The 288,358-nt window shown below is 40.4% G+C and overlaps 6 protein-coding genes across 21 annotated transcripts; 3 read left to right on the top strand and 3 right to left on the bottom strand.

Annotated features, from left to right (window-relative positions):
* Positions 1–54,283: 54,283 nt before the first annotated feature.
* On the bottom strand, positions 54,284–56,587 carry NANP (N-acetylneuraminic acid phosphatase). Its single transcript, XM_075043105.1, has 2 exons — positions 56,462–56,587; positions 54,284–56,266 (listed from the first exon to the last, which is right to left on the bottom strand). The coding sequence occupies exons 1-2, from the start codon at positions 56,549–56,551 to the stop codon at positions 55,571–55,573; spliced, it is 786 nt and encodes a 261-aa protein (XP_074899206.1). The 5' UTR covers positions 56,552–56,587; the 3' UTR covers positions 54,284–55,570.
* Positions 56,588–57,347: 760 nt separating this feature from the next.
* EIF2AK2 (eukaryotic translation initiation factor 2 alpha kinase 2) lies at positions 57,348–80,285 on the top strand. Of its 8 annotated transcripts, XM_075043101.1 has the most exons (18): positions 57,348–57,486; positions 58,061–58,198; positions 58,641–58,760; positions 62,414–62,540; positions 65,969–66,083; positions 66,612–66,781; positions 67,637–67,763; positions 69,435–69,517; positions 70,495–70,579; positions 71,051–71,085; positions 71,252–71,386; positions 71,841–71,960; positions 73,101–73,208; positions 74,887–75,079; positions 77,193–77,318; positions 77,882–77,977; positions 79,924–79,986; positions 80,068–80,285. In XM_075043101.1, the coding sequence occupies exons 4-18, from the start codon at positions 62,437–62,439 to the stop codon at positions 80,185–80,187; spliced, it is 1,680 nt and encodes a 559-aa protein (XP_074899202.1). In that variant the 5' UTR covers positions 57,348–57,486; positions 58,061–58,198; positions 58,641–58,760; positions 62,414–62,436; the 3' UTR covers positions 80,188–80,285. The 8 variants fall into 8 exon arrangements, with proteins under 8 accessions (XP_074899202.1, XP_074899198.1, XP_074899200.1 ...); XM_075043097.1 differs by having other exon boundaries at positions 79,924–80,285; XM_075043099.1 differs by lacking the exon at positions 58,641–58,760 and having other exon boundaries at positions 79,924–80,285.
* On the bottom strand, positions 79,995–89,473 carry GPATCH11 (G-patch domain containing 11). The gene is made up of 10 exons (XM_075043106.1): positions 89,342–89,473; positions 88,876–88,949; positions 88,551–88,777; positions 87,509–87,550; positions 87,310–87,430; positions 86,495–86,585; positions 85,246–85,350; positions 84,350–84,431; positions 83,731–83,816; positions 79,995–80,427 (listed from the first exon to the last, which is right to left on the bottom strand). Exons 2-9 carry the CDS (start codon positions 88,914–88,916, stop codon positions 83,761–83,763), a joined length of 765 nt encoding a protein of 254 aa, XP_074899207.1. The 5' UTR covers positions 88,917–88,949; positions 89,342–89,473; the 3' UTR covers positions 79,995–80,427; positions 83,731–83,760.
* Positions 89,434–150,228, top strand: HEATR5B (HEAT repeat containing 5B). 5 transcript variants are annotated; one of them, XM_075043089.1, is made up of 36 exons: positions 89,434–89,484; positions 92,445–92,613; positions 93,164–93,375; positions 95,785–95,893; positions 96,931–97,080; positions 97,585–97,756; positions 98,128–98,285; positions 99,313–99,562; positions 101,762–101,917; positions 103,343–103,593; positions 104,039–104,150; positions 105,379–105,531; positions 105,823–105,922; positions 106,651–106,760; positions 107,565–107,728; positions 110,352–110,527; positions 111,468–111,573; positions 113,317–113,507; positions 115,088–115,247; positions 118,046–118,235; positions 119,600–119,769; positions 122,098–122,242; positions 123,135–123,374; positions 125,225–125,476; positions 127,520–127,701; positions 128,799–128,867; positions 131,083–131,262; positions 132,563–132,800; positions 133,430–133,690; positions 134,675–134,802; positions 134,988–135,132; positions 139,006–139,275; positions 141,540–141,764; positions 144,296–144,447; positions 147,440–147,653; positions 149,272–150,228. In XM_075043089.1, exons 2-36 carry the CDS (start codon positions 92,488–92,490, stop codon positions 149,574–149,576), a joined length of 6,222 nt encoding a protein of 2,073 aa, XP_074899190.1. In that variant the 5' UTR covers positions 89,434–89,484; positions 92,445–92,487; the 3' UTR covers positions 149,577–150,228. The 5 variants fall into 5 exon arrangements, 4 of the variants coding, with proteins under 4 accessions (XP_074899190.1, XP_074899193.1, XP_074899192.1 ...); XM_075043091.1 differs by lacking the exon at positions 89,434–89,484 and adding an exon at positions 89,558–89,576; XM_075043090.1 differs by lacking the exon at positions 89,434–89,484 and adding an exon at positions 90,070–92,288.
* A 3,134-nt stretch (positions 150,229–153,362) lies between these two features.
* STRN (striatin) lies at positions 153,363–226,796 on the top strand. Of its 3 annotated transcripts, XM_075043093.1 has the most exons (19): positions 153,363–153,812; positions 166,993–167,096; positions 175,669–175,742; positions 178,228–178,306; positions 180,318–180,482; positions 191,984–192,119; positions 194,066–194,201; positions 198,003–198,113; positions 200,425–200,511; positions 201,065–201,208; positions 203,849–203,985; positions 208,344–208,519; positions 209,531–209,578; positions 210,287–210,408; positions 211,162–211,329; positions 213,509–213,649; positions 215,994–216,098; positions 217,445–217,531; positions 217,619–226,796. In XM_075043093.1, the coding sequence occupies exons 1-19, from the start codon at positions 153,507–153,509 to the stop codon at positions 217,786–217,788; spliced, it is 2,496 nt and encodes an 831-aa protein (XP_074899194.1). In that variant the 5' UTR covers positions 153,363–153,506; the 3' UTR covers positions 217,789–226,796. The 3 variants fall into 3 exon arrangements, with proteins under 3 accessions (XP_074899194.1, XP_074899195.1, XP_074899196.1); XM_075043094.1 differs by lacking the exon at positions 200,425–200,511; XM_075043095.1 differs by lacking the exons at positions 198,003–198,113; positions 200,425–200,511.
* A 2,663-nt stretch (positions 226,797–229,459) lies between these two features.
* Positions 229,460–286,769, bottom strand: VIT (vitrin). Of its 3 annotated transcripts, XM_075043086.1 has the most exons (18): positions 286,579–286,769; positions 270,909–270,978; positions 269,358–269,423; positions 268,188–268,344; positions 266,099–266,232; positions 261,771–261,848; positions 258,853–258,933; positions 256,884–257,090; positions 256,180–256,230; positions 252,007–252,045; positions 251,849–251,905; positions 244,982–245,029; positions 239,412–239,474; positions 236,521–236,668; positions 236,217–236,320; positions 235,473–235,699; positions 232,927–233,440; positions 229,460–232,328 (listed from the first exon to the last, which is right to left on the bottom strand). In XM_075043086.1, exons 2-18 carry the CDS (start codon positions 270,937–270,939, stop codon positions 232,150–232,152), a joined length of 2,184 nt encoding a protein of 727 aa, XP_074899187.1. In that variant the 5' UTR covers positions 270,940–270,978; positions 286,579–286,769; the 3' UTR covers positions 229,460–232,149. The 3 variants fall into 3 exon arrangements, with proteins under 3 accessions (XP_074899187.1, XP_074899188.1, XP_074899189.1); XM_075043087.1 differs by lacking the exon at positions 251,849–251,905; XM_075043088.1 differs by lacking the exon at positions 258,853–258,933.
* Between the last annotated feature and the right edge of the window lie 1,589 nt (positions 286,770–288,358).

Below are 288,358 nucleotides of genomic sequence, written 5' to 3'. Positions count from 1 at the left end.
TTTATACAATGTAGTACAAGCCATTCATGGTAGTTTTCAGTTCTTCAGTAATTTCATATCTGTAATATGGGAAATCAGATTTTGCTGTGAAAAGTATTAAACAAACAATGACATTTGAAATCTGAGTCTCTGCTTTCACTAGCACAAAGCCTGTATTCTCCTTAGCCCAGCATGGCTGTGTAATCACTATTCCTTTTAGGAAACACACTTCTTAGAGGGATTTGAAAAGGTAATGTTGAAACCTAACAATAACTAAAGAAATGTGTTTGAAAGATAATGATTTGCACAACTCTGCAACACTTGCCATCAGCAACGCTTTAGAAAAGAGTGAAGTTTCTAACTTGGAAGGAAAGAAGGCAGCGTTGGATTTAGAAGAGTCTTAAGGTGACTAAATGAATTACTCATGTTTCACCCACTGACATCTGAGGTGGGAGCTGCTTTAGTTAGTGACTGACAGCACATAGACAGAGTCATCCAGGAAAGCACTGGACAGCCTAATTTACTCATTGCCTTCCTCAACCTGAGAACCAAGAAGTCTACAAGCAAATTATTTTCTAATGATGCCTCAGGCTGATGCATGAAAAAAACCATGCTTTCCCTGGAACATGCTTGGTCCAGCAGCTTGATCTCCGTGTCTTTAGATATTCTTCACCAGGTATGATGTGTCAGTCCCTTTCTGATTGCAGAGGTAGCAAAGCTTTCCCAGTTTCTCTTCCGAGCACAGGAAGAGTAGAAAAAGGCTGCTCCTCTGCCCCCTCCAATGAATCCAGGCTTCCACAGGGAGGGAAAAGATTGGCACTTTTTCATTTGGGAGGGCATAAGCAAAAGGGAATGTGTAAAATTAGACACATAAGTAAAGCATTTAGAGCAGTTAGATTTGTTGCTTTTATTACCTTTCTCACAACACAGGAGCAAGGGGACAGTCAGAGATGAAATATGAGAAAATTCCAAATAGATTAAAGAAAATGCATTTTTTGTAATGTACAGCTGAAGCTTGAGACTCATTGCCAAGAAATAGCAACTAGGCTTAGGAGTCAGCAAGACTGGGAGGAGGACGGGATACTTCTGTGAGTAGCGGGAATGTTCAGAGGTGCTTTGAAAAGGCTCAAAAACAGGTTTAGAAGGGATGTAAAGCCTGACATAGTTGTGAAATTTGCAGAAATCAAACCTCTCAGCATTAAACTTACAACTTCAATGCTCTTCATCATTTGATCTTTTGAGCCTGTAGGTAAACATATCTGCCAAACCTCATTGGTGTTAAGTAACATATTAATTTGCCTGTTTATCAAGAGTGTGCCTAGCTGCTATGGGGTGCTGCAGTTTCATGGACAACACTTTGTCAGTGTCTAGTTTGAGTTTTTCCCAATCTTTGTGTTTTCAGCATCATCTCGGGAGAAGAATTCAGCCTCTCCTTTTTCTTCAAGATTTTAGACAGGTGAGAGAGCCTGTTTCCTTGTTGGAAATGTTTGTTGGAGGATTTATTTGAGCATGTCCTGAATACTTATAACATCAAGCAAGTTTTGAAGAGAGTAGGATTTTTGTAGCTGGGCATTATTGGTATGTATGCTAGTTGGTCACCTCCAGATCTAAGTGCTCCTGCTCCAAAAAGGAAGACTTTGGCACTTGCTGGATCATTGCAAAAGAGAAGAGTTATTGATATGTTATTTTGTTCCTCTAAAGATGTCAGCCTGAGATATTCTCCCTTCCTATTTTTCTCCCTCTGGCCAATTGCATGGTCATTGCTTGCTCCTTTCCTCCAATTTTTATCTGCTCAGGGCATGCCTCTTTTGAATGCATGTTTGACACCCCTTGTGTCAAGAGGTTAAGAAGGAGTCTACAGGTAAGAAAAGGTGAAGTTCTTGTTGTAGAAGAGGAAGGACCTGGCTGTTGTCCCCATGCCCCTCTGGTAAGAACAGAGGGAAGAACCAAGAGATGTAGACCCACAGTTGTGTCATCTGTGTCACCCACATTGTAAAATCTAGACCCACAAGCCGGAAAATAAGATGAAAGCTTGCTTTGTCATGTGGGAAAAAATAATTAGCAAACCACAGTAAGGCATTTCAGACTATCTTCTTATTCATTCTTAAAACTGTTTTATTTCCTTCTAGCATTAGCCATCAAACAAAATATTTGAAGTTTTTAAGAAGCACGGTTACTTTTTGCTTTGTAAATAAAAGACTAACTTATTCAACTGTAGCTGTCTTTGAGATCTGTTTTTTGATTCAATAGAAAAGTGATGACAGGTGTTGTCATGCATAAATTAATTCTTTCAGCATAACTGTCTGGACTCTCAAATGATTTATTCCATGTAAAGTATTTGGAAAAAATGAAATCTACTTAACCTGTTTAACAACAAGGGAGAATTATTAAGCTAAACTTTCCACACCACCTGCCTGGGCGACATGGTTGGAAAGCAGCACCCTCACCATTACAGCAAGTGGTGCAGAGGCTATTAAACTGATACTGGACAAGGTCTCGTAACAGGGGATTTTCTCAGTGAGAAGAATGCCAGCGCTTGTTTTATGCAAGCACCAAAAAACTATAGAATCATAGAATTGTTTAGGTTGGAAAAGACCCTTAAGATCATTAAGTCCAACCTTTAACCTAGCACTGCCAAGTCCACCGCTAAACCACATCCCTAAGCACCACATCTACATGTCTTTTAAATACCTCCAGGGATGGTGACTCAACCACTTTCCTGGGCAGCCTGTTCCAATGCTTGACATTCACCTTTTGGTGAAGATTTTTTTCCTAATAACTAATCTAAACCTCCCCTGGTGCAACTCGAGGCCATTTCCTCTTGTTCTATCGCTTGTTACTTGGGAGAAGAAACCAGAACGCACCTCACTACAACCCCCTTTACGTAGTTGTAGAGAGCGATAAGGTCTCCCCTCAGCCTCCTCTTCTCCAGACTAAACAGCCCCAGCTCCCTCAGCCGCTCCTCATAAGACTTGTGCTCCAGGCCCCTCACCAACTTGGTTGCCCTTCTCTGGACACGCTCCAGCACCTCAATGTCTTTCTTGCAGTGAGGGGCCCAAAACTGAACACAGGACTCGAGGTGTGGCCTCACCAGTGCCGAGTACAGGGGAACAACCACCTCCCTGCTCCTGCTGGCCACACTATTTCTGATACAGGCCAGGATGCCGTTGGCCTTCTTGGCCACCTGGGCACACTGCTGGCTCATATTCAGCCGGCTGTCAGCCAGCACCCCCAGGTCTTTCTCTGCTGGGCAGCTTTCCAGCCACTCTTCCCCAAGCCTGTAGTGCTGCATGGGGTTGCTGTGACCCAAGTGCAGGACCCAGCACCTGGCCTTGTTAAACTTCATACAATTGACCTTGGCCCATTGATCCAGCTTGTCCAAATCTCTCTGTAGAGCCTTCCTACCCTCAAGCAGATCAACACTCCTGCCCGACTTGGTGTCATCTTCAAACTTGCTGAGAGTGCACTTGATCCTCTTGTTCAGATCATTGATAGGGATATTAAACAGAACTGGCCCCAATACTGAGCCCTGGGGAAGGCCACCTGTGACTGGCCCCCAGCTGGATTTAACTCCATTCACCACAACTCTCCGGGCCCACCTATCCAGCCAGTTTTTTACCCAGCAAAGAGTATGCCTATCCAAGCCATGAGCAGCCAGTTTCTCTAGGAGAATGCTGTGAGAAATGGTGTCAAAGGCTTTACTAAGGTCTAGGTAGATAACATCCACAGCATTTGTGGATCCATCATTGTTTTCGTTCTTGTTGGTGGTGGTTTTCACTGCATTAGAACAGATTACAGCCTTAAAAGAAAGATCTTCATTCCCCATATCCATTACTTTGTTCTCATGAGAAGAAACCCGTGTCTGCCTGTCATAATAAACTGATGTACCAGATTACAGTGAAGTTAATTGGAACTGACAGTGTAATAGGAGTGATTGCAGCTTAAGTTGCAATAAATTTGTTTGTTTATAGATGGGATTTTGCAACAAAGAAAGTGTTTTATAAATCAAAGCGATCTCTCACCAAACTTACCTTACTGAGGAGTAAAACAACATCTAATAACTAGAAAACAGAGCTGTTCTGAAAAAGCCATTTATCTTAACTTCTTTTGAAATAGTTGGCACGTGAGCATTTCATTTATTTCAGCCAATGCAGCATTGCCATTGTTTAATTCAGTCCCACAGTCCCATAATATTTATCCTACATCCTGATGACATGTGAATGACAGTTTCTTCCCTTCTCTTTTGCTTTTTGTAAGTTTCAGTTTTTCTGGTTTCATGAAAAACCTGGGCTATCAAAACAGGAGACAAATGCATTTTCTAAATTGTAATAGGTATATAAAAATATCATAAAATTCAAATCATTATTGTGACTCAGATCCAGCTCATGTTTTTTCATTCTTGGCTTGGCAGTTTTGTTATTATTTATCATTCCTGCCAAGATAGATCCCATTAGGACTGTTGTCCTCTCTCCATATGTCCCAGTATTGATCTCTAATTTGCAGTCTAATCATAAGAACGATATAGTAGTTATCATCTCTTGGTCACTGTTACTGAGCTAACCACCTTTGCACTCTTCTTAGCAAGGCATTTGGGATACAAGCAGATTTGGAGATCTATTTAGAAAGCACTACCAAGAATTTTCATATCAGTTTATTTGCTACTTCCAGAAAATTTATCTTTTGCTTTTTGATGGATGGACTGTGTACAGGCTTCCCACATAATTGTGTTTTACCCTTCTCTAAATCTACTGATATTGATTAATGAAAATTTCAAATTATTTTAACAACTAAAAATCTTAAAGTGTATACAGCAGAGAGCAGTTCTTTTCTCCCCGATGGATTAAGAAATATGGAGCTATATTAATACAACATGCTACAGCATTCTCTTTTCAGTGTAATAGACTATAGATCAGTAACTTGCAACATGACCACAGGAAGGTTATCATCTCTTGCTTGTTGCTACTGCACAAGTCACCTTGGCTAACCATGTTATCAGAAGCCAGAGGATTTTGCATTTTGATAATGTGCAATACACAGAAGGCAGCAGGGCAGAGCTGAGAAACACTGCCAACATAGTGCCACAGCGCGGTGATTTGTAAAATATTAGAACTGAGAAAGGGAAGGACCTCTTTGATTTTTGTACACCAACCTCCCCCCAAACATTTCATTTAAAGCCTGTAAAAAACTGAAAATAAGGTTCATTCTTAGATTAGGTTGTTTGCCTTCACTGCTCCTACAGGCAGGCTGCTCTGGAGCACTCTCCTTCAACCCCAGCCAGCAACTAAGCACCACACAGCTGCTCGCTCACTCCCCCCACGTCAGGATGTGAGAGAGAATCGGAAGAGTAAAAGTGAGAAAACTCGTGGGTTGAAATAAAGACAGTTTAATAGGCAAAGCAAAAGCCGCACATGCAAGCAAAGCAAAACAAGGAATTAATTCCCCACTTCCCATGGGCAGGCAGGTGTTCAGCCATCTCCAGGAAAGCAGGGCTCCATCACCCATAATGGTTACTTGGCAACATAAGCACCATCACTCTGAACATCCCCCCTTCTTTCTTTTCTTCTCAGCTTTATATACTGAGCATGACATGGAATATCCCTTTGGTCAGTTGAGGTCAGCTGTCCCAGCTGTGTCCCCTCCCATCTTCTTGTGCCCCCCAGCCAACTCGCTGGTGGGCTGGCCTGAGAAGCAGAAAAGGCCTTGGCTCTGTGTAAGCACTGCTCAGCAGTAACGAAAACGTCCCTGAATTATCAACACTGTTTTCAGCACAAATCCAAAATAAAGCCCCATACCAGTTACTATGAAGAAAATCAACTCTATGCCAGCCAAAATCAGCACAGCAGCTTGGCTGGATTTTCTCCTGCCATGGTGCTTGGCCCCTGGTATTAAACAGCAGCAACATAATATCTCAGTTTTTCTTTTGTCAGGATAAATTCCTTCATTTTTCTCTTGCATCATGCATTCTCATTCTCTTGCCATCTTGGTGGCCCTTCCCTGCCTGTCTCAGACAGAATTCATCTTTCCTGAACACACAGATAGCAAGAACTTTATACACCATTGTAACTGAGATTTTACTCACCTGTGACATTAGCAATATACTGCTGTTGCTGGAAACACCTTTATTTTTTCTCGGCAGGTAATAATGAGAAACACCTCATCACATTCAGCGTAATGCAGTGCAGTTGGCAGGATCCAGTGTAATGTGTGCCTATTTCATAGGGTACACTGTCACCGTCTCTAAGAATCACTAGCAATAACTCACCTAGCCTTTTTAAAATGAATTTTAATTTGATGGTTAAGATTTGTAGTTAAGGACTGGATAAGCCCTGTGCCAACAGGCTCAGTAGCTGCCAGGCCAGATAGATTGAGATAAGGACTAGGCTGTGCCTCTCAGAAAATCAACAGCAAGATTTCCTCAGGAAGCTCATTCTAAAGCTTACCCCAGGTTAACACATTACATTTTTATTGCTGTGGTGTTTGGGCTTATTAAAAATCTCCATTGGAGGGAGCCTGTTAAAACCTGCCAGCAGCTCCTTCCCTTTGGCAGCTTCTGAGCCTGGGGTGCTCTCAGCTTGCTGCTCTGTGACTTTGTAGTGTGTGCAACCTCTCCTGGCTTTGATGTAACCCTGCCAGGAAAGTGACGTTTTCAAAAATACTTTAAAATAATTTAAAAAATTCTAAATACCTGCATGAAAAGCAAAGTTTTGGCTAAAGAACCTGCCAGTGGCAAGGTTTCCATGGTCTTCAGGAGCGAGACTCGCTGTTGCAGAGTATCCCCAGATGTGGGTTGTGGCCTGTTTGCACTGCAGGGGACTGGCTGCAGCCTCCACCTCCTGCAAAATGTCCCCCCCTCCTCCTCCCAGGACTCTTTGAGTTGAAATTACTTGGTTTTGCTGACACTAGTTGAGGGACAGGAGGCCTCTCACAAGCCAGGAGGTGGCAGCCCAAGCAAGGGTGGGCAGGGACATTTTGTCCCCATGCTGCTGCATCACTCTGGGCTGTCTGTCTGCAGCCAAATGTCGTTTCTTGCTGCGTGCCAACGCTGTTGGGAGTCTCTCATCTATACTCATTCAGGCCCTGCCTTCTCTACCTTGAAACTGTGAGGTTTGAAACTAAACATCATGTTCTCTATAAATAACCTTAATTGGCAGCAAGCTCACTGAACGTGGTCTTTTGCATACAAATTAAAACCTGCTGTAGTGAACTTAAGACGGTCCTGAAACAGGTTCACTGTTGCAGAGGGACTTTAATTTTGTGCCACTTTTCATGAATTAGTTTAAAACTAGTTTAGCGGAGAGCTGCCTTTCTTCAGGGCAGATGTCTCTCAGGCTCTTTGTAAGGGTAGCTGTTCCACAGCCAATACTGAATCCATATTCTCCATCCTACAGGGTGTTTGGCTGTAGCATTAATAAGAATCATTTAACTGTGCTTGCAGCAAGAAACTGAAGAGCTTGTCCCATCATTAGGTGCCTCCAGGGTCTGTCCACACTCTTACCTCCCCAATTATATCAAACTTAACTGCTGGCTATGGAAGCTTAATTACGTACCTTACCGTAGGCACTTACCTATATCCTTTGTGTTGGTGTTTCATCCCACTGACTTCAGTGAGATCACTTCTGCATGTGCATCCATCTGTACAGAAATATTTGTAGAAGTAGAGTCTAATCCACTCTTGGCCTCCTTTTTTTTTTTTTGCCTGCGTCATTGTCAGTGAATCTTACAGTAAAGTCACCACAGCAATTTCAATCACAGCAGAAATGGAATCACCTTAATAAAGTCAGTGCAGTTAGTGCTGGAACAAATGTTTAAAAAGTGAAATATCTTCTGTACAGGAGTGGAGAGGACTGGGAGATTTGAACAGTTAAGAAAAATAATGAGAGTGCTACAGTTCAATTTATTTTTAAAATATTTTACTCTTTTGACCAGAACTTTATTCAGTTTTATTTAACAGAGAGATATCAATTTATCATTTGAATCTGTAGAAATGTGGGATAATGCTAGAAGCTGTTGGCAACCCTTGACGTTTCTCCAAATGGGACTTTAAATTAATCTGGAAAGAGAGAATATTTACACAATAGAAATCTGTAAGGACTTTTTACATGAGGAGCTTGCACTGCCCTTGCGTTGGTCTGGTGTGAAGGCAACCTGTGTCTGTTGGCACTTTGCAACCATGGTTTGTAATGTGTTGGCAGAAGATGTTTCATGATACCAAATTCGAAGTACACTGAACCCAGCAGGAGTCTCTCCAGCAATTTCAGTTGGATTTAAATTGTGCTTTTAGACTATGGCTGCTTTTCCATGCCAAGGTCTCAGTTAAAATAACCTAGATTAAAGATACTACCAATTCCTGTAAAGCCAGCTTTACGAAGAGGCCTTTGGAAGTGAAATACTAGTGAGGTGAGCTGAGGGAAAAGCCATGGCTCATATTGGTTTTGAGGACAAACTTTCCTGACGTACCTCTCTGAAAGTGAGTGGCACGTAAGCCCACCCTGCAAGTGGAAGAGCACTGCCCTCTCCCCTTTCCAGCAGTGAGCCCGCGCTCCTCCGGCACAGCCCGGCACCCACACACAGCTGCGCGGGCAAATGGTTTGGCACTTTGTCTCCAGGAACTGCAGGCAGTATTTCACTCTCACTAATCTACTAAAATTGGAAGAGGTTGAAGTTCCTCGTGTCCTCATCCCTCTTCTCACCTGGGTGCTGAAGCCCGTCTGTGCATGGTAGAGACTGCTTCAGCCTGGGCAGGGTGAGCACCTGTGTGCACTTTTTGAGTCCCTTATTTTGGTTTATTTTAAATACTTGTTCTCAGTCTACTAAAGGCAAATGGAGGGTACAGGCTGAAAGAGTGAAGCTCACATAGCTGCTTTTCTGCAGCTTACCTCTCTGTGGGCTTTTTTCCTGCTATCTCCCTTTGTGGAGAATTTCTTTATAAATAGCAGGAAAAAACCCCATCAGCACCTACTGATTAAGCATGAAGCACCATTCCAGCTTACAAAACACAGACTTATTGCAATACAAGCTTAGTCAGATATGGAGAGAAAAATAAATATTTGGAAAAAGAGGGGATCTAATTTTTAAAACCTCTCTTTCTATTGTGGTTGATTCCCAAAACAAAACCTTAAAAAAGTCCAACCAAAACCAACGTGAAATAAAGTGCAAGAAATATTATTAGTGAGATTGTATCTGCTGAAATTGGCCAAGTACTTACACAGGTTGCTGAAAGAAATTTGATGCTTAATTCTTTCGGACAATTTGGATGTTGCCAGAGGTGGTGTTCCACCTGCCTACAGGAAACTATCTGCAACTTTACATCTTAAAAAAAAAATTTAAATTTATATTAATCATCTCATTTACAAGCTACCGGTACTATACATGTTGCTGCAGATTAAATGACTCATTGGCTGGGTTTCAAATAGTAGAAAACAAGGCTCTGCTCCCACATCTTCCTTTTCTGTCATGCTGATTAGACTGCTATTTGCATTCTTTTCATCCCATCTGGAGCCCTCAGCAGAAAGGATTGTTTAGCCCTGAAAGATTAAGATTAAAATTTGGTCTGATGACAATCTGACGGAGATTTATCTTGTTTTCATGCTGGCATTTTAGCATGCACTAGGTTTCCATTAGGTCTATGAGGGCAAACAAGTTACTGTGGCAGTAGGTCAGCTACCCAGAAATGATAGGTCATAATCACACTATTACCCTGTGCTATATTGCATGGGCTTCCTGGGAGGGATAAGTCCCTTGCATTTCCTGTGGGTACCACAGGGTAAGACCATGTAACCACACGCAGCTACTGAGGAGTAGCTGATACGCTACTGATTCAGGCCTGGCTTCAGCCTTGGTATGTCCTTCACCTGATGATCTCCTAAGGGAAGAAAGGTGCTTTGGGAGTTAAGAAACTGAAGAGGTGTGTCCAGGTGTGAGGCAGGCTCCCCATCACTTTGTGCCCTGCATGCAGTTCCCTGTTTGCAAACAGGAATGTTCCCAGGGCAAAGGAAGTGGTGTGTGGGCAGGGTCCCTTTTCACCCTTGTGGCAGGGCTCAATTGTTTTGAGCGTTATCTCCATTCTCTTGATGCTGCCTGACTAATCTAGACTACTGCCTGCTGAAGGAGATGTATCTTCCTGTCATGATAACTTTCATCACCTGATTATGAGCAGGTCTTGGGCCAGTGGGGTATCGCCCTGCAGACTCTTTGTGGCTGTTACGTGCTCTGGGAATTTGCTAGTCCATTCTTGAATGATTAATTTCTCATACATATGGATATGAGGCAGACATGTGCAGGACAGACAAACATGACACAGGATCTACAGGAAACACATAATCTTCTGGGTGGCATCTGGGGGCAAAGAGATCCAGAACATCTCAGATGCCTCTAAACACCCATGTTTAAGCTACCGCATTGAGATCTAGGCTATGTCTGCCCCCCCAAACCCCCTACAATGGAGTAATTAATCTATGAAGAGCACAGGAAGGCTAATAATTACCCATAAATACTGCTTTTGTTTATCTTACAGACCATAAAGTCAGGTTTCTGACAGCAGTTGTTTTTCTTCTTGATAATCTTACTTGCTTTACATTTTTTTCACGTTTGCATTGGTCTTTGTATAACTAAGCACATATCTGCACCTTGAAGTCAATGCTTTGTGGAGTTAGAACCACACAGCATTTGTACGCCCTCGCAGATGGAGATGGCTGGCAGTGTGCAAGGCCATGCCAGGCTCCTGGAAGCAAAGCTGCCTTTATTGCATCTCCGGGAGCTTCCAGGAAACAGAGAGAAAGGACGTCTTACAGATTTGCTTCCCAAATAATTGGGATGAGTGGACTGATTATCGACAACCTGCCATTAAATTGTCACTGAAAACACTAAATTGTATTGTTTAACCTGGGTCTGCAGAACAGTTACCATGATGCTGTGAATCATCAGTCTGAGAGGTATCAGTTCAAATAAACAAAAGACATACTGCTATCTTAGCTGTCTAAAACATTACCCCCTGCTTTTACTGCAAGTCTATGAAGGGGCTTCCTATGAAGCCTTTTGAAGAGAGGAGACCAAGACCTGATTAGAACATCTGGGTTAAATTTGCTCTCCCCCTAGATGTCCGTGCTTCTGTCAGTTCCAAAAGTTAACATCCTATATCACAAAGTATAGGAAAGTGACATCTTTGGAGGACATCCACAGCAAAAGCTTTGTGTTTCATGAATGGTTTGTGTGTGGTACTTCAGAATCATAAAACATACACAAATCTTCGATCTCAAATGCAAATACAGCCTTTTTTGGACGTAAATATTGTTTTGATATATCTCTGCAAAAGTCCTTTAAAAAGCATTGGCTGCTGTTTTCATTTAGTTCTCATTGCCCAGGACTGGCTGTTTAACTTCCTTACCTCACTTTTTTTTGGTCCAACAGTGCATTTCACTTGTCTGTTCTAAATTGCATCAAGTTAGCATCAGGAAAACACAGCATTTAACCCACAGTAACATTTCTCTCTGAGACAGGAAAGGGATTTTACTCTTGTTGAAATTCCCTTTTCAAATGTGCATAAGCTACTCCTATTTTATGGAACAGTAAAAGGAAAATCATACTGACTCCATCCGAATGCACAAGTTGTAAAGATGAAAACAAACAGGAAAATACAGGTAAGTATCATGAAGCATGCGATGATTGTTGTGTTTAAAGATTGTATTTTATAAGATTTGTAAGGGAGTACAAAAAGAGTAAAGGGAGAAACCTAGAAGCCAGCCTGCCTGGGAGAGTGGATCGTTTATGCAGTTCCAAAGAAACCTCTATGTGAAAGGGTGGTTATGGAAAGTACTGACAGAAAAGCCATTGCTGGTGTCTAAACTGTAAATAGGGAATGCAGAATAAAATTAGTATGTTAGGTAAACATCAAGAAAGAAATAAGAGGAATGGTTATCAAACCCACAGAACTAGTTACATCCAAACTCAAGGCTCTTCCTGGTGATGCAAATATGATCTGAGTGGTTCTTCCTAACAGACTTTTTTCGGGTATTATTAATTTTGGTGGGAATCTATTGGAAGGCAGAGGAGCTCGTGCAGGCAGTGGGTAGCTGAGAAAGTCTGGACTGGAGAGTTTTCCTCTCCTTACTCAGGTCATTTGGGGCCTCATAATAATTTTCTATTTGCTTTGAAAAGACCAATGTTGTACACATCAAGTGAGCTGATACACAGTGCTGGAAAAGGCAGGTTAATAACAGAGGGGATAAACCTTATGTTCAGTTTACAGCAGAGCAAAATGAAGACAGTTGGAATATAAAATGTGATCAGAATATAGCTTTGTACCTCCAAGTGTGAAATCAGTCTCTCCCATCCTACTGTGTCCTTCCTAACCTTCACCATTGCCCTGCCCATCCTCGGGCTTTTCAGATCATGGTATTCTTTGAGCCCCATTTGCACTGCTCCCATCCAGGCCTTTTTTTTGGTAATATCTTCTCTATTACACTGCTACTTCAGCCTTCCCACCAAAACTTTAGTCCAGCTGTTGACTACCCCACTCCTGATATACTGCAATGTCTTCTGCTTAGCTTCCATTTTTCACTTTTTTCCCCAAATCATATTTGTCCCTTTGTCCTGATTTGGGGAGACACCCCTCCAACCACACACATACACACACACTTTTGGCTCACTCCTGGGGCTGTCCTTGCTTTTTGCATCCAATTCAAAAGTTTTGGTTTTATCTTTTAAGGCCCTGCAAATACTTACTTCTTCATACTGCATCCATCTGCTACCAGTGCTTCACCAGTTCTATTTTTCTACCCATGTCCTTCACGCAAAATAGAGAAAACAGCAGAAGCCAAAGAAAGATCTGAATAAGGACTGTGGATATTACCCTCTTGCACCTTAAGAAGCAGCATGTTTCTGTCCAACAAATTCTGAATACAGACATGGGACTTCTTAGAAAAGAAAATAGCGTTACAACATCCTCTTTAGAGGGGTACTCATTAGTGCAATAAAGACCTCGCATGTGGGCAACTGCTGATGAACCTGCTTTATCTCTTTCAAGTGCATAAAACTGTAAGAAATTGTAATAAATACCCATTTACTCATTCAGGCCTAGCAGACTTGAAAAATCGTAAATCTCATTTCCGTGCAACGTTGTGCATAGAGTGTTTTATGTGAAGCAATAGACTATGCTATACCTTCTGTGTTAATTGAAGGTACAAAACCAGAGACTTGGTAAGGATTCCCATTAGCCTGCAGCTCCGTTATTCACTATTACTTTTCAGGCATAGTCTCTGTTACACATTCCATCATTAATATAGCAGAAAAAGCACTTATTCTTGGAAAATGCCCTTCACTGTTCCAAATGACTGTGATCAACAGCTTGGAGATCCTAATTGCAGCCTATTAGGAATAATGAGATTTGCATGGTAGAAGCCAGAGAATTACACGGATAAAGGAAAAAATTCACAACGTGAAAGGTTAATATAAACATATACTGCCCGAGAGTGCAAAGGACACATAAATTGGTGGCTCATTACTGCAGACTGACCCATGGGTAAGAATGTCACCCAGCTCAGAGGCTTTCCCAGGAAGTTTGGCTGCAAAAGTTACAAAAGATAAGGACATGCTTGTGGAAACTGCTAAACTAATGAGAGCTGAAAGTTGTTTGAAATATCCCGATGACCTCACAGATGGGATGCTTATTAAGGTATCTGCATCAGTCTCTTTTTTGTCTAACAGACTGTTGTAAAGCTTTGCCGAAGCGTAGCCAACAGTCCGTGAAGGTGTCTCCATGCTTTCTGACATACCAAGGGCATTTTTTTTTTTTTAAATGAATTAAAAATGAAAACCAACATGCATGTCCAATTTTTGTTTGCGGGCATATTTGTGGAATAGCACAGGCGAGGCAGTCAACTATGATTACTTCATCAACACAGGGTCTGCCCACTACCTACGTGCCTATCTGCTCGAGTGCGCTGGTCAGGAGCCAACTGCAAATTTAGGTCTTGAAAGTCTGAAGAAAAGCGCTTTATGTGCGAGGGTCCCATGAAGGCTCCGTAACGCAATTAAGCCCCATTTTAACAAAAGGCTAGCCATTTTGCTGAGGCATGACATGAGTAATTAAAATATCATTTTTAAAAAGACAAATGAGTGTTCTTTTCTACTCTCAGATATTGTTTGAGACAGATGGGGGGGACAGGATTATGATTTTTGTTTGTTCCAGGGTCCTCTGAGTGGAAATCATGGGCAATGCAATAAGCCTGCAGCAGAACATATCTACCCAAGCTCCTATGGTGACCCTATCACTGTAGCAGCCAATAAAACTGAAAGAGTAGCAAAAGCTATTTCCTTCTCTACTGGAAACAAACAGGTTTTCCAACTGCTTTTCTTAGGTTGTTGTTGATGACTGTGTAATTATAGAAGTGTTTTAGGAAAATCTAAGCGAGGATGAGAGGGGAATACACAGTGCAAATCGGTACATGGATTTCACTTGTAGTAAAACGACGCTGGAATGGCATGAGATCATGGTGGGTCAACTGAAAGAGTGAGAAATGGCTGTAGGTTAAAAGAGGGGAGCTATAGTTCTAGTGATTCCTAAATATGAGAAAAGAAAGGTAAATTTGGGAAGAAAAAGACTGTGGAAGGTGTGTTGAAAGAAGCAGATTTCAGTGACTTTATTTCAGGTACTCTTTTGTTTTATTACTTTTGCTAAATCACAATGAGATGTAACAGTTGCAGTGCTTTTGGCCAGATTGTTATGGGTATCTCCTGTGAGACAGAGGTCCGGTGGATATTGGATTCAGCTCATTCCCCTGGGTTGTGATGGAGTTCATGGTTGCTATGAAATCCATTGTTCTGAAAATACATGGTCGTATTGCAGTGAGATGCTGCCTGCAATGTGGAATTCAGTATTAGTCCAGGTGCTGCCAAATCCCACTAAAATGTTTGGCAGCATTTATTTAAGGGTTTACATTCAGATTTAAGAGCCTAATTTTAGGTTCTCAGATGCAAAAGAGTACCCTCTTTCAGAAAACAGCAAACAAAACCAAATTAGAGACCTGCTGCATACAACACCAACTAGGTCTTTCCGGGGCCACACAAGCCAATAAACCCCTTCAGCACATGTGCTCTGACCTTCTGGCAGTTCCCTTGCATCACCATCAGAAAGGAGCCCAGCAGCAAGCCACAGCAACAAAACAACCATTTTGCCAAATTCCTTCATTGGCTCCTTTTGCCTTTCCCTTTGGGTCTGTTCCTTTGCTGAAGTCCCACAAAAATCTCCATGGTTTCAGCTGTGGCAGGCAGGAGCCCTCCCAGGAGATGTATAGGGCACCCTTGTCCTCTCCCCACACCTTCTTCTTGCTACAGACTCTGTTCTGGTTTAAAACAGCAAAGAAACCCAGGAACGGTGATTAAAACAAAAATCAGGGAAGATTCCCATCATGGCTCCGCTTGCTCTGAACTGTTGTGTGTGTGGAGGAGAGGGTGGGCATCGGACACCAGGGAGCTCCATTTCCTACAAATACACTTAGTAGTATGAAACGTTACCCTGGCTGAGGTGGTGGTTTTGAGACGGTCGTTTTGCTGACCAGCAAATGTGCATAAGTTTGCAGGAGTTGCTCAGCCCTGCACGTTTTCCACAGCTCTTCTCTCCCAGCCAGCCCAGCAGCCAGTTTGGGTTAGGAGTGGTGCTTCCATCCAAATGTGATGAGCACCTTGGGTTAAATGTTGATTTTTCACATCCTGAGGCATTAAAATCCAATAGGTTTTTACCCTACGTACACTGAGAAGCATGTTCATTTTGTGGAATTTTTTATTCCTGCAAACAAAGCTACTATTATGTGTGAATGCATCATGCTATTGCCCTGACATTTCCATTATGCTAAAAAATAGGACTGAAAATTATTGAAAATCTGGTGTGCTGTGTCTTTTGCAACTCCCATAATTAGGAGGGAAAAAGTAAGTTCATGATTCTTCTGAGAAGTTACTGAAAATAGCAAGGAAAGGGCAGAAATATTCACGCTTGAAGCCTGTCATTTCTAAGCACCCCAGTTATTCTGCTGTAGGACACAAGACACTGTGTGTGTGTGTAGTGGGGGGGAGTTGCTCTAAGGATTCGAGTCCAGCAAAGGTTGTAATTCAGCTTTTATAAGCCTGTGCTGGATCTGAACTTCTGAACTCAGTATTATCTTGTGTTTGTTCTCCTGCTGGTGTGCCCATGTGCAGCTGCGGTACCATTACATTTCCATTTTCCCCAGCGTGCTGTCATGCGATTGCATATTGAAATGAAATGGAAAATGATTTATTGTGCGGGATCAGGGTTTTTTCCTCTGCAGTGTATGGATGTAAATCTAGGGCAATTTCCCATGCTCCTGGAACTAGGTTTCACTTGAAAAAAATTCTAGAATCAACAAATGGGAAAAACACTCCAGAGCGCTAGAAAAATAGGAGCATTTCTCTCTGCTTTCCTGTGTTGGTCCAAGAGGGCTTTGCTGAGGTTGCTAATGACTGTGAAATGTCTATACATAAATTCTCTAAACGCCTTCTCATACTTACATTTCATAATTCTGTGCAACTGAATACACAAATGACATTACAATAACAGTCATGTAATACCTCTGAATTCTTGATGTGAAGCTATTGTAAGTTCAAGATAACTGCTATAAAGAGCTGTTTTAGAGAATGAAAGTGCCTGAGAAACAGGAATTCGGAAGGAATTGATGATAAAACTCATTGTGAACATTACTCTACCAGTAGTACAGCAGAAATCCAGCCAGTAGAGAAGATATCTGACCATTGAAATAGATGGGCTATTCTGATGTTAAATGAGGCACAGATGAAGTATATGTCATTTAAATTATTAAATATATGGTAACTGATGTTGTTCTAAGCTCACATTTTATACTGATATTCCTAGGGGATGAATTGCTGCCAATCTTATGCACAGACCCAACCAAATCTTTCTCCCACTGGGACTGTTTAATTTCACGATGTGTGAGTTGCTTTGTCTGCAGTAACATCTGAGTTGTTTGTCTTCTTATTTTAGATTGCAAACTTTCAGGGTGTGTAGCTGTATCTCATGTGTATAGCCCATATCATCCCAGGGCCCATATCTCCACTGGGCTTTCAGGAGCTATTGTAGCGTAAATCATAGTAAATAAATACTGCTCAGAAGAAAAGAAGTATCAACAGCTGGATTTTCACTTTGCCTCGCTCATCTAACAAGAACATAGTCCATTCTTGACACAGGGAAGTTACTGAGAGGTGCATGATGAGGAGAGATTATCCTCAGTAGAGGATCACAGAAGATGTGGCCAATGTACTAAGACCGAGAGGGATTTCATCCATGATATTGGCAGACACAATGCTCTTAAAGCCAGAAGGATATCCAGGGACTCATGTGAGTGGGATTGATGAGAAAAAAGGTCAAGTATATGGCATTTCTGGAGAGTTTCAAAGGCTTGGGAAGCCTTGTCCGTTGGTCCCAATCCTGACTGCTGATTTTTGCTTCCATATTTTTTATTTCCAGCAAAAGCAGGAAAGGAGGAGAAGAGCTTTCTAAAATGTTAAACCTTCTTTTCTGTTAGCCAAAGAAGTACTAAGAAATGGGACAAATAAAGGATGATAATTTATTTGTGACTTTTTCCAGCTAGTGCTATTTGAAGTGTCCATCTGCACCAGTGAGTGTATTACTCCAGGGGCTTATTAGGGGGCCTGGGAAAGGGACAAAGATGGACTTTGCTGAAACAACTTGCTTTTTCCCACTTGGAACAAAAATGTAATTTGATAGGCGAGACAGGATCCTGCAAGGAGGATGAGATGGCAGAAGTGGCAGTAATCAGTCTCCAATCTGGCAGGCAGCAGTGAGTTTTCATCTCAGCTTGGCATTGCATGCCTGTTGCCGTAGCGCTGAATGATTAGTTTTGAGGATAACAACCTCCTTCACAGTGCTGCGACCTGTAGCAGCAAGGGTGATGGGCTCCCCTTCAGATTGAATCACAGCACGATGGCTGAGTTGTTTTTTTAACCCTAACAAGAGCTGTCATTAAAAGTTACTGAAGCCTGACTTTTCCTCGCTCTTTGTCAGCTCCCCCCCACGGGTCCCACAACCTTTGAAGCCAGCTGAGCTCCCTTTGTTGCTTTTTGGTGCATAATGATGCCAAGGCAGCTCTGCGGCCGAGAGTCCCCAGCAAGACCTGACGAACCGTGGCTGGCAGAAAGGCCAATACCTAAGTAAACTGAGAAGCAATCCCCTGCAGTATTTCCTGAGCTCTGCTTGTTGGGATTAAAGGTGGCTGTGAAAAATGCGGTACTTTTGCCAGTCCTCTGCCAAGGGGAAAGGAGCCCAATTCTGTGTTTGATGTCAGGTAGGGTATTGGATGAAGGAAGGGTTTTAGTTCTTTGGGTTTAAGGTTATTCACACTGTGTAACTCCATGAATGATATGATGCTTTTGGCTGGTGAAGACAGTCTTGTTAGCTAGGACATTCACTTGTTAGTATTGCTTCAAAATCATAGAATATATCATTTCAGAAAAGGCTACCTGCTGTCAGAAGAACTGCTTTCTTAGGTATTTACTTTTTTTCATTTTGCCACACCAAAGGTATCAGTAATTATTTCTATCACATCTTTATCAGCAAGAAGCTGACAATGGGATGAGAATACAGAGAATAACCAAAGAGCAATGAAGCCAAAGGAAAGACTTCACATGGGCATTCAAATGAGCCTGTAATTGGTATTGTACTCTAAGCACAGCACAAAGATAATAATTTCTGTCTAGAAATTTCCGGCATCTGAGGATTTCTTTACTGGGATTAAAAAAAAAAATTTAAAATAAAGAAACTGGAGGCGTAGGGTCACTCGGCACACATCCATGCGACATCCACACTCCTCCCTTCTCCCTCTGCATGCTCCCTCCCCCCCTCCGAAAAAGGCATTGCAGCCCTGCAGTTTTCACCCTGGGATTGCTACTCATGGCTGTGTGTTGTTACTGCTCTGTTTTCCTCTTGCACGAGCAGAGCTGATGCCATCTGTTGAAGGGGAGAAGATAAATGAATTCTGATAGTAACTAGTTCAAAGTTTGCTCCTCACAGGAGTCTTTATACTTTGTAAAAACTGGGTACAGCAAAGAGGTGGCCAAATCGAGCAACCTCTCCTGTAACTGGGAGCTCGACAGCAGTTGCCAGTGCCTCTAGGGCCTTTGGCAGTTTCACTTGCCTTTTATGACCCATTTGGTGCTGATGGGCAATCCCTATTTCCTGTGCTTCTAATATGCTTCCCACACTGGCCACTGGCTGCAGGAAAACATGAATCGGTGTTTTTTATCCAATGCACTCAGTTCCCTATGTCTTTTAATTTTTGCAGTGTGCTCTGTTCTCTGCTCCTCCTTACTTCCACTCTTCCCTCCTCCAGACATCCCCCAAGTAAGTCAAGGTCTGGAAGCAATGATGACTCCAAGGTGCTCCTGCTGAAATTATTTAAATTGAATTAAGCCAATAATTTCCAAATCAGAAACATCTTTTTTTTTAATAGATGAAAACATTAGCTATAAATTCCTGAGTCCTTCTGGTCTGTGCCCAATTAAATGTGGTAAGTGAGATCTTGCTCTCTTCCCAAATTTGCAGTTGTGCATGACGATCTGCAGAGTACATCTGTCTATAGCTTTATTATTCAGTAAATTTCATCTGCATGGTTCATTGATAATTAAAGTAATAAACACCATGGAGTCACCAGTTCACCCAAATAATTTCAGAGAGAGAAAGCAAACAGTCCAAAGAAGATCCAAGGAAAACAACTACAGCCACTGAAGCCCCTTTTGCTTTTCTTTTACTCCTTCTCATTTCTTTGCTTATTTATGTATTTCTACATCCATCCAAGGCCCGGATTTCTTACTGTATAACTGGCACCATTTGTTGTAAAAAGCTTTTCAGCATTGCAAAGAACAAGTGCAGGTGCAGTGAGGGGACGAGGGGAGTGGTGCCCTTTCTCCCCACCTCTGATCTGCACTGCAAACAAGACGCCCCGTGGTGATCCTCTCCCATCCCTCCAGCCCCAACCAACAGCTTAAAGACTTGCCCCTGGAAATCAAGTTTAGAGGACAAAAATCATTGTTAGTATATGAGTATTTGAATACATTTGTTTGCAAAGCTGTCCTTGTATGAAAAGTCACCAGGACAAGTCTGTAGCTGCAGCATCAGGCTTCTGTGAGGCTTTTCTAGCTAAAAGGGAGCAGCTGAAGCTGGTCATCTTGTCTAAGGTATTTCCGGGTTAAGAAAAGTTGCCATTAGAGGATCAGAGTTGACAACCACCTGGCTGAAGCATAATAATGTAGTATAATCAGGAACCTAACACATTTAAACAGACTAAGTAGGACTATAAACTTGCAATCACTGCAGAAATGAGGCATCGCTGCCTTTCTGCCCGGGCTACAGCCCCCACCATGAGTTCACCAAAATGTAGGAGTATCCATCATCTGCTCTGCTACACGGTCCCTGCACTGTGGCAGCTTGACTGCAATTTCATATTCAGCATGGACCTCTATACCAGTCCTCATTTTTCACACTTCTTCCAGCATCACGTATTCCCAGACTTCTTCATTACATAAACCATGTATACGAAAGGTATTCCGCCAACAGAATGCCAACATTTTTCTTAGTCATGTCAATTAGGCATTAATCCCACAAATGCAAATATTTAAATTTGAGTGAGAGAGTAATCCTATTGATTTACTTTCTTCCCATTTCTTATCTCTGGTCCCATTGTACTGTTTCTCAGTTCTCACAGGTTATTAGTACAGTTGTTAAATAAAACTGTTTTCTAGTATCTTCCACGAAGAATATAAGTTTAAATAGAAGTAAGCACATAATTGAATATTTTGTCTACTATGAGAACATAATCAGATTATCATGTGGATACATTTCTGCCATTGTTGGCTGTCCAGAAAGACAACACCCATTTTACTCCCATCATCTGATAAGATATGAATATCATTTTGCAATACATTTATGTGTAGTGGACCAGAATACTCACCTTCACAGTGGTATTACCCAGAAACTGAAGAATGTATGGGATTGTGCTTTGGTTGAGAGGACAGGGATTTATAAAAGGGGTCTAATAGCTTTGAAAATGAAGAGGGACGACACTGCAGGTCAGGAATTAAGATGACAAGGAGGGGTGATCTAATGAGCTCTCCCACACCTGGCCATGGAAACGATGCCAGAAGTGGGGCTGGCTTTGGAAGGCAGTAAAATCACGTGGTGGCACTCCTGCCCAGAAATGCTGCTCTTTGCAAGAGGGGTGATTTAGGGCACCTTGCAGCGCCTGTGAGGATTTATTTGGACTGCTGGAGCAACGCTGCATCCAGAAGGTATAAGGACAGATCAAAGCTATCTGTGCTCATCTTCTCCCCTTTTTGAGTGCTTTCTCTGTGTCTGTAGGATGCATAGCAGATTCCCACACTGTGCATTTCTTAAAATATGTTCTATGCAGAGGCAGAACGTCCTAACACATTAAAATTATTTCAGACATTTTCAAGTGAAAAAGAAAAGGCACAAAACTAATCTGTGAAGACACTCACCATTTTATCACTGGGTTAATTCAGGACTTGACATGAATGGCACATCTCTGTAGACTTTTAATGGGCAAGAGTCTATTTGCACAACTGCTGAATTGGCTGATGCCTGTGTGTTGATGGGTACACGACAAAATTGGAATTCAAACATAATTCCTCTCCTTTGGAAAGTGGCTGCAGATGAGGGGGCATGAGACCATCAGGTTTTTAGCCACTTGCCTAATCTCTTAAGCCAAAAATTGTTGAAATAAAGCAGAGCTGCTCAAAATGTGATGGTTTGGGTTTTAATGAAAACCATTTTCTGCTTCGACGGTTCCTCCAGGTTCACACCCAGCAATGTTGCTCTGGCTTACAGGCTGGGATTAATACAAAATCTTCAAACAGCAAGTCTAGCCAAAAGAAGACAGAAAGCTTTATACCATGAAAAACCATTGAGTTTCAGATGTGTTCCACCTAAACTCATAAATTTAACATCTGAACATATCTGGATGAAAATGAGCTAGGTTTCCTTAGCACTCAGCTGAAAATTGCAAGGGATTCCAACTGTCCCTGTCTCCTATAGCACATTAAACCAGACAAAGAGGTATTGGGCCATGCCTGACTGACGTTATTAATACTAGTCTCTGTTGACAGATTCCTGCCCTAGGACAATCAGGCAAGCAATGAAAGAAATGAACTTACCATAGATTACTGGTACTTTTATTATTATTATTATTATTACCCTATTTTTATGCCCTCCTTTGGTTTCAGCATCCTCTTATTCTGGCACTCATGTCAATTTGTGTCTGGTGGATACTTCAAAATGTTTTCTTTTAATCTTCCAATTTTTTTTCTTCTTTCCATTACTATATGCTCCATGTAAGGGCAGCACTGTATTCTCTGGATGCCACCTCCTAATGGTGGCCAATGTTTAGGGGCCCTGCCTGTGAATGAGCTGATGTTGCACTTGTCACAAGACCTAACACAGGACAAGCAAAGATACTACAGATACTACCTCTGTGCCTGTTCCCGAAAGCCTGGCCTGTGAAGAAAAACAGAAGGTCTGTGTTGGATGAATAAATATTGATGGTAGTAGCTGACACACAGCCTGTGTAGGGATGGTCATTAGGGTAGGTGAATGTGCTATCTTATGAAGGTTTTTTTATACAGTAAAGTTATATTTTCACTCAACAAGAACTTCACATTTACTTTGGGGAAAAAAAAGAACAACCCTGATTTTCACAAAATATTCTGTAGTGATCAGTAATAAAAATAGTGTTGTTTAAAAATGAAAATGAAAACCTAAAGAACAGACTTCCATGGGGGAAAAGAAAAAGTCAGCATGTAATGACTGAGATTAGAATTTATCCTTTCACTTAGAAGACATCTGTTTCCTATTTCTATGCAACATATTGTGTTCTGTACAGATGCCACACAGTGTATCAAGAGGTTTCTTACCATTTGTCACAAATTATTGAGCAGAACTTCACATGTATGAATTAATTTTTCAGACTATTGTTTCCCCTCAGTAGTTGAAAAAAAAAATAATCTTTAAAGCTTAGAGACGTTTTCTTGGCAACAAAGATGTGATTTTATAGGGGTGCATGGAACTGTAAATGTACTGAACGCCTTGTAACAATGATTCACATGGGCTGTACTCATTTGGTGGATTGTCAGTTATAGCCATAGGCAGTATCACAGCACGGACAGCAGATACTGTGGAATCATCACCTTTCATACTTTTTTCCTCATTTACTGGTGGATGGTAGAAAAATTATTGGTAAAGCATATAAGGTCTTTATGTTATTTTGCTGAGCTGAAAACAGCAAATATAATAACAGTCTCATACAAATCAGCGCAGCATGCAACATACGGGCCAGCTATTACCTTGTATAAAGTTGACTCAGTCTCAGTGTGAATAAAAAGTGGTGAACATTTATATGAAACTTCAGAAACAAAGATCCACTACTTAAAAATGAAATCGCAGACTCAGAAGATGGTGTTTGGAAGAGCCCTTAGGCAAGATCTATGTCAAGTCCTTTCACTGGGAGAGGATGACGTGCATTTAGGCATTTCCTAAAAGGGTTTGTCCAGTGGGTTTCTGAAAACTTCCAACATCCCTAATGAGTCTATTCCACTAGTTCAGGACTCCAATCAAAAAAGTTGGGTTTCTTCCCAACATCCAAATTAAATCTTCTTTGCTGCAAATAAAGATAATTTCTTCTTATTTTCTCTGAGTGGCTGTGGAGAGAAATTTATTACAATCCTCTCTCAAATAACCTTTAGAGCAATCCATTGGAAGATTAGTATCCAATTGCCCTCCCCAAACCTGCCTGTGTCTAGTGTAAGCAAGAGCAATCTTCTCTCATAGTCAATACTTCAGTGTCTTGAAATCCAGACTCTCTCTCCAGTTTCTCCACGTCTTTTATAACCAAACACGATGTGGCATTTGAGGTCTTTTCCAGCAAAGAGAAGCAAGCCTTCATCATCTCCTGTGAGATATGTATGATACTGCCATTAGTATAGCTGAGTTGAATTAACAGTATTAAATTATTACTTCATATTCAGCTTAGAATCAGCCTCAGCCCCAGTCTCCCTTTTTGACTAAGCACTTGTGCATTTGATTTTTCTTTCCCAAGTATTGCACTGTGAACTGACATTACTAAATGTCATCCTTGTTTGGGTTTTGCTCTTTCTGATTCCTCACATTCCATGTGAATTCAAGTCCAATCCTCCAAAATGCTTTAAAAACCTTCCAGTATAGTGTGTTACCTTTCAGTCCACTCTCCTCTGTCTTCTAAGCTGTTCACTGGAATATTGATTGCAACTCTGCTCAGGAAAGGCCCTTGCAGGAACATACATAAAGGTAGACACCAAACTCCTGAGAAGTGCTCCTTCAAAGTGTCTTTTCAACAAGCTGGGCGCATTGTGCTTATACCAATGTCCGTTAACTTGCTTTTGTGAGTATCATGTGATGCTACTAAAAACCCTCCTGAAGTCTAGAAGTATCTGTATCTAAGGCTTCCAACTTATCCACCAAGCCATAGACTCTGTTCTTCAGATACCCATGGTGATAATTTTTAGTCTTGTTAATGTCTTCTAAGTATTTGCAAACTGATTGTATGCTCACTTGTTCAACAACTCTTGCTGGTATTGAAGGTAGGATCTCTGGTTTACTGTTTGCCAAGTCCTTGCTGAAGACAGGCACAACGTTTGATCTTCTGCCAACAGAATGGGCACTCTCCCTGCCTACGTCTTCAGTGGTGCCAGTGTTTCCCTCTGAAGTCTCACTGAAAAGAGAAAATATCTACAGTACTATCTCCTCAAGTTATGAACAAGATCTTGTTTTTCAAAGGGAAAAATAAATGAATAATTTGTGGCTGACTGATCCCAATTTTCAAGTGAGGAGTGGAAGGTTTGGGTATATTTTGAGTGTGGGAGAAAAGACTGTGAGAAGAGAAGACAAGTATCTTTACAACCACCACATTATTCCCACTGTTATTCCTTAACTTTTAACAGCCTTTTTCCATCTGAGAAGTCTCTCGTTTTCTAGATCAGTTTAATTTATTTAAGAGCCTTTTGTGAATGACCTGCTTCAAATGCCTTTTAGAAACCCAGTTAGACAATATCAGTGAGATCTGGTTGGTTTGCATGTTTATTGCCTTCAGATAACTCTAGTAGATTTTTGATATACAACTTCACTTTGCAGAAACCCTACAGCTTTTAATCCATATACTGTATTTATCCACATGTCTACTGGCTGTGCTCTTCAGAACTTTTCTGCCTTTTTGCCCGGTGCAGATGTCAGGCTTGCTTTTCTGATGGTGCCCTGATCTGCCTTGAAATTCTTTTTTTTTTTTTTTTTCTAGATGTCCAGTGAAACAACCAATTTTTGCGTCTACTAGTATTAACCAGCACCATTTCTTTGGCACAGTACACTGTTTATGCACTGGCTTTAGCCCAAAGAGGTGAGATTCGTTGTGTTATAAGAGTTTTACAGTAGGTTCTTTATATTTTCTCAAGCCCTCAAAAGCTATTTGTGAAGTTTTCACAGCCATCGCTCTGCAGAATAAGGCCAGATCCTGAAGTGGCACAGATTAACATAGCTCTGGTGCTTTCGGCATTGTGTTAGAATTAGTAAAGCTAACCCAAGGGGTGACTAGTTCCCCTTCTCTGCAATTAGTACAATGACTTTTTAATTTGGGTATCACAGTCCACCTCCACCCATAAGAAATAGTATCTGATGACTGCCTCCTGTTTGGAAATTGCCCAGGCACCTCCTAAAACCCTGAAGTTTTCCCCATTTTCTCTCCTTTACCCTCTCCCAGCCTAGTATCACACTAGAAAAATGCTAGTGCAGTGCAGTGTCTTTTCATCAACGGTAGAGACCTCTGTTAATCTGCCTCCAGGACCCCTGGCTGAATCTAATATCTGATATCTTAATTTGTTGGTTAATGTTTAAAAAGAGGTGTGCAAGTGTTATGTTCATGGTGCAATTATTCAGGTCTTAGAAAACACCTACCATAGTGAATAGGCAAATAAGAGAAAGGGAGTTACAGTAAGCACCAAGTATTTTTCTCCATTTCACACCTTTCATTCACCAGGAGTGGATTACAGGAAGGAGCATGACTTCCTAGCTCAGGGAGTTACCTTGCTTCTGAAGCAGCTTCTGAAGACCAGCAAAGACAATGTGTTGAAGACCAAAACTCCAGAATTTCCCATTGTGTTATTGCATTATGGTAAAACCAGAGCCAGCATAGCGTGACTGACTTCCTAAGCCCAAGATGTAGCGTGCCAGGACAGTTGCCAAGTTTTTAGACTACGTCTTTGTTGTCTTTCAGGACGTAGACTGCCAAGATATGTGGTTTTGGCTGAGTGGAAGCACTTTTTGTTTCAGTATGTCAACATAGCAGGCTGGTAGATCAAAACATATTATTACTAAGTTCCGACATGCATGGGATACTGGCAAAGAGAGTGGTTTCTTTATCTCTTCAACAACCAGGCATTACAGGATGTATTCCTGTCTGTGATGTTTGGTTTTGATTCATTATAGGTTTAGGAACACTGAAATGGTTGCAACTTTATATCTCAAACTAAGGTCATGGGCAGAGGAGAAAGTTATTCTTGTCATTGGTGATTTGAGTTGTGAGGAAATGAGGATATTGATTACAGGTCTTCAGGTGTGAAACTTGCAGAAATGTGGGTTTTACATAATCAAATGATTATTCATTCACCATTCACTGTCCACTTGCTCCCAGGACTGAGAGGCATCTATCTGTGCGCTGCAGAGAGCTTCTGGTTTGGTTATGGCTTCTTGTTGCCTTCCTTTGTCTACCAGTTATGGCACTATCACCAAATAATCCCATGTTGGCTATGTATTCGTTCTTTGTACACTGCATCCTCTATGCCTATGCTATAATATAATTGTGTGGTTAGCCAGTCTTTAGCAGAAGCAAAGGGAGCCTTCACCACTTGCCAATTCTGAAATTGCAGGATATGGTGCGTGATGTTCAGCTCCATCTCCCAGGGGAGCTATATTTCACTTTCCTCACTGGACCTCTAAAATGCTAGCAGATAGAAGTGACTACATTGACTAGAAAGTCAGTGCTCACCTTGGTCCTGTGAATGAGACTGGGAGCTAACCAGTCCCCTGGCATAAATCAAGACTGCAATTCTTCAGTGTTTACCACTGAATATACAGGATAAGAAGAAGATTTAATGAACTCCAGTAATTTCTAATTTGTCCCTTCCTTTAGGCAGGGAAAGGTATTGTCATCCATAAATACAAACACTTTCCTGTTGATTACTCTCCTTGATAGTTCTGATTGATTGATTGGTTTTGTTCAATCAGGATTTCCTTCTGAATTTCATGGAAGGTCTGTTTGCCTTTCTGCTAGGGTTGAGACTTGTGCCTGACCAGGAAAAAAAAATTATTTTTCTGTGAACTTTACTAAAATACGAAGCAAAACCATAGGACTGATCCTTTGAAGACTCAGGATAGTTTCTGGATATGAGTTACAGAAAACAGATAAAAAGACTGTGTACAAAGGCTGATGTGGCTTCCCTCTAAAGCACTCCTGCCTGCCTACCCTGCCCCATGGGGGCTGATCACCCCCAGGCCAGACCAGACTTCTTTGTAGGACACACAGCAAGGACGTCCATAAGGCTGGTCCACCCAAGTACAGCGAGAACCTGCCAACCCCATGGCACTCACATGCACACTGTCTTCTGCTGAAGATTTCGAATTAAAGACTGGATTCCAAGATTAAATTTCCAATTAAAAGGAAAAAAATGGCTTGGGGTAAAGGAAGCCTGCTTTTAAGAAATGAGAGGTGGACTTAGGCCCTGGGGGAATTGACTCTGTTTCTGTTGCAGTCAGCACCTAGAAGACAGTAGTCAAGAAGTCATCTGCTGAATTAACTGAATTAACAACTGAAGGGATCGCAAAGTGTTAGTGGGGAACTACCAGCCCACAGGGGATTTTGGTAAAATGTGTTTCATGGGTTTCATGGCTGGAATTCACCAGTGATATGGAAGAAACACAAACTGCTGGCTGACTGAAGCCACAATTGCAGATGGCACAAAAATCAGAGCAATAGGAATTAACAGCTAAGGGAGGCCACAGGGGAAAAAGCGTGTTGTGGCTCTCTTGGTGTGATAGGAGCAACTAGGTAGTGGGAAAGCCTGGACCAAGGGGTCCATATCACTTCTGTGGGTGCTCAGGAGGCTTGTATCGAAGGGTGTCCATGTCAGGGGCACCTGTGCCCAAGGAGGTACCCGTGGGGGCTACAGGGTGCTGAGCGCCCCAGTGCCAGGAGTGTGGGATGGGACAGGAGGGCAGAGCTGCAGCAGCTCCCACTGCCATCAGTGTCTGCCCGCGGGCTGGGGCCAGCTGTGAAGAGCTCCGGAGAAAGCAGTGGTTTGGGAAACAGGAGGCTGACAGGTACAGTCCATTTAAGTAATTGCAGAGAAAGTGAAGAGGTAATTCCATCAGAGTCTGAGTGTGTGTGTGAAGGGGAGGGGAGGATACTTGAAACTCTTTAATCTCACAGATAAAGGCAGAACAAGATTTAGTTTCTCAAAGTTGAAGTCAGCCAAATTTAGCACTGGGCACAATTAGCTGCTGAAATGGCAGGAGGTGAGAAAGTCTCCAACATTCGGATTCCCCACGCCAAAGCTGGCTGTTTCTGCCAGGGACAGACCATTGCTCAGGCATGGATGCAAACAGAAGGTCTCCGATGTTGACCAAGAGTCCACAGCTCATGTTGTACCACAAAGCCTTCTACACCGCCACCCAGTCTCTGCGTGTCTTGTGTCTGGGTTTGTGATGGACATTTGAAACCAGGATCAAGTCTGCTGGTCAGTACTGGTCAGGACACTCTTTGCAGTCACAGCTGAAAGTTGTTGTTAGAATCATCATTGTAGGGACTCTCTGTGGCAACTAGAGCAACAGCATTCCCTGACCCAAAGAAAATTTCCTTGCTTGTTAACTAACAAAATACATAAAAGAAATTGCCTAGCCATCTTCTTTCCCCTCTTTTCTTTTTTCACTAAACTCTTATGGATCTTATGGCTCACAATAGTTTACTATTGAAAAAAACCCCCTATGTTAGAAAAGTAACTTAATCTTTATTTCCCTTTTTTACTGAATAGTGGGAAACCTAATCTGTACTGCCCAGCTGGGTGTGTTTGGCTGTTCCTCAAATTAAAATGAGACTCAGAAGATTAAAGTGGAGCTTGGCTCCAGATCAGGTGAATCAGCACAGTTATAATGCCACAAAATGGCCTGCAGGATGGCCTGCTTTTCTGTAATTATACGGGGGTTTTATGCCATGCAGGCAAAGGAAGTAATTTGATTTATCTGTTCTAATTAAATATGTGATATAAAGAAACAGTGATATGTCTGTTTAAAACATGCTTTATGTTCTTTTGGTGAGAAAGTGAATGGGTTGACTGCAGCTACTGTGTTCTAATGTGACTGTAACTTTCCCGTTAATGCTCACGCTCTTAAATGTCATTTATGTAACAAACTAATAGCAGGTTTGGGCTGATATATGGGATGAAACCTCATGCAAGGAACTGGACTTAGAATGCGGGTATTTTCCCCCACCTTTTTATACTACATGAATTTATTTTGCAACCTCTTACAAATCACTTGGGGCAAATCCTCATATCCACAAAAATTAAATTAAATTCAGTTATCTCAGAACCAGAACCAGTGAAGATATTTGGGAAAATCAATTTCCATAGACTGTAGTGGAAGCTGGTTTTGGCCCACATGTGAGTGTGGTCTCATTTAGCTGGGAAACAGTAATGTTTCCTTAGAAGGAGTATTTGAAGGCTGACATTCAGTATTTCTTTTCTCATCTATTGGTAAATGCCTGATCATAAGACTCCTGCCTTTGGTTTCAAAAGCCAAGGTCACCCCTGAGCTGTTACAAGAAGGTATTAATGGGAAGAACTGGAGAGGGGGAGGATTGTGATGAGTGAAGGAAAAGGATTTAGGAAGTCAAATTGTCAAATAATGATCAAACATGGAACAAGAAAATGAATCAAGTCCTCCCATTGTGCCTATCTTATCTAGGGCCAAGACAAGCTGAAGAATTGTTTGAGAGCATTCATTAGAAAAAAAAATATCAGTGTTTTAAGACCACTAAGAATGTGCCATCTTAACACAGCACTATGTGTTTTGTGGCTGCTTTTATGTGTGATTTTTTTAAAATGAATGGGGATTCTTAAAACCTGCCCCATCAATGAAGAGGACAAATGCTCCTGAGGCAAAAATGGTTTTCTGCTCTTGGTGCTTGTTTGCTGTAAGCTGGCACTGTTATTTCATTATGTATCATTGTTTTGTAAGGGTGTGAGTTTTGCAGAAGGACTTGATATTCCAGCTGTTCAGGGATGAGAAAAGATGCTGTAAATTGGACTACAGCTTTTTGCTGAGGATTAGAGCTAGGCTTTGGGGGAGGAAAGAGAGTCTTTGCAAGCTTTGGTCCTGCTGACAGTGTATCACACCCAGGGAGCCATCCCTGGCTCACAGCTTTGCCTGGGAACTTAAAATGAAGATAAAAGAGAAAGGGAGTTACCTCTACCATCCAGGAAGGCTTTGGCAACGTTACCCTGGAAAGCTACCAAGGGAAAGTGATATTTCTGGGAGAAACTAATGGCTTACTCAACTCCTAAAGCCAGTGGTACTAATGACTCGGAAAGCAGGGCATCTTGTTTATGTAGCCAAGTGCTTTTTGCTGACTATGATGGGTTTCTTCAGGGCAGAGCCCGTCCGGAGACTTGCCGGCAAACCAGGAGAGGGGTGAGGCAAGTACCTGCCTCTGACTTTCAGGAAACGGGTGCACAAGCTGCCAGGGTGAAAACCCTGGGTGGGTGCCTGCTGGCTGTCGGGCAATGCTGCCAGCAGGCGTGGGGCAGATTACTCCCTAGTCCCGTCTGAGAGGAGCCCCAACTCCTCCCCGCGCCCTTTGTGCCTCTGCTCCCCTGGGATAAAAGGAAAGGTACCTGTCTTTGGCTGCACCCCATACCCTGGGGTGACTGACATACAATTCATCTACCACTGCTGAAACCTGTGAAGTGCTCAGGAACTCAGCAGCACCTCCCCTGATCCCCTGGACCACCACTGATGGGCCTTGGGGCTTGGACAGCCTTTCCTATTTATTTTGAGAGACAAATATGCAGCCGTGGTTATGCTGTGGGCTGGTAGCCAGATCAAGGTGTTTTCTGCCCTCCTCCTTGGGCTTGGGAGAAATGCGGCTGTGGCCAACGCAGGATTTCAGTGCTGCTGTTTCCCCAGCGCAGCAGCCGGTGCCACCAGCACTGGCAGTGGGATGGCGGCAGCCTTAGGACAGCAGCATGTGGCCCGGCTCAGCATCAGCAGCCCGGCCCCCACCCTTCACCCCCAGCACAGGCTAGGGCTGGCAGTGGTATTTGGGGGTGAGGATGGGAGACTGTGAAGGGAGGAGGCAGCGTGAGGAAAGGGAGAGGAAAGATGGGGCCAGGTGGGAGGAAAAGGCAGGTCAGTTATAAGAAAGAAGAGCAGAGATGGGATAAAGAGACAAGAGGAGAGTGGGGCAGAGGGAGAGGCATGACTAGAGACATGCTTTAAAAAGCTAAAGGAGAGAGCAGTTGCCCCATCCCTGTGCCAGGGGCTAGGGGAAGGAAGACAGCTGTTCAGGTGGGTTCATGATCACACCCACACCTCTGTAAAACTAAGACTGAGACATGAAATCATAGAATCATAGAATTGTTTAGGTTGGAAGAGACCCTTAAGATCATTAAGTCCAACCGTTAACGTAGCACTGCCAAGTCCACTGCTAAACCACATCCCTAAGCACCGCATCTACACATCTTTTAAATACCTCCAGGGATGGTGACTCAACCACTTTCCTGGGCAGCCTGTTCCAATGCCTGACAACCCTTTTGGTGAAGATTTTTTTCCTAATACCCAATCTAAACCTCCCCTGGTGCAACTCGAGGCCATTTCCTCTTGTTCTATCACTTGTTACTTGGGAGAAGAGACCAGCACCCACCTCACTACAACCTCCTTTCAGGTAGTCGTAGAGAGCGATAAGGTCTCCCCTCAGCCTCCTTTTCTCCAGACTAAACAACCCCAGTTCCCTCAGCCGCTCTTCATAAGAATTCTGCTTCACCAGCTTCATTGCCCTTCTTTGGACACACTCCAGCACCGCCATGTCTTTCTTGTAGTGAGGGCCCAAAACTGAACACAGTACTCGAGATGCAGCCTCACCAGTGCTGAGTACAGGGGGACAATCACTGCCCTAGTCCTGCTGGCCACACTATTTCTGATGCAGGCCAGGATGCCCTTAGCCTTCTTGGCCACCTGGGCACACTGTTGGCTCATATTCAGCTGGCTGTTGACCAGCACCCCCAGGTCTTTTTATGTCGGGCAGCTTTGCAGCCACTCTTCCCCAAGCCTATAGCATCATATGGGGTTGCTGTGACCCAAGTGCAGGACCCGGCACTTGGACTTGTTGAACTTCATAACAACTTGGTGTTGTCTGCAAACTTACTGAGGGTGCACTCAATCTCCTCACCTAGATAATTGATAAAGATATTAAACAGAACTGGCTCCAGTACTGAGCCTTGGGGTACACTACCTGTGACTGGCCCCCAGCTGGATTTAACTCCATTCACCACAACTCTCTGGGCCCACCTATCCAGCCAGTTTTTTACCCAGCAAAAAGTATGCCTATGCAAGCCATGAGCAGCCAGTTTCTCCAGGGGAATGCTGTGAGAAATGGTGTAAAAGGCTTTACTAAATTCTAGGTAGATAACATCCACAGCATTTCCCTCATCCACTAAGTGGGTCACCTTGTCGTAGAAGGAGATGGGGTTAGTCAAGCAGGACGTGCCTTTCATAAACCCATGCTGGCTGGGCCTGATCACCTGGTTGTCCTGTACGTGCCGCATGATGGCACTCAAGATGATCTGCTCCATAACCTTCCCTGGCACCAAGTTCAGACTGACAGGCCTGTAGTTCCCTGGATCCTCCTTCCGGCCCTTCTGGTAGATGAGCATCACATTTGCTAACCTCCAGTCAACTGGGACCTCCCCGGTTAGTCAGGACTGCTGAGAAATGATTGAAAGTGGCTTGGTAAACACTTCTGCCAGCTCCCTCAGCACCCTTGGGTGGATCCCATCTGACCCCATAGACTCGTGTGTATGTATAAGTGGTGTAGCAGGTCACTAACCATTTCCCCTTGATTTTCAGGGGCTTCATCCTGCTCCCCGTCCCTGTCTTCCAGCTCAGGGGGCTGGATACATGGATAACAATATGTCTTACTATTAAAGACTGAGGCAAAGAAGGCATTAAGTACCTCAGCCTTTTCCTCATCTCTTGTCACTGTTTCCCCCCGCATCCAATAAAGGATGGAGATTCTCCTTAGACCTCCATTTGTTGCTAATGTATTTATAGGAACTCTTTTTTATTGTCTTTTGCAGCAGTGGCCAGATTAAGTTCTAGCTGGGCTTTGGCCCTTCTAATTTTCTCTCTGCATAACCTGACAACATCCTTGTAGTCCTCCTGAGTTGCCTGCCCCTTCTTTCAAAGGTTATAAACTCTCTTTTTTTTCCTGAGTTCCAGCCAAAGCTGGAGCCCCATTGTGAGCGCTGACGTGGTTTTTGTTTCAGCTCCTCACTTAATCCTTCTATCCCTTAGCTCCCACCTGAGAAACTCACCCCTTCATGCTTCAGGCTTTGTGGGAGAGGCAGCTGCCTGTTACATGCTTTCAGTGAGATGACACACAAGGGTAAACTGACTTCGGCTGGATGCCCACCTCATAACTGGAGAGAGCCAAAAGACGTGGTGCTAGCTGGGCTGTCAGGACGTAAAAAGGTGCGTGAGAAGAAAGACACTAGTTGCTATCAGCTAAGTAGGTGTTTTATACCCACTGTGAGATAGTCTGTGAGTGCTGGAGCGTGAGGTAAGTGCCGTGAAACATCTGCAAAAGAGCAGTGCCAGCATTCAGAAAGCTATTCTGTGCATTGAGAAAAACCCGCTGGAAGCAGAGGTTGTTCTCACATCTCCATGCTAGTGACACAGCAGCCAGGACTCTGTCTTGCAGGCCGGGTCTGACGTCCAAATGTGGAAATAGCTTTCCCATTCCCCCTGCCCCGAGGCAGAAGGAGTGTCGGCGCAGGGTGCAGGGCTTTCCCGGGCACTCAGGTGAGAATCAGCTGCAGTGGAAGGGCTCCAGGGGACTTTGCAGCTCAGGGGGCTTCCTTGTCACCTCCTCTCCCCAGTTTCACTGATGCCAGTGAGGTCCTACTTGTTCCCTCTGCTCTGACAGCTGATCCGGTTCGGTCGGTTGCTTCCTTAGGCATCCCAGGCTCTCCCAGACTCGGTGCTGTCCCCTCATCGGTGGCCGTGGGTGTGTGTGCCCAAGCAGGGCACAGCTCGGTGGTACTCGTGTGTGGCTGTGGGCAGTGCCTGCTCCCAGCCCCTCGCTGCTTCCTCCCTCTTTCAGCCTCGCTGGGTCTCTCCTGCTAGGTCTGTAAAATGTCCTGCCTCATTGCTTTCAGCTAGTTTTCACTTACCGTGCCGTATATGTGCTCAAACCAGTTCATATATAGCTTTTAGTAAGATTTATGTGACATACCAAATACTCTCCTGAAATCCTGACTTGTTGTACAAAACCTTTTCTCCTCTCCCCATTCAGCTTAACCCTATTCCCTAGATTACTGCTCCATTGCCCACCTCTGCTAACAGCATTAAAACATACGGGCTACTTTGTTAGCTCACCGTATGCACACACAGGCAATTTGCTAGGGAGACTCATAGCATTGCTGCTAGTACTCCAGTCTCCTGCTTTTAATTACCCTTTGGTAAATCCAAAACCCTCCTTCCATATTTATTTCTCTCTCTACTAACAGTACTTCTGACATAAGACCACCTTGTATCACCATCTTGTAGGATGCAAGTTGGCTGTACCTGTGTTTTATTTTTTTACTGCCCTGCAGTGCATGCTTTTTTACCTCTGTCACGTTAGGCAGAAGAGGCAGGAAATCTGCCATGTGATGGATCAGGGTTTGTCATCCTCAGGAGCTTCAGTCAGTTCGGCACTGCAGTGGTCTTGGAAGCATAAGCGCAGTTGCCGCGATTGAGAGACGGAGACCCGGCTTGATGCAAGTCAGGATCTACTTTATTGATTACAACAGTCATTTTTATATCTTTAGACAAACAATGAGCAGTATGTGTCTTAAGTTGATTGGTACAACAGCTAATCACCTAATACATATTACAAAAGCTGAGCTCATGATTGGTCAGCAATTAAGCAACAAAATTCATTATTACTTCTCCTTTCTCCCGGCCCCCTCCGCGTATCCCTTGGCCACTGCATCCTACTATTGTGCGACTGACAAGGGCTCGCTGGCCTTGCTCCTTATCAGTACAGAGCCTTTTACGCTGAGTTGTTCATATCTTGTGCAACTCTCGGCTTGCAAGGTCTAGCACATCCTTCCTTATCAGTTGAAACTCACTAGGAGTCCTTTTAAGAGAGATTAAGTCACCCCCGTCACGCAGTGTTTGAATGTAGCTGGGGACAGGCTGATATTCACAAACCTGGGATATTCGTTGCCCCACAAGGCCCATAGGGAAGGGTAAAGTGAGTTAAAAATTGCAGGTACACATTTTACTCCAAAATGGTTTTGAACAATGACACTGTTAACTGCATAACCTACTTCAACAGTCATAAACCAGCATGGCAGTAGATAGTCTGTCATTACTGTTGCCTACCGGGGACTGTGCAGTAAAAGCCGTGACAATGTGCTCCTTGGAAGAGTTCTCCTACTCCTAATATTTAAGTTTCACACAGTGGCATGATCCTTCTGTGAGAAGAAGCACTTAACAAAGAAAAAGACCACTGTGAGCACCCAGTGTCCTCACAAAGCCCAAGTGTTTTAACAAAACCCAGCTTTGATGTAGCCAAATAAATTACGCCTAATTATTGAATCTGTCCATATATATGGGGGGGGGTATTTATACACATATATACACACACACATATATATATCTTGCACATATTACTGTTTCAGTTTTCCTGTTTAGTTCATGTTTTAGCTAAGGTGCTATTTCAGAAATTTCCCACCTTTTGCTTGGCCTTCCTTCTTCATTATGTAAAACAAGCATTTGTTGGTGTCTGATGGCATCTAGTTCAAATACCTAGCGAGATCAAACTCAGGAGAACATAAATGGGAGCCATAAGGCACACCATAAAATAACCTACACCTTTCATGAACTGGAATGGATGTTTGTCAGTAATGAGGCACTGCAATTAAATTAAATAAGCCTTGGCAATAGCTCTGCCATATCTGCCTGTACAATGCTCCCTCAGCAGCACCACTCCCATGGGAAATTAAGTATACAGCCTGCGTGTTAGCCAGCCTTATTGTCTGGGTGCCCGCAGCTGAGAACCCTCAGCCCTGCCTCCAAAACAAAGCCCTTGTGGAGGGAAGGTTTTGGGCTTCCCTGAAATTTGGGTGCAAACTCAGGAGCAGGCACCATCTGAGCCCCTGTGACATGCCTGCCCTGGGGAGCAGGCGACTGCGAGGTGCAGGGAGATGGGGGAGAGACCTGGGCTCTTCTTCATTGGCTCCCCTCCTGTGGGCTCCTTCCCCTGCAGCAGACCTAAGCATGGGTATGTGAATGAAATAACAGTAATAATAGAAATAGTAATAGTCATCATCATCATCAAAAGAGTGAGTAATAGTACTGCCTTCCTAGGATGAAAAGGTCCAAACACAAGCTGTCACTTTCTCAGGAGATCACTCAGTCTAACTCTTCAAGTGGCCATGGTGATCTTTCATTATCCTTACAGTGAGCTTTCCTGTTATTGGGAAAGTCACGCGAGCCTGGGGAAAGCAAGGAGCACCCTGGTGATAACACTGGGATGAAAACTCCCTTTGGTGAAATAGGTGTTTTGGGTGGACTCCGTGCTTCTCAAGGATTTTTTGGATTAATGGGCACTGTGCCACCCCCAAAAATGTTGTGGGAGTGAAAGAAAGGAACCATTTTGCCTGCATGCTTTTATCTAAAAGCACAAGGTGGGGACCATTTTCCATATCCTCCTGAATCATCTGCAGTCCATAATCTAGGAACTACTCACTTGCTTTTTGTTGTTACATAAATTGTTTACTAGACTGGAGAAAAGAGACTAGAAATGCGTCAATGACTGGTTTCTAAATTCTTTGGCTGGACAGGAAAAATGAAAGCATAATTCCCTTCACAGTGAATGAAATACATTGGTTCAACATTCCCAAATCTTCTCCAAACTGTTAGACTTGAGATTGCATTTTTTTATAAACAAGACATTAAAAAAATTGCTCAGATCTAAAAGTGATGCAACACTTCAATAATTTCTAAGACAACCTATTAAACAGTTTTGTGCTATTAAATATGACGGTAAGGGTGGCAACATAGTATTGTACTCCAATGTAATTAAGTTCTTTCAATTTTCCCATGAAACTTAGCTGCTTCAAAGTGTAGTCTCAGAAAATGCTAACTTCTCCGAGCTAGGTAAATCACGCCAGAGTGTAATAGTCTCCGCAATATCCTCACTTTCATGTAATTAGGTATTTCAGAGACTTTTTTTTTTCAGGACTTTTCAAAAATAGAACTAGGAAAAATCAAGGAAGAGGACTGGGAATAGGAAGTTCAATAATGAAAATCTTAATTAGAACATAAGACAGATGGAAAAAATAATGAAAATAGTAAGGGAATTTAAGAGCCTTTCATCTAAAGTAAAAGTAGAGATTACAGTATTACTTAGAGTTTGAAGAGAAGGTGTATGCAAGGTGAAATACTACAGATGCATACAGCTGAGACCAGTTCAGCATCTTTTCCTAAAAGAATAATGACATGAAGGTATTTAAAAATATTCATTTGATCATTACTTTAACAGTGTGTATTTACAGGAAATACTAAAATGCATCTTAGTTTGGTAAAGAACTCTAAGAATAGAATTAACAGACAGAATTTGTAAAATCCAAAATCAAATCAGGTACTTACATAATAAAAATCAGTATTACAGAGAGCTGAAATAATCTATCTCTATATAAGGGGTCTCTGTCCTCTCACTTCACTGCATTCACAACTGAGTGCTCTCCAGCGTGGTGGGAACTGCTGAGCGCACCTCCTGTGTTGTCCTCAAAAACACCTGGTATTGACAGCTGTCGGGAAAGGGGAGTGGATTTAGTAGGCTGTTGTTCTGATTTGCAGTGGTAATTCCTGCAGTGCCATTGCAGAAGTCAAAAACCACCCAAATAATCAGTTGGAGAGAGAGACAGAAAGAAAGAAGATTTCTTTTCTCTAGCTGGGGATAAACCTGAAGAGACATCCCTACTACAGAAGCAAAGCAGAGCTTCCTGGTCTTCAGTGGAGCTATTCCAGCTGACACCAGCTCGGATCTCACCCGTGACATTTACATTTCCCAATCAAATCAAAATTTAATACTGCAAAGAAAGAGGAATGGTAAAGGCAGCTTTCAGTTACTGTGGAGGAATTAGGAGTCCTGTAAATCTGCACCCCATCTTGGGATGTAGAGCTATGGCCACCCTCCTTTTGGCGTGGGGTGAGGGACACAGGAAGCAGTGTGCTCTTTTCAGCCTGATGGGAGCCGAGTCTGAAGGATGTCTTTTAACAGCTACTAATTAATATAGTTAGCTAGCTAACTAATTAGTTAGCTAACTAATATGCACTGTTGCTGGTCTCCAGAGAAAAGTGTTTGAGCTTTGTCACCAATGGAACTAGCTGCTTTGTCCTAGTCTGAAGCCCAGCAGCAAATGAAAACATACGCAATGTGGGTAATCAGGTGATCAGATACCCAAAATAAAACAGGAGCTGCTTCATCTGTGACCTGGGATATGGAGGGGTAGTACTGCTAGCCACTGTGAGTCGTGGTGCAGTCTCTGAATTTGCTAAATGAAACTCCTCTGCTGTTCATTTGTGCAGCTTCTTTCACCACAATTATCTGCTGTTTCAATATATTGCAGTAGTATTTTTGTCCTGTCTGCTGGATCCTTAAAATAACAAATAGTGTCTTGGCTGCAATGACAATGGGTTATTTAAAGGAGTGTACAATTTGCTGATAAAGGGGGAATTCCAAATACAGGCAAAACTGTTTGAGATTGCTTTGTGGTTGAACAGGCAAGGGCAAAAAGCTTGTTAATAATATCAGATTATAATTTTCTTTAAAAACAGATTAGGTTTTCACAACCCACAGCATTAAAGTTCTTTCTAAATAGACATCCTTATTAAAAAGGACTCTCTTCGCTTGTGGCTGGATGGGTTTAGCTGAGTTGGATGATACATTATCAACGTGTTGTGAGAGAACAAGCCATTTAGTTTAAGATCTCAAAATATGAGATTTGCTTGAGTCTAGGATAAGGAAGTTATTTTGCTGTTTTAGGAGAAGAAAGTATCCATCAGAATAAGGTATGCTGTCACCAGTAGGGCCAGTTCATCACTTAAGAGCTACTGTTTTATAAATCACTGAATTTTGCCTTAAGCAATTTGTTTATTTAGAACTCCTGCTCCTTTGGGTAGGGACCATATCTCCTTAGGGCCAGGTATAATTGAATGTGCATATACCTTCATTTTTATTTCTGGTGTATAAAACAGAAATGCCTGTCAGCTTTTGAAAATAACTGTCTTTGCAGCTATGCTATCATGGCATACCGGTTTCATTCAATATTTTATCCAGTCCTTTTAATACAGAATGCAGCTTTGTTACTTACTGAAACTTCATCCTGAGTACATTAACAGCACATTAAATTCCTGTCCAGCTATGGTTTCACAGCGCAAGGAGCAGCTCTCAGTGCAAACCTACGCCCTGATGATCCCCAGCCCCAAGCTGGTGGTTAGTGGAGTTCTCCTTTTGGTCTTTCAGTGGGGATGGTGGCTACCTAAGCCCTTTCCCAAAACTGGGGTTCCCTAACATAGGTAACATTTACTTTCAAAATTATGCTGTATAATTTAAATTTAGTCATATTATCTGAGGACACTCTTTATTCAGTTTTAGAAGTTATATATGGCAGTTGAAGGTGGCAATAAACTCAATTAACTAGGCTGATATAAACCTTATTTAAATCAAATTAAGTGCATTTCTGCAGCAGTTAGCATCTATTTCATTAAATGTGATTAAAAACTGCTTGGGAGTTAAATTGGTATGACTTTGAATATAGATAAAGCCAAGGGAAGACAGAACTGGCAGCTGAGCCTGAACCAGACTGGAAAGTTTGGAGTCCTTCTTTGTACCCAGAACACCAGGGCTTTGTTTGTTTTAATTAAAACTGGGATACTGCAGAATGTAATGGATGTTGTTTAGAAAAGCTGCCCGCTTGTTTCTGATAATTGGATTTTTCTAGCCCAGATTAATATCCTACTATGCCATTTCACTGGGTCTGAGAGGATTCCTCCAAATAATTAAAAAACGAGTGCTGAAGACTGTAACCGCCTCATTAAGATAAACTTATAACAACATCTTGGGTTCAAATAAGGAGTTCCTTTCTTTTTTTCTGGAAAGAGGCCACAGTTTGTTTAGCCTGGCAGTGGCAAGGAGCTGATTTTTATGTATGCAAAAAAAGCTTTTTAAGCCATTACTGCTGAATCATTGTGTCTCAAGTAACACAAAATTGGACTAGTAAGCTTTGACAGGGGTCTGCGGAAACTAATTTTGAGATGGTTACAGGAACCAAATAATGAAAAATAGAATATATGTGAAAGTGTAAATATTTCCAGAGAACTTCTGGCACATAGTCTCACACCAAACAGAGACTGAAAAACACACCTGCTGATACTCAATACTAGAAATAACAGCTATTCTGTTTATTCATCAAAATTATTATTATCTATTTGTGGTTTATGCTTAATATATTATGTAGCAATATATCTAGTGCTGTTCATTAAGGTGAAGGATTGCTTACCACATGATCAGCTGGTATTATAATGACAGATCTAGTTCACAAGAGCCCTTTTTTTGTTAGTTTCTGCACTTTTTCTTAAACAATCAATACAGAAAACTTCTGATAAAATTTAGCCGTAAGAAATACACAACCTGGGAAAGCTGTCTACTGTATCTAGGAAGAAGCTGTTGGAAAACCTCAGTGGAAAAATATTTGTAGGCACTGGAAGAGAATGGGAGTGGTAAAAAGTCCATGTTAATGTTTAAAAAATATATGAAGATGATGTGATCTGTATCAACGAACAGGGCCAAGGGGCCATCTGCAGTTGCATGTGCTTGTGCTTATCATATACGCAAGTCACTGAGGCTCTGCTTAAACAGGGTACTAAGGTACAAACCTGACTTCAGAGCTGAGAGCAGACTGACGGTGCTTGCACATGTTGAAATGTTTGTAGGCTAGCAGGGGCTCTCCTTGCTTTATGAGAGCTGGTTTTAGACTGAAACTTGTACAGTGCATAGCCTTACTCAGAACTTCTTCCCAGGGCAAAGTTCACATCAAAAGCTGTAAAATCCAGTAATGTTACATTTAGAGAGGTAAAATGTTAGTGTCCACCTATAGAAATATATTCTTTAAAAGCAATGTTAAAATTTTTTCTTATTTCTGGCTCTGATCATCAGCAGTACCTTGTATACTATATATGTCTTCCATCTGGACTTCTGTAAGGCCTTTGACACAGTGCCCCACAACATCCTTCTTTCTAAACTGGAGAGATACGGATCTGATGGGTGGACTGTTTGGTGGAGAAGGAATTGGTTGGATGGTCACATCCAGAGGGTAGTGGTCAATGGCTCCATGTCCAGATAGAGATTGATGATAAGTGGTGTCCCTCAGGGGTCTGTATTGGGACCAGTACTGTTTAATATCTTCATCAATGACATAGACAGTGGGATCGAGTGCACCCTCAGCAAGTTTGCAGACAACACCAAGCTGAGTGGTGCGGTTGACATGCCTGAGGGACGGGATGCCATCCAGAGGGACCTGGACAAGCTTGAAAAGTGGGCCCATGTGAACCTCATGAAGTTCAACAAGGCCAAGTGCAAGGTCCTGCACCTGGGTCAGGGCAATCCCCAGTATTGATACAGGCTGGGGGATGAAGGGATTGAGAGCAGCCCTGAGGAGAAGGACTTGGGGGTTGTGATGGGTTGACCCTGGCTGAACGCCAGGTGCCCACCAAAGCCGTTCTATCACTGACCCTCCTCAGCTGGACAGGGGAGAGAAAATATAACAAAGAGCTTGCGGGTCGAGATAAGGACAGGAGACATCATTCACCAATTACTGTCACGGGCAAAACAGACTCAGTTTGGGGAAAATTAACTCAATTTATTACAAATCAACCAGAGTAAGGTAATGAGAAATAAAACCAAATCTCAGAACGCCTTCCCTCCACCCCTCCCTTCTTCCCGGGCACAACTTCACTCCCGGATTTCTCTACCAAACCCTGCCCCAGCGGCACAGGGGGATGGGGTTTACGGTCATCACACGTTATTTTCTGCCGCTTCATCCTCCTCAGGGGGAGGACTCATCACACTCTTCCCCTGCTCCAGCGTGGGGTCCCTCCCATGGGAGACAGTCCTCCACGAACTCCAACGTGGGTCCTTCCCACGGGCTGCAGTTCTTCAGAAGCACACTGCTCCAGCACGGGTCCCCCACAGGGTCACAAGTCCTGCCAGAAAATCTGTTCCATGGGCTCTTCTCTCCACAGATCCGCAGGTCCTGCCAGGAGCCTGCTCCAGCACGGGGTTCCCACGGGGTCACAGCCTCCTTCGGGAACCCACCTGCTCCGGCGTTGGGTCCTCCATGGGCTGCAGGTGGAGATCTGCTCCACTGTGGACCTCCCTGGACTGCAGGGGGACAGCCTGCCTCACCATGGTCTTCCCCACGGGCTGCAGGGGAATCTTTGCTCCGGCGCCTGGAGCATCTCCTCCCCCTCCTTCTTCACTGACCTTGGTGTCTGCAGGGTTGGTTCTCTTACATGTTCTCACTCCTCTCTCTGGCTGCCGTTTCTGTCTGTCCCAACTTTTTTTTCCTTCTTAAAAATGTTATCACAGAGGCGTTACCACTATCGCTGATTGGCTCGGCCTTGGCTGGCGGTGGGTCCATCTTAGAGCCGGCTGGCATTGGCTCTGTTGGACGTAGGGGAAGCTTCCAGCAGCTTCTTACAGAAGCCACCCCCGGCTACCAAAACCTTGCCACACAAAACCAATAAAGGGGTACTGGAGGATGAAAGGCTGGGTACGAGTCGGTGATGTGTGTTTGCAGCAGAGAAAGCCAATCATGTGCTGGGCCGCATCAAAGAAGTGTGGCCAGCAGGTCAAGGGAGGTGATTCTGCCCCTCTACTCTGCTCTGGTGAGTCCCCACCTGCAGTACTGCGTCCAGCTCTGGGGCCCTCAGCACAGGAAAGACATGGACCTGTTGGAGCGGGTCCACAGGAGGGCCATGAAGATGATCAGGAGGCTGGAACACCTCTCCTATGAAGACAGGCTGAGAGAGTTGGTGTTGTTCAGCCTGGAGAACAGAAGGCTCTGGGGAGACCTTACTGCAACCTTTCAGTACTTAAAGGAGTCCTATAAGAAACATGGGGCCAAACCTTTTAGCAGGGCCTGTTGCGATAGGATAAGGTATAATGGTTTTAAACTAAAAGAGGGTAGATTTAGACTAGATATAAAGAAGAAATTTGTTACAATGAGGGTGGTGAAACATTGGAGCAGGCTGCCTATAGAGGTGGTAGATGCCCCATCCCTGGAAACATACTAAACATAACAAACAGTGCTTAAAAGAATGTAATGAAAGCAGTGGTGATATTTGTAACTCAGTGAGTACCAGCTGAAAGAAGTATCCTCACACAGAGCAGTGGAGGGCTATAATTTATTCTCAATTAAGGATGTGCATTACATTTTTGTAATAAGGTAGGGGTGAGATGTTTATTTCTGTATAACTTACCTCAAGTATTTTGTTTGGGCCACATAGTTCCACAGTATATTTTAAATAACTATTATGGAGATTTCATGTACTGGGTAAACTAGGCAAGTCCCAAAAGTGTATTTGAAAACACTTTCCTCCAGGTGTCAGTAATGGAGGTAATGGAGGTGATAGGTGTCAGTGAGCATAGCAATTGTGTCTGAAATACCTGCATGTTTTGCCTGGTTTTCTGAGGCATTTGTTTGCAAGCTGTAAGAAGCTCATGTCATAATCTTTTCTAAAAGAGAGATGCAAGTTATATGAAAATTCTGTAGATTTTATCTTAATTCTGGGGATATTTTCTTGAGATATTTTTGGGGAAAATATTGTGTGAGAACATCTGTCTGGGGCCAGCTCAGTGAGGCAGTCTAGTGTGCTGTCTGCAGGGGTAGCATGTGGTAGATGACTGAGGAGGAGGCTAGGAAGTGAAGCATTTTCTAGGCTGCTCCTTGCCCTGGTAAGCAGTTCTAGCTACTCGCTATCGATGTGGTAGAGACTTCCAGAGGCATAAGCTGTATCCAGACCATTCTGTTCAGCATATTCTTTTGGATGCATCCCCCACAAATTGGTTTAGTCTTTCTGAAGCCATTTATACTTTGGCAGTCACAACATGCTGTGGGAATTAATTCTGCATTTAACATGTAGGATGTCCCTGTTTCCTGATATTGATGTAATTCCCACTTGCCTTATGGTCATCGGCAGAGATCCTGGGGCGTCACTGCCCAGGATTTCTCCACTTCCCTCCAAGCAGCGTTCAGATTAAAGCGCTCACTACTCTACATACCATGTGTGCGTTTTTTGCACGCCAGACTGCTGCATGCTGACAAATACCTGCCAGCAGCTATGGGTTTTGTCTTGGGAAATTCCAGGTAAACATGATCCCTCAGCCTCTTGCAGGTAACAGCTGCTACTTTTGCTCAAAGGGAATTCCCACTGACTTTGATCTGTAAGAGAGGACATCACCCCTGGTTTGCTTCGCTACAGTGAGGTAACAAACATCAGCTAAAATGTTTGTCAAGTACATGTGATAGCAGTTACTTCACAAGCAGCAGGCCAGACTTTTCCACTGCTTACCTTGGTCATGCACGCTTTGCTCTTAATGGAGTTCTTCTCTATCCACCCCAGTGAAAGCACAGCCGGAGTCTGAGCCAAATACCAGTTATTTCTCTGGTATGACCTGTGGAAATCTGCAGGCATGTTGGATTTTGGCCCTTTTACCTTCTAAATTTGCTGTCTTCAGTGCATGGAAAAGCACTGAAGCTTTTAGGAGGTCTGCTTTCCATTGCATAATGAAGAAATATTATTCATTAAAATAAAATAATTATTAGCTGTGCTTACTTTGGGCATGATGCACTGGCCCACCTCCTGAGCTTATGTTATGCTAGGCACTGTAGAAATTTGTAGTAAGACTGCTCACCCAAGGCAGCTTAACAAGCACGTCCTGAAAAGTGAATGAAACAAGAGAGAGGAGCTGGATGGGCAGGAAAAGGAAAAGGAAAAAAAGGAAAGGAGGGTAGTAAATATGGCATGAGGCACATAATTCCTACCAGTCTTGTGACACAGCCTTTTATGGGCTCAGTGGTCAAAGCTGCATTGACCATTTACACTAACTCTTCCAGACTTTTAGCATCAAAGTTTTGGTATTTTATGTCATTCTGGCCTGAGTAAGACACAAAGATCCTTTAAAATCATTGCATTCCCCACACTTGATGTGTGTCAAACAGGCACTTAGGCAATGCAGCATCCTGCCTTCTAAGCACCAAGGAAGGATGTGCAAACATCTTATAATATTACTTAACATGGAGAAAGACCTCCTTTAACAATAGGCCTGTTGAGAAAGCCCCAAAATGTTCCAGATGCTTTCAGGTGAAGACAGACAGCCAGTGCAGAAGTTGGGGGGGGGAAGGTTGAGTATGTAGCCTAATTCACAATTACTTGTCAGAGGCACTTCCCTGTAGCAATAGTCCTGCACAGCCATGCTCTCACAGGAGAAGAGCTGCTGAGCGCAAGTGAACATTTTGAACCACTCCAATGCTGCACTGTTTCTTCTCATTATATGGACAGACCCTGCCACCATGCTGTTGTCCTTGGCCTCAGAGAGCTTCAGAGGTGGCTTTGCCTCATGTTCAATGGCCAAGGCCACTCACTATCGAGGGCCAGACGTATCTGGCTGTGAGACCGATCTCCACCCCAAGCTTGCTGTGTGACTCTCAGCCTGTCACTCTGGTTTTCTGAGTCTTGCTCCCCCTCTGCTAAGATGGAGACAGTGGTATTTCTGTACCTCACAGTGGGAGGCCCCTTTATCTCTCTGGGCATGTTCTCTTTGTCATCTTATAAATCCTGTCAGGACAAAACCTGGGGATTTTTATACATTTTCCCACTCTGGTTGAGTGGAGCATTAGTAGCAGATCCAGCCATGCTGCTGGTGATCTGGCAGCCCTGGAGCTGCAGATGGCTCAACAGCAGCCCACACAGAGGCCCACAGCACACATGTTGGGCAGCCATCCTGCCTACACACCGTACATCTGATGAGTGCCAAGTGTATATACTGTATAAGAGGCATTAGGCGAGCCCTGTACATTGTCGTACAAGTTTCTGAAATGCAGAAGCCCGCTGCAGGTGTTGATCAGTTTTTCTGTGCTCTTAGGGTCAACGTGATTCCTGGGGTGGATATATCCTTTGATGGGCTACTGGAGTGGCACAGGGTTGTAGTAGCCTGTGGGCTGCTTCTGCTGAAAACTCATCCTCAACCGCCACCTGCTGAGCACTGAGGGAAAATGCAGCAGAAATTCCTGCCTGTGTTCAGGGCTTCATCATGCTGGGACCTAAAGCTGTCACTGAGCGCCAAAATTCAAGTCGATAGCCATGGGGAGATGCTAAAGACAGTGTCACTGGGTTTGTGAATGAAAACCAGCCCATGTTTTCAGGTACCCGAATAGGAACGGGGTTGCTGACTTTAGAACCATAGTCTGAATTGCTGCTCTGGGGATGCAACCAAGAACTCGAGAGTGAGAAAAATACGATGCAGTAGCAGGTAACAGCTTAGCCTAATCCTTTACATGAGGTCATAGAAATAAAGTGCTAGTGTGTTGTCTAATTATAGAAAGAGGAGCTCATCAGGAGAATTTTGAAATCATAAAGATGCCACTGCAGCATCAGCTGCAGGAAAAAAATTCCTTTTTCTTAAATAAATCCAATACCTATGTGATATAAATCAAATTCAGCTCAAGCACAGTGTGCCAGTACCTTAGAAGGCTGGATTTTGTTTGGGCCCATGATGTTATGGCAAACATTGCTGATCCTCTAAATCACGCTCCTTTTCAACTGACTGTTGTGCAGTTTGCAAAATACGCCACAGATCCTCATACTTAAAATCAAGCTAATACATATCCACCTAGGTCAAAACCTCCTCTAAGCAGGGCTATTTTGCCATGTATGTTTACAATGCCTAGTAAATAGGATCTCATCATAATTTATGATGTCTGGAAGGTAGTCTGAAGTGAAATGAAGACTACTCTGACCTCATTTATGAGTACCAGGTGTTTTTTATTTTTAAAGCAGTGATGGAGAAAAAAATAAGAACAGGAAAAAAAAAATCCCCAAACAAACAAATACACTCCCCCTCCCCCCAAACCCCAAACCAACAAAAACCCCTCCTGTGCTTGTAATTACATCTAACAAACCTCTAATGCCACCTGCTGAGAAAACACTGAAGTCTCCAGCAGACTAATTGCATTATTCTTGTTATTGATTTCTTTCAAAATTTATTTTATATAAAAATACTGAAAGGATTTTAAGAAACTTACATGAGCAACTGTGAGTATAATAAATTGAGTGTATTTTTAAAATACCCAAATGACAGGAGTTTCTTTTCAACCCTACTCCAGACACTAACTCGTTGTAATCAAGAAATGGTCCTATTATTCAGCTTTTATTTTCTCTTTCTTCACTCTTAAAGTAGCCACCCCAAAATTATCCTAAAATACATTTGCATCTTTTAATGTGGAAAGGATAGTTTATTAGCAACAGTGTGACTCCTTAAGGACATTGCTTTAGCACTCAGCAAAATAGAAAAAAAAAAGCCGTTTTTCTTAATCAAACCCCATTATACAGCGAGTGCATGCAACCCCAAATACAGCACTGGTCCTTCATAATAGAAAATAGAAATAGAAAAACAGTGAGGCCTACTTTTGAATATCCTTAAAATGTTTTATACCAGCATGAATCTGCTGATACCTGAACAGTTGTACTGTGCCACAAAAATGGAGAATCCAGGCCAATTACTATTCTTCCTGGCAGCGTATTATAAAATTATTACGCAGTATTCAAAAACATCTTCTTTGCTCATCATTCACTGGTGACAGAACTTAAGCTGCAGAGAAGGCTATTAAGTCAACCTAAAAACTGCCAAGTCCTGTAAAATATTGGGAATGCAAACCCTAACACAGAGGCTATTAGAAGCCAAAGGGTTTTTTTTCTCTGCATTTTGCGAACATCTATTGCATGCTGCTCACCCTGCAAATATGCACAAACACTGCTGCTCTACAGAAAAGAGAAAAACAAATGGGAAGCGGTTTGGATGGACAGAACATCGTTAAACAGGGGGGCACAGAATTCAAAATAAAAAGAAATTGTTAACTAGGTAGATTTATCTCAAAGTAAAATATCTCTAAGGTAGGGGCTTGTTTTCATTTTGAGATACAGCACAGAAACACAGTGTGAAACTATAACAATACAATATTAAGATGAACCTCTAGCTGCAGCAGTAGCAGTTTTTAAAACAGACATACAATGGTTCACATAGTAACAGGATTAATATATCAAAGTAGTTTAGACATCCAGTTTTTAGGTACCTTTTAAAATACTTTCAGATGAGAGGGATGGAAGCAAAGAAGGATTTTTACCCAGTTACATTTACTGAAAGAAAAATAAACAAGCTGTTTGTGTTGTTTATGCATTTTCTTCCTGAAAGGAAAAAAGGACTTAGAATATTCAGGACCCTTCTCATTTAAATGTCTGAAACAAAACACAATGGAAGGCATCAACAGTTTGGAAAACAAAGGCTGTCAGTCCATCCACTGCAGACTTCCTGATAAATCCTAACCCCAGTGAGATTTAACAGGCCACATCGTTAACAGCAAAGACCACCCAACCAGTAGCACAAAGGAAAACGGTTAAACCTGACTTTATCAAAGACAGACCAACAACACATTAGTGCGTTGATGAAAACACCACCAAGTAACTGAGGATACTTGTTGGCCTAATTCATGAAAAGAATAAAAGATAAGAATTTACTGCGATGCTTAATACTTGCATAGCAGAAGAACTAGTAAAACATGTATTTGAGTAGTTGATGTATTTTGACACAAAATAATTTCACTTCCAGTTGGGCCTTTCTGTTACACTGGTCACTGCCTTGGGAAAATGATCTTCCCACATCTGCCTGAATGCAGTACCATTGAGCAGACTTGGCAACAGCACAAGTAAATAAAAACGTGCTCATCTGATGCTCACCAGGCTAGATTTTTGACCGGAAAGCAAGATAATTTGAAATGCTTTCCACTTCATCTTCATGCTTTCCATCTTCGTTTCTGGGGAAACCAAGCCACAACTATTCTAAGTGACTTCCTAGATTCACTGAGCAGTACAAAAAAATTTCCTAAATCCTTGATCTAAAGCATAGCTCTTAGATGACCACAGTCATATATACTCAGATACATCTCTGTACCTTACCAGCCCTGTATTTTATTGCATTTTTGCAATATTGGTGGTGTAGCAAAACAAATATTTCCAGGGCAAAATACAAAAAAGAACTCAACAAAAATGTGCATTAATACATCACTTTAAATAAAATGTATCATAAAATGTAGTTGAAGGTACATACATAGTTTCTTCCATGTTGCCTTGTAATGTTATTTCCAAATTGTAAAGAAGTTGGATTTTCTCAGTGTGACAAAGTTGCTGTTCTTGAATATAGTTGACAGGAAAATGATGGCAGCCAGTGATGAACGGACTGAACAGACACTGGGAAACTGTTGAAATGATGAGTAGCATCTTGTTTTCCTCACAACATTCACTTCTTAAGTCAACTAATCATCATTTATTTTGAGACTTGGAGAAAAATATCTGATTTGGTATTTTAAACTTGCCTTATAAACTTTAATATCTATAGGTGACTAACAGTGGATTTTGTTTGGAGGCTTCCCCCCCCACCCCCTTTTTACTTTTTTTTTACAAATTGACAAATTTGCCTATTCTGTGTGATATGAATGGAAGTTTCTTTGGATGACAGACCATTTAAAACAAACACAGCCCAAACACATGCTTATAGCACATAGCTGCCAAGGAGCTGGTACTAAATGTATGTACTTAACACGATCTTCCTACAAAAGCTGGCTCTCTTCCATTACTTTTTATTGCCCTCCTCTGCAAACTTCATCCCAAACGCTAGACACCATTGTGATTCAGAAAGATAGGGAAATGTAACTGATGAAATAGATGCTGGAGATCAATTAGCTGAGGGAGGAGAAGTGGAAGGCAGAATTCATTTGCAGGTGATCTTACAGAAATGAGCATACAAATCTTACTTAAACATGTGAAGTTCTGCTGATATAAATGTCAACTTTTTCCTATATTAAATTAGACCCCATGCGAAGTTATCATCTGGTTTTTGGCTGTTGACTTGAGAAACATGGCTTGCACTTCTAAAGGACTGAAATTTCATATATTAACTTCATAATTTAATTTCATATTTTTTAAAAGGCTTTTTTTTCCTGGCATTTGAGGGCTGTTCAGAAGGCTCTCATGCAACCTTATTTTTAGTAGATGGAATAAAAGGTGAAAATATGCTATATGGAGCAGACAACGTGATTCCCTGTGTCTACGTCCCTTGCAACATAGGCAGAAAGTTACAGGTTTTGCTTTAGACACAGCTGACATCATCTCTGCATTGTTATGTCTCTTGTATGTGCACAGCGTGATCTAGAAAGTGAGTTATAATGGAGACAATCCCACTGCAAGGCTGATAGTAAAAGCTGTGCACAAAAGAACAGTATACCGCTACATACAGCAGAGATACATTGCATTTCTATTTGTTGTACTTCTCAACATGTTCAAATGATTTCCAGACGATGAGTTTTGTTAGTATAGAATTAAGGTAGGATTTTAAATTTCATTTAAAGGCCTCAAGATAACCTGGGAGTAAAAATCCCTGCATTTTGGAGCTGAAGTTGAAAAAAAGAATCACTACATATGTGAAAAGGAGAAATTGCTGTGATGGATCAGACAACTTCAATTTAGTTCAAAGCCCTATTACTGGTGTTGTCAAGTAACGGAAGCTTCAGAGGAAAAGACAAATAGAACTGGTTCAGGTTAGCTGGGGTACAGGAAGTTGTCCGTTGTCTGTATTCCAGGAAATATGAAAACCTTTAGCTGTTACCCCATCCAAACATCTTACCTCTTTGCATTAACTTAGTGTTCTAATGAAAAGTACTTATCTCCTGTATAGAACATTCAGGTCAGCTTCTAAGAACTCTAACTTTGTACTGAAGTCTTCCAAGCGCGTAAGAAAATGTGCTCATTTCTGAGGCTGTCACTGTCCGGCTTGATGCCTTACACATACAAAGCTTCCTCCTCAACAAGAACAGAGATGCTGTGCTGTGATACTTCACACAGCTCGCTGGCTCAGCCAAGTGCCCACAGTGGAGGCTGACTCCCCCTTTACTCAGTTTAACACCCTATCCTCAACTAGAGTACCTTTAAATACCTTTCTGCCTCTCTCCATCTATCTCCACAGGTCCAGAAGATGGACAATTTGTTCCATTACCCAATGCAAAACTATCGGGGGACAGACAGCTTCCTTTTCTGCAGCCGAGAGGGCCATGAGATGAGCAACCTCCTACTCTCCCCTCTCCTAAAGTCACACACAGGCGAGCGTAGCAATAGCTCAGACATGGCTTTGTGCACCCATAACCTGCTGAAACAGGTCTCCCGGAGTTGTGATTACTGTATTTATTTATCCTACCTGCTTTGCAGTCTGTTCTTACGCTGCTGCAGTGGTCAGTGCCATGACATGAGGACACATAGGCATATCTGAGCTGGCATTCAGGTTGGCAAGTCGGGTTCAGCTAGCAACGAACTACAGTTAGGAATTCAATACACAGAGTCAGGCCAAGATGCTTCATAAATACATGACTATGTTCCAGCCTCTGTTTGAAATGATGGAAACTACATCCAGTCACCACATCTAAATGTGAAGTCACAGATTCTGAAGCCTAAATCTGTGCTATTTAAAAAAAACAAACAGAACTCTTGCCCTATGTTATAAACCTGGTCACAAACGTAGTTATCCACAGTAATACAGAGCGTTAAATGTTTTATAAACAAAATACTTTTATTAGACTAGTACATGGGTTATTTTAAATCAAGAATTAAAATACAGTTTGTATTAAACTACTGTTTCAGTTCATTTCACTAAAGTCAAAGTTACTGTAGATCAACCTCAGGAGGTAATATTTATCTGAAAAAAAAAGTTTTTTAAAAATAGAGATGGAATTTCTTTTTCCTTTTTTTATTTAGTGTGTTTCAGCAATATAATTTAAACTAGAAAACTTAGCTAATAGACCATAAATCAGAACTTAACTGGAACTGAATATAGACTGTTTTATTGATCTATTCCTGCTTCTGATGTGAAAATTACCCCATCACTACATTTACGTTTCCATTTTGCTAAATATAATTATTTTTCCTTAGGCTTTCTGTAAGAGCTCCATCCAAGAAAAATATCTTGAGTATTCAGAGATACTCCAGGTACCTAATTGAGCTTATTGGGTAACTGCTTCTAAGAAGACCCCTAGGTAGAGAAATCCCTTCTATTGTTTCTCCTTATTTTACAGACACATCATAACACTATTGCCCTATCTGGGCACTGGTCGTCACATCCAGCCTGGTACAGTACTCAGCAATAGAAAAAATATACTTGGATGTGGCCTCTACAGACCACACTATCACCTGAGTGTTCAGTTACAGTGGTTTTTCATAGATTCACATATTTAAGAAAACTGCTGGTCATGTGCAAAACAAAGAGCAGTCTCTTCTAAAACAAGAGAACCTTTATACAATAAGCAGGCTCAGCATCCCACTTCAGCATGATGCAGTAGCAAGAGAATATGAGCCTCAACTTATATTAAAAAATAGTAACCTGGCATATATAGATACTTCAAGGTCACAGACAGAATTGTGAATTATTACTATTTGTTATTTTAAATTTCAGTTGTATCAGAATCCTCATTCTGACCCAAGTTCTATCACCCTGATGCTGTACAAACAATGCAGAGTTACACTGCGGCTCCTTTGGGATGCTGTTGTGAGCAAAGTTGTTCCTTTTTCATCAGACAGTATGGTTAAAACTGATGACTTCAAATACATCATCTTTTCAGGGACCCATCTAACCTTTTGGATACATTTCTATTTTTACACAATATTCCTCAGGGGCTCAATGGTCTTTATTATTTTTCTCTCATTCCCTGGTTTTAAGGAATGTTATTAGCAACGCTTTGCTCATCAGCTAAAAAATTGACCGTTTTCTTGCTCTTCCAAATGCAAAATAAAACCTTAACTTAGGCCTCTTATTTCAGTAACAAAGGTGTGTCAAGTCAGTCCCACTGGCTCACGTTACACGTGGCAACTTACTATACCACTGTAATTAATTGGATCATTTCTAGCATATGCCCATTTCCTCAAAGGTACAGGAGGGGCCTGCCTCTGTTCTCTTCATTGATCCTGATGCCACAAAGGTCTTGGCTAGATGACATGAAGAACCTGGACTGCTTTATCTTTTTTAAGGGACAATTGGAAGAAAGGGGTTCAAACTTTAATGAGTATTTCCCCCACCCTGTCACTGTCCAGATTATAGCTTCCCACGTAATGTAGGAGCAACATTTTGCTGCAACATCAACTCTTTGCCAAATAATTTAACTCACATCAGTAACAGCCACCTCCAAACTGAACCTGTCATCCTATGCAAGACTTAACTACATCAACTTAAATTCATGTCAAGTTAAACAAAGGAACCTTTCTTATATAGGATATAGGATTCCTATATATTATATAGGATTCCTTCTACACACCCATTTCCTGGTAGGTTTCTGTACTTTTTGCTAATCTTTTATTGCTGCCCGCATGCCAGACACTCCTCTGCCAGCACCTCAATATCCCCATTCTCAAAAGATTTGTCATGGATTTATTCTAAAATACAAAATTTGATTGCTCATACACGGTCAGATATTCAGCCCAATGTATATATAGCAAATAGGTTTTGAAAAACACAGGTTTTCCAACAAGTGATTACATTTCCATTTAATATGTGAATACTTCCCCGTTATATAGTAAGAATACGAAGTACAGAAAAATTAATTAAGATAATGATCTGGGAAAGAGAAATCTTGGTGTTTTAGAGAGTCATCTCCCGCATCTAGTGGAAATAGCACATATACACTATAAAGTTGTACACAGTACTGTAATACATAAGACATAATTTTCCAATTTCCTGGAAGAGAGTCGTGAAAGCCAGTTACAAACAACTAGCTCATATTTTCTCCAGAGTAAATGACAGGAAATACATGTAGAAACTAGAGTAAGGAGGGATTGTATAGCAGTGTCATTAAAACAGTCAAAAAAAGCACTGATCCTGCAGTTGAATCTGAGTAGTCATACACCTGAGCAAGACCAAAAACAGTTTCTCCAAAAAGTCTGATCAAAATTCAGTAATAAAATCAGACAGAACAATAATATTAGCTTTTAAAGAGTTTGACAGTACAGTAAGACCATTGAAAATATCCCTGTTTTATCGATTACATTCCAACAAAAATCATAATCTGAATTACAAGTACAATGCGTATCTGCATAAGCACCAAGATAATATAAAGTAAAAACTTATCCATCAAGACCCTCTGATAAATGGTCCCCTATACAAATGAAAATTTTTCATGTACATTTAAGTACTTTTGGCAAGAGGTACAGATTCCATAAAAGAAAAGTCACTGCAAAGTCTGAAAAAAATTCTAAAACTTGAAAACTCGAAAAAAGATCAAAGGTAGAGCATTTTCTAATGGTCTGATACATAATAAATTCTGTCAGTAAATTCTGGTTTTAGAAATAGCAAAATTCACTCCAGTTCCTGAGATAAACTGCAGATCAATTGCGAAGATTTACCAGATTGTACCAAACTTTCTTTCTCACCTCCTTTTACACACTGCAAACAAGGTTTGAACCGAAGCTTCTGCTAAACTTACAAGTTAGCAAAGCACGTGAAAGATCAAAACATTCAAATTTTCTTTTCCACTATAAAAAAAGAGACTGGCAACTTAGGTCAGAGACAGATAGACGTTAGCCACAGTCTGTCAAAATAATTTTCGGACAGAGGCAGTTGTTTTAAATTAACTGCACTTGCATCTTTCAAATTAATCTAATTCTTTCTTTCTATCCTGTTTTCACTGGCAACTGCTCTTATTCATCCATCTGCTGTTTAAGAAAGCATACCGTACACGAGTTCAAAATCCTAGGATCAAATTTTTTAAAAGAGTGTGAGTCACCTAACAGCTCAGCACATCTGATTGTAGTACGCCGGAACCATCAATGTGCTCCATTACTACTAGCCATATGGTCAGTTCCTAAGTTAGCATTAATTTTGTGCTCCATCTTCTGCAAAACTGCTGGAAGATCCAGAACAGAAGAAATAATATAATGAGGTACTGGGGAGGTATCTACCGGGGTAGTCATTGCTTTGTTTAACCAGACAGTTGCTTTCAAGCCAGCATTCAGGCCTCCTTGAATATCTGTATCTAGAGAGTCACCAACCATAACGCACTCTGCGGGCTGCACCCCCAGGAGATCGCAACAGTAATGAAATATGGATGGCGCCGGTTTCTCCTCTTTCTGCTCTCCTCCCACAACGATGGCATCGAAGTAGGGCTGACAGGCGCACGCTTCGATCTTCTCCCTCTGCGTCTGTTTGTCGCCGTTCGTCAAGAGCAGCAAGCGGAGCCTTTTCCGCAGCTCGGTGAGCATGCCCCGCGTGTCCTCGGCCAGGGTGAGGTGCTGGAGGCGGGTCGTTTTCCACAGGAAATAGCACTCGGCGGCCAGGCTTCGGTTCACCTCCCCCCCGATCGTCTCCTGGATCGCCTCCTCCCAGTGCGAAATCCGCAGGTCGGTGATGCACATCTTGGCGGGATCGTGACACTCCTTGAGAAGCTTGGCCTGGACCTTATCGCAGATCACGCGGGCTTCCCCCTCGCCGTAGCGGTGCTTTGACTGCAGGGCACTGATCACCTTCAACAGACAAGAGGCCCCTCATCAGGGCGCTACAGGCACGGAGCCTGGCGCCGCGCCGCGCCCCCCTCCCTCCCTCCCGCTGACGGCCCCCGAGGGGCCTCCGGCTGCGCGTCGGTGCCGGTCAGGCGGTACCGCGGCGGGCGGGGAGGGGGGGGGCGCGGCCGCCGGGCCGGGAGGGGTCAAGGGCAGTACCTCCTCGATGGCGCGCCGCCCGGCCGCCGCAGTGTCGACCAGCGTGTTGTCCAAGTCGAAGAACACCGCCTTGACGCCGTGCGCCCCCATGGCGCCGCCTCTCGCGAGAGCCGGCCCGCTATAACGGCCGAGCCGCGAGGGCGGAGGTGAGCGCCCTATCCACCGCCAGAGCCGCCCCCGCCGGGCACGGCGGGGCCACGCCCCTCGCCGCCGCGTCGTCCCCCCCCCCCAGCGCGTGGTGCGTGCTGGGCTGCGGGTGGAGCCCAGCGCGCCCCGGGGCGCCCGCTGGAAGAGGGGGGGGTGGGAGTCCCGCGGGGCCCTGGAGGGCGGCTGTGAGGAGACCCCGCCCGGGTCCCCGGGGGGCTCTTGCTGCAGGAGGGCCCCGGGGGGAGCTCCCGTTGCTCGGCAGCCGCAGTGCCCTGCGCGTCTCTTGCCGTGCGGGCCGTGGGGCGGGGTGCGGTCCGCGAGGGGAAGGGGAGCCGTGGCGGCGGCCGCCGCTGAGGCGTGGAGGAGGCGGCGGCACCTGTCTGAGGCGGGGGCGGGAGTGGGAGCGGGTCGTGTGGAAAGCGGCGGTACGGGGACCCGGAAGTGAGTGAGGGTGGGTGGGGCCGCGCCTGTGGTTTGTCGTTTGGTTTGTTTGGGTTTGGGGTTTGGTGGGTTGGTTTTGTTTGGGTTTTTTTCCCCTTTCTCTGTTAAGGAATGCTCTCTGGGTGAGGCAGCCGAGAGCTGGTATCTGATCTGAAAAGACCTGTCGACGTGCTGCCAGGGGACAACTTCGCCGTGAAAGGATTTCCGGATTCCCCCCCGCAGCGCTTCCACCCGGGAGCGGCTGCGCGGCGGCCCCCGCGCCTTCCCCGCCGGCTGCCGGCGGCTGCCCCGCCCCCGCTCCCTCCTCCCGGCGGCGGAGGTGGCGGCAGCTCCGCTCCGCTCCCTGTGCCGTCCCCGGGGCTCTCTGCCTTATCGCTGTCATGACCGCGGCTGCCGTCACTGATGAAGCCCGTTATCAGCCGTACAAAACGTTACCGGTAAGCTCCCTTCAGGGTGTCGCTGCGCGGCTCCCGACGATGCCAAAGTCCGTGGGTTTGTAGCCGGAGCGTTCCCTGAACAGGCGTTGCTGAAAGGGAGCGGCGCGGAGGGGGAGGAGGAGGTACACGCAGCAGATTCGGTTTAGCTCGGCGTGCGGGCACGACGTGTTTAGACCCTAATTATTGAATGCAATTCACAAAGCTGGAGGAAACTTTGTATCTTGCCAGAGAAACTGGACATTCACCCCAGGCCACTTTCACGTTCTGAAAACTGCACGTTTGATAGCAATCTCCTTGTCTGATAAAAGATGTTGGGTCACACATCAGGCCAGAAAAATCGTGCCAAAGAGCTTGGTGTATGACGAGTAAAACTGCAGAACGCAGGAATTTAAGGAGAGGGAGGGATTCTGAGAAGAAACGGACATGGCTAAGGATCCTGTAGTTAAGGAAATAGGAGTTTTAATAAAATTGCTGTAGTTGACTTGTAATAAAATGTGCTACTTTCATTTGATAAAACAGAAAAGGTGTTAGGCATGCAGGTTTCATGTGCCTCTACTGAATTACTGTTTTTCAGAATTTACACAGAAGAGTGATTAAAAATAGCTGAATTTCTAGGATTCTCTCCGCTTAAGAAGATGGCATCTGTTTCAGACAGCCCAGCGTTCCAGTCAGTGACCAGTGGATCCTATGAAATGTGTGCCTTTCAGAAAAGGTACATTAACATAGAAGTAATCTTTGTGTTTTCTTTGACAGTTGGTCAAAGAGGTCATAATTGGAAAACAAAAGATTTTATAAGAGATATATCTTTAATAGAAGCTTTCAGATACAGAATTGAAGCAGTTAAAGCATGGATTATAATTATATTTTAAACTTATTTATTTTCATTTTTCTCATTAACTGACTGTGTGTGGAAAACTCACATTCACTTCAGAGTAGGACTGCAGTTGTAAAACATGCTTTCATGTATACTTGTAAAAGTCACTGCAAGGTTGTTTAACTTCAGACAGCCCTTTGCCATGCTGTATTTGTATGAACCCCATAGTTACCAAAGCCACTCGTGACAGCTTTTTCTATCAGCATTTCAGCATGCGTGATCTGTGTGCAATCTTATGCTTTCAGACATGCACAGTACTTTCTCGTTGTTCTTTCTGCAGGCTCACGAGAGGCTAGAAATGCCTCACAGAAGCTCAGAGCTGGGAAAAGACAGTGGTCAGAAACCTAAGTAGGAGCCAAGTTGAAACATGAGGTGTATTGCACATTCTAGAAGTGATAATGTAAGAATGCCATTTTGGTATCTTTAAATGATGTCCATACATAGAATTATAGGATTGCTCTAGGTGGGTTTTTAGCAAGGAGTAATCATAGACTTATTGAATGGTTTGGGTTGGAAGGGACCTTAAAGATCATCTAGTTCAAACCTGTTTGCTATGGGCAGGGACAAGTTCCACTAGAGATGAGGTTGCTCAAAGCCCCATCCAGCCTGGCCTTGAACACTTCCAGGGGTGGGGCATCCACAGCCTCTCTGGGCAACCGGTTCCAGTGCCTCACCACCCTCATAGTGGAGAACTGCTTCCTTACATATAATCTAAATCTATCCTCTTTCTGTTTAAATTTAGTTAAAAGAATGTCATGAACATTTTCAAAGAAAACCTGTTTTGTCCATACATATGGAAATAATAATTTGTGAATTATGTGACTCATACCATGGTTTGTCTTTTTTTTTCTATGAGATGATGATACTTAGAAGTTTAGCATTGTGAACTCTCTGTTTTGCATCCCCACTGGCATCTGAATGCGTTCCTTGCTGGTTGTGGCAGTGCTATGGGAAGGCAGGTGTGCTTCCTGGGTGCTGGTGGGTGCCCAAGTCATTTCCTCATAGTAAGGATGAGACCTAAAGCTTACTGCTGTTTTCCTGCTCTCCTCTACAGCTGTCTGGTTTCTACCAGAGAGAGATCTTGCAGGGGGTGGGGGTGGGAATCAAAGCACAGACCAACAGGTTATGTATCTGGGTGATCAGGAGTAGATGTTGAGTGCCCACAGTGAAACAGATCTGCTCCATACCTTAGATACAGCCTCTGGAAACTAATCTTGGAGATTTATTTTCTTTCCTGCTTTTATTATTTTGTTTTCTGCTTTTGTTTTCTTTCCTGCTTCTCCAGAATGTATTTATTTGGTGGCTGATCTTTTTTTCTTTATCCCAGTAAGAGATTTACTATCAAGTGCCTTAACGTTTAGTGATACCCATAACATACTTTAAGTTTAAAGAAGGGATAAACAATGATAGGAAATTGCTCTTGTGTTGGAGAAAGTTATTTGCTGGCTGAGACCAAAACAGAACTGTGAGAAATTTAAGGAGACCTGACCAGGCTGAGTGGATTGACTAACAGTATTCAGTTCTGATAAAAGCAGACAATCCAGACTGGAAGGAAAAATGCTTAAGTTACACTTTTTTTTTTTCTTTTTAACTTTTCTAAGTTCAGTATGTGCAGTTTGGCGTGATCTCTAAAAAGACGAAGACCACCTTTGTAAAATCAGCTCTTTTCAATACAGGAGGAATGTGGTGAAGCACCATGTAAAAAAGTATGTTGACTTTTTTTTTCCCCCCTTAATTTACATTAGTGGTACAGCTTCATTTGGAATGGCTTGTGCTTACTGATCACCTCATTAAAGTATTCCTACAGATGTAGAATTGGAAGGGTAGAGAAGGTGTTTAAGGGCTGAGGAAAAACTTACAGAGAGAGATTGCAGTAAAATGGTATGCAATAAAATAATATCCAACCAAAAGGATAGCAACTGAATTGAAAATTCAGTATGTATAAAAGGAAATACTTTTTGTTACGTGCCCTAACTATGGTTTGGAATTAATTTCTTTGGGAAGCTGCTGAGGTTGAGAGTATTGCAGAGTGGTGGGATACTGTCATGACCCAGACTGGACAGACCAGGGAGTCATGTTTAATTCGAAATTCCCTCGGGCTAAATTAAGGTGAAATGACACCAAACGATCAGTTAAAGATTTTATTTGTGACAGTAGCAAACTGAACTGGGGAGGCATGGTAGTAGGTGGCAGGGTTTCTCACAACAGGAATTGGCATAAGGCTACATCTGTAAACCATGTAACCAGAGTAACCATATACATCAATTCAGGGAATAAGGAGATCCCTCCTGTCAAGTCATGAGGTTCAGAGCAGACCCCCTTGCCTTCTAGACTCCTCCTCAGAGAAGGGCCCAGGGGCAGCTGGATCCACTCTTAGTCCCAGACTTGGTCAATGGTTTTATGTCTTAAAGGGATGAGGTGTAGGGATTGTGGAAAAGGAAAAGGAACGAGAGAAGAAGGAAGAGAGAAAGATTTCACCAGTCCTGGGTTCAGCGTTGGTTCAATCAGCCAAGGGGTCCAGTTCCGGTGGGCTTGCGCACCTGGGGCTTCAGTTTGTGTCCTTTTAGCATCCTTGCTCCTCCTTCGGGTGGGCACCCAAACTCGTCAGGTGAATGAGCAGTTTGTGAGCCTTTGGGCTTGGGGGTGGTTTGTGGAGTAACTTCTCCTTCCCTGCAGATCTGGCCATTGTTTGATCTTTGTATCAGAACAGGGAGCTGTGCCCCCTCCAGCACCGCCCTCCCCCTCCTGTTGCTGGTGTCTGAGCTGATGGGCTTTTCACCTTGGTTCCTTGCTGTGCAGGGTTTGTCCTTAAGCAGAACTTGCCCCACCACAATTATTGAGACATTAACTCTTTCAGTCTCTCACAGATACCGATAGGAACACCAGGAACATTCGGAGCTGTAGTTAACTGTGTGACACTTTGTAAGGGATGCGAGTGTTGACAGGCTAGTCAGAGAGGGAAAGGGGCTACTTGGATGTATTTGGGAAAAGCTGGGTGCCACTGCTCTCCGCTGCCCATATAGACGAGCTCTATATAGTACCTGGTTCCTGTAGCTGCCTCATATCATTTGTAACGGAAAAAGGCAACAGCTAGTCAGGGAAAAATGCCGGCGGGGTCGTGCCACCAGTCCTCGAGAAGCGGCTCTCTTGCCTCGCAGCCCTCGCCGCCGCTAGGCCGAGCGGCGTCGGGCGAAGCTGAGGCGGCAGAGCCCGACGGCTGCGGCGGGCAGAGCCGGCTCCCTGCGGCCCGGGAGGGACCGGGGCGGCCGCCCCCATCTGCGGGGGCTCTCGTCCCCGCGCGGCCCGCGCCCGCAGGACCGGAGCTCGGCGGTGGCCGCCGCCCGCCGTACCACATCCGGGGCCCCTTCCCGCCCTTTCGGTTTCGCCTCCAGGCGGGGCGGGCGGTGCTGCGGAAACGAAACTGGAGCCGTCCTCGGCCGCCGGACGCGCCGCCGTGCCGTGCCGCGCCGCGCCGGCTGCCGGGGGTCCTGGGCGTCTGCCGCGGCTCGGAGGTCACGGCCCGCGGAGGGCAGGGGAGCCGTCCGGTCCCGCCGAGGCAGGCCGCCCGCACCCCGGCTGTAGCGGCGCTCAGCGGCCGCCTGCCTGACGGCTGCTCCGCGGCCGGGAGCCTGGATTCATCTGCGGTGCGTGTGACTGAGCCTCCCAGTCTTCGCGGTTTGAAAGGATGCGTTAAAATGCCTCTTGGTTCCCCTCTGACGGAATCGACTCTAATTCTGTCCGTAGAAACGTTACTGATTTTTTTTTCTTCACAGGGTTCCGTGAATGATTCAGCCTTTTCCTGCCAAGAAATCTGCCAGGAGATCTTCTCTAATCACTAAATTCTCTGCTTTGCTTTCTAAATCTGTTATTCCAAGCAAGGAGTCTTCAAAAACAGTTGCAGATCAACGCTTGAATTAGAAATTAGAATTAGTTTTCTGTGAACTTCATGTTATCGGCACCGGTTTTCTATCACAGCAGTGGTCTGCCAGGATTAGGGGCTGTCTCTATACCATGCTTGGAGGCACAGACCTATCTTTGAATGTTGCTTTGCAGAACCTTTCTGAGATTGCGTCAAAATGGACCGTGAGTGTATGGAGAAGATCAACACTTACTGTCAAAAGCAGAAACTGACACTGGTTTATGCCAATGTCAGGATGACCGGCCCATCTCATGATCCTGAGTAAGTTCACTATGCATGTCAATAAACATCAAGATTCTTCCTGCAATGAATGAACTGGCTAAGGCTTGCAGTCGTAAAAGTTAATTTGATGAAAGTGTGTATGTGGCAGGAGAGCTGGTTGAAACCATACATTGAGTGGTAGGTGGGTGGGGAGGATGTCATGTGATAGAGTTTGAGGAGAAAACTTATTTCAGAGTTCATGGCCCTTTTTTGGAAAGCAACAGCAATACACCTGTTACTGGTAACTATATTGTAAGTATGCTCTGCATCTGCCGTGAAATCTCTCAGGAGGTGGGGTGGGTTGCAGCAAGTATTTCCGTTTATGATCTATGCTAACTTGAGTGCTTTGATTTTTATTTAGCTTTACAAAGTGTGGAAATTATTTGTGACTTATGTTGCTAATTTCTAACCATAAAGGTTGGGTGTATATTAATTGTTCGGGTACCAACATGTTTTATGTGTAGTTAATTTTTGAACACCTGTTACAAGAGAAGAGTCTTTTGCTTAAGCTGTTTTGCTTTTACTTTTCGAGACAATTACAGGTGATGGAATATGCTTTATTTTTTAACACAAGCATGGTGTTTTGCTAATTTTTTTTCTCTTGCCAGAGATCATAGATACTCAAGATCTATGATGTTTCCTTGGGTGATTTTTTTTCTTAATTTTTGCTTGTTTGCATGAAGACAAGCCTTATGCTAATGATTAGTATGTTTCTTTTAATGTCTTCCGTGTTGCAAGCCAGCATTGTCTGTGCTGACTTATTCTTGGACCTGACCATAGTCCCAGAATAAATTAATAAGTATTAGCTGGATCTCAGATGTTAATCAGTTATCTTAATTTTTTCCCCTTGCAGCTCACATAATTCAAAAAAGTAACCCTTACTGCAGTAATGGCCACAGCTGTGGTCACACAGCTACATCTTCATGCTTCAAAAGTGATGGCATGGGACTAACAGAATTTACACACATTTCAAATTTATTCATTTATCCCATTTATTGTGCTTTTTAATTTTTTCTGTCTGCTCTGCTACATTCACAAATATAATTCAAACCATTTTCTTGGATCTGTAAATGATGTGAGGTGTGACAGTGGTATCTAGGAAAATCCTGGGTAACTTGGACTGTTCCAAGGAGCACAATGTACAGTGTCTGGCTACAGTGATGAATGCTGTAAACCTCCTTTGGTGCCTTTGTGGTGCTCTTTCCCAGTGCTCTGTCTGCTCATGGGATACATTGGCTACTGCTGGTCCTGAGCTGGCTCCCTAACTCTTCTGTGCTGTGTCCCACCTCATAAGTCCTCCTGCAGTTGTCTGAGGCATGATGCAGAGACACCTGCTGCCATCTCCTCCCCTCCTATCCTGTTTTTGGTGCTGTAGCTGCTTCCGCTGCAATGTCTGTCAGGGTCGGTGCTGAACACAATGTAAGAAGGTTGAGAGAGCACAGGCTGGCTCAGTCCCAAGCGGCAAGCTTTCTTGGGCTGGGAACGCAGTGTGTGGACAATCAGGCCAGTGCTGCCTAAACCTGTAAAGTCTGGGCAGTGCTTATTAACATGGCGGATAAGCGTGACTGTACATTTGGGACCAACTCATGTAACACTCATTCAGATAATCCTCAACTCAGGTAATTAACTCATGGGTCATTGGGACTCAGACTGCAGATTTCCTCAGGATGCTTAAATGGTGAATTTTGGATGCAAAGTCATAGCTGAATGTATGTAGTATTCAGAGCTTAGATACGGGTTGGCTAACAAACCCTTTCCCAAAGAACGATCTTTCATGCTTTTTTTTTTTTTTTTTGTATGCTGTTTCCTATGTGTAGAGTATGTGGCACACTGGTGTGACTTGTCATACTGTTTATCTCCTTAAGATATCTCATTAAGGCTTGCTTACGCAATGACTGCAAGCACTATTCTGCATCTGCATTGTTTTCCACCCAAACATTTCATTAAAGGGAAGTGGAGAGTGAAGTTGGAATACTGAAAAAAGTGAATTCCTGAAGTCATTCCAGTATTTGAGACAAATCATCCCAGAGAGAAACTTGTGGTGCTATAGCCAGACTGTTTCTTTGTGTCAATCTATCTTGTTGATTGTGAGCTTGTGTATTTATATACTCTGTTGTAATGTGAAGTACAGACGTACCCAGACGTTATAATAATGGTCACATTAACATGACACAAATCTGTGCTGCTGTCAAAAGCAGAAATCTAGTTGTTGTTTTCTGCTTTGTTGCCTTTTGTGCAAAGGCGGCAGCAGGAACATTAGGGACTTTGCAGTTACAGGACAAGTCGGATCTGGGTAAGAACTGATTTGGCTGAAAACCAACCATTCGTTATTAGGTCACTGTGGTGGGTTGAACCCAGGTGGCAGCGAAACTCCCAGCCAGCCACTCAGTCACTTTCCCCCAGTGGGATGCGGGAGACAATCAGAAGGGTGAGAGGCAGAAAAACTTGTGGATTGAGATAAAGATAGTTTAATAAGTGAGGCAAAGCTGTATGTGCAATCGAAGCAAAATAAGGAATTCACTCACTCCTTCCCATCGGCAGGCAGACATTTAACCATTTTCAGGAAAGCGGGGCTTCATCATGTATAATAGTTACTTGCGAAGACGAACATTATAACCCCAAATGTCCTGTCTTCCTCCTTCTTCCCCCTGCTTTCGCTGCTGAGCGCAATGCCATGTGTCATGGAATATTGCTCTGGCCAGCTGCCCTGGTTGTGTCCCTTCCCAACTTCTCACACACCCCCAGCCTACTTGCTGGGAGGCTAGAGTGGGGAAAAAGAAAAGGCTGTGATGCTGTGCAAACACTGCTCAGCAATAGGTAAAACGTTGTATTATCAACACTGTTTTAGTCCCAAATCCACAACATAGCACCATACCAGCTGCTATGAAGAAAGTTAGCTCCGTCGCAGCCAGGCCCAATACAGTCAGTCCTGAGCTGCGTCAGTTCCATGTTCTGACTCACGGAGTTGCTGCATGGGAAGCAGTGCATGCACAGTTGTGCAACGGAGTGGTAAGGGATCAGTGGTTCAGTGTGGAAGGGAAGGACTTTTTTGTTTGGTTTTTTTTTTTTGTGTCCTGGTGTTAGAGTTTCACAACCTTGCCTGTAACAATGTTGACCTTATGCATTCTTTTGCTTTTAAAAATTTAAATAATTTTGCTTTTAAAAAGCAGTTAAGCATTTAAAAATACTGTTAGAACTAATAAAGTACATGCATTTGTGACTAGTGAAGAAGCATTTAAAAATATTTCTACTAAAGAGTTATCATAATCAGGAGTTAGATATAATAAAAACACATTAATACTCAAATACCTCCACAGTTAACTTATAGTGCTTTGTAGATAATAAAAAGAAAGTTGAATCTGAGAAGGTTATTAATTATACATGAGACAAAATGTAACAATGTTTCAGAAAAGTTTCCTTCATTGCAGGTTCACAGTTGTGGTTAAAATAAACGATGTAGAGTATGGTACAGGCACTGGTAAAAACAAGAAGGAAGCAAAAGCAGTAGCAGCAAAAAAAACCTGGGAAATGATTGAGAAACAGGTGAGTAAACTGTAGGATTGAATTTTTTTTTTTTTTTTTTTTTTTTTGGCTAGTAAAGGTTGAAGATGAATCTCTAAAAGTAGCCAATATAGTATCATTGTTTTCTTTATTTTAGAAGGGTTTCTAATGCTGCCATCCCTTTTTCTTTTCTCTGGTCAGGGCATTCAGAAATTTCAGAAAATTCAGAAGGCAGCACTAGCTTTTTTTTCTTTTAATGAGACATTTCACAGCTCGTTCCCTGTCTTTTCTTAAAAGAGGTGGGAGGAGACATGGTGAGAGGTTGTTAGACATTGGTGCAGTACTTGGAAAACTGGATTTACATTTCTTTGGAAGTTGAAAATGTAATAATTCTAGGTTGGGATGACTGTCCTCTGCCACAAGGGACTCTGTTAGTGCAAACTTGGGATTTCTTAAAAATATTTTTAAATGCTGACAAACCTTGCAGCTATATTAGATCTTGTGCCCTGCTTATCTTAATCTGTTTATTAAGCTTAAGTTTTTAAGTTACCTGTTTTGTTTGTATTATAGCCAGAGAGCCCTTCAAACATGCAAGCTTCAGAATTAATGACAACTCAAACGACCTTATTACCTGTACCAGCCAATGACTATGTCAGCCAACTAAATATATATTCACAAAGGACGCTGCAAATAGTTGATTATCCTAACACAAAATGTACTGGAGAAGCCCATGCTCCCATGTAAGATGTGCTTTGTCTTCGTACTTGCTTTTAATACTTCTGGTGTTTACTAACACTACCATTAGTTACCCTAAGGAGTGTTAGATGAATCTTTAGAAATACAATAAAAATTTGGAGGTAGTCTGGAGAGAATCCAGTGGAGGGCCATTAAGGTGGTTAAAGAGTTGGAGGATACAGCATAGGAGGAGAGGCTAAGAGGACTGAGTTTGTTTAGCTGGGAGGAGAGATAGCATGATGATAAAATGGTAGTCAGTGTTGACAAATTGTCCGTTATCTTGGTTGTAGCTCTCGCACCTTTGTGGACCTCTCGGCATGTATTTTGGAGACCCCTAGGAAACAAGTGCCAAGGAGAGCCTGTTTGTGTCTCCTGTATGCATTGCAGTCAGTGAGTTGTAGCAACTTTTCAGTTAAAGACAGCTGAGGGATGATGAAGAATATCTACATATTTTAACTCTCTTGACAATGTCTGCTGGAAAACTCCTCCTCTCTTCCCCTGAAAAATCAGCCATTTAAAAACCTAAATTGCAGATAATTTATGATTATGGGTGGATATGATAAGATGCTTTGAGGAGTTCCACCTTAAAAAGTGCTAAATATTCGCTCTCTGAAAATTGGTTATCTTGAAGGCATGTCAGATTAGTTACCTACCATTATTAATTAGATTAAATGTATATGTATATACATATACATATGTGTATATGTATATACATATGTATATATGTGTACATCTTCTGTCCTGAAGATGTATATTTCAGATTTCCATTCTATAATGTCAATTGACTGTAGTGTTTAAAATCATTAAATTAAGACTTGTCATATGGGATATAAGACTTTATTCCCTGTTGTATTTTACAGGTTTTCTTGTAGTTGTACAATTAGTGGTTTTGTGTATGGAAGTGGCACTGGAACTTCTGTAGCTGCTGCAAAACAAGCTGCTGCAAAACAAGCTCTTGAGAAGCTACATAAGCAAGGCACTCTAACAGTATGTGCTATATTTAGCCTTAAGACAGAAGTTTAATTCTTGTATCTTTAATCTCTGAACAGATTTCCTCATTGTATTTAAAAGCATATTCCATGGATTTCACTTAAGAGGGAAACAATCCATATTTTGGTGGGTTGGTTTGGCTACAGGATTCTGTTGGTAAAATTTATGTTGTGTTTCTATATTCAACTGCTGGATTAAAAAAATCTCACAGTTGATATCTCTGTGTATTTCAGAGTATGGTCTGATACGTTGTCATTCAAGGATGCACGTATCTTAAAAATTTCTGAATCCTGACTGCTCTAATATAGCAGTTGTCTCCTGCGTGTTGTCGAGCTGACTGGCTATGAACATAAATCTCTTACTGCCTTGTGTTGGATGAAAAATCTATTGTGAAATGTGAGAAAAAAGCAGGAGTGAGATTCAACAGGACTTGCCTCCTGTAGTATTCCAAGGCAGAGTCTAGTGAAGCAATTGCTAACACCATCCTCTGGAGAGCAGAGCTATTGTCTTCACGTTGGTGATCATATTTCCACACATGCAAAAAATTATTGAATTCTAATAGTGATCTAAACCCACTTCTGAAATGCACAGAACAGTACATATGAGCTAACTTAAATGACGTGTAGTTTAAAGGGAAGGAAGGCAGTATGGAGGAGGAAAGAAACCTTTTTTACTTTAAGTACTTTTTTCATTATTTGGCTGTTTACTGTGAATTTTACATGCTTCTTTTATTGTTGTTTTTAAGTTAACCATGTAATTAATGGCCTCTTATAGCTCTAGGATCCTTCCTTAATATTTTCCTGTGTTGCAAGCTCATGGGTCTTTGCATTTTCATCAAAGTCTGAAATCTAGTACCTCAAGCAGAACCTCTGTAGCAGTTATTCTAAATTTGGGGTGGGTTGTTTTGCTTTGGTTTTAATTTTTATTAATTCCAAGACATGTCTGTGTAACACACAAAATGTAACTAGCAAAAAGTAGTAAAGGCCCAGTACTCCTGAATTTAAAAAAATGGGTTTTGTTTGTTGGCTGTCATTGAAATATAAACCGTTAAGTTTTTTTAATTTTTGTCAGGTTATGGTCTTTAACAATCATAGGTGCTGCTTTTAATGTTACATTTATGTTCTTATGATATAGGGTGAAAGAAAAAACTGGGGGAAGAACCCTTACTAAGTATTTAGGATTCATTTTTTTAGTCAACCCCAATTTAGTAATTCAGGTTTCGCAGGGTTTTCACACTGAAGACATTGAATGTCTTTTTGTACAGACTCAAGATTTTCAGTTCTGCTGATGACATAAACCAAAACCTACATATATCTTGTTTTCCACACAGACAATTGCATATGCAGTAAACAATGAAAACATTTGCTTTTAGTAACTGTAAGTCTTATCCTGATTTTTAATAGCTCTCAGACTCTACTTGTGCAAATGTGTTTATATAGTCTCAATATGAGTGGGAAGATGCTCACTGTGACACAGCCCTCTATTTCACTCCTCTGGATGGAAGTTAGGCAGATGCCTTTCTTCTGTAGGGCTTTGAATGTTCAGTGCAGTTAACAACTTCCACTTAGGACCTTGTAATCTTCCCTCCCCCCTCTTGAATGGCATCTATTGCACTAGGGGTTTTTTTTATGTTATATTGTTAACTATTCTTGTTTTTTCTTTTTTCAGATGGGAAGAGAAGAATCTAATGGAAATTCTACATTTACCGAACATAGTAATTCCTCTCGAGTGCCAACTCAGTCTGACTCGGAGTAAGTTGAGTTCACTGATAATGTGAAACAAAATGTATTTACTAATCTTAAAGGGTCATGTGATCTATTTCTAAATAAAATCTGTCATAGTGTCTTTTGCAGTATAAAGCCATTTAATTTAAGCTTCTATTTCTTAGATTTCAGAGCAAAATTTGTTGTACTTTTGCAATTTTATTTGAGTCCTTATGGGTTAGCTTATAATAATTTTAGAGCTTTCTAATATATTTATATTTTGCCATGAGTAGTTCTTTCAGAAGCATTTTTACTGTGATGGAAACAGAATAAACTACCTCATTCAGTAGCGTTAATTCATGCCATTTTTAATACTCACTTTCCTATTGTGACACTTTTGTGAACTCAGTATAATTCAGTTTCAGTACTTTCCTGTGCTCCACATTCTGCTTTCTTCTCTGTTTTTTTTTTTTCCCTTTTTCCTTCTCCATAAATCTTCATTTCCACCAAAGGAAAAATTTGCTTAGTAAAAGAAAATGAACATACATAAAGTTTCATTTGTGATTTGGGAAGCCTAGATCAAGCCTTTTGTGTCCAGCAGTTAATTTGACTGTAGTGCCACTACCACCTCTTTTATGTTCTTTGTGCGATTGTAAAGAAAGCTGATACGTACAGTGCTAGAGGTGGCTGCGCTGCCTTGAAATAAACATCTGTATTTAACATATTTATTTTAAGGATATAATAGAAAATATATCATATAGATATCTAGATATCATGGCATCATATCATAGAAATAGAGGACTATGTTACAAAAAGTTATTTTTTTATTAGCTTTCCAGCATAAAGTTTTGTAGTTCAAATCAGTCATGATTGTTAATGCTTTTTCAGGTTTTGCTTTTAAAAACTATGGGGTTTTTTATGCTTCTGTTTTTCTTGTGGCTATAATTTTATTTATTTATTTATTTATTTATTTATTTGATTGTGTTACTTTCACCTAAAAGTAGTCTACTATTTTTCAATAACAGCAGTGTTTCCTTTGAAGACTCAGCTGCAAAGTTAGTAGAAAAAATGAAAGACATGGCAGTATGCAAAAAGCCTTCACCTTCTCAGGTATAGTATGAAAATGGTCTTCCTCATAATTACATTTTAGACCCTGAATAGAGCAAGCTTCTTGTCAGAGTGTAGCACCAGTTTGTTCCTTTATCCACTAATCACTAGAAAACACATGCACATTTTTACTACGAATATTCAGTACTTTCTTACTGTTACCATTAGTGTGGACCCACTTTATGTACTGTTGACTAAATGGGCAGTACTCCCAAGAAAGGGGATCACACTGAGCTCATATTTTTCTGTGGGAAGAATGATGACGTCATACATAGCACATGTGAAAAATTTTAAGCTAAGATATGGCTTCATTCTTATTACATTGTTTATAATTATAAACATTACCTTGTTTATGTTTTATATGTTTATAATTTATAGACAATTCCTAGTTACATTCTCAGACACATTTTAAACTAAGTAGAGTGAAAATATTCAGGACATCTCAGTTAGCTTTTTTTTCTCTTTTTCATGTAGAGAGACGCACAAAGTTCTGCCCTGAAATCCAGAAGGTATGTGTTTATTTCTAGGGTGCTATCTCCCATAAACTATATTGCAAACCACTTTAATGTTTCTATATCTAGCAAAGAAATGCCACTATTGGGAGGTACATTTCTTTTCTCTTGTCACATATTAGAAAAATGGTCATTATAAGTTTTGCTTTTATCCTTGTTAAAGAAAATTGGCAGCTAATTTTGATAATGCAAGAAACAAGGAAGAGGAGAAAAAGATGTCAGATTTAGATGAAAGTTTGCCAGATTTGGACACAAATACCAGTGAGGAGAATGAAAGTCCATACACAGTGAATAAAAGGTAAGAAAGATATTTTTTAAAAATTTTTTTTTAATAAGATCTGTATGGCAATTACAATATGTAGTGGTCTAGATTTGTTTGTTTATTTATAATAGAATGTGGGAAAACACTGTTGTAAAAATAGGTTTCTAAGAAAATTGGTATTTGAGATACTATTTTTTTTTCCTGGAAATTTCAAATATAGTATAGCAACTGACATGCAATGATATTTAATGCTTACAACCAGAAGTCATTTGTGAGCAGATGTGAGGGTAATTACCCTACATGCTTTCAAGGGTCAGTTTCCCTTGTTTTTTGAATATTCAAGACTATTTAGACCTGTATAGGTGTTGAGTGATCCCTGTAGAATGGTATTTCAGCAGATGTAGTAGATCTGTCAGGATCATTTTTATATCTTGTAAATTTAATGTTAAGTATACTTAAGTTATATATATATATATTTTTTTTTTTTAAGATTTCTTGAGAGTTTTAAAAACATAGAGCCTATTGGTGAAGGTGGTTTTGGGAATGTTTTCAAAGCAACAGGAAAGCTTGATGAGAGAACCTATGCAGTCAAACGAGTTCAATTCACAGAGTACGTACTGTTTCCTTTATTTCTAAGTGAAGCTGAAAATGGCATGCAACTTTGTTAAATTTTGCATGCACTGGAATAATTTCAGATGCAGCTGTAAAAAAGTAGATTTGTTAAGTTCTACTTTCCCTGAACACACTAGTGCTCTGGTTATTAATGTTGCAGAATGCGTTTGAAGAAAACTTGATGATTAATAAAACAGTGAAAGCAGCACTGTTACTTTTGACAGGTTACATGGAAAATTTACATGATCAGTAATGCATAATGACTATAATTAGGGAAAATAGAGAAAAATGAAAGTAATACATTTTGTGGTTTGTAATTGGGGAATGCTTTATATATGACCCATGTAGTCATTATTCTCACACTGTGTTACTTGTCCTTTATAAATCTCAACAGAGAATGATGAGCTTAATTTTTTTTTTAAAGTAATTTTCTGTAACCCGTTCCTAGTGGAGTATTTTATCAGCAGGTGAAAAACTGGAATTTCTTTTAGGTAATCTATTGAAAAAGTTTCAAGTTGTTGGAGATACTTGTCCCTTACATTGTGTAACTGCCCTTCGAATTCTTGTGTTCTTCACAAATATATGTTATGTTCATTTGTATTGTAGTCCTGAGAACTATACTAGGAAACATTCTACTGGTTCTTCAAATAAAGACTGCTGGTCTGCTGATGGGTTTGAACTTACTTTGCTAGCCGATGTTACAAGTGCAGGCCAAATTTAGTAATAGTTCTTCATGAGTATTTACACGGACTTCTGTATATGTAAACAAACTTCATAGAGGTGAAGAGAAAACATGGGTGTTTGCTACATTCTGTTTGACTACCTAACATAATTACACATTGCAACTATCTGCTTTTTTCAGCTTTTTTTGAGTGCAGCTTTCATTTCTAATATGGTTAAAACATTTTTTGCACTTTGAATAACTGAGCAGATGACAGAAAACCCACAGAATTTGTAACTACAACTTTGAACTTGTATGAAGGAGAATACATTAGTTTAGAAAAAGAAGATAATAAAACTGTATACTGCTACTTGATATCATGTCTTTTATTTAACTTTAATATTACATTTTTATAGGGAAATGCCATATGTTTCTTTTTTTTTCTTCTTCTTCTTCTTTTTTCCCCCCTCCAAATAGGAATGTAAAGCGTGAAGTAAAAGAACTTGCAAGACTTGACCATGAAAACATAGTGCGGTATTATTGTAGCTGGAAAGGGTATGACCACGTAACTTATTCAGACTCAAGGTAACTACAGGATAGTAGTTTGCACTCACAAACTTGTTTGCCATAGTGAATTTTGTGTTGTGAAAAAAAAGGCTGATGATTGGTTATAAATCATTATACAAATATAAATGCATACACATACTTACATGCTTGCTGTTAGGAAAAAAGGCACAGTACTTTTCAGCAGCAGGTCGTATATAATTGAATATATTTATATCTTCTTTTCCTTGATGGATAAGATACATTATGTAGTTTTATCTTGCTCCTCTCTCTTAATACACAGGACTTGCTGAATCTATAGAGGAGTGCAAGAGTGCAGGACTCAAAATTTGGGGCTAGAATTAACAACAGAAACTAAAAAATTGTCTGTCAGTTGGTTGCCAAATTCCTGATCAGAAGTTTCTTTTTTTTAAGTACTGGTCAGCCAGTAGCTCTTATAGATTTAATTATTTCTCTAAGTTAGTATTTTAACTGTGATGCCTGAAGCAGTTTTGGCTGTTGAGAACAGAAAAACAAAATTAAATGCTCTTTCATTTAGAGGTAGTCTTTCAACACTAAGACTTCTGGGAAGATAGTGGTGAGAGTTTTACTCGTAAGTTAGGTTATTAACTTTTCGAAACTTCTGTGGTAAGCTTTTTTCCCTAGCTGTAAATTCATACCCTTCAGATACGTTGCCACACTTACCTAGATCCATAAAATATTAATGGATTCAAAATTATGGTTGGTATGGTATCTGTCCAGTGTGCTCAGTAAATGAGGAATAAAATGGGGGGGAAAAAAAGTCTTGTGTCAAAACCCAACCGTTAATATGTTGGAGTCTCAATATCACTTATGCATTTTAAATTGAGCAGTTATTGGGTAAAAGACACAAAAAAAGTCCTAAAAGCTGAAGTCCCAGCCTGGAATTCCACTTAGTGCCCTGACCTCAAGGTTACAGAATGTCCCGAGCCACTTAATGCTTGTTCTTTCAGTGCCTCAGGTGGCTTTATTGCAGGGCACTCAGATCACACAGTGCAAGTAGGAAAAAGTGGTGCTGCCTCCTTCCCCTCACCATCTCCTGCCTCAGCCTATCTTACGGGCTGATGGTGAGGGAACTCTTTTGCAAAGTGTGAGGCTGTCAGGTGGGTGAATATATTTCATCTAGATTTCCAGCTTTCAGAAGGGTTTCTCTAACTCACAGATTGATGTCAAAGATGGTCACTGCACTACTTTCTTGAAGGGACAGAGTTTGAAAGGATGTAATCATACTGGATAGGAGAGGAAGGCTAATGCTGTCTTTGTTGAGCAGAATAGAGAATACCTGCCAGGGACTTGCAGCAGTTCCTACAGGGCGAGATGGGAGCCAAGGACAGTGCTATTTCTTCCTGTATAGGACATGCTTCTAGATATGAGGGGAGCAAAATTTGGGCACTCAGAAAACTTTCAGTGTGAACAAGGAAGCAAGCAAAACATAGGAATATTCCAGGAGTATGTAGCAACTGAGCAGGGATTCTTTGGTTTGCAGTTCTATTTATTTATATCTAGAAGAAATTAGTCTACGATCTTTTTAAAATCAAGGGACTTGCAGACTTTGTTTTGGGGAACTCCAAAAATAATAACTAACAAAAAGGTTTTTTAAAAAAGAACCTTAGAATCATTGATGGCTTGGGAGGCACTGTATCTTGCCAATTTCAATATGGTATATAATTTTCTTTTGCAGGCAGAAGTCAAACAAAGAAATTACCTGTCTTTTCATCCAAATGGAATTATGTGAACAAGGGCCATTGGAAAACTGGATTGAAAAGAATAGACTAGACCGAAAGTATCATGAGATGGCACAAAACAAATTTTTACAAATACTGAAAGGAGTCAAATATATTCATTCTAAAGAGTTAATTCATCGAGACCTCAAGGTAAGTAGGATAGGTAATTAAAAAAAATAGATAAAAGTAGTACTTACTGGAATTTCAGAAAATGTTAACAGACTGAACAAAGACAAGAACAATTTATGTACCCTAGTAGTGTGCCTCTTTTGATATTGCTAGTGATTATTTGTTTTTCAGCAACTGGCTGCATTTCATCCTAAAATCAGAAGGTAAACTGGAGGATCTCGGAATGCAGCAGTTCAAAAATCAGCAGACATGAGTTAACAGGCATTTTCAGTGTACTATGTGTTACTGGGTCACAAGACTGCGTATTGGAAAAAGAAATACTAACTTTACTTGATAAAATAATTAAAAGCAAGAAAGTGAAAAGTTGAGTCTAGGAAGTTTGCTCTTGCCATATTGTAAAGGGATAGTTTATCTATCCTAATACATGCTGTGTTTGATAACGACATACTCTAGTTGCTCTTGTATCATGTATGCATACAAATATTTGAATGCTACTTTTTTGATAGAATTTCAGTCTCTATAAGTGCACAATCATAGAAAGATTTTATTTCAACATGAAGATTATAAAGACAAAGTTGCAAGCCTTCAGAGCTTCATATGCCAGCCATAATGTTGCTTACAGAGTTTTAAATCACTCGCTTTGTGAAGAAGTCATTAGTATGGTGGTGGTCCTAAAAACGGCTGTAGTGGGTCACATTAAATGTCAATCTAGGATGCTGTTCTCCTTCTATTGTGGCTAATTCCAAACACCTAGAGCGTATTAGAGCTGAGAGGTGATATAGTGATGCTGTCCTTGATGCATACTCTCTTCCTCTCAAGGCTTCCAGTAACCTGAAGTTTATGGACTTCTTGAACCAGAAATTGAAATCTTTTGCATTTTGTGTTCATAGTGTAGTTCCAGATCACATTCACTGCCCACTCATAGAATCTTCATATCTTCTAGAGCTTTTCTATCAGGCTTATTGCTATAATACTGGAATGAACCACAAATATACACTCAGTATTTTCCCCAGATGCCTGGGAGAAGAGGCCTAACAAGTGCTTTCTCTCCTCACCCATTAATTCTTAGCTCTTCCTACTCTATGTGTTTTGTATTTGCTTGCTCCTTCAGTCTGACTTTATTTTCGTCTCAGCTCAATCTCCTACTTTTCCCTATTCATATGAATCTGCTGCCCCAGTCACTTATCCGTGGCATCTGGCTGTAACCTGCTTCCAAGTCCTATTGCTAACTTGCCTGTCTGCATTTGAATTTAGGAACTTTTCTCCCCACTTTGATCTGCATCTGAACTTAGATGCTTGGCCATCTGAGATCCCCATGCCCTAGAATCAAAGCTGCAGGATAGGTTCAAACTGAGATGAATCCCATTTGTGCCTGGTATGAATGTAGTCTTCAAATAGCATAGCCAGGTATAGGTACTGTATTAAATGTGTGTGGACATGGTCAAACTTGAACCGAAGAACTACATTGGGCATTCTTGACACAAAGATCTCTTCCTGTTAAGTATTAAGTCTCTCCTGGCCTCTTTGAGTAAAAGATTGCATGAGGCTATTCGGTTTTGGTTTAATAACATTCAGAAATGTAGTTTCTTTATCTTCTTTGGCAAATTTCATCCAAGCATATACAATTCTATTTTTAGTTGCTTATGAGTTTGTCAAATTTAAAAATGGGATGTTCAATGGAAACTTAAATCTGAGACTGTGAGATGCCTATAATAAGTCCTAACTCTACAATTGACTTCATACAGATAATCCTGCTGTGCTTAGGAGAAACTATGATTTGAGTGGAATTCCATGCGAGCCTAAATGCTTTACCCAAGTGTATCAAATCCCAGGGCTAGGACTGAAGACTAAAAAGCACTTCCAGATATGAAATGTTACATGCACAATGTATCTGAAGAGCATTAAAGAATGATATGGTTATGACTGAGTGGAAAAAAAAGTTGCAGTTACTGTGGCATGTGCTACTTTATATGTAGTTTGTGTTTTTAAAAATTAATTGAACTTTTTTCTGTTTCCCACCCCATCAGTTCCTTAATGCTAATTACCAAATTTTATGGGGAGCACTTCTGTGGCTCATTATGCTTGACAATAAACCTAGGTCATATGGTGATTATTTTTTTTAATATATATATAGCCTCAGAATATATTCATATCCCATGAAGATAAAATAAAAATAGGCGACTTTGGTCTTGTGACTTCTGTGGCGTATGGGACTCTGACTGAGAACAGAGGAACAAAATCATATATGGCACCAGAACAGGTAACTATCCTGCTGTATTAGTGTCTCTGTAACTGGATTTGCATTATAAACTTAGCATTGGATGTGCTCAATCCTAATTTCAGTACTAAACCAAGGTGCCTAAAGTTCCCTTGTATGATTGTATACGAGGATAACTGTATTCTGGAGAAAGCTGTCTGCAAGTGTGATTTTATTTCGCTATGCTGACCTGTGGGGTCTGACACTGCACTGTAAGGAATGCTCTTGCAAAACCAGGCTGCCAGCCAGGTATTCCAATTTGAATTTAGGACCTCTGTTAACTGTGGCATTTGAGTCATCCTATTTGTTTCATTATTTGTGACAGAGATACTGGCATGCCTTATCTGTATAGTCTGTAAAAGTCTTAATTTCAGTGTGCTTAACATGACATAATAGTCACTATTTAACAGGTCTGCAGCAGAAAGGGTTAATGACTACTAAGAAGATCAAGTAGGGCCAGTCCTGTAGCCTTGGGGTGGAAATTTCTACTGACTTCAAATTTTGCTTTAGGAAGTGTTGTCCAGTTGGATTTGACACCTCTATTGTTGTTGTTCTCATCTTTGTAGTTTGGGGACAGATATGGAAAGGAAGTAGATATTTATGCACTGGGATTAATTTGGTTTGAAATTCTTTCGGCATTCAGTGGTCATGAGAAAATTAAGGTATGTAATCTTTAAATTTAAAAAACTCCAAGTCTTATTGTTTTGCCTTGCTGCTGGTATCGCATGCTGATTGCATGCTAGAAGGAATCTATATCTAGAGTACTTTCTCTATTTACATTTTCCCGTCAGTTCATTTCTGTAAGGCCTGTGAGTCTTCACACCTCAGCTGAAATGTAATAACTTAAGTAAAGAAACATTACTGGTTTTATTTCACTTATGTCCTACTGACATATACATTAAAGCCTGAGCATACTAAAGAATAATGTCTAGCAAAAAGGGTTTCAAGTTTCTGATAAATCTTTTTGTTTGATCAGTGTTTGAAGGGAATATTTTTCTAATTTTAGAAAAATTATGAATGGGAGAGTTTTGTCTTTGCCACACTCTCGTCTTCACTGCATAGTGGAGCAAGAACAAAGTTTCTATCGAGCAAAAACACTTGCAGTTTTTCCAAAATGAAAACAAAAATAATTTGGAATATGTAGCTTTAATTGAAAAAGATTTTATTTCAAAAAGAAAACCAGTGTTACTTAAGCTTTTTTTGAAAATGCATCTTTTATGTGTCTTTGCTTTTTCTTGGTACTTTGCACATTATTAGTGTAACTGCTCGTATGCTCAAACCTACATATTTGTAGGACAGCAATGTACCTGCTGAGTATCTTGTCTAAAGTGATTGTAAGATATATGTATGTGGTTGGACCCAGAAAATCTTGAACAGTTAGCTTGGTCCTTTTGCCAATATGAGAAAACCATACCAATGTGTCTGCACATCTCGCAGGTTCAACTTGGCTCTGTTTAGCTACTGTGTAGTAGTTTCTGAGACATCTTGTTCCTGCTCACAGCTGACTGTGCAAATGTGTCCACAGTCCCACGGTGTTTACAGTCAAAAGGGCAAGACCAATTATTTAGTCTTGTTTCCTTAAGGCATAAAAATCTTGTGTCTGTAGCCAGCTGGGGAAGTCATGTGGATGGAAAGTCCTAGGATGGTCTTCAGCTGCTCCATCAGCTTAGAAAATAATTTCACTTAATGGAGCTTGATAAACTCTGTTGTATGGTGCTGGCAAGCCCTGCTGAAAGAACATCATGCAAAAGTGAAGTTGATTATGAGCTGAGTAATTGGTTCAGCTGATGATCACTGGCAGGTAGGGTCACAAGCCTAAAGCTACTGCTGAAGAGTAAGGAAAAAGCTTGAAGTTCATGGGAGCTGTTTTTTACTGGATACTGGTTATAAGGGCTTGCTAAGCCATGCTGTAACATCCATAAGACTAGGTAATGATTGAGGATGCATAGCTAAGTGTGCAAGAATATGACTGTCATCTTCTTCACGCACATATTACACTAGTTAACAGCAAAGTGAATGATGTGGACTGCTCTGTTTACCCAGAAAGCTACATCATGTGGAAAAAATAGTTGTTACCTGGGCATGTAATTAGAAATTCTCTGTATGTTAGTTGCTTTGAACTCCATGTAGCGTTTTCTACAGTGACATAGAAGTAAGTGTGTGGTACTGAACAAGGTAAGAGGGAGGAAGCACACCTGCTTGGCTTGCAAATAGTAACATCCAAAGTAGGAAATTTAGTAGTCTTGCCTTTTTTTTTTTTTTAACGTGGTAAGAGGATATAAGCCCACTCCTTTTAAATTAAGGAAAGAAGGATAAAGGTTCTGAAAGAGAGAGGATTGCTGAAACAAACACATCATTGTAGAGTGTGAAGCTTTTAAGCTTAAAAAGTGACAATAGTTGATGAAAAGACCATAAAAAACCAAAACAAAGTACAACTAAATGGAAAAAACTTTCAAACTGTTTAGCATTATTTTCTTTTTGAAGACTTATCTTTTTTTGTAGATCTATATTTTCCTAATTACTCGAGTAAATTATATGGGTCATAAAGTGAGATGCAAAATATAATCAATGAAAACATACTGAAACTGTTTTCTTTTATGAATTTCAGGTATGGCATGATGTTAGAGAAGGTCAACTTCCAGAGAGCTTCACCAAACAATTTCCAGTAAAGGTATGGGATTTTAATGCATTATTTCAGTTAGTTTATTTACTCATAAAACATAATTTATTGACATTTAATTTCTTTTTCCAGACACCCATAATCAAAAAGATGCTTTCAAGAGACCCTTCAGGAAGATACTCTGCATCTGAAATACTTGAGTTTTTTAAGTCTGTTGATAAAGACAACTCATTTAAAACTCATACTCGGTAAATGCCTTTCAGATGTAAAAAGGCTTTCAGATGTGTTTAAGTCCAGAGTTTGACGCCTGAAACTGATGAAATAACAGTAAATGTCAGAAGCAACAACAAGACTTAGATATGTCTTTTCCTTCGTGTTTCGCCTTCCTGCCACTGAGGAGCTTGTCAGCCAAAAGGGTCGCATCACCATTCATGCCCGTCAGCTGCACACCAGGACAGCATACTTCTGCAAGCAACCACTTGTGATTTTTACCTGGAAACACAGGTTGTGGATGAGCTGAACTGTATTGTACAATAAGTACAGAAACCTAGTCCTTGTCTCCTAGAAGATTAAGTTGATGTGGTGCTAAGTGGCCTATGGCAAATCCCTGTATGCATGCTCTTACATGTGCTGCATCCACAGAATTATAGAATCATAGAATGGTTTGGGTTGGAAGGGAACTTAAAAGATTGTCTAGTTCCAACCCCCCTGCCATGGGCAGGGACACCTTCCACTAGACCAGGTTGCTTAAAGCCCCATCCAACCTGGCCTTGAACACTGCCAGGGATGGGGTGCATCCACAACTTCTCTGGGCAACCTGTTCCAGTGCCTCACCACCCTCATAGTGGAGAACTTCTTCCTTACATATAATCTAAACCCTCTCCAGTTTAAAACCATTACGCCATGTCCTATCACTACATGCCCTTGTAAAAAGTCCCTCTCCCGCTTTCTTGTAGGCCCCCTTTAGGTACTGGAAGGCTGCCATAAGGTCTCCCCGGATCCTTCTCTTCTCCAGGCTGAACAACACCAACTCTCTCAGCCTGTCTTCACAGGGGAGGTGCTCCAGCCTTCTGATCATCTTCGTGGCCCTCCTCTGGACTCGCTCCAACAGGTCCATGTCCTTCTTATGTTGGGGGCCCCAGAGCTGAATGCAGTACTGCAGGTAGGGTCTCACCAGAGCAGAGTAGAGGGGGCAGAATCACCTCCCTTCATTTTCTGGCCATGCTTCTTTTGATCCCATCCAGGATACGGCTGGCTTTCTGGGCTGCAAATGCACATTGCTGGGCCATGCTGAGCTTCTCGTCAACCAACAGCCCCAAGTCCTTCTTTGCAGGGCTGCTCTCAATCTACTCATCGCTCAGCCTGTATTTGTGCTTGGGATTGCCCCGACCTGTGTGCAGGACCTTGCACTTGGCCTTGTTGAACTTCATGAGGTTCACACAGGCCCACCTCTAAAGCCTGTCAAGGTCCCTCTGGATGGCATCCCTTCCCTCCAGTGTGTTGACTGCACCACACAAGTTGGTGTCATCGGCAAACTTGCTGAGGGTGCACTCAATCCCACTGTCCATGTTGCCAACCAATGTTAAACAGCACCAGTCCCAATACCCACCCCTGAGGAACTCACTTGTCACTGGTCTCCACTCAGACATTGAGCCATTGACTGCAACTCTTCGAGCGTGACCATCTGGCCCATTCCTTATCCACTGAGTGGTCTACCCGTCAAATCCATGTCTCCCCAATTGAGAGACAAGGATGTTATGTGGGACAGCGTCAGATGCTTTGCACGAGTCCAGGCAGGTGACGTCTATTGCTCCTCCCTCATCCACCAGTTCTGTAACCCCGTCATAGAAGGCCACCAAATTTGTCAGGCATGATTTGCCCTTAGTGAAGCCATGCTGGCTGTCACCAATTACCTCCTTATTTTCCATGTGCCCTAGCATAGTTTCCAGGAGGATCCACTCCATGATCTTGCTGGGCCTGTAGTTCCCTGGCGTCTTCCTTTTTTCCCTTTTTAAAAATGGGGGTTATATTTCCCCTTTTCTAGTCAGTGGGAACTTCCCCAGACTGCCACAACTTCTCAAATACAATGAATAGTGGCTTAGCCACTTCATTCACCAGTTCCCTCAGGACCTATGGATGCATCCATCAGGTTCCTTAGATGGTCTCAAACCTGATCTCCTCCTACAGTGGGCAGTTATTCATTCTCCCAGTCCCTGCCTTTGCCTTCTGCGACTTGGGCAGTGTGGCTGGAGCACTTGCTGGTGAAGACTGAGGCAAAAAAGTCATTGAGTACCTTAGCCATCTCCACGTCCTGGGTAACTGTAACCAGGTTTCCTGTTTCCTTCTGGAGAGGGCCCTCATTTTCCCTAGTCTTCCCTTTATCACCGACGTACCTACAGGAGCTTTTCTTGTTGCTCTTGCTGTCCCTGGCCACATTTAATTCTATTGGGGCTTTAGCTTTCCTAACCTGATCCTGGCTGGGATACACAGAACATTTCACTATTCTGGACTTATTTCTTTGCAGTAGTCAAGATCTGGGAGAAATGATACCCTGACACAAACAAAATACCACTAGTTCTACTTCCTCTTCCCTTTCACCCATAGAAGTACTCTTATGAAAATTCATACGTGACAAACTTTGGCTGAATATTCTTTACAGTTCTTGGACAAAGCACCCATAATACCATTATCTTCTTACTGTTAAGTAATATTGAGCTTGTCCCAGTAGTTTTTGATACTTTTTTTCATAGTATTTGTATACTTGAGCAGCACCTTTCTATTAGTGACTTTTTACAGTAGCAACTGTTGTTCCCTAAAAATAGAAGGTCATTTAAAATGTATTTTTAATATTAAAAAACCCCCACCAACAACATAATCTGGTTCTATTTAGTTATGCAAAATATGCACCTTTACATGCAACAGAATATTGGTTCTAATAACATCACTGTAATGGTTCACAAGCTTTTTTTACCCAACAAGCCTCAGATAGTAAGGAAAAAAAAGTCTGATGTTTAGTCATCTCTGTAAAGATAAAAAAAAGCATTTAACACATGTCCTGGGTTCAGCTGGAATAGAGTTAATTTTTACAGGAACCTGGGAGGTGAGGGACATAGCCGGGGCAGCTGACCTGAACTAGCCCAGGAGCTATTCCATACCATGTGCCATCATGCTCAGTATATAAATGGGGAGCGGGCTGGGGGGAGTTCTCTCGACTTTCGGTGGGGCAAGTGGCAGAGTGTCGGGTTCCGGGTGGTGAGCAGTTGCACTGTGCATCACTCTTTTTGTATACTCTTTCATTAGTACCGTTGTTGTTGTTGTAACCTTTTTTTTGTGTTGTCCCAGTAAACTGCCTTAATCTCAGCCCTCAAGGTTCCAGTTTTTTTTCTTTTCTCTCTCCTCCGTCTCCTCCCTATCCCACTGGAGGGGGGCGGGAGGAGTGAGCGAGCAGCTGCATGGTCGGGCTGAAACCACAGCAACACATTATACAACAGGGTAACTAGCCAATATTTATTCCCTTACTCAAACTCGAATTTTATTATCAGCTGCTCTTGTTCAGTTGGGCAGGGCATAACCAAAGACTGTGGAAGGCTTAACCTGCCTCTCAATTATGGTAGTTCAATGATAAATGCAAAGTTTTAATTCCTATTAAATTGTGCATCAAGCAGAAGATCTATAAGATGCTTTGAAATGTGAATTTAACCTGTCAACATAACTATTCTTCTGCATACTTTGGTATGAATTCTTCAGTATGGCACAGCTCCAAACCTTCTAAAAGATGTTATGAACCACACATACTTATCTAGGACTCCTTCCTTTAGAAGGGCTCTAGTCATGATCTGCAGCACTGTCTCCAGGGCAGTTCGAAGATAAATCTTCAGAGTCTACAGCATAAGCAGAGAAAGAGTGAGTAATTCCAGGTCAAAGGAGGGAAAAAAAAAGTTGCTAGAATTATTTGAAGAATCCATGTAAAGCAGATTAAATAGAATTCAAGAAGGTTTGCAAGTTATTAATTCCAAACTTTGCTTTAAAACAGTGAACGCCAATTCTACCCTCTTTGGTGCAATGAAACTGGATAGTGTTCTAACTGTTTCAGAAACACCTGCAACCTTTCGCAGCTTTTTATGGTACTAGTTTTAATATCTGAATTTTGTTTTCTCAAAACAAAATTAATACGAATACCATTTCAAATAAATTCCAGTATGGTTGGTTGTTGGGGGTTTTTTTTGTATATGTAAACATCTAAAAATTGGTTTATAATCAAAATGTGCAAAGTTTTGTGCAAAAACAGCAGCCTGGAAGGAAAACTTGCTATGTAGATCTAAAAGACTGCAGTAAGAGAAACATAAAGGATGTATTGTACTGTTTGAGTCTAGCTGCATAAGCAAAGTAAAACACAAGACAGGTTTACTCTCACCTTCATAGGTTGTTCCACACCAAATGCAGTAGAAGTGTTCTTCTCTCAAATAGGCAGTCAGGATGTGTAGCTTTTCTGATACCTAGAGATATGTACAGGTATGCAATGATCTGGGGCTCATGTGACATAAAACAGTTTGAGCTACTAGCTTTGCTAAAATAGACTGTTTAACCTTTTGCTATGAAAAAACTACACAATACTGTAGCTCAGTAAGGCATGAAGCTTCCCAAATTTGTAGCATAGGGCACAGGAATTCATGATCTCTGGCAAGTTAATGGCTGTTGTTTGCTCATCCTTCTTTCCAGCTAAGCAACCTGCACTGAAGAGAGAGCTAAAAATATTACCTAGCTACCTTAATTCAAGTGTATGATATTTTTAGTGGAATTTTTCACACCTAATCTCTGCAAAACAAACACATAAGGCTAACAACAGCTGTGGAATCTAGTTCTCAAAAACCGTGAATTTTCAGTGTCCATCTTGAGATAATCTGTGAAGCATTTTCAGAAATTACTTAGTGATTCTAAAATTCAGCCTCAGACATGAGATGAGGCATCCCAAATTAAAACTCAAAAGCAAATAACTTTGATCAAACATGTGATCTTGCGTATCTTGGCTAAGACACAAAAATGTTTAGAATTTAATTTCTAGGCTACTTTTTCCAAAGATCAGCTTCAAAACAGTTGAGCAATAATCAGTGGTTTAATGTTTTATATTTTATGGTGTAACTGCTATAAAAATCACTGCTTCAAGATTGCAAAGAGGCCATTCACTACAGCTTGGAAAATGACATGTATACATATATCCTTTATACATGTGTGTATGTATACATACATACTTCTAAAAGGAATATTAAATTTAATTCTGAATCAAGCCATTAATTTAGTTACAGAGCTTACGCTTCTGTCTGAGCTTGTGCATTCATCTTCCTCGTCTTCCTCATCCTTCTTGTCTTCCTCTTCAGGTTCTAGCCAAAACCAAGTCTCCTTGGGAACATCAATATCCTTAAATAATGAAGGATTTAAATGAAAATTATCTGTCTTTGTAGGTTTTCTTGTAAGATGCTGGATAGAAACAATTTCTAATAAGTGAGATGTTAGGTTTTAAAACTTTCCTGTGTAGTATAACCAAGAATAACTAAAGCTGTAGTGGGAAACTAAGTTCAGTGGTCCCCAAGAAGGATTATTCACTTTTTTTAAAACAAGTAAATGCATGCTGACATTAAGTTCTATTCCATCTATAGTCAGTATGTTTAAGGCTACTGAGCAACATAATCTCACACCAAGGCTGTGAAGAGATACCCTTTTTATCAGTTGAAGACATGCTGCTCCAAGTTATTTTACCAAGAGATCACACAGTGATTCCTAATCCACCTCAGGTACAGTTAAAGGAAGAAGAGTCAACAAAGATGATCTAAGCTAATTCAGCCAACTTTGAAGCAGATTAAGGAGCATCAAACAATCTCAGCAGAACTTGTGGGGTGGTATTAACGTCTAACAGGTTAATAGAGAAAAGAAAAATACCTGAAGTTTTCAAGTGGCAAAAATCTATAGTAGTTGACTGCTATTACCCATGTTACTCCTTGCAGGTGGAAGATACTTTGTTTGGGGTTTGCTTTTTTGTTTAAATGCTTCTTTGGTGAACCTGTTGATTCTGTCAATGATGATCCCCATCCTTGGAGATACTCAAGAGCTGGCTGGACATGGTCCTGGACAACCTGCTTTAGGTACCCCTGCTTGAGCAGGAAGGTTGGACAAGATGACCTTCAGAGTCCCTTCCAATGTCAGCCATTCTGTGATGATGTTGCTCCCTCACTTGGGGCAAAAAGCACTATCATTTAGGACAACCTGACAGTGTCTACTGAAAGATATGCAAACAGCTAAAAAGTAACCACAAGAATGCAGAAGCAAAACCAGGTAAGCTCTGATGACTCAAATTAACACAGGGCCTCACATAAGTTACCAGGAGGTTGGTGTACACCTTCAAATACTTTAACAGTGCAAGCATATATCTTGAATAATTTTAAGAGGACTGAAGTGTTGCCAAACATCAAGGCTAGTAATCCTCACAATTTTAGAGAACTTCCAAGAATTGAATCGTTACTTTGTTTGTAGCCTTCCTTCCAACCCCCAAAAATACAGGTCTCACTTTTTGCATATCTAATTGCTGGCAGGCCCTCTGGCTTTTTCTGAGGTCCCCTTCCATCTTGCGTTCTTCTTGTTTGTTTTTGAATCTTATTCTGTTAAGAAAAAGTCGATGGATAAAACAAGCAGGTAGACAAACAGTGAGATGCATTATAGTGTACAGCTTTTCTAAAATAGAAAATATAAGATTCTAATTCTCTCAGCCCAGGACAACACTGAAGTTAAGAAGTCCTTCTGACATGTTTCTGTGGGAGCACACATATACTTCTTGGGAATTATACCTTCAAGACAGTGCTTTTTTGATCACACTACACTGAATGCTGTTTCTTCATCAGGATTTCATAAGACATGAAAACAGTGGTTAACTAAACATCTGCAAAAGACACAGCCTTTCCTAGGCTTTCCTTCTCCACATATAACAAGTAAATCAGGAGAAAATAAAACCAATAAAACCTAAACAAGTTTACCCTGATTTTTAAAACCATTGTAGCAACATTGCCCAGGATTATCTGTGGATTTTACACTAAAGATGACACGGTTCTCTGATTTAGAAAGCTGCAAATAACTTAAGAAAAGTTAGTATGTATATTGTTTGCATTATTAACATTTACAAAAAAAAATGATACAGCACATGCTTTTATCATTACAATGTTCATCTGCTTTTGCTTTAGAACTGAGAAACAATTACTCTGTATTTCAACTCTTACCTCTCAGCCAAAACATTCAGAAACAGTAACACATTAAAAGAATAACCAAACTTAAAACATAAAAAGAATCATTTTTTAGACATTGCTTGGAATATCAGTTACATCATTTTACCTGAACTGATCTGCAGCTTGTTCATTTGCTTGTTTTTTCATATGGAGTTTTTGTCTATAGTTTTCCAGTTTTTCTTCAGCTTTTCGCTTTTTTAGTTCCTCATGACCAAGCCCACTTCTGCCTATGTAAGTTCAAAAGATGAATGTAAGCAGTTGAGAAGCTTGATATGCAACTAAGTAAATTAGGAAATATCACAAACCTGTTTTTATGTTCAGAGGAATAGGTTCAACAATACCCTCTCCTGTAAGGGAAAAAAATAGGTCAATTTAAGAAGTCAGGTCTTTCTAAAACTATGATTTGTGCAGTATATTCAAGTAAGCAAGCTGCTTTTTGCCATTAAATATGTAAATTTTCTTGTGATTTTGTTCCTTGGAAGTTGAAAAATCCCACATCAATGTACATTTAGTGCAGTACAAATGACCCAGCTGAACTGGAACTCCCTCTCTTTTTTGGCTTGTCTGCTGGATTGCTATATACTTTTTTAGGACACTACCCAACTGAAAGAAAATGGTGTTGACTTGACAGGGGTAACATACTTGTGATGAAGACTGCTTTGTTACAGGCTTCTGTAACATTTTTCATTCTAGAATCTCACAGCTCGACAAAGATTAATAAAAAGAATCTGTCTGGGCCAGTTCATTTGCTAATTGTGTGCTAGAGACATGCTGAACTGGCACAGCAATTATCGATACCTTGTTTTACGGATTTTACTTCATCTATTAAGGCTTCATAAGGGTAGGCCAGTGTGCACCATTTCTTCTTCAGAATCCAACTATAAATTCGAAGAGAGGGGTTGCCTTTTTTTGGAACACTATTAGCTTTACAAGACCATCAAAAGATCCGTAATGCAATTCCTGTAGGCATGCACATATGGAGGTGCATTTACTGAGCAGAAAGTACTAGTACTGCTGCTTCCCTTGCATCTCTCAATAGTCCACACCATTTTTATTTCAGTTTTAGAGATCTGCTCTCATCTTTTGTTCTGCCAAAACACATTGACAGTTCAGTTACGCTAGGGCTCTCAGAGAGGCATTTACTGACCCTGTCTACAAATGAAGTGGCAGGTATAGTCTGTAAAATGTAAAGGTACACCGAATGTATTTAAAAGACTTGTAGATACGGTGCTTAGGGACACGGTTTAGTTGATGGCTGGACGTGATAATCTTAAAGATCTTTTCCAACCTAAATAATTCTACGATCTACGAATGTAGGCACACACTTCCAGACAGTGACAAGCTTACCGCTTTTGCCAAGGGCCTGGCCGCTCTTGTAGCCCATCTTCTGGAGCAAAGCAAAGCCTTTGTTCTCAGTGCCCAATGCACTTTTCAACACCAAGTCGCGTCTCTCTTTTTCTTGTTCTTTTATACTCTTTTGTCTGTTCTTCTCATTGGCTTCTTTTTGCTTTTCTTCCTTCTGAATAGTTTCCTTCATCCGCCTCATCATGGGCAAGCCTGGCCTTACATCCTGTCTAAGAGTTAATAATTCCAGCAAATATTAGCACTTTTTTTTCCAGTTTACAACCATGTAAGTGGCAAAAAAAAAAAAAAAAAAGAGCCACCTACTTACTTAATAAATAAATCAGACATGTAGTCTTCATCTTCCTCCATGTTTAGCACGCACGCCCTGTTCCGACCCCTTTCCTATAAACACAGCCAACACGCTTTATCACGCGTTTTATTTCTCTGCAGGTTACCCGAAACGCAGAACCCGCTTTCAAACGCAGAAACGCTTGCCGCTCAGGCCTGCCGCCCTCGGTACGCGGCCGGCGGCTGAAGGACGAAAACCCGTGAATGCGGCGGGTCCCGGCGGCGGACCGGGCCGCCTCCTCCCTCGCCCGGGGCACCCGCGCCAGCCTTCACAACCACACAGCGCGTTTTTCCGGGCTCCGCTACCGCCGACCGCCGGCGGCCGCGACGCCTCTCAACCCCCGGCAGCCTTCGTCCGCTGCCAAGGCGCCCGCGAGGCCGCCGCCGAGCGGGAGGGGAGGGGAGGGGAGGGGGGGCAGCGCAGCTGAGGGAACCCGCGCGCTCACCCGGCTCCCTTCGGCGCGGCGCGGCCCGGCCCGGCCCGGCCCGGCCCGCTCAGTGGCGCCTGCGCGAGGCCGCCCCCGCCCGCCGGCGCCTGCGCGCCTCCCGCTTCCTGCTGCGGGGACGCAGGTGCCTCCGCGCTGCCGAGGTGCGTCGGCGCCGGCGGCCGGGCCTGGGGGCGAAGCCGCTCCTGTCCTCCCCGCGGGTTCCTTCTCTCCCTGCCACCCGGACCAGGGCACGGTGGGGGGGGGTTGAAGCAGCCAAGCCCGCCGGTGATGGCCCCGCGGCGGGGGCGGGGGGCGCCTCGCTGCGCGGGCCGGGGCGGCGCGGGCGCGGCGAGTGAGGGGGCGCGTGCGGCGGAGCGTGACCGCGCGTGTCCGTGACGGCGCGTGTCCGTGAGCGCATCGTCCTTCCCCGCCTCCCGGGGGCCGCGGCCGCGTTGTAACGCCTCGCGCATCCCGGAGCTGGCAGGACGCGGCCGCCGCACGGTGGGAGCGTAACGCGCGCGTCGTGACCGTTAACGGCGGGGGGGGGTGTCGGCCCGGCCCGTGGGGCTGCGGTCGAGCGGGCCGGTGGGTCCGCGCTTCCCCTCCGCGGCGCGGCTCGGCTCGGTGCCGCTGCCTCCGGCTGCCCCGAGCGGAGAGGCGGCGGCGTGTGCGTGCGGGGTACGCGTATGTGCATACATGGGGGGGCGGGGGGGGTGTCTGTGTACGGAAGGCAGCACGCCTCTGGCGGTTCCTTAGCGTTCTTCCTTTACTGAGGAATGGGGGTATAGCTAGCGCTGTAACGCCGTCTTGGGGGATGACTTCCTGAGGGGTTTTTGAATCAGGCAAGATGCGCTGGGAGGGGTGCTACAGCTTGTTAAAGTCACCGGTACGGGTAGAAGGACCCAGGCACAAAAGCCTTTTCACCTGATGTGGTTCTTCAGGAGGATGTTACTTCTCCTAAACTTGTCCTTTTTTCAGCTTTCTCAGTTAGCCCAGCGAAGTGCGTGCGTGATGAAGATCTAAATAGTTGATTTAGATACAGAAAAATAGCTGGAGAATAGAAAGGAACTCTAGTACATCTGAACGTTTTATAATCTCTATAATGCTTCAACATAACGTACTGGATGCTAGTTGACTTTGGTAGGCTTTTGCTCTGCATCCTGTGGGAGATAACAGGGTATTTATTACTTGTAACTTGCACAGTAAGACCCAGCCCTCACCAGAATCAGTAGAACTTGGTAGGCATTTTCCACTGAATTTTGGAGCAAACCTTTGGCCGATGTAGGCGAGCTTTGGATTGCCTGCCTGCACAGCTGTATGTTAGACTGAGTCTTCAGTTATCTGAATATTCCTGTAATTGTATCCAATCCCTTGTGCTTCAGCAGCACAGCTGAACGTATGTGCAGATCTGGTTGCTCAGAGATTGTGTTTCCTAAATTTAGATGAAGAGGTAAGGGAGTTTGTGGAAGGTGTATAAGGGGGTTCATGACTCTAAAGGCCAGGGGAAAATTAAAACTTTTATCTGAGGAGGAAAAGGAGTAATCAGCTGTGCTGTCATATGGTACTCCTGTGCTGTGGGGGTGTGACAAGCAGTGTAGACCTCTGGGATGATATCCAAAGAATCATAGTGCTGTCATTCATTGCATTTCTCTCTGCTCTCATGTAAAGGTGTTTTGAGGTGATATGTCTGTGCATTAGTGACAGGCAATACCTCCTCAATTATTTATAACTTTAAAAAAAAAAAAAAAGTGCCAGAAGATGTCTTTGGAGGTGTCGGGGAAGGGCTGTATGTGCTTCCATATGTAGCTCTTCCACGTTTGCTGATCTGTCACTGGAGACATATGCAGTGAAAAATACTTTAATGCAAAGTACCAAAGAGCAGGGAACAAGCTTAGTATTACAGACATTGTGATGCTTCAGTTTCACCAAATCATTAGATGGATTTAGAACCGTAATACAGTTGTAATATTAATATGTCACCCTTTCCTACTGTCTAATCTGGGAACTATTAAAAAAATTTAAATTATTTAATTTAAATCACTTCGTTTGACTTCAAGAATTGGTTGGATTTGTCCATGAATGAGGAAGCAGCTGTGAGCACTTGAGAGCATGAGTGGAACTGTGCAGCTCTCAAAAGATGATGTCTTACATAATAGTCCTTAGTTGCTTTACTTTTTCTTTTCTGCCTGAGATCCTAGTTTCAGCATCACTGCATTCAGGTTTTGGGTTGGGTTTTTTCGCTTTTTGGGTTTCTTTTTACTGAAGATGGTTGACTTAATTTTGTGGTTTTTAGATAAGTTTTGGTTTTTCTATCTGTTCTGCATTAAGCAGCTACACTTTGTTTAAATGTGGTTTGCTAAGGTTAAGTTGTCTGCAGAGTGTTTGCTTACACTGATAGTGTGCTTTTGGTAGTGCTTTGTTGCTACCCACCATTTGCTGTTTGAGCAGGATCTCCAGTGTTTTGTGTGTAGTGTTTTGCCTCTTGGGGAGACTTGCAGTCATTTTGTTGCTGCTTGTATTCCAGGCTGTCACACATAAGGCTTGCTGGGTTTCAGAGGGCTTATTTGTCCAGTGCTTCAAGCAAGGCTAGTGGGATCTGGGAAGTCTTACGTCAGCGATGCCAAACGCTGTCGCTGTTCCTGCCTCTTTTGAATATGTAATGGGTGGAAATTCCTACTTGTGATAGGGTCATCTCCTTCCACCTTGTCTGTTCAAGGTGTTGAGAATGTGGCTGTGTTCATGACCCAGCTTTGGGAGTGTGGTCAAGGGTCTTGGTTAGGGACAATCCTTATTCTGTTTTATGTAAGAGGAGACAGTGAAATTACTCCTTTACCTCTTTAGTGTGGCTTTTTTTTTTTTCTTTAAACAGGGACTTCTAGCACCCTGAAGTTGCCTGTAGGTGCTCTTTTTACAATTAACACCTTTGTTCCCTGAAATACTAACGGATGTACTCAGTTGTAAATATGTGAGTAGTTTTTATGTGGGACTGCTTAGCTGACAAGTCTAAGCAGGCTGGAACCGTGATACTGTAATTTATAGATTTCATCTTTATATTTTCATTTGATTTTCAAAGCTTTATACTATACTATACTTTATACTAATACTTACATTTTTATTTTAGAGTTGCTACAGGAATTTACAATAAAACCAGAATTTAACCAGGTATGGAGCTGGCTCATAGTTTGTTACTGAACGAGGAAGCATTAGCTCAAATCACAGAAGCAAAGAGACCAGTCTTTATCTTTGAGTGGTTAAGATTTTTGGATAAAGTGCTGGTAGCTGCTAACAAGGTAATTTAATGGTTGTTTTTCCTTTATTTCTAAAACATTTGTATTAATTTCATGCTAGAGAAGGTTAAGAGGTAATGGCCAGGTGATAACAGTATGACTTCAGATTCAGCCTGAAGAGCCTCTGTATTAGTTTGTAGCTTTTAAGTATTTAATTGTAGGCAGTCAGTGTGACTCAGTTATATAACACATAGCTTGGTTTGAGTTCTTCATTGTCATAAATATTTGGAAGGCAAAACCTTCCCTCCCAGTGTAGGGATTCTTGATGGTAAAGAGAATTAAAAGATGTTCTAGGCAGGTATTACTGTATTTTTAGTAAGTGTTTTTTAAAAAGTAAAGATTAAATAGGGTACCAGCTAATTCTGATCATTTAGCATCTGTCTCTGCTATTATTGAATGTATCTCAAATCTCATGTGAGATAAGCAATTTGCTGAATAACATGCCAGTGGGAGTGATATAAGATTTACTTCAATCTCTTGTAGGTTTTTCTGGGTGTTGGAGGCAAGACACAGGATTAAAGACTTTTCTTATTTGTTTTTGGTCCATTAACAGACAGATGTCAAGGAAAAACAGAAGAAACTTGTAGAACAGCTAACAGGACTGATCAACAGTTCCCCTGGGCCACCTACGCGAAAACTACTAGCAAAAAATCTTGCTGCTCTCTACAGCATTGGAGACACATTTACTGTTTTTCAGACGCTTGACAAGTGTAATGACATCATCAAGAGCAAAGATGATACTGCAGCCTACCTGCCCACAAAACTGTATGTTTAATATTATTAGGGAAAGGTGAATGATTTTTAAGCAAAGTGGTCCTAGATAGTACAGAAGAATCTGCCTAAGTGCACATTATGTTTACTTATATTTTGCATACTTATGTGCAGTTTACATGTGCTTGATATAGCAAGAGAAAAGAGCAAGATTGAGATTGTGGAGGGCAAGACTCAAAAGGTGACAGACGCGTACATGGCTACCTGAAAGTGAGATGCTTTCATCTAGGCAAGGGATTATCTTATGTTTCTTCACATGCTTATATCATGGAAAGGATAACAGTTGATGAAGTAATGCAATGAAGAAATTCCACCAGTGGGATTATTGCTGGTTGCGCTCAGGTACCCCATTTAAGATGGAACCTGCAGATTGTCAAACAAGAGCATTAGCTATCATCCTAAGCACAAATGCAGGCTGGACGATGAGTGGATTGAGAGCAGCCCTGCAGAGAAGGACTTGGGGGTATTAGTGGATGAAAAACTGAGAATGAGCCACCAATGTGTGCTCACAGTCCAGAAGGCCAGTCGTGTCCTGGGCTGCATCAAAAGAAGCGTGGCCAGCAGGTTGAGGGAGGTGATTCTGCCCCTCTGCTCTGCTCTGGTGAGACTCCACTTGGAGTACTGTGTTCAGCTGTGGGGCCCCCAGCGTAAGAAAGACGTGGACCTGTTGGAGTGAGTCGAGAGGAGGGCCACGAAGATGATCAGGGGGCTGGAGCACCTCCCCTATGAGGACAGGCTGAGAGAGTTGAGGTTGTTTAGCCTGGAGAAGAGAAGGCTGCAGAGAGACCTTATGGCAGGCTTACAGTACTTAAAGGAGGCCTACAGGAAAGATGGAGAGGGACTCTTTATGAGGGAGTGTAGTGATGGGACGAGGAGTAATGGCTTTAAACTGAAAGAGGATAGATTTAGATTAGATGTAAGCAAGAGGTTCTTTACTGTGAGGGTGGTGAGACACTGGAACAGGTTGCCCAGAGAGGTTGTGGTTGCCCCCTCCCTGGAAGTGTTCAAGGCCAGGTTGGATGGGGCTTTGAGCAACCTGGTCTAGTGGAAGGTGTCCCTGCCCATGGCAGGGGGGTTGGAACTAGACGATCTTTTAAGTTCCCTTCCAACCCAAACCATTCTATGATCTATGCCCAGAGAATTGTAACCAAATGTTCAAGTTTTTTTTCCCCGTCAAACGTAGCCTGTTTGTATTCCCCTACTGTGATATACTGGACAAGTCACTCAGAGTGTGTATACCTGGATGTGTGTGTGCATGTATGTCTGATCCAGTTCATCTTTACTTATAGGAGCAGTCTCACTGGTAGGAATTTGGTTAATGCCACCAATAGCTTCTGCTGAAACTGTTTTTACTACTTTCTCACACATACTGCTTCATATGTTCACAGTGTCTAGTGAACCCCAATTTGGGCTTGCCTTCAGACATTTATCATAACAATGGGATTTAACAATAAAATCTGAAATAGTCATCATTTGGGCAGATACTGTCCTCCTTTTATTTGAAGCTGTTGCAACTCTGTGAGGAACTTGTGTAAGTGGAAGGGGTTTTGTGGTATAACATGCCCTGAAACTTATACTGCTCACTCAAGTGGTAGTCCAGAAAGTTTTTTTACTGTGTGATTTCAAACTTCAGTTTTCGGTGTTTCTGTAGAAGAATTGTGTAGGAGACATGCCCATTAAGAGGTAGGCTGTAATGAGTTTGTAACAAATAGCTTTGCTAAGAAGTTATTTACCCAAGAATTTCAGGTTTTCAAAAAAGCTTTGTTCCATTGTGATGAAAAAGTGCAAGTTTTCACGAGCTGCTTCTGTGACTGTCCTGAAGCAATTTGTGCATATAACTGCAGTACAGCGTTTCTTAAACTATTCCTTATCTCAGATGGTAGGAGAAGGAAAACATGTATATAACTGTTTATGGATCCAGTGATTTTCACAGCACCTATAAAATACATAAATTATTGCATAACACAAGAAAATTCAAGTTATTCAGCTTGAAAAGAAAACCATCATTCAGTATTTACAAAAATGTGTCAGGATATATTAAAGGATAAGGGTTATCTTGCACGTGCTTGGGAAAGAGACGGTTTATTGAAACACAAACCCCTAATCTTGCTGAGATTTCAGCATACACTTATCTTCTCTGGAATTTTCCACTTTGTATGTAGATCCTGTAATAATACCTGTTCAAATACATTTGTGTTCTTAGAAGCTAGTAACTTTTCTGTTACTTTTTTTTTGTAAACACAAAAATTATTTAAATGCACAGTGTTAAACAGCCAGTATAACTAGTCGATAATAAATATTTTTATTCATCAATGATGATTAAAACATAACATTTCTATTTAAGTATTTGTCTTCAGTTAGATAACAGAAGAAGGATACACTGATTTATGTCTTGTTTCATAGGGCTGCTGTGGCATGTGTTGGAGCATTTTATGAAAAAATGGGCAGAATGCTGGGTAGTTCTTTTCCGGAAACAGTGAATAATCTTTTAAAGTCTCTGAAGAGTGCAGAGGTAAGTTTCAGATTATTTTATGTATGTGGTCTCGATTACATTTAAACTGAAACCTGCTTCCTCCACAGGTGTTTGCCAAAATGCCTGGATTTTTAGCCTTCTACCTAGAAAAATGCAAATCACTTACGTAGTATCAAGCTAAACATGTGCATGTATTTTTACTGCAGAGAGGTTAGAGTTTTGTCATATGAATATTATATTAGTTGCTTCATAGCGGCATCAGTAATTAAAATTGCAAAATGGTTGTATGTACCATTTCTAACTACTGTGTTAGTATTTCTGCTCAGGTACCCTGAATTAAATTCAGTTGTTTAAAAATTATTAATAACTACTTAAGTTTTTCAACAAAGATGTTACTCTGCATGGTGGCAGGATACATTGTGCCCTGAAAAGAGTGTGCCATAATACTGAGAGAATGTGTCCTGGGCTGTCAGTGGGTCTGATTTGATGTAAATAGCTCTGGGATTTTTTTTGTTTGTTTGTTTTTGTTTTATAAAATCTATGACAAGTTGGAAGGAGTACTGATTGTGTGGATCTTGTCCTGGCAGCTGTTTTCTTTGGCTGTGTTGTCATACCTGTGTGATTTTTTGATTTTTTTTTTTAAATTTTTTTTTTTATTATTTGTGTGTGTGCCCTCCAACTGTAAGTACCAGCCTGTGTGCAGGTATAGTAGGAAGCTGTTGACTACTTGGGCTTCCTGTTCCCTCTCATCAACTGTTTTTCCTTTTTGCCCAAAGGCTGCAGCAGATAAATGGTGGGGCCAGGCCAAGCATCTTGTCTAGGGTCAATTTATTGGATTGCCTGGGCTCATCTTCATTTATGTGACAACTGAGGCAGTTTTAGTAAAGCTGTGTATAGTCCTTACTGCTATCTAAAACAAACTAGGTGTTGGTTTTATATGACTTCAGTGACCTATATGATCAATGTTTCAAAAAATATTCCTGCATGGAAGCAGGAAAATGCAGAATTATGCATCTGGTTCTTGATATAAGTACTGTGTCCACATTTTTGTATAAATGTGTTTTGTGTGTGTGCAGTCTCAGGGCCGCAGTGAAATTCTGATGAGTTTACAGAAAGTCCTAAATGGACTTGGAGGAGCAGCAGCTTCTTGTCACCGTGATATTTATAAGAATGCCCGATCTCTGTTGACGGATAGATCTATGGCTGTACGATGCGCAGTGGCTAAGGTGGGTGTGTTTCTCACCAGTCCTAGAAACTCTTGTGCTGTGACTGTGAAGTACATGCAGTTGAACTGTGACCTGTTGTTTATGATAGGAAACTTGGTAATTACTTGGGCAAGGTAAGTCCTTACTAGTTTACACTGAAGACTCAGACATTTGACTTATTTTCTGTAAACGAAGGTACTGTAATACTGTCTTCCCCAATTGTAAACAAATATGAGATAGGAACATGTTAGCTGTGAGCCTCAGTGGGAGAGGGTTTTGGTAACATAGTTCTTTTGTTGTGCTTTTCTCTTTCAATTTTTATTTATGTTTTAACCTATTCCATGAGTCTTATGATTGTTTACTCAGCTAAGTTATTAGGTAAATGGGAGAGTGTGTTTGTGTAAATTAACTCTTAAGATATTCATATTAAAGTATTTGCTGAATAAACCTGATAATTACACTGATACTTAGATAAAAGGTAAGAATGGTCTCCGTTGCTGCTCAGCAAGTCTTTTTTTCCTACAGTGTCTGCTGGAATTACAGAATGAAGCAGTGTTTATGTGGACAGCTGAACTAGAGAATGTTGCAACACTGTGCTTTAAAGCTCTGGAAAACTCAAACTATGGTGTGCGAGTTGCAGTGTCAAAGCTTTTGGGCACGGTCATGGCTACAGCACTGATACCGAAACAAGCAACAGGTACAAGTCCTTCTGGATTCTATTTCCAAGCGGACAAACTGCACCTTCACTACTGTGTTACATGAGTGTTGCATGATACATTGTTGTTCTGGTAGATAGAAGCTTGTTGGTGGATTGTTTGGTTTTATAAACTGTAAGCTAAAACAGTGCAGAATCCCTGTTGTAGTTGTACAAAGAAAGAGCGATCAAACTATCAAAAGTCACCTGGGAAAAGTAGCTTATTTTTTAGGCATGAAAACAAGATGTTATCTGAAATGTTGGCTAGATTTATGTTTGCAAGACAGTTTTGAACTTGTAAGTCTGGTTTCATGATCATTGCTTGTATTGGTTGGAACTTTGGGATTAAATGATTACTTTTCTTTTTGCAAAAGTGATGCGACAGAATGTGAAGAGAGCCACACTTGAGGAGGTCTTGGAGCTCATGGCCACAGGATTTCTGCGAGGGGGATCTGGTTTTCTGAAGAGTGGTGGAGAGATGTTAAAAGTAGGAGGATCTGTCAATAGGGAAGTGCGAGTTGGTGTTACCCAGGTTTGTCATAAGCTGTAAGGTTGTGGGGTTTTTTTAAATAAAGTAACATTTATACATAACTGTAACTTTTGTAGTAGGAAAAATACACACTTCTACTCTTTATTTGTTTGTAAGTTAATTTACAAGTCTAGTTTGACTTGCCTGTTTTGAGAAATGTACATGCAGTGTCATTCACCTAAGCTACTTCCGTTACTGATGTGCAGTAACAATAGATTAAAATATGTGCTAAGGAAAGCTTATTTGATCAGTGTATATTAGGTGGGATTAACTTGAAAAAATATTTGAAAATTTAATATGCTAAAGACTTTAGCTCCATATTTAAATTTTATTTCTTTTTAGAGAGGACACACTGTTGTCCTTTAGTGTGTGCTGGCTCTTTTTTCAGCTGCTGGATAAAGTTTGCAGCCCTGATTTTTCTTCTCTCCATATGTCTGTCTTGAGTAAGTGAAATCTGCTGTATGCGGAGCTCCACTTGTCTGATAGAGAAAAGTGGCAGCAGCATCTCTTCAAATTCTGGCATTCTCACTCTGACATACATTTCAGTATGCTGCAGTAACTCACCAGAATCCAGATTTTTTGATTGTAGGGTGTTTTGTGAAACCCTTTTACTTTTTCTCAGCCTTTTTCAGGTGAACTTGGCAAAAATGCCTGGTCTTCATTGTGAATTAGAACACATTCATGTTGCTGTTGTTATTGACATTATGTTCTTAAAATTTTTAGAGACACACACACTTAGAGCAATGGACTGGGTTTTCTTGCTGTCATCGAGAGTATTTTGTGCTTCACAGTGTATGTAGTAGTACAGGAGCTGCTCTTGGCCCTGGAAACAGTTTAGCTTCGATGACAGAGACTTGGCTAATGGATTGATTCATCCTGCTTAGCCTCATTAGGGTTGCTTATTACTAACTGGTATTGCTACTGTACTGCATTATGCATTAGTATAACTGTAGTCTTTAGTCTTCAGTGACTGCACGTAGTCTTTAGTTTCTGTTTTAATTGGATCTGTATGTAACTTCTGAATTTGCAGGCCTATGTTGTCTTTGTTACAACATTAGGAGGTCAGTGGTTGGAGCGCAACTTTGCTACGTTTTTGTCTCATGTTCTTGATCTGGTCTCCCATCCTCGTGCAACTCAGACCCATGTGGAAGCAGTTTACTCTCGAAGATGCGTGTCCTTTATCCTGAGAGCAACTGTGGGCAGCTTACTTGGGGAGAAAGCACAGATTGCAGCTGCGAAAGATATATGTCAAGCTATTGGTAAACAAATGAAGGCAGTGGGTGAGAACTGTTTTTCTTTATTTGAGACAAGTTGAAAGTTACTGTCATTATACTGGGTCAGCTGTTTCTCAGCTTTCTTCTACTGTGAGGAATAATTTTGTTGTTACGGTAAAAGAAAATTCAGCTGCTTTCTGTTTGAAAGACGATATCCAAAATGTAAGTTCTACTTGAAAAGTAATTGTGTCAAACTGGCTTGTTATCCAGTGATGGCTTTTGACATTGCATTTACTTAGAATGGAAGTAGGGAAAAAAGTGTGCATTTGCAATCTATCTTGGGATAGATTATACTGAAAGTCACGCAGAGTTCTTTACTACCAGTGTTGAAGATCCCGTAGATCAGGATCTTGTAGTTGTGTATCCCCCGCTAATACCCATACTGATATCCAATTGGATTTTACAGGTGATAAATAAAGATGTAATCTGAAGACTAGAATTAGGGAAGATCAATGTGGCCCCCTTTGCAGGACTTTGCAGAATATATAATCACTAAGAGGACTGACAAAACTGTGTTGGCATTTGTTTCTTAGGAAATGAGTTAATTCAAGCTGGAGATGGAGAAAGTAAACTGGAATTGCACAACAATGCATTTACCAAACATCTGTTTCTTCTCCTTTTTTGCTGCCATCTAATTTGAGTTTAAAGTGGTGTTTAACATATGGAAATGGAGTTGATTTTGAAACTTTTGCAGGTTCTTCTCATAACTATTTTTTGATAGGGTAGGTACGTTTTGATAGGGTAGGTGTGGAATCTTAAAAGCATTCTGACTGCAATAAATATTACTTCCCAGGAAAATAAGTCTATTGGAAATGCTGCTTCTGAGATAAAACAGTTGCAGAAATTCTTCCTCCTGCCACCTTGTCAAAGCTGCAGGAAATTCCATTATGTATTTGGATGTTCGGAAGAACTGTTTCATTTATTGAGCATTTCTGATGAATTTGATAATAAATTGGAAGGATTTTTAATTGGTGATGATTGCTTCCCTTCATATAAGGGGGACAATTTTCTAAATTTGTACTGTAGTAGACATATAAACATTAAGCTGATACTAAAGTCCCTCTTCTTTGAAGTGATGGTTGCTGCTTTTGGGTTACTGTGTAGGAGAAGGAACATACAGAGGGATCTAGGATCTTAATTGGGTAACTTTAAGGTGATTGGAGGTTGTGATTAATTATTTAGTAAAGGTTTGGGGTTTTTTGTTTGTTCCATATATATGCATGCAAATTTATATGCAGAATGTAGATATGTCAAGATTATATTTTTAGTTACTGTGTATAGATAAAATACAGTGTATATGTGTACATTTGCTTTTGCTGTATTATCCTATTAGTCCTACCTCTTAGTGCATTGCCATCCATAGTAACTGCTGGGCATCTGTTTTTCATGGTCTTTGAATGATTGTGTTTGGCTGATAGCTGTTGTCCTGGTTTTGGCTGTGATAGAGTTAATTTTCTGCTTAGTAGCTGGTACAGTGCTGTGTTTTAGATTTAGTGTGAGAATAATGTTGATAGCACACTGATATTTTAGTTGTTGCTAAGTAGCGCTTATCCTAAGTTAAGGATTTTTCAGTTTCCCATGCTCTGCCAGCGAGCAGGTGTACAAGAAGCTGGGAGGGAGCACAGCCAGGACAGCTGACCCAAACTAGCCAAAGGAATATTCCATACCATAGAATTTCATGCTCAGTATCTAAACTGGGGGGACTTGGCTGGGAGGGGTGGATTGCTGCTCGGGCATTGGTCAGCAGGTGGTGAGCAATTGCATTGTGCATCTCTTGTCTTGTCTTGGTCGTTTTGGGTGGGTTTTTTTAATATTCCTTTTCATTACAATTCATATTTATTATATTTTGTTATTATTGTTAGTATTATATTTTATTTTAGTTATTAAATTGTTCTTATCTCAACCCATGAGTTACTTTACACCCCCCCACCCCCCACCCCTCCCCCCCAAAATTCTTCTCCCCATCCCACTGGGAGGGGAGGAAGTGAGTGAGCAGCTGCGTGGTGCCTAGTTGCTGGCTGGGGTTAAACCATGACAGCCGTAAAACTGTTTCTCTTCAGAATGTGTTTGCTTTGTGAGTTCACACTATGACCAAGCTTGTGGTTTTGTTTCAATACAGGGTTGATGTCAAAACTATGTTAAGGTGTGATTCAAATGGTAGGTAAGCAAGATACATCAAGATACTTTTTGTTTCCTTTTCTGCAGAAGCAGTTGTGAATGATGCTAACAGTGAAAATAAATCAGGAGCTGCTGATGTAGCTGCAAGCCAGCATGTAATGGTGTGTGCCCTCCAGGAACTGGGTAGTCTGGTTCAGAGCCTGAATGCCACTGCATCTCCTCTTATTCAAGAACCCTCTATTGGTATGCAATAAATTTAGATAGATTAAATGAGACATTTGAGCAATGAATATGAAGTATCATTAAATCTATTTAAATAATAAATTAATATGTAAGAAATAAATTGATGAAACTGGCACTCCCTGTAGTACTCCAGGTAGCTACATTTGTCCAGCTCATTGTGTTTAGTACCCTAACTTTAGTTCAAGTTTGACAAAGTATTAAGCAACTATTTTGATCAAAGTCTGCCTGAAGCTCTTTTTTAGGGTGAGTAAAGTTGTAAGTTGTGATTTTTAGCTTTTTTTTTTTCTGATAATGGTTTTATAGGAAATACATTGTTTTGCTATATAAGTTCTGAAATATTTGTTCCTGGAAAGCTGTATTGCATTCAGATACCAAATTTCTGTGGGGAGGTTAAGAGTGTTTTGACAAGATGAAGCTGTGGATAGTCACATTATAAAAAGCTAGTTATCTGGCTTAAGTTGACTGGTGTTTATGTGGGACTTTCCTCTTGTTTGTTTTAATCAACATTTATACTGTAGTGTTGCAGTTTGAAGTTTTTTTCTGTTTGTGGATGCCTGTGTTTTTTCCAATGGAAGCGCAAGCTCCTTTAAACATTTCATTGTGTAGATTGTTGTCACGATGCACATGACATTCTTCTCATACTGATTTTGCTCCAACTATGGGGTGGGGAAGACTGTGCTCATATTTATGCCTTCTGACTGCTGTGCCCCATGAGAACAGAGTGCACTGTATCTCAGTGTTATTTTTGCTAGCTGCTGTGAAGTAAGCAGGTAGAAGTTGTTCACCAGCTACAGAGAAAGCAAGAGATAAGGCAGCAGTAGGGACTTTGAAGTAAGAGTTTGCAAAGTTAGAGATCTGGACTAAGGAAGGTGTTGGTGTGGAGACAGATTGGACTGAAGACTTCACAGTTAGAAAGCAGGATTAGCTAGGCATGGCGGTTTGGAAAGTGTAGAAGTATGGTAACTTGGTGCAGGGGAGACAGCGCTGTGTCAAAAGCAGAGTACAGCGGTCAGTGACATCTGCGGCATGTGCTTGTCTACAATGTGAAGCAAAACCAAAGATCAGTCTGACTGTTGCTCTGTTATTGGCAATCTGTGTAAAAGATGGGCAGAGTAGGAATCATCTCATCCAGTACCTGTTCCCTTTTGTAGGGTTACTGCCTCTTTTTAGTTGTTCAAGTAGTAGAAGTCAGTGCTATGGCTCTGGCAGCTCCAGCTTTGCTGGTAAAACCTGATGTGGAGCAGCATAATGCTAATAACACTTCTGTCTTTCCTTAAAGAAAAAGGCGAAGTCATAAAATTCAAGTACTCTAATTCTGGCTTTCTTAACTTTCATGTTGCCTGTCTAGTATTGATTCAGTTTACTTGTCTATGTATATTAAAAAGCGCATCATAACTTTAAGATTGTAAACTCTCTCTTCTGTAGGTCTGTTGGAGACAGTAACTTCAGTTCTTCTTCATCCCAGCATGGCTGCTCGGCTTGCTGCCGCATGGTGCTTGCGGTGTGTAGCTGTGGCGTTGCCTTTTCAGTTGACTCCATTTTTAGATAGATGTGCAGAAAGACTCAACAATCTGAAGACCTCCCCTGAAGCTGTTAGTGGCTACAGTTTTGCAATGGCTGCTTTGTTAGGTGGTGTGCATCAGTGTCCCTTAGGTATTCCTCACGCCAAAGGAAAGGTGAGATAATGAGTTTCAGCTGTGAGTGTACTAAAAGTACTTTTTTATCTAGAAGTAATAGCTTTGCAAAGTGTGTGACATGGTAACAAGTTAAAGCATTATTGAAATTGAACTTGTTCCTAGCAAGAGAACAATGGCCAAAGTATGTGTTTGTAGTATTTCAGTTGCAGTATTTACCAGCTGTTTTTCCCCTTTCTTTCAAATTTGCATTCTTGTTTGGCATATTAATGAATAATTGCTGAAGAGAATATTACTGTCTGTATTGTCATACACAAAACACTAATCATCTGCATGAAATGTAATGTGCATTCATTCTTTATGGAAAGTCAATTTAAATTATTTGAGAACATGTTTGTATGTAGTCTGTAAGGGTGGATATGTAGCAGTAGCTTGCAGTGGCTTAATTTATATTTTTAAAATCCTTTTGTTTTTGTCATTGGTGCAGATGGTGGTCAGTATTGCTGAGGATCTGTTACGAACTGCTGCACAAAACAGCAGACTCTCCTTGCAGCGGACTCAAGCTGGATGGCTTTTACTTGGAGCACTTATGACTTTAGGTTTGTAAGAACAGTTGCTTTTTGTTTTATTTTACTGCTTGTCCAACATTTCTGATTATCCACTGTGGCAAATGGTCTCTACATATAATCAGTCCAGTATCTAGCACAAGAGTATTTATGCCAAGGGAAACGGAGTGTTAGTGCATTTATTTCAGCACTGTTGTTCATGCTGGGGAGAAGTAAAATATTAGTGTTTACATAAGCTGAAGGATAGTAGAAGGTGTCACACCTGAAAAAAAATTCTGCTCTGTTTTTAGAAACCCAGCCTTTAGTCATACTGTGAGAAGGGCAAAATTGCCCATAGTCTTCCTTCCTGAATACTGTGGTGCAGAAGAAATGAACTGTAAATAAAACTTAATGAGCATTCCAACAAGTTGCATGTGTGCCTCTGGATAGGCAACAGTACTGATTAGAAGTGTTACCAGTTTAAAAGCCATTCAGTTGTATTTAAAAAAAAGCCAGCCTTATGTTCATATCTGCTATCAAAGAAATATCAGAAGCTGTATTTTGAAAAGTTTTAGGTATACTCTTTAATTTTGCAGCACTAGTGGGTTTTTTTGGTTTGGTTTTTTTAATACCAGAAAATATGATAAAGTTCTAATGCATTCTGCAGTATTTTGATCTCTCAGCAAATACCATTTTGTGTTTCATCTTGCTTCTCTAAATTGTCTGTCTTTTTTGCCAGCTTATTGTCATGTTTTTCTAACAGAATAGCCCTATTTTGGTTGTCCTTCTCCAATATATTTTTAATGTGCTTGCCCTGGATCTTCTGGAACTTTTTCAGAAGTTTTCTTTAAACTTGACCATTAAACTAGTTACATAATCAGTAACTGTCAGTTATTTTTATGCTCATTTTATGAGCAAGTTAAGATAGGCTAAAGAGCTTGCCTTCAAAATAGTAGTATAAAAATATTAGAAGTCAGAATAAAAAGATAGTAAAAAGATGGTTGGCAGTGGTTACGTATTACATGACAATGTATAGAATTGCCTATTTCCTATTTTTAGTACTGATATCAACAAACAGACTTACCTATACTATTTATTTGTCACACTTTCAACCTACAAATGAGAAAGAATTTCCTTTGTTTTTCTTTGTTCAAGTAGGGAGAAAGGAAGAGAAGTGAAACAAGAGAAAAATAGCTTAAAGACCAAAAGCCTTCATGGCAGATTTTTCACACTTAGTTAAATACAAGTTTTTATTATACTGTCACTTTATTTTTTTGCATAGGTCCTTCCGTTGTTCGGTATCATCTGCCTAAGATGTTATTGCTATGGCGAAACGTGTTTCCACGTTCTCTGAAGGAGTTGGAAGCAGAGAAGGCAAGAGGAGATTCTTTTACCTGGCAAGTAACACTGGAAGGCCGTGCTGGAGCTCTGTGCGGTAAGAATTTCAAACTTCAACATTACAAGTGTGCAGTAAACCAAAACATGATCCCAAGTATTACAGAGAGAACTCTCATAACTTCCCTGCTTTCTTTGAAAATGAGTAAGATGTGTCAGATTTTCATCAATGTGACCTGGTTTTGGCATATGGTTTTATGAACATGTCACAGTCTTTCAATAAACATTTTTAGTTGCTGCTTTTTTGATATTATCTTAGGATCTGTATCTTGCTCATGCTTTATACTTGTTTGTTTCAGTAAAATTTTAATTTAAACTGTTTTGTTATTAGCTATGAGAAGTTTTGTTGCTCACTGTCCTGAGCTCCTTACTGAGGATGTAATCAGGAAATTGATGACACCCATAGAATGTGCCATGACAATGATGTCGCAGTAAGTAGGCAGTTTTTGCTCTTTATTCACTCCTGTCTTTTCCTGGACCTGAAATACTAGAACTAATCTGTTCTAATTTGTATTCTGACCTAGTACTGTGCTGTTGCTGCTTGTCCATGTTGAAAAAAACTTATATGAGCATTGTGTTTATGGTCATTAGCTTTGTAAAAGTATATTATGGCATAGCCTGTGCTGAAGGGCCTACCATGGTAACTTCTAACTGTTTTGGATTTCCAGTTCAGTGAGCTTTTGAATTTGTGGTTTGCTTATCCTTGTGCAAGAAATGAGAAGACTAAGATATCGGTATACTAGATGTTAATCAATAAACTCTCCTCTTATGGAATGTACTAATGAAAAGGCTTTAAAGGTTTTGCAGAATAAAAGAGAAACCACAGTTTTGGGGTCGGTTTTGTGGTTTGGTTTACACCGCCCCCCACCCCCAAACCGCTGAATTACAATAGGAGTTTCTGAGGAGGAGGTACATGTCTCTGATTTACAGCAGTGGAGGGGGGGATTTGTGGTGTTTTGTTTGTTTTTTTTAAAAAGTTTGCTCCAAACAATTACCTCTGAAAATGTACTGATAATTGAGTAGTTTTGCTCAGAGTAGTTATCTGAACATTGTTTTCTTGTATTGGCTAGAGCCGTACCTTGTGAAAAGAAATCTGAAAATACTCTTTTCAGTAGCTGCAATATTTCTGGCTGTCTCTTTTTCTATTTTGATTCTATAGCATTCCATCAGTAATTAAAGCCCATGGAGCTCATCTCAAAGCTAGTGCAGCTATGGTCCGTTTAAGACTTTATGATATATTGGCTTTATTACCTCCGAAGACATATGAAGGTACATAAATTTTTAACAATTTTTATTAAAGTAGAATTCTGCTTACTCCTTTTGATGTATTTTTGGTGCTTGCCTTTGAAGCAGATAGAAGATTCAAAATAGAATCTTAGGAATCTCCAAGAGTCTTGTACTGTATTCCTCATCTTCTGTATGTTGTCTTGACAGTATAACTACGGAGCATGAATATTGCAAAATATTAGAGTAACACTTAGAGTATAAAAGTTACAATCCCACTTATAGGATTGAGAGGTATGGGGATCATGTTCTGAAATCCAATTTAAGTGTTTTATGTTACTGTTACTTAAAAGACAGAGAACATTACTTCTTAGTGTACTCAAAGGGCAGATGTGAGAATGAAGATTTAGTTTTGGTTGCTGGTATTTTATTCTTTTTTAACCTGACCTGATCTATTAGACAGATTTATGCTATTATTATTAAATTGCTAGGCACTGTCACATGACCTGACACAATCTGACAGATTAGCTTTTTGGTTTTTGTTTGGTTTTGTTCATTCATTATATTTACATGATCATGTGGATGAGCAAAGTTTTGCAAAAACTGGATTGTCATCCTGGAACGGATGGCCCAGTCTGTTGTTTAGAACACTGATTTGGGAATTGGGAGCCCAGGGTTCTGTTTGAAGCCTTGCTCTCAACTCTAGTCTTGTCAGGTTTACTCCTCTGTCTGTTTGGTACGCGTAAAATTGAGGTAATGGTTTATGGTTTGATTTGTAACTTCTGGTCGCTAGCTGAACTGTTTTGGGTAAGAAGCAGCAATGATTCTTTTTAATGTCCATCCTTTCAGGATCATTTAATGCACTTCTTCGAGAGTTGGTAGCAGAATTTACTTTGACAGACAACTCTGCTAATACAACCACATCACTCCTAAGATCTCTTTGTCATTATGATGATAGTGTTCTTCTTGGCTCTTGGCTGCAGGAAACGGATCATAAGTCAATTGAAGACCAGGTAATAAAAAGCTAGAAGAATAATGAATTATCTGCACTATCTGTCTGTGTGATGGGGGGAGGGGAGAAGCCTTTTGAAACTGAAGCTTCATGCCTTGTTTTTAGTCTTATTTCAGAGATTTGTTAGATGTAAGTCCTTCCATCTACAGTGTACTGTTTAGATTAAAAACTGCCTACAGCTGAGATACAAATTGCATAACCCTACTCATATGGTTGTGGTTAGTGAACTAACCTAATTTCTGTAAAATAGAACAACACTCCCTGCCTCCCACCCTCACCCCCCACTCCCTGATCTTCCTAGTCTAGCAGTTGTTCTCTTATATATTTTTTTTGAACCAGGAGTAATGTAAGTTCCACTTAAAATGTTTTATAATGAAACTGCTGTAAAAAAACCCAGTATTGCAAATGGTGTTACAGCAAAACAAGATTTAACTGGTTTTATAGGTGTAGTATGAAATCCGACATTTCATTTGGAAGTGCTGACACAACTTTGTTGGCATTATAAGGAATTTGCTGCATTTCTAAAAAAGGTGAATCTTTGAAACAGGAATTAAAAATTTAAAAAAAGCAAGCAAGTATTGCTGGAGGAGGGGTCTCTCTTAATAAAATTTTTTAGATCAACTGGTAATGTTGATCCAGTTAATCATTTTTCATATGGCCCTTGCAGAAGAAATGTAGCGTAGGGAACAATTTGTTAATGTTAAATAGTTTAGGAAACTATCTGTTAATAGCCTTCTCTTTTCTTTCCTAATTTGTGATGACTAGGAAGGGGCTGGCTAACTCTTTGCAAGGCTTTTACCCTCATATACTTCAGGATTTAATGACATGGAGAAAAAATGTTTGTCCATCTGGGTATACGCACCAGCCTATTTCTGTCTTCAGAATTCTGTTCTCATTTTTGATTTCTCAGTGAACTGTATTCCCTAGACAGCTGACTGTTAGGAGCACTTGCTGAACTGTGCCATCATAAACTTTGCAACATAGCTTCTCAGAAATTTCTTGGTGTAAGAAGAAGGCGGGAGCTGAAAATGCCTCTTTGCCACAGCCTATCTAATAATGGCAAGGTTTCTCAGAAGGCAGCTGTCTTGACTGAGCAGATCCAAAACCCAAGACTGATACCAAGTGTGAGAACCCAAGGGGAAACTGTTGTTTCAGAGGAAAGATCAGCATGTCAAAGTGAAAAAAAGGATTTTATATACTTCCCTTGTTTGTTGTGGTGGACATAGTAGACTTCCAGGTCAATCTTCAATCCACAGAGCTTTCTGGGACACTCCTCTCCCCATGCCCCTTCCTCCCCCCCACCCCCGCCCCCCTTTTTTTAACCTCTAAACCTGTAAAAGTGCCAGTGTTGGTAACTGAGGCCCTGCAGTGCATCACAGGATTCTCTTGTGCTTGGTCACATTTTATTTTTTAGTGATATGGAGGTTTCAACAGATGTTTGCTCTGTTTTCTGGCCTTTTAAGAATACAGAGCTACTCAATTCTAATTTTATTTCATGATAAAATAATTAACAAGTTATGAAAATAAGTTTTCTTCAGAGAAAATAGATGATTGTTTAATTGTGTTTCCTGAAAGAATGATGGTTAGGAAGTATTTTCATGATGATAGGAATGTTAGTAATTTTAGTACTGTTTCTAAATCTTTCTGTGTAGGAAATCACTACAGCCAAAACTGATTGTTTAGTATACTTTATTGTAACACAGTGCTCAGGGAGTGAATGAATAACCTTTTTTCTGAAATGTCACTTCGTAGTCAGTGATTCAGAAGCTACTATTTGTACCAGAATTAATCTGCTTTTCTCTAACTTCATCTCTTACTACTAGGAGTGATAGTTTATGCATTTATCCAGCAGTTAACTGCTTTGGCCCTCAGGAATTTAGCTGTCCCTGTAAATGCTAGTGTGCATATGCATGGGGACACCATAGTTGCATTCAGGTGTTTGTAAGCTTTGTTGTTGTTCTAAGATACTGTCATGGTTTAACCTCAGCCAGCAACTAAGCACCACGCAGCCGCTCACTCACTTCCCCCCCACCCAGTGGGGTGGGGGAGAAAATCGGGAAAAGAAGTAAAACTCGTGGGTTGAGATAAGAACGGTTTAATAGAACAGAAAAGAAGAAACTAATAATGATAACACTAATAAAATGACAACAGCAATAATAGAAGGATTGGAATGTACAAACGATGCGCAGTGCAATTGCTCACCACCCGCCGATCGACCCCGAGCAGCGATTCCCCACTGTCACCCACCCAGTTTATACACTAGATGTGACGTCCCATGGTATGGAATACCCTGTTGGCCAGTTTGGGTCAGGTGCCCTGGCTGTGTCCTGTGCCAACTTCTTGTGCCCCTCCCGCTTTCTTGCTGGCTGGGCATGAGAAGCTGAAAAATCCTTGACTTTTAGACTAAACATTACTTAGCAACAACTGAAAACATCAGTGTTATCAACATTCTTCTCATACCGAACTCAAAAACATAGCACTGTACCAGCTACTAGGAAGATAATTAACTCTATCCCAGCTGAAACCAGGACAGATGCTTCCTTATGTGTTTTGGTTATCTTGAGTTCCAAATTTTTTGTGTGAACATATATTCAGAGGTGTTTATATTATGTGGCATTTTGCAGCTTCAGCCAAACAGTGCATCTGGAAGTGGTGCTTTGGAACATGATCCATCTTCTATTTATCTACGCATCCCTGCTGGTGAAGCTGTACCTGGTCCCCTTCCTTTAGGAGTATCTGTCATCGATGCATCTGTGGCTCTCTTTGGTGTGGTTTTTCCTCATGTCTCGTACAAACATAGGTCAGTTTATATCAGTGTTCAATTTCAGAGTCCAATGTCTTGTTCTCTGGTTAGTATTATGTTTTGATTTTTTTTCTTGAAATAAGAATCCACTTTGATATCAAGTGTTTTTAAATTCCAAGTTCAGTATTTGGTGTTCTTTGTGTCTCACGATTCCAGAATGTGTGTACTCAGTTCAGAAATAAGGTGATTTCCTCAGTTTTATCAGTTTTGAAGATGAGGGTTCAGAGGTGGAGACTAGATTCTTCTATCCTCTTACTGTATTTAACAATACTAATGTCTCCTGCAACCAAAATTTCCTGCAAAAATATCCATTGCAACTAACTTCAAATCAGCCTTGAAAACATAGCAATGGCATCCTTTGAATTTCATTTGGCTTCCACGAGTAAGACCATTTGGTTTATACTCAGCAAATGATTCTATGTGTGATGAGAAAGAGGGAATGGAATTCGTCTTATTTTCCTTTGTGTTCCACATTACCTTTGCAGAGTTATGAGTTGTCAGGACTACTTTTGTCATTCAGTTTAGCTAATTTGTCACTGAGCACAGAATGAAAGCTTCTCTAAGACGCATTTCAGATATGGAATATGGAGGGTAACACTATTTTGAATGGTAGTGGAGAGGCAGTATTTTTCTACTCTTGTCCTTATAGCTTTCTAGTTATACAGCCAAATATATCTGAAGACTCACTTCCTCTTGGTGGTGTTTTCTTCAAAGGGAATAGTAAACATTTGTGGATAAGCTAAAAGAACCAGCCGAGGGACTTTCAGAGTGACTCTACCCTTTCTACCTAAAGTGAATACCTTCTGCAGCCCCTGAAGCATAAATTCTGTGACTGAACTTAAAAGGCCTTTTTGTTGTGTGCAGTTTTTTACCAGCTGTGTTTTAGTTTGTATTTCAAAAGAATATCACTTAAATTACATTCTTTCCTTTGTTTTAGATTACAGATGTTGGATCACTTCGCTGAATGTGTCAAGCAGGCTAAAGGTGTTCGCCAGCAAGCTGTGCAACTTAATATCTTTACTGCTGTTCTTAGTGCCTTGAAGGTAAAACTTGCAAACTCGTAATGGATGCCAAAGTTCAGCAGTTTGACTCATTGATTTGTATTCAATACAAAAGGCTGTTAGAACAACATTACTAAAGTTACCACTTAAACATTCAAAAGTTTGAAAATAACAAAATTGAAAATTTTTTAGATACTAGCATGACCTCTTGTCTGCATGTATCAGTACAGAGAACAGATGAGGCCCATGTAGTCAGCATTCTATTAGTAATCAGGCTTTTTTTTTCTTTTACAATCATGTAGTTTTATTTGCACTGTACTCATTTGCCATATATACTCAAAAATGTGTCATAGAGTATTGTACAGATGAGGTTCATGGAAATAAAAATAGATTTGGGTTTCTGTTTCGGATGTCTTAATTTTTCCTTCTTAAGACTCTCTAGTATTGCATAGAATTCTAGATGCTTATGTCCAGTCCCACTGACTTCAGTTACAGCTCTGTGTTCTCTATCTACGCTTGGAAATCCAACCTCATGCCATCAAGTCAGGAAGCTAGACAGCAAGTCACAAATAATATTCCTGAGAAATTCTTGGTTTCAGTGACTTGCATTGCCTCGTGGCTTTGTTAGAATGGTGTCTTAAGAGTGTAGGATTTTCTTTCTACTAGTAAAATTTCTTAAGGCATTTCTAGGTTTTTTTCCTGATGCTGTTTTATATAGTTTCCAATTCATGAATCCATTGGACAACATCTATCATTGTCATCCTTGTTCCTCTTCAGAGCACGTAAGTCCTGTGCACTGAGGAAGCTACCTTTGTAGAACTGCCAGCCTGTAATTAAAGATTGGATGAGTTTCTTCTTGTCTGACTTTTGTCATACAAAAAATGGCTGTCTAGTTCAAGCTAATTGTTACCAGGGTTCCATGTCCTTGGATGATGGGCAAAACAGCACCTCTCTTCCTTGCGTTGTTCTTAGAAACGTGAATCATATTGCTACAAGTTGAAAAGTAGATTCTGAGACCGATGCCTGGAATTTCCCATGCCATGCCAAATGGCCAAAGAATTGCCAAAATTGAGCTGAAATGAGGATTTCATAACAGAAAATGAGAATCTGTAATAGAGCCATCAACTTCTTCCTCTATAATACATGCAGTGTTTGTACTTCACATGTCTGATAATTTTTTCCAAAGTAAAAGGTTTCTTGAAAGTTGTAGTGAGAGGTGATGTACTATTAATGAAATATTGGAACCAAAGAAGCTGCAGAAGCTGTGTTTAGTGTTACTGTTCTGTAGAATGTCCATATAACAGGCTGTGTAAATGTTTGCAAAGAAGTGATTAGTAAGAAAAACATATTTTCATGTACCTAAAATGTCTTTGATTAAGTGATTCTTGCAGAAACATAACTCAGCTGTGGTTTTCCTGTCTGACATAAAGAGATGTTGTCGTTAGATTTTAAAGCTTTTCTTTTTTCCTGGGGTATCCTGTGTAAAGCTAATTCAGATTCAGTAGCACTAGGGTGCATGTAGCACTGTAATGCATTTGATAAAAAAGACTAGTGCAACAGGTCTTCCTGTATGTGACATAGAGTGTTGGCAAACATAAGACTGAGTATATTGTTGATTTTGAGTTTTAAATATTTTCAACCAGTATATTTTAGGATAAGTGACCACAAATTTAAACAAAAGTACATCATTTTTAATTGAAGATCTCAAATATAGTAAAATTGCTCTTATATCTTCCCTTTCTCCCTTGCTTTGGAATGTTTTTTTCTTCTTTTTTTTTCATGTAGGGTTTAGCTGAGAATAAAAGCACGTTAGGACCAGAAGAAGTCCGCAAATCTGCTCTGACGCTGGTAATGGGTGCCCTTGATAATCCTAACCCTATTTTGAGATGTGCAGCAGGTGAAGCTCTTGGCAGAATGGCTCAAGTGGTTGGAGAAGCCTCCTTCATTGCTAGAATGGCTCAATACAGTTTTGATAAGTAAGTTGGTTTTGATTCAGAAAAGGAAATAAAAATATAATTTAACGTAGTTTGGAAGATTACTAAATACCATATCGATTATTCTCTTCTCTTCATGGTTGATTGCTGTGATTATGTAGATCTAACAAACCTTCTCAGTCTTTTCTTTTTGATTTATTTCATGTGATTCTTCCAGGAATAAAAGCTGAGTTCTTAAACTACTTGGCATGTGAATTGATACCAATAAATAGTTTTTGATGACTTACTTGAAGGTGAATAAACTGCTTCAGATAGATAAATGCAGCTTACATTAAGTATGTCTGTGATATGAATTGTGTGATAGTGGTTCTGTTTCATCAAGACATCCTCTTTACATATTGATTTAACTTATCTACTGGCCCATAATTTTTTTCCATATTCTGTTGTTAATCTCAGGTTTTTAGAAAGATGTCTGGTAGATATAACAGTTTCCCAATTTTTGGCTTAAATTTAAGACAGCAGCCTATCTGTGAATCAGAATGCATCTGCCGCAGGGCTGCAGCCCATGTTTTTGGCTGGCCAGGCTGTATGCACATAGCCTCAGTCCAGCTCTCCTACCTCTGGGTAATTCAATTTTTCGCATCATTTCATCTTGTAATAAAGTACATCATCTTTACTGTCCTTCCTTGAATTTCAATTACTGGGACTGTTTCCTTGGTTTCTTACCTAGGATTCAAGTTGTTAATGGTTGCCAATCTGGTGACACTGTTAAGTAATTTTTTTTATATTTGAGATTTGCATTTACTTTGTTGTTAACTAATCAGTAAGAGCATGCTTGCCTCTGATATACGAACAACCAGAAAAAAAAATCTTTCTTTGTTCTAATTAGGATCTTTCTTTTCTCTCTCTTCTCCACCTCCCTGAAAAGGCTTTAATTAAAAAGTTACTGTGTGATGTGCATTTGGAAGTAGAAGTATTAGGGCAAATACTCAACAAGTCACTACTTCATACAACTAGGTCATTCAGAATGTTATTCATTGTCGTTTAGTTTCATTAATAAAACACTTTAAAAAAAAAAAAGCTTTATTGGAAAACTCATAGAACTCAGCTGTAGAAGAAAACAGCTGTATTAAAAAGTTATTCAGTTGACTTTGCAGTGGAAGACATAGCTGTGGATTTCTGTGTCATTTCTTAGTATGTGTTGTCATTTTTCCGTTCTTGATTCCTTTGCACTGCAGTGGTCTAGCAGTGACTTTTCTGATTATTAAATTAGTCTGCTGTGAAAGATGAGTAAACACTAGAAAATTTTCCTATATTCTTTCACTTCCAAAACTCTTCTTCATCTAAAATGTCAAGTTCTGACCAGGAAGAAAGAAAACAACTAACTAAAAAAGCAACTTAATATATCTTTTTTTCTTTTTTTCACTTGCCTTATATGTAATCTGGTGTAATAGCAATATGGATTAAGTACCTTATTTTTGCTTTTGTTGTTAAGGCTTCTCAAGATCTTGTAAGGTGACCTGCAAAATTCTGTTAGTCGTTTGAACTGTTCTGGTACTTGAAGGGTTCTTTGTAACAAACTTAGTGAATTACATGATTTCCTTTTATTTAAACATTGATAGGTTAAAATCTGCTCGAGATGTTGTATCAAGAACGGGCCATTCTTTGGCTCTGGGCTGTCTCCATCGGTATGTTGGTGGAATAGGTTCTGGACAGCATCTGAAAACTAGTGTCAGTATTCTCTTGGCTTTGGCACAAGATGGAACGTCTCCTGAAGTCCAGGTAAAAAACACAGTCACCACAAAACTACTTTAAAATGTTCAGGATAAAAATTGAAAATTAAATTACCTGTTCACATGTTCTCTAATAGAGATTGTCACATGTAAGCCAAATCATATGGATGTAGGATGTGCCACGGAGCGTGAAGAAAGCAGAACTTTCCTTCTAAACTCTTACAATACAGAATCCCAAATATGTACTGCAATTAAAATGTAACCTTACTGTTAGTTAGGGAGGCAGTTGGAAGTGGTCACGTTAATTCAGATGGACAAGTGTCTGCTTGTCAGCTGAGCCAGAATAATTCACTGTGGGCATATTCCTAACTGACTGTAATTGTAAAGCACCGTGTGTTAGTTGTACCTTAGCTGCCTAAACTAAAGTTTTTAATAATTGGCTAATGGTTAACATGTGATCAGTTACTGGAGTTTCAGGCGATCAGCAGTAGTTTTCTTTGCCAAGTAATTTCCGTATATGCGATACTGTGAACACAGTATGGCAGTACATCATCTTTGGGGGGTTATATTATGCCAATAAAAATGTGTTGCAAGCTAAGCTGCAGTTAGGGGCCAAGTCCAAGACAAGGCAAAGGTGGGGAGGGGTTTCTATCCACTATGGACTATAGAGATCTTGTGTCTCATGAGGACAACTTGACTGCTAAAAGTTGCTGGTAGAGTAAAAAGGGGACTAAACACGCTGCTGAAAGAGAATTGCCTTTAGAGTTGCTGAATATGTATACACACTGCACAGTTCAGAAAGTTGCCTAAGTTGAAAATACTTGAAATTTGGGGGAATATGCTGTCTTTACTCTCCCAGGAGAAATTTGAGGAGTCATCGTCTTGGTATGTCTTTACTCTCCCTTAAGCATGTTTGTGGCTGCTGCTGTAAGGAGAAGAGAGGGCTAGATGGACCAGTACATCTGTCTTTACAGTAAGAAGTTGAATATTAGAGGGAAAAGTGCTGATTTTTTTTTTTTTTTTTTTTTAAATCCAGCAATGAAATCTATCAAAGCACTAGAATAAAAGAATTACTTCGGAAGGCAGGGACACACACACCAAACCTTTTTTGAGTAAAAGCAAGTGTCTTGTCTGTAATTACTGTTCTTCAAAGATTATGGTGTAATTGCATGATATAACAGGTAATTTGTTGTCATTCTTTTCACAAGTTACTGCAAGGAAACAATTATCTGGAATAGTGACTGACTATTATGTTTTAGTAGCAGGAAGTTGTGTGCCCCCCGTGAGTAGGGGCACTTTATACCCACAGACTGAGAAGCTGAAGCCCCAGTAACTGTACAGAATCATACTTGTGCCTTGGTTTAAATTGTTACCTTGATAGAACATGTACTAGAGTACCCTCTTATTTCTTTTCCTCAGGGCAATAAAAAATAATAAAAGAATCAAGCTTATCACTTGAGAAAAAAAGCCTAGTTTTGTTTGGAGATAATGTTTAAAAAATAATAATCTATAAATACGATTCAAAGTCTCTTAAATTTCCTTAGCTGATTTAAGGTAAGACAAAGTTCAGTTTGCATGTGTAACTTATTTCACATATGACTGAGTAATTTTGAGGCATATAATTGTGTAACATTCAGTTAAAAAACAAAACGGAAATGGTTACTGCTCTATGAATAAAATATGAAGTATAAAGGGGAAGCCCAGGTGGAACTTGCATACCTACCTTATTTTCTATTGAGAATACAACACCAGGCCACTGTGAAAAGCTAAGCTTTGCAACCTCATCCCTCACCAGATCAGTACGGATACACAGAAACTGTATGGGAATACGAGTAATGGAAATTTGCAGGAATGAAAGGGTAAGCTGTAATGTGCTACCATGTTGTTAGGACTGTAGAAGTAGTTACATGATTGCTAGTGCTAATGTTTTGGGGTTGAATCAGAGAGGATTAAAAAAGAGCAGTTTTAAAGGCAGGTTTTCCAGCTCATTCCTAAGAATCTAGCTTTTAACCATAATATTCTTTTAACTTAGTCTTTTCGGTGCAATTGCATCATTCATTTAATGGAAGAAGATTCTGAAATGAGATAATTTAGTAAGATATTACGGACAGACAGCTAATGCTTTCAGGTCTGTCAGGGGAATTCATTTCCTACAAAACATCAGTGACCAAAAAGACTGTCCCCTTGCCCACTTCTTGCTTTGACAATTACAATAAATTATTTTGCTCTTTTGTTATTTACTTATCTTGCAACTGAAATAGGTTGATCTTTCACCTTTTTTTTTTTCTCATCCTGTAGTACACTGCCTTTGAACATCACTGCTTTCTTCTCTTGCACCATATAATAAGAAAATTAGTTAGAACATGCATGTGGACCTTTCAACTTGTCATGAAAATCAGTTTCTACTGGAATGTCAAAAGCACTCCCCACTAAGGACTTTGTCAACTGCCCATTTCAGACTCTACATCCAGTTTTACAGTGGAATGATTCTGTCTTTCACCTGTCTTAAGAGTCACTCTTCTTTTTTCCTTTTTTTTTTTTAAGTGGGTGTTGTGTTTGTGTTTGTATTCTTCTTCCTCAAAGTGCCTAACCATTTTTTGCTCAAATTCTTTGTCATCTTCATCTCCATTATCCCCAAAACTGCTGATAGCCAAAGAGTATGCTAGAGATATTTGAACTCCCAGGTGATTGCCTGAGATTCTGAGACCCTTGAAACACTTCTGGAGTCAGAGTGGCTAACTAGACATGTTTAAGCAAGGACATACAGATCTAGGCTCAATCTGCATACAAAATTGTTTAAATTTCCTGAATGTATTACTGAAAAATATTCCTTTGTTTTTTTGATAGACCTGGTCTCTCCATTCACTTGCCCTGATAGTAGATTCTAGTGGACCAATGTACCGTGGCTATGTGGAGCCAACGCTTTCTCTAGTTCTTACTCTGCTCTTAACTGTTCCACCATCACATACAGAAGTACATCAATGCTTAGGCCGATGTCTTGGAGCTATAATAACTACTGTTGGGCCTGAGCTGCAAGGTTAGTGGGAATTTGAAGAACAAACAAAAAATCTAACTTGTATGAAGATAATATATTGCAATCTTAAATGGAAGAAAATACATTTTTGTTTGTTGCAGTTGCAGGCAGGGGAGGGATGTTGACAAGTTCAGTTACAGTCCTGCAAGCAACCTCACTTCTGAACTTACTTATGACTGTTGGGGGCTTTTTTGTCTGCAGTTTGAGATTTGTATAAAGAAGTTGCAGTAATGTATGGTGTTCTGGCTAATGGCAAATTTGCATGGTGGGTAAAAGATGAAAAACAGTCTTGCTGCATAATTTGCTGTGTATATTTTTGTGTATAGGTGGGGCAAGAGGCAAGATTTTTCCTCCACTTTTTCAACACATGGTGATTTTATTTTTAACTGATGGCAAGAGCTTAAGTTTGACATAATTGATAATACTGTGAACTATAACTCATTGCCACTCATTCTTCATACTTTTAGATCACTGTACCTTACTACTGTAGAGAATAAGATCTTGTCATGCCAAACACTGTATCTAAAATTCTGTGTCTCAGATGGCAAAACCACAGATTTGTAACTTTGTCTAACTGGGATTTTTAGTGATATTTATAGGATGGTCTGTGATGCAGTGCCAGCGGGACAGCCACTAGTGAAGTTCTAACTCTAAATAACTGGACTTAAGTTTCTAGTTATGAAGAATTTCTAGATGGTTTAATTGAACTTGTGTATCTGCTTGCTGTGTGTTAACCTTTGATCTAGAGTGTCATTAACTTTTTAAATAAACAACAACTTACATAGAATGTCTTCTGCAGGTTACATTTTTCTGCAATTCAAGATTTTTTATAAACCTGATGCAGTTTAATTCTGAAAATACAGAATGGGATTATTTTTCAAATTAAATACTGTTCTTTTGAATGCTTGTCCTATTAGTGTGGTGCAACTCATCTAATGGAGCTAACTAAAACCACCTGCATATGTGTATGCTAGCTTAAGTGTTATTTGATATTTTAGGAAATGGTTCTGTCCATGAAATGTTGCCCACATGTATAGAATGAAAGAGACTTTCAAAATTTAAACTCAGATAGTTTTAGTGGTTTCATGTCCTGGGAAGATACTCTCAAAATATTTCTGACTTACGATCATTGATCCAAAATTTCATTTGGACAGGACATTGTTTAACTGAGCTAAAAAAGAGGTACTGGAACACTGTAATGTTTCTGTGAAGTTGTGTAGATACTAATTTGCGGTAGGAATTCAGAAAAGTTGAATGTTAATATCTGAATTTTGAAGCATTAAGAATTCTTGTTTCTCAAGGGTTTAAAGTCTACCATTGTCATACAAAGATTTTGCTGTGTTAAGGGTGTCTTATTACCTCATTAGGTAACGGAGCTACAATTTCAACAATCCGTTCTTCCTGTTTGGTGGGATGTGCAATCACACAAGACCATTCAGACTCGCTTGTTCAGGCAGCTGCCATATCCTGCCTTCAGCAACTTCATATGTTTGCACCACGGCATGTCAACCTGTCCAGTCTGGTTCCCAGTCTTTGTGTGAGTACAAAATGCATCCCTTTTGTTCTTCAGAGTTTTATGTACATGCTTAGCAGAGGACAGGAGAAGTACTTAGCAAGGATACCCATGTGTAATAAGCAAGTCACATTTGCAAAAACACTGGAGTGCAATAAAAGGATGTCTGTCCCCAAGCCATTTTAGATCTTTTTGGAATGCTGCCCAAATTGAAGTCATAGGGTCTGATTCTCTTTCACCCTAGAGAGCACAAGAGAGCAAGCATTTATATATAATATGACTGAGTAAAAAGATGCTGAAATGCTCTGTTTCCTCCAACTGATTGCATGCACAGAAGGAAGTGAGTTGCGGAAGGTAGGAGATTCTGGATTTATTTTACCACTGTCAGCATAGTAGATGCTGACATTCAAATTCTTGTGCTGCTGCTGTTAGCGTTGCTTTCTCCCTCCATTAGTGTTCTGTCAGCAAGTCCTGGCTTAAGCCTGGAAGTGAGGCAGAGGCTGGAACCCAAAACATACCAAATATGACTAAGAGGAAAGGTGTTGTCTGTGGGTGGGTGGGGTTCTATTATTACTATTTTTAAAATTATTTTTTAGAGGGTTCAGCAGTTCGATACTGAGAAATTTGAAAAGCTTCTCCCTAATGTCTGTTGCATGTTTTGCAAAGTTCTTTGTGTTGTTCTTTGTGGAACTGGTGGTTCTCTGTTACCTGAAGGAGTGCAATCTTACTTATGTCAACACTGGACCATTTTCTTAATCTGCAATCCAGATTTTCCCTTGGGCATCCTCTCATTGTTACATGCTTCCCCCTCCACGCTGACCCTTGCTCCTCACCCCTGGCGGAGCACTCCTGAGACTGCAGCATGTTCCCAGAATCTGTCGCTTGTCCTTTCACAAAATTGTGCATGAAAGGGGTGCAACATACCCAAAAGTAGGTAGACCCTTTTGTATGAATACAATGTACAACACGACAAACAATCCCTATAGCCATTTACTCTGTAAGTACCAGTGGTTAATATTACAGACAATAAAGTTCATACAGGAATGACTAGTGCTATTTCGAAAACTTTTCCCAGGGTTTTCTGCTGTCTCTTTCCTGTTCCTTTATGGTCCCCTGCTAAACAAAAGCTATTTTCCTTCTCTTTTTTTCATATTCCTTATTTCCAAGTCATACTTAGTTTGATAAGTTTTCCTCTGAATTGTCTTGTGTATTTTTTTATACTGCAAATACATAGATTTATAGGCAAGATCTGCCTTATCTGCCCCATTAGCAAACTCTTCATTGCTTTCTAACTCACTTTTGAATAGAATTAATGAATTAATGCCAGGTCAAAATCAAACCACCCAGTTCCACAATGTAGTTTCATTTCTTCTTCCTGCATTGCCTTCATAACCACTAGTTGTTTGCTTTGTAACTTAAAACGGGAATACTCTTTCCATTAATTAAATCCCCCAAATGTTATGTATTTTAGTTCCATTAAAACAACCTCACTGTGATATTTAGAAGTTCTTTAAAGTCTGGGGTTTTTTTCAGGACTAAAATCTTGTATATTCATATATGGAACAAAGATCTACTGTTAAAGTGCTTTATAAACTATACAACCCTTTCATTTAGGAAAGCAATTTCCGTCCACATAATAACCTAAAACCAAGAAAACAAATGTGTATTTGGTTTATTAAAAACAAATTCCCAAGGGTAAATAAAGAATCAGAGTTCCTTAAAGAGCACTCTTCTCTTCCACTGTGGAAAAACATACAGTTCTCTGTGCAGCTACTTCTCAGGAAAATAGGGACCATGCACAATTCTTCTATAAGAAAAATATGTGGTTGTACTTGAGGTGATTCAAAAGGAATTAGAAGGCAGTGTTGGTTAGCAAAGAAATCTAAAGCTGTCTTACTGAGAGGCACTTATAAAAACTTGCACTATAAATTCTGTTACAAGTTTGAAATAGAAGTTTTTATGATAGCTGTCATGTGTGCTGCATCTGATGATGGCTTTTTGTTTAAAAGAATGTGATTTACAGCTATAGCAGAATATGAGGTTGAGTAGTACTGAAGAGTGTAACAGATTGGAAAGTATAATTAGTCTAAATCACACTGGTACAATAGTTGCAATATTTAAGCTCTTATCTCTTTAACCAGATAACAGCTGTCAGCTCTGTATATTTTCATATTCTTTCATTATAAAAAGTGCTTGCTTCTGAACTTTCAAGATCTTGTAAAGAGCTTGGTACCCAGCAGCTCACACATGGGCATATAACTGAAAAGTAGAATGCTGTTAGTCCTTAGCAGCACTGATTTATTGATGTGGGGGTGCAGCGGTTCACTCACCTGTAATGGTTCTGATTTTTAGGTTCATTTGTGCAGTTCCCACTTGCTGCTTCGCCGGGCTGCAGTTGCATGTTTACGACAGCTTGCTCAGAGGGAAGCAGCAGAAGTATGTGAATATGCCATGAGCTTAGCAAAAAATGCTGGAGAGAAAGAAAACAATAGCATCAGTAAGTATTTCTTTCATGTGGCCTTTTTGTAACAGTTGCGCACACATATGTGTGTTTATATGTGGTTTGCTTTCAGAGAGGGGGAGAAAAAAACCCAACCCCCCCCCCCAACAACAACAGAAAAAAACCCTAAAACTGTCCCTTCCAGCTCCAATAACTTCTGTCCACACCCCGCTTACCTCTTGAATTTCACTTGTCATTTAGCTTTTTGTAAAGTTCAGACTTAAAATTCTCTGCCCCATTAAGACTGGCAGTCAGATAGGGAGCACAGTGTATCTGCAGTGGAAACATTTTACAGTTTTTCTGGTACTTTAGGTCTTGCTCTTTTGAAAATTAACTTAATTGTATGCTCTTTGATTGAGATACCTGGTTGTGTTATATTCTGTTAGCAGCACGTCTGCAAAGCCTGTGGACTTTGCTGGTTGGTTCAATTCTTACATGTATCATTTTATTCTGAAAACGGGAGTCTCAACAGTGTTGATTGGCACAGTCTTCATAAAAACACAGAATCTTGATCTTATTCGTATTAAATCACACGAGTTAAGTCTGTCTCTGGAAAGATTCTTTAGAGTCCAGTACTATTAGGGGTTTTTACAAATTCATGGGGTATGTACCTTGAAGAGAGAGAGGTTTGGTTTGGGGTTGTTTTTTTTGTTTGTTTGTTTTTGAAATAATACTAGGAGGTGTTACTTGCCTTGCAGAAAATAAATTACATTAATTGCTGTATTAAAATCTTTCTGGTGTTAATTCAGAAGAAATTCAGTAACATCTTGGTGTATCATTGCCTGAACTGTACATACACAAATACACAATGTCCAATTCTAGTCTGTTATTCCAAATTCTAAAACTGAGTTAGTGATTTCAGAAAAGATTTCTCATTATCGCTTTGCAGATATTAATCCTTTCACACCAGGAGCTGGTTCTCGGCGAGATGCTCATTCCCGGCATCAGGGGGTTAATATAACAGAGACAGGCCTTGAAGGTGTCCTTTTTGGAATGTTGGATCGGGAGACTGATCGGAAGTTGTGCTCAGATATCCACGATACTCTGGGACATATGCTTTCATCGCTGGCAGTAGAAAACCTTTCTCACTGGCTAATGCTTTGTAAGGATGTCCTTGCAGCTTCCAGTGGTAAGTGTTCTATAGTGTTCACATAAACAACAGTACGTCCTTAGATTAGCATCTTCTGGCAATATTTGTTTGGAGCTAGTCTTTTATCCTAGTTAAGATGTAGCTTATATTATATATAGAACTTTGATTGTAGTGCATTAAAACTTCCTTAGGAAGAAGAAATCATCAATGTTATGTTAAGTTTTAGAATATTCCTTTTAAGATTAGGAAGTTAGCTGCCTTGAAGTAGGATTTCCAGCAGAGAAGCAGTGTGATTATTACTCTGACATTTTAGTATCTTAGTGAAAGCGCTCATATTCTTTTTAGCCTTTACACATCAGGACCATACAGAAAGAGGGGTGCTGTACACACTCTGACCTTTCTTTTATGAGGTTTTGTGAGTTACTGATGTGATGATGGGTTACCATGGTGATGAAACTTTTGCTGCTTGTTCAGCTTTGCAGACTCATTTGCACAGATCTTGTCTTCAGAGACCTTATTCCTGTTTTTCAGCTTATAGGATGGTTGTGATGCAGATTCTGCTCATTTCCCTTGCATTTATACTTGTTTATTGGCATACTGTGAGTTCATCCTGAAGCTTTCTAAATGTTGCCAGCTTTATGTCTACTGATGAGTAATGCTACCAATGATTTCTTTATGCAATGTAGTTACCATATATCTGCCCAGTGAGAAAGACCTCGTGTCCCGAGTTTGAAGTTGGCATGTCCTTTTCTTATTTCATGTGGGATGGGTTTTAAAGTTTTTAACACAGTTGTCCAATCTCTTATTTATTTATTAGTAGGTGAAATAAACTCTGAGAGAACCATATTTAAATAAATTTCTCTCAGCTGTATTTTAAGCCAGCAACTTCATGTTGAACTCCTTTGATCCAACTAACTGGCATATGAACAAAATCTGGTTTGCTTTTTAAGCACATAAAGTCCTGGATGCCTTCTGAAAACACTCTTCTTGTGAATTGACGTCATCCATGTTTGATTTGCCATAGCCTCTTTCTTTCTTTATTGAATGTCTTGGCTCTTCATCTGCTTAAATTTAGACTTTCTAAGAGGCATGCCTTAGTTGGGGTGGGTTAGGTTACCCTTGCAATAACTTCTTCTCATTTTCCTCTAATTATTGCCAGAGTAATTTTTGTCAGTATCTTGGCATTTTGGTAATTTAGACCTTGTCATTGAGATTTTATGTTCTTATTTCTGAATAGTAGAAGTGTATATGCATGTTTGATGAGCTGGGTTTTGTCCCTGTTTGGATTTTGGTTTTTTTTTAATGTGATCCCTGAGGTAATCTTATTTTCTGAAATGAAGTCTCACAGCCACACCTAGAGAAAAGAACTTTTTGAGTGTTAAGCACATTTGTGGGTGCCATAAACTGCCTACTTGGTTGTGTATCTGTCCCATGGCATGGAACTTCTTAGTTTTGTTTGTTTAACATGCACTCTAGCTTTTACTTGAAACAGGAGCTGATTAGTTAAAAGCCAGGCTTTCTTTAGTTCTGAGCCTGGTAACCTCCTTACCCTGTTTATTGGCAATTTAATAGATTAATTTTCACAGCTGAGAAGTTTAGATATGGGATTCAGCTGTAGTTGGTATCTGTGGAGAATTAACGGTACAGGAATTTGTTTCATATAGTTTAAGCTAAATAAAGGGTAATATAGCCCAGATTAGAGGTGAAAAACATTTTGTTTACTGATATTCCTATGCCTTTCAACATTTTTCAAATGTTGTTGTTTCAACAGAAGTATCAGTTTGTTTTGAATCAGAGTGTAAGGAAAGGCTTGAATATGTCCTTAGCTGTCTTGTATGGATTGCAAAAGTGGGATTTTTATTTTTTTTTATAATTGTTCACTCTTACAGACATGAGCACTGCTGCTCCCTTGGGAGGAGGGAAGGATGAAGAATCTGAGAAGAAGGATGAGATGGACGATGATACAATGTTTACCACCTTGGGCGAAGAGGATAAATCCAAGCCTTCTGTAGCACCTCGCTGGGCAACTCGTGTGTTTGCAGCAGACTGTCTGTGCCGAGTTATCATGCTGTGTGAGAATGCAAACAAGGCGCACTTTGATCTGGCACTGGCTCGTTCAGCCAGACTTAAAAACCCAAAAAGTAATTACAGAATGTGCATTTTTTTGTTTTGTTTTTAATTTTTTATTTTATTTTTGACACCTTTTTACAGCTTAAGATTACACAACCAAGAAAAAAACATAAGCAGTTACCCTTTCACTTGAATGGTTAAAAACAAAGGAAATGGCCAGCAAAAGTCAATAAAACTGTAGTTGTATAACCACTGTAGTTACCATACTATGAACACAAAGAATGAGGTTTGCTGGGGAATATAAATTCTGACAGACTGATCTGCTTGGGAAAAAAACCCCTTAGATTTGCAACCCTTTTCTCCAGTCTGAAATAGAAGCAGTATCTTCTAGCTAAGGGTGAGCTGGGAACAGTTTCTGAGTTTAACATAATGATAGCAATGAATTAGACTTCAGAGATTATTTTGGCATCTCCAGACTGAAGGGATGCTAGGAAAAAAGAAAGAGATAAGGCCAGGTAATTATTGATGTGGCACTGGTTGCAGAGAGAGGGGGGTGGGAGGGAGTTATAATAAGACATGGACACAGCTGCTTTATAAAGTTCATTCTTTCAGTGTCCATGAGAGTGATGAATATTAGTTTTAAAGCTCATGTTTTGAAGGTACTTTTATGAGTTAGAGGATCAAAATTGAGAGGTTAGAGATGAGATAGTTGTTTTGTGAAAAAACGTTAACAGATGTTGGGAGGTTTCTGTTCTTGAGTTGCCCATTTGTATTGTTTATGCTTTCACCCATTTAGTGCTCATGAGGACTCTGTGCATGTAGGATGAATATCATGAGCATCCTAGAATGCATGGGATTAATGGATTTTAGTGTCTGTGTTGTTGAGGGTGTCTGTTACGATATGGAGATTTATCAAGTCTTTGCTTGTGTTGCTTTGATGCAGTCTGGTTCCTGCGCTGTGCATTGGTTTTCGAGATCTTGTTTCTGACTTGATTTGAGGCTGAGGTCACTGTTTGAAGACTAAGAGGGAAGAGTTTTGAGAAAGTTTATTTTGAGATGGCCTTGTGTTATAGAGAACATCATGAAATAACTGCTGCTTATAGGATGCTGCAGAGGATTGCATATAATAATCCTGAGAATTTACATCTCTGAATTTATTTAAAGTGAACTTGATGTGTTTGGTATCATTGTAAAACTCAGCAAACTTCTACCCCCCAACTTCAACTTCCAAAATATTTAAATTTTACTAACAGCTGCGATGGTCTGAAAAAGTAAGTGCAGACTTTACCATTTCGTAGTTTTTAAGTAATTTCCAGTCTGTCTTTACTGACATGCCTCCAAAAAGTTTCAGCTACAAAATAAACTTTTCTTTTTTGCCTTGAGACTTGAATATATGTAGAGCTTTCATAATTTGTGAGTTTTGTTAGTCACCCTGGTTATTATGTTTTTAAATAATTTATTTTTATATTAGTTGTACAACATCTGGTAATTTTATATTGAGAGTAAGGAAAGAAATAAAATGAATAAATAGAGAAGAAGAATCCTTTCAGAATTGTTACTGAATTAGATATTGTTCTTCTCTGCATGTTGTCTGCTGCTCATTTACAGCCTTGGATGTGGCTTTTGGGAGCAGAACTAGAGGCAGTCAGTTTTTCGGTGTTTAAACTTGACGAGGTTTTCCTGTATCAGCAGGGGTCACTCTAAGCATAGGACTCAAACAGGAATTGACTTGAAGATTTTCTGTAGGTTTGGGGGGGGGTGGGGGGAATTACTAAAATTAGCTTTACTAAATGTTCTCTTCTAAGCTATTCAGCCACATTTACGTACTCTATTCAATGCAACTTCTGTATATCATATATTTAATTTTGTTTCAAATTTGTGCTTAATTTTTAAGGTTGTCTGAGGAATAGAAGCCCTTGTATCACTTTAAGGGGTGGGAAAAAAAAGAAAGAAAAATAGGTTACATTCTTTCCTGCTTTCCTCCATACCCTAAATGTGGACCTTTGAAAAAGACTAGGTAAAATTCGTACATGTCAATGAGGAAAATGTTACAAATATCCATCATGTTTGCTATCTTTTAAGTCACTAAATAGTTCTTTCTGTTTTGTTCTAAGATGACTTCTTAGTACTCCATCTCTCTGACCTTATTCGAATGGCATTCATGGCTGCAACTGATCACAGCAACCAGTTACGAATGGCGGGTCTTCAAGCTCTTGAAGACATTATCAAGAAATTTGCATTGGTTCCTGAGCCAGAGTTTCCAGGCCATGTGATACTGGAGCAGTATCAGGCTAATGTGAGACCTCCTTTATAAGTTCAGGAAATTGTATATTTATGCCAATATGCCAGTTTTAACTTTGAGAACATTTTATAACTTCAGAATACATGTGAAGAGATTTTTGTATGTGAAAATATACTGAAGAGGCACTTTTACTTACCTCTTCAAAATTTATTTTTGTATCTCTTCCTATTTATTGTAATTTAGTAGCTGACTTAAGTAAAAATTCAGTAGCTATTGATTCTTGACAGCCAAATATTACAAGTTACATTTAATTTTGGCAAGAGTAGCATTTCATTTTTGGAATTAGGAATTGGAAAATAACACTGATTCAGTTCCAGACTGAATCTAATAAATCTGTTTTCTTGGTAATTAATGAATATACTTCTGTTTAAATGAAAGCTACAAAAGTACAGGAATGGGAAGTGGGCAGTTGAAGATATATTTTGGGGTATTATTGCTTTATTTTGTTGCATAGCTTAACTCTTTCACCTCTTTTGTCTTCACTGTGTCTTCAAGGTCTCTGCAAATACTTTTTAAAGGCAGGCTTTCATCCTTTTCACTTCCTGCCTTTTTCCTTCTGTGGTGCTGTAACCATTGCTTTTGTCTCTTTGACTCCATTTATTTTATTTCAGAAAGATGCTGCCTTATAACAACTGCCTAAAAGGTTTTTTTGTTAGTATTTGTCATTTTGGGAACTTGATGCAAATCCAACCATAAACATTTGATTTCACATCATTATTCCTTTTGGATATCAAAAAGTCATTGGCTTCTTGAGCCTTAGTGTAAATTGCACCTGTAATACTTTAATGAATAAAAGAATATCCATTAACAGAAGGAAGATAATACCACATATTTGACAAAGGTAGTTGAGGCTTAAAAACACAATGGGCAAGCAGGAAAAAACTGGTTTAGGACTTTGTTGTTGTTTAAAGAATACTATTGCAAATGTCTGCTAGACAGCAAGGATAAGTTTGGGGTGTAACTATAATGCCAAAATTGGCAATCTTGTCTTGCTTGTTCTGTATATGTGATTGAGCCTTAAACAGGTGAGATGAAGAATGTTGTGTCACTGTTGTTTTAGTTGATTTTTTAATTTTTCTTCCTGTCAACAGGTTGGAGCTGCTCTGAGGCCAGCTTTTTCCCAAGATACACCATCTGATATAACTGCAAAGGCCTGCCAGGTACAGAGGAAAATGTTCAGGCAGTAGACAAACTTATTTTCCTTCTCTTTGGAAGAAGGGTGCAGAAGAGAAGTAGTAGCAAATGGCTGGAAAATTTTGTAAACCTGAGCCGTGATGTTCTTGCAACATCTTTTAGTCTCCTAGTAACATATTTTGTTCCTCAGAAGTGCAGAAGTACTTTTAGGGAGCCATGTCAGGAAATACTTAGTCTTTCTGAAACTAATTATGTCAGTAATTATGTCAATTCTGCATTTGTTGCTAAAAGAAAAAAAAAAAAAGAGAAAAAAACCCTTGCTTAATGAGACCAATAGTAATATATTTATTGAGATGCCTTTCAGTCTGACCAAATATTCAGATTACTGATAACTTACCTTTAAACACTAAACTTCCATTCTGATTAATACTCTATTTTAGATTTTAAAAGATCTGAGCATTCTCATTACAGTCATAGTAACAACCTCTCAGTGAAAATTCAGTGCAAGATTTTTTGTGTGTGTGTTTGTGTTTTTTCTTGTGTGTGATCTTGTGTTACTGTAGTTTAAAACAGCTATCAGCAACATAGCTGTAGTAGTATCTGGTATGGGGTTTACACAGCTAAATTACTACTGTAGTTTAAATCAGCAGTTTAATTAGCTATGCAAACATCAGTTTTAAAACAGTAACTTTCTGTATGTGAGTTTTGTTTAGTAAATCTTGGTCTAGCAGGACTGTGATTTTGTGGTGGTGTTTTATACTCCTAATTTCCAGCAAAACTTGTAAGGATAGATCAAATATGGCATAATTTGGTATCTATACATAGGAAAGAATATGCTCATCTTACCTCACAGAACGTCTCTGTGCATTTAAAGCTGGATGAAGAGGCATTTTGTGTGAAAACATGTAACATTCCTTATAACTTGTCAAAATCTTCCTTATTCAACCAGTTTCAAAGTGGATGTGTGCACTTACAGGACCAAATGGTTAGAGATGAGGTTTGGATATTTAACTCTCTCTAGAAGTTACATGGACAGAGATGAGCTGCACTGAATGAGTTTGATGTTGTTATAGTTTTATGTCATTACTGAAACAGCTGTTGATTTGCCCAGCAGCAGGAGTGAAGCTGGTCTTAGTCCTACTGTGAATGAATTATGGATTTGTGACAGATTTTCAGCAGCCTTGTCCTGTGCACCTTCGGGATGCTTTTTTTGTTTGTGTTTACTTTACTTTAAATATATTCATCATTCCAGATCATGAGAGGCATTTCCCCAAAGTTTTTCATGGAACTGGTTCTCGAAAAGCAAAATAAATAAATTGGAGATAGGACAAAAATGCCATGAAAAAAGAGTTTGTAAAACCTGAACCGCTTGAGTTCTGTGGGGTTTTTTTTTGCTTCTGTTCCTTATCCTGGTAGAATCACCACCAGAATCAAAGCAGCTCTTCTGAAAGAATTCGTCCCTATTTGTAGAAAAGCAGCTGCACCAGAATTCTTTTATAGCCTGAGTTATGTCTGGGCGTGAATGTGTTTCAGAGGATGAATGCCAATGTATAGCACTAGACAGGAGTAGCTAATCTGTATGATGTTTGTATTTTAAGTACCTGCTTGGATCCATTTAATTCAAATGAAAAGTGGGGAGACACCCAACTGTCTGTCCACCATGTCTCCAGTTGATTGTTCTACATTTAGAACTGTTGGTTCCAGATCAGAGTCCAGTTGCTTAAAGATTTTTATTTCACTCATTTCTAGGTGTTTTCTTGACATTAACGATCTTGAAAGCTTCTCCTTAGTATAGAGCCTTGGCACATAATTTGAGAGCTGTGGGTTTTTAAAGGTGTACTTTTATTGATTGCTGTCCAATATATTCTTCACAGTAAATGCAATGACCCCATTACCTGAATGATTTGACCAGACACTTGGGAACAGAGTAAAAAAAATTATTACTTATTTATGGAGGATTAAAAAACTATTTTAAATATTTTCCATGTGTCTACTAAGGTCCATTTTAATATACTTTGCAAATACGGCCTTTGTAACCATTCACCTAAGTAATTCTGTTATCAGGGCTAGGGAGAAAATAAGAACAACCTCAGAATTTTTATATTAAGCAGGAAAAGAGCTGCTTAGTTTTTTATGGTGGTTGTTTTGGGTTCTGTTTTCTTAGAGGGCTGGAGTTTTTTTCATTTATAAGGTTGTTGGGTTTTTTGCTAATTTAGAATGACTCTAAACTTTGTTGTCTAGGTATGTAGTGCTTGGATAGGAAGTGGCGTTGTAAGTGACCTGAATGATCTCCGCCGAGTTCACAATCTTCTTGTCTCTTCCCTGGATAAAGTGCAAGCAGGAAAGGGATCTTCTAGCCAGCTTTACCGAGAGAGTGCAACTACTATGGAAAAACTTGCAGTTCTGAAAGCATGGGCTGAGGTAAACATTGACCATTAAATCTTTAAAAGTTTGAAAAGATTTTGCAGTGTAATAGCAGCCTTACACCTCACTGGCTGTTCAGCCAGTGAGCCTTGCACCTGCCCTCCTTCTTACCTGTTGCAATACCACTACTGTGAGGCTTTCATATCTCTATCTTTCTCTGTTCCTTTTTCTGCCATTCTGTCAATCCATTTTTACAGGGAGGCTTGATTGTTCTTTGTTTTACTGCACTTTTCTGTATTAAAGTATACACTCATACCCTCTCGGATTTTGATTTTCCTTCCATCTTTGCTCTTAAACTTAAAAAAACAAAACGCAAACAACATTAAAATATATTCTGAGAAAATATTGGAGTTAATTAACTAGGAGTTTATCAAAGTGTTTTTAATAAATTATAGGCTTAATGTAGATATTGTCGGGGAATGTCTGGAATGTGAGAAATCTTCCAACTATTTACAGAACAGTTAGCACTACTTACATTGTCTTGCTTACCAAAATGTTACTTGCATGCTGTAGAGCTCTACATATAATTACACAAATGGTATTTTGGTTTCTGTTAGTGTAGTACTTAAAGGTTTGGTTTTTCTTTTCATTAAATTTTCTTGGAAGTTATTTTTGAAATTACAAAGGAAAGTATTAACATTTCAGCTGTGTAATGTTAATCACCCCATACTGTAATTTTCAGCTTTGATATGGAGCATCTGTTGTGTGAAAACACTTCTATTTCTTTTCTAAAAATGCTTATTTTTACTGTATTTTTCTGATATTTCTGCTTATTCCCATATTTATCTGTGTTTTTGAAAATCCTTTTATTCTTTCATAGAATCTATCAAAGACAAACCTATAAATGTTCTTGTATTCATGTAGCACATTTAAAGCCAGTTTCATGTCTTTGATGCGTAATCTGCTCCCAAAAAGTGACAGTTACTCTAATTTATGTAGTAGTTCTTAATGTAGGTTGAAGAAACCTTTGCAATAAGCATGCATTGATCTAATTAAATCAGTTATTCAAATCAATATGTCTGTGTAGAGCAGCAGTAATTGATGTTTTTTAGAAAAAAGTGTGTAGTCAGATCTTTTTAGGAAAGTGCCAATTATGCCCGAGTGTTATATACTGGTAGAAATAAAAGAAAAAATATTTAAATAAAACGTAATTGTATTGCAATACTCTTTTTCCCAGTCATTTTCCAGTGAGTCATCTGTATATGGAATCTGTTACTTTCACATGGGAAAGACTGCTGCTTTTTTTTTTCTTTTTAGGATCTCACAGCATGTACTTTCGTATCTGGTTTTCTTCTAGGTGTACGTTGTTGCCATGAAAATTAAGAAAGAAGCAGAGACCAAACCAAAGCGTGTTTTAAAGAGCACAGAGGAGGATGAGGATGACTTTGGTACTGTAGATGAGTTGCCACCAGACAGTTTGATAACACTCGTACAACCTGAACTGCCTGCACTTAGCCGTCTCTGGTTAGCTGCACTGAAAGATTATGCTCTTTTAACTTTACCAGCTGAATTTGCTACCCAGCTTCCACCAGATGGTAAGCACTGGAATTTCTTTTTGTGGTGTTGTGAAAAACAGAAAGAAACCCTTAGTTGAGACTTCAAAATTCTGTAAATTATTTGGCAGGCATGTTTTTTATGCAAGTGATAAATTTCTGCCTATGTGTAATAAGAATCTATGTTTGAAGTTTGCGTGTGCTTTTTTCCTTCAATCTGCAATGAAGATATTATTTATCTGAATCACAGAGATGATAAAAACCATGTCTTTGTAGAATTAAGAATACTTCTACACCTCTAATACTTTGATATCAAATGCAAAGAGATGTTTACTGTAAGGAAAACATCTTGAGATTAGCCCTTGAGATCAGAGCAGATACTGTCTTATAATATTTTACTGAGTTAAGAATGCATCTTCTATATGAAAAATGCTGCGAGACCTGATGACCTTGCCTACCTTTCTTGCTCTCTGCTTACTGTTCCACTGTGGCCATTGCACTATCTTATGAGAGGTACTAATGTTGCTCCTTCACAAGGAGAATTGGAATGCACTGTCACTAACAAGGATTACATCTGAATATGTACATTATCAAACATGTACAGAGTATGTGCTTTTTGTCTATTACTTGCAGAGAATTTCAGAATTTACCTTGCTTTGCTAATTTAACAGGGGGAGCATTTTACACTCCAGAAACAATTGATACAGCTAGACTGCATTACCGAAACTCCTGGGCTCCCATACTACATGCAGTAGCGCTTTGGCTAAACAGTACAGGATTTAATGCTTCAGAGTCAACAGAAGAGACTGCTGCAGCAATGCCCAATTCACAGAAACGTGCTACAGCCATTATGTTAAACCAGACACCTGGAACTCCACCTGCTGCTAAATCTTTGCCGGAGATAAACAAAGACCGAATGCACTTAATTTTGGGTAAGAGTTATAAGTTTAGAGTTCAGTAGCAGCACATTATGGTATGAAATGGTATGGGAATAAGAAAAGATACTTTGACTTGAAATCTGGGAAGTTTAAAATGCATCACATGTCTGGACAGTAATGTTTCAAAGTACCTCTGACTCCTCCTCTCCATATCTCTCTGCCTTCTGTGTTCTTCATAGCTTTGACAGATCATTTGTTGGTGTGATTATTGTGATTTTTATAGACAAGTTGTATATCTAGTTTATTTATGTAATTGAATAAAATGAGTAGGAACTGTTCTACACTGTAATATAATTCAGATGATACAAAATATTATGCTTCAAAGACACAAAAGCTGTAAGGTTAATTGAAATACACACCCTCATGAAAACTCAGTTCAGTAGAGATGGATATTTGTCAGGTCACATGGAGTAGCTTTTGCATCAGTTTTTCATCTGAGAGTAGCACTCACTATTTCCCTTTGTTGTTTTCTAACAGCTTTAAGAGGTGGATGTGATTGCTTATTCTGAGGAATGTCAACAGTTTGCTGAGATATATAAATATTTAAAACCAGAATTAAGTGCCATATGTATAATATGAATATTGGATGATTTCTGAGGCTTAACTTCATCTCAGTTATCTTTAAATTTAAGAGTTAAATTAAATAAAACTCAGTTTACAATTGAAGGATTCAGAATTCTGATTTACAGATCTTTAGAACAAAGTGTGGATTTCCATTCAGTAATCGTAAGTTGCTTGCTGTCACTGTTTAATATTTTTCCTGCCAAATTTTGGGGAAGACATGATGCGGAAGAGAAAGCAAATACAACTCTGTTTCTAATACATAAACTCTCTTTTCCTTTAAAGGAAGAAGAATTGAGAAAAATGTGTATCTTTCTAAAGTTGTTAAGAATCTGCTATACTTACAAATAAATTTAAAAAAAGAAAACTTGATTTTATGATGATGTGAACATTTTTTTTAATTATTGCTCTTTTCAGGTGTTAGTATACAGTTTCTGTGTTCCCCACGACCTGAAGAGCCTGTTGAGCATGTTACATCTTGTTTACAAGCACTTCATACTTTATTGGATTCCCCTTGTGCCAGGATCCATATTGCAGAGGATCAGGTACTGTATGAGCATGTTGTAACAATCAGCTTTTTCTAGGTGTTGGTCTTTCATCTGCGATGATTACAAAAGCTGTAATTATTTTTGTGTGAGAAAAGTATTTCCTCATCATAAGCAAGTGATATAACAATTAGGAATTGTTAAGTCCTAACTAATTTTTTTATATGTGTTTTGTTTTACTGTAGCTTCTTGGTGTTGAACTCTTGAGTGTGCTTCACCGACTCCTCCTGACCTGGGATCCTCCTTCAGTGCAGCTACTGGTTACAGGAGTTGTCCAGCAGATAGTAAGAGCAGCTCAAGATTATTTGCAGGAAAAAAGGAACACCCTAAGTAAGATTTTGAAAACACGGCTTGCTTTGCAGAGTAAATTAAGCAACAGGTTTTCATATCGGGAAGGGAACTCAAATACATTAGAGTATGGTTACACTGAGGAGGAAAATGCTGTGTGTTCCACAGATACTTTTGATGTATTCATAATCTTACTTGCTGATTTCTTAACTCTTCTAAGATATAGTTTTTCTTCCTCTGATCATTCTAGTGGTTATTCTTTTCATGTTATGGTTTTCACTGATTTTTCTCAAATATGAATGATGAAAATTATACCCAGCAGACTACTTAAGGTCTTACTAATACCTTGCTCAGTTTCATTAATTTTTCTCTATTGACTGCCTCATTAGCACTTCAGTTACCTTTTTTCTGAAGTTTAACGGTTCAGCCCCCAATGTAGGCTCTTGTAGTGTGTCCCTGGCACAACTGGAATTCATGAGGTGAGTGAACTGCTACTGGAACCAGTGTCAAAAGTTGCCTGCCTGGGAGAACTTGCCAGGAAGTGGAGCAGACTTGTGTCTGGGTTCTTCACTGATGTTCAGGGTGTGTCAGCATCCAGGAGCTCTGGGAACAGGGTGTGCAAACAGGAGCAAGGCTGTTGGTGTGGAAAGGCATGCTCACCCAGCCTAGAAGTGCTGCTCGAGACTGTACAAGACTGCTAGAGTCAGCGTAATGATGGCAGTAACATACAGCAAGATGCAGTCTGCTGACTGAGGAACAATCACCTCTGGTGCATCAGAGGTCTAATGACCTGGCTTGAAATTCAGATGAAAGCCCTGATGTGGCTGTTCTCCAGGTACTTGTGTGTGCAGTGAGGGCTGAAAGTGACATTGGTCTCACCTGTGAGATCTGAAGGAAATGCATGTGAAGGTGAGTAGACTGTGTAGTGTCAGGAAAGGCAAATGGAAGAATGACATGTTCTTCCCAGAGATCCTGCAGGTGCAGAAGCCCAAGCCCCATGTGTCACAAGGAGGGACAGCCATAGGCTATGCTGGAATACAGCCCTGGAGGATGAGACTTGCACAAAGGTGGAGGCTGCAAGGTTGTGACTTCCAGCAACAAAAGGCTTTATCTCCAGACATCCAGTTGGAGAGCACTATAGAGATCTGGCAAGAGGTGAAGAGGAACAAGCTGTCAGGGTAGGTATCTGGGCGACCTGTCCCTCTTTGACAGGTCAGAACTGATACCCCTAAGGGGAAGTGAAGGGTGATAGCAGTCAGGAACTCTCTTGTTTGCCACAGACTGCCTAATCGAGAGGAGGAGGTGGGTGAAGCCATATTAAACCAACTGGAAGAAGCCTTCCAATCACGAGCTGTGGGAGTCTCATGGGAGACTTTCACCATCCAGACATGTGCTGGAAGGGCAACGCTGCAGGATGCTAACAATCCAAAGGTTTCAGAAGCGTATGAGGCACAGTTTTTTTCAGTCTGGATGCTGGACAGTCCAAATAAGGGAGGTGCTCAGTGGATCTGCTCCTCACTAATACGGAAGAAATGGTTATGAAGGTTAATGGTAGCTGTGGCCGTAGCAGCCATGAGGTAGTGGAGTTCTTGATCCTGAGGGAAATGAAGAAAACAAGTAGCAGAGCAAAAGCTTTGGCCTGACTTAACAGACTTGGGCTTGTGCAAGGACCTTGCAGATGAGATCTTGTGGTCAGCTTCCCAGAAGGGCAGAGGAAAGAGATGGTTCATCTTCGGTGACAAAAAATAGCTCATCCAAAAATGCAGGATGCCAAACAGGCATGGCAGGAGGCTGACTTGGCTGAGCAGGAACTTCTGACCGACCTCAAGTGTGACAAGGAAGTGTATGGATGGTGGAAGTGGGGGCAAACTGCCCAGGAAGACTATTGAAGATTTCTGCTCAGATACGGAGGAGTGGAATTAGGAAAGCCACAATTTGGCTGGAGCTGAGACTGGTGATGAAAGTCAAGTGTGACAAGAAGGGCTTTCATAGATAAGTTGGCAGCAAAAAGACCAAGGAAATTTGGACCTGCTGCTGAATGGGTTGGGTGATCTAATGACAAAACACGTTGGGGAAAAACTGGGGCACTATTATCTTCTTTGCTTAGTCCTCCTGTGTCTCTGTGTCTAGTGAGCAAGTTTAGGGGAGAGAATTGCTACCTACAGTAGATGAGCATCAGGTTAGGCACTGCTTAGGTAAAAGCTGGACATACCCTGGGACTGGATGGGATGCATCTGAGGGAGCTGGCTGATGACATGTTGTTGCAGTCATCTTTGAAAAGCTGTGGTGCTCAAGGAAGCCTTCCAATCAATGGCAAAAAGTAGATGCTATGTCTAATTTCCAATAAGTAAAGACATGAGGCAGGTTTTGTGATACTATGTGCCAGTAAGCCTACTGTGTATGTTTGAAAGATTTTGGAGTAAATTCCCTTGGAAAGGACTTCTGAGTACATGAAGTTGAAGAATGCGATTTGAAAAGTGAGCACAGACTTAACAAGGACAAATAATGCCTAATTGCCCTCTGTGATGAAATAACTGGCTTTGGATGAAGGAGTCATGGGTATTGTTCACCTTGACTTTTGCAAGGCTTTTGACCCAGTACCCCATAGTATCATTGTCAAATTGGAGATAGTGGACTGAAAAGTAGGAGAATAACTGGTTGGACTGTTGTGCTTGAATGGAGTCTGGTGATTCAAGTCTAACTGACAGCTGGTTGCAACATGATGTTTTGCTTAGGCTTTTCATCAGTATATTCTGTTAGTTTATTTCTGCTTTATGTAAGAATATCCTTGATAACGGTATTAGCATCAGTCTGAAAGCTACTTGCTGAGGTACTTTCAGTAACCTCTTCCTTTTAAGAGATCGTCTTCCTTTTCAATCATCCCTTTACCATTTCTTCAAAAATCTTGCATTGGATGTACTGTTTCCATCTTTGCCAGGTAAATTAGTTTCCAAATGGCAACCTGGCAAATAGTTCATTGATGTCTGGTTAGGTTAAGTCTCCCATGGTTTTTTTTACCTGAAAGAAGTAAAGTAAAACTCAAAGAATATTCTCTTACTAAGGAAAACTACCATCTTAGTCTGGCACAATATACTGCTGAGAAAAAACCCAACCTGTTAGCTTTTGCCCGTTTTCCACATAAAAACAGAGAGGGTATTTTGCTGGAACTTGAGGAACCAGCACAGCTAAAAATGCAAGCTCTGTTCCTTCATATGAATTAATGGAATTGTTTACTGTAGGCCTAGTAAGTTGCATTTTTCAAATCAGTGAATGTGATAACACTAGCAATCATTTACATTCATAGGAGCTCCATAGGGGTAGTTCAGGCCAGCTTTGACTTGCTGAATCTCTGTTGCTGTTTAATGAGAGAAGGAAAGACTGCAGCTGGCCAAGCTGCCATTCAAAAGAGAGACTTTTTGAACTGAATGCACTGAAATCATGAACTCAGACATAGAATCCTACAATGCTTTTCTGTTCTTTTATTTCATAATCAATTTAGGCTGAAATAAGTTTTTTGTCAGGGTGGAACATTTAATTGATAGCCATTACTTTAAAAAATATTGTTATGCCTATTTATTTCGTAGTCATTGCTGTTAATTTTACAGTCAGTTTTAAAAGAAGGAAAATAATTACAGCATTTTTATTTTGTGCAAGTATTACTACTTTTTTTTCTAGCTCTGATTGGATTTTTAGTAAGTGTTGTTGTAATCACAGTACTTCTAAAGCATTTTAAACCCCTTTAAGTAATTCTAGCTAAAACATTTAGTTTGATATGAGCCATGTTTGTCATATCTTACTGTGAAAGAACTTGTTCTTCTTGATTTTTAAGTTGGGGTTTTTTTTGAGTGTTTCATGCAGTCTTTAGTAGGGGATCTTTCTTAACTGTCTCCTCAGATGTTTCTTTCCTTTTTTCAGATGAAGATGATATTGAGGAAAAAGAAAATCATCTTGCTTTAGGAGAAGGGGGTGAGACTGGTGGTCTTGTGCCTGGAAAATCTCTAGTCTTTGCAGCCATGGAATTGCTCATGTTTATCCTAGTACGGCACATGCCCCATCTGAGTTCAAAAGTGTCAGATTCTCCAAGTCACATTGCTGCCAAATCCCACCTTTCTGAGGAAAGTGCTCGTCTTGTGGCTGCCACTGTTACTATACTGTCTGACCTGCCTTCTCTGTGTTCCCCAGCAGGTAAGTTATTGTAATAAAATACATGTAAGTGGTTACTGTAGGGGAAGCGTAGTGATCATATGATGCTAAAACCAAACTGTAAATATATTTTAATGGGATACTTTAAGGGTCATCTATTGAAAAGTATGTTTAGGTTCTAAAATAAATTAAGAATTCAGGTTTTTCCAGCAAGCAATGTAAAGGAAATTATGATTTTAAATTTGCATGTGTGCTGCAAGTTTGCTGAGGAAATGAGCTATATTATCACCGTGATTTTATTGTTGGTTTTTTTCTGTTCCTTTTTTCATGATTTTGAAACCTTTTGGCCAATTTTGATCATATTGTAAAAGAGCATAGATATCTTGGAGATAATTAAATTCCTGAGACGCTCATGAAAAGCAGCAGCTGGATGAAAAGAGAATCCTACTGAGGAAAAAACAGCACAATTCAGCTGTGGTACTCTTGGTTTTGCAGCCGTTGGCTGTCAGTCATCCCAAATGTGACTCCAAACTAAATGGAGCTTTCTTCTGCCCAGGGAGACTGTCACAAAGGATATGTGTAAACTAGGGTAATTGCAGTGAGTGGAATTGAGGGGTAAAGGACACAATTGCATGGGAAGCTGTGCTCTTTGAGTTTTGCTTTTCAGAGAACAAATTGCTTAAGAGTTGTCTCATGGATCTCTGGGAAGTTTCACACACTGATGTAGATAAGACATTTTGGAGGTTGGTCCTTTAATGAGATGCAGGCTGGTCCCTTAATGAGATGCATGCTAAATAACATACTTGGATAAAGTCTTCAAACAGACAATTTGTGTCTTACAGTTCTTTAAAAAATAGTAGATTTTGAGCTGATCTGGAGTCCTGCACTGGTTTTGATTCCTGGTTCTTGTTCTTTTCTCCCCGTTTTTGGGGTGGGGTGGGGTGGAGAGGGAGGAGGGCAGCAGGGTGGGGAGAGGGTGTGCAAAAAGAGTAACAGTACTACTACTGTGTTGACTGGAGTGAAGGCATGACTCCCAGCAATTGGCAAGTGGCCAGCAAAAGTATCTCAGAGACTATTGTTAGTTTACATGGACTGCTAGAGTTGGGTTTTTTCCTCATCCAGAAGATGTAGCCAGCTGATAGCTGTAGAGAGAGGGCGATAGTACATGCACAAATGTTTGTGTTAATTGAGCCATTGCGTGTAACGGAAACTGTGAACAAAGAGAATTCATCACTTTCTGTGATGGAGAGGGTTTTTTATATTTCCTCCTCTTTCTTTAAAACATGAGCATCTTGCAGACTCCATTGGACAAGATCCTGGGCAATCTGATCTAGAGGAACTGCTGCTTTGAAAAAGGGGGTAGGACTAGATGACCTCCAGCAGTGCCTTCCAGTCGTAATTATTCTACTTAGTGTATTCATCCTCAGAGCATTCTCAGAAGTAAGGAAATGGCAGGATGTGTGTTTCCACAGGTGTGGGAACATGAGGCATAGAAAAGATACGGAAAGAGACTTGACAGTCCAAAGTGAGCTGTAGATTGATATTACATGCCTAAACCCAGTAGCACCCTTCTTTTAGTCCTACAGGGTCTTAAGGTCTACATGTGTTATTGAAACTCCTTCTAATAAAGTTCCCATGTGTCTAAAGTCAGGTTATGTGTTACCTGACAAATATTTCTTGAGTATGCCTAACTTGCATCTGCAAGACTTGCTGCACAAAACATATATAGGCGTTGATTTCTTCAGAAAAGCAGTGCAGTAGGAGGAGGATAGTTTTGTCTCCTTTGTAGAGTAGCCAGACGGCTACAGCTTTTGCCCAGGATGTGAGACACCCAGATAACCTCCTTACTTTGCTTCTGGGGCTTACACCACACACCAGCTTCCTTGGAAAGTGCCATGACTTGGTTTGGATACCTGTTTCCAGATTTCTTATTGTTGTTGTTTACTTTATAGGACCCTAGCAATATGCAGATCCTGTTTTAAGATATTTAACAATCTGGAGGTGTTCAATATGATACATGCCATGTAGGGCAAAACTTTAATAGCTGAATCATCATTCTTGAATTGACAGGAACGTTTTAAGTGTTGGCTTGTATGACTTGTGTTACGATACACTTCAGTAGTATTGATGAATGAATTTGATGATAAAATATTGAATGGCATGCATCACTTGTTACATGAATTGCAATTTATCTTGGTGTCTCCTTTGTCTCCTAGCCATATATATCCATACTGGGAAAGCTAAAGAGGTTATCTACCACACTTGTTGGAATTAACTTCAGAAATTCTATTTTGTCTTTTTTTTAGGATGTATGACAGTCTTACCCACTATCCTATTTCTTATTACAAGAGTATTGAAAGAAACAGCAGTAAAATCAACAGATAATCAGGTCCCACCTCCAGTCAGTGCAGCCCTTCAAGGGATAAAAACTATTGTTACCCTTCCAAGAGTCAAGACTGATGAAACTCAGAAACAGTGGACAGGTCTTATCCGCAGCACCCTGGCATCTATCTTGGAATACTCTCAACCTGGTAAGTGGTTTCCCAGTGCAGAAGAGTTAAATTAAAGTGAACTGGGTTTTGCTGTAACAAAAAGGCAAGTATTGTATCTGCCTATAATTTAATAGGCTTCATGTCTGAAGGTTGGAGATTAAAGGTGGTGATGATTTGCTTGTAAAATTGAAATGGGAGAAAGACTTGAGTGCACAGAGCATAACTAATCAGAGTTACTTAATAGATTGTGTTGAAGACAAGCACAGCATTGGCTTTAAGAAAATACAGTTACATCTCAGGAGTTCCCATCCCAGATTTGCCCTTGTTGGTCTGTTTTCTTTGACAATATTGATGATAACTTCCTGTTAGAAATTTTGCCTTGCAACTCATCTTGCAGCCCCGCATCTCTCACCTCCATTCTCTAGGGTATTTTTCTGTACTACTTCAGACTTTCCTCTTCCATTTTTTATCCCATTATGATGTGATTATTTCATGCTCTATTATTTCTAGCTCTTTTCCTCAGGCTGATCTTACTGGTCTTCATAGTTGCAGCTAGTGGCTTGTTTCTGGAACTTGGAAATCTACCTTGTGATATTGATCGGTCTTTCTGACGTCTGCTGAATGTCTCACAAGTAAAATCTAAAGGAGTTCCAAGCTGCATTCATTTCACTTCCCGGACTGTGCCTCAATTTCTCTGACTACTGGCAACTCTAGACATGTTGGCAAGGCCTGAGCAAACTATCATTTCCACCCCTCCTTTCCTCTTTCCACAGAATACCTGCTAGCTTAAAGGAAAGGAGATTTTAGTTGCCAAAACTGTTTGTAGGGGAACTGATCTCTTTACTGAAGCTAGTTGTTCAGTACTGTACGTGGACTCAACACCTTGAATTAAACCTCAAGAAAAATGGCAATCTGTGTCTTTGAAGTGTCCACTGACACGATTCATATGGTCTTTATGACAGTGACTGTTAAAGTGAATGAGTGTGAAGACAGTAAGGGATAATTGTGGCAAGGTTCATACTGGAGTAGGATATTCACAGTACCGTTACAACCTTTCAGTGGAGAGAAAAAATCCTACTGCTGCCAAAAAAAATCTGTTACCCACCAGCAGGATGTCTACCGTGTCTCTTTAGAGAACTGCAGACTACTTCTCTTGGTTCACATTTGTACTTTGCCTTGCTCATCTAAAAGCAAAGAACATGTATGGTCTCAGCTGCGTAGTTAGCAAAAGAGAGACACAAAGATTTGTCATTTGCGTAATGGTAGTTCAGCCAAAAACATCCCATTACATCCCCAAGGAACCATTTATAGAGACTGAAGAGAGGCTTGAATAGAGTTACTCATGTGAGAGATAGGGAGCAAGTAGGTAATTGCAAATGATCCTGAAAATGTCTGAAGGGGAAGGATCAGTAGATTTGTGTTAACCAAGTGAAACTTCTAATTTGATTTGTCACATCAGCTCTTGTCTTTCAGCCTTTTGTTACTGTAAAGATTTCCCAGTCCCTCTCTCCAGAAACATTACTGGCTTTGGGCTTTTTTGCAGGCTTCAGAAATCTTTCCTGGTTCTTTGCAAGTGTGTATGTTTTCCAGTCTTCTGTGGAGTGGGACACATCACACACACAAGAATCTAAGCAAGGTCTACTGCACGCAATTTCAAGTCTTATAATTCCATAAAATTTAAACAAATCTAAATTATTTTTTTTCTTAAATTTGTCACTTAAAATGCTTGGAGTAATTTTTTTGAAGTGAGGTTTCACACCATGGCTAAGCCAATAGAGTGAACTAGCTGACACCTGTAAAGGGCAGTTACGCTGGTTTTGCTGCCTATGTATCTGCTGGTTTTTTGTCCCTCTCAAGGGAGAGAAGAACCAATCTGGACAACAAAACCAGCAGAACAGTATATGTATTATAATAACTACATATAAATATAATTCTTTTTTTCCTGTTGATGTAAATTCATGAATGAGATCCATGAAGACAGAGCTTGTTCAAGGAAAAAGAGGATGAACATGGCAAATACAGACTATTTGAAAAGCAGGAAAGGTTAAAGTAGGACTGTTCTTATTGGTGAGAGGTAGCTGTCATATCAGCTAGTCTGTTATGTGAAACCTCATGTTAAGTAAAAGTTGTTGCCATGCTGGATATCAGTTTCTTACTCTGCTGTATCAGCTGAAGAGGACAAAAAAAAAAAAAAAAGTGAGGTATATTTTTAATGGGGAAAGGATCTAAAAAATATATTTTTCCTCTTTTGTTTACATATTGAAAACAAACAATATGACTTGGTCAGAGAAAGTGTGGGTGGTGTGTTTTCCTTGATATTTAAGCTTCAGAAAGTTTGACTTACTTTATTAAAACAAGTATTAGAATAGAGTTGCTCAGCTTTTTGTCAGTCACAGTCAATAATGATAAAGTGATTCTGTAATAAGTAGATGCATATTTGTATGCAGTTGCAAATAATTTCAAGTACGTTTATTTCCTCTCTGAGTTTGTCTGTGTTCACTGGCTTTTACTAAATAAATTCTAAACCCTTTTTGGAGTAAGCTAACAGCGTGTTTGTTTTTGCTTTTCAGAAGCCTCTAAGCCTATTCTTGATGAAGTAAGCATACTTACAGCTATTGCTCTCTTCCTTTGGTCAGCAAGCACTGAAATAATTGGAGTGCAGTCTTTACAAAATGGATGTATGAACAGATTTAAAAGTGCATTAAATTCCTGTGATCCTTGGGTAAGATTATGTTATAGGAATGTGAATGATATATAGCTGAGAAAAACAAACTGATTGTGATATATTTACCATACTTCCTGAATGCTTTGTGTGATGCCTTTACTTCAGAGACAGATACTACTTGTCAAAATAACTAGAATTTTCAACAGTGCATTATAGAAACTCTTTAGTGAGCAAAACAACCCAAACTAAGTGCTTCTAGATAATGTGTGTTCACAGCCTTGTGTCAGGTTCTTGACTTGCAGCTTTTTAAAAGGAAAAAAATCTTTGATATGTGAAATTTTAGTAAATTAAAAGGTTGGTTACTATAGAGTGGTGACATTTCTACATTAATGCTGATCCTTTATAATACAAACTAAACCACTTTTTCTGTACATAAAATTACAGCCCACATTTCTGATGAATTTTATATTTGTTTGTGCAAAACCTGTACTTATTTTATATGTTCATACAAAACTTAGTTTGAGTGCAAAAATGTAATTTTGTGGTCACCATTGGAATATCTGTAGATTATGAGTCATCTGTCTCCTGATTTCACTTTTGCCCTTTTGGTTTGTCTTTATCTTTAGAATTATCTTCTAAATTATTTTCTCACTAAAGAGGGAAACTAAAAAGTTGTAGACTGACTTTGTTCAAACAGGCTAAATGCACTGTATAGTTAAGCTTAACTGTTCCAGCCACATACACATCAGTTTGTTTGAGTGGGTATACAAATCTGCATATGGAAGCTAAAAAGAAAAATCTATAGAGTTTCCATAAGCAAGCATTGCAGAGATTCCTGAGAAGAAAAACACGCAAAAAATGCTGATGTGTTTAGGGTCACAGTGAGGCATTTAAAATCCTGTTTAGACTGATAATTCTGCTCTGCAGCAGGGCTGCTGTTTTCCAGCATGGACATAAAATTCAGTTGGTTCTGAAGTCTGACTTTGGGTGGAAAGCTACTTAAAATTTTAGTGTGTGAATGGAAATGGCAGTCGTATTAAGCAGAAACTTTTACGTCATGCTCTCTCTCAGCTCCATATAAACACATAACAGTGAGAGAAGTACATCTTTGCCCACCACCCTGCTGGAAAGCTGTCAGTGAGCTGAACTTACCACTATTTTTGTAATTCATAAGAGAATGCTTTCACAGCAGCCAGATTGTGTCCACGGTCCTTGTTGATGTGCAGAACATATACTCTAATATTTGTGTGTTTGTTCTAGTTTTTTAAATACAAAACACTCATTGTTTGGGTCAGTAACTAGACACCTGTTTGTAGTAAAAGCATTATACTGATTGTACTAAAAGCATTGAACCGATTATGGAAAAAACTCTTCTAAAGAAATACTGCTGTCTTATAAGAAAGACAGGAGTATTTTTGAAACAATTACCACCTGCAGAAATCTGAATTGTTAGATGTCGTGTATAGTAATAACCAGAAGGCTGGTGAGCTCAATTTCATTTTGCCCCAACAAGGGAACTTAGTTAAGACACCCTTGTCTCCAGTGATTAATGGGTAAGTTTTACATGAGAGTGAAGAAGTCCTGATTTTTACCTCACTGGAGTTTTTGTAGACTCCTGTGAATGTGGAATAGTCAAAAGTGTTATATTATATAGATGGATTAAAAGCAGAATTTCATCCAAGCTTCTGTCAGATGCAGTTGTAAAACTCTTATTTGAATTATGCGTGCATGTAAGAAAAGAGACTTGTACTCCTTATTTTGAAGGCAGATAGTCTTAACAGCTAATAAGGAGTAAAGTTTAAAGAATGTAGACAGAAAGGGAAGGGAATTATTTGGAGTGGTATGGAGAGAGAGAGGAATGATTTGTTAAAACAGGTCAAAGATGATGCTGAGTAAGGCATTAGGAGAAAATGTTCTTCCGTGGAGCTCTGTTAGAAAGCATACAGATGGTATTAGAAGAAGTATTATTACTTCAGGCCTTAAAAATCTAATTGTATAGAAAACTTGCAGCCGTATACTAGTGAATTAACAGTGACCTGAGCTGCATAACTTGTATTTTCTTATAATTAGTTTTTATTATCTGTCATTTTTATTCAATATTTTTATTTATATATCTGTTTCCAGTCATCCCCGGATCTCCTCACATATCATTGTGTTCAATAATACTTCCTCTAGAATGTTTCTGTTCAGCATGTGCTTAGTAACTCATCCTGTTCAGACTTGACTGCAGTTTGAAACCATGTGCAATGTTTTATCCTCGTATTTGTTGTGGGGCTTTACCTTTTCAAAAGTTCTGGGTTATTTGTGGGGGTTTTTGGAGGAAGATCTTTGTACACCCAAATAAAATACATTCATAAGTTCATCTAAACAAGATCATCAGTGAGTCATTTTCCCACATGTTGACTTAAATAATCCCTGCTTTCCAGAGAAAAGAGGGAGGAGGGAAAAAGAAAATAGCAGAAGACAAGGAGAGGGTTCTGTGATCCAGCTCACTGTATGGCTACATGTATACTCCTATGCTACTACCAGCACAAGATGGACAATGAGAAGGAAGGATGGACAGGCCTGCCACTTTTGGCTATAGTCTTGGTTCATGTTAGAACAATAAGATCACTTTGATCTGAGTCATTTTTATGGGCTGTTTTACTCTTCTGAGACTGGAATAGCATTTCATGATTTTGCAGATACACGTACTATTAGTGTGGGTGGTTCTGAGACTTAAAGATGTAGTTCTCTGTGGACCTGTGTGACTGACTTGTATGATATTAACTATTCCTTTATTTTCACTGAGTTCATATTGTTACTGCTACTTAGTACCTGCACATTCTTTCTAACTGCCCTTCCTTTTACTGAAAACTGGGCTGATATTGTTTTAGCAGATGGGCTGTGTTGCTGCTTTCCTCTTATTCAGTATGTTTCCTTCCCCTTTAGTCGTCTTTTTTTTTTTTTTGGCATCACGTCTCTCACATACATAGATAACAGAGTTTATTAGAATTCCCTGAGTTAACAAATAACTTTCAGGACAATGTATTTATCTTGATTTGATTAGGTTCAAGCCAAGTGTTACCAGCTTCTGCTTTCTGTGTTCCAACACACCAATCGTGCCCTGTCAACTCCATATATTCATTCATTGGCCCCTATCATGGTTGAGAAGTTGAAAGCTGTGGAAAGGAGCCGCCCAAACAACAACCTGGAGCTGTTAGCAGTCCAGGAAGGAATTAAAGTCCTTGAAACGTTGGTTGCCCTTGGTGAGGAGCAGAATAGTAAGTATTTAGCTTTTCTAGAGAAACATGTAATGCTAAAATAGAATATTGAACAGTAGAAATCTTGCAGTTAGAAACTTGATGACATAGTCACAAATAGACCGTGTCTGTGCAACATGATTTTGTAATTCCAGTACTAGAACTCTTAGATACATGGACTTGCATAGCACATACACTATGATGTGCTGTAGCCTTTGCATTTGTGGTGATTGCAGGAAAAAAATTTCTAAACGTGAACTGCAGTAATGAGAGAAGTTTTCTTCTGTTTGGAAGTGAGTAGTTAACACCGTTTATATTTACTTTTTCCCTTTTTCCCATTGTTAACTTTTATTTATTTTAGCAGACTCATCACTTTTATCAGGTTGCTTCTACCAGCTCAACAAAGTTTATCTAAAAAGCCCAGGAAATTGAATTGTACTGGTCAGAATATCTTGATTGTAGATGGAGCCTTCTGTTTGCTTCAGTAGATAGAATACAGTATTTATAGTTAATCTTTAAATTCAGTTATTCTCTAACTGAACAACATGTTTTCTAAAGACTTGCTCAGCAGGCATTTGGCTTTAAATGCTGATGAAGTTCCTTGTAAAAATATTACTGTTGTTTTAGTGTGGGTTTGTTGTTTTTTTTTTTTGTCCCAACATACTCCCTGTTGGTATTTCTCTTCATTAATGACCAAACACTAAATGTATGTTTTCTTGAGCCCCATTCTACTTCTGGCACAGTTGTTTGAAACACATGTAAAATGAGAGAGTAACTGAAGTGAATGAGGAAAGAAACCATCTGATTTTTGCTAATGCTGGCTGGAGACAATCACCCCATGAGCATGAATTTAGTCAAAATCTTTAGGGGAAAGTCATTAATACTCTGATAACCTACAAAATTTTCGATACATGAGTTACCATTAATGTTTCTTTGAGCTTAAATTTTACAATTAACATGTTACACATTTCAAAGGCATACTTGTATCCTTGCTAGATAAAAAAAGTAGGCTTATTGCTTAAGTTCAGCTGCCTTTTTGTTCTAAAGATAAACCGTTTTGATCCCTGCACCATTTGGGGCTGTGGCCTCATTAGCCTGTGCTAGCCCAAGTATAGCTGCGGTGCTAGTTTTTGGATTGGAATCTTCCAGAATGGCGTAGGATAGCAGATAACTGTCCCTAACTTTTTTGTGAACACCTGCATAGTAATAGTGGTTCTGTTATGCTCACTGCAGAGGCTGATATTCAGATTCAATTGAATAATATTTCTGTCTGCCTGAAAAGTGCTCTTGGAATCCTTTAATATGATAGGCACTCTACGTCTTATGATCTTTTCTCAATCATCTGCAATCAGATGGTGCAAAGGCATCTTTAAAGAAGTGTCAGGAACAAAATAACTGTGATGAACATCAGTACAAGTCTGAAACACAATCCTGGTAAGAAAGATTTGAGTGACCAAAGGACAGGAAACCATCTACATATCAGTTGGGTTTTTATTTGTTCATTTTTTAATTACAGTGTTTGTTGTCAATACTGAAACCAAAATTACTTCTATCAGTCTAGTAACTGATAAAATTCATTTTCTTTTGTTTTCTTCTCTGATACGGTTATTAAATTACTTTTTTTTCCTTTTACTTTTAGGAGTACAGTTGCTTGCCCTTCTCGTTCCCACTCTGATTTCCTATTTACTGAATGAAAATGCCTTTGCTTCTGCATCTACAGCATCTAAGGATCTTCATGAATTTGCACTTCAGAATCTAATGCACATTGGTCCACTTTACCCACATGCTTTCAAGACAGTAATGGGAGCTGCTCCTGAATTAAAAACGCGTCTAGAAACTGCAGTCCGAGCAAGTCAGGCCAGCAAAGCAAAAGCAGCTGCTAGGCAACCACCACCCACAGTACATTCCACCCCAACAATTAAACTGAAAACTAGCTTTTTTTGAATTACTTCTATTATTTTTGGACCATTAAGTAGTCAGAAGCATTACATTACCCCTGTTGTGTTACTGCATATATGTCTGTAATTTTGTGTAATTTATATGTGAAAGGCTGTCTAATAGAGCTTCGTGTAATTACTTGAAATCCATGCATTACAAGGGAAGTGGTGTTACTTGTATAGATTTTTAGGAAATTGAATGTGATCATATTTATGAATTTGTGTTATAAATTATCCACCAAAAAAACCCTATTCTCTATCTGACTAAATAGTTTTATTTATTTTTAAAAGCTACCCCAAACCTTTGACTGGTTTTTGAAATCTGGTGATTGTTATCGTACCATTGTGTCAACACAACCAACACAGTGGGGATGGAGGGAAGAAGGGAAAGTGTTACTTAGTACTTAACATGTACATGCGGAATTTCATGTGTAGAAGTATGCACTTTTTCCTTTTAAAAACAAAGTAGGGAAGGGGATTGTCAGACGTTGTAGATCATTTCAGCTTGCATGAAAAAAAAACAATTGAAAATTTTCAGCCTTTCTCAAGGTGAACGATCAAGCATGCTGTCTTAATAAGTTGTCCTTATTTATGTGGTGTATATTTCTTTCAGATCCGTTTCCATGCTTGAAAATTAATAAAGGATGCAAAGAATCTAATCCCCTATCTCTTCTAAGATAAATTTAAAGAATGCATTGGAAATTGAGTTTATAAAGAGAGCTGCCTGCTGTCTGTATTTGTGTAGGTGTAGATTTTGGCCCTTGTAAGGCACTGTGTGTTAGGAGTCTTCCTGTTCTGCCAGACGCTGGCTGAATATGATGATTCAGTGCTCTGCTCTTTGTCCAGACTCTTAGGTATTTAAACTTCCTGCAAGATTTTAGTCTCAGTAGGTATATCTTATCTGTAGTCCTGGATAAAGTTTGGAGAGCCGAATGACTTGAGTGCTTTGCACCTGTACTGACTAAGGGAGCAGAACACAAGTGAGAGCCAGGCTCCTCCAGTTTTTCCTTTCCCTACCAGGCTTTTCTTTCTTGAAAAGCACATAGCTCCTCTCACATCTGAGCAAGTGTGATCTGCAGATTTTGGAGCTTAGAGCTCAAGTGCTGTGCTAACCTTCCATTGCAGAGCCAGTGACTCCCAATGTCTGCTGCCAGACCTCACTCCTCCCATTGGCAGACGTGCAGAACTATATATTTTCTTGTGTATACAAGACTGACTGACATGAATTTTTTGACACTGCTGTTGAATTTATGGGCTTCTACAGGCATCTGTCTATAAATTTTGCTTTATAGAGAGAAGCCACATAACTAGAAGCCTTGGCTAGGCCTGTTGAGTTTCATCTCTGATGTTTTTCTGGATACTCTGTAAAAACTGCATATTTCAGAAGCTTCTACTTGAACCCAAATATAACAAAGGGATAGTAGATGGAACTGAATATGATTAGTAGTTGGTTGAAATACTTGCAGATCATTATTTTTGCATAGTCACTTGCCTCTAGTCTCTCTTTTCCCACAAGACCTTATATAACCCTTTAAGTACCTATGCAAAATGGAGGACAAGACAATGCTCTTGTGCCCTATTGTATTTGGTGTGTGCAAAATATTTAACATAAAAGCAGAAAAGCTTTTATTTCATAGTCAATATTTTAGTACTAAAGTGAGAACACAAGTGGTACATACTCTAATCTTTCAAATATTTTTTTCATAAAGATGATAACTTCCAAGTCTTGTTCCATTGTTCTATAGGAGTAAAGGTGCATGCAAAAGGAAAACCAATATGCCCTACATGAGGAGGAAAGTAATTTCACTAGTTTTTTCATCTTTGTATGTGTAGTGGGAATTAAATTGATTAAAATATATCACTTTCTAATAAGTGTTTCCAGCATTACAAAGCTATATTGCTTTGAAGAAGTTCTGAGCCTGTTTTAGCATTTGAGAGAGAGTATTAAGGAAACTCTTTCAGTACAAAATTGAACACAAAATTTTGCAAGTAAAACTAAGAAAACAACTATATAACTGGTTTTAGACCATACCACCACCCCCCATAGCCTAGTAATTAATGACTTCAATGTTTGTTAGAAACTTTTCTGTAATTAGGTTTTATTTACCTTAATTTTTATCTCAGTACTTTTATGTTTTGGTTAGACTCTAGTTTACATGATGTCTGAAAACTCAGAAAAAGGGAGGGGGGAGGGAAGTGTAGCAATCAAGCATAACTAAGAAGTCAGTAGAAGAATAAAAAAAAGCAGAAGAGAAAATGGCACTGGATAGATGTAGAAGGGTAGAGAAGGGAGAGGTTTTTCTTTGTATACTGCGTGACTGTATACAACATGCACAACTTTCATTTGTATACATCTTTCCCAGTTTAGTCCTTGTTTGCTTCTCTGCTTGCTCCTGATACTAAAGGTATAACCATGTGGTTTTACGTAATATTTTGGCATCAAATTTCATTTGATTAAAAAAAATGAAATAACTTGAAACGCCCGTAATGCTTATTGTTCTTTGTGACCCTCCTTTTCGTCTTTGTCAGTGGCCTTTTTAATGTGCTTTTTCATGAAGCTCGTTTGCTCCATTTCCCCTTCATGTCTTTCCTCTCTCTGCTGTTTCCTTCCTTTCTGGGTGAGCCTTGTTGTTCTACCCCGGGGTCCCTGCTGAGGTCCCCCAGAGCGCGTTCCCTCTTCTGTGCTTTCGCTCCTGTTCCCCTCTGCTCTCTGATGCTCTCTGTAAGCTTCCTTAGTTGTCTTTCCTTCTTTAAGAGCGCAAAGAGGCTGTCCACCAGCCACAGCTCTAATCTCCGAGGGCAGGGTTACGAAGCAGGTGACTACAGTTTCAGAACAGCCAGAAGGAAACAGGAAGCGCTGCTTGAGTAAGCAGCGGGGTGCTCCTGGTGTGCCCAGGGCAAGGTGAGGGGGTGGCGGGGCCCGTTGTCAGCACCTGCACCAACCCTACCGCAGCAGCCTCAGTGGCCACGCGCCATCTTCCACGCACTGCTAGCACTTAGCCGTACTGTAAAGCCTGCTGTCATGGAGCGCTTGTCTGTCTTCAGCAAGGCTCTGGTGTTAGTATGTAAGTAGCGTGGAAAGCAAGCCTAACTTTGTCCTTCTGTGTCGTTGGGAGAGGTAGGGGAGAGCAGTGCTGCTGACAGCTTGTGCCCTCAGCCCAGGGCTTTGCTGTCAGTGTCAAAGTACCTTGTTTTCCCTCTCCTCATGGAAAAGGCAGCATGGTAGTTCCTGAACAATGTTGTTTCGTTCCCCTTTACAGCATTTCTAAAGATTTTCAAGAAACCGCTGTGGCCCTGGGCTGGATTTACAGGTTTTGGTGCTTTGACACTGAGCACTGCTCAGAACAGGGCCGAAACAGAAAAAAACAGGGGTGAAAAGGCGGGGCTCGACTGAAGTTTGTGGAACTGCTGCGAGACACCTGCCCTTTTTATGTCCCCAGGGTGGGCTGCGAGTGTGACAAAGCCATTTAAATGGCTTGGCAGGGCTGCCCCCCGCGGTCTCCCTCACCCCCGCCCAGCCGACCGGGCCGGCGGGTGCGTTGCCAGCTGCCGCCTGCCACGGACTGCCAGTGTCTGCCCCAGCATGGCACGTCACGGGGATGAGGCTCACTCGCTGTAACGTCATTCCTCGACGTAATGGCAGCGTGGGGGAGAAAAAGGCGACTGGGGACATCTTCCCGCCTCTCCCTTCGCCGGGCGCCCCGCCACTCGGCGGAACTACATTTCCCAGAAGGCCGCGAGAGGGGCCGGGGCGAACCGCTCTCTGGAATTGTCCCTGCCGGGCCGCCGTAGCGGCCGGCGGGGGCGGCTGTCAGGCGGTGACGGCGGGCGGGACGCGCCCAGGTTGTTGCTGCTGCCGGGACGCGGCTGGGTGCGGGCGGCGGCTCGCGGAGGAGGGGGCGGCGGCGGCGGGTAGCGCGGCAGTCCCGGCCCGGCCATGGACGAGCAAGCGGGGCCCGGCGTTTTCTTCAGTAACAACAACAACAATAACGCCCTGCTTCTGCCGCCGCCGGCGGGCGGGCCGGGGCTGGAGTCGGGCGAGGCGGCGGCAGCAGCGGCGGCCGCGGCGGCAGCAGGAGGAGGCGGCGGCGGCGGGGGGGTCTCAGCCTCCGGAGCCGCCGCGCCGGTGTCGGCGTCCCGGGCTCAGTACAGCGTGCCGGGCATCCTGCATTTCCTGCAGCACGAGTGGGGCCGCTTCGAGGCGGAGCGCGCCGAGTGGGAGGCGGAGCGGGCGGAGCTGCAGGTAATAACCCGCGACCTCTTCCCCCCCCTCCCCCCCCGTCTCACCGTTCCGGCAGCCGGAGGGAAGCGACCGCCCGAGCCGCTGCCCCGTCTTCCCCCGTGAGGGAGCGGCCGCCCGGCTCCGCCGCGGGCCATTTCCCTCCCTCTCAGAGGGCGGCCGCCCCCGCCACCGCCGGGCGGGGGGGCGTGACATGGCGGCCGGCCCTGAGGGGAGCGGCCCCTGCCCGCCGCGCGGCTCTCGGCGCCTCTCCGGAGTTTTCCGGGTGCCCCTCCGCGGCCGACTGCCTAAACTTGTCACCGGTTTCATAACCCGCTGTTAAAAATCGCCTCCGGCGAGCTGCGCGCCCCGTTTGTGCCGCTGCCCCTCCGCGGCCGGCGGTTGCCCCCGGCCCTCGGTGCTGGCTCGCGGCCCCTCTGGGCCCTCGGCCCGCTGGGCAGGCCTGCGGGACCGGCTGCGACTCCTTCGGTATTATGGGACACGTTACCTAGTGTTTTCAGTTGAAAAGCGGTGGGGTTGATACGCTCATTAATGCGTTAAAGGACTTGGGAACTGCTGGCCTAGAGCCATTACTGTCAGATACTTCAGTGATGGGCATGTTACATTAATAACAGTCAATAATGCAGCCTTCGTGGTTGTTCCTCTTTGGCTTTGCTTGCAAGAAGATCTCTGTTGTAAACCTCACATTGCCCACGTTACCAGCAGCCCACTGTTTGGTTCTCATTTGGCCACGTTTGAGACTGAACAGTATCTACTCTGCTTCCTTTTTAGGTCTCCTTTCTTTGTCTCTTGCTTCCTATCCATCTCTTTTCTTTCTGTGTCTTTCCTTCAAAGTACTATCTTTGTCAACAGAGTCTTCAGCCTGTTTAGCAATGTGAAGCACTTCTCTGTTTCTTGGTTCTTGGTTTGGGTTTTTTTGTGTTTGTTTTTTTTTAATTAGTAGGGAAGTCTTTTTAATTGTACTTTCTATGGTAACATCAAACAACTGCTCTGAGAAGAGTTGCAGATGTGACATTCTTCGAGGGTTCCCTTGTAGGAATTTAAATGAGTTGGTCATGGGGACAAGAGAGTAATTTTTATTTTAACTTCAGTGATTCAATGAAAAATTGGTTTGCAACTGAATCATGTTTCTATCCGCTACATCGAGTAAACAGTATGTGGAAAGTAACTAGCTTAGCTGTGTATAAGAAGAACATCATGTGTCATATATCCAGTGGAGTCTCATAAATATTGTGACATTTTTTCATAGCTGATACAGATCTGAAAAATTGCTTTGGATAAAAAAATTGTTTTACACGACTTAAGAGATTCTGCCAGGGCGTTAATAGTAATAACGCTTTGCATGTTTATAGTGCCCTTCAATAGAAGCTAGCATGCTATTCTTCTTTCTCCCTCCTCCCCCAGTTATCCCTCAAAAGCTTGGTAAGTGTTACGGATGAGACAGGAGGAAAGAAGTAGAGTATTTAAACTATTTGCCAAAGTCGTGCATTGTCAGTGGCAGAACTGGGAATGTAACCCATTACAAGTTGTTTGCTTGGGCGCCTTTGGCTCTTTCCAAAACATCTCAATAAAGTTATAATTAGCTGTGGCTGGCATTGCCACAAGCTGTAACAGCATTTATCTGCTGTGGAGTCATGTTCAGAAAGGTGCAAAATTCTTGGCTGTCTCTATAGTCATCAGGCGTTACATCTGCTGTGACCATTTGCAGTTGAATGTTCTTCGATCCATGTGAGAGGTTTGTGTTAGGGGTTCAGCAACTACAGGATGGCTTTTAGAAATTGTGATGGCTTTTAGAAATTGTACACGTACAGCTGAAGGATGAGCAGCGTTAATTAAAAGCTGGTTCTGTGCTCCTTCTGAAGCCTTTTGTTGGCCTATATATTTGGAAATGTTTAACAGAATAACGGAAGTTTGAGGTTGGGCAGTTTGTCTCTCTTGAGATAAAGGTGCAGTGCTCCCAATTGTACTTCACTAGTCGTCTATCCTATGTAAATTTCAGTGTTAGATAATACCTCTCTTCGGAGGCTGTATGGCAGAGGATCTATTTTGGATGGTCTTCTTAGTATCCTGTAATTTTTTTCTGCAGTTCTGCATCTTGTTTCTTAGAGATAGACTTTTTTTTATATCCAGTTGCTTACCTGTCATGATGTTTAAATACTTCAGATACTTTATGCCACAGTATTACCCTGCTTGACTTTTGCTCTGTAGTTGTTGGTTAGTTAAGCTATATCCTCTCTCCAGAAAACACCTTCTAAGTCAGACCCACTGTGATTTCCTGTCTTCCTTTTGCCCTCCTCTGGGCTTCTTTTTGTTTTCTCTTTTTCTTTTCCTTGTAATTAATTGCATAGAACTAAATGTAACATTCAGGTAGCCTACCTTTCTGTTGCATTATGTGATGCTTGTTTGTGTGACACACACCTAAGTTTATAACATATGTGAGTTGGCAGGCCAGGCAGCTTACTCTCTGTTCCTAGTTACTGGTCTAGTACTGCCTTTCCGAGGTTTTTCTGCCTATCAAATGCCTATATTTTGCTTTCCCTGACAAATATTCATGTTTACTCTGATTTCCTATTTATTGAACCTTTTGAAATTATTGTTGCCTCTATTATATAATCTTCCTTATTCAGGGTGAAAGAGGACTTCAATATTTATATCTAAGCAAGTATCATTACTAAGCTGTGTATTTCAAATAAGAATGAAAACAGATTCACACAGAGTTCCTGTAGACGCTTATCTGCTAATTACATATTTCACTTTTAATGCTTGCTTTCTGTTTACGGTCCTTTGACATCTGTAGATTGAAAAGTTTTCCTAGGAATAAATTTTCATGATGCCCTGTGAAGTAATTCACTAGAATAAATACTAACATTATTAATCCTCATTTTAGTATTCACAAACTGTGTCTTATAGCATTATTATTTATTTTCGTATCTTTTCAGAAATGAGTAATTTTCCTTTTCTTAGGTTCTTCTAGTAGCTGCTTGGGAGAGTTGACAAGAAAGGGTTTCCTGTTCTGCAAAAGTTTTAAACTTAAGGGTTTTTTTTCATTCTGCATTTTTCTGGACTGTGTTTCTGAGGCATTTCAGAGTTGTTGTTATGTATTGGACAAGCCCATCCTAAAATAGCCAAGAGTTTGATCAAATGCATATGCAGGGCACTGAAATTCGTATCTTTGCTTGAGGCAAGCAGGGTTTGAACTGCCTCCCATATTGGTGTGTTGCCTTAACCATACGTCTTCTGACTGGTTGGGGGTGATTCTCTGTTATGAATGCTATTTCCTTTTAATTAACCATCTGCCACCCCTGGGAGAGAGCAATGGGGACTCTGCCCCCACGGCTGGGACCCCTGCAGAGCTGTGCACTGCTGATGCACATCCTTGTCCCAGCGAGTGACAAAGCTGTTGAGTTCTGCTGCTTTTGGGCTGGATGAGCTTGGAAGGCACTTGTGTGTGTGTGGCTTTTGTTTTGACTGGAATTTTTGTCTTTGCAAGCAATGCATATGTTGCTGTGGAAAGTTGTGCTTCTGACAAACATTTTTCTGGCAAAAATGCTGATTTGCAGACTTTGGCATTTCTCCGCATTTCACAAGTGTTCTAAATTGTGACAAACTGCTATGCTGTATGTAACTGCGTGTATAGACACGCCATTTCCTGCTAAGGAATTTTATAGTTCTTGTCCTCTTTCCTACTAAGGTTTTAATTTCTTTGAACTGGTAGCTGTTTCTTGAGAGTAGTAGACTGCCTTGGAGTAGTGGGACCTGACAGGTTTACCTTAAAATTATTTTTCCCGGGTAAACTTTCCTTTGAAAAGGTTTGCAAGGAAATTACGAAGAATGGGTGGATACAATGTGCTTGTCTTTCCACAGCTTTGTTAAAAATATTCCTTGTAAGACAGTGCCAAACAAAAAAAAAAAACCAACCCCTAAATGATAGGGAAAGAGTTAATGAAATGAGATAAAACATGGTGAAATGAGGTAAAATGTGGTTAAATGATAGCAGACAACTGTAATAGAAGGAATATGATGGAAATAATAGATAAGCACTTGAGGTCAGTTATGGAAGTCAGATTTAGTAATGTTAGCTCTGTGGAGGGGGGGTCATGGATGGTGATCTTCCCCCTTGCTGCTGCTTTTCTGAGGCAGGAGGCAGGCAGTAAAACCAGGCATGCTACATGGTAAGATTGTCCTTGGAGATAGACAAGTTAAAGTAATGAGGAGAAGGGGCAAATCAGGCAGATGGCTGTGGCTATTTATAGTGTGGTTTAGGACATTCATTACTTGATTCAGAAATAGTTGATATTTACAGTTTGTTGGCTTTTAGATAACGGTCCTCTTATTGGATTAAGTTTCTAGTTAAAAATTATTCTGATAGCTGGATAATTTGAAAATATTGTTCAGAGAAAAAGGATTGAGCAGTGAGTTGATGAAATCAGTTATTTAGTTAATGGAAAACTCCTAAAAAATTTGGTTTGGCCAATAAAATAGAAGATAAAATACAGTTTGAAGAAGTTTTGTATAAGATTTTCAAATACAATGGTGTGGGTCGAATCTCTGAGATTCTCTGTGAAAGATGAATTGGCAGAAGTGCTGTAGAAGTCTCCAATAAAGTATTTTTTTCTTATAAGGCAAATGTTACTAAGAAAACAGTGATAAATGTTAAATTCCTCTCCACACCAGAAGGACAATATTCTCAACTTTATTGTTTTAAATACGTCAGATAAATCAAAAGAAAGGTGGAAGAAAATGAGCCATGGTCACAATAGTGAGGCATGTTTAGTAGGGGAAGATGGTGCTAAATGTGTATCAGTGACTACCAGATATCATTTCTTTTGCTAAGTTTTTTTTAGCAAACTTCGTAGTTGCCAAATTCATGTGAAGCAAAGAGAAGCTTCTGTACTCTTCTTTCCTGTTTGCTTATATGCATGTTTGCCAGCTAATCCCAATATACTCATTGATAAGCTATCATGGCTTGTTTTATTTAAGCCAGGAGGACTGGTGGGAGTAAATGTTCAGTGACAAAAGAGCTGCGTTATAGAAATTTGTAGCTTTTGTAGAGAAGTAGAATATAAATAACAAACCGATGAGACTGGTTCATTGCAGGTCTGCACCTGATTTTTATTATAGTTGTTTGATTTTTTTTTTTAATTGCATAAAGGATCTGAGCATTTCCCAGCATCAGATTTTCCCATTCTTCTCAAATCTGTTAAACCTGTAATTTAGTTTAAATGTAATGAAAATGTGTTTCCTAAATGGGCCTAACTCTTTTAGAAAGTGCTGCTGTAAATATTGATGTGGCATGGACAGGGAGTTTTGCAATGTTACGTTGTCTCCAAGTGGTCTTTAAAGCTTACAGACACTTTTGACAAAGTTATACTTTAAAAAAGTAGAGGATTTTCTGATTTTCATGATTTGGTATAGAATTATTGAATTAAGCAAAAAATTGAATAAGTTGTTATATTCTAGGTGGAAAACTTTGGTTTTCCTTGTCAGGTTAGCATATGGTGAAACACCCTATGTGTCTTCAGTAATGCACGTTTATAATTTAAATTGGTATTTCTGCATCCTACTCAAGGCCTTTATTGACATTTCTGTAGACACTAAAACTTTATTTACTAATTCTAGAACAGACTGCATAAAATTCCCTAAGGAGGATCACATTTATCTCCAGAGACTTTTGGTTCATTTTCATTTAATGCTAAAAGAAGTAAGGCTGTACAAATGCCAAGCCTTGACTAAAATTGATATCCGTAGACAGTTTTCTGAGAAAATAGGTATTGGTCAGCAATCCACTCACATATTTGGCTTCATAAGGCTGCCAGGCTTTGTCAAGTCCTCCTTTCGAAGTTCCTTAGCCAAAAAGTGGCAAGAACTGACTTAGAAGTAGATGAAGGATTGTTATGTATTGTTTTTAAATGCTGAGAAATGCTTAGATACTTGAAACTGCTCTTCTGAATCACTTCAGAGTGCTCAGAATCCAAGCTTTGCAGACAATACACTAGAAATAAAAATACTCTGAACTGTGAAAACAAAGGTTCACTTTATTATAATGATCTGTTCTGTATGGGCCTGTAGATGGATTCATCTAGAAGATGTTCTTTTCCTGTTTGAAAAGAGTTTGCTATATGCTAACTAATATTGAATATTTTGAAAATAACCCAGTGACAAAGAAGTTAAATCAAAGATTGCAGTGTGGGAAGACTGCATTTTTTCTGCTCTTAGCCGGGAATATGTTTCTGTTTAGGGCAGTCACATAGGGCAGGATTGCAAAAGCATCAGAACAAAAATGGCATGCATGATGTTCATATCCAAGCTTGTAAACAGGAGGTGAGAATGAAATCAGTTATTTTTGTATATGCTTCGCTTGATGCTCTGGTCAGTTCAGGGTGGTGGTGCATGCTTGAATACAAGGAGTAGCTGCTCATGGCTGTAGGAGCGAGAAACGAGAATGTGCCAATTGCCTTTGCAAATACTCATGTGGTCAAGTCTGGTTCACTCCTCTTTTTGTTACCAAAGCCAAATCTAAAAATCTCCTCCAGATTTCTTCTCTCTTGTTTTGCTATACCCCAACTGATTCATTCGGCCTGTGAACTTCCATTGTCTGAGTTTAAATGTGGGCCCTGAGTCTGTTTATCAGTTCTGCTGCTGACTGCTGTTGCTGCATTTCTGCCTTTCTCGTACAGCAAGTGGAAAGCAATTAATTTGAGCATTTTCAATTTGGACTTTTGCTCATAATACGCGATTATTTTGTGGCGTGTCGTTGTGGTGTTGCCTATAGAATTACATCACGTTTAAAACTTGCTCTCTGTTTGTCCTTAAATCAGTCTACATAGAGCATTCTCCTGGGACTCAAAAGAAAGAAGAAAAATAGTTAACGCTCACCACTTAAGTAAGTGTACTATAAAAATGACTGGAGGGTTAGAGAAAATTTTTGCTTATGAAGAATGATTAAATAAGCTGAATATACGTTGCTTGGCTAACTCGGCCAGTATTTTGATGTTTGCAGTTGTTAGAACAGTGAAGGGCAGCACTGAAGAGTGGATATGGCTATCTGAACAGAGATCTGCCTGGTAAAACACTTCAAACTGCAGAAAGAAAAGTGTTCCTGTTGGTTGACATGCTTAAATTAGTAATCAAGGTATTGCCAGGAATAATTTACTAAATAATTTTTGATTCTGGATGATCTATTAGGAGTTTTGAATTCACTGATAAGAAATTGTTTTTCAAACAATCTTTTCAAAGAAATGAAGAATGTAAGTAAATGGCTTTTTCAACCACCTTTTTTTACTGTAAGCTAAATCTTTGATCTCTTGGATGGTTTAATTTTTTCAGGGCTTGGCTCTGATGCCAGTTTTAGGACATCTCTGAGAAGTCCAGCAAAAATAATTTGCCAGTAGCAGATTGTGCTGGGCTTCAGTCCCATGAGGCGTTATCGTCCAGTGTGAGTGTGCAGACAATAAACGGGATGAGGCGCTTCTGTGTGGGGTGGAGCTAAATATGCCTCAGTGCCTGCCACTCGTTTCAGCCTGTGGCCCCACTTCACTTTTATATTATCTTAAATGGCTACAGGTGGTTACAAAAGCTTCCTAGCCTCTCTTGGCATGGAGCGCTAGTAGGTGTGTGTTGCAATGTAAAGGATGGTGCCTGAAAAATTGCTTGCCAGTTGTACTAGACCACTGATATTTCCCTTCCCCCTCCCCTGTACCGGTGTTTTATGTCCTCTCCTCCTACCCCCTGGGCATACCTATGCTTATGTACAAATGTACTTAAATATGTAGTGCTTCAGTGAGCCAACTATAATCTAAAATACTGAGCACCCCCCAGCCTGTGGAATCGTTCTGGCAGGTCTCGGTAGACCAGTTAGCACAACTGTTCCAGGCTGATTCATCTGTATATGTGTTTAGTTATTTTAGCTATCTACATATTTTTTGCAATACTTTTCTTGCAGTTTCTTCCCCTCCCTTGTTCTCTCTCTCAACCTGTGAAGACCTTGTTGTTGAATTACGGAAACAGTATATACTGAATTGCATGTCTTAGTAGCTCTTACTTTGTCACATGATGCCTGTTGACCTTCAAGTGCCCATAAATTTGCAGTGAGGTTTACTTTAAAATATTAAGGTAAATATTTTAAAGAAAATAATGGAAAGGCTTTTTATAGTTCTTGAGTCTTAAGAACTAAAAAAAATAATTCACCTTTTAACTTGAAATAGCTGTAAAATTCAGGAGCTGATAGAAGTTGATACTAAACAAGCATTGTTTGTTTAGCAGCCATAGCATTGTTTCTTTTTAAACATTTTCTGTTAAAGGTAAATATTTTTTTAATCTCTTGCTGTTTTGTGATGTCAAGGTGTCAGCCTAAAAAGGTGTGCTGATATGGTATACTTTTTAACATCCTTGTCGTCGTGGTTGCTGATTCCAGGAAGTGTAAATTTCAGTTTACTTTTTCAAACAATGGTGAAATCCAGATTTATTAAGATGCAATTTCATTATTTGATTATATTGTTATGGCTGCTAAGCTTGTATGAGGTAGTCAACAACATTTAAAAAAAAGTTGTTTCTAACCCGGTGCTACCTAAAACATTGCCTCATCCTTTTGTCCACTTTGCAGTAATGTGACCTTAGAGTCTTTTGGGGAATTTCCTAAAACAACCATGTTGTAGCCCATGAGAATTTTTTTTAATATAAGAGTGAATGTTATTTTTAAAATCTCTCGGTAAAGAAGTTGAATAGTTAAGATAGTTACAGTGCTATTAATTTAGACTGGATACTCATAAAATTTCTAAGTTTTGTTGCAGTTGGCAATACTAAAAACTTTAATGAGATAAAGTAGAAAAAAAAATAATACTGGACTGTACGGTTGTAGCTGAAATAGACTGTTCCAGGCATCTCTCGTCCCAATATTCCCAACATCCAATGGGGTTGGGTTATTTGTTTGTTTTTGTTTTCTCCTGACTATCTTGATTTTAGTTTTACAGTTTAGCTGTAATACAGTAACTTGTAGCATTTAGCCTAGAATAAACTTGAGGCAGACTCTGCCTTGATTCCTTGCTGCGAATCCAGCGGGGCCGGGTGCTTTATGGAGATGATGCGCCCCACCCATAAGGCAAGGAACAATCTGAGTTTTTGCTTGATCCCCGTAGGCAGTTTAGAGGTTTGCAATGACTAGCTTACAACTTGATGCATTTTAACCTTATTAGCTAGAAGGTCAGTTGTCGCAGAACCTGTTTGTTGGGCATATTTGTGAATTCTTGAAATTTTTGGCACACCTTCCCGGGAGTGGTCAAAGCATAAGTGTAGGACAGTGTTACAGATCATTCAAATTGGAAGTGATCCTCCATTGCTCTCCTACTCCCTCAGGTAGCGCAAGCTTCAGGTTTGATTTGCACTAAAGCTGCAACAATGGGAAATGGCCTGTGGAGTCTCAGTCTATTGATAAAATTCTGTTTACGTCCGAATTACAAGAAAACTGTAGTTGTACAGTTCAGTTATACTTTTCATTGTATTTAAACCCAGACCTCTTACACTTTAAAAGTTTGCACAGACATTAGACAGGTGTTGGCTAAATATTTTGATTGGAAACGGTGATCCTAGAGTTACCACTGTTTTTATCTAGAGACTGAGAAAATACTGCTAGATGTCATCATTTGTCATTTTAGATATTTAAACTCAGTGTACTCATTTATTCAGTTTTCATTTATACTACAAATTGTTTCATTTATGGTATGAACATTAGGTTCCTCTGCATGTTTTCAGTTAATTGCCAAACATTGTAAAGCATTAAATCTGCTTAGGACATAGGGACTGTTACAGTAGTATCGTTGGTATAAAATTTCAGTTATTTTAATGCTGTCCTTATGTGCATTACAAATAAGCCTGAATATTATCATTAAGAATTTCTTCAATAAAATTTGAGCTTACAAATATAACTGATGTTTTGTTGTCTGCTGAGGCTGACTTAATTGTAATTATCCAGTACTTATATAAATGAGGGATAAGAGTTGCTAACATCCTGTGGGAAAGAGGGGAAATATTCTCCTTACTTTTTGTATATTATGAAAAAGAGCAAGTGTAAGCATTCTCATTTTCAGAGCCAGAATTTCTCAAAAATAACAAGTATCGGACATAAGGATGCTACTTAGAAGAAAAGCATGAACAAACTATGCTAGAAACTGCACAGCCTCCAAGGAGAAAGCAGAATTATTCTCAAGCCCTGTGGTGCACTTGTCGGTTTCTTGATTTGCGAGGAAAACTGCCAATCTGTAAAGTATATAGTAACCTTGAAAGATCCTGGCAATAAGCTTGTGTAGGGCTGGAGAGATGGCTCTTGGCTGCAAGTTCCACTCTGTTGTTGCTGCATGCGTTTCGAGTAAGAAACACATGAATTTCTTGGAAGTCCAGGAAAAAGAAAAGTTATAAGATATCAGTAAGAGCGTTGGCATACCACTGACAATAAAAGATCTTCAAAGAATCAGTTAATATTTCTTCCAGTGCTCTTTCTTCCTGTGCAATATGTGTATAATACTTACAGCCTGCCAGTGGCCCTGAGGAGGGAGAGCACAATCCTTTTGCTTCATGTTGGATCATAAGATGTAGATGCTTCAGCTCCAGAGGTAGAGTGAGGAACATTATTTACATTATTTTATGTGCTTAAGAAGCTTCTGGTAACAGTTTTGAATTTTGGTTCTCAAATGGTTAGTCAGGCAAGTTACGGAGCCAGGCCTGCCCTGTATCAGAAGCGTGACTGCTCATTTTCACACGAAAGAGGTGTCGTATGATATTTCTTAACCAAATCCATTTATGTCTCTCTCTTACAAAAGTAAGTTATCATAACTACTGAGAAGTTGCATTTTTTTGTTGTTGTTGTTTAGGCTGCTACCAGTGGAAGATAACTTTAACCTCAATTGTTAGCATCGTAATGCTGGTTTGACCTTTGTAGTAGAGCAGTGCATGAGCCAGGCCGTTACTGGCTGTCCTTTGCCAACCTGCCAGGTAAAAATGCTTCATTCCAGCCTGTTCAGTCAGTTTGTTCTTAGCTAGAAATTACTTGCAGACAGCAGGTCACATCATAGATCACTTTGGCTTGTGTTCTGGTTGGCATTGGATGATCTTTTTCATTCAGCCAAATGCAATTTACATCATGTTGTACTGTTTTTTAATAGTGTACTTTGATGTTCTCTCACTTTTTGGCTTGAAGGACACTTATTTCTGCTGGGCCTATGTGGAGGCAGGGAGAGAGAAATCACTATCACAGTGCACTAGTACATGCATTATAATCTGGGTGTCTGTACAGTTACTTAGTTTGCACTAAGTTGTATGTGCTTGAGGTGTTGTTCTTGTTACTAAGAGAGATGGTGACCTTGTTGAGTTGACATGCTTCCTGCGCAGTTACATTCTTCGAAGGGTAGGAAATGCTGACTCTAAAGGCACCATTTCTTTCTTCTCTGTCTTTCCCTAAACCTGAGCATAAAACAAATGTTAGAATTTAATTGTTGTTTTTTGTTCATCCCAGTTTAAGTGAGAAGCTCGCTGCCAGACTGACAGAGACTTGTCCTTTGATTCAGCTGAGGTTTTTTTGGCAAATACATTTACCCTAGTGAATGTGAAGACTGATTTCATTGGAGAGTAGCCAGTGTTTTTCACTTGTCATAAACTGGCAGCTCTAGTTGGTGACTGGTGGTTAAGGATTATTCAGGTGTCTGTCAAGCTGTTTACTAACTGTACTTGAGCAATGAAATTATGTCAGCTGGTGTCATATTTTAGATCAGCTGGTGTAGCTGGCCACCAGCAAATGGCCTTTTGGAGTAAAATTCATCTTGCCTGATCTCCAAAATTCAACCAAGGTAGCTGTGTGCATTCCCTTTATACTTGGTGGAGAGAAAATGGCATTTACAGAAACTATTTTTCTCACTTTCTTTAAAAATTTGAAGTCAGCTAAGTTATTCTTTAGGAGTGTCTGTCTCCATTAACTAAGATATCTGGTGATTGCGTGCAAGGCTGTGACAGGTGAGGAGATGATACTCCTGCTTGTTTCTTCCTCACTTTCACTACAGATTGGTACAGACTGCAGTACCTACAGAAAACACTGCTTATAGAATTGCAGTGGGCATTTATATAAATGAAGGGCTTACTGCTCTTCGTGTTCAACAGTTGATGGTCTAGACCAGCTACTTTTTATCCTGTTTGTGCTTCTCAAGAGGCAGATGAGATACTTGGAGACTTAGCTGCAAAGGTGGCAGAAAGCTTCTGATCCTGAAAATGGCAGGTGGCTTGGAATGCAGGTGAGGCTGGGGTATGAAGTGGTGACTGCCTGTAGGTATTTTTGTCTAAAAGTCTATTCGTGAGTTGAGAGCGCAAGAACCTGCTTCTTATAATGGACTTGATTTGAGCATGAGGTACAAAAGCAGGTAGTTCTGCCTTTATGATTAGGAATTACTATCTTGTATATATCATCATTTTCTATTTAAAGGAGATTTTTCACAGGCAACTAAGTACTTATTCTCTGCTGGAAGTCGATAAAGGTTAGGTGTCTGTGTTCTGCTTGACTTCTATTTACTTCTATACCATTTGTCTCCTGGACTCCCTCACCAAAATACCTTTCCCTGTTTTCCATTTTTTCTCTCTCTTAATTGCAGTATTTCTGGAGAGCTTTTTTTAACCTATTTTAGTAAGCATTATAATTAACATTTGTCACGGTATTACAGACAGGTTTTTATTTTTCTTTTAGCTGAATCTGCTGTACTTCAGTTCTTTGACTAGTATAATGTATCTAACATGTATCTATAGAACAGTACACTAATTACATACTACTTCAGTTAGTGAGCAGAAATACTTTATCATCTTCTCCTGCTTATTGTTGGTAAATGCTTTTATCTGCTGAAGGCTTTTTGTATGCTTATTTTATCTAATCTTTTATTGAATATTTAGCGAAGAGAGGAAATAAACCCTGTCAAACAAACTAAAATTGCTTTATTTCTTATATTTTTTTATTTTGATCTCTAATGAGCATGCATTTTAGAAGGCTTATCTATGCAGTGTTTTGTCTAAGTGTTTAATGTTTATGAAACACATTAAGCCAATTTCTTTTGAACTGTACAAATTTTAAAATAACTTGGGGGAGACACACACACTTAAGAGCTATGCTGAATGGTTTTGAGGAAGCAGATTCTAAATTGAACAATTCCTTTTGCAGGCCCAGATCGCCTTTCTTCAAGGTGAAAGAAAAGGACAAGAAAACCTGAAGAAGGATCTAGTGCGAAGAATCAAAATGCTGGAATATGCGCTTAAACAGGAAAGGTACGCTACTTTAGTGATAAGTATATGATGAAGAAATTCTGAAGAGATACTTTCTTTTGCCTTTGTATTTGACAAAAACAAGAAATATTTCTTCTGTATATATTCAGTTCTCAAATTGACAATATTATTATACTAATAAACCTAGTAGTGTAAATGTCCACATTACGGTAAAAACAACAGCTAACATAGTATGGCTCCAAAACCATGCAAATAAAACCCGTGGTTGATCAATGATGAATACGTTTTTCTTGGTAAAATTCCACCTAGCTGTATAGATTATACCCCAGAATTACAGTGTATTCTCTTTTGGTTAAAAGTATGAGCTTTGTTTAATAATATCTGACAACTGAAATCTTGAATAACTGTCTTCAGTCTAGTAATTGCTGGGTTTTAATCTTGCTAAGTTTTTAGTCTTTTCAGTATGATAGGCTCTACAGGAATATCTTCTGGAGTCTAATTGTGTGAGAAGTGAAAAAATGTTTGTGTTTACCAGTTAATCAAATGTCTGTTTCTTTGTTCACAGGGATTTCGGTAGAAGTCCCCAGTCTACTTTACCATTTTATTCTTATATATACTTCCCTGTTTTTCTGATCTTTGAGGCAAACAAATTGGTTTTTTATCATGTTTCCAGAAGTCTTTGTGTTCAACTGATTTATTTTAGGCCGAGTTTAGTTTTAAATTTTTTTTTTATTAGTAAATGTGATTTAAAATTCTTGACCAAAGAGTGTATTTATGGTACTACTGCAAAGTAATCATTGCTTACATACCATTTTCCTATTAGATAATCCCTACTTATCTTTAAGAAAATACTCCTCTTTCAAATAATTTGTATTAGTAGAAATAAGATTAGAAATATACACATATGCAAATGAGGAATAGGATGTTGCTGCTAGGTAATTTAAAAAGGACACTAATTGTTGTACATCACTGTATTGCATTTAGATTTGCTCATCTTATATGGGCTGCTTTAGCACGTGAGATGTGCCTTGCACCATCTCTGGTAGCAACCAATTCATCCGCTAGCATGGAGCTGCAGCTAGTTTCCTGGCTAGCAGTAGCTGCAGGGCTCCGGCATACTTGCTTCCTCTTTGGGGACGTCTTAGAGGAATGCTTAAGGTAGATACCCTTTTTGCCCAGGCCTTGTTATGGTACTGATTGTATATCAAATAGCACCCAAAAATATCAAATGTATCCATAATGGAGATTGCAGTTTATAGCTTTGGAAAGGCTTACATTTGGGGCCTGACTATGAAGATTAGGGTCACTTTAAAAAGACAGAGGCAATAGAGTATGTTCTTGTGCAGTTAAAAATATGCTCTAAGGTATATAAATTCAGTAAGATTTTTTGCATTTCAAAACTGAGGGAGCTATTCCTGATTACTTAGCGATATCTCTAATACTTCATGTTCATAACCCAGGTAAATTAGCTATTCATCTAAAATTATCAGACTGTGTAAATACATTTCCATGTGCTATCAGAGAAGCTTTTTAAGATTGATTTTATTTTTTTTAAGCTTCCATAGGGATAGTGAAAATGCCTCCCAGTTGCATTCAGTAAAATCCACCTAAATTAAGACATTTAAATCTTAATGCATCAGTCACTGTCAGGATTAGGAAAAAACACCTGGTGGTTTCTTATTAGCAGTTTTTACATAGATTTCTTTTATCTTTTGTTGTATTTTTTTCTGCAGTGTATGGTATTGACCTCAGTTACTCAGGTCAATAGGCTACAGTCAGCTGATCCGATCCAGTTTGACAGTTTCAGTATGGGTGTGCAATGGTTTTTAAAGTAAATGTGATGCTTGTGAACGGTGTGTGCTGGAGGCAGATATTTATAAGAGTTTGTCGTTTTAAACAGCAGTATTATTTGCCAGTTCCTGAAGAAACAGTCTTGTATTTCTGCTGGAAACGTCTCCCAGCAAGTGTTCTTACTTGATACTTAAGAGAATGGCAACATACTGAGCTTGGAAGCATTGCTGTCTTTCCCAGCATTTTCCTGAATCAGCCATCACCCAGGTCAGGCAGTAGTCAGTTGGGATGCTGGCTTTTTCCGCTGGGATCTCAGAGCTGGAAAGTGAGATCCTACAAGGTAGCAGGAAAACATTTCTGGTCAAGTTAGGGGAAGGTTGGTGTGGGTGGGAGGGGGCAGGGAAGCATTGCTGTGTTCCTTCATTTCTGCCCTGGCCTTGCAGCATAACAAATCTTTCTTAGCTAGATGAAATAAGTTATGGGTAATGGGACAGAATATGAAATTGTGGCCCAGAGTAGTCCATGTTCGCAGTGCCCTCAGGAAACCATGAGGAAGAAGTGAGCGACATTGGTTTTCTCAGTTATATGCGCTGCTGTTCTGTATAGTGGGTGTTCAGCATTTCTTTTGTTAACCAAATATTTTCAAAGTTTACTATAAACAAACAACTTTGGAAGCATTGTCATTGTTCTCTATTTCATGACACTTAGGTAGTTTCACTGTGGGTAAGGTAGAAAATTAGTTTTACTTACAGATTGTCATCTTTTTCTGACATTGAGTTTAATGTTTGGTCTTTATGTTAGTAATTGTAAGATTACCTTTTTTTGGATGTATAGGAAGCCCACTTATTTCTGCTGAAGAGTCTTTAATACACTAAATAGCAAAGAGCTTTGAAGGAAGTGGTTAATAGTTAAGCACTATCATTTGTTCAACAGCAATTTTGATGTAGTTTTGCCAACATCCAGTAGATTGCAGTGTGAGGCTGTTCACAGTTGAGGGTTACTTTTTATTCCTTTATCAATACTTGCTCCACCACCAGTAAATTGCATTGTTTCCTCTGGATTTTTCAGAGCTAGCTGAAATGTAGTACTGTTTCTTTCAAGTACATGTGCTATTTCATCTAGTCTAGCTCATTTCCTGTCTTAACATATTTCAACCGAAGAACTGGACTCCTGAGCCATGTCTCTAGAAACACTTGATTTAATTTTATGTTGTTTTCTGCACTGGTGTGTCTGATCAGTGTAAGGCTGGCGCCTTCTCCCCTGGGCAGAATATCTCGCCGTGCTGTTCCTGGCAGTCATTCTTGTTTATGTCTCTTGGTTTGGCGGCGGCTCCCAGATCTTCTGCGGATGTTTTGGCAGGCTCTCTCAGCACAGCTGGATCAGATGCTTCAGGTCTGGCAGCAGATATTTCCAAGAAATAGTGGCCTTTTTTGATCAGGATCAAACTTGTTTCTGTGTAAAGTATTCAGAAAAGTTTCACTGCTCTGAGTCTTAGGAAATTTAGAAGGATGAAAGTTGCGTTTTCCTAAGCAGGTCTTGAAGTGTTGTGGCAGCCATGTTGAATGTCTCCAAGCTCTGTTTGCATAGAAGACACATAGTTTAAAGAAAATACTGCTAATGAAAAAAGGAGAATTGTGTGGTGAAGTGCAAAAGCCAGAGTGGTGGTAATACTCATACTTACCTGAGTAAGGGCATCTACCTGGTAACATAGTTTCACAGCCTCAAAATGGCTTTCTTCCAAACAACTTGGAGGCTAGTTTTCAGATGGAAAACACGTTCTATAAAGTTGTATCCTTCAGCTAGTTATTTTCAAGTAATTTTTCAGTCTCTGCATACTGTTAATAATTCAGATGTAATTTTCAGAAATTGAAGGTAAATCATCCAAGTTGAACAAGTTTCAGATAATAAAGGCTCATCTTTGTCATTTGTTTCCCTCCTTCTTCCCCTGCCCCAAAACCACTGTCCTTGTTTTTCACCACAGGATATAAAGGTTGGAGAAACTTTTTTTCTTTATACTTATTTACACAAAAAATATGTTTGCTCTTTTTTGTGATAATAGTATCTCACTGCTGTGTTGTGTGAACTGGAATTGTGTGAACTGCAGAGGGCCAGTCTAAAGCTGTTAACAAGTAGACTATGTGATTTCTGAAAAAGTGGAGAAATTAAGCATGACAGGTGGGCAGGAGATGTTCTGTTATTGTAGAAATAGATTAAATATAAAAATGCTAATGGAATAAGCTATATTCAGAATTTGTATAGAAAGGAATTAAAGTTTCTTTTGTGAGACGTTTCATAGCCTTTGGTTGCAATGTGTGTAACTGAATGGTCAAGACTCTTCTAGTCTTGGGAGTCTGAGTCATTGTGTTCAGCCCTTTCCTTAGTGTGTTCTGGAAAGAAGGTGATTGTTTGTCTTTCATACCTGTGACATTTTCAGCTGTACTGTAAGAAAGTTTCTAATAATAAATCTCATACTTGCTGCCTGAAGAAGAGTAGAAAATATTTCCCTGATGGACTGTTAGCTCTTGATTTTTTTTTTATTATTTTTTTTTAAATATTCCTCTGAACTTTAGAAGCTGACCATAGCCGAAGGTGAGTTCACCGGGTCAAGTACTCTGACTTGATATTCATGTTTCTGTTTCACATCTAACTCGTGTCTTGCTCAGATACTTGAATTTATACTAATTAATTCTAATTAATTTTGGTTTGACTTTGGCATTGGGTTTTTTGTCATTTTGTGCAGGCAAAGGTCTATGGCTTTTTGTTTTGAACTTTACCAGCAATATTAAAAATAAGGATTGCTGTTTGGGATTGTCAGCTCTTCAATTGCCTGTCTTTGTTAGGACATGATTCTTCTGCCATATTTGTATTTCTACTGGTCTCTGCCTGTGATATACAAAGTTAAATCTTCTGAAAGATGAAATCTTAGTCCAGTTTGGTCTTAAAATAAATTTAAGGGCCAGTGGTGTACAAGACCATGTAATCTAGGTCATCCTCTTGAACTAAAGAAGAATAACAAAGGCTTTAAAAACTGTTGCATTATGAGGAGGAACCAGACTAATGGTTTAGAATGTGGATAGAATGAATAACCTCACTTTGCTGAACTGATTTTATAATGCCTTTAACGAGGGGGAAAAACTTCAGTAAGAAGATAGAAGGCTATTATTGTTGATTTAAGAGGAAAAGAAATTTAAAAAATGAGCATACACAGATTTAACAGATTGGAATAAATATACAAAGAAGTTTTAAAAAAGATGCAGACTGAGTTATTGAAAAATGGATTTTGGAGAGTAGGTGAGAGATTTGAGGAATAGGAAAGGTACAAGGAATGATCCTTTCAGTTAACCTAGCAATCATTTTACTGTGGTTCATAGGGTGAAAATTATTAACAAAACTTTGATAAGAAAATTAGTGAATGCATAGGGGATAATGGAACCTTATATAAGACCCATGAGCTAAAAGCAAATGCCACATGCCACAAAACTAACTGCTTTCTGAAATGTTTGCAGGAATTGAGTGCAGTATAGGTCACTAATCCAGACTAAAGTAAATTATGAATATTTGCTCACTTTAAATCAAATCAAAATGGATTAAACGTTAGGAACACTTGAATTGATGACTGCATGAGAACTTGAAGTTTTTGACAAAGTGTAGTGTTAAAAGTTGGTGAGGTAGATTACTGACAGAGTAGAGGATTTCTTAGTTCTTGGTTAGTTGTTACTTTTTATTAGTGATGTGGGGGAAAAAGTATGCATAGCATCAGTATTTAACAATAATGAAATGCAGTTGTTTTACCAGGGTAACATCTCTCTGCTGGTGCGATGTAGGAAACGGATAGTTGGAAAAGGAAAAATTAGTATTTTGATTGAGCATTCAGCTTTAGTTTTGTTCTCTTCTTGGTTATTCTTTTCTGTACCTACCAAAATGTTTATTGTTGTTAATACATTTCAAGTGCATCCTTTCTCCTTTCGTTGCTGGTTGCTGCTCAGCTGAGTTAGTCATAGTGCTCTAGCTCTTGAGGAGGAAGTCAGTCAGTTCCTTCATCTGTCTTTGTTGCTATGCCTAAGAGGCATTTCTTTACTCTGCATTTACCCTTCTCATCCAGAATTAAATGTTTATTATAATTAAAATGTAGCTGGATTAGTAGGAAAACAATACTGTCAATACTGAAGCATAAGAACTAGAAAGCATTGCTTCCCTCAGCACCATTTGGTTAGAAGTAGTATGTTTTCTTGATGAAATAGGAAAAGGCAAAAGAAAACAGTAATGTAATGAAGATGTCTGAGAAGCAATCAAGAGGCGCAGGTAACTTGAAAAAATTATCTACAGTCGTTCTTGATACAGTCATTCGAGCTTAGTGAGACCTGCTTCGTACAATTATGAAGTGTCACACCCATTAATTTTTTAACAACAAATTTTAAGTGGCAGTGTTCCCTTGTGAGTAGTGGAACTAATGAAGCTGATTTTCATGTTGGTGTATGTGAGGGGTTTTTTTTCTTTTTGTCTTTTGTAGCCTGTATGCTGCTGCCCTACACCTAGCTCCATACATTTGCATTGGAGCCGCATGTGTGCGTGTGCTCGTTGGTTGTCCCACTACCATCAGGCTGCATGCCCAGCTGTGGTAGGTTGACCCTGGCTGGACACCAGGTGCCCACCAAAGCCACTCTATCACTGCCCTCCTCAGCTGGACAAGGGAGGGAAAATATAATGGAAGGCTGGTGGGTTGAGATAAAGACAGGGAGAGATCATTCACCAGTTACCATCACAGGCAAAACAGACTCGACTTGGGGAAATTAGTTTAATTTATTACCAATCCAATCAGAGTAGGGTAATGAGAAATAAAACCAAATCTTAAAACACCTTCCCCTTACCCTTCCTTTCTTCCCGGGCTTAACTTTACTTCTGATTTTCTCTACCTCCTCCCCCACAGCGGCTCAGGGGGATGGGGAATGGGGGTTACGGTCAGTTCATCACATGTTGTCTCTGCTGCTCCTTCCTCTTCAGGGGTAGGACTCCTCACACTCCTCCCCTGCTCCAGCGTGGGGTCCCTCCCACGGGAGACAGTCCTCCATGAACTTCTCCAATGTGAGTCCTTCCCACAGTCTGCAGTTCTTCACGAACTGCTCTAGCATGGGTCCCTTCCATGGTGTGCAGTCCTTCAGGAGCACACTGCTCCAGCGTGGGTCCCCCGTGGGGTCACAAGTCCTGCCAGAAAACCTGCTCCAGCGTGGGCTGCTCTCTCCACAGGTCCGCAGGTCCTGCCAGGAGCCTGCTCCAGCGCGGGCTTCCCATGGGGTCACAGCCTCCTTTGGGCACCCACCTGCTCTGGCGTAGGGTCCTCCCCAGGCTGCAGGTGGATATCTGCTCCACTGTGGACCTCCCTGGGCTGGGGGACAGCCTGCCTCACCATGGTCTTCCCCATGGGCTGCGTGGGAATCTCTGTTCCAGTGCCTGGAGCATCTCCTCCCCTCCTTCTTCACTGACCTTGGTGTCTGCAGGGTTGTTTCTCTCACACGTTCTCCCTCCTCTCTCCAGCTGCAATTGCGCAGTTTGTTATTTTTTTTTCCCCATTCTTAAAACTTATCCCAGAGGTGCTACCACTGTTGCCTGATGGGCTCAGCCTTTGCCAGCGTCAGATCCCTCTTGGAGCCGGCTGGCATTGGCTCTCTCGGACATAGGGGAAGCTTCCAGCAGCTTCTCACAGAAGCCACCCCTGTAGCCCCCCCCAGCCCCCGCTACCAAAACCTTGCCATGCAAACCCAATACATCAGTGTTGCCTGAATTCTTCCATGCCTTTTGTTCAGGGTAGGAACTAGTACGAGTGCTGCTTTTCTACCCAGTTATGAGTGTCTACAAAACTTTATAGGGAATCGGGGGTTTTTTGAGTCATCTAAATTTTCATGTTTGGCAGAAAACAATCATAGACACAAAAGTTACAGTGAGTGTGAGAAGGGGGGGAAAGACTGTGAAACTGGCTAAGGCTCTCTTTGTTTCACTTTCTCTGTTACTGTGTTATAAGATTACTCTAATGAATCTTTAATAACTTATATGTGCATTTGTAATGTTGTACTACTGTGGCATTATTTAGTGTGTTTAAAATCTATAGACATTGAGTCTGTAGGATGAAGCTTTTCAAATTAAAAAGTGTTTTCCTCTTCTGCCTACTCTTATTGTCATTGTATAGCATGCTTTGTGGGGTTTATTACAGTAGGCCTTCTGTAGGCTAATTATTTTTGGAGGAGAAGTCTCCATTTTCAAACTTGGTCAAGTGTCAGATCTAGCAGCTTTAAGAGAAACTGGTGTAGACAGGCTGCTGTCAGTACTAAATCTCATTTAGAATAGTTCTAACCAAGGGCCTGCTGCTGTTGGAAAGCACAGCATTTCGAAGAATAAAACTAAAGTTTGCTTAATTGAGGTGACAATATGAAATACAAAGTAGATGGCACTGAACTGACATGGATAATAAAAATGTTTCATAGTGATGGCTAAAAAGAAGAGGGGGGGGAAGATGGGGAGGGAAGCAGAGAGAAGGCCATGTCCACAGGGAAGGAACCTTTTCTGTAGCAAGGACATTTTGTAAAATCTGCAGTCTGCTGATCCCTGTGTTTCATCAGTATTCCCTTTGCAATTACATGTCAACCTTGGAAAAAATAGTTAAGCAAAATTACATATCTGTAGTCCTGCTGAAATTATTTGTTTTATTTTGTTCCTAGCCTAGAAGGAAGGAGTAGCTTTTCAAGTGAAGACAGGTGACATTTGTCTGTTTAAAGATACCCTTTAAATGTGCTAATAGTTTCTTTTCTTTCTTTTTTTTTTTTTCTTTCAGGGCTAAATATCACAAATTAAAATATGGCACAGAATTGAATCAGGGAGATATGAAGCCACCAAACTATGATTCTGGTAAGAATTTATTAAGAATGAGTTCATTACCGGCATAAAAGCTTAACTGTGGTTTGTGCAAGTGCTGAAATGATACTATTGATAAAATAAGCCACTTAATGGAAGCAGTGGGAATAGAGGTAATTAATAAAGATTGTGTTTGACTCTTGTAAAATTAAAAATATATACTAGTGCTCTGAAAGAAAGAGTCTATTAGTAAATCAAACGAGCTTAGATCTAAAAAGCCCCAAACTAACAAACTGCTTCTGGAGAGAATAATTTTCTCTTCCTTAGTAATGTGTATGGATATTTTGGAACAGGGAGATACTAGATTTATAGCTACAGAATCCTTTTATCTTTGAATAATTCTTCTGAATAAAGAGTTAATGGCAAAGGACATGAAATGTATAGTACATAATTTTTGGTTCAGTTACCTCAATGGTGTTCCAAGAGAAAAATAATGAAAGTGCATATTAGACATAAGTGAGAGTCTGAGAGTGAGGACCTTAGATATCCTTGGGTTTTGTAATTTCTCAGGATGCAGCTATAGCATGTTGCTCCAGCTTCCAGCTGAGGAATGTGCAAGGCCTGGCTTGCCCAGCAGAGCTGTAGCCAGTGCATTACTTCTGCAAAGTGAATATTAGTGGAATTACCTTTGTTAAAACTCCATTATCCTGATTTATCCCATTGCATTCTATATATGTAGCTGTCAGAAATGTACACTTTTGTTCTGTATCAAATGTGGACTGATTAGAAGCATTGTTATCATGCTTCTTTGGAGTTGTCTTTGATAGATACTTTTATGCCTGTGTCTCCCCCCTGTGCTTGCTCCCTGCCCCTCCCCTGCCCCTGTTTTTCCTGGCCAGTCAGGAGAAAACAGGGAAGTGTTTCATGTAGTTCTTCCAAATGGGTCCTTGTTGTTTGTTTTCTTTATGATCTCTTGGGGAGTCAGTAATACAGTTTAGAAGAAAGAGTTCAATCTCCTGATAAAAGGATGCCCCCCCCTTTTTTTTTTTTTTACTGCTTGTGATATCTTCTGGTATTATTTGCTCATAATGCAAGTCCCTTCATTCTCATCCCTAAACTGCTGTTACCACTAGCAGTCATCAGTTTTGAGGAGAGTAAGCAAAAGAGAATTCTTGCCTGTAGATATACTTAATAGTGCCTTTGGAAGAAGGGGTTTTGCTTTTGAAAGGAATTTTCAGGTAGATTTATTCCAGTCATATTTTAATTCTTATGGACTGTGCTTTGGTAGTTGTGCATTGGGTCCAGCTGTGTTCAGTTGTCATCGGAAAATCATTGTGCAATTGATTATTTCCTATGGTTGCTATTAAATGGATTTGTGAATTTGAGATGGATAAAATTCATATGGCTCTCCTTGCATGTGAATTCTGATTAGTCTGTGATAGCTTCTTTGGGTGGGTGGTGGGGTTTTTTGTGTGTGGTGTTAATTCAGTTGTTTAAAGGTAAATGACTTCCCAGTAAGGACAATAGCTTTCCCACATCACATATCAAATTACTCATAGGATTATACCACTGTTTTTCTTCTGGTTCTTAATTTTTGTTTACACAAGAAGATTGTTCATCCTGCAGTGTTTGGACCCACAAGGGTTTCAAGTTTTGTAGAGGCTTTCATAGATAATAAACCAAGATCTTTTATCTTGGGAAGCATATGCTTATGTATCTCCTGGAGGAGGGGAAAAAAACCCCACGATCATGTAGTATGAAGCTATGTATGGAATAAATGTGTAGCTGTTGGTTGCCAGCATTGAGATAGGTTTCTCACCAGAACAGCCACATAATTTTTTTGTGGATTTTCCTGGAACAGTACTGTTTAGATACAAAGTTATGGTTGTGGAAAACATGATGAAAATTTTTCAAGAGCTTTTCAGGTTAAAAAAGAAACAACCCCTGTTGTATTTTTTTTTCCTTCCACAAAACTAATACAAATATGGATGAATTTAAAGTTGATTTGAGCACATCTGTTGATTTTATGTTGAACGGTCAAGTGTTAAGGAAACTGGTTGGACGGTAAGTGGTAAATAGATAACATGATGCAGTTGCATTTGATATTGTTAGCAGTTAAAGATGATTGTACTCAAACTTAAATTATGAGCAGCAATTATATTGGAAGGTTAATGCAAAAATGGAACTCCAGATTGTGTATGTGATTATGTGCCCTTAAAGAAAAAGGAGTAAGATGGGGCTTTTTTGGATGTGAGACAGAAGGGAAGGCACTGATGACTAGTGGAACTTGCTTTTATACAGTAGGATGTACCTGACAATCTTTGTGTGCACATAGTACTACAATTTGTGTTCACATAGTACTACAATTATGTGTATTTTTTTCTATCTTGATTATTGATAATTTCAATCTTTTATGTTGTTATTAAACCATTCCTAATCATTTTAAGACAAATCACGTTTCTCTTTTCAAGTGGATGGGCATCTTTTTAAAAAGTAGGACAAGGAAAAGGAATGTTCATAATTAAATAATCTTTTCCAGATGAAGGGAATGAGACAGAGATTCAGCCACAACAGAACAGTCAGCTAATATGGAAACAAGGACGGCAGCTGCTAAGACAGTAAGTGTTGAAAAAAGGACTCGAATAATGAATGCAAGGGAAAGAATCTGGTAATGAAATGTGATGATGGTGGTGTTTGATTTTTTTTTTTTTCTGTTAGTTTTTCCTTCAGGAAAAGTTAGCGCGTGTGATGAAATTCATTCAGCTTCTGCCCTGCTTTCCCTAGGTTTTAGAAAAATTTTAATATTTCAGAACTTCAGATGAGAAGCCTTGTCAAATCACAAACACCTAATCTCCTTTGCTTTTCTTTCACCGAGTATAATAAAACAGTCTGCTTGGGAGACCAGTGGATTGTGACACTCTGCAATTCTTTTTGCAATTAGAAAACAACACATACAAGTAATTCTGTTAAAAGCTATGAAAAATAAAAATAACTGGTGTTGGAGAGGGATAAGTTTTGTTTTCACCTGCTCAAGGTGCAGAAAAGACTAATATCCAGAAGGTTAGACTAGAAGTTTTCTAATTCTCAGTTCGTCTCAATGAAGCAAATGTCTGTTAACCTAAATTAGTGTTTGAATTGTGGTCATAATGAAGTAATCAATTTCCAAGATATTTGGTCACATTTTTGTGGGGTTTTTTTTGCCTTGGTTATAACCCTTGTTTTAAATTGAAGAGGTCTTCTAAATACCTCTCATCAGAGTGTCTCTATCTGTTTTTTCATGCATTTGCCTCATCCCCTATGCTGATAGTTAGATTCTAAGGTCTTCTAATCAGCTAGCAAAACTTTTGCTTTCTAATTTTTTTTTGGTGTGTTACAGAGGATTGAATGAGAGGGGAGGGAGACAGTAAGGAGAGTCTGGAGCTTTTCCAGATTTTTGCGGGAAATTATACAAAAGTTAAATTTGTCTGTTGGATGGCTTGTACGTGCTTTTCTTTTGCAGGCTCAAATCTTTGCATGTATGTTGAATAAATGTAAATAAAGTGGTCTTGACTTGGATCAGTGATTTTGAAGACAAGTCATTTCTTCTCAGCGCAATTCATAAATAAGTGACACAGTGCCAAATACAGAGTGCGTATTACTGACGGACTCTGTTTTGCATAGGTGACTTGTGTGATTTTTATAGAGCCAAGAATTTCTCTTCTAATGTGGTTTTGTGGAGGATATTGTTAAATAATTGGGAGGAGAATGTTCTTGCAGGAGAAGTGCATGTCCTTGATTTGTAACAGCTGTTACTGTAAAATAGAATTTCCCCTCTTTAGAGTCCTCTAGAATATTGACCATTTAATCAGTCCAGTGCTCCTAAGAAGACAGTACTATTAACTCCATATTCTAGAGGAAAGGACAGAGACCAATTTTTACTTTTTTTTTTTTTTAAATTATTATTTCCTCCCTGTTTCCCCTAAAGGCAATATGGCATATTGATGAAAGAGTCAACTTAAGACCCTGAGGTTTTCATATGAGCTAGTCCAGGATTCTTGCTGCCCAGCCCTTATATGCAAGACAAATTAATATTTTGCAGATTCATAAGGAAGAAGCAAAACAAAGATTTTATCAAACCAACAACTCTTACTAGTAACTACAGCTACAGAATTTGTTTTTATTCCTGCTGTTTTCTACGCTTCTAATAATGCTTACATAAAGAACATATCTGATACTTCTTGTAAGGCTTCATGTGTAGTTTCCATGTGTTGAAGAATAAAATGGCCATGTTGTACATGCAACTGTGGTGATTTTTATAAGCCAGTTGTAAATATTTTAACTGAAAGTGCTTTTCCATCCATTTTAGTAAATGAATGAATAACGTATTGTATAACCTCTGACTGCTAGGCTCTTTGATTTTTTTTTTTTTATTTATTTATTTTTTTTTTCAGTGACTGTAGAGGCTGGTACTGCAAGAGGCGATCCCTCTGCAGCTGGTACAGGATCATTTATAAGCATGTTTCATTAGCACAGCACCATACTTTGCTAAGCTAAGGGATTGAAGATGATGAATTTAGGGAGACGTTTTCATTTACTCTTTTGAATAAGTGAGATGTGCATGGAAGATTAGCATGAGTTCTGTTCCTACAGGTATCTACAAGAAGTAGGCTACACCGACACGATATTGGATGTGAAGTCAAAACGAGTACGAGCTTTATTGGGCCTCTCAAGTGATGCTTCGGAGAAGGAAAACAGAAATCAAGAGCCAATGGTAAATGGCACAGAGGGCCAGATTAAAGAAAACACAATGATTGGGTAAGCATCAAGATGACATTTTTATCTTTCTGCATAAATGCATGTAATGGTGTAGAACAGATTTTTGTTTACTGAGAGTGTTTCAGGATTTTTTCCCTAGTTGGAGATCGGAGCAATTCTAACTAATTTTATTACATTAAGCAGTCAGTATGGAAGTAACTCTTTAAGATTCACAGCTTAAAAGCACAGTAAGTTTTTTTTCAGTTGGATAGCAGCACAAAGTCAAATCAAGCCTCTTTGAGATAACGGTTGCTAAGTGGTTAGAGGTCAGTGTTGTTTCAAATTAACGGTTTATTTGTGTTGCTGGAAACTTCACTGAATCGATTACTGGCTTTGCTCTTCTGGTCTGTGCTGACTATGATATGATAATCTATGTGAGATACAGGATTTTTTTGACTGGATCTGAAAAACAAAGTCACTTGCTACATTCTGATTCCTGTAAGTTTTTGATTTTCCACTAATGGATATACATATGTAAATGTGACTGAAATGTAAGGTCCTTATTTCTGTCTTTCAATATTTCTAATACTATGAAAAGTCAGTCAAGGAGAGTAAAACCTTGTGCTTACTTTTAAGTGATGTTGAAAACATAAGAGGCTTTTTTCCATTTTCTTCTCTTTCATGTAGAGTTTAAAAAAGAAAAAAAAGTGAGTTAAATCTGAAACTTAATTGTAGAGGCTTCAGGAAAACAATCTGTTTGTTCTTGTTTAAGATATTGTAGTTGCAAAACTTGAAAAATAATGAAAATGATGCAGAATTGTTTGTCTGAACAATACATGAGGTAGCTGTTCCGAGTAGTTTGTGCTGCATCAACAAGCACAGCTTTCCTCAAAGATTCTCCCTCTTTTTTCCTTTTCTATACTGATGTGGCAAAACTCAAGACCTTTTTTTTTCTTTTTCCTAAGGTCTAACACTGTTATGTGACACATTCTCTCTTTTACAAACCATTTGTAAAATTTCCTTATACCCAGCAGATATCTGCAGCAACTTCAGGCCAACAAGTTACATAAGGGTAGAAGTTCATTGTTATGTAATTAAATTTAATGCTGTGAGGTAGAAAATCTAAGCGTATAAGAAAACCTGCAAGCTACTAAAATATATTGTGCTGCTATGTAGTTGACTAGCCATGTCGTTTATGTACAGCAGCTTTGTTTTGGAAGAACAAGGAATGCTTGATAGATTACAATAACAATTTTAGTTCTATTTCTGGTGAAGGGGTCACTTCTTCTCAGGGGAAGTGGGTAAATAAAGCTCCTCTTCTTACACTTCAAAATTTATTTAAATGTGTTTACTTTGGTTTTGAAACAGATGGATATATTTATAAGGTAGTTATTTGATGGATGAAATGGTTGGACAGTGGTTTTGATGCAGCGGTTTTGGATATGTTTTAATTTCTTTCCAATCTACTTGCTCTCTGGTTAGATCTGATATTATGTTTAACACTTTGTAATCTACCCTGTGGCTGAGGATACTCACTGATGGAGAAAAATTAGTTCCTTTCCGTTGTGGCTCTGCAATCTTGTCAGCTGCAAGGCTGGTCAGGCTGCATGCTTTGAGAAACTGTTCTCATCTCACTTGGGATACATAAAATGGCAGGCTGTATTAAAAAGCTTAGGGGAGCGTTTTGATACATGATGTGCGAGAAGTGACTTCAGGGTTTTACAGTGGAAAAATTTTCCAGGGATCTTGTTCAACATAGTCACATAAGTCTTCATGGGTGATTCTGAGTTTGTGGATGTCTGCTGAGATCTCTCTCAATGAGAGGAAAAAGTTGGGATTTTACTAAAATTCCTTGGTCAATCTAAGTGCAGGACTAGCTTTCAATGCTGTGATTCGTCTGTGTTTCAAGTATGCTTTCAGACCATCTCTTTCAATTTTACGTGCAGGAGACATTCTGTGGCTTTCTTCCTGGCAGAGACTGCCTGCTACTTAACAGCTATTTCATCTTGTGCTACTAGATACTGTAAAATGTTACACGTCACTGTTTCTGTGGCGTGTGGCACTATTCACCTCCTCCCAACTGCATCATTGCTTGCTTCTGAGATTTCAAAGTGTAGCTTTATGGCAGATGGGAAATCAGAAAAGAGATGAGATGTTGTTCTTGAGTAGCTCTTACTTACCTGTTACCTGCCTCATCTATATTGTTGGCATTACTTAAACATGTATACAACAGCTGCTTTTTGAAGAGTATTAGCATTGAATAGGTGACTAAGATTTAAGGCACATGGATCTTGCTGCTGATCCCAATTGGAATTCTTACTGAGTGTTTGAAAATTTAATTCAGCGGTTGTTTTCTACCTGGTTGGCAGAACTGGGAAAAATTTAGGTGTCTCAGCTAAATTCTGGCTCACAGTCAAGGTAGGGGCAGTCTTTGAAGCAACCTCACCAGTGCTAGGCTGCTTACTGGGAGGCCAAAAAGATTGGCAGTTCTTTTAGCAGCCTCTTGTTATTCCTAGAGTGCATGTGAAGTGAGAAGAGGATTGGGGCCACAGCAAGCTTGTATGGTCAGAAGGAGTGCGATGAACAAGTGCCTGCAGTTTGGTAGTGGTAGAGGAGAAAAGTTACAGTGAGAGATTGGAAGAACAAGAAACCACCAAAACAGTGCAATCTCAGGAAGTTTAAGGACATATGTATGTGTTTGCCCGAACCGCCAGACATTGGGACAGTTGCAAACTAAAACACAGATGGAAGATGCTCTGTGGCTTTGTATGGATACAGTGAAACTTTTTGTAGGAGAAAGCTTTGCTAATCACCACAAAAGCCTGTGAGCTGCTCAAGCCAATGCAGTCTGGCAAATTTTGTGGTTCAAAACTTTTAATGAACATTGATGTCAAATACCTGCTAGCAAGTCTGAGGCTAGTCATCAACCTGAAGATGTTTTAGTTACATTTGAAGAGCACAGTGCTGGACAAAATGTAATGTGTGGAAATGAATCTAGTCTAACAAGGAATACCTCTGTTAAAGTGAGAAAATGCAGCTCGTAGAGCATTTGATTTGTTTGATCTTGGAAGAACTGCATAATATCATGGACCCAGCTGAGACTGTGGATTTTAAGTCTGATTTTTAGAAAAATGTTTACACAGAAGGAAGAATGTGAGAAGTGGAGTGTGGGGATTGAACAAAAAGAAAGCTTGTGGGTGAGAAGCAATGAAGACAAATCAATAAGAGATTGGAAAGAATATGGGTGAATGTGATGAAGATAACATACAATAGAGGGGAAAATGGCACAGTGAAAAACAGAAGGAAAATTGATACACTGATGCATTTCAGGACCAGGAAAATGGAAGGCATATTAGCTTTAAATTTCCTTAAAGATTTCTCCATATAGCAATGTAAATTGCAGAAAGAACAGATTGGCTAAAACTGCCTTCTGTACAGCTGAATACTCCATGATAAATCCCAAAGAAAGTAAAAAAAAAACCAAGGTATTTGATGCTTTTATGCTGCCATATGGTTAACTGCTTTGGGAGGAGAGAGGGGGTAACAGAAACAGGAAAGAAAACTTCCTTTATGTTTTGACTATCATTTATTGGTAATCAACCAATACTTTCTCAATGAGATGAAAGTGGTGGAGAACAAGCCAAATTGGTACTGAGAGAAATTCCAGTAAAAGAATGGAAGACCTGATGTACTTCTCAACACAGTCTGATTTTAGCATGGTTTAAGTGTAAGCCCATTGATCTGTGCATTGTGCTTGTTGCTGCCACTTACCTCCTTCAGCAATACCTCTGATCTACTTCTGACTGTACTTCTGACAACAGCAGATGCCCACACTTATCTTTTTTCATTTGGAAATGCCTTAGACTGTTGTAAGGGTAAGCCCTGGCATTTTTCCCCTGACCCCAAGGATGTGTGAAGTGTATACTTTGTGGCAGGTAGGGAGGGTATGCCTCCTCTGCTCAGCTCACTACATCTTTTACAAATTTTTGAGTTGTCTGTTATACCAGAACTTGTCTGTTATGAGTTATACCTACTTCCAACAGCTGGGGTTCGGACACTCAGTGCTGTGATAGTAACAGCAAGTCAAGCTTTTTTATGAGAAAGGCTGGTGAGAATGTTTGGGGTGATTATTGTGAGGTTGATGCTGTTTACTTTGGTATGGAGAAGTGTACAGTAGTTACTGTAGTGCAAGTATTTAAGACAGTAATATTTATTTGCAGCAGATAATATGTAACTTGAATTCTGCTAGGCTCCAATTACTTTAGAAAATTGCCATCTGGTCCCTCATACCTCTCAGCTTAATTTTGTATGCTTTAGAGGGTTGCAGTTACATCAGAGAACTACCCCCACCTCTTTGTTTTTTTCTTCTTTTGGTACAGTGATGAACAAACTACTGTTGTCTGAAAGTCTTTTAAAGCCAAACCAGTTTCTCTTCTTACTATTAGGTGAAATAGCCTCAGTCTTTGTGTTACTAGCTGCTACATCTGTGGCCAAACTTGTATTCTTACATTGCCTATTTATTTGCTAATGTACAGATCGTCTTGAAAACTTTAGCACTCAAGACATCATGTGGATTTTGAATGCATCCTGCAAGATTTTGATTCAATAAATGAAATGTTAATATGATAACCTGAGATAGTTATAGTCCTGTTTCCACTTATTTCATGGAATTTAAAAGGGAATCTGTTTTCAGTTTCTTCAATCAGCTCACTTGCATTACAAAAGATAAGTACCACTTGGCATGACTGGACTCAAAAGTAGATACTAAAATAATAACTTTATAATAATAGTTGAAATTCTTAACACCTGCAGTGATAGAAATGGGTGTTTTCCCCCAACAAACTGAAACAGAGATGAAAGCTGCCTGCAAATGTCACTTGTAGCCTTGAAAACGTGAGAGTATTCTGGTATCTTAGGTTCACTTATTACCTCAATTTTTAATAGCTTTATCTTACTGACTGAAACCTAAACAGTCAAATTAGTTTACCTTCTTGAAGGTGTGTACTTGACTACCATTTGATATGAATGGAAGCAAATAGAATAAAGGAATAGACCTCGAAAGGAATGAGGGTATACCAACCATATGAGTGTATATACACATATATATGGATGTGTGTATATATAAAAACAATATATATAAAATATCTGAGTTTTTGCTAAAGGTTTGATCATTAGAACTATGTTTAAATAGCTCAAAGAAACTTGTTAAAGAAAAATGATCCTGAATGATATATCAGTCTCTCTCTGAAACTGATCTACTGACCTTTTTTTTTTTCTATTGAACCGCATATGGCTTCCACTGCCTATACTTTATATGAGCAAAAAGGCATCAAACATCAACATTTCAGAGCAAATCCAAAGACCTTTTCAAAGATTAAAATTAAACTTTTTGAAGACCTTATCTTTCTGATGTACAACAAATCATTCCAACTAGCACTTCAGCAAATGAACATCTTTCTATACCAGAAAGCCTTGAATAACTCTTTTGCATTTCTAAATCGTATTAACACTGACCCATGTAATGAAAATGCTGCATACTGGCTGATGAATGTTGTGTGTTGACTAGCTTATAAAATGGTTTATTTGGGAAAATTATCTCTGAATTTAACAACCTGTTTCATTTCAACATCTGCCATGAAAAAGATTTCCAATATAGTATGCGAGACTAAAATATTGAATTACAAAAAAAAAATCCAAAATCTATTTGCTTTATTCCCTTTACTGGTGGGTTTTTTTCCACCTTTTTCCTGTTTGTCCCTGCCTCCATCTTGGAGTGACCTAACAGGCATTTCAAAGATACCTGATTTAGGCCAGACCTGGATACTTTCAACAGATGCATTAAAGTAGGGGAGGGAAAAAAAGATAAATTGGGGTTTTGTGTGAAGAAAGTAGTACCAATGGACCACTTGATTTCATTGGCACAGATCTATGGCTTAAGGGTTTGAGGGATGCTTCTTGGAAATGTCACATAAGACTCATGGTACAGAAGGAATGGGGAGAAAGACAGAGAAGTTGTGCAGTGGGAGAGAGAAACAAAGAGAGGGGAGGTGAATGGAGAAATAACTTACAAAAGTTAATCAGTTCTTCAAAGGCTAAATTTATTTTTTATTTTTATTCTTTAAAAAGCTTGTTTATTTGACACATTATGGTTATCTGACTAGATTTGGCAAGAGAAGTGGCCTTTCCTTTTTAAATGGCATTCCTTTGCAATTCCAATTTACATCCAAACCATTTTGTAAGTGTTGCTTACCAGTTGTAGTATGTATTGCACTGGTTCTTGCATTGTGTGGTGTGAATTCATAAGAGGTTTCAAAGGTTGTGACAGACTGTCTAGCCTGCCCTGTGTTCCTTGTGTGTAAATTTTGATGGTTGTAAGTGTTCCATAGTTTTATAAATTATTAGTTTGATATTTTCTGTGCTGCGTTATGAAAGATTTTGCACATTATTGAAGATTTAACAAACTGTTCTTAAATATAGTCCTCATAGAAAGAATATATTTGAATTTGCATGCATTTATTTGCGGCGTCCAGTTTGAAAGAACTCAACTAGCCACACTGAAAAGACTGTGTTAAAACATAAAATAACTAAATTCTATGAGGAATTAATAAAACTTATGACCTTGTAGTAGCAGGTTTTGATAGTGGGAGGAAAATAAGCCAAGGAAAATGACTTAAGAAAGAGTATGCTAGAATAGCTCTTTGAATGCTGGGTCACAACAGGCTTTTTCCTGTACAGACCCCAGAAACATTTCTCAGCCTAAGCTGAACTTGTGTTTATTTAACTTTATTCTGGTATTTCTTCCTGCTTCTGAATTTATCAATAAAATCTGGTTTTATTTAAGATAACTTGTGTATGTCTTGGATAAAACAAGCAAACAAAAAAACCCTCTAGTTTTTCCTTTGGGAGAGTGAGTAGGACCGAGACAGTTAATGGCCTTGTGGTTGGGCAATTCATGGAGGAGTTTGAGAGTCTCCCTGGACATGACCACAGACTTGCAAGAGTTATTGTCAACAAAGGAGAAGGTAGTGATAGAAATATTGAATGTGTTGGTTACAAAGAAAATACATGTCTGTAATGTGGCTTTAGTCTAAGTTAAACTTGACTTTGCAATATGAAACGTTCTGGATCATGTTGGGAGCAGGAAAGGTATCATTAATGTGCTGTTTTAGTTTCCACATAGCAACCTCACCTTTCCTATAGGTTATGGCTTCTACTTTTCACTCAGTAAGAAACAGGAATTATGATAAGATCCTGAATATTAAATGTTGAAAGCCAATTGAATGCTATACATTTCGTAAAGCTGCTAATATTTCAATGTTAGCGCCAACTGGATTTTTACACAAAAAACTTGTCTTGAGCCATGTCACTGTAGGGTAGAAAATGAAGAGTTGGCTGTATGGCCAGCTGATACCCAGCGAGAGCCATGCTTGCTTTAAATAGTACATGTGGAATATCCATAAATCGTATTTCTTAGATTTCATGGGAAGAGATTATTATTTAGTCTTAAAGGTGCCAAGGGGTTAAGACAAATCTGAATAATTGGACAGCCTGTAAAATTCAAGTCGGGAGGAGATTTTCAGGGCAGTCACAGCTGCAGAAAATTCTGGCAACTTCTCCTGAGGAGAAAAATATTCATGTGATTTCAGGTTTATGTTGCTTTAAGGGAGGTAAGTACTTAAGTTATGAGCCCATTTGTAACAAGAAATTTGTGTTTTAAACAGGAAAAAGTGTCTTTAGGGATCAGAAGTTCCTTGTGTCAATAGTAATATTCACAAAATCTGCACGCTGCCCATCTGTTAGTAGTAAGATGGAAAACCCAGCAGCGTTAGTGTAGCTATACTTCACTTTTTGGCACTACTTAATGTACTTGTTATCCTTGTGACAAGCAATGAGTCCTGTTGTACTTAATCATGTGCAGACACAAGTAGCAGGTAGTCTTTCTGCCCCAAAGACTCTCCTGTCTAACTGGATAAGGCCACTGGAGAGGAGGATGCAATGCACAGAGTATCTGATAGAAGATGTTATATTGGTTAAATGATTTTTTATTATTATTTTTATTTTTTTTTTAGGTTTGGTTAGGAAGTGGTAAGTCAACTGGGATGAAACCCTGAAGGAAAGAAGGCAAAGCTAGGTGCTGGGGAGAAAACCATGCAAGGGTGCTGTTGCAGAGTACAATTGAGGAAGGAGCAGTGGGAAAGAGATTCAGAACAAGCAGCTGAGGAGCACAGGGTTGAGGAAGTTCTGCCAAAATCTGGTTGCTCTATGCTTGCTGCCTTGGCAGCTTCTGTAGCTGCTCTTGCTGTCTGGGGTTTCTGGTTTGTTCTTCCCTAGCAGTATTTCTTTAGATGGTATGGCTGAGGAAGAAGGAAGAAGCAACAGCTAAGTTCCTGCACTTTGAAAATTATGTTCTCCCTTACATATGTTTTGATACAGGACAGTCCAGTAAAGAAGAATTGTCCTTTTTGAGACCTTTTGGGGCTTTTTGTTCTTTTTATTTGCAATAGGTCTTGAACCTTGCCATACTCTTGCCTCACTCATGCCTGTAATACTACAGTGCATGTATCAGTTCCCACCTTTGGAGCTCTATTCTGTTGTTTTCACCCATTGATTTTTTTTTTTTTAAGTATTCTAGACTACAAAAGCAATGGAAATGTTGTGTTTCTTTTTCTAAAATGGAATTTAAAGTCATTTATTATACTACCCTATCTCTGAATATATTTTTGCCACTTCTGCTTTTTCATGTTGCTTTGTCAAAGACCCCATAAGAGAAACAGACTAAACACATGGAAAATAATCAAACAAGCAAGCTTCAAATTGCCATCAAAGTACATAACATAAATTAGCTAAGGCTAGACATTTTCTTAAGTATATTTTACAGTATTCCTAACTGTTCATGCTGACAGTAATATCTAAAATGCATTATGTTTATGTGCTGCTAAAGGATCAAAAATAGCTAAATGAAAAATAGCTCAATTATTGAGTCACTTTTGATTTGACTGCTAAAGTGTATTGGGGTACAATGTAGCCAATCAACCTGTCTGTCAGCTTGAAGCTTCTTTTCCCTGTAGAACCTTTAAATAGTTTAAATATTCCGTCACTTCTGTTTTCTTTTTTTAGTTCTTAGGAATTCTTTCTTGGAAGTTGTGCCTTAGCACAAATAATCTTTTGTGATACTATGCTGACTTTGTACTTTCTTGTACTGTGCAGGAATTCTGAAATATGATAAACTACTGTGTTTTGCAATGCATGAGATGCCTTTTACCCTACTGTGTAAATGGAGATACACAATTATGTATATGACCTGCCCAATAAAGTATGTAACAATTAATATGATAGTTGAATTCAGACCAGTTACTTAAAAAAGATACAAACTTCTCTTTCGGTGGTCACTTTGAACTTCAGTGTGAGAAAGCCTGATTTAAGATCAAATGAGGACAGAGCCAAATCTAGATATGAATTACTGCAAATATTTGTACCTGTAGAACAATATCTGTCGCTTAATAGCAAGTTCTGTTGATTAAAATTTTATATTCTCTGTTTGGTATTGGTTCATATGTTGTTTACTGCAGCATGTCTGATAGTTGCTAATATAGATCAGCAGGCATGATGTTTTTACATTGCAAAGTAGAGAGGAAAAAAACAGAAATACAATTGTGGTCAGATGATTTAGTCCACTAAAAGTTGACCAGGACACACAAAATTTGCTGAAAATCAAGAAGTTAGTCAAGTGAAGCACATTACGAGTTTTGTCTTATCAAAATGTGTATGTTGGAAACAGCAAAATAACAGTACTGTAGGATTTCTGTGAAAATGTACATTATTACTACAGATTCATGACGTATCATAGTCTGCCAAAGCAGTGATTACTTAAGAAAAGGAAAAAAATATTACAGAGCACTTTCAGGTGTGTCATAGAAACAGGAGGGTCAAAATACTGCAGGAAGCAAGGCAACTTGGAAACATGTTTGAGATTTGTTCTTGTCTTAAGATAAGCTATGGGAAAGTGGAAGGAATATTCTCAGTAAAACCAGTGACCATGAAAACATACTATACATCATGGTATATTATGGTGCCGTGTATGTGGAATTTCTAATGGCAAGTGAAATCTTTATTGGTATTTTTGGGCTGTAAAGATGAGTAAATGAAAAAAGGATAGAATAGCAAATAGTCTTAATGAGATGCAGACATATTGGGGCTATGAAGAAGCCACTCCTGCTGATTTTTGTCATGTAAGCGTAGAACTGCTTGAACAGAGACTGTGTAAAGAAGGAAGCGTGCTGCTTGTCATACCTTATTACACATCAGAGCTTTTGCCATTGGATGTTTCCTGTAATAAACCTTTGAAAAGTGTTATGAAGAAACACTGGAATAAGTGAGTGATGGGCAGATAATCAGGTGTTTACACTGCAAGGAGTTTAATAGGTCTTACTATATAGGCTTGTTAGTTGAACATTTTGAAATGGGTCATAACAGAAGCAAAATGTAGCATTAGCAAGGCACTTGCTAGTAGTAAGGGTGACTGTTCAAGACAATTTAGAGCTACAATTCTGAAAGAGAGAGAGAATTCTGTTGTTTCAGTGGTTGTGAAAATCAAGATGACATACATTTAGTGATGAGCTATGAAAAAGACTACTGATTAAAGGTAAGGAAACAATAAAGCTTGTCTTTACTGCTGTGAAGTCATATAAAGAATGCTAATGGTTTTACTGGAAGTAATCGTTACAATTTAAACAGAATAATTTTTTTTTTAACCACTTTATCTTTGAGGGATTGATGGAGAAGCGCGTCTTCTGCATAGAAAACACGGTACCTGTTGTTAATTTTAGGATTTCTTTAATTGTACTTTCTTCAGAGTTTTAATAATGGTTACAGTCCTGCGTCTTGGATTCTTGCTCTTCAGTTGTTAATATGACAACCCTTATGCTTCCTGTTCTGAGGCACTGCCTGAATTTGTGCCAGTGCAGTTGTAATTTTACCCAATCTTCATCCGTTTCCTTGTTTAATGTTAACATCTACATAAACATTATTTAGTCATCAATGACATTTTCCCATTTTATTGTTTTATAGTGGCAAATTTACCCTGTCTTAGAAGCTAATGAATGGTAGATCTAGAGTTTGATGTTTCCCAGAAGGGTGAGGAACATCAGATAGCAGCAGCAAAGTTTTCCTGTACCCTGATGTACATGTGGGAGGCCAACTTAATAGGTGTAACTCATATCCTTGTTGCTGAGGTTTTCAGTGATGGTATATCAGTATCGATGTTACTTTTGGGCACATACCAGGTGAACGTTGCTTTAACATGCTTTTCAAATAAAAAATTGAAGTGTCTGTCCTGGTAATTGCAGCTGCATGAGGAACAGTTGCTTCTAATAATTTATGGATAATGTTTAGTTTTTTTAATCCACAAGCCCTTTACCTGTAATAGTCTGGTTTTATCTGTAGGCTTATTTTAGTCTCGTGTTGTTGGACATCATAATACAGAACAGACTGGTAAATTGCAAAAGTGATTTTGTTATGATTTCTTTCGGCTCATGATGGTGGTGGTTGTTGTTGTTGTTTAGGAAACCTGAATTGACTGACTCTGCCTCTCTGCTAGAGACCTTCAAGTTTCTTGAAAATGCAGCTGCAGACTTTAGTGATGAAGAAGATGAAGAAGATATTGAAGGAAGAGAGAAAACAATCATTGATACTGCAACAGTGAGTGGAAAAAAATAATTGAAAAAGTTACGAAGAACAGAAAAAATGAGGTTAATGAGATGCCTATATGCAAAGTATATCACTGTGTATGTACACGTGCAAATCATTAATGCATCTTTATGATGGTCTGTCCAAGCATGTGTGCATAAGAGGAATTATATATGCATTTCTGAGTTTGTGCATACAAGTTAAGCTTTGTCATCTTTATTGCTTTAAGTTTGCAGCGACAGATTAAAATTTTTTAAATTGTCTTTCTAATATTCCATCCTGCCCAGTGTTTTTGATATCTATTGGACAAAATTTTTAAGGTAGCAGATGTCCTTTTTTTACAATTTTCAGATAGTTTGGAGGTATTGTTCGTAATGTTGCACGTCAAAAATGCATTGTTTCTTGAATATTTATATAAATGTATTGATATTTAAAATTACTTGTAGAAATTTATCCTTATAGGGTACAGAATTGAAATACCACATTTCTCTTTAAATAGCTTGTGGAAGGAAGAACAAGTATAACTGGAAAAACTCTGACATGTGGTTAATAAATTTTTTTGTTTGTTTATTCAGTCAAATACCTGAAACTCCCTCATGATCTATACTTTGCTATATGATTTGGTCATATGATCACATAAGATAGATACATACAATCAGTACTCAATTTTATCCTCTTCTTTTCAAAGTTAATATTTATTCAATGAGTTGCGTTTCCTAACAGTTGAAGTAGATAAGAGTTATGATGGATGTGATTGTTTCTATGATCAGTTTTAAGAATGAACACTTAAAAACCCATCAGTTTTAAAGAGGAATTTTGTAAGCTTGTTCCTCTCATCCATGGGCTGTGACCTAATGTCTGAGACTCTTCTGTAAAATCATCTGTAATACAGTATGTTCAATAAGCCTGCTGAAGGAATGAAGCTTGACATTTAGAATTGCTTCAGGTTTTGAAATTGATTCATTGTATTTAGAGGAAACAGTCATTCATCCTCATGAACGATGGGATGTTGGCAGATGTTCAACTATTGGATACTGAAGTCTTCTCAGACTTGACCCTTCACAAGGTGCCATGTCAAAACGCTGTGATGAATGTAATTTTTCTTTTTCTGTAGAAGTAAAATTTATGCTACAGATTTCATGTATCATGGCATCAGCTCACCTGTTAGTCAAACAACTGTAAAGCTTTTAGTCCATTTTGATTATTGAAGGAAAAGTAAATTTACTGCATTTCTGTATGCAGAAAGCATACAATGAGGTCCTTCATAAAAACATGTATTTGTTCTTTTACAGAAATTTGATAATTTTATAATTTTTTTTACCAAATTTGCTTTTGAATTTGAAAGGGAAATGCAGTTTAAACATGGAAGTACCATGTTTAAATAACAGTAATATCTGAGAAAGTATTCAGGATGGAATGCTTTTTGCTAAACCTAAGCAAATTATCTCTTGTCAGTTGGTTTGGGTTTTTTTTTCCCTAGACTTGTCTTTTGGTCCACATGTAGAGTGATTTCAGGGATGTGAGTTTAAAACGCTATTTTCAGCGAAGCAGAGTGAGTTTGGTTTTGCTGAAGTCCCTTCTACAGCATTCTGGGGATTTTGTTTGTGGGTTTTGTGTGTTGCTTTTTTTTGTTTGTTTGTTTGTTTTAAATCTGTATTAACAGAAAGTTTGTACTTCTCTGGTATAAAAAAAAATAGTGGTCTAGGTCAGTGTAGACTTACTATCCAGTGATCGATTATTGGTGTTCGTGGGAAGAAAGATCTACAGACAAATTTCATTTTGACTTAGAAACTTGAACAAAGTCTGTATGCTTATTCCAGATTTGCTTATTAATGTATACTTTTCTGCTTCTTTAACTTCCTGTTAGGATTTTGCATAGAAGATGAGATGGTACTGCTCGGTATAAAGATGTGCATGTAACTTGATTCAGCTTTTTTGTCTCCTTCCTGATCTTTCAGATTGTAAGGAAAAGAGTGCTATCTGATAGCAGTGAAGACAGAGATACAGAAGAAGCTTTGAAAGAGTTTGACTTTTTGGTTACCTCTGATGAAGGTGATGGGGAATCAAGAAGTTCAGGAGATGGAACAGACTGGGGTAAGGAAGTTTAATGGATTGTACCAGGAGGAAAAAAAAATGTGCTAAGAATATATTGTGAGTGAGTGATTGATTGAGATCTCCATCATGATCACAGCACCTTTTGAGTATTCCTACAGTAAATAATTGACAGACTGAAGTCCTCTTGACGTAATATTCTCATTTTTCTGTATACTGCTTCAAGGATTCTTCAAGGTTTATGTTTTTGGTCATTATCTTTTTCCTTTAATAATAAGGTAGACAGAATTTGAATTTTATGAGTGGAATTTCAATGTGTTTTCCCAGTGTGTTTTCACTCTAAAGTTGTATTTTACCGTTATGACATGAAAGTTACTTGTCATCTTTGGATTCTCCCACTTTGATACAGAGTAATGTGAGTCATAAAGACTGAATAAATTGTACTCCTATTGTGTGTTAGCAATCTGGGCAATATGAGTTATTCAGTTGCTCAAATTTTCTTTTATAATTTATCAGAAGAATAGATCTTTACACTCCCTAGTCATTAGAGAGACATTTCACAAACTGTTCTCTGTCCTTTGAGGTTTGTGTCCTGCAACCCAGAATGCCAGCATCCACTTTACCTTGACATAATTATTCCACACAAACCCACTGCATAGGGAAGGGAAGAAGGAAGAGAACTGGTTAAATATCTTGATGGGAGTTGTTTCTTCCTTAAGCTGCTCTGGAAAGTCTTAAGCATAAGTGGACACAGAGGGGACTATGAGAGATGAATGGGAAGTAATTGAGCTTTATAATGGATCTGAAACCTCGACAGACAAATAAGCCATGGGAGCTGTGGATCTCACATTAGCTAACAGCTCCAAGATGCTGTATTTCACTGAAGCCATGTCCAGCTCCTGGCTGGACTCCAAATTATTGTACAGTGTGGTGTAGTCTCTCTGCTTAAGAGGATGTGCCTCAATATTGTTAGATATAGCAGTCAGTATTCTGTTCACCAAACAAATATAGGAATGTTACTCTTTTTTACAAAAAATATTTTTATTAGGTTGTTCTGATACTTCTCTTTAAATTTTATTCATTTATGCTTGGTAAGTGTAGCTATTGCTTGTGTCACTGAAAAGTTAGTATGCCAACAGGAGCCTTTTTGGTCTCAAATTCACACTTCTGGTTTATTTTTACTTTCATTGATGACAGCTGAGTACAAATGAGCAAAAGTCTAACACTGAAAATAAATTGTCATGGAAAGTAGTAACTTTCATTTCTAGAAATACTAAGGGTTTTTTTGAGTATAGACGTTCATGTTTTTCAGTTACTTGTTTCACAACCTGTGTCTTTTATTGTAACTGTATATAAGAATAAGCTTCTTCAAGGAACTGCTGTTATGAATCACTTTAATTTGATTTAAGTGAAACTGTTAAGTGTAGCATGGAAGAGTGATGTTGTGTAGTGAGGATAGAAGCAAACAAAGGAAGTCCTTGCTTCATTTTGGATCCCAACCACTACTGATCAGTTACAGTAATCTGTTGAACCCATTTGGCTTGACAGGTCCTCAGAAGAGTTCAGGTAATTTTTCAACTATAAAGCACTTGCACAGTAGTAGTTCAGGATCCACTTGTGAAGTTGAACAGAACCTGTGGGACATGCAGGAAGCATCCTGGGACAGTCTGTAGAAGATTAATGTATTAAGTATTTTCCTGGCAACAATACAGTCTAATATAAATTCATTTAAACTTTTTGTTGGAGGAGAGCAAAAAATCTTGTCTAGCTAGGGAGGAAAAGCATGATTAAAACTTATAACCTGGTCCCAGAAACAATACGTACTTGTTTCTCTCAAGCATGATTTTGTCATGCCTCTTTTCAGTTCTTCATGCAATTTGTGATCATTCGTGGTACTTAATTGGGCATGCGTATTAAGAGGACATGACTTAGCCCACAGACCATTTTTTTAGAGCCTCTTTCCAGCTTATTAATACCTCTCTATTTTCATAGCAGCTGCAAAAAGCCTAATGTCTCAAGACTTCGGGTCTTGATTTAATCTGTCACTCCTGAGTATAGGATCATGACTGAAAGGGGTGAGAGATCATCTAGTCCAACCTCCTGCTCAGATCCATTTGCAGCAGGTTACTCTGGCCTTCTGGTCAAGTTTTGAGTATCTTCCAAAAAAGAAGTTCCCATAAACTCTCAGGGGCAGTATTCTGGTATTTGTCTGTCCTCATAGTAAGAAGTATTTTGCCCTTCTGTGATGCAAGTCTAAGCAGAGTCTGTCTTCTCTACACCTGCCAATTAGGTAGTTGTAGGCAGTACTAAGATACCTCTTCTGCCATTGCTGAACACTCACAGTAGTCTCAGCCCCTCCTTGTAGCTCACCTGCTCCAGCTGCCTTAACCATCTTAGTGACTCCCTGGACTTGCTATACTATGTCAATAGTAGGTACTTAGCATTACATTTACAAGGTTTCCCAGTATAAGAAATATTATACTGGATGCAGTACTAAAGGTGTGGTCTGACAAGTGCCAAACAGAGGGGAGTAATCACTTCCCTCACCCTGCTCTCTATGTTCTTGTTAATACAGCCCAGGATAGGATTGATCTCCCTTGCTGCAAGAGTATGTTGCTAACTTCTGTTTGATTTGATGTTGATGGAGGATCCCTAGGTGTTTTTCAGCATAGTTTATTTCTAACAAGTCAGTCCCCATAATAACCCATGTCTGGTTTTGTATCTTCTGTCCAACCATAGTGACTCCTTCAGATTGTGACTGATAGTGTTCTGCTTCCTCTATAGACATTTAATACTCTTTCTGCATATTAGTCTGAGGATAAGTTTATTATTGTTCGTATTAAAAGGTCTAGAATAGTTTATTGATGTACAAAGCAAACTTGGTCTGAAAGGAATTAATTTTTAAATAATAAGGTTGAGATTTTAATGGGGAAAAAAAGCAAAAAGATAATGCATGTCAAAAAATTTTGTAGCTGTAAAGGTCATGAAAGTAAATATAAGGAAAAGCTGTATTACCTCCCTCCTCGCAAATTTTTTGTTTTAAGCTGCCTCAGTACACTCTTACCATATATGGAAAAAAATGACTTAGAGTTTTGAACTCACATAACACGTTTTGTTCAAAATTTCCGAGTACCATACTGCTATTGGAAGAATATTTCCCTGTAGCATGTCACAAGGGAAGCAATTTGAGAGAGATGGGTTGGGTTTTTTTGTTGTTGTTTTTTTAAAGTGGAGATTCTTTTTTTCATTAGGCATGTTGAAATATTTTGTGTATTTTCTCAAAGACTAGTAACTCAGGCCTTCCAGTTTCTGTGAAATTTCATGGCTTTAGTGCTTTAAGATTTTATTCAAACCTTAGTGACATGTATACTGTGTTCCAAAATGATTTAAATGTGTTGCTGCTTTGTGTAAATGACAACATAGCACAAAGGCAATGAAATGAGAATTTGAAATGCAATGCAACATCTGAGTTGTAAAGTTATGTTGACCAGTAACATAGCTGCTGCTTCTAAATGTAATAATTCTTTCCCTAGAGGAAAAAAAAAGCTGAAAAATATGTCCTGATTTATTTTAAAGTAAATGTTGCTTACATTTCTGAACAACTATGTGCTTGGTTATAGAAATTAGGCATGTGAAATTTCATCTCAATTTTTTGTTAAGAAAATTCTGAGCAGTAGAAATGGAATGTGAGTAGCAGTTTTACAGCTTTCACAAGCTTGGTGCTATTTCTGTCTGTTTAAAATAAAAGACAAATGCCGTTGACAGCAGCTGTTACCTCCTTCAGTGGAGATCACTTGGTGATGTTATTGAAAAAGGATGTTTCATTTGTTTTACTTTGTTTAGAAAAGGAAGACCAGTGTCTCATGCCTGAAGCCTGGAATGTCGACCAGGGAGTAATAACCAAACTCAAGGAACAATACAAAAAGGAGCGCAAGGGGAAAAAGGGGGTGAAGAGTAAGTGGAAAACATTGCACCTTAAAATCACAAATATCACATCTTTCACACCCTTAATTCTATCTCTCTTTCAATGTTTTCCTAAAATTACTTACTCTTTTACTTTGCTGCTCCTGACTGCTTTCCTGTTCACCAGTTCTCAGGGGTTGAAATTAATGACAGTCAATCAAGTTACCTGATAAATAGGTGGATTAGATATAACTTCTTCCAACCAGGTGTTGGATTAATTAAAAATTCTTGCTTTGAGCATGGATTTTACTTTTGTTATTCAGAAACTTAAATTATAAAAGGCATTGGTTTAATAGTTCACGCTTTAATATAGAAGACTTCAGAACCCTTTCTTAGCTGGAAACATGCCAGTTTCACAGGAAGAGCTAAAGTCTGGTATGTAAATAAAAAAAAACCAAACAGAAACTGTCTTGAGTATCCTATTAGATGACAGAGGGAGAAAACAGGTTAATTTCTACCCCTGTTTATACTTAACATTCACAACATGAAAGTCGTGCTGTCATCATAATTTGTTATGCAGGGCTCGAAATAGGAAGTAACTCTGACCATCAGTTTATTTGTAAATCACAGGATTTATTTATTGACTTTCATACCTGTGGGACTAGCTTTTTAAAATGTTGGGTATTGTTATCCAAACAAAAAGACTGTGATCAGTATCTGAAATACAGTTTCTAGCCCTGTATTGTATTTTTTGTTATATTTCTTGAAATACAAATCTGTTTTGTAAAATCGATGTTTTTTGATAAGTAAGCTTTAAAACTTTTTGAATTCAGATGAAGTGTTTAAAATGAAACACTGTATTCACGGCTATATTTCAAACATCTAGCCATATTGAGAATTCATATGTGAATGATGTAAACTAATAATACTGCATGTAGCCCAGTAAGAAATTTGAGGGATGTTTCTCTCTTTATGGGAAGATGCTTATGAATACCAAGAAAATTCTCACTTCCAAAGAGACGTGTAACAACGCAAAAGGCGTCAGATCCTCGCATCATTGAGGCTGACTTGTTTTACTTTTTGTATTGATACTGTGATAAGCTGCTGCTCAGCAGTTGGTTATGTTGCTGAAATTATGCTATCAAATACACAAACTAACCCACTTTTTTTCTTTTTGATGAAAAAAAGTAAATCGTTACCATACTTGAAATTTCTCAAGTGATATTTTTGTCATCTTTGGAATCATTTAAGTTACTGGAAATAAATTGCAAGTCTGACAAGAAGCTGAGCTGGCCAACTAAAGTATTCATGATTCACAAAATTGACTCTAAATTTCTTTATAGTTAAGATGGAGAGAGCATACCAATATATGACTTCAGTGAAATTGATTTTTGTAACTTGTCTGTTATTTTTAAAATACACAGATGTGCTGTGTAGTTCAGGGTATATAGTTGTAGGGTTAACTTAGCAGAAATTATTTAATCAAACTGTTGAAATTATATTCTCGAAGAGCTGTTGAGTGCTTTTTATTTTTGATAATAAAACTTAATATTTAATTGTTAATATAGACATAGATATTATTGGAAGATGTTTTATATATTTATGAGAGAAATTCCTCATCTAAGGCAGCACTTGGACATCTAGTGCTCCTTCATGAAGATAACTACTGCTCAGTACATTTACAGTACCTTTTGGATTGATTTGATTGGTTTGATCTTAGGATACCAAATGGTTTACTGCAGTACAGAAATTAAGCATCTTTCCATGGACAAACCATCATTGGAAGGGCATCAATGCAGAAAAATCAGGAAGAGTCACAGCGTGTTTTCAGCTATTCATGATATTGCACATAGTGAAGAAGAGTGTGAGGAAAGAAGTCCAGGGAAAAAGAAGGGACTAAATATCTTGACATTAAATTGTACAAAGTTTGTTTCTATGACTTTAATCTCATCATAAATGGTGCTTAGATGCTGAACTGCTATTAAGTAAAATATTGTTTTTATAAATCAGATATTACAGTAAAACAATCTTGCAAAATCCTACCTGCTGTTTTCCTGAATCAAGTAATATTTTTGTGACAGACAAGTTAAATACAATTTAGTTTATTATCAGTCATTATGGTTAGGGTGGACAAAGTAGAGTTTGCAACTGCATTAGTAAACTATGATTTTGCAAGGCTGTAGTAAACACTCCTGTGAAGTAATAATAGAATCGTAGAATGGTTTTATGAGAGAATACATATATTAGAGTACACTTCTGTGTTAAAGCTGCTTAAAAATAGCTGTATTATTTACTGGTCTAGGAAAAAACATAATGGACTATGGGTAAGACATTTTCCCATTCTTAATTAAACTTATAACAGGAAAAACTACCGAAGATATGTTTCAGCCTCAATCCTATATAAAACAGTCAAAACAGGGATGTGGGAAAATGATGGAGCAAAGCACAGGTAAGTGTCAAGAAGGGCATGGGTCTTCACCATACGTAGCTTCAGGAAGTAGGCCAGTGAATCCAGTTGCATTTATATTTTTTAATATAACTTTTTGGATTATATAGTTCACAATACTACACTACTGCACAAATAAATTTAAAATAATCATGTTGTCATAAGAATATGCTGCACAAAGTACCTGATGCACAAAGTTTAAAATATTCACAAATGTCAGCTATTGTTTTGGAAAAGTAAATATTCTAATAATCAGTGTGACTCAGTTGGAGGCATTCTTCAGCATCCCGTGCAAGTAGCAGTATGAGTTGATAAATGTGGGGAAAATTGTGCGTTCACAATTCTCAGTTGCTTCTATCACTTTCTTTTCAAGAAATTCATTTCATGCTGGATGATTAGTTACTGATGAAAATAGGTGCTCATTAGTTTTTCTGTGGTAACGTTATAATGTAGGGTAGGATCCATTGTTGCATGTGCTGTCGTAGCATATCTGCTGTAAGTCGTGCCATCATGAACTATGCATAAACCATTTAATTTTTTGTTTTTTTCTGGTTAGGGCCCAACAGGTCAAAGCTGCAAGATATGCTTGCAAACTTGAGAGATGTTGATGATCTCCCTTCATTACAGCCATCTGTTGCACCTTCTTCTAGGCCCAGTAGCTCAAGGCTCATTGAACATGAGATAAACAGGACGGATGAAGGTAAGTATTAAAAATGTGCATACACCTTTGTAAAGGGTAGATGTTTATAGTTACTTCTGTTTAAAGATCATTCTCTAAGACTGTCCAAGCACTTTACAAATACTGATTCAGCATTATGAGTTCTGTCTAAGTGTGATAAATGGCATTTCCATTCCTCCCCTCTGGTCACTATTAGTAAGGCCAAGACACCTACCTAGGTAAAGTCTTGTCTGAATACCGTTGAACATTTGGCACTTGGTGGATATGAGGATCTTAAGTCACTTGCTTTTGTTTGTGCTCAGGCCTGGCAGTCAAGCGTGGAACATAAACTCTCAGGACATAAGAGCATCTGTTTTCTCCCCATGAACATAATTTTAAATGTATGTATATGTATACATATATACACACACATATATGTATGTGTTCTTTTTTTTAAGCGCAAAGATACAAGCTCTGCAGGTAAACAAAAGGGACTAGGTATAGCTTTTAAATGCATGTGGTGATTGTGTAGTCAATCATACAGAACAACTTAGAGCTTGCCAGTATGTTAATTTCCACAACGTGTTCCAAAAATTAAAAAAAATTCTCATAGCAGCTAGTCCAAGTATGGAAAGCCACACATCTTTGCAATGAGGCATGTGGTTACCGTAGTGTTATGTCTGAAAGTGCTAAGTCATCTATTTGATTCAACATTTGAATTGCTATAATATGCAGCACAATAAAATAAATATATGAGGCTACATTAATTTGCGGAAGATCGTATCATGTTCTTTATTTAAATGGTAAATATGTCTTTTGAAAAATGAGCAAAACACGGGTTTCACTTAGCAGTCTTTCAGTGAGCATGAAAAGTAGGTCAGCCAAGTTATAATTAAGATGCATAAAAAGCCCCAGCGTGTGGCATAGTTACCAAAGATCTCAGTAGTTCTATTTCTTAAACGCTCAGTGATTTTCTTTATGAAAGAAGGGGGTAACTTAGCAACACTTTGAGAAGTGGAGGAATTTTTTGTTGAATGTTTCCTTTCCAACTTTTCTCACATGTACTGAGAACCATATTAGCAGAGCTCTATTTTCATGTCCTTTCCAGAATGTGTTTTTTAATTCAGAGACTCAGATGGACTCTCACAAAAACAGAAGAGAACAGCTGATTATTATCAGAGTTCAGTATTACAAAAATAAATCTGAGACTATGATATTTTTGGCATACAGGTGTTTTTTTTTTATTCTAGTAACTTTTCAAATTTGATGTCCTATATGTATTGCTTATTGAGTGGAATATTACATCCTAAGTTCAAAAGAGAGAAAAAGAGAATGGTAGTTTAGGATTCAGGGTGAAGAAAGTAAGAGATGTGTGTGATCAAAAGGTAATAACTAAGAGACCTAATCAAATGGCAGAGCTTGAAAGGCTTTTATTTGGTTGTAAAAAGTAATAGAAAGCAAACAGGACACTCAATAGAGGTATGAGTGTGGAACGGAAAGAACACAGGAAGATTAGCTTGCTTTACACTGGGCAGACTGAAGAGGAATTGAGTAGCATCTGAACCTGATGCCTTTGGGACAAGAGGGAAGCAGCCTGAACAGATCAGGCTATTCATTGTAAACCATAGTTTGCTTGGTTTTAACTTAGTGTTGGTGCTGTTAGACTAAATAAGATGCTGAGAATGAGATGGTTTTTTCTTTCCACTCTCCCTGGTAGCAACAGTATTTGCCAAGGCTTGTATTTACAATGGAGCTAAAAGGGGAAAAAATTGTAATTTACTGAAAAAAACCTTGTAATTTGAGACAAAAGGTGTATAAAATTGAATGAAGTCTCTTGTGTCCAGAAGATAACACATTTTCATCTATTCAGTCCCCCTTTTGTGATGTGTAGACTTGGAGAGCTATTGTACAGGGAAGTTGGTAAAGACACAGCTTCTTTCAAGTTGCACTACTCGGTACAGAGTCTTATATGGTATAAGCATGTGAACTGTACTCTTAGCCTTTGATCCTCCCATTTCTAGTGAATCTGCCTATGGATGTGTTTATGTTACAGTGACTGGAGCTCCTATAGGCATGCTATAGCAGCTGTGAACTAGTAAGTTTGGCTACTGCTATAAAAACCTGGAATTCAGTGCTGACTAACCTGTTTAGTAGTTAAACTGATTTTACAAGTAGTGATGAATTGTCAGCTTCCAGTCATATTGCTAGATTGGAGTGCATGTAAACTGCTTCATTGTAGACATGCTTTTGGATGTGTGTGGATATGGTTTTAGGAAGGAACAGTCCAGCTGCTCCCACCACCTATTCTTATCTACATTTTTGCTACTTCTCCAGAGCCTATTTGCATATTTTATAGCTGAGTTGGGGAAGGGCCTAAGCTTTTCTGTGTTACTTTTGCATTATATATGGGTGAATGGTAGTGTACTCTTCCCTCCTGTGGCTAATTACACTTACTGTCTTGAGACGTGCACACGTCAAGTGTAAGTATTATGTTCAGAGGATACTGTTTATTGGTAAGTACAGTGATTATCTTTAGAATGGCTATTTTTTATGTGTATCTTTATATTTTTCCCCTCAGCTACTTGGGAGACGTTTAGTATTTTGGAAGTGGAAACTATGCTTTTATTAATCGATGTTGTATAAACCTATGTTTCAGGATATTTTTGTTTTATTTTCTTGCAGTGGAAGCTTTAACATTCCCTCCGTCTTCAGGGAAATCTTTCATTATGGGAACAGATGAAACCCTTGAAAATGAGCTGGGTCTTGGAGAACTGGCAGGCCTTACAGTAGCCAATGAGGCAGATTCACTGACTTATGATGTAAGTGGTTATTAATGGTAATTCAAGGTCCTACTGTCTACTTGCTGAAGGCAGATGCAAGTTACATGTGTGTAGACTCAGCAGAAAACATTTTCCTGTTAAAATTATGCCACCAGAGGATGTCACAAATTTTTACTTGACATATCTGTTCTTCCCATACACAGCAGCCCTTAAGCTCTCTGTAAGCCACTCATCTCATTTGCCTGCCATGCCATTCAAATAGTTGAAAGTAAATGTAATTAGTGATAGTGATACAGCTGGGTATTTGTAACCCCAGTGACACTGAGTGAAATTAGGAGTAGCATGGCCAGCAGACTGAGGGAAGTTAATGTCCCCTCTACATGGGGCTGGTGAGGCCATACCTGTATGCAGTTTTGGGCCCCTCCACTTCGGGAGTGTTGTAGAGAAATTGGAGAGTCCGGTAGCATGTGACTGATGAAAAGATGTTAAGGGAGCTGTCTTGTTCAGTTGTTAGGAGGCTAGGGGGTGCTTGAATAGCAGCCTACAGGTACTGGAAGGGTGCTTACAAGGGTGACAGAGCCAAGCTTCTCCATAGTGCCTGGTGTTAAAACAAGAGAAAACGGTAGCAAATTATGGCTCGGGAAGTTCCGGCTGGACATTAGGGGAGAAGGTGTTATGTAGTAGGTGGCACTGAAGCAGGTTGCCCAGAGAAACAGTGGAATCCCTCTCCCGGGTGATGTTCAAGACTTGTCTGGGGGAAAGCTGTGGCTTACATTACCTGTTGTGGGCAATAGTCTCATTTCAAATTGGAAGCTGAACCACAGACTTTCTAGGAGGCTCTTGTGGCCACCACTTCTGTGGCTATGCATATAGCCTATAGCTTCTTTCACTTTTTATGAAAAATCTTTCTTAAAATTGCTTCTTTGCAGTCATATGCAATTTTTGTCTGTATTTCTGCTTTCTTGAGAAAAGATACTTCAGGTATTACTTTAATCATTTGCTCCTTTGTGATCTGTCAACCAGATTAATCTTGCTATTGCGCTGCCCAGCTCTGTCAAGGTTAAAGGATTTCAGAGATGATGTTTTAGTATTGTGTGTTGGGGAGGAATCCTGCCCTTCAGTAAATTTGACTCTTAATTAATCACCATGTGGGATTTTACTATCACAAATCAAATCTGAGACTTCAGAAAAAACCTGCAGGTCCTTGCTTTCAAGTTCTACCCTTGTATGTACCTGTAAAGCAATAAATTAAATGGTCAACAAAAGTTTACACGCATTTTGAGAGTGACACTGCAGAGATGTGCTCTACTACTATAGCAAGTTTCTGAGCATGTGATGTGTTGTGAATCATCAGGATTGCAATGATATAGAACATCTCTGCTGAATTTTTAAATTCAGAGGACTGGCAAACCTAAACCATCCATACAAGCTCTTAATGCTTTCAGTGCTTGCTTCATTGTTCAAGTGTCCATATAAACTATTGAGCTTGTCCCTGTCTCCATATCCTGAGCTAACAGCTTTCATTTATGGAATCTCACATTTCTTTATCCACCCCTATCCTATTCTGCATGGTTGAGAATATTAACTTCTGTTTGTTCAATTCTCAAATGCCTTTATGAAGTCCTGTGATCAGGAATTCATAGTCATGCTTGCATCAACTCTTACCTTTTTCTAGTGGTGACAATTAAAAAAAAAATTGTTTACAAAGCTCCTTGCTCTTGTCACTATGCTCTTCACTGAAGCAAAATGAAAGGCTGGTTTTTCCATTTCAAATTTCACTGGAAGTTTAGCTTACAAATACTATAATCTGTTTTTATTTTGGACTACTTCATACCTTCTTCCAGCTGCCAAATGGGAATCAGGTAGGAGTAGTGAAAATTTAGTATTTTTTTTTAAGTGTCAATTTTGAATCATATGGAGAATTAAGTTGAAAGATTCATGTGAATTGGTCTTTAAACATATTTCCTCTCAAGAGTTGCAGACACTTTCCTATATGCAGTCCCTTTCGTCCCACTGACATTTTTACTGGATTCTTTTTTTCTAAAACATAGCAGCATTAGACTACCTCATTTCATGGTTTAAGTTTTCTACATGTTGCTCTGTCTGTCAGTAAATTAGACTGGTTTTCACTGGGTAATGGAGATTATTAATTTATTACATAAAAGAGAAAATTTTCCGTTTGTGGGTAAGTTCTTTAGAATATCTAACAAGATGAAATTTCCCAGATTGGTAGCCAGTACTCGTAATTTTTTCTTCCTTTACACATTGTTGTCTTAACAAACGCTCACTTTGGTTGGTTCTGTTTTTTCCCTAGTGTTCTGCATAGATTAAGAAGCTTCATAAAAATATAATAGACTGAGTACTGTATGTAGGAGTATCTGAACTACAGAATCATTACATTTAATACTATGTACTGACTTGAAGGTTTTGGACTTTGCAGTAGGCCCTTGCTTGATTTCCTGCAACTTTGAACAAGAGAAGTGTCCATAATCCTACTTGAATACAATTGCTGTTTCTGGAGTTTTCAAGTTGTCTGTATAGACACAAATATTACTATTAGTGGCAAATCCAGATCAGGTGCTAATTTGGGGTCTGAACCTCCTTCCTGCCCTCTGCCCCAAACTGCTTTTCAGGTCTCACTTACCTCACTGTTAGGCTGGCTGCTGAGAGAGCTGTTCTCTCACAGCTTGTGAGAGACTGGTGGGTGAAGAGGAGTGATGGTGGTGCAGACAGGCAGGCGGTGTGTTAGGGCTGGGATCTCTTCCCACCTCTGCTGCTGGCTGGGGCTGCCCTCCATCTACTTCCCAATTTATAAGCTGATCATCTTGGACTCCTTTGGAAGAACATCTCTGAATGAATGAAGAGCAAATGGAGAATATATTATCCTGCCAGAACTGGCATGAACTGTTAGGCTGTCTGAGGTGTCTTTGTGGCTTTCATAGATGTGACACAGGACCTGTGCTGCTGTTATGGCAGCTGGAGGACAGGCAGGGTTCCCTCCATCACTTAATTGGCATTAGATGCCTGTGTTGAGGCAACCAAATTCCTCTCCAGATATTTGTGGATACTCTGTACATCTTGTACCCTTTTTGCTGAGACTTTCTTGGCCAATCTCCAGAAAATCTGCCAGAGCTGCTAACTTTGCAGTCCTGCCCCTCCTTGCACCAGCTCAAGCATGTGTCTGTTCCCTTGTTGAGCCAACTCAGTTCAGTACACCGGCAAAAAAACTGACTTGTCTTCCTGAGCAAGACAGTACATAATTACTAAGAAGTATGATGAAACTAAACGTGCTGTTTGTTACAACTCATTTCTCATTGTTTAAAATCTGTAGAACCTGTTAATTCGAGCATATTTTTATTATTAAATCCAGAAGTAACAAAGCTTAAGAAAAAGCACTTTTGTTCTTAAACCTTCCCCCTGCCTTGCCCCACATTCCAGAATGAAATGTAGGTTCTTGAAGTAGCTCAAAATAGTTGTCTCTTCTTTGCAGTTAATGATACTAAATCATTCGGAATTATCTGTAGCTTTCAACATAATGAAATAATCAATATTTGAGTTACAATTGTTTGTTTTCCTGGTTTTCCATAACCACCATCAGCAGTCATTATGGGAAGGTAAATTTAAATATGGCAGTGTTGACTGACAGAGTGATAAAAGTCTGTCCAGCATTTTATGTCAACATTTGTTCAGAGAGCAATGTTGAAGTAACTGTTATTTTTTTAAGGGCTTTCTGTTTGGATCTGCTAAAATGCATTTATTGCCACATAATTATGTCTGTAAATATGATAGCTTATTGCTCACCAGTTTTGGGGGGTTTCTTGTGGGTTTGGTTTTTTTCTGGCAAGCTTTACTTGTCTTGCATTATTACAGAGCTTGTGTTGCCTTAGGTGAGTAAGTTAGGTTGTGTTCCTTTCTGTGCTGCTAGACACTTCTCTATTTCTCTTACATCTTTACTTCAGAGATGCCCTGTCAGTGGTACTTTGGATATTCAGGGACCACAGCTTGGTTGAGTCAGGCCATGTTAATGAATGAGCCAGTAGGTATAGATCAAATTTCAAATACCAAACTAAGTTCACAGCAGTATCAGTCAAAAAGGTACTTTTCAGCTTTTACATTGTGTAACTTGACAGACACATGGAGTATTTCAGATTTGCACACAATGTATTACTGTGGATGCAACATTACTGGTTGCCTTTGTGGAATACATCTGCCTTTGTTCTCATTTTGAATTGTCTGATCAGTGTTAAAGGGACTGTTTCTCAAGAGCAGCTTGTTATGAGAAGTGGGTGAGGTAATTTGACATCTTCTGAAAATGCCAAACTAAATTTCTGATTACTTCCTTTCCTTGTGCCTTCCAGATTACTTACAAGTTTGGCTTTTTTTTTTTTTTTTATTAGATAGCAAACAATAAGGATGCATTGAGAAAGACTTGGAACCCCAAATTCACATTAAGAAGTCACTTTGATGGAATAAGAGGTCTTGCTTTTCATCCGGTTGAACCAGTCTTAATAACAGCTTCAGAGGACCATACATTAAAAATGTGGAATTTACAAAAAACAGCCCCAGCAAAAAAGTAAGATTGTTTTGTTTTGCTTCAAAAAACATTTTCATTCATGGAAAAAAAAAAAAAATTGTAGATGCCACTTCACTGGATGGCCTTTGTTGTTAATGGAAATTGTTCCTTGAATTCAAGAGTAGGAAAACAAGCTCTTACAGAAGAATGGAGATTTCTAAAGAGTGCCAGAAGAAATCCATGTGTGTTTGTGAATGTGTTTTGTTTGTGAAAATGAAAACCATTCACTTTTTTGTATTTTCTGTGTAGATAACATGGCAAATTAATTTTTCTAGTGAAAATATTTGAGTGTGGCCTGTTAGTGTGCTTGCATGTGTATATAAATGTATAAAAATGCATTTTTATATATATGTATACACGTATATGCGTATAGATGTGTATAGCTTTAAACTTTGACTGAGATGTTGCTAGGTTCCTTTGTACACTGTCTTTTGCATGTTGCTGGGGATTTGCAGAAATGAGAGCAAATTCATAGTGGGGCTAATATAGTAAGGGAGTACATCATACCTTTTAGGAGGACTGGGCAAAGCATGTGGTCTTCTTGCAGTCTGTAATGAGCACTGGATTGATAAAGTCCAGAGCAGCAGTTTTTGAAGTGGCTTGTAACTGTGCTACAGCATTGATATAAAACCAAGGTGTCATAAGCTCCTTTGCTCTGGGTAGGGATTTGGAACACTTAATGATATATTCCATGTGATACTGATGGCACTCCACACCTTCCCTACAATTGAAGTACCTACCTACTGGTTTGACTGGTGTGTGAGAGTTTGTGGCCTCTCTACCTTGAAGGTCTTTAAACAAAAAAACAAACCAAACCAACAAATCCTATCATATTTGGAAAGAATGCAAAGAATTCCTAGACATACGAAAAATCATGTTGGGAGAGGAAGTTGTGGGGAAACACTTCAAAAGACGTAGCAGTGATTTTAAGAATTTAGCAATTCTGGCACATTATGGTAAAGCATTGTGTAAGATCATATACATGCTAATATTTTCTTGTACTTCATTTAGGAGTGCTTCTCTTGATGTAGAGCCAATATATACCTTCAGAGCACATAAGTGAGTATTTCCTGAGAAACACTGTCATATTTTGAGAAATAGGTGATTTTTAAACAGACACAGAATCTTTTTAAAAAGTAATTTCCACCTTGTCAGAAAGTGATGGCTTGTGATGCTTTTAGTTCCCATGCTATTTAAAATATCTGCATATGTTCATCTCCTTTCTGCATAATTATTTATGTCTGGAGCTAGGTACACCACAGTTTTAAAAAGAAAAACCTACAAATTATACAGTTCAAATTTGATTAGGTGTTCTGTTCATCATTGCAGCTTTTGCCTCTTTGTCAGATATGTGCATCTGTAAAATGAAGCTGCTTGCAGTGAATTTAAATCTACTGAATTGATTTCATGAAAGAGCCTTAGATCTTTAAAAAAGGGAAAAAAGCTATTTATGCAAAATAACAAAGCCTATAGTTTAAAAGCATGACACTTTTCACATTTCATGTGCATAATGATTAAATTGTCCTGATTGTAGTTACAGTACCAAATACTGTGGAGGTTTTTTTGTGGGAAGTGTTGTAGCATATGGTCTGACTCTGCAGAATTTTTATTGCAGTCGTGCAGCAAGTATCTAACGGGGAAATTTGAAGATTCTATTGATTTTTTTTTTTTTTTTTTGTTGGGTTTGTTGGGTTTTTTTGTTTTTGGTTTTTTTTACATAATGAAAATGTTAATAGTCAACATTTCTTTGTGGGGGACTTCTTCCAGTGGACCAGTGCTCTGTGTGGTGATGAGCAGTAATGGTGAACAGTGTTACAGTGGGGGAGCAGATGGCCTCATCCATGGCTGGAATACAACCAACCCAAACATCGATCCCTATGACTCTTACGGTACATTGCTGTCACACACACCAGTGAAATGATACATTTAGTGACATTAATGTTATGTGGCTAAAATAGTAAAATTTGTAGGTAATGCTTGCATTTGTCAGTTTCTTTAAAAAGGCCTTGATCTCATCACAATTTTGAGAAACACCTAGGTTGAAAAAGTACAGGACTAAACCTGATACTTGGCAAGTACAGCAAATATGTATTTTAAAGTTCTTTTCTTCAACAAATCTCTGTGCAGCTGAGATAAAAAGAAGTTGTATAGTCTGAGACCAAAGTTGTTAATGTTGCCTGCAAACAGCTAAAAAGGCCCAGTTTGGTAAGATTTACCAGATCTGAACAGACGTCAGCCTTGTGTCTGTGTTCTAAAATATTTTTCGCTTCTCATAGCTTCAGATGCAGTTGGCCTCAAAGCTGGCTTTTGGGAAAAAGGGACTGATGTTCCATTAATGGTTTTTTTGAGAGTGAATTTTAAAATCAAAGTGTGTTTTTCGAACTTTGATACTGCCCCTTCTGCTGAGAAATTGTTTTGTTCCATTAGTTGTAAACTGCATAACTGAATGCCACATGTGCTGATGAAATTCAAGCATCTTCATGCAAGAATGATTGAGACTTCTGTATTGCTGTGACCTGATTGATCTTGGTTGTTTTATGGACTGGCTTTTTAAGGTTGGTCCATAAACACAGACCAAGATACAACTATTGACTTAATTCAAATTTTGTTTTGATATGTGTTTTCTTGTGTTTTGTTCGCAGATCCTTCTGTTCTAAGAGGTGCTTTTGTAGGCCATACAGATGCAGTGTGGGGTCTGGTTTACAGTGGAGCACACCAGCGTTTGCTATCCTGTTCAGCAGACGGCACTATACGTCTATGGAAAGCTACAGAAATTGCTCCAGCTCTCAATATATTTAATGATAATCAAGGTACAGAAAATTGCCCTACACTTAAAGTGCATGAGCATCACTATTCAGATTGCTGTAATTTTGGCTACTGAATAGAAATCTATCTTGTTTGATTTGCTGGATTTTATATCATTACGAATGTTTTGGGGAAGAGTAAATTTTGGATCCCTTCTCCTTTGACGCCAGCTGAATAGATACCTACACACAGGGGGACAGTCACTTACATCTAAAAGCCAACTGCTGCAGATGATCTGCTGATGTTACTAGAACCATGGAGTATAATGTATCAACTCCGTAGTTCAGATTCAAACTGAGTTTCCATTAGGCCCTTGCTTTTGGTTTGTCCAGAATAAAGAAACTCTTTCTTCCCCCAACAGAGGTTTGGAGTAGTCAGTGCTTTGTCTCAGGCCCGTGTCATTGTACCTTCCAGATTATGTTCCTTGTGCCTCTAACACACATATTCTAGTTGAATTTCTGAGTTTGTGCATTAACTAAATAGCAATAACCTAGTCATCCTAAACACTGCTACACAGTAACTCCAGTTACTGAAATGTCATGCACAAATCAAAATCCTACTGTTTAGAGCCTAATTGCTTGAAGTTGCTGTCTAAGCGCTCTAGAATGAGCCTGTTGACATTGCCAAACTCTCTTAGAGCTGATGGTCCTAAAGGCAACCCACAAACCAAGACAGTTCCTTGGCTCTTCAGAACAACTTTGAGGCCAAATAAACTTCGACATAGCTGAACAGACTTACTGAATTATGGTGTAAAGCTGGTCGGATCTGCCATTACGTGTTAGTTAAAATAGACTGAGGAAAACAGAGATGTTTCATGTGTTTTAGTTCTTGCAGAACTATGTTTCCAAAGGTCTGCAGGGTTCTGTGAAAAACATAACTGGTTTGCTGCCAGCTTGCCTACCTGTCTGCTTTGAAAACTTCCTGGTAGTGTTTTCTTTTTGTTTGGGTTTTTTGTTTGTTTTGTTTTGATTTTTGTTTGTTTGGGTTTTAATTATTAAATTAAGGGGGGAGGGGGAGTATTCTTGCCTCACAGAGTTAATCTTGGGTTTTTTTATATTCCAAACTGGAATGAAATCCAGTTGTGAAATTCAAAGATCCTCCTTTGAAACTGAGTTTTCCTATGGCTTATTGAGAACCTTGAACAAACTCTCTAAAATATCTAGCAGTCATCATTTTAAGTCCTTTAGATTAACCATTGTAGGCTTACCAGGAAGCTGCAGATAAGCAGGTGTGGCAGTGGTAGAAAAGGTCACTTCAGAAACAATACATGCTTTCTTCTTACACCAATCCTTTTTGGCTTTTTTGGAGTACCTCTAGATAAGTACCACCATTGCTGACCGGCTTTCCTGAGGTCACGTGTCCAGAAAAGATGTTTTTCCCATGAATCTTAGGTTTAGAAAGAGGTGATGATATTCCTGCGTTATCTGGATCCATGGACATTAGGTTGCTTAACAGTCAGTGTTTCACACTTCCTCCTGGCATCTGTTGCAACCGGTGGTGTTCTTTCACTTAGTGGGTGGTGAACAGGACATTCTAAGAGAAAAATTCTAAGGGATATTTTCTATACCCAAGCTCTGCTGATTTGGCCTTCTGTCCTATAGTGCTCAGGTAGCTACAGTGTAAGAAGATCAGATGTATACCATAATAGGCAGGATGGACGAAGCCTTGTAATATGAGTTTATAAAGTATTTATGCAACTTTCCATGCTGATAGTGTCAGCATATAAAACCTGCACCTGGAAAGCTCTGGAGTTTTTTAAGCTCTGAATTTGCCCAGGTTAATAATAACATCAATCATCTGTCATGTAGATGGTTTTACCACTTCAATTTTATGTCCTTTTACTTGATGCAATGGAGGTTTGTTTGAGAATTAAAGGAAGGAAAAGGGGTCAGGGTGTTCTTACTTTCTTAATGTCAAAGTAGATTTCTGTCCAGCTGCAGTTTCAGATTCAGCATCTTAGTAAGGAATGTTGATATGTATAACAGAAAAATAGGATTAAAATAGTGATCATACAGGGCAATCTATTTAGATTGGCATAATGTAGATTTTAAAATGTAACATTTCCTTTCATAATCATGGCCCTTATGATATTAAAGTCCTTACTGGTTGGGTTTTTTTGTTTGGTTTTTGGTTTTCGTTACACCAACTAAATCTTATGGAAATGTTCTCTACATTGTTTTCTAGAAATGGGAATCCCTTCATCAGTAGATCTTGTGAGCAGTGACCCAAGCCTCATGGTAGCATCATTTAACAGTGGACACACTAGCATTTTTAACATGGAGACACGGCAACGAATTCTTACCCTGGAGTCCAGTGTGGATACTAGTATGTATTTTAAAAAAAAAAAAAAAAAAAAAAAAAAAGCTTGTTTAAGATCGATACTGTTGATAGTCTTTTCAGTGTTTCCAGTTAGGCAGTGTCATGATAAATTATAACATGAATTATGTTACAAGCTGTGTTTTTGAGATGTAACAGTAAATTATTACTACTACAGCAGACCTTGTGGGTATTTCAGTAGCAGAAGAGTACACGTACTTTTGAATGAAGGTAGAAGAAACAAGCCCACACTATCTGAGTTCCTCTTCAAGGAACAGTAGCACAAGGAAAAGCACAGGTTTCTTCTATACAGCCTCATGATCTTTGCAGCTTCAAGATTTCCATTCTCTCTGTAGTCAAAATTGCAAGATAGAGGTCATATCAGGAAAATCTAAAGTTGAATTTATTAAAAATTCGGGAGTTTGTGTTTGTGGATTCTTTTTTCCTATTTTATTTTCCTCCCTTTTCTAAGTTTTATATATGCTCTTGGTTCATTTGCAGTTGGGCTTTAGTTGAAATTTTCACTGTAGAAGAAAAGCAAAGCTCCAGTGGAAGAGTATTCACAAGGTCCGATATAATGCCTTGGATCATGGCAGTGGCCAATATCAGAAGTTTTAGAAGAAACTGTAAGGAGCCTGCTATCAGTAAATTATTTTACCCTGGCATTAGAAAAGAGAGAGGAATGAGCTGAAGCATGAAGTTTCATATTCAGGCTAAAATGGTAGCCTGTTAATAATATAAAATTCAGTCTTTTTTAAAAATTTGATAATTTTTCCCCTGAAAGTTTTGTAACTGAATTCTACCATTTAATTATATTTTTAAAAGGGAGTAAGCCCTTCTTGTTGGCTTTGCTTGTCTGTTTTAAAATAGTTAAATTACTCTGTCATTTTATAAGAGGGAATGGAAAGTGCCATTTCCCTTCTTTATATTATTCCTTACTGTGCAGGATTTCCTTTTTTAACCCACATCTTTATTCCTGTCTGAAAAAACAGTTTTTAATCAGTTATCTCTACTCTGTGGAAGTTACCTTTCTTCTTTTTTTTTTTTTCTTCTATTTTTTTTCATCACCTCCTCCTTTCTGTAATTCAGTAATATTCCTTTAAGAAAACAAGACCGTGGTTGGCAACCAGCAGTCCCTGTTTAGTATATTTAGTTATGTAACAGTACTATAAAGCTGACATGTATTTAAAAAAATATATATTATTTCTACAAGAACTAGGCAAGAGTCACCTGAAATAACCTACCACCACCACTTAGGGACTCCGCTGTTCAGTATAAGCCTCACTCTACTTGGCATTTTAAAACTGTGAGGATAGCTGGCCGTGATGCAGTCTCATGTGCTTTTAGTAATTTTAGGGGGGTTTATTAATATGAATGTGTGTTTTCCTTAATTTGCACTTCCATAATTTTGAAGTGTCCTGTGGATGCTGACACTACTTGACAGTTCAGATTTTTATAGAAAGATGTAAATTGATGTCTTTACCACCTTAGTAGCAAGTGGTCCTATAGTAGTACTCTATTTTGTTTATTTTAGTAAGAATTTTGATTAGATGATGTGAGTGTTCTTTGGCAGCAGTTTAACTAAATACAGTCAACTCCCACATGAAAGAAGATAAGTGTATTTTGCTGTTCTGTGAAGTGGCTATTTGTGTTTTTGTGGTAATTATGCCTCTTAAGACCACACTTGCAATAGGCTGTGCGTCACAGCAATGCCTAGATTTCTAATCAAAAAAGTCCTATACTTTATTTGGGGGGGGGGGGGGGGGCAGGCAGGGAGTGGGGTGTATGTGTATATATATGATATTTCAAGATTCTTGAAGGCTAGGAAAGTGGCTCTCCTATGAATAGTCTAACATCCTTTTCTTCAATAAGAATATTAATCCATGTATATCAAATAGTAGTAGGTGGGTTTTGCTCTGTGAGGGTGAGTGCATGGGATCTTGTTTGCTTGGAAACATGCTGCCTGTGGTGTTAATTTTCCCGTACTGTCTGTATGTTATGAAAAAAGTTTGGCTTTACAAAAGGAGGAGTGTGGAGCTGGGGAAGTGCAGAAAAGGTATTTTCACTCACTTTTTGGCTGATGCACCCATCTAAAATCATGGCCAAAAGTTGAACCTTATTTGTTTGTATTTACACTCATACATATGGTTTATATATGCCTCTCTATGTGTGTAATTTGGAAAGTATTTTAGATTAAACCACATTACATAAGATGCTGGCTGAGGATTTCCATTATATAAAGGAAAGAATTACTTTGCAAATAAGATTGATTGTATATTTATTTCTTAGTAGCAGTATTTCAAAGAACTTAGCAATTTACATGTATTGATATGTGTGGGTTTTTTCTTTGCAGTCAGTTCCTCCTGTCAGATAAACAGAGTCATCAGCCATCCAACTCTTCCAATTAGTATCACTGCTCATGAAGACAGACACATCAAATTCTATGACAACAATACAGGTATGCATCTTTTCAGCTGGTCCTAGTCATAGCAGTTGTATAACATAAAACATAGATGGTATTTTATTATGATTAATATTATTCACATAAATGTTGAGGGATGTCAAGAATTGGATATCCTCTGAAACAGAAGTCTCTCATCACCAGTAGAGCCCAAAGATTGCCAGCCCACTTAAAACTTTATCGGCACAGTGATAAGGAACCTGCATCATCCTCTGTCCACTCTTTTAAAATGCCTTATGTATGGGAGTTATCAATATTTCGCATAAAAGGAAGCTTTTTCAAAATCTTCATGTGCTTATGTTCATGTTTCTTCTGTTATGTTGTCTGTGTTATTTTGATCTGAGGGCAGGAAGCTCTGGTGCTCCTTTAGTGCTTCCAAGAACTCTGCCTGATGGCTTGGAGGTAGAAGTTCCCTTGTAGGCATCGTTCTCAATTTGATCCACTGTATTTCTCTAGATCTCTGACTTCTGCAGAAACAGCTGGACAGCTTATAATACTTTTTCTCATTTTTAGTGAGAGTTGCACTGAGATGTGTAATAATAAACCTTTTAGGTTTTAAAGGACTTTTTTGATAGGAATGGTAGTATTAATCTGTTATTCTGACTGTGGATCTTGATAATCTTCAGTTTGTGACTTCTCTGCTTCCAGATCACACTGACTTAAAAGTTAAATTGAGGTCTTTCAATTTGTTATTTTAAGGTTGCTACTCTCCAGATGTATATTAAATAACAAGAAGTGGAAGGACCCAATGGAAGCTGAAGAAAAAGCTGAAAATAGCTGATTTGTTTGATGATGTAGTTCTGTAATAAATAGGAGAGGAAATGGCCATGCATTTTTTTCCCCCTGGTTTATTATATTCTGCAACAAAAAAACCCACATTTGACCCATGATTTCTTATTTTTAACATGAAATCATTACTGTAATTATAATAAGCTGTAATAGAACATTAATTCTGAGTTGACTAAAATTACCCCATATTCTTATGTAGTTTATATTCATTGCTTATTAGTATACTCACCCCCTGCCCTCCTTCCCAGTCAAGATCTTACTCCTGAACTTGCTTAATTCACTTAATGGGCAGATACTTAAAATGCACAGTGATTGCAGCTTCTCGGTGGTTTTGCAGACATAAAACAAAGGTCTAACAAAGTTGGTGATAGTGGTACTGTGGCTCTCCTGAGACTGTAAACATTAAAAGAATTACTTCTTGCAAAATTTTAATGATTCAATCACGGGGACAAGATCTTGTATTTATAATATGAACTGCAGTAGGGTTTAAGCAGTGAATACAGATAACAAAGTAAATTGCAGAAAATAATCTAAATAAATCTTTTCTTTCAAAGGAAAATTGATCCACTCCATGGTAGCTCACTTAGATGCAGTTACAAGTTTAGCTGTTGATCCTAATGGCTTGTATTTGATGTCTGGCAGTAAGTACATTCAAATTTCATTTTCTTTTTCTCCTAATGGTGGCAGACACGAGAATTATAAAGACAACTGTTTTCTCTTTTTTTTAGGTCATGACTGTTCAATTCGCTTGTGGAATCTTGAAAGCAAGACCTGCATCCAAGAATTTACTGCTCATCGCAAAAAATTTGATGAGTCCATTCATGATGTGGCATTCCACCCCTCCAAATGCTATATTGCCAGTGCAGGAGCAGATGCCCTGGCTAAAGTGTTTGTATGACAGAGTGCTTCCCTTTCAACTCTAGCTTTGTATATATTTAACCAGCTGCACAAAAGAGGAGAGGAGGGCATGAGTCTTCTTATCCTGCCCTGTAATTCAGAGAATGTTTGTAAGTGTTTAGTTTTGCAGGGTGGTGTTTTCTAAATTGACGTTTGTTCTGGTTTCTGTGAGCTCAGCTGGTACTGTGAGCTTGGAAACTCTCAGTTTCAAATAGTTAAAAAACAAAAGAAATGCTTTTATTTCAGAGGGTGTGAATTTTCGTCCAGGCAGGCCTTGGGTGAAACTAGGTCTATGTATTCTCTATTAATAAAACAGAGTACTGGAAAGAAGGGGTCTAATTGCATCAGGGAGTAGGAAAGGAGGGAAACTTCCTAGGATGCTTTTTATTGAGGAATCTTAGTGTACTTAAAATTAAATCACCTGGAAAAAGTGTCAGTTCACATGCTCATTACTGTGTCATGTGAGAGGTACTTTGTCATTCCTTTGGTATTAATAAAGTAAATCTTGTTCAGAGAGTAGTAGTGGATAGTTAATCTCAGCCACCTGGCTGCTAGCCTAAGATAAATGCAATTAAAAGAAAGCAAATTACTAACATAAATTAAAATGCAGTAAAGTTTTTGTTATATCTTCCGTGTTATACACTAAATATTTAGTTTGCAAAAGAAAAAATATAATTTTATAAAGACTGTATTAGCGTGTGGCTAGAAGCTGAGCCTTTAGTCTAGTCCCAGTTAACAACAGACTGAAGCAGTCTGTATATACTGTAGTAGCAGATTTAACTTATTCAGATTTATAATGCTGTTTATTCTTGGAGATCTGGCACAAGAAATTATCACAAACCTTTCCAAAGAAGCTGTCCTACAATTTTACTATCAAACATTTATCTCCTCTTGCTTTCCTGCTAAAAAGGGTATCATTCTGGGCATTAAGGGTAACAGTGAAATATTTCTGTTAAAGACTAAACTTATACGTGATGCTGTGTATGAGTCCTACTAGTGCAATAGGTGGGAACTATACAAAGTTCCATCAGTTTGAGAGATTCTGCTACTTCTAGAAGTATTTTCCAGCTTCACCATTTGTGGAACTTTTTAACTTGTCCACTTCACTGGGCATATTGTGCCATTGATCAAGTTACCTAAAGAGTGAGTGCTTCTTGTAATTACTCAACAGACGTGCTTTGTTTATGAAATCAGAGTTTCTCTGTTGATTTAAATAACAAATAACTTTTAATCTGATCTTTTAGTCTTTTTATCCCTTCTTAAAGAGGGAGGTGAGTGGATTCTTTTCTATTATGTGTCATCATCAGAGTTATTATTGCTGATAAGCTTGAAGTTGGTGTTTTCCTCTAATGGGAATAGAAGGCAGAATTTCTGTTGGAGATGATTTCTGGTGCTGATGAGAGTAGGAAAGAACCCAATGCGACTCTTCTACATACCAGCCTGAGGTTAAGACTGGAAACTGATAAATAAATCTTTACCTTTAAACTGACACTTTTTAAAAAGGAATCATTGAAAGATACCAATATAGGGTTTGACTGTGTTGTTTTTAGAGTGGCATTTGGGGATGGGACCACATTTGAAGCTGATCTCAGAGTTTAAATCAACTGTATTACTTAGAATAAAAGGTTGACCTGTGCTGTTTGAGCCTGCAACACATTATATTTACTGCTAAAATATCCTGGAATACCTTTTATTGCTCAGAATATTCAGATATGTCACTTCATCATATTGATATGCAATATATTTCCATAGATAAGATTAGAACTTTTACCATGAAACAGATGACTACAATAGTAATTCAGATTATTTAGTTTTTATAAAGTGTTTTGGTTATGATAGAAAGGGGGAAACTTGGCTGCAAAACTGAGCATTCAACTTTGTGAGAGTTCTTTGTACTTGACTCATATTTCTTTCAGTGTCATTATTTTATTTCTTTTTGAAGAGGAAATTACAAAGATTTATTTGAAAAATTCTAAAAGTTATGTATATTATATATGTGTATATATATTGTAAACATGTATTAAATGTGTCTAGTAAGGGAAGACTCCATGGGTGCATTTTAATGTTTTAGTATTAAGAGTTCTCTTGAGTTTGTGTATACAAAGGGTAATGGTGTGAGTATGAAATGAATGTTGTGCTTTTGCTTACACAATACAATATGTAGTTACAGTTGTTTAAATTGCTGTACATAAAACTAATAGGCCAGCATGCTTGTTTTTAAAGACTGTCATTCTGATTACAATTCGAATGTAAGAAGTGGCTGTTGAAATGTGAATTGAAAGATGTTTCCTTCTCACTATTGAGCTCTTGCTCAAACGGAAAAGTGATTATTTTTTTTTTTCTTTTTAAAAGCTGGCAATAGCTAGAGGATGAGGTGCCTTTAAAAAAACAAAACAAATGTAGCCTTACAAAGAGGTTGTGGAGTATATATATATTTTTGTGCTGGTCTTCATAATCGATGTCAATGTCTTTTTACTGTACTTGCTCACATACTTGTAGGACTGCAGGGTATTGTGCATGAGCCTGTCAGATCTTCTGAACATCGTCATAGGAGTTAGGGATGAAAAAATTATTTAGGTTATCTAGTCCATCTGCTTGCTAAAGCAGTGTTGTAAGTTTGTGCATTTTAATATTGTCTTGGCCAGTGAGGTTTTATGTATGTTCTAAACAATTAGGCTTGCTTTCAAAGATTATTTCAACAATTATGTCTCACTGACAGGAGGATTTATGTGGTGTTTAGTAGGTTTTTTTTGTAACTTCATTCCAGCATTCTAAGCCATGTTTTGTGCCATTTTACATATTCCTCATCATCTTTGTAATTTGGAACCTGCAGGCACGCACTGGTTCTAGCTGTATATTTCCATTCCTTTCCACTTTCTTCAAGCTATTTTGTAGTCTGCTCTTTTTACACAACTTTTTCTTGTTTTCAGTTTTTTAGCTCAGTTTTCCATAGCTTGGTGCCTACAACACCATTCCACATGGATGATTTGTTGGACTTAGTCTGAAGGTCATCTGTTAAGTGTGGGTTTTGTTTGGATTTTTTTTCCTCCAACATGATGCTTTTGTGTAGGAAGACCAAACTTTTGGTCTTCTGGCTAATGTCTCGCAAACCCAAATCGTATTTATTTCTGACAACTGTTTTAAATAACTTTGAGCATTGTTGCTTCTTAAGTTTCTTCTTCACTTTCAGTATGTTGTTATGATTCTTTTGCAGCTAGATACTTAATTCCTGTTTCATAATTATCCTGGGTTTTATAAGCTTGGAACTTCTGAGCTCTGAGGGCACTAAATTATTTTTATTTTTTCCCTTTTATGTGCAGTTCTTCCTGGTTCAATGTAATTGGTAACTTCATGAATGTGATACATACATCTGTTGAAGATGTAAACAAAACTGGACCTGAGGCTTATTCTTGCAAAAAAAGCATTTTTGTGCAACATCAGTATATGGCATTTTACTGTTACTATTCTTCCAATATCTAATTTACATGGTACATTTTTTAATGGTTAACTCATATAATTTTTTGTGTATGTTAGCCTGTGCTACTGATTTTACTATTTTTCCGATATCTAATTTACATGGTACATTTTTTAATGGTTAACTCATATAATCGTTTTTGTATATTAGCCTGTGCTACTGATTTTGGTTTTACTAACTAATTTAATGGGAGAATTTTCAGTCCTTCCATATGTTGAATATTGGTTCACTAGGTTAAAATACTCTCATTTTTATTTCTAATTTACTTCACTGTGCTGTTTGCTTTCACATATTTGATTCAGTTACCAAAATGCTTGCACAAAATGATTTGGAGCTGGAAGAAGCTCTAGATAAAATTATATTGTGGAAAACATTTTCTTCACTCTTACTAAATCCTAGTGTCTGCATATTTTTTTTTTGTGCCTCAAAGAGAAAACTTTAGACATACCATGTAAAAGATTTTACTGCTTGTAAGAAAATCACCCAAAGAATATTTTGGGATCTCATTCATCTTTATTTTGATAAAATATGTTCTTTAGCAAGAAAGAAGCCTGTAGAACTATATGCCATGTACTGTAGGTTATTTTTTAGGCCATATGTTTTCAAATAATGTTATGTTAAAGCAGTCCCATATGTAATGTGTTTGAGCAAGTGTGTGATGTTCACCATACAGCTTTGTGATTAGGTCATACAACACCATTTTGCAGATGTGAATTTAAAGTAACCAGAAACTTGTCCTTCTGAATAAATGTATAAGAGATAAAGGACTTAGTTACACCACCTTTTTCAGTACACCTGTTTGATCACAGATGTTCCCTTTCCCCACCTCCTTCCTCATGTTTTAACAATGTAATTTTGGGGAGCAGCAATTTCCATAAACTGATGTGTCATTTGAGCAGTGTTTGAATGGCAGAAGTGTTAGTCCATCCCAAAGGAAACAAAAAATTAAAAAGCAGGCATAGACATCAGATAAGCAGGTTTGGGTTTTGTTTTAATGCCTTCAAAGATCTGTATTTGGAAGCGTTTGCAGGCTGTGGTTTGGCAGTGTCTTTGCAGACTGTCCTAGGGAGCCTACTTGACACCTGTGTTAAATATCTAGTAAACCTAGTAAAACCTAGTAACATGGGTTGAGTTAAGGAAGAAAATGCAGCCATTGTGATTGTCCCTGTGCCTGTACAAGAGAGTATAGCAGTGTTCTCCCTGGAGTCCTCTTTGCTGAAGCATCAGGTTTGCAATCTATCAAGTAATTTCTGCCGCATGGAAGTATTGGAAATGAGATTATTTGTATTTTTACTTTGAGGATCTGTAGGCAGCGGTCATTTTGATTGTGTGCTGAACAGCGAGGGAAGCAGGGAGACCCTTTGCTATACCCTGTAGGAGATAGGTTCTGGCCATTTAACCCACTACCTATGTGCCCTCCATGTGACTGGTGTCATCATGGGAGAATTTGGCTGGGGAGCAGTGCAGAGTTTAGCCCGATGGTATCACAAAGGAGAAAACATTAAAAGGTTAGAGTAACAAGGTTATCAAGGCTTTCCCATAATGATTCTTCGGATTTATTTATTTGTCAATTGGTTGCAGGTTGTATGAAGGATAAAATCTAGTATATATCCAGATTCCAAATTATGCACTCTTGTGTCAAAGTAAAAGGTGGAGATTGTTCAAATTTCAAAACCATGTCACTTTAGATGAGGATATGGCAAGAGATTTGTTATAGCTTATTACTTAAATTCTAAGAACAGAACTTCCTCTTCTGTTAACATAGTCTTCATGTTGGGGGACTCAGTTATGCAAAGATAACTTCCTCGGGCACTGTAGTGGGACTACTCTTTTGTTTCTGTATAAACATTTATTTAAAAACAACATTGCAGGACTAAGACTTTGTGTCATGATGTCTGTTAGTATTGAACCAAACCCACAAAATTTGGGAAGCGGAGTAGAATTTTAGGCTTGTTTCTCATTATTTTCTTTTTTTTTCTTTGGTCATAATTTATGTATTTAATATATATTACATACAGTGTCAACTGTATGACTCACTTCACATTAAATAGCCCATTCTGTAAAAAATACTCCTTCAGTACTTTCTCATACAAATGAGATGTGTATGGGACCAGTGGTTCCAGGTAATTTGTGACTCAGCATGTATGTCTTTCAGTTTTCTTATGGGTGAGCTGATAAGATTCATGGAAATAACTGTGAAAACATGATGCTGCTTATAATATGGCATTTAAAATCATTCTGAAATTTGTGGCTGTTTAGTGGAAATTGTTTCAGACTACACTGTTAAGAATGAAGAAATCAGAATATGGTAGTAAACCACTTACACAAACCAATGTTGCAATCTTTGACATGGTAATTGAGTTTTCTTGGGCATCTGCTGTTGGTGAGCATCGTAGGGATGCTCAGCATAGCTGTTAGTATCAAGTGACAGAGAGGAAGCAAAGATTTCCCTGAAAAAAACACTCAGATGTTTCAGGAAGCTCTCTTCTTCCATAAGGACATGAAGGCATTGAGAATATTTTATCTAAGTCGATAATGTATTTAGTTGAAGAGGGTTACAATAGGTGAACAGTCTTGACTCATCCTCAGTGTCTTTAAGCTTGGAGACAAACACCGTTACTGCAATGAATGGCCTGTAAACTGCTAGTCAAAACGACCACAATGTTTCTACTGAGCAGCAGAGAAACTGATGAAAACCATAGTGTTAATCCATCCAGTTATATAGGGGGTGTTTTACAAGAAATAACCCATATTGTAGAAGATAGTATTACATACAATAGAGCAAATGAACAAACACCTGGGCAGCTGGGGCGGGACTAGGATGACCTTTGTGTAAATAGTCCTTGCTCAGGCAAGTGCTCTCATTCAGCTGGTGGGACTAATCCCAGGAGGGAGGATGGTGGGAAATAAGACCTTTTAAAATTATGTCTCTGCCTGTGCTAATGAATATACCTGTTGTGCAGGTTATCTATCTTTTTGATATCTGGTTTTTATCTTCCCACTTAAATCCTCCTTTAGGCTGTATTTTCTGAGAATCTTAAAATCTCACCTGCAGTGGAGTGTCATTGCAGGGTAAATTTCATAAAGGACTATTGATTTTCTCTTAAAGTGTTCTTTGAAGGGTGGTGGGGTTTCAACTTCAGCCCTACTCCTCCCACCACCAAAAGGCTGATTTGTACCTCCTTATTCACAGTTCATTTAATTGTACTGATTTATCTCTTTACCCCACCTGCTGACTTAATTTTGCTGCTCTGTAGTCTGTTGTGAAAACTTACGAAGTGCTGTATCATTTAGCATGTTTTTGAGAAGCTGAATTCCACTACAGAAGGTGTAAATCCAGTTGAATAGTACAATTTGTGGGTCTCCGCTGGTTCATTGTCAGGAGAGATTTGTTGCTAGATGACAAAATCCAAACTATGGCTGAGCTAAAAAGGCAGTTAATAATATATGCTTTTTAGCCCAAGTTTCTTCCTGGGTAAGTCTGGTTTGTAGTATTGTGTGTTGAACTAGTTTCGCCCTGCTCGTGCTGCCAAGCCATGCTGTGATCCTGGGAAATCACACCCACGTTTAAACCATGCCTGCATGTGTGCTTTTAAGCTGCTCAAAGCCTTGCGTTGACACGGTCCTCAAACCTGGTCTGCTTGCATTCCCTCAGTTTGAATTGCAGGCTCCCAAAATTACTTCCTTGCTGTTTCAAGAAACCCTTGGTCCTCACACCAGAGTATTAGACTGGGACATTGAGAAAAGATTTATGCAGCTGGATTTGTACTATTCTGAAAGGGAGGGGATAACTTGTTGCCAAGCCAAATATTTTCATTATTTTTGGATTACTTACAAAAAGCAGCCAAAAACACTGTATAAGGGATAAACAATGGACTTCAATCTAATATTTTTCCATTAAGAATTTATTTTTTTATTCTTCCTGTCATCAAGACAGTGCTTTTTGGATGTAGCTTGTTTTCAGATGTGTGGCTCCTAGAATTGTTTCCTTGCAATCAGACATTTACAAACATACATAGGTTTTGAAAATTGTCTCGTATGTGTTAGCACTTTTTCTGGAAATGCAAACTGAGCATGTTAGCTAATCATTTCTTGTACCTTTATAGCCCAAGCAGACTGAAAAGTGGTCTTGTGCTATGTTTTCCTTGAATCATGCATCTGAAAAAACTTGTAGAAGAAAACCGATGATGAGAAGACTATTGTTGCTCTAGGATTTTCTGTTGATATTTGTCAGCCTATCAGCTACCTGCATTGTATTTCATATAAATATCTTCAATTGGTTTCTTTTAAAAGAAACCGTCAGGTTAAAAAAGACAAATTTCTTTGCCTTATGGACCATAGTTTGGATTTTCTTTGTTGCTTATATTAATCTACTTATTTTTTTCCTCTCTACAACAACTATTGTACTTTAGAGTTACCTGACAGTTCTCTTTTGGAGAAGATACCACAGGTGATAACCACTTAAATGCTAGTAATTACAGTTGCTCCTCTTCTGTTTGGGGTCATTTCCATGACAGATAGTTGATATGAAAAGGCTACTGTGACCGATACATAAACAGCTAAAGGAAATTAAGACTCCCCTTCAGAATTATGCTGAGGTTATGATTTTGCACACCAGTTTTGAATGACTACTTTGAAACAAAGTTGGGCTTCACGTGTCTTGCAGAGTGGTGGATCCAAATGAGAAATACCTACTCGTTGACAAATAGTCTGCTTGTCAGTTTTTGTGTATGGCTCAGTACAGGGCTGTGTCAGAATTTCAGTACCACCAAATTACCTTGTTTAAATGCTACTGTCGTACAAAAGTGAATGTTATTTTAAGTGAGAATTTCTGTTTTCGAACTTGTGAAGGAAATAGATTTCTTGGGAGTAAGCATCCATAAATTTAATGTATTTCATAATTTCAGAAAGGCTTCTTAATCATGGGACATGAGAAAAGTGAAAAAGTGATTTGTTCTCCAAAGATTTCATAAGCATTTATTATAAAAAGTATAAATTTTTGCTTTAAATGAAAATGCTTCTTCAAACACACACTATTAAACTTCTTACTAACATTCAATACTTTAAAATCTTAAATATCTAAAATGGCAAAGATAGAAAATTCAGAGGGAGATTATTTTGAAATGCACCAGTATATTTTTTGAGCTGCTCAACTGCAGCCCTGAATTTTCTCTTTTTCACTGCAGTTTGTATTTTGTGAAACTTCTTGGATAGGTTATAGTTAAAGCTACATTCATTTGCCTGAATAAGTCAAGTAAATATTTTGTCATTAAAATTATATAGATCTTCTTATGTTAGTGTGCCGTTTAAAACGAGACCACATTGAGGTAACCATGCAGATATTTGTATTGGTATGACAGTAGTGAAGTGGGGTAGCTGTATACTGTACCCGCATTCTGTGCTGAGCAAAATCACGTGGACTTCCAGAAATAAGCAATGATTTTTAAGAGCAGCTTTAATGTTACAGCAGCAAGTAAGTGTCATTTGTACCATATAATTATGTAAATTGGGTGCTAATAAATACTATTTTTCAACATTTTGTATTGTGTTCATAATTTTGCATTTTATCACAAGATGTTTGTACTCTTGGAGTGTGTGCTAGGAGGGGGAAGTGCACTCAGACTAGAACAAGTGGACATGCGTTTGGAGGGGCATGAGGTAACTTCATGCGAACTTCCTTTTGAACTGTGCAACGTGTTACCATTCACAGTAGTATCTCAGTTTTTCTGTTCTCCGTATGTCTCGGTTTTGTACTGCTCTGCCATCTTGGCACTGTTGGCACCATACATCTTTCCATGGACTTAGGCACACAGTCCCCAGTATCTTCGTGGGGTGAACAGGCGTGCAGAGTGAGAACGGTGCTGTTGTGCAGGAGCTGGTCTGTCAGCGGTGCGTTGATCACAGCAAGACGTGGTGCGCTTCTTGGGGAGAACATATATTTAGCATAAAAATAAGTGCATGGTTCTGCCCTTGGGGAGAGGATGAGGGAGAGCAAACCACACATCACAGATGGCAGTCGCATTGCTACAGGAAGATGCTCAGAATGGCACTGTTGAGGGGGAGGTATGGGAATCTACACAGAACTGAGCAGAACAACTTGTTAGTGAGTCCATCCTGTTTTTTCTAAGCTTGTAGGTGGGATAAGCGAAGTTCTCATCTCCTTGGTAAGTAAAATAACCCTTCTGATTTAGTCCTACTCATCTTCCCTCCTCGTAGGAAAGGAGGAATTGCTTTATGAAATGACATTACAATTGCATTCACACCAGTATTCTGCCTCCAGAGAGGGTCAGTAGAAGATTCCTGACGTAGGGAGAAAGAAGATTTCACGAACAATGTAGGAGTGACCCTCCCACATGGGGGGGGGGGGGGGGCCTTCCTAACATTCTTATGGTTGCCTATGAACAAGACATGTCCCCATAATGATTTGGGTGCGAGAAAAGTGAGTATATTCTTTTTGGCCCTATGGTGAAACTTTAACTACCATTTCTCTCTGTGCTTAAAAAGAAGTAATTTGTATGCGTGAGTGTTGGAGTTCTTCAACTGCATTAACAGAGTATTAGAAATCGGAGAAGGGGTTAAGCTGGCATTAAGAAAAATAACACTTGTGTCTCTTGCCATCCAGTATGACTGACAGCTGATTGTGAGTGATGTAGCTGATGCAGTGCTAAAACCTGTGATACCCCTCAGTTTTAAGTTTTTAACAAGGAAAAGAAAGACAACTTTGAGGAATTTGGAGGCACTCAGCTATATAGATGTACACTTGCAATGTTTTCAGTATGTAGGTGATTTAGCAAATGTAGATGGCCTGGTACTGTCTTAAGACTTCTCAAACTGAGACAGGAATGGAAAAGAAAAGGGATCAACTTGTTTCCATAACGTTGCTGATGGGCAGAGAAAAATAACTAGAAGAATGATAGAGAGTGAGTGACTTTGTTCAACCATGAAGTAATTTAAGGTATGTATGCCACAGAAGACTGACTTGGTGTTTGGTGTCTAGGTAATATTTCTGATATTTACGGCTTGATTTGACTTGCCAAGTAGATAATGTGGATAATTTTCTGTGGAGTTTACAGGTAGGGTGTTAAATCCACTGAGGACGTTTAGATTGGGTTTGTCCTGTCTGGATGCTTAACCCCAGAGCTTTTCCTGGTCACTGGAATGGTTCCCCTCATGTGCTGGAGAGCTGGGGGGGGAGGAATGTGAGAAGGAAGGGGAAGCCCATCTGTCCGAAAAGCAAAATTCAGCAGCTGCCATGTGCAAACCCTCCTCTAGCTGAACCAGCAGCAGCTGAGGAGCAGGAGGGTGCTCACAGCAGGTGATGCCTTCTGTGCAGGGTGGCACAGTGACAGCAGAGGTGCCGAGTGTCTCACTTCTGGACTAGCAAGGTAAGATACTGCTGGGAAGCAGGACTTTGAGTTACCTCTCTCTGAAGAGACGGTTTAACTTTGAATTGCACCCAGAATGTGAGTAGCTAATGCTGGAGTTCGAGGCAGGAGGTGCTGTCATTGAGCTCCCCCAAGGTTTCCAGAGCATGCATGTTGGTATTTATTTCCAGGTGAGAGTTCTGCACTGTGATTGCTGAGCAGTGGTGAGCCACTAGCCCAACTCCTGAGTGCAAAGATGCTTATTTCCTAGGGAGAGAGTGATCAGACAACCCCCTTCTGGCTATGTATCCAGTGTCTAGTTCAGAGAGCTCCCGGCGCTGGCTGGCAGCCTGCCTCCAAGTCCAACCCTTTGGTGACCTTTTTGGGATGCCTCAGCCAGAGGGCAGGTTCCACTGCACTGGTCAGGCATCTGAAACTAAGTGGCCCAGCATCAAGTGTCTGGATGTCTAGATCCTTTTCTGATTCAGCCCTGCATCTAGAAAGTGTGTAGAGACTGTGTTAATTTTTTTTCAGCTTCAAAAGAAGTCTGTTTCTGAGTAAGATGTGATCTTGCAGACTTGGGAAAGTACATATGATTTTGATGCCTTTCAGCCATTAGACTCTGCTTGAATGACTGTTTCCTCTGATAGCTCATTTGGTGGTCCTTCCTCTGCTAGCTCACTCTCAGGCTTTTTTCAGCTGAGCGTGTTAAAAGGACAACACTGAAACACCTGGGGCTTTACCAACCTTGCTAGGTCTTCCATAACCTAGCAAGAACCCCAGCTATGTTTCAGAAACTAAAATGGTATGAACCATATTTGGTGTTTATTTTTTAACCACATATGACGTGACATGTACTGCATATGCCTTTGGGACAATTTTATTGCAAAAGATACAGCAACTTGTATTGATAAGCTCAAAATACCTTGTATATGTTACAGAAGGAGTTTTGCTGCTTTCTTCAAACAAATATACCCCCTCAAACATTTATGAAGATTTATACGTAAGTTATCTTGGTTTTTAATAAAACAATATTTAGAGACTTTAGTAGATGGCAAGTATTTTGATTGCTATGAAAGGTAAAGGATAAGAGGAGTGTGTTCTGTGCTGATCCCCTCGCTTCTGTTAATGGAAGGGTGTATTCTTACAAGTTTCGAGGCTTACGCTTAAGTTTACAGTGTTTATGAATAGGACGTCTAAGTTTAGTGGAGAGTCAGATTAAACATTAAACCTCTTTCATGCTTTGAGATCCAACAATTTCAATATCATGCTGAGAAGTTAATAAAAATGCACATTGGCAACCGAGTGCCATCATTGTTCTTTAGCCTTAAGATAAAACCATTTAAGCAACAACAGACCATGAAGTGCCCTTTTTAAATGTTTGACACAGAAGATATCTGTGCAACTTCCCTCTGAAAGAGCATTTGAAAGGTCACTGTCATTGCTTGAAGTTTAAGCTTTTGGAAGAAATTAAAATGCATATCCTAAAGAACACATGTGGCTTTAACTGTTCCTAATGTCTGGCTGTCTGTGCTGTGCTTTCACAAGCGAAACATTGGGGAGTCTCTGCAGAGTACCAGTCTTCTGTGCTGCAAGAATACGGCTAGTATGGAAAACAGTATGTGGTGGTAAGCCATTGCATTAAAAATTAAACCACAATATTAAGAGTAGCTAAAAGTTAAGACGTAGGCCTTTTTCTCAGCTAGCCCCAAATTAAACCCCAAGCAAACAGGTCTTCAGACAATAAATCTGGTGTCTGAACTGAAGTCCCCAGTAAATTCAGTTTATGGTTTGAGTTTTGTTCAGCCCATGTAATGTCCCTTGTTGACGGAGAGCAATGCTTTCAGCAGAATGGTAGTGAGGGAGGTGGGTCAGGAGATGGGGGTATCAGGGGTTGCTCTGCTTCTACCTAACTCTCTATCCTTAATCTTTACTTTTTTCAAGGCAAGAGGCTATTGCTGTGGAAGTGCAGCAGCACAGATTAGTGTTAAAAACTCTGCATACAAATATAATTTATGTCTTTGTTTTGTTTTTTTTGGAAGCTGTCAGTGCCCTGCATCTTCTGTCTGGGTAGCATTATTATATTGATTGATTATTGTACTGATGATGTTAAAGCTGGAACTGCATGTTTGTTCTGAGAGGAAAATCTGAACCTTCTCTGTGTAAAACTGTTTCATCCAGGATTGGTTTCGATAGCCTCTTGAGAGGACCCCAGCCTGGCTTATGTTACCACACCAGGTAGATCATGCAGAATCTGCTGTTCTCATTAGTTTGCATTATGCTTACTTAATTGGTAATTTTTTAGCTACTTCAGTAATATTTCCAATTAATGTGTCACTACTCCCCTACTGACTAGTGATATGGCTAGTCCTTCACTTAAGAAACAACTGTGTGTTTTGAATAATCTGGGGCTGTAGTTGGTTCATTGTGAAATCAATCCATAAAACAGAAATCAATCCCAAATTTGGGAGAGTGTATCTGTGAATGCTGGAAATGCTGCTTTTGCTGGTGTGTAATACAGAACTTCAGATAATTCCCTCTTAAATCCTGTTAATGGCTCTTGAATAGCTCTCCTCACACTAGAGACTGCTGTAAGCTATTCAGAGCTGTGGTTTAACAATAGAGTGATGGGTCTCAAATGCTTTTCTGATTGCGAGCAACTTAAGCCCACAGCTTTTCTCAAAGAGTCTCTTCCTCCTGGCAGCTCTCCTGTGGTCCTGCAGGCCTTGAGCCTCACAAGAGCAGAGCAAGAGAGCTAAGGGGACAAGACACTTCTCAAAATCAAACGTTAATGCCGTGCTGTAGGAGACGACATTCCAGTTCACGTGCATTGGCTGCTTTGTGGATTTGGGGCTTTATTGGGCTTGACAAACAGTTGTAGGGTCCCACAGCTTGGGACTTGCTTTCCAGTCTCTGGGTTTGGATAAATCTCAATGCTTGAGTTTACAGTAGCTGAAGCTTAACTTGCTGGCAAGACAGCTTTAGGGAGAGAGTGCCTGCTTTTAAGAAGGTACTCAAATTTGAGTTGTGTGTCCCCCCCAAAAAAGTGTCTGGTATTTCAGCCCTGACCTGGGTGTCATCTGGTGGGCAATGCCACATGGAGGTGCTTCTGCCACAGCAGCTGAACAGCATGGCTGCTCCCCAAAGGGACCTGGCCACTTCAGGAAGCAGGTGGTACATTTTAAGGAGCTTGTGCGTGCCCAAAGGTGGGAATCAGACAAGCCAGGGCTCTATACTGGAAGCAGCTTTCCAAACAGCTCCAGTTATTTCCTCCATGTTTACTGCCTGTTTTCCTACCCATCTAAATCAGAGTTTCTGAAGCCTGCACAGAAAAAAACAAAAAAAACCCATCTACATAGAGCTTTTATCATGCATAGGGACAGAGCTGCAATCAGCCTTGCTGACTGGAAAGTGCCAGAGAAATACACCTCCAGTATTTCTTGAACTGAGGGCTGGCATTACTCCTGTGGCACTTGGCGTGCCTTCAGCATGGTGCCCAAGGGTCCTGCCTTGCTCAAGTCCATCAATTCCGTGGCTGGGAATTAAATTCTGTGCAAATATTTTGGATGAGCTGATTAACAAAGTGGTAGAGGTTGTCAAATTCATCCACGAAGAAGGAATGCTCCTTATCGGGGTCTGTTGCAATGGCTTCCAGTTCATCTTGGGCTGCCCAAGCAACTCCGACGGAGTAAGCTATAACTCCTGGAAAGAAACCCAGAGTTTAGAATGAGCATAAAAGTTGTCATTGCGTTAAATATAAGACCAATATTGCAAACGTAGTTGCCAGGCCACAAAAATGTGGGCAGTGACTTGCAGTGCTTTCAGTCTGTATAAAAATGGTATTTTCAATTGGAGGAAAGGTGTAATATGTGTTTTGGAAGTACCTTTTGCCAACAGCAAAAAGATTCAAACAATAGTAAAGCTTCTGCCCTGGGTCTGAACAACACATTCTTGTTCCAGTGCAAATGCCTTACAGTTGTGTTGGAAGATGTATGACTATCCTGACTGGAAAGCCAAAGGAGGCTTCATGTGTTACTAGGACTGTAGAAATCCCCTGATATCTCCTAGACATAGCTGCATTTTACTAGATTTATGTGATTATTTTTTTTTAGTTCCTTATTCAGATATTAAACAGATGCTGTTCTTGTTAGAGCTCAGTGAGACCCCAGGGTGAGGTGCTTCATAAAGTTTCCTTCATAAAGTTTCATCTAGTGCCTTCAAATCATAGCAAACTGCATTTCTCTGACCTGGATAAATGCTGAGGCATGTAAGGAGAGCAGGTAGCCATAGAAGAGCTTACCGTTTTGGTGAGCTGCCATGGCTGGCACTCTGACATCATCATAAGACCTGCCATCTGTAATGAGAATCATGATCTTTCTTTTGTTGGGTTTGGATTTGCTGAACAGCTGTTCTGATGCATAGCTGATGGCTGCTCCTGTGCTGGTCCCGCCGCTCCAGTAACTGATCCTTTTAATAGCACTCAGCACGTCCTGCTTTGTGCTGTACTTGTCAAAGCTGAACTCGAGCCTTTGCTCATAGGTGTACTGAACGGCTCCGATGCGGGTGTCAGTGTCAGAGATCTCAAACTCCTTGCTGATGTTGGCTACAAACTGGAGGACTGTGCGGAAGTTGCTGGTGCCAACGCTGCTGGAGCCATCGATTACGAAACCGATGTCAGCTGAATTGAGGCAGGTCTTGCTGCAAACCAGCCGATCGGTGTCACAGACCCGCTTCACCAAGGGCTGGACCACCTTGTGTAGGCTGAACCAGCTGGGCACATTGATGGAATAGAAACCATTTGTCCTACACACTGCCTGCAAGGTAACACAAGGATGAATGCAATGGAAATTCAGTCCGCCTGTTTCAGCTGCGGTATGTAGCTGAATTGTAACGATAGGCTCCTGGAAAGAGCAAGGCTGGAGTCTCAAGTGGCCTCTCTTCCAGTCACCATCTGCTTCCCTGGGAAATGATGTCAATGTAACATCACAGATACTTGTGTAATGGGACAGTTTTCCCTGCCTTTTTTTTAAAAGCTGTGGGATGGAGCTGGTATTACAGTAGTGAAAGAAATGTAATAAGCAAGTTTGCCACCTGTCAGGCTTTTTTAGAAGAGTTATGTTGTTTGCAGAAAAAGCATCCAAATCACAGAGCTGCTGTTAGTGTGGCTCCAGTGGGCATTATGGGAGCCTGTGTGTTTGCCAGGTGGCAATTTCAGCTCCAGTCGTTCAGGGCAACAAGGAAGGTTTTGCCTGCTTGACAAACCCTACTGCCTTGAACAGAAACCTGAGGCTGAAGTTGTGTTATCCTTGGCTTATACCCTTCTAAGCAGAAAAAAATCCCAGGCAATTTTGGTGAAAATGCAAAAAGCCCATGAAGTTTCCCCATTGTGCTGGCTCTGCCAAATAGCAAAAAAAAAAAAATCATTAATTTTTATAACTGAATACTTGTAGGGAGCAGATCTGCAGGAGTCAGGTGAGTGTGGGTAGGAAATAGGGGTGGAACAGAGGAGGGAGTGGGAGAAGTAAAGCGTGGGGTGGGGGGGAGTGGTGGGGACAGGCTGGATCAGATTGTCCTTGGCTTTAGCACCTTTTAAATGCTAATGCCTCAGGTCTCTGGGTAAGCATGTTTTGTTAAGCCAGGCTTTATCTATCAACTTTGTGTGTGTGTGAGTGCTTTAAAAGACCGAGGCACTGTTTTCTTGGTGCCTGGTCTTGACTTGCATAAAACCTAACAGCTGCAAGGGAGTTGCAGTTCCCACCAGTCTGGGCTCCTCACCATGTCCTGCTCTCTTGCTCTTTGCTCTTACTGTCTTGCAGCTATTTTAGTGTTACGATGCAGCAGTATCAAGTCACCGTTCCCTCTCTACCTTCCTGTTCTGAGCCCACTCTACTCCCACTTCTGCCGTGTCCCTGGCAGGTTTGCAGAGATTCACTGTAGCTTTGCCCTTTTAAAAACATTAAATGCAAATGAGACTACAATCCAATTAAACGCTGACCGGAGACAGTGCAGCTCTCGGGGACAGCTCTGAAACTCGGGAGATTATTTCATGGCAGAGTGACACGGCTCAGATGGGAATCTGCTTTCTGAAAATAACAGATAACTCAACCCTGCTTCCTGAGCCCAGCCTGGTCTGGCGTTTGCTAGATACCTCCTGCTGTAACTGGGTGCCAGCTTGCCCTGAAGCACTGTTGAGCAGGCAGCTACCGTTAGTGCCAAATACAAATCGTTCAAGGTTTGTGTTCTCTTTTTTTTGCTGCACATGGCAGGGATTTAATCCCTCTCCAAGAGCTACCATGAAGTCCATAGCAGCAGAAGCAAATAACAGAAAAATAACCCGCATCAGATCAACAGTGGAAACAAAATGTTTGAGTTACCCAGTATAGCTGAACAACTGGGATGTGCCTGTGTTAGGAGTGTCCCAACATTTGCATGCATGGGACCTGTCTGTAAATGCAACACTGACATTGTGTTGACAGGGCTCCTCAGCATTTGCCAGGCGGGAGATGCACAGGAGGCTCATGGAAAACTCAGGCTGCAATTGTGCTTTGTCACGCTACTGTATTTTTTGAAAACCTCTTGTGTCAGTATGACTGCACGTTTGTGCCAGTGTTAGTTAGTAAAAAGCCATTTGCTCCATGATGTGTCTCAGACCAGAACTTTAGAGACTTCATCCCCTTTCCGACCAGCATTGCTGCCTGGCTCTTTGTACAGGAGACCTCAAGACAGTATAAGCAGGACAAGAAATAACCATAAGTGGCAAGAAGGAAAGGGAAATGCCCTGAATGAAACAGCTTGGAAAATGTAGTCAGAGCCAAGCTCCTGGGCAGAGCCCAGCCCAGTAAGTACCTTGTCCACAAAGTTTGGTTCGATGATGTTCTGCTTCTCACTTTCAGCAGCTGCTTCAATAGTGACAAAGAAAATGTTGATCCCTGATTCTCTGGCCAGCCTGGAGGCCTCCTCCACTCGGTCGGTTGGCCAACCGTCCACAATCACTACAACTACATTGGGTGCTCCACCTCTGTTTCCATTTGCATCCAAAAAGAAGTTTTTGTTAACAAAGGAAAGTGCCTTCCCTGGAATAAAAGAGGCAATGAGGATGAGTTACAGGTCTGGAAGCACTCTGCCTGATAAAATCTCATGAAATGGTAGGCAGAGGGCTGATACAAGTGTTGGAGCCCTGCCTAGAGCCGGGGAGAGTGGTTTGTGTGGCTGTTGGAGCAGGAGGGTAGGATGCTGCTGGTGGTGCCAGTGCCTCCTGAGCCCTCCTGCACTGAACGCCATCTGCCCACTCCCTGCGCCCCAGAGGGGCTGGGGGTGAAAAGGGGGGTTAGCAAGGATCCCCGACACATCAGTGGGACCTGCCCACGAGGAGAAAGGTGAATGCTGTCCACTTGCAATGGACTTGCAGCGTCCTGGACCAACGCAGGCAGGTCACAGTGGGAGGAGCGGTACCCCCTCGCCAGCCCTGCCCTAGCACTGAGCATCGTTCAGTCACAGCCTCTGTACCCGGTGAAGAGGTGTGGGCTCACTACAGTCCAGGCTCTGGAGCCCTCCCTGAGCTGAGAAGGTGCAGGCAGCCCCATCACCTACCAACGTTGGAAAGTCCACCTTTCTGTGGGATTTTCTCAATGGCGTTTCTCAGGTCCTTGGAGTTGGCATAAGTTTTTAAGTTAAATTCTGTGGAAGGGTCATTGCTAAAAGAAGACATGAGAGCAGCTGTCAGTTTCTTGCTTCGCATGCGAGAATACAAAAGCTTTAGGACCCATCTGTGCTACCCAGTTCCTGAATATGAGCTGGAGTGAGAGCTTTAGCATGCACCAGCCGTGGAGCTACAGCTGCCAGAGTGTGCAGTGTGCCCCGCAGCAATGGGAGTAGCTGCACAAGAAGCTCTTACCCGTACTGAACAATTCCCATCAGAGGACCAGTGCTGCCGATGCCAAGGGCTTGAGCCACATTACCAAGGAAGTGCTTCTGGAGCTGAAAGCGGCGTTTACCAATGCTCCAGCTCCCATCCATCAAGAAGGACAAATCAACCTTGCAATCTGAGGAGAGACACAGAAACACGGAAAATATTTTTAGTCCTTTCTTATAGCTGTGCTTCTTGTGAGAAGCAAAGGCCTGAAAAGTCTGCATTCAGTGACTTGTCCTGCTGGGCAAGCTCTACCAAAAAGCCTTTGACAAGGAGAAGTCACAGCTGGGGGCTCATTGTCCTGCTCATTGGTAAACACGGTCCTTGGCATGATTTTCTCCCACACAACATCCAAGCCTGGCTGGGTAACAAAAGAGCAAGAAGCTGTCCCCAGGGGTCAGTCTGGGAGCACTGCATTTGGGGGCTAGGGAGGAGAGGTCAGCCACACCAGGAGCAAGCTGGCTCGTGTCCTGTGCTCTCAGAGCCATGGCTTGGGCTTGGCCTGCTTTATTCACAGCCCAGAGGTGGTGGGAGTTTGTAAAGCCAGATGTGACCCTCGGATTTTGTGGTCTGGCCACCTGCAGAGCACAGACTACAGGGATTTCCTTGGTTACGCTTTTGTGGGCTTAATTGATATAATAGATGTAACAGAAACAGTTCTTCACATATTGTGTTAATGCTGCTCAGAAGGGAGAGAAGACCCACTCAGTTCCCTAAATGTGTGATGCCTAGGATGTGCCTTGGGGCTAAGGACATCGTGAGGTCTCTTCAAGGAGCTACTGACAGCAATCCTGGCAGCTCTGTGCTTCTGAATGAGAACCATTCAGCAGCTTCATTCTGGGCTGGAGCTTACACTGCGGATGATGATTTCACTTGGTGTGTTCAGACTGAGCAGGGGGCTCTTTTCACAGGTAGCTGTAGGCTTGTACCTGTGTGTGCAGCAGCAGCAGTATGCTGTTTGTGTGTTGCCTCTCTGGGCTGAAAGCAATATTCTCAAGAAGCTACACCTGCACCCAAACAAACTCTTCCCTCTGATTACACAGATGAACCTCATTTTTGTGCTTCTGCAAATGCTGTCTTCATCACTGCCAGCCTGCAAGTTGGTGGCAAAACATTCATCGGTTGGACTGCAACCAGGAGTGGGATCAAAATTTGGCTTAACTAGAGTGCTAATTAACATTTTTCCCCCTCTGGCGTCTGGGTCATCCCCATCTCTTGGTTTCCCTCCGATGATGCCTCCTACCAATCAGACTGTCCAAAATAGTGTGTTTTAATCATTAGGTAGCCCGAAGGCTACAAAGCACCAATTGTTCTTACTGGCTTATGCAACTGCCTCCCGTCTCATTACCTTCAATTTTTTCTCCTGTAGCTGTCTGTTTTTCTAATTTTAATAATGCTGAATTATAGAAGCGTGACTGAGAACCGTGTTCATTCACAGCAGATCGTGAGGCAAGGCCGGGAACCCACAACAAATAATACCTCAATTAACGGCCAAGTTTTCCTGAATTTCCTGTCCTTCAAAGGGAGCTACACCATGTGGGGTATATGTGGAAAGAGGGGAGTTTGTTAGCCAGCAGGGTCTGGACATGCAAAGATGTACCTACGCTTCTATACAGACTTAATTTCAGGGGAGAATTCAGACAACAGGAGTATTTTGGTGCTGGGATATTAGTGGGACTCTGCAAAAGCACAGGCTAAAAGGTAATCTGTAGGGAGCCAAGCACTTTCTGATTTGCAGGGAGGCAAGGTCTGAGTTACAGCTTTTATGGTCCTAGAAGTTATCAGTGGGATGAGAGTTTTGATTCTGGTGTGCCTTATCTCAGTTCAACTGCTGGAAATGCAGCTGTGCTTGCTTGTGTCTGCTACACTGAGCTCTGCTTTCCCTGCAGTGCAATTGGGTCTGTAGGGCAGATCGTTCCCCTTTTCTTCTTCTTTCCCTTATTTTTGTATCAGTTTTAGGTGTATTTGACACCTTTGGTAGGGAAAAAAATACTTTTAAGTATAAGGAGGCGTGCCTGGGAATATACAGACATTTGGTTCAGTAGTTAATGTAAAGAGTCCTTGAAATGCCAGTTCTGTGAGAGACAGTATTCAGCTGCTGGAGGATGGGCAAGAGAGGACCCAGGCGCTGGTGGGAGGGTGAAGCGCTTTCTCCAAGGGCGGCTTCCCATGAGGAGGGGGCAGATGACCCCATCTCTCCACTCACAGCTTGCGTTCTCTTTCTCCCTCTACTCTGGGCCCCATCTAAAGATGAGCTAATAGGCAAATCTGCCTTTAATTATAAAGGGCTGTAGAATATTTCCTTTTCAGAGCAGGGGACCCTATATCTCCATCCATGGACTGAGGGATCCTTGATGCTCCCTCTGCATTCCCTCTCTCCTTGCTGTGGCAGGCACTGGGTCCCTGTCTCAGGTGGTTTCCTTCCCTCCCACCCACTGCTGGGGGAAGGGTGCCCACACTCAGCATAGCCACGGGAGCCTGCTCTGGTCAGCAGGGCTTGCTCATCTAACCCTGGCTGCAACACACTGGTTTGCTGTCCTCCACTATCAAAGTCCCCGAATGAAGCTCTGCACCCCAAGAACATGGAGCTGATACTGCCCGGCAAAAGGTAGCAGTGAGCAGCCACCATCTCCCTGCCCAGGTAAGCTAAATCTTGGCTGTTATTTCCTTCCCTGTAGAAGCAAAAACCAATTATGTATTTGAGAGGGGTCAGCGGAGAATGCTCCCTGTTGCTCTGCAAGGGAAAAATGCATTCTGTGAGTTTCTTAGGCTTTCTTGAAAACTTACCTTTTGCTTTTTAATTTGAATGCATTCTAGCAATGTGTAATTAATAAACTGGTAATGCTTAATTATGAAATTAATTCTGAAGTACATACTTGGGTTCCCCTGGGAGGTGGACTCCGGCGGCTTTGGATTCAATTCTTCCTTTGAACTGAAGCCTAAAGAGAGGAAGAAAAGGTTCCATCGGTGTGTGCTCAGTGGCTGCCCTTGCTCTGGAAGGAAGCAGGCAAGGGGGTGGCTGCAGAGTGCCCCCGGCCTGAGGATTGACGTGGGAGGGAAACGAGGGTGGGGAGCACATCCTTGGAGCTTACCTTTTTCCACCTACATCACTTCTAGGATAAAACAGGACTGGAGGCATTTCTAGAAGTGCCACCAAAATCTCTCCAAGCACCGACTTTGACTCCCCTTTATGAGTCAGTCCCCTCACTGCAAGGGCTTGAGAGCAGCATGTGTAAGTGGAGGGTTCCTCAGGTGCAGAGGCTGGTGGCTATGGTGTGGGGTGGTGACCTCCCAGTGCTTTGCCCCTGAGAGAACCAGTGCTGCCACCCCGCTGGCTCGCCGTGCTTCACCTGTGCTTTACAATGAGCTGCACAATGTTGGAAGCAGACGAGCGACAGATTTAGCAAGTTGTTTTTCTGTCTGGAGAGGAAGGTACGGATGGAGACTTACCCCACCATGTTACAGCTGGGAAAACAATGCAAGCCACAGCCCCTCAGGTGCTCCTGGAGGACGGGGTTATTTTGGAAAGCACAAAAGAAACAGGGTAGATAGTGGCAGAGAGCTACAGGCAAGTCATGGGAAACAGTCTCACGGGTCGCTAGTGGATTTTAGCTGAGGCCCCAGCTGAGATATTTGGATGGTAGCAGCCTTGGGAACATGAGTTTATATCCTTGTGCGATGCACTGACTCACAGAGCATCATCAGGCTGGCGTCAGAAAGTTTGAAAATGCTGAACTTCGCTCATGACTTGAATGTCTGGTGAATCTCCTGCAGTACAGCATCTCCCTCCCAAGCAAGGGCAAAGAGCTATTTCTCTTCACTACAGCATGACAAGATTAAGGGGATTTAGCTGGGATAATCCTCAGAAGAGACAGCAATTATCAGACAAGCTCCAAACCAAACGCTCACCAAGGAAGGAGTTGGTCAAAGGAACAGCAGAATGGCTTAAATCTCCATCACCAAATAAATTGAAGAAAGACTACAGACTTCAGAGAGACAGTAAAAAGGTAACTTTGGAAAATGTGAGCTTAATATAGAAAAAAGATGAGAAATTACTAGGTGCTACAGAGTTTGTGTCTCCACAGCCACCAGCCACAAGCGAGCCAAGCATGAGAGCGTATGTAAAGAGAGCAGGTGGCAAAGGGGCATCAGCGAAGGTCACCACCTAAGTATGACCAGAGGTGTAACAGCTCTGAGCATATGCACTGCCTAAACTGGTTGCTGAAGATATTAATAACCAAGCTATAATAATGCAGAAAACAGCCAAGAAAATGGGTAGAAATACCAGCTCCAGCTCCCTCCATCACCACTCCCACGTCCATTCCAGTTATGTCTAATGATCCACCCCTCATAAGGGGCAAATACAACTACTTCGAGTCCTTCCACATGCATGCTGAAAACGGTGCGTAGTTTTGGGTCAGGGGCCAAGTTTGTATTAAGTCTGAGTATGCAGTGCCTAATGTAAAGCCAACCTGATGCCTGACCCCCTGCCAGGAGGCTATAGCACACTGCAGCATCTTCACGGGACAGAAAGGTTGCTTTGGGGGTCTCATTTTTAAATTCAGCTGCCAGTGAAGAAAGTTTCTACTGCAGGGAATAAAGAGACCTGCTAACGGCAGCACTGTGTGATTTCCCTCCGCTTTGCTCGTCCCCAGCCATCTGCTGTTGCCTGTTGCTAAAGCTAGGACACTAAGCTAGCTGGAGCACTGGGCTTGGCCTTGTACAGGAGCCCATGTGGTCACATAGGAATGAAACAGGTGAAGGGCACAAAGATTAACCCTGCTTTGTTTATGGCAAGAGCTAGTGATTACTTTGTGTGTTTTGTTTGAGAATTTCCCTGGCTATGGGCTATGACCAGCTGGGTTAGGACAGCCTCAGGTCTGGTGTTGCTTTTTGTCACTGCGCACACCGTGTCTGCAGCCCCTGTGCGCAGCTTCCCCGTGCTCCTACCTGAGCTTTGGAGGAGATGCTTTCTGGAAAGGGCACAGGGGCTCTCCACCCATCCCAACGCTGACTTTTGTGCCAGAAATGCCTCAGCCCCACGGTTAGTGGAGCCGGCCCTCTCCTGCCAGAGCAGGCTGGCCCCCTTCGAAGGTGGGCTGGCAAGCCAGACTTCCAGCGGGCTTCATCCCTCCTGGCTGGAGCTGTTGTCCAGCACGTTGCTGGCTTGTGCGTCTTGTCTTGCCCCTCCTCTGCACACCTGGGACAAGCTCGCAGGCAAGGAACAGGGGAGAGGGCTCCTGGTGGTGTGCGCTTGCCCACAGGAGGCCCATTGGGGTGGGAGAGACATCGGCAGGGGAGGCAGGGTGGTGGTGCTGGGGCAGCCCTGCAGGAGGGCAGGCACTGGCTCCTGACTGAGGAAAAGTGACTTTTTTGGAACAGGGTGGGAGGCAGAACGGCTCTGTCCAGTGGCATCTGCTGCAGCAAACATTTCTGACCTGTCTCGGGCATGAAAGTCTCACTGCCAGCGACCAAATCTGCCTTTGGCCTGAGGAAGGGCATGAGGCAAATCCTGTACAGGTGCAGGTGCTGCTCGCGAGGGATAAACCCTCTGCCATGTGAGGCGCAGTGGGGCGTGGGTGACTGAGGAGTATTTTAACTGAAAATACTTGATGGGAGAACACCCACTAGCTGCAGGCACAGCAAAGCACGAGTGTGACCTGGGGAGACACCAGCGGCATGAGATGCAAGCAGCAGCGGCGCAGGGAGGGTAAACAGGAGAGGGTTAGAGGAGGAGGGTGAATTTCGAGCTTAGGCTGGTGTGTGTCGGTGGCTGCTCCTTGGATAAATGCACAGGAGGGCGGTTCAGCAGCCAGGCAAAGTAAAGCAAAGGAGCGGGAGCTGCAGGAGAGCACTTTGAAGGAAGTGGCCACAGGGCCAAGTGTTTCTTGCAGGCTGAGGCTGGGCCGTGCACTCGCATCTGGCAACCCTGCCGCTCCACGAGCAGCCATGGCCTCCCAAACCCAGGAGAGGAAAACTCGCCAGTATGGTTTGGCAATGCCCCCTCTTTGCCCTTGTTTTGCCTGTGTGTAAATGCCTGCAGGCACAGTCCCACAGATGCTTTCAGGTGGTGCAAACCAGCCCCACTGCCCAAAAGCAGAGCCCTCCTTTTGCCAGGCACCCTCCTGCCTGCTCCTGCCCCACCACCAGCTCCTGTGCCTGCCTGGTGTCGGTGCAACACAGGGAGAGGGGGGAAAGAGCAGAGTTGAACTGGGGAGAAAGAAAAAGGTTAATGATGGGCTGGACCAGCTCCCTGATGCAGCTCACCCTCTGGCCACGCAGGTGCCTGGATAGAGGGTGGCTGGGAGGGAAGATGGCTTTTTTTGCTGGCAGCGCTGACTTATGGTGGGTTTATCTGATGCAGAAGCTATGGGCAACATGAGAGAGACAAAGGAAGCAATGGTTTGGACTGGTACATAAGCTCTCTTTGTCATCCACATGGATGAGAATGATTTTGTTTTTTTCTTTAAAACCTGATATAGTCGGCAGCTTGCCCTTCTGACTGTGTAGATTCCAGTACAGTCTTTAATTAGATGGGCACATAACAGTTCCTCAGTAATAGACCAAAGCCATGCTTCATCCTGCAGCCTGCGTACCACATACCTCACATGTGCCAGCTTGGTATCCCATATGTGCAGTTCTCCCCACTTGCCTTATTTGCAGAACAGAAAGTAGGTGGATTTAACACTGTTGTGAAATTAGATATTAACATGTGCCACTCATTTTAGCAACTAAATTGTATGGGGAAACTAATTCATAGTTATCTACCTCGTGCATTCATCTGCATCCAATAAAACCTGTATTCCTCACCCAGGCATACAGCTGACATTAGCTTTGTTGGTATGGAAAACCGAAGTGTAGGCGATGCAGCACTTTTCATTTTCACTTGCCAGTGCAATTACCAGTTCTTGAAGGTTCTGGGTCAGCTGGCTGATTTGTGCTTAGTGTAACAATAAGGTCACCCACCAAATAATCTTCCCCAACTAATTGGGGAGGTGGTCAGTCTCTATGGGCGTCCCTGTTCTGCCAGTCCAATTTAATGTTCTTATTGCCATGGGAATTTCAACTCTCTGCATGGGCAGTCTACTCCATGCTAATTAAGGTTCCCTTCATTGATTGTCACAGCTGTCCATGCTGATTAAACTTCCCATTCATTTACGTAAGACAGCAGTGACTACATCTATGCCAGAAACCATTCCTTTGAAGTGACAGTCTGAATTCATCAGACTTTATCACACGAGTCTACGCAGGCACTTCAGTTGCTGAGAAACTATTGATACAACATCCCTTCCCCCATGCCCAACCTCTCATTGCATTTAATGCAATCTGTCATTTTCTGCCTCAAAATACCCCTCTGCACCCCTGGCCCTAGTGCTGTAGCTTTCTCTCAGTAAGCACACTGATGGCTTAAGCTTCAGAGGATAGAAACGCTTCCTCTTTCTGGCTCAGATGGCTGCTGCTGGAGAAGGGAGACCTGTTTGTGTTTGGGACGCTGCAAATTTTGACTCAACAGCCACCGCTGCTGACACCGGATTTGCAAGCTAATGTGTATGGGCTATGCTGCTCGTCACAGCCAGTGCAAGGATTAGTCATGCCTCAGCTGTGAAGTAAGCTGAGTGTTCAAGGGAATGGTCTTTACAAGGGCCACCAGCACAGTCCTCTCGGGCAACAAAACTGGTGATGGAAAAGGCAACCTGTATTGGATGGTCCAGCCCCTCGTAAGAGAGAGAGTACCCTGTCACGAATTGGCCTGTAGTTTGTGTAGTCTGCTTTCAATATTCCTGAGGAAGGGGATCCCTTAAATATTGAACACATAGAATCTGCAGCTGGTAATTTCTTCTGATTAAGGGTTGTGCAAGTCTTAGTCTCATTGCTACTTGAGCCTGCTACAAATGTAGGGGTTTTTTTTTCCCTCACTCGCCAGTATTTATAAAAATGTTGTCATCTCCATATTGTAAGTTTTTAAGGCTAAAATGTCAGAAAATTCAATGATGCTCATTATTCTCTACACTCTGCTAAACCCACCTTTTCTTATCTGAATGTCTTTCCTAAGTACACTGATATCAGAATAATCTGTCGTCTTCTTCACTGATTGCAGCTCTAGACTGTGATCCCAACTGTGGCATTCCCAAAATACCTTCTTATTTACAAATGGATTTCAGTAGCTAGAACCCCTTTCCTGCAGTGTAGCTGCCAACTCTTTCCAGAGCTCATCTGTTCTGCTCTTGCTTTAGGCAGGAACTCGAGACTGATGCAAGCACAGAATAATTTTAAATACTAAGATGTAAACGACATACCTCGCTTATAATTTTAAATACTGTAATTATTCCTTAAAATGAGATTTTTATCAGCAGTGTCATGGGCCTGATGAATAGATTTAGCTTTTCCCATGTGCGATGGAAACCAGCTATTCCCAGACTAGTTACTGGATGCTTTAAATATTTACCTGTGTCAAAAAGACTCAATCCAGGTTTCCACGAGTCTGTTTCCATTGCTTTCACACATGAAAGAGAAGAAAAAATATCACTGAAAATAATGGAATTACTAGAGATTACAAAGTTCTGACTCAATTTAGAATGGTCAATTCATACAATGAATTATCATAAACAACTAGGAGCTAAGGAAATCAGTAAACCTGGAAACCTTTATGCATGCATTTCAAGCCATATTTAGAAGCCTCGTATCACTGCCTCCAGAACACTAATCTTTTTTATGATTTTAAATACACCTCTTTAGATCTGTTTTAGTCTTGTTCCTCTAAATTGCATTGATACTGAGGCAAGTATACTGACTTCAGTATATTTTTGCTGGGCTTAGGTTGTTTTCCATGGAAAATCTGCAAGTACCTCTCATCTACAGATTTCTCTATCCCCTCAGCCTATCCAAACACAAAGAAGTTGTCTGAATTTTGCTTGCAGCCTATCAGGCATGGAAAACTTCATCAAAACTTCTGCTTTCATAAATAAACCCTGAAGTGTCTTTGTTTTTGGAGCCTGCTGAAGAGCTTTCCCAAAAAGTGATGTTTTGCTCTGGGTTACAGCCAGATGAAAGCCCTTGCAGTTGACCAGGACAAGAACAGTACCAAGGAGCACTGGTGAGATCCTTGACCCCTCACAGTCCACCTCCAGGTTTGTTCAGGGTGGTTTACAAAGACATATATCTCAGGCCCATTGAATCCATACTGCCTCCCGTGTCTGAGATTCCCTACTCAGACTGGCAGCTGGTATGCTCTTGACTAGAGCCAGTGGGTGAACCACAATGTAAGTCTGGAAAAAGTCACGGGCTTGCCAGTATCCTCCAGCCTAGTGAGAGCACTGACCTTGCCCTTAGGTTGCCGTCCCAGCGAGGAGCTATCAGCTTCTCTTTGGGAGGGAGACTCGTTGCATGAGGCAGATGGCTGATTAAGATGTATCGTCTCCCTTAGAGTAGGAGGAACCCCATCAAGTTTCATTGCTAAGGTGATTTTTCCAGACCCCTTTCCCTCCTTATGCTGAGCACTGCTTAGACACCCTATGAAGAATCTGAAAACTGAGGAAAGCGAAGGGCTGAGAAGTCAGTCATGATACACACAGAAGTGTTGCTGTGATTTTGCTTAGGATGAGAAGTAGGGTGAAAGAAGGGCAGGCCGGGGTAATGGGGAAGGAAACAGAAGGAAAGACAGGAGGAATATTCCTAGTTTAGCATCCACCTGGGCAGGGTCATTTACAAGAATTTTGTACATCCCTCAGCAGAGTCATAAGGAAACAGCAGCAACTGGAGCTAGGGGTGCTGGTTGCAGAGCAGGAGGACCCTATGTGGTGGTGCTCATTTGTTACCAGAGTGGCCAACGTGTCTCCTGAATGCTGTTACTGAGAAGAACAACAGATTTCAGTGAAACCATGTGAGTAGATAATCTCGAAAGGTGTGCTTCACCCTCCCAGGGTGGAGAAGCGTCCAGTAACTATGAAACGAAAAGATTCATATGAAGCTACTGTTCAGCCAGACCAGCTGAAAAAAACCAGCCAAAGAGCAAATCATGAAGACAACCCCGCACTCCTTCAGTCTTCTGTACAAATACGCTGCTGTGCAAGTTGCATTGGAAAACGTGCTTAAAGCGGTAGGAAGTGCATGGCACGTGGAACCAGCCGAGGAGCTGCGCAAAGATCTGCCCATCTTTTCTCTTCTTCATAAGCAGGGATGTGAGCTGAAGGATGCAGAGCAATGGAATGTGCCCGTCCCATGTATCACAGTTTTGCTTCTGCTGCCAGCTCATTGCCAGGGACTCACCTCAGAGCACAAACTCCCCTAACTTCTCTGACTGGTTAAGCTCAAAAAAGACAGACAGATGCTGAAAAAGGAAAAGACTGCTTTTTGTCAGTAGGAGCAATGCTGAAGTTTTTCTAGATTCACTCTTCTAAAGAACTACTTCAACTCAAATGACCACAGGTGCTCTAGTCTGTCCAAATCCCTATGGGTGGGAGCTGTCTATTGTTTCTTCAAGCAGTCTTCTTATGGCTCACACCCTTTTAAAACTTTCTGTGGTGAGAAAGCCCCTGTGTTTTCCTTCTTAATGAAGAAAAGCACTAGATAAGTGCCAAGGATTTTGGGTAGCTGGCTGCAAATATGCAGAATACACACCTTTCTGAGTGACCCATAAATCCAGGCAAGAGCTTTATTTCTTGCATGTAGTTGTAGACATGTAATGAAGAAAGCTCTTAATGAAATGCATATCTGAAAAGGAAATTATTATTCTTGTAAGTAGCTAGGGCTTTTTTTTGTTCCACTTGATGATGCCCATAAAAATCAAGGGTTGATTTTTAAAATACCCCAAGACTGGTCTTTAAAAGAAAAAAAAAAAAGATACCACCACCACAACTCTTCAGTATAATTGTCTCAAAAAAAAAATCTGGGCTAAGCGAGTATGGGATTTCAAGAGAATTAATGTGCATTGTCAAGAGCTTGGAAGAGTTGGGACCTTCTGAAGCATGTGCAGTGAGATGCTGTGCAGGCAACCGGTGTGTTGGGGAGGGTGTTTTACCAGCACACCCTTTTACTAACCTGAGCCGATGAGAGGAACTTCCTCGACAGCCTGGCCAAACCCACAGAACTGATCACTGTTGTTTGCAGAGCAGCGTGCACATGCTTGGTAGGATCAAGAAAAACAACTCTCCTTTCCAAGAAAGCAAGAACTTGTTCAGGAATTTCCCTTTGATTGTTAGAAAAATTGGCTGTTTGGAAGCAACACATCCAAGCTACCAAAACCTGGGCTGAAAAAAAGATCAGGACTCATTGGGAATATGGCAGGTATGTGTTTGTGGGTTTTTTCTATCTTGTTCTGTGATAAAGAAAACAGAATCATTTATGATGGGAAATTTGTACTTTGTAATCACCTTGGGGGGACCTTAAGGTACTTTAAGCAATTAGGTGGGGTCAAACTCTGATTTAAACAAGACTCAGCACTATGTTCCCCTGCTTCTCTGGCAAAGATTCAACTAGCATGAGGATTAGCCAGCACATCCTTTGGTCCAGATGTTAGGGCTTTTCCCATTTCAGCCCTCCTAGGAAGTCAGGTCTGCCACCCTATGTGTGGTGTTACATAATTAGTGCATTGCCATGACCAGCATGTTTACAGGCAACATATTTGCTCTGCTGTTCAGTCCAGGAAAATATTGTCTCCCCTCTGAAGGTGGGCACTAGACTTTGAGAAGGACAAAGGGAGTCGGGGAGCACAAAAAATGTGAGATTAGAAAAAAAGAAATGGCTGTGACATCGATATGGCCAAAAAATACAAGAAAGACAAACACGGATGGAAACCAGAAAGAAGAGGAGACTGAAGCAAGGAAGAGAGGTAGAAAAGTGAGGGAACAGAGTAAATCTTAGGAGGAGAAGTGTACCCATTTTAAATATGCTGCACCTAGGTCAACTACAAATTGTCATTTTGATGAGGAGATTGCTGGGTAAACTTACTTGGCTGTTATTATCCAGAAAGTTCTACTGAATAATAACGTCCTCTAACCTCAGTGTCAACGACCACTTTGCTCTCTCTTGTTGCAGTACTCCTGTGCCTCCCAGCTCTCACCAAAGCCCACAGGGCCCTGGGAGCACCCTCATGTACCACAGCCTCTCCCTCCCCAAGGGGTTTGGTTACCTATGCTAGAGGTCAGCTCTGTCACAGCACAGCTCTATCGCCTTGGCCCAGGCTTGGGTGCAACAGTGGAGCTGTGAGCAAGGGCTGTGTGTGAGTGAGAAAGGGCTGTGGGAGGCATCCATGGGGGCTTCCACCTGCACTGCTCAGGGACAGCACATAAGTGCGCACCCTCGCCTCTGCTCCTTGTACCTGTGTCTAGTCTTGTACCTTTCTATCCTGATCCTGACCTTGCCTTGCTGGTCTGGGTCCTGCCTTACTTGGTCAGACCTGTCTCATCGCTGGGGACTTGCGTGGCAGCCTGGGCTGTCGGCTGGCCCTGGGTACCACCACCAGACCAGCTCTGCTCTTCTTGTTGGGGCTCTGTGGGTCTGCAGCCCTTGTTGGCGAGAAGCAGCCCTGCCTGCCTTGCTGCCACCCCAGCTCCCATCCCTCACCATGCTCTGGCTGTTCCCAGACAAAATCCATCTCTGAGAAACTTTGCTGTCCCGTCAAGGGAGAGTTAGTGTTTGTGCGTGCACTGAGCGCTCTGGACCCCTGGGAAGTTGTTGTTGGCCTTGCAGAGTGCCTGCTGATGGGGCTGCTTGCTGGTGAAGGATGGTAAATTGCACAGCCAGGGAGGAAGGAAAGTACAGATGATGTTTCTACCCTCAGTCAACCTCTATGCTGCAATCAGCCTGGAGGCTCCTGGGAACAGAAGATTAGATTTAGCTTGATCGCAGACCTGATAGGCTGCACAGAGCTATTTTTTTTGTTTCTCATTTTGACTAACAAATAAGGAAAATTGCAAACGCTGCAGTAGATGTTGTTTCCCACAGCCTGAAACAACAGCTCGCCAGGGACAGATCTGTCCTTTGCCTTTCTCATTCAGGAAGCTGCTAGTTGGTATTCAGTGCACGAGGCTTGCCCTGGTCCTCCTCCAGGACACATGAAAACGATCCGTAGTACTGCCTGAGGGCTAATTTGGGGTTGCTAAAACTATAAAAGAGAGCAGAAAATCTGCTGCTAGCAATCTTGCTCACCCAGGTGGGCTGGAGAGCTGGCAGCCCTCTGGAAGGTGGCAACAGGCTCTTGGTGCTGAATACCTGTGTGTCGTGGTTTAACCCCAGCCAGCAACTAAGCACCACGCAGCTGCTCACTCAATCCCCCCCCACCCAGTGGGATGGGGGAGAAAATCAGGAAAAGAAGTAAAACTCCTGGGTTGAGATAAGAACGGTTTAATAGAACAGAAAAGAAGAAACTTGTGTTTTCTGGAGCTACCGGGGTGACAGCATACCTCTTCCAAATATTTTACTAGCTCTTCTGGATCCTGCACTTGTTCAGGGGTGAATTTCCAAAACATTGGAGGTGCCCACTTTCCTAGGTACTTGCCCATGCTACCCCACACAAATAATTATCCATAATTATCATAATTATCCAGCCTTGGGGCACATCTCTGGGTGATCTTCTTAAATAGCTCTTTAACCTTAAACGAGAGCTGAACCACATTCAGAAGTATGCTAATTCCTAGCAGTAGGGCTAGGACCGTGCTAGTCCCAACATTCCAGGAGTATTCAAATTTTTCAGAATTCTCAAACACCATTGTAACTGGACTGAAGGAGAAGGGAGAGGGGAAGAAAGGTACTCCACCCACAGACTGGTTTTCCATGGAGGAAAGGTAAATGGTATAATTATTAATAGTTTCCCACAGATGGCTCCCACAGTATAAAGGTGACAATGCTAAATGCAAATACCGGATTAATCCCCCAGCCGATGACTTTATCATACCATAAACCAGAGTTATACCATACATCAAAGCGAAAACCTTAATCCACCTCCCACGGATGATAAGCAGTAGAAGAGGAACTACATACAACGAGCGAGGTGATACATAACAGAGCCTTAAAAACCAGAGCAACAACTCGAAAAATACATAAATCAACATAATGAACGCTTAAAACAAATTTGTTTTAACAAGCTCTCGTCAGGTTTGTCGTTATCTCAACCCTTCGTGCCCCACCTTGGGCGCCAAAAGGACTGTCGTGATTTAACCCCAGCCAGCAACTAAGCACCACGCAGCCGCTCACTCACTCCCCCCCCACCCAGTGGGATGGGGGAGAAAATCAGGAAAAGAAGTAAAACTCCTGGGTTGAGATAAGAACGGTTTAATAGAACAGAAATGAAGAAACTAATAATGATAATGATAACACTAATAAAATGACAGCAGTAGTAATAAAAGGATTGAAATGTACAAATGATGAGCAGGGCAATTGCTCACCACCCGCCGACCGACACCCAGCCAGTCCCCAAGTGGCGAATCCCTGCCCCCCCCTTCCCAGTTCCTAAGCTAGATGGGACGTCCCATGGTATGGAATACACCGTTGGCCAGTTTGGGTCAGGTGCCCTGGCTGGGCCTGAGAAGCTGAAAAATCCTTGACTATAGTCTAAACACTACTGAGCAACAACTGAAAACATCAGTGTGTTATCAACATTCTTCACATACTGAACACAAAACATAGCACTGTACCAGCTACTAGGAAGACAGTTAACTCTATCCCAGCTGAAACCAGGACACTGTGTGATCCGACAAAGAGGTGAGAGGTTAGACACCAGTGGGTGAGGAGAGAGAAGCACAATCGCAAGGGATGCAGTGGCCCTGAACTGTCTTTCTGCACATGTTTTCAAACCAAATGGAAAAGGAAGGTGGAAACAATGAATTAAAAAAAAAAAAAAAAAAAATTAAAAGCTGAAAGAGGTTGCAAAAGCAGAATAGTTTAAATGTTAGTAGGTGCTGCACAGTACAGCTATTCACTGGTGCACTGGAACAACTGGTAGTGGGTCCTGAGATGCTCATCATGCTCAGGGCCTGGAAACTGATAACACGTGTCTCCTCTCAGGGTCAGGCCTTCATCCCCCAAACTTACACAGACACAAAGTTCCCCTCTCATTTTGCAACAGCAAATATTATAAAAGACCTTTATAAATGGTTTTAGAATACTCTTTTAATTTTAAGTTTAATTATTTGTTTCATTATTTTTTCTAAATGTTTCACTATTGTCACACAGTAACCCATGTGATATCTGCTCTCACTGCATCCTGCTATGAAGGTGGTTAGGAATGAAAAGCAGTGCATTACTGCATGACTCAGTAGATGTGAGTGGTGGAACTAGCTATGGGGAGGACTTAGAGAAGGGATTGCAATGCCTTTACCTGTATTGGGTCGTAAAATATTCCTGTTACTTGCAGAGGTGGAAGTGCCCCTGAATGCTTTGAAAATATTGTATTAGTTAGTACATGGAACTTAAACACAAGGTTTTCTAGTATTCTCACAATACAAATCTACTAGTTATTACTAATTTAAGACATACCTGTATTCTGTCCTCTTCCTTGTGCAGCCTGAACCTGTCCTAAGTAGACATCAAAATGGAAAAGTGTGATTTATACCATGTTTTGTTCAGGACTATTGCTACCTGGCTTTTTCACTGAGTGTTATTTTATAGCTATCAGTGTTAATGGTTCATATATAGAGAGTTTTCATTCATATACTTTCTCAGATGTTAGCTATATATTTTGAGCCTGCTTAAAAAAGCATTGCCTTGCTCTGTCTCTCATATAGATTAGCCTAGTTAACGTTCCCTTCAGTTAAGAATATTTACTTTTACAGGTCTCTGGTCTGCATTTAAAAGATTTGTTGTCGCTGCTGTGATTTGCTTTCCCTTATAGCTTTCCTTCTCTCATTCACACCAGTTATCTATGTTTATTTCTATTTCAGTACCATCCAATTGTGCTGGTCGTGTGAGAAAGGTTAAGGAAAGCCCCAAACCCAAAATAACCCCCCAGACCAGATACTACCCTTTCTGCAGAGAGTGAGTGGATACAAGCAAGCAGGCAGACTGTAAATAATGAGGCAATGACAGAAATAACACGGGAGAATTCATGTGTCTGAAATGTCTTCACCACTGTGTACACAAAAGGCTTTTTTTAAGGTGATTGGGTTATTAAACTTCCATTGTTAAAAAATACTAATGGCTCAAAGCATTTGCAGATAAAAACCATGTCTTTAATCATGCTTTTAATTTCATTAATTATTCTTAAGAAGCTTGTTAACAAACTTATCCTTTAACAAGCCTTTATTCATTAGTTTTCCCAGAAAGATTAATTCCAAAGCCTGGTGAAATCAGTGGGAATGTTCTAGCTGACTCCTATGAACACTGGACAGGGGCTCGTTCTTCCTTCAAATCTGAGATGCCAGTGAGCCTGTGGCACATGAATGTGTGTTCATTAAAGCAGAGTTCTGTGCAAGCTGGAGGCTGAGGCAAGACTAGGAGAAGTCTGTAACAAACTGCAGATGGACAGTCACCAGGAGAATCCCAAGAACTGGGTCAGAAATGAGAGCAGTGGAGTAGAGAAACCGTGGCTGGGAGCAAGTCCTGTAGTGAGCAGGGAGGTGTGGAGGCAGTAAAGGATGCGGACAGCAGAGAGGAATGCAATTTGGAGTGGACCTTGCAAATGATGGCAACTGATTTGAGAAGGCCAGCAGCTACTCTGTGCACAAAACATGCCTGGCCTTCTGCAACTTGGTCAGCGCCTTTGATGGGCTAAGTAGTCAGGGTTAACTTGAGGGGAAAGGCAGCATCCAAAAATAAATGCCAGCTGTTCTCCCTAGTGCCAGGATGGAGCCCTTACCCAGTGCATCCTGAAGGTATGAGCCCTGGTGGTCTGGTGCTGCTGGAGAAGAGCTTTTAATGCTTTCTCTAGCAATTGCACTACTGTTGTTTCCTCATTCTTTTTTTCTTTTTTCTCTTTACTACTATAGTAAGTTGCAGCTGGGGATGAAAGCAGTGTAGTGTCCAGTGGTAGGCAGCGCCCAGGCTAGAGTCCCTGTCTGAAAAGAGGTGCAACCATTGAACCGAGCTGGGCACAGAGAGCAGGGCAGCGCCTTGCCTGAGGATGCCCAGGCACTCGCTGCCTGATGCTTGGTTGCAGCTCAGTGCCTCAGTATGGCACCAAGGATCGTGACATGGTTTATGACTGCAGTGTTCACAGAAGCACTGGATTTATTCCCAGTCCTCACCTAGGGTCCAAGCAGCTGTGCAAGAAAGGATTGCTTGAAGAGCTGGGATGGGAGAGGGCAAGTGAGTTCACGCCCTTGGGAGTGTGCTTAGTTAACTGCTGTTGGAAAGAGGCAGAAGCTGTCATTGTATCAGAGCATGGCTGAACTTAAAGTTGTGCCCAGAGCTGCAGAGAGTTTGCATCCACTTTCAGAGCCTGCTGCCATTGCTGCTTCCCCTTCAGGGTCATCCTTTACCACATACTGCGCTGGTGAAGTGCTGCACTTGCTAGTAGGGCAGATAGGAGTAAGCTGCAAATGTCACGTTAGTCACATCGGTGGTTTTTCCTTTAGCAGTTTTGCCACATCAAGTCTTTAAAGCAGGGGTCCTGTGATGTTGCAGAGTCTCAGATACTTTTCCTGTTTCTGTATCTTTGACAAACAGAAGATAAAGGGGAAAGAACAGCAAGAGCTAGGACAGAGGAGTTTTGCCTCTGCTTTAATGCTCTAATCTGCAAGTGCTACTTTTCTGCTTCTGTGAACTTTTGCCAGTACCAGTGGCTGGAAATGGAAACACCGGAGCTAACAGCAGCCTCAGGCGTGCTCATTCTGACTGTGCTCTATTTCAAGGCTATTTACTTTTGAGGTGTCTTTTGCAGGCAGACTACCAGTGCCCTGTGAGAGGTAGGTCTGTGAGTCCCTGTGAGCCAAGATGGACAGGAGAACATTTGATTCTGTCCAGTCAAGCTAATCTCTGGTTAAGGCTAATGACGTCATCAGAAACTCTGGCGTGAATAATAGGAGTAAGTCCTAAAGGCTCCTCAGACAGAGAAAACTCATAAACTGCTTTGTGTATGGTCATCGCTTCAAAACTCTATTTATACTTTCTGTATTTTTTTTTTTTAGCCAGTTCTCTTTTAGAATCAAGAAGAGATGAGGAGAATCCAGGAAGCCAAATACTGAGTACAGACATGCTGGACGTGGTCCTAGAAATGAAGTCTGTGAAATCAGAAGTAGGTCTCCACCACTCCTCCAGCTCACAATAACCTATCCCTAATTCTGATCATTTTAATCTTTTGGGAGTTAATTTATGTTTAGAACTTCAGTAAAGAAAATTGTGAAGAAAGATGGATCCAAATTGCAATGAAGTGACCATTGAAAGACTTGAAAAAGTGAGTGCTTTTTTATTTTTGGTTTTTTTTTTCATTTTTTGACTAAAGGTTTGGCTTTATTAAAGACAAATACAACCTTCCCACTGATTTCAGTGTTGCCAGAACTTTACCCTCAACATGCATCTCTGACTGGGGAATCTCAAACAGGGTTTCCTAATTGCTAGTAAAGACAGTAGTGGCCTCTTCTGTGCTCAGCCTGCGGGAATAGGAAATAGAAAAGAAAGCGACAAGCAGGACCAGGTTTACAGGCACATTAGGTACTGAATCATGCAGATTCCCACTGAATTTAAACTCCTTTGAATTGTGTTGACACTTCTGTAAATCCTGCCATACACATACCTGCACATTTGACTCAGTAAGATTAACCCCTCCAGCCCCTGCCCTTATTCTGGGCTCGCAGCTATATTTGACTTAACAATGCTTTCCCTCAAGACCTGAATTGCCTGAAAGATACCTGCCCTGCCATGTGCTTGGCTCTGAATTACTTGGCAGCAGGGAGGGCTGCAGTTATGTATATGAGAGCAAAGCCGAGCGCAAGGCAGTGCAGTTATGTATATGAGAGCAAAGCCAAGCGCAAGGCAGTCAGAAATAGCAACAGAGCATAAAACCTAATGATGGCCCAGCTCCCTTTTCACTCAAAAGCAATCATATCCCCATGCTCAGAAACTTGAAAACAGTTGAAAATATTCTTTTTTACTTGACCGCACAGCTGAGCAATTACACATTGTACAGGAAAACACCTCTAAATACTTGCATTGCAGGCTGTGGGCTGGAATGGGAGCAGGCTTCTGGATTGAGATGCAGAGCTCTGAGCAGCCACCGCTCTGTTGTCAATAACACGAGTGGCATGCCAGGAATAACATCACATTTATGCCAGGCTCAGAACCACAGCCTGAGGTTTTTGAAAGAGCATTGGTTTAACATAACTCGGCATTTCAGAGCTCTCAGCCCTAAGTTTAGATGGCTATGCAGCCTTCTGCATCACGTATCTTACAACTAAATCAAGTCTCCCTTCGAGAGAGTAAGACAGAAGGAAGCAACAGGAAATCATGATTTAAACAGCACAAGCTTTGTCTCAAGTGTTGCAAACCCCAGCATTTGTTAAGGCTGAAATGCATAGATATTCACTAGAAAGGCTTCCCCAGAGCTGTGGGTGATCAGCATCTCTGACATTCAGGCCAAGCATCTGTTTTTCATTTTAAATCCAGATGTGGATTCAGTCATTGAGTTTGCTGAGGCTTGAAAGGTTATTGAATCATTGCTGCCTTAAAATACACTCTACTGCATGCCTTGTGGCATACTTACTTCACCATACTTACTTGATGCTGCAGCTACCACAGATGAGTATGCTGGGTGGACACTGCTAGAACCTAAAAATAAGAGATTTTAATTTTCAGCTACTGAACCAAAAACCCCAATGTTAATGAGTAAGAATAAATGGAGAAGGAAAGATTAAAGAAAACTAGGTGTGCAAAAGTCATATGAGATGTCTTTCATAGTGTTTTAATCTTTAAAATCCAAAAGCTGTTACAAAAAAATATACAACTTTCATTTATTGAAAGTTATCACAAAATTAATTCTAAATCAGTCTTGACCTATTTGTTGAACTCTCAGTCCAGACATGTGAATCAAAGAACTATTTGTTGACTCCTATTCCTGAAAATCATGACAGCATTTGGGGATGGAGAGCTTACTCCCACATGAATTAGTTTATATGCCAGGATATTATATGTAAAGATAAAGACTAGCCATAATTTTACTGCAGATGAACTCTCATCTCAGAGAATCTACATGTTTGTGTTTAGGTGAGACACACTAATTTTGTATGTATCTCAAAGGCACAACTCTAACTTCAATTTATCTGCCGGAATTAATTTTTTTATCCACTCCTAATATTTCTACACTGAATTACTGAATTAATGGTCCACTAAATCATGGTATATTCAGCTGCATGTCTTCTTCCTTAAGTTTTAGGAAAGCTGTAGGTCAGGAGGAAAGCAATGCAAACATCCATGCTACTGACCTATGTCTCTGACCCTATGCAGTCCAGGTCTAGTCTTGGCTGCAGCTGCAACTGTTGTGGTTCTGATTGTCGCAGGTGTTGTGGTTGGCTTTGGTGTTGTGGTGGAAGGATCTGTTGTCGTGGTCGTTGGTGTTGGGGTTCTGGTGGCCATTTGTGTAGCTGGTGTCAGCACTGGAGATGTCTGATACTCTTTGCGGACTGCGTCCCCTGTAGGAACAGTGACACGATCACTGCAGCTGGATGTGTGACATGCATGGAAGCATCATTAATAGTGCTTACTGTTTAAGGCAACCAGACACTGATGTTGTCCTCAGGATGGTACAAGCATCCTCATCTGTGGAGCCATTAGTGCCTTCATTGCTGTAGGGGTGTGTCGCACAGGTGCCTGTGTGACACAGTATTATACCGCTCTCTGGAGGGTGCTGACAACAGCCTGTTGCAGCCTTAGTGTTTCCCCTATACTTTTCTGCTTTGGCCAGGAACACCTAACAACCTCACAGACGTCTCAGACCTATGAAATGGTTCAACCAGTCAGTTGCAGTTTCTGTTTTGCCATCATCTTTTCTCAGTGTAATTAAACAGCTAGAAAGTCCATATAAATGGAAATCAACTGACATCTGGTAATAAAAGATGGCCATTCTGAGTCACAGACCACAATAAAATATGCATTGCCCATCACAGCACTGAAATGCTTTTGGCAGAAAGACAACTTCTAGGTAACGGTGATTCGGGGAGCGGGTCAGAGCCAGAACAGGGAGTGTTAGGGCTTTGGCTGAGGGGAGCGGGGGAGAGCGGCACCTGGGAGGTGCTGATGATTTCATCTAACTTTGACTCATCTCACAGTTGCTACTGCTTTTAAAATGCATCATCTGTTGTGAGAACAGAGACAATTCTAGTTGCAAAATTTGCATCCTAAATATCCTTATATGAAATTGTTAACTTGCTTACAGTTCTTTCAAGTCATTGTCTCAAAAAAGATCCTTCATTGTTATCTTCTCCATCCACCTACAAAAAACTGCCCTAAAATATATTCCATGTTCACCTCAGTCTTGTTCCTTTCCTCCTGCCCATAGCCCTGGGGATGGCTTGACACACTGTGTATACTGAAAGGGAATGGTGTGCAGTCTATTCATTGCTGCACAGCACAAGCTTGTATTTTATTGCTGGATGTTCTCCTTTTGGAAAGCATCGTCATGAAACTGTCTGGTGGATTAATTACCACCTAATGCTAGCCAGTGAAAAACTCAGATCTCAGACAGTTTTAATGGGATAATGCTGAAAGAGACCTCAGAAGAAAAGCAAAACAACTCAGCTGAAAAAATCAGTGTGAATGGCTCTCTGGGCTGAACAGTGCCCTGCTCCACGCTGCTGCACTAGAAGAAAGAAGACAGAGGGCACAGTGAGTGTTCTGCGATATGGTGCTGCTGGAGCAGGGAGCAGGCACATCAGCCAGCTTTATACACCAGGCAGCAAGGAACAAGGAGGCTGGGAGCTAACAGTATTAGCAGAAAACCCAAGGAAGCAGCGTAGTAAGAACAGAGAAAAGATGTTGCCTTGGTACATGTTGGCTGGGTTTCTGGTGGAGCCTTTAACACAAGAGGAGGGCTCTTGAGGGCTAGCCGTTCCCAGTGCTCCTACAGGCAGAGTGCCCATCTCCCTCACAGTATCTTCAAAGGGTTTGCAGGGCATGTGCTCTGCACAGGAGATTGCTGAGAGCCTTAATGCAGGGTTTTGAAGTTCATGACATCTGAACTCACCCAAAGCACAGGCAGAAATTAAACTGAGAGTGTGCCCTCTCTTCTCTGAATCGGCACATGCTCTTCAAGCACCGTTGCAGGTGCTCATGTAATGGGGTGGGTTTGGTGGGAAAGAGGCAGTAGAGAGGAGGTTGGATGGGGAGGTAAAGCTGTTTAGGCAGTTTAGACTGGGATGGATACTGTAAAAGGGCACTGAGATCCCCAACCCATACCTTGTTCCGATGCTTTTTCTGATGCGTTAGTGGTATCTGCACTCTTTGTAGCTTTTAGGTCTTGCTCTAGCTTTTTAGGCTCTGAAGCAAAATTAAGCACATTAGGAAAGGCAGCTCTGAAAGAAAATAATTTAACTCTCCTATTTAGAGATTATCAGTCTCCAAAGGAAGGCATTCCATCACCTGGCATTAGGTAGTCAGTCAGTCTAACCAGAGATTTCTCACCAAGCAAGAAAAAGTGATGGCTGGGTGGCTCTAGAGAGTATTAACCCCATATTTTTGGTGCCAAATTTAGGCATTTTTACTGCCCAAAAGCTCCTGCCAATGTCAATAGAATTTCTGAATTGAGCAATATATATGGGCTTTTACCACTAATAAACCAATACTCATAAGATTAATGCATCAAGTTGTTGATTTTTCCTCTGAGTAACAGTGTGTCCTGAGAATCAGGATCACGGTGTGTGTAGGGTGTTTGGGGAATACCAGCTAACATACAATATTTCAGTCACTAATTCACATTCAGATGTAGTTCTTTCTTGCCTGACATTATCAGATCATCATGGGGCCAAATTCTCAATGCCATGGACTGCCTTAGAAGGAAAAGGGAGATTTTTTTCATCCTTTTTGTCTTCTAAGACCCAGAGTCATCAAAGTATTTGGAACATTTATTGCAGTTCATTTACTGCTACCCTGCAAAAGGATCTGCCTGTGCTTTTATGTCTGACTGAGTAGTGGAGGATTTTGATCTTCCATTTTTTTCTCTTTTCTAGTTGATTTTGGCAGCATTGACCTATTTGAGAAATTACTCCAGGGTTGATGGTTTCCTAAAAATTTGTATTATTTTTTAAAACATCTTTTGTTTGGTTTTACCAGCTGTGAATAGCTACAGTTTTGGGAAGGTTTTTCTTACTCTGCCCAGCGTTTGGGATGCACTGTAAACACCAGCAGCATTTAAAGAAATGTCAGGCACTATGAATCTCCAGCATCCCTGGGATGAGGACCAAAACTGCATCTCCAACAGCTGATCAGGTGTGAAGCAGGATTTTTCACTAATCTGGCAGCAAGTGAGTGTAATCCTCAAAGGACTGCCTTTACGTCCAACGGATAGTGGGTTTAAGTTTCCAAGTGAACAATGTGGTCTCTATAATTTAAATGAGAAGAAAAAGGTAGTTTTTTTAAATTAAAAAGAGAAGTAGGGAATCCTCTATCACAAGATGGCCCCAGCACCATATTACAGAGATTTTTGTCTTAAGAACAAGCTGTTTCTAACAGAGTACAGCTGAGATGGCTGGGCTGAGGTGGCAGGGCTGAGGAGGGCTGATGAGGCCAAGCTGGGCTGAGGGAAGGTGGATTGTGACTGTCAGATCTCTTTGCTACCTGTGGGACAGGGCTGGGCAAAGCAAAGCAGTGGCATCCTAAAGTACTGGGTTTCATGTAACAGTTATTACTTGCTCCTTTGATCATCCCGGGTTTTCTCCGTGTGAATGCAACAGTCTTTGTTGCTAGGATCCTAACATTTTCATTCATACTGTTTGATTCAAGAACAAAGTGAAGGAAGCCGCTTGCGTCTTTGTTTTGCTGCAGGAACAAGCTCCTGGTATTTTGTTTGCGTGACTGAGATGTGACCTGATGATGCTCCCCATTTCTACACTGATTTTCACATAATGTGGGTTTTAGCACTGGTGGAAGAAATCATTGCTTGCTACCTGCTGAGCTCTACCCTCGCTGCGATTGTCCCTGGTCTGGTGTGAGATGTTTGGGCTGATACTTCAAGTGTGGGTACATTTGGGAATGATGAGATGTAGTTTTAGTAAACGTTTCTTAGAAAAAGCCAAGATATCTAAGGTATTGCCTCCCTTCTAGCAGTGCATAATATTTAGTCAGTAATTTCTGCATACCTGTTCAAGATATATATAAATCTGTACCTATTTGATTGTAAATGCAAAGGTATGGGAAACTAAAGGCATGGCTCTGAGTGATGCATTTTCAGTCTGAACAGCTACAGCTTTCAGATTTAAATTTGCCTTTGTGCAAATAAAAGCCTAAAGATGAGGAAAGAGCTCTGCACTTTGCTTCCAAGGACCAAACAATAATGTACAGGAGAAGAGCAGGACTCCAGGTAACTTCTGTGTGGCCTTGGATGGATGCACCCACTGACAGGCATTTTAGTTCAAAGAAGATGCAGCACATTTTGTTATACCACAGCTCACAGTGGATAAGCTCAGGAAGGCTTAGGCTCAGCAGTCAGCAAAAGAGACACGTTAAGGAAGTGTGTAGTAGTATGAGCCATTAATTTTGTTTTAGTTCACACCCCCAAGAAAGAGTCTGAACATTACACAGTTGTTACAGGGGGCATAAACAAGTGTCATTTCAGTGACAGACTTGAATATCAACTACCACCTGGTGTGAGACTTGATCAAAGATCTCTGAACACAACTAAATTATGTAAACTGAGTTGAGTCTTACAGGGTAGTTCCTTATTGTATCATCCTTAGATAAAGCTGCTGTGCATTGCCATCTGTGTCATTAGTATTATATTACTGTTTATTATTATACTCTCAACACTGAATATCCCAAAAGATAACATGAATAACAATAGGAGAATGTCAACATCTATAACCTCAAATACTTTCATATAATCAATCAGTACGACATCATGCTCACTAACAGATTTAAAGCAAGGGGGAAACTACTTAGAAACAGAAGTCTGTGAAACATGGTACAACCAAAAAATAGAAATTGTCTGGGATAATTTCCATATGCTTAACATAAAAAAATACCATGAGGGATTTGGATGAGATACTAAGGGATGCATGAACTTCTGACTCTGAATAATTATATCTTTGTATTACACAACTAAGAAGCCACAACAGATAGTTGTGAATGGATGTAAGGGAAAGTCAATCACAATTACTTGCCTGATTTAACAGCTGTGCTTTTTGAAGAAGAATATTCAAGAGTTGATGGATATGTCACACCTTTTCTTGGCTTGCCCTCTAAAAAAAAAAAAATAAAAAATCAACAAAAAACCCCCATCAGAAAACATCACAAAATATTCTAAATTTTCTTGCAATAAAATTCTCATCTAACATATGTGTTGAGAATCAGGCCCCACTTCTTTACTGCCCAACTCATTTTCTTAAAGATTTCTTTCATCTGATGGCAGAAATCTCAAAACCGTACCACTAAAAATACCAATGCCTAAATCCAGCATCATAAAAAAAGAAAAAAAAAAAGTTGGAAAGCATGAAAACACAGTCCTGGGAAGGATTTGAAGAGGTCAGTTAGTTCATTCCTTTGCTCTCAGATGGTGTTAAGCATAAGGGGACTGTTCCTGAAGGATATCTGTATAACCTGTACTTAAACCCACAGCTTCCCTAGGCAGCCTTTTCCAGTGCCTGACTATGCAGTTGACTTAGAAATCGTGTTTGATGTGGGATTCATTTTGTCATGCACACAGCATTCTTCTCTGACCTCACTTTTCAAGATGCCATTTCCGGCAACAGTCTTTTTCAGTAATAACACTGAGAGAAGGCTGTGCTTGTGTGGGGGAACATATGGTACCTATATTTAGATCTAAAATGAGGGTCCTGTCTTAAAACAATGAGGTACATTTCCCAGTTAAGCTTTAAACCACAAGTCTTTTTAGTGCAGCAGCAGATGCCATCTCTATTGGTACATGTGGCCATGCAATTCCAACTCTTGGGGCAGTTTTTATATTCCCATGTATCACTGAATGGAAGGTGTTGCAGAGAAGCCCAGTATAGGAAAGACTGCTCTGGCCTGTAGGAGTTAGTGGATGTAGGACTTCCAGACCCTGGTGATTGTTTCTACAAGATGCTGTACTGTGTCATGCACCTGGACCACCTCAGGTGAGACCTACCTCTACCTCCTGCAAAACCTGAGTCTTGATGGTGCTGCTAGGTTTGCTTTCCTTTATTCCCTCAGTGGATTCTTTAAGAAGGTCTATGTGGCACTGTGAGCATGTCAGTTGTCATCCTGGGTGACTAATCCAGAGACCAACAGCACTGAACAGAATTAGCTGCTACAGACTGAGCCACTCCTGGGAACTGAAGGCTGTTTCCCCCATGATGGCCCACAAAGAAGGGTATATGCAAGAGGAACTGGTCCTCTATGTGCAGGGATGGCCATGGAGCTGGAGAGGCACTGTCCTTTGTCCGTTTTCATGTCTATGTCTCCTTTGTTTTACTCCTCTCTGAAATTTCAGATGTCATTAAAAAGACCTAGATGAAGAAGTTAGTTTGAGTTACTAATGAGGCAGTGAATGATGTAAGGAGCTATTCCATTTCTCATTTACAGTTGTATAAACTGAGAGTAGCTCCACTAAAGTCAACACAGATCTGCCAAAGACCAGAGCTGGCAAGTTAGCATGCAAGGACAAGCTGGAAAGGGCTTCCTTCTTGCCCTTGGGTCTCTCACAGAAGCTGGCCTAAGTGAAGGGCAGCAGGTCTTCATATCTACTTCCCCCTAAGCTAAAATTGGGATCAGGAGCCAAGCAGGACTAGGGAGCTCTTCTGCCAATTTAGTAGAAAGATGGAAGGCTTATAGGATTGCAGATGATTTCTAGATGCATTTCTTTATCCCCAACAGAGGCAAAGTTATCAGGTATGAGTGGTTGGTACATGGACGCAATAATAGCATAATACTCTGATCTTAATTTAGAATATTTCTGTGCTAATCTGATTTCTAATGCAAACCTGAAGCCCACTGCTGCGCAAATAAACTGGCTAGCATGGGGAGGCTGGCTGCTCCTGGAGTCTGGGGTTTTTGATCAACAGCAACTTGCATCCCATATGTGACCAAGAGGTAGGTCTGAGGCCAAACCTGAATGTGGCCCTGCTCTCTGGAGCAATGGTAACATGTCTTTTTCACTGTCTGGAAAAAGTTACATCTAGGTTGGAGTTTGCTTAATGTACTTAAAAATGGGGTTACATGTGGGCAGAAAACCTCAACTTCTGGCCATTGAAGTACAAGCTATGGGGTGGTGGCTCCTCACCCTAGCAAACCCAGAGGTTTAGGACTCTATTTTCTTAACCCATTAGCTGCAAAATTCCCACTAAACTGAATGGAGTCATTCAAGTGAGTGCCAAGGCATTTCAGTGCTTGAAAGTGAATACCAGTGCATTTGCATACCTCCTGGTGTGCTGGCTGCTTTAATCCCAGAGGACAGACCTCCTTCCCCACTGCCCCTAAATCACGCCACTTCATCGCCTGGGTCCCCCGAGGATTCCTCTTCTGTGCTCTTTTGTGCGGATGCTCATTCACACTTTAAACATCACAAACTCTTGGTGACAATATCCTAACTGGGAATAAACTGTTGGCACATTTCCAGGGTACAGTATCACATACGGGTCTGGTCTGCTGAAAGGGAATTCAGCTGGAGAATAGGGCACTCAGTTTAAGCTCTAAAGCTGTTCTGAAATTAATCCCTTAGGTGACTTTTTGTATTTTTATTGGGGAATGCTTTATGCAGCTCTGTCTTTTTATGACTCATAATTGTAAAAAAACCCAAAAAACCAACTCTTCTCTTTGTCAGAGTGAGATCTGTCTGCACTCAGCCTCAGGCTCCTGAGATGAATAGCACAGCCTTCCTGGGGTTTTAGTCTTCTGAACTTCTCTCTAAAATTCTAAAATTCCCACATTTTCAGTAGGTATAGTGGAGAGTTTTCTTCCTTTTAATATAAGTAATATGATATAATATATGTTATAGGATATATTATGTTAGATTTATTCTTGAGCTACTTTATAAACTGAGTAGTTCCACTGACATCAGTGAGAGCACTCAGCACGCATAAAATTAAGTGCATGAGGGACAAATCTTATCATGCCTACACATACCCAGATTTCTCATCATCTCCTCTTACATGTAACTTGTAACTTTCTCTTGTATCTTCTTTTATAGTGTCTCATTAATTAAGAATAAAGATTTGTTACTATAAATCAAAAATTCCTACAGTTTTATGGGATAACAACTGAGCAGCTGCTGAGGTAAAAAAAAACATCTTATTTCCCATTTATGTACCGGAATTACAATGTGCTGTTTGCTGGGGAAAAAACAGCAGCAACAAGTACAAGTAGCAATTCAGCGATTCCAGGAAATTCCTACTCATCCAAAATAAATCCTTCTCATAATGTAGCAGAATGCTGCAAAAAGTGCATCCACATGTATTAATGCAAACCTCCAGATGACAGTTCGTTTTGGTCAGTTTGTGAGACCTCTTTTGTTGCGCACAAACTTCCACATGAAAAGAACTTTTCTTTATTTTCAGTGGCTGTTCAGATCCTTCGACTGTTGACTTTTTCCAGGAATGATGTAGTTAACCAATATCAATTGGTCATACCTACCTTAAACCTCCAAAAGTGCAGACCAGCAAGAGCTGACCCACTGTATGGATGCAGCAAGAAGTTAGATTTAGAAATTGTATGTAAAGCAATGCAAATTAGACCCTCCTTTCACATAGGTAGAATGAGTGCAAGTGGGCTTAAATAATCTAAAGCTGGTGTAAAGGGGATCTAATTTACAAAAAAAAAAAAATCTGTGAATTTTGTCAGTGAATGCAAGTGAGCTGCTGTATATACTATGCGAAGAAAAAAGGAATGAGCAGTAAATTAAGATGGATTTCCCTGCACTGGGTAGATATCAAAACAGTTTGGTTAACAGAGGTGGGGAGAATTCATAACATACTTGGGATGCACCAATAGAATTGCTTAATATGGGGTTTGCATAAACACAGTATGGCTATATGTGGCTTGAGATGGGATGACAGAAGTCAGAAGTTACTTCAGAAGATGCAAACTCAGGTGTGGGCTGAGGATGCTTCAAGTTCCCTTAGCAGCACTACTTACAGGGTGGAGGGCAAGTGCAACAGGAAGACTTCCCGTCAGTACTGAGGCTCGGATTTCGTACATCATAGGAGGACTTAATGTGCCCTCAGAGAGTCAGTCCAGACTGCCTGTCACCTCTGGCAGTGGGCTCAGACCCACACTGGGCTAAACGGAGCACACCGCTGGTGGAGTGTACGTCTCTGCGGGCAATACAGGAAGCCCAGAATAAAAACTGTCTCAAGTGCATTATTCATGCTAAAGCTAGGTGGGATGGGCCTGTGGTGACTAAACAGCTCTTTAAAATGAGAAGGTTGCTCCCCCTCCGCCTGTTGCTGCCCGGCTGGTCGGGCAGTGGGGAGCAGCCGGGGAGGGCAGGCAGCTCCAGCGCTCACCACGGTACCTGACACGAGGAAGGACTCCCTCCAGCGTGGCAGTGACAGGGACCGGACCCCGTTGGAGAAGCTCCCGCGGTAACCGGAGTGGCCAGCGACTTTCTGGACGAGGATCTTCCCACCTGTGTTGTCAATTATACCACTGCAAGGGGAAACATGGTGTCTGAAGGTGGAAATTCCCGCCCAAAACTTAGAAACTGTTCAACAATGCAAGAGGTACGAAGCATTCACTTTTACTTTTAAACCAGGGGCTACATTGGAGCTGTGATGCTACTACTATGTCTGCTGCTATGAAATACTTGTGCTTCTTCCACATTGAGAAAGAGCAGTTTGTTACAAAGTGCTGTCAGGATCTGTTTGCTCTTCCCACTGATCTACTGGTCCTGTGTTTAAGACTGACCTAGTTGCACACCAGAACGAGCTACTGCCTTTGTTAAAATTCCTGCAAGCTTGATTGAGTAACTGAAGATGCAGGGAGAGGTACTCAGAGGAGTTTTTGGGCCACCCATGTGCCAGAAATACAAATTTGAGGCAAACCTCCCACTTGCTCGACTTTTTCTTTTGTAAAGAAATTGTTTTCTTTGAGTTCCAGTATGTGTTATCTGCAAAAAGCTAAGCTTGGTTCTGACCTCAGCCTTGAGTAAACTGAACACAATGTTGCTGGAAGCTGTAGAAAACCTGGCAGGCTCCATGTGCAGTGCACGTTAAATGGTGTTTGACATATGATGTAACGTGTCTCAAGACAAACAGAAAACCTTCAGTGTATGCAACCTGCTGTGACATCATTAGGAAAGCAGTCGCAGGAAGCAACTGTGACTCTAGAGGGTGGTAGGGCAGTAATGACAGTAATGACACTGCAGGAAAATAAGTAGTGGGCAGCAAACAATGGTGAAGAAGATGTTAGAGCTGTAGCTTTCTCTGATGACTGCAAGAAGCTGCTGGTAAAATAACTGTAAGGAAAGGAAATTCGCTGTCTGTGGAAATGCAACATATAAGCTAACAAAGCCAAATCCAGCTGGCCAACAAGGAAAACTGAAACCCTCACTGCAAGAACACAGGCAGCCAGCATTTGAACTACAGGGGTAATTGCAGTTACTATCAGTATTTTGTAACTTCTCTTTGAGACAAGCTCTGTGTGCAGGGACAAACAATTTCCACTGTGCACTAGTATCTGAAGGAAGAATTTGTCGTTTGAAGGCCAGTCACCTGGCAGTCATCTCCCCAGCAAGGGGCTGAGCAGAAAGAGCTGCAGCCAGGAGGTGGCAGCCCTACACCCACAGGCACGCTGGCCTGTGCACTGCGCAGTGCAGAGGTAGGGTATAATGTCCCAAAGCCTTAACTATTCAGCTTTACTCAAGATCCCAGCTATTTCACAGAACTGGAAGCACTGCACTAGCTCGAATAACTCCAAATGAAGCCACGCTATCAATCAGGTTTTAGAAGTTCTTACTGCATTTTCAGCTGAATGGATCCTGCTTCTGCATCCTGCCTACAATTACAGGGTTCGTTGTGAAGTTATTCTCCATTAAAATTTTATGCACATTTTTGCATGGCTAATAAAACTCGGCAAAATTTGTGCTATAAAATTTGTCATATACATTTCCTTGTCTAGTGTCCTTTTCTGTGGCAGGAAAGCACATTACTCAGCCTTTGATGTCAAGGACAGTTAAATTCAAATCTGGAGAACCAAAACCAATCCCAGAAGTATGAGAGTTATATGTATTCATCACTGGTGATATGCCTATTTTTTTCTGAAGCTTTATTAGCAGCAGCAGCTCCATCCCTATCTTCCACTTAAATAATAATAGTACAACAGTAATTTGCTATGCATGCATGAGAGATCTGCAAATCTCAGGACACTTCTCCAAAGGTTGAGGAACATGTTCAAACATGACTGATTTCAATCAGAATACAAGATTGACAGCACTTTATAAGATTGGATCCATTGCATCACACATTACAGATTTTCTACTAGAACAGCAGCCTGCAATCAAACTTACAAGGCAGTGGGACCTTTAACGAGTTTGAAAAGCCGAGAGTTCCCTACACTGAAATGACGGTTTTGTCTGAGTGCCTTGCTCATATAAACTCACTCACCTGTGAATTGCAGCACTGCACACACTGGAAAAGGAAGCATAGATGTCTGTGCCATAAACACGGTATTTTACATCTTGACATCCAGGAGGGCATTTTGCAATGAATTCTGGATTGATTATCTTCCCCGCCTTGACATCACAATCGATCTGGGGTACATCTGTGAGTGCAAAATCTTGGTAAAGTCGGATTGAATGTTTTCACAGCTGAGTGACCTTGTCATGAAATAATGAGTGACAGGGATGCCCTCCTCTTATGCCTTCATATCAATGATTTTGGGGTACAAGACATGTCTATGTGTTCTGCATCTACAATATAACACATTATAACCTCTGTACCGAGGGATGTGGCTGTAACTAAGGATGGAATAAAGAAGCCTGAGGATATTTCTGACCTTCAATGTTTGCTTCTCTGAAGGAAATATCCCTTATGACACTTTGCAGGAGAGAGAAAGAAGTATAGTCACCCAGGCTGTGGTTAACGTGTGAAGGAGGGGATAGGGGAAGAAGAGGTGGTTGTGACTCAGGACCAGGAAGGGCTGTGCACACATGAGGCAGGATGCTTCCCAAGGCTCCTGCGGTGCTCATGGAGCTCCGTGCATTCTATAACACCAGGCTGCAGCCACAGCCCATTATCTTGTCCTTAATTTTTAAAGCTATTTGCTGGGTGCAATTTACTTTGAACAAGGGGTTTAAGTGTGACTTCACAATGTCACAGCAGGCTTGTTTGTCAACTAAATCAGCAAAATAATCTGTGGGCAGAAATGGTCTTACAGCAGTATAACTGAAATTTATACAACCTAGTGCATAGGACATGCACCACTTGTCTCATGCTAATCAGCTACATATGCTTGGTGTTACAGCAAGTCCATTGCACACAATTATGTCTCTCTCTTTGAAAACCTTAGTGCTTGCTTAGATCCTTGTGTGGTACCTAATGACCTATGAAGATACATTTTAGTAGTGAAGTACACAATTTCCCCTTTACACATGTTCTGTAGCACATGTTACTTAGTAATTTGATTTCAATAAAAGAATGTTAGTTAGCATATGTTCCCATTGGCTCTGCAGAAAATTGTGAAGAATTACCAGAATATAACCTCACTTTGCACTTTTTTAATGCATCAGATGTGCCTGCTGTAAAGCAGCCAAGAATACTACTGGGACCACTTACATAGCTTAGCCTTTTTCATCTTCTTTGTGGTTTCCTTAGCTGCATATGTACATAGAAGAGACACACCTAAAACAAAGAAAACATAGTATCAGGAAAAAGGGGGACTGTCAACATCAGTCACCACAAGCTCCCGTGCACGACATTTCGCAAATTTGAATCAACAGGTTGAAAAAATAAAATGGGAATATTCTCAATTCTAGTATGGCATGTCCCAGTATCCTGTCCCAGCAAGGGCACTGATTTCTTTGGTAAGTAGAATTATAATTTGAAAAGTGTAATAGTAAAAGAGACATACACTGTTATGTTAAAACATACATCACAATATATGAATGTAGCTTACCTTGTTAAGTTTACTTGCTAAGTGCATGACATACAAAACCTCTTCATTCTCTGTGCTGATTTTGTAAGCACTGTATTATGGGTAATTAATAATTTCATTACAAATATCTTGACTTTTCTATTCACCTTTCCCTTTTCTTAGCTTTCAGAGGGAACTGAAAATATCTGTGATGTGCTGGCTGATCCTCTCATCGTTTGTTAAGTTAATCTTACTAGAATATGCAACAGCAGTCTTAGTTCTTTTTTTTATGTTCTTCTCCCCCTAGAGTGGCTGCAGTGAATTTGCAGTCTTAATCACTTCTAGAAGTTTTTCAAAAGAAAAATCAGTCTCACAGTGTCTGAAGTGACAGTGTATAAATGCAGTATGGGGCCTTTTGTCACTGGTGCAGTTGTGTAACCAAAACAAAACTGTAGTTAGGAAAAAAAAGGAGCGAACCAGTGGAAAATAAAGTGCAAAGTCCCAACTACATGACATGCAATGTTAGGGCATAATTTAATCTGGAGAAAGTAATTCGGTCTCTTAGTAAAGATAGAAGAACTATATAGATAACTATGAATTTCAGCTATTTGAATTTGAATGGCTATCCTGCCAGACTTGAGGATCCCAGCTAGAGGGAATATTGCCTGGGAATATCACAATTAAAGTCATACAGCACCATTAGGCTACGTGGTGGCTGGATCTCCATCAAAGGGAGACATGTAAGTAAAGTACACTAAGAAATCATGCTTGATCAACTGGAGTGTTCATGTAAGATGAATTGCAAATTCTGGAGTCTCTGTGTGTTTCCAAAAAGCAAGATCCTGTCTGACTGGCAGGGGAAAGAAAATAAGACACATTTATAGCCTTTGTCCTTTGGCACCTTCTTGTTCATGAAGAGAGCAAGAACACAGAGAATTGGGAAGGGATGCTCCCATGTAAGAAACAGCTGCTTTTTCTTTGGAGGGAATCTTTACATTATAGACATTTTTCAGGCCCTGTTGTGCCCTCTGATATGGACTGCATGCAGCTGGTCATGTACTTAGAGATCTCTGCAGGTTTGGGTAGCCTGTTTCTGAAAAGCTGTGCCAAGGTTTACTCCACCTGCCATTGAGAGCTTCATCAGCCATGGAGTCCAAAGGGAAGAGAAGAGACCAGCAGCCACTGGTCAGCCAGGACAGGAGAGTACAAACCCACAAACTACTAACTAACTGCAGCACATCAGCTGTACTTACCAAAGAAGGTTGCAATGACTGTGGCCTTCATGGCGAGTAAAGCAAAATCTGGATGTGTCACTAAGGAACACTGAAAAGGAAAAGAAGAGTACATCAGGCTGCATTTGGAGGTATCGCAGATGACACTGAAGGGGTGGGGGAAGAGGGACTGTGCATTCTTCTTCAACCTTTTACAGTCCTCACATTCTGCGTCCTCTTCTCATGCTTTGTAGAGCAGCTGATGTCCACAGAGGAGATGGTGTTTGGACTGTGGTATTCCCATGGACTAATTTTTTACTTCTGTCCAAGATTTGCCTTTTGCCTCAGGAAACCAAAATTTCACTCCACATACTTATTTCTGAAGGCAGTGGCAGGAGAGGTCACGATGGGTACAGGCATGCTCTGACAGCTACTCAAGTTCATTCACTACTCTTCTAAGACACAATCACAGAATTGTGTTGTCTGCACATCAAACCACACCATGTAATATCATAAAGATACGGGGAACATAAGTCCGTTCACTCCTGAAGGACGTTACGTAAGGTATCTTGCAGTTGTGCCATCATTTGTGAGCCAAATTACTGGTTTTTTTCCTTTTCTGAGGATGTGTGTGTGTGTATGCGCAAGCACCTGAGATTAAGAGCACTCTGTCAGAGCAGCTGGACGATGTTTTTTTCTAGGTCTGCATATGTAGTTCCTTGCCCCTGCCATCCCTGAAGCTCTTGGCCAGGCTGCAAGAACACAAATTTATCAGAGATAACCCGTCTCAGCTCCTCCTGAGCATCACCTTCCGTGCTGCTTTTGCAGTTACTTGGTGATTGTTGAGGGAATCCTGGGTTGGGCGCTCATAATTAATCTCAGTCATTAAAATACTACAAGATGCTTGACAAATATCAGAGTAAAAAGTCTGAGAGGGAGAAAATATTTGTGTGTTGTACAGGAAAAACTCAAGGATCAAAATAAACTTGGTCTTCAAAGAAACTGATTACATGCTTACAAATGGAAAGATTCATACTAAAATAAAAATTAGCTTGCTATCAAGGAAGAAAATACATGGAATGTTAAAGCTGCAAATGATCAGGAAAAGCAAGATATCTGCCTCCTGGAAAAATGGCAGTAGAAGATTTCACATAGCAATTCATGTACTCAGAAACAGGGCTTTGGCGGCCAGAGAAAGAAATTTAGACTGACAAGACAGATACAGGAGACAGAGAAAAAAATCGGCAATCTGTCTTCATATACAATGTTTCTACATTTTTTATTTTAATTGCTCTTCTTTTTCAAGCAAACCACATGCTTCTTGAGTGACGATGCCTAAAATAGCATGCTAGACTAAACTGAGTTCAGCCAGTTCTAGGCCTATATAATTTATAACCCTTTTTACATGGGCCAGCTGCACCTCTGATTTTTGCTTCTGTGCTACAGTCAGAGAACTTCAAATGCCAGAACATACTAACAGTATCAATTTCTAATAGTACTATGTCTTTCCTAAAACAGTCCTCCTGCTAGGCTGCTAAAGCTGAAAGCAACAGAGGTTGCTCAGGAGACACCGAACTGAATCCTGGGGGTGTGGAAAGTGGCTCAACACGGTGACTGTGTCTTTCTGCAAAATGATAGACAGTGCAGTTGGGGTGACCCCAGACTGTACAAGCCATAGCAGCAAGAGCAATTATGTGGTAATATTCTGCTGTCACTGTTAGTTTCTGTGAAAAAAACCTTGCCCATCTCCTGGAAGAAAAATAAATTTTAAGCATTTACTGCAGTGCATTTCCACCATGAAGCTGCTAGAGGAAATAGTAACAACCTGTAGAAGAGAGTTCAGAGGAACTTAGCTCAGATCCTTTTCAGTTATATGTCTCAACCCATCACCATGTCAGAGGTATCAAAAAATTGCCCTCTTGCAATAAGTTCTCACTTCAGGTCAATCCCAGAAAAAGAAAGAGGCAGAATAAGAGTTGCAAGTCATTTGCAGAACCACTGTGCACCATTAAAGACTATGGTGGCACTGACTTAGGTTTCAGAAAAGGCATCTTAATAAGAGCATTCCCAAAATCTGCAGCAAATATATTCAGCAGTGGCATATTTAAAGTCAAAGAGAGCTGTGAGAATTTGTCCTGACAGTATTTGGCTCTGTGCTGAGGTATTTCCATCTCTAGTTTAATTAGAGTAGAAAAGGTCTGAGATGGTAAAGGATCCATGTAAAAGCTAGCTTCATGGGTGGGCTGCTGTGCACTTTGTGGAGAGAGTCCAATACTACTTAACTTTTCCTGTCTTTCTTACAAAATGTATAATCACCTGTACCACCAGTGCTGTGCAAGACTTCTCAATGCTTTCTGAAGGCCCTGCTGTCCCCAAGGCCAGCTGCCCCAGAAGCCATCCCAGTCCTCTTGGGTGGCACTACCCCAGGCTTGGCTGCAATTGCAATTTCCACCTACTCTGCTGGTGGCATTGCTTTTCAAGGCAACAGAAACTGGGCTTTTTTTCCTAATATATTATGAATTTCCTGCAGAAAGAGGCCAAGAAATCTAAAAGGTGTTCACCTGTAAAGCATCTCAGGGGCAAATGAGTTCAGCAGACCCCTTAGCCTGCAGTAACAGATATTTTATCAATAAGAAAGTTAACAGAAACATTTAGACAAGGCTGTTTGTTAGATTTACTTAACAGATTTCTTGTCATAGCTACACATAAAAGCATCTTGTGGTGGACTCTGTACTTTTGCTGGTGCAGTTTATAATAGTATCCTGATGGAAATAAATTATAATAGTAAAGAAACTTATTTCTGCCATTAATTTCTACATTAGGCACTGGCATGCCAGGAAAAATGCATAGACATCCTGTGACACAGCTCTGGGGGCAACACTCTCAAGGGGGGTCCTGGCCTTCAGACCTTGGGCTGTCACATGGGGGAAAGTACAGGAGGATTTACACTGCCAACCATTAAGTGTCCGGCTTAAAGCCTCCAAGCTTTCCATTGTGGGAAGTCTGTGTGCATTCATTGTATTAGGGGCCTACGGAGTCACCTGATTTAAGCCCTATGAGATCTCCTATACTGTGCACTAGCATGGCATCCACTACTTCAAACTGGTAAAAGGAGCAACAGCCCGGAATAAAACAGTGTGGGTTTTTTTGTTCCTCTGGGAAGGAATGGGAAAGCAGAGCTCCAATCAATGTATACGACAGGCTTTTTAGTCTGTGTAGATCCACTGGGAGGTTTGGGGATGTTTTATGTGTAGATCAAGAATGATACTTTGCTATTAAACACAAAGCTATTGCTCCTTTGTTCCTTTACCAAATGAATACATCCCATTGAAACAAACCCAAAAGTTTCTACTTTGTGTTAGTCTGGAGTATGAGTTTTACTGAGATTTTTCCTTATCAGATTTCTATTAATGCAGCATTTGCAGTCCCAGTCCGTCCTGGTGACTAGTGACCATTCAGTATTAAATCTCCTAAACTGTATGCTGGATCTTTGTTTACCAGAGTACCTTTCCCCATCTGTATCCTTCAGACTGCCATAACAGAAGTTAACCTTATGTCAGGAAAGTAGTTAAGTATATGCATTACATTAACATGTGCTTAAATCCCAGCTAAGTCAAGTATAAATGCAGTGAGAAGCACCTCCTTTAGTGTTTCCAAGTGCAGATCCTATTTTACTTTTTAAAATCAAATTTCTATTTGAAAGAATGTTGATTACTTTTTCCCTACCACAAATACTTGAAAAAGCTTGAATGTTAGGGAAGAGCCAGAGTTAGCAAACTATTCTTTCTGCATATTAAGTAAGATTTTTATACTGACCTTTTATTAGCAGCTTGACTTTTATAGAGGTCTGAGAAAGCTGCTACATGCTACAAACAAACAGATGGTTTAAATCTGTATAAATTGTCACTGTATGGCAAACTATAACATTTTCTGAGGGAAGTGTAGGTTCTAAGTCCTTGATTTTTGGTGTCAGGCACTGCTGTCCATTCCACGTGCAAACTGAAATTCTTTGCTGGTGCCATGTGCTTTGTCTCTGCAGGAGTAAGCTGTTTATTTCCTGTAATCTCCTGTGCTGCAGAATTTGTGTACTCTCTTTTTATCACAATAGTGTGTGTTATTGTTCCCCTTCTCAAGGGGCTGTAATATCGCAGAAGCACTGGCACCATAAAAAAACAGAAGTGGACTTTGTTTGAAAGCTATCTGAGCAAGTAGCGTGGAGTTAACAACATGATCTGTAAGCACTGTGGGCTGAGTTAAATATGTGCCCTTTATGGGAAAATCAAGTGGGCTTGGTGTAGGTGTGAGTAAACTGGTTTGGATAAACAAGAGCTGATCATCATCTTCTAGAATAAAACATTTTAGATTTCTTTTTTGTTTTCTTTCATCTCTTTTAAAAGAATTGTTTAACTCTTTCTTTGTTTCATGCTCATACTCTGTCCCTGTGGTATTGTACCTTGCTCGGCAGTGCAATAGCTGTTCCTTTTGGTGCACAGTAAGTAATATGGCTAACACTTGCCACGTGTGATTTAGTTTCACCCCCTTTCTTGTCAGAGTAAAGGAATGATGTACCCTCAGTGCACTGTGTCGCTCTGAAGTCTGTACATTAAAAAAAAATAATCTAAGTGGCTGTTTATTTTAAAAAGGCAGGTAATGAGTTCTGCTGAGCCAGAAAAGCTGAGTTGATAACTATATTTCATTTCAGAGGCTTAGATTGCCCTGTAGGTATCCCAGGCCAGATCACAAAAGGTAAGATCCAACGTACTATTTTGCAAGGGTGAGCTTGTTTGCGTGGGATGCTGGACTTTACTCTTTAAGTGGTCTGAAATAGAATATATGCATCCAGGAATTAAAAAATATCACAGACCTCATCACCTTCTGCTATAAAAAAGGTAAGTGAAAGCTCACCTGTTTTCTTTCCTATATGAAGGAAATTGCAAGGGGCTTGCTATAATTGAACCAAAAGAAAGCTAATGTCTGTACTAGCACCATCTGCAAAGGTAGGACATCATACATTTTATCATATCAAAGAGAAGAAAAGAAATGAATTGCCCACACTGTTTGAGGGAAGTGTCAATAAGAAATTCAGGGTTTCCTGTACCATATGCATTCTTCAACCTTCTTCAGCTTTTAGAGGAGCCTCTGCTGTGGTTGCAATCCATTTTGGCCAGACAGCCGGAGGTAGGTGGAACCAGGCCTGAGAACCCCAAAATGCTTCCTGGAGGCAGTGCCAAGCTTCGGAGCACCATGATGCACTCTGCTTAATTATCCAGCGCCTCAGAAAGAGCTGACAAGGAAACTCAGGCTTTTATGGCTGCAGGCCTTTCCTTTGTAGTGCAGGAGTTGTCAGAAGTATCAGACGTTGCACATCAGGCAATTGTGTGTTTAAAAAAATGAACAACCAAGCCACTGCTAAACGAGTTTCTGAGCCTGGGGACAGCTTGTGCTTTTGCCTTAAAGAGTCTTTGCATTAACATACACAGCTAGCATTAGGATTACAGTCAGGGCTATTAATTTTGAGTAATTTCCTTTGCTACCTAAGCAGTAGCTACAGACCATTTGTCAGCTGTTTTCTGTGGCCACATGAATCCCACACCTGGTCAGTGGTGGTCTTCCACCCTCCCAGCAGCGACCCCTTTGACAGCAGGGGAATGGCTTTTGCCATTTTTCCTGGCCTTGTAGGCCTTTTGCTTCAGAGATGGGTGCTGAGGGCTTGGACAGTGCTCCGTTTCTTGAACACGTGCTGGTTTACACCATATTGCTATACAAGGGTAGCTGTTGGCCCTGCTTCTCAAAGTTCATCTGGCTGGCTTGGCTTGCTGGTGTCAGTGTGCGGTAACTACAGGCCGGTTGGGCTGTTTAGCCTGCTGGGTGGTCTGTGAACTGCCTGAAACGGGTGTAGGCCTATTGCCCCTAACAAACAAAACATGGAAAGTTTCCCCGTGTGGCCTGAAAGACCCTGGCTACCCGTGCACAGCAGTGTTAGCTCAGAGGTGGTCAGAGGTTACAGCCTCTGCTTCGAGAAGCCCCAAGAGTTCAAAATGATTCTGGAGAGAGCAGAGGCCTCACCTCCTGCAGGCCCTCTACAAAGTGATTGAAGAGATTCTTTTTGAGAGCGAGGGTGCCATCCCCAAGGGTACTAGGGATGCCTGGGCACATTCTCCCCTCTCTACTGAAACTAGACCACTGTGTGTCTGGGATGCTAAGAGATGTGCAGATGCCCCCGCAGCCTTGCTGCAGCCCTGTGGTTTGGACATTCAGATGGGGAAGAGGACATAGGGTCCTAGGACCTTCCCTCTCCCTGGACTCACTCTACTTTTTATGCAGTAATGGGCTACTCTGAAATGTATGCTTCTTCCAGGAGCAAAGCCAGAGACTGGCTCTGCTATGCTCCGAGGCAAACAGCAAGTCAGGCCCCTTCTCATTTGCTCTCTTTCTGACCCCACGTTTGGCATTCCTGGTTGCACAGGGGTCCTGCTTCATCACGGAGAATGGGGGATATCCCAATCTTTTGTGCCCTGGAGTCTTATGATGGGGGAACCTCTTTGGTGATGAAGGAAACATGGATTCAAACTCTCTGAGGCCACGGGCAGCCCTGATACAGTTATCCCTGATTAAGGGCTCTCACCACTTGCTTCTTATTACAAAAGCTTTGATTGTTGTGGCTGCCACATTATGTTTTAAATGGTGCCTACTCTGTTCCATGATGTCCCTGGCTCAGGAGAGGGCTAGGGGAACTGCTGGTAGCCAGTACCTCTCACGTGGTACCTGTCAATTCACTCTCAAGTCATTGAAGTGAGCTATGGGTGGATTCAGAGGTCTAAATTCTACCCAAGTTGCACTTTGGGCACAGGAGTCCTTTTTTCAGAGCTGCTTTAAGAAATGTTTATATGCAGATTTGCAAGAAGAATTTAGTCCAAAATAGCTCCGTTCAGGTAGGTATAATGAAAAGATGCTATACCCAGCAATTTAGACCAAATAAAAACACCCAAGCAGCCCTGGACTACTCATTTTGTGTTCATGCAAAGCCCTGAAATTAAACCAATATAAGGTTGAAGTAACAGTGACGAATGATTTTTGTACTTTCCACAGAGCTCTTTCAGAAGAAGGTAATTTATTTAAAACTATACTATGATTTAACTTGCTGGACCTTTCTCAGAGCCTAAATAAAACTGCAATGATTATACTTTTTCATCTGTCTCAGCAAGATAACCATCAATTATCCCGGTCTGACATGCCCCTTCCAGTGAAGGAAGAGGTACATTTAGAATATATCACCCACTCACAGAGAAAATATAATTTGGACTATCCAGATGATGATTTCTATGAGGGTCTACACTGTACTTTCCCAGTTTCTGTTAATGTATTATGCATTAACTTTTTTCATTTTGATGTGCAGCTTTTATGGCTCACTGGGAATCACTGTTAGCTCAAACCTGTGAATCCGTGTCCAGACAGCTCCCTCCCTCCATCCTCCTCCCCACCACGGCTCTTGTCTGCTCATGTATCTGCCCCCCTTGCTCCCAGGCTCAAGCCCATGCTCCCTCTGTGCACTGGAGCTTGCTCACTATAGCAGAGAACTTATTTCCTTTTTATAATTTAACTACCTCTGCTTAACATCAGTCAGATCCCAGCCAGGTACCATCAATCCCTGGCACTGCCATTTCCCCAAGAAACTAAGGGCAAAGGGAAGTACCTGCAATTCAGCAGTGCCTCAGGGCTGTGCTAGCTTTGTGGCTTGAGATTTGTGGCCACATTTCTTTCAATTTTTAGAAAATGCACATTTTCTATTTCCAACACATGGTTTTAACAAGTCAAAGTGACTTTTTAAAGTGTAATACTTGGTTTATCAGGTTGGATGCACAATGAAAAGAGCACTGACTAACCATGCTATTTGCACTGCCTGCAAACTAAGAATTATTGTAGTGTGTCAGAATTCCCCCGAAGGTACATATTTGGTCTAAAAGTGAAGAATTTGTGTTAAAGGCACTGAAGAAACTGCACATCACCCTGGGGATGGTTTTTGGAATTTCTGTAGCATGTTCAAACAAAACTTGACACCTTTTTTTTTTTTTTTTTGGTAGAACTTAGAAGCAGAAATTTAGCAAAACTTTAGGATGTTTAGGCTTTGCTTATTAAAGCTACATGTATCCCTTTACTACAAAAGTGAGTTATATGTCTAGGTCAAAAGCAAAACCGATCCTTGAGCATGTTAGTAAATTTACACGTTATCTCACAGAAAACTTTTATCAATTCAATATCTCATCTCATGCAGTCAGTATGACTATTGATGCCTCATGCCAAAGCCATGGACTGGTTGGATAAGGATTCAGAAAATATATGTAATTTTAAAATAGTATCTGGAACTACCCTGGCATGTGGCACTGGTTTGATATAAGGCAGTAAGTGGTGAAATTCATCAATGTCTAGTAATGACAACTTGATCAAGGAAGCATCTTATACAAAATATCTTCAGCAAATCAGGAGGCACCGGGGAAGCTGTAGAAAGCATTTTGAAAAGCTAGGCTCAAAACTGCTTCTGTGGTGGGAACCAGTGAAACAAAGTTAAGAAAGTAGTTTCAATTTGCATTATAGTTCTCTGTAAAAATGATAGTCGCATGCTCCTTGCACTGCTTAATGTTTTCCCTTTATATATTTTGTACTTTTAAAAAAAAATTATTTCTTCCTGACTAACTGCATTTTCCTGCTTGGGAACCTTTCCCTCCAGCTCTCTGATACCTCTCTGATACGTTTAGTTTAGAAAAGACCGACCTGTGCTACAAAGGTGGTTGCTACAAAAGGCAAATCAGGAAACAAACCCAAAACACCTTATGGCCCTCAGTCATCTTCTAGTGCTGCTTTGCTGGGACCTCCAAATCCTTTGCCTCCTTGCAGGGTCGGCTGCTGAGGGGCAGGATGCCCAACCCCACATCCCAGGACATGGTGCGTGGCCACCCCACCCACGCCCTGCAGGTGGAGCCCAGGCTCTCCCCTTCCTTGGGCATGGGATATAGAGGTGCCACCTGGATGCTCAGGATATGCATGAGCTGTTGTGGTAGCCAGGTGCAAAAGGCACATCTGGATCTCCTACTGGAGGTGGCATTCCTGTCCTGCTGATCTGAGCCATGAGGGGCTCCTAAGGCTCCTCACTAGACCTGCGCTTTCTCATACTCCTCACAGAGAACATCGAAGGCTAGTCTTTAGCCTAGTCTAGTCTTTAGGCAGAGTCTACCAATATTTCTGTGGATAAGCTGGATGCTTCTCTGCTGTCGTTTGCAGAGAGATCTTTGGATTTGGAAGCCTGTCCCGTCTCCTGCTCCTGGGTCAGAGGCAAGTCCTGCTCCTCAAGGTCTCATGGTGAAAGGCTGCAATGAGGATGGAACCTTATGCCTCGTTACTGCGGCAGGCTGACCTCCCCAGCTAGTGTTCATTGCTGCTTTGGCTTTGCTACAGGCTGTTTCAGTTGTACCCTTCCCGCCTGGTGCTGGTCTGCAGCCCACCCATAACCCAACTGACACATTCAAGCTGAGATGTCTCACCAGATGTGGCTGTTGTGGGGAGCCATTTGAAAACTGTGGACCTGTGAATACTGTTCCCATTTTTTAATGGCTACAGAAGACATCTCAGGACTCCATGCTGCTTTTGGGATGAAAGTGAGCTATGGGTTTGCATGGGTGCCAACATTATAAATGAGGCTATTATGGGTAGTGCTGGGTCTCTGAAGACATGCTGTTGGTGGAGGTGCTGGTGAGAGACCTGACATAATGTGGGCCAAGCTGTGCAGCCTTACAGCATGTGTGTTGGCAGCTCTTGACAACTGGCGGGAGTGGGCTCTCTAGCATAAGGGTCATGCAGACAACATGAGGGATGGCTATGCTTCCAAAACTACATCCCTCAATATCTGAGTGCCCTGGAGGGGACTTGAAAAGCTAGAAAACATGGTGGCAGAGAAAGTGGCTCCCAGAGCCTGGTCTCAGATACTGTGACAGTGTATGTGCAGCCAGAAATTGTTGAGAAACGTGTCTCAGGACCAGGCTGACACTGATTTACTAATTTTGCGTATTAGAAGCTTTTAAAACATGCTGTTTCAACATAGAGATGAATCACAGGATTCTGCTTCTGAGATCCCATGATCAGAAAGGAAAACTGAGCTTATCACATGGACTGGGAGCAGGAACTTGTAATTTATGGTCTTTTGTTTTTAAAACAAAACTGAGCCTGCAGACCTCAATATTGCATAATCCACTTCCATGCTCAGGAAGTTTGTTCTGAATTTTGGCTTTAGGAGATTACCATACAAGCTTCTACTTCAAATCTAATTATTGCTTAACTTGCGTATTTCTTTCTACACACAGATTTCACCATTGAGAATAGAAGATGTAGACCATGGAAGCCTGACACTTTACATCCCAAATTACCACTTATTTTGAGATGCAGTTTGGTGGAAAGACTGTCCACAAAGCAGGGTGAAAGAAGACTTGTCTGACTTGTGTGATGTCTTGCAGGCAATCCCATTTGTACCAAATTGTTCCATTACAACTACTCTAAACTTCTCTAATCTTTCCGCTCCCTCATCTGGACACTCCCCTCCTTCCCACTTAGCGTCATTTCCAAACAGCCTCTCTTTCTTCATATGCTTCATGTCCAAAAACTTCTGCCACCAAGCCCAGGAGAACAAAATGCTGGAGTTCTGCAGATGCTTTGCAAGAGAGTTGAGAAAGATGGGGTCCCACCAAGGTGAGCAGGATGGGGTCCCATCTTTCTTGGCTGGCTGGCAGCTGTGAAAATAGCCTCTGAAGTCATGGAGCCGTTACCCTTTCGTAACTCTGACTCACTGAAGGTGACCAGGGCCAGGATACACAGTACTCCTGCCAGCTTTCCTCTATGTCTTACCCTTGTTCTACAGACTCAAGGGTAAACTATGTAGTTGGGGAAAATAAAAAGAATGAAGCCTTCTGAATCCCTAAAAGAACCTGGCAGGGAGATCCAGAGGCACAGAGGTGGCCACGTCCAAACTTCCCTGTAAATAAGTGATTTTAGAGAGGTAAAAATTTCCACTGTTCTATGTACAAACCTGGAGGTGTTGGAAATCCCCAACTCATCCTGGTGGGGACATTAAAGGACTGCATGAAGCTACACAAAATCATTCAGAATTTTCCCAGAAATTTTGGCACATGTAAAACTGTCACTTGGCAATTATGTGCTTTTTTTCATATGAAACCAGCTGCCAGCTGAGAGTCTCTTGGCTGCTGTGTTACATGTGTTACATTTACAAAGCTATTTTATAAGGTGACAGGCTGAAAAACAGTTTGGAAACGCAAGTTGATCTTGCAAGTATTTTTTATATCTTGTGTCTATGGGATGTCCTGTAGAATGAGACACATTATGGATAACTGACACAGATCGTGTTCTTAATGTGCCACGGACCTCTTAATGCACTCTGAAGCTCTGGAGATAAAGCACAGGTAGGATGGACTTAATGGGTGCTAGAAAGCCAGTTCAGTCATGACAGTAAGATTTGTCAGGTTAATAACTGCTTAAACCTAGGTGATGTGAATGAAGCAGAGGTAGTTATAAATAGTCTTCCGAACGCAAATGTGTTTCCAGTTTGGGCTATGAGCTATAGATTTAGGTGCTCTGCTTCAAAAGGGAAAGCAAAAGCTGCAGATGGTGTTATTTTTTTTTAATTAAAATACATTTTCATGAGCAATATTGCTGGCTCCAAGTTATTGGGAAATTTTCCTTCTGATCAACATTTTCTGGTTTTTTTTCCAGGGCTCATTTGTTGAAAAATGAGCCTGAATAGGAAAGGCAGCTCAAGGCGACCCAGCCACGTTCTGCTGTGGAGGAGAGCAGAGATAACAGCTCCGAGAAGGTGGCAAGAGAGGTGAGGATGAGCCGGCTGCAGAAAGAGGGAGCGGGCGCTGGTCCTCTGCTGGCAAGGCACCAGCCAAGGATGTGGGAGCAGCCCTCAGACACCACTAAATGTGCAGCTGCCCCAGCCCGGAGTTTGGTGCAAAATGTTTGCAGAGCCCAGAGCAAATACTCAGGTAGCTAACCTGTGAGTGCCATGCTGTCAGGACTGCCCAATTCTGATACCTCCCGGTGTTTGCGAGGGTCAGATATATCCACACAGGCTGCAATCGCAGCTGGCCAACATAGCTACCCCATCGATGCCTTAGGAGCCTACATAATTTCAGTAGACCCCCGACTTGTCTGTGGGCCACAGCACTGAAAGAAAAGCTCATCAGTAATACATGCTCCTGTTTTATCTGCAGCAAGTCCCTTCACATCCCACTTTTTGCAGCAGTTTGCCTTCTGCAGGGCATTATCAGGAGTCAGTAAAAGGCAGTCTGGCTGCTGCCCTCCGTAGTGCTGACAGCAGCGCCCGCAGACCCTTGGGGTCGGGGGCTGAGAGAGTTCACGAGGGCGATGCAGGCTGTCGTGAGCCAGACAGTCAGAGTTTAATTTACTAATAGAGATACAATCTAAGCGGCTACAGACTTTCTGGGCACTTCTGCGGCTCTCCGAGCCTCTTCTGTGGCAGGGGGAGGCTGCGCTCCCTGCGCAGCATTCACCCAAGTTTTCCAAGTGTGAAATGTGCGGCAAAGAAAGGAACTGGGATGCGAAAGAGTGGCAGCTGCTCCAGGGCTGTTAGAGAGGCTCTTTTACACGCGAATGAACCACCAATTTGTAGTAAGACATTGTTTTCTAAACATAGCATAAAAACTGTTATCTTGCCTGGCTGGTCATTAGAAGAGAGATAATTATAGCCTCTGTGCGACAGCCTGGTGCAGAACAGGGGCTGCATTGTCCCAGGGCCCAGCTGAGTTCTAGCGCAGGCACCCCAGGCCAGCGCTGGGACAAGGGGGCTCCTTGTGCCCCGGCAAGTTCAAAAGAGGAATCGAAGTGCTCTAAGTAGGTGCTAAGCACCTATTTTGCTCTCTGACTCCGGCCTTAAAAACTACTCCACAGGAGAAAGGTGACGAGGGCAGAGCTGTGACTGCTGTAGCTCCATCCTCCCTGGCTTTAGATACAACACATACTATGGCTGTTATTTTTCTCTCCTTAAAAAAAACCCCAAACTCTAGGTTTTCATTTATTTTTGTTTTGTGTTTCTGCTTTCCAGCGCAGACCAATGATACCTGTATGACGGATGGGCATTCAGAGGGAAGGACATACTACCTGTTTAGGGTCCACTTTCTGAGCCCTGAATGGGAGGTTTAAACCTCAGCTGCTGCTGCAGCACCCTGGAGGAGTCCTGGTGGACTCCAAGCTTCAGCGGGCCAGCACATCCCCCAGGGCTGTCAGGAAATCCTAGACTATTGCTTTTCACCACCCATCCAGGAAAGATGGTGCTTCCCCAGCCCGTTGCAGTGGGCCAACACGCACCTCACTGCTCCGGCACCTGCCCATGCCAGTCCCTCTGTGTTCAGAGAGTTGGTGCCTATGAGTGCCACAGCGTTTTTTTTCTATGTGTTTAGCCAACGTGTTACATTGGAGGAGGAATACAGTCGTAGCTGCAGATGGTAAAACTGAGCTATCACTTTGATTGCTTGTTTCAGCCAGGTGCCCCAAATAACTTACCTATCATCATGTAGGAGACTTTTGGTAAAACAGAGACTTAAACATGCATGTCCCGAGCCTTGGGTTAGCATGTAAAGCTACTGGGCAGTATTTGCTGTCTAGAGCTTTATTTGTGGCTCAGAGGTGAAAAAGAAAAAGTTAAAAATTCTCCAGGCAGACCAGGTACAGTCAAGTCTTTGATGCCGCTGTTATGTAAACTTCACGTTTATTTTTAGCAGTGTTTTCTAAAAAGCAATGGCCAGAAATAATAAATAATTCTGTTGTTTCACGTGAAATAATTAGTCTGTTTTTCCAGTTTCTGTGTTCATACTGTAGCTCAGGTAGTCTCTTTTTAGAAATATTCCAATTAATCAAGTGTGACAACAAGAAGTGTAAAAATTAACTTCCTACTACTTCTTTGAAAGTAAGTAAGTAAGTAGCTGAGTGAAGAGGGAACACCTTGATAATGTCTCCACTAAAGGAAAGACTTTGGTAGGATTTCATTCTTATTAGACAGAAGAGAATCCATATGGGGTACCTTTCTTGCATCCCAAGTGTGAGGAAACCTGGTTTAGCTAGTAAAACTACTCGATTCAACCAGTCAATTGCAAGTCATGTGTAAGAATATTACTAGGAAAAGAAGTGTCTTACATAAAGTGGTAAGCAAGTTAAGAACATAACATTCCTACTACAGGTGGAAAAACAAAGCAATATTCAGATTTATTGGTAGGACAGTCGAGGTTTCTTTTTTTAAAAAAATATTTCTTATGTCTTGCATAACAGAAAGACAGGAAGTCTTTTCTGTAATCCCAGTGAGAACAACCCCAGCAACTCAAAGGATTAGAAAAAATATGCAAGCAAAATAAGTCTGTTTAAAATAAGACACTAATTTAATATTCCAAAAGTAATGTGTGTGTGTGTAATGCAGTTATTTTTGCTTGAGTTCTCCTTGCATCTCTGAAAGAGACCAGTCTTACAGCCATGATTGTCATTCAAGTGATGAACTGAATAAAGTCTGAAGAAATGGTAGTACAGATACAAAAACCCCAGAGATATTCTTTGAACGTAGTCAAATACAAGGTGTTTTTAACTTTAGGATATATGAGGTAAAATACAAACTATAAACATATATGACTCCATTACTGTTCTCAGTCAAATGTATTTTTAAAGCCATCTAAACTGCTTTTTATCTGTGTGTGCTCACTTGGTTTTGGGAGTTTTGTTTAAATTTTGGAGAGGTTAGAGGAAAAAGAATGTGCTCCAAGGAGGATCTGCCTTTGTAATCTGTAATTCTTTTATTGCTCTGAATGTGGTGTAGTTCCCATAAACTCTAGGAACAAAATATTTACTGGGGTTCAAAGTTTGCTTGGGGCATTTGGTTCATGTTTGTACTAGTCTGAGAGAAATCACATTTTGAAGAGACTTATCAAGACTCTAATCTCTCCGCAGAGAGCTGAATGGCTGTGGCAGGCTTGACAATGCTATTCATTTTTGGAACCTCACTAGCAAAACAAGCACTCAGCACAAAAGGTTATATAGCATCTAGGCTACTGTACTGTTCTTACATCTTTATCTATCATCTAGCAAGGGAGTTCACACCATATAAATACATATCACTGGAATAATACCATTTTCCATTCTGTATCTTGGGGATTAGTGTTCCCCAGTGTCAGGTAGTGCTGATTAATGATACAACACACACCTTCCTATTGATCAAAGAGACAAAAAGTCTTAAAAGCAAAACTGTTTTAAACCTAGGGAACAAGTTGCATTACCTATTACACACTATTTGAACAGTTGGCATATATATGCCTATTGGTGTGTGACTAATATACACTATTCTTTATCAAATAATTAAGCGCTTGCTGTTCAGGCAGCGAGTATATGTGTCCACTTTAACAGTAGGGGTTTAATGTTTTTATAAATACTTAATAAAGTATATATAATTTAAAGTACAGTTTCATTCTACATCTATGTCTTCATCTTCTTAGGTCTTTGATCCTATGCACACAGCTGGAATGCTAAACAAAAAATTATGTCCCTACAGTTTCTTAGCAGTGAAAATATTTAACTATTATCAACAGGCAAAAAAGCAACTCCCCCCTCACCCCCATAAATAAACATAGCAGAGAAATGACATCAGAATTACCTTGCTTGAGGTGTGCAACTTTTTATTCCTTTTCTCCACACAGTATGAAAGTGCTATTTTTTCCAAGTTTTTCTGCACCCCAAAGTCCAGCCAACATTATTCTACAGAAGGAAAGGCAGGCAGCAGAGGGAGGCCTGGACACCTTTTCTCTTTCAGAGAGGAGCTAATCAAACATTCCCATCAAGCTCCCAGCTCTGTGAAAGGCACATTGCTCTCCCTCCCTCTTCCCTCCCTCCCTCCCTCCCTCCCTCTGCTCCTCTCTCCCTGTCTGTCTCTCCTTCTCCCTCCCGCACACACAGACCTACAGAGCTCCTTACATTGATTTAGCAGCCGAATTAGGCAGTCCTATTTCAAATTCCTGTTCCCTCCCACATATTTTTGGTAGGGATTTCTATGTTTCTTTTGCACTAGCCTGTCAGATTTGTCAAGTTTTTCTCTTTTGGGAAGCGAAGCTTTACTCGACGGATGTTTTGGCTGAATTTTTTTCAGTCCCCCTGTGCAGTTCATCATTGAAGTAGAAGGACTACAACTAGTAGCTGGGAGTAAACTACACAGCTCTAAAGATTATAAATACCAGATTAATTAGGTACATGTCAGATTTAAAGAGGAAAAATAACTTTTGAAGAGACAGGCTGTGATGCCTTTGCTCATGTGAATAGCATCGTATTCCCCCAACAGTTTCCCTGAAGTCGGAGGATTAGTGACAGAGCAAGCCTGTGAGTCTGGGCACAGAGAAGTAGAAGTGTGACATGAGGGTTAGCATGGACTTTTTTCTGATGAAATTGGGGGTGCGAATTTAACAAAATGCTCTCAAGGACTTCTAAACCAACACCCATTAAGTGTGACCTGGCCAAATGAGATGATATACAAAATGACTAATTTTTTTAAGTATCTGTACAAGGATCTTCTGAAATTCTTGGGTGACTTTTAGAAGAAAATTTTATTGAGACAATCAAGATCACAGCATTTACAAGATTATCACAGAAAGGGCTGGTATCACATTCCAGGATGCTGGAATGCAAACTATGATCTGCAATTCCACCTAGGTATTCAGAAGTGTACGGATAACATATATGAGTGAACATACACTGTTTTATCTAAGTTCATTACTGGTGAAAAAAAATCTAGTATAAAAATAGAAGATCAAGTTCAAAAGACACGTTGGAAAGACATGTAGTTCCTGGCTACTACTGATCTAACAATCCCGTAAATGCGTTTGGTTTAAGGGAAAGTGATCACCTGTTATTTGTGAATCTCTACTCCAGCACTTACAGAAACTGTATAACAACTCAGTGTTATCAATAAACAGTACAATATCAAAAGTTTATCAAAAATTTCAAACTGTGTTACTAAGATATAATGATCTGTAATTAATTTGATTCTCTTAATACGGAAGTTCAGGCTTGCCATTGTAATCCCTTGTGAGGCAGAATACAGTGGACTGGCAGAAAGCCTCTCCAGACAACAAATCTGTTAGCAGATCTACCTAGAAGATCTACTAAAAAGGCCCACCAAAGGTCTTATTAATTTAGGTTAAAACACTTTCAGAATATCATCACCCTTTTCATAAGGCTTTGTGAGGTTTATTTTTTCAGATAGTCAGGGACAAAAAGACTGAGACCTTAGGACTGGAAGTTTAGAGGTACGTAGGTGCTAGGGACTGAACATCCAAATACTGCGGTTTTGCAGCTAAATGTCTATGTGTCATTTCCCAGTACTAGTGGAAGGCTGAAGTCCCCATAACAACTCCTTACCTGCTGATGCTGATAGAAATACTCTA

Source organism: Buteo buteo, chromosome 12 (genome assembly GCF_964188355.1).
Source record: "Buteo buteo chromosome 12, bButBut1.hap1.1, whole genome shotgun sequence".
Lineage (NCBI taxonomy): Eukaryota > Metazoa > Chordata > Aves > Accipitriformes > Accipitridae > Buteo > Buteo buteo.
Note: the sequence above shows the minus strand (reverse complement) of the source record. Positions and strands in the feature narration are given on the sequence as shown.

Excerpts from the sequence above, each read along its gene's own strand:
- GPATCH11 (XM_075043106.1), bottom strand. The coding sequence starts at position 88,916 with ATGGAGGAAGATGAAGACTACATGTCTGATTTATTTATTAA. Across the intron at positions 86,586-87,309 it reads CAAGCTGCAGATCAGTTCAG|AATAAGATTCAAAAACAAAC; the intron begins GTAAAATGATGT and ends TTTTCTTAACAG. Across the intron at positions 85,351-86,494 it reads AGCAATTAGATATGCAAAAA|GATATTGATGTTCCCAAGGA; the intron begins GTGAGACCTGTA and ends TCATTATTTAAG.
- HEATR5B (XM_075043089.1), top strand. The coding sequence starts at position 92,488 with ATGGAGCTGGCTCATAGTTTGTTACTGAACGAGGAAGCATTAGCTCAA. Across the intron at positions 105,923-106,650 it reads GCCATGACAATGATGTCGCA|CATTCCATCAGTAATTAAAG; the intron begins GTAAGTAGGCAG and ends TTGATTCTATAG. Across the intron at positions 133,691-134,674 it reads CCGAATGCACTTAATTTTGG|GTGTTAGTATACAGTTTCTG; the intron begins GTAAGAGTTATA and ends TGCTCTTTTCAG.
- NANP (XM_075043105.1), bottom strand. The coding sequence starts at position 56,551 with ATGGGGGCGCACGGCGTCAAGGCGGTGTTCTTCGACTTGGACAACACG. Across the intron at positions 56,267-56,461 it reads GGCGGCGCGCCATCGAGGAG|GTGATCAGTGCCCTGCAGTC; the intron begins GTACTGCCCTTG and ends TGTCTGTTGAAG.
- STRN (XM_075043093.1), top strand. The coding sequence starts at position 153,507 with ATGGACGAGCAAGCGGGGCCCGGCGTTTTCTTCAGTAACAACAACAAC. Across the intron at positions 203,986-208,343 it reads CAGATTCACTGACTTATGAT|ATAGCAAACAATAAGGATGC; the intron begins GTAAGTGGTTAT and ends TTTTTTTATTAG. Across the intron at positions 208,520-209,530 it reads AAAACAGCCCCAGCAAAAAA|GAGTGCTTCTCTTGATGTAG; the intron begins GTAAGATTGTTT and ends TACTTCATTTAG.
- EIF2AK2 (XM_075043099.1), top strand. The coding sequence starts at position 62,437 with ATGGACCGTGAGTGTATGGAGAAGATCAACACTTACTGTCAAAAGCAG. Across the intron at positions 66,782-67,636 it reads GGAGAAGCCCATGCTCCCAT|GTTTTCTTGTAGTTGTACAA; the intron begins GTAAGATGTGCT and ends TGTATTTTACAG. Across the intron at positions 69,518-70,494 it reads CCAACTCAGTCTGACTCGGA|CAGTGTTTCCTTTGAAGACT; the intron begins GTAAGTTGAGTT and ends TTTCAATAACAG.
- VIT (XM_075043086.1), bottom strand. The coding sequence starts at position 270,939 with ATGAAGGCCACAGTCATTGCAACCTTCTTTG. Across the intron at positions 266,233-268,187 it reads TGCAGTGCTGCAATTCACAG|TGGTATAATTGACAACACAG; the intron begins GTGAGTGAGTTT and ends TTCCCCTTGCAG. Across the intron at positions 245,030-251,848 it reads TATTTTACGACCCAATACAG|CAATGGAAACAGACTCGTGG; the intron begins GTAAAGGCATTG and ends CATGTGTGAAAG.